The following is a 214477-nucleotide window of genomic DNA, read 5'->3' on the forward strand; positions in this document are numbered from 1 at the left end:
AAATCCTGTGATTCCAGTTCAAGTGGAATGTTTGCACCAGAGAGCTCACTGTTCTCAGCCACGCTCAACGCCGGATCCTTTCTGTGTGAGTTCTCCTGTGAATCATCAAGCCCATCACTCACGCTGTCTGCTTCCAAGTGTCAAATCAGCTGTGATTTCTTGTTTTAGTTCTGCTGTTCTGCATTTTTCATCACGCTCATGTGCTGGAAAAACAAACGTGCCACTCCATGTTGAGCAAATTTGCTCTGGCCTTTGGAGTGGTGTCTGCCTTCGGGTCATTCGCAGCAGGAAACTGCAATGTGAGTTTCTGACTGTTATGTGCAAAATGATTTGTTTTTGACCCGGATTAAACCTTACTCTGTAGTATAAACAGAAATAAATGTTACAAACAGGTCAGTTTTCATTGCCCTCGCAGCAAAAAAAAAGAGTGTCACTGTTTATTTTATGTTTCCTTCAACATTGCAGAGTGAAAGTTATCAGATCAGTTTGCAACATTTACAATTGGTCCCACTTTTTCCTCAACAAAAATAATTTATATCTATAAAAAACCTTATTTCATCTCCAGAAGACCTAACATTTTATCTTTGCATGCATACACAGATCTGATAATAACTATGTCCTCTCCCTGTCCAGGCAGGCACCCTGACCCTCCTGCACTTCCTCGGAGCTGGGGTCAGTTTCGTGTGCGTCTCCTTCTACGCCGTCCTGCTCACGGAACTGACGAGGAAGTGTGATCTGACAGGACATGAGAAGGTTCTCTACCCGCTGAGATTCATCTCTACAGTGATTCAAATCTTTGCGACGATCTTCTGTATCCTTTCAGAAAAGCTCATGCCTTCCAGGAGTGGACTTGAGTCTCTCGGCGTTTTACAGTTCTGTGATTCTGCTGCTCTGTTTACTAAGTGGGACTGACCACAAAAAACAAAGATAGTGTAATAATTTACCCTGATTAATATTTAACAGCTGTCATTGTTTACTTTTCCCTTCTATAGTCACAAATCAGCTTTAAAGGTAGAATATGAGATGTTTTTGTTGCTGTTCAACCAAACTTTTTTGAAAATACCAAATCCAAAAGTCCAACCCCCTTTTTTTAAGCTCCGCCCCCTTAGCTGAGCATCCAGAACACAGGACCTTGCAATGCTTATTCCAGAGGGTTCCGTTTTACATTTGAACCCATTGCTGGCACCTTTTCTGCCATTGTTTCTAATGTAATGCACATGGTTAAGCCTGGTTTATGCTTCTGAGTCTGTGTCGGTACGGAGACACGCAACGCCACTATCCATCGTTGGGAGGGCTCTTCAACAGGCATGCACGATCGGACGGAGTCAAGCCTACTTTTCTAATCATCGGTCGAACGAGACGGAGAGTGCAAGCTAGTGATTGGTCAGGACGGCACTTCTTTTAAATTTGTCATCAGCTCCGCCGTTGCACGCTCAAAAAATTAAGAGACGATTAAATAATACTTTGCGGAAAAACTCTAAAAATTTGAACGCTTTATTCACCCGTGATTGAAGGAGCATAAATATATGCAGCAAGAGTTTTATTCGTGGATGGAAATGACAGGAAACGTGGGTTTAGAGGTGGCGAGCGCGTGATCAGGAGGTGAAGGAGGGACATATTTCTCCCGTTAAAAAGTCTCTGAAATACAAAAAAACACAATATAAATACACCATCTTGGATGGGACACATGACAGGGTACCCCAGAACAACGCTACACCCTCTCGTGTCCTGGCCAGGAATTGCTTTTCAACACTCCCCAGGTGACGTGAAGTCAGAAGGCAAAACGTGTGTGTGTGTGTGTGTTCCTCGTGGAGCTGACGCAGAAGCATAAACTAGGCTTTAGAATATCAGGGAGCTAAGGGAAGCCTGGCTCCCCTAAAAGGGTAATAATCTCCCCTCAAAAACCGTCAAATGACACACCAAGTAGTGATGTGTCTGTCGCGAACGAACCGGCTCTAAGAGCCGGCTCTTTGAAGTGAACGACGTGAGCCGGCTCGTCATTGGGAGCCCCCCCCCCCCCCCCCCCTTGGTCAAAGCTACAGGTGACCAAACAACATGTGTAACTGCGTGTCCAGACTGTCCACACACAGAGCAGTAGGGGCGGGGAAGAGGGAGGATCAGACTCAGACACACAGCAGGGCACATGCGGGTGGAGGGAGACGAGAGGGAATGAGGTGGAAGAAAAAGGCATGCAAGAGTGAGGAGAGTGCGACGAAGACGGTGAGAAAATGAACAACAGCAGTCGGAAAGTGGAGATTTCTTAGTGTTCAGTTAATAAATCCATAGAAATGATAAATATTTGATATATAGCATTTTTTTACATTAGTAAATCATTTTACACATAGTTTTGCATTATTTTGATTATAAATGTACTCTACGCAACAGAAAATCTGAGGAGCCACTTGGGAGTCGAAAGAGCCGGCTCTTTTTGGTGAGCTGAGCCTAAAGAACCAGCTCAGACCCCCCTCCCCCATTTTACAGAGTTTGGACAGATACTCCCCCAGGAGTTCCCCAAGGAGCCTGTGTTATTCGAACCCTGGTAACGCAGCTCCGTAACTGTAGAGCTATTTAGTATGCTAGCTAATATGATGTGGCATTTTTATGGTGAAAAAGGAGGCAATACAGCGGCTCAGGTCCACCGAGAATCTGGGCAACCTCCACGAATAACAGGTCAGAACTTCTGGAACCGGCCCCAAACCTTCTCTCACTCACACAGCTTCTCACAACACAACAAACTGAGAGAGAGCTCTGCCAGCCAGCAGAGGCTTCTCATAAGGCAAGAACTGCTCCATCATATCTCCTACTGCGGTTTTAAGTTAAGAGTGGATTTATAAATTAAGGCAATTGGCCTTGGTTAATATAAATTAAAGGCCCATTTGTGTATTTTTCCAACTGTTGATGCATATATCCTTTAACTCAATGACCCTCAGATGCTTTTTTCTACATCCAGAACAATTCTTTTTACAACCAACTGTCTGCTGTGTTTGAGTGGATGCTGACGATGAACATGGAGCTGTTTGAGCTCAGTTACATCGTAGAGTTCTCCTTCTTCTCCTCCTTCATGCTTTCAAACCTGCTTAGCAGACGAGAAGAGGAGAAGCCCCTGATGATGACCTGATGCAAGGTTTCCAGGGTTCTGCAGGAACGCACGGGCAGTGACGATGGACTGACGCAAAACTGGCTGGTTCTTTGTTTTGTTTTTTCAGCATCTGCTGGGACAGATTTTGACCTGATGCTGTTGGATTACTTCCCCCTCGCAGCATTTATTTTTCTTAGATGATACGTTTAAAAAGAGCAGAACAAATCACACAGATAGTCTTTTTAATTACATAAAGAACAAAGAGCCTTTCTAGTTGTGTTCAAAGGATTTGGTTTGTACATTTTCTGTGCAATAACCTTTTATTGGATGTCAGCACATCATCTAGTATTAAATCATTTAGAATTGTTGCCTCTTAAAGTGGTTTACCATGTCTCTGTGCATAATTGCATAAGCTTAAGTGGGTGACTGGCGAGTGTTATTGCACTGATTGTTGGACAGGAGGGTGGGAACTTTAAAATAATACTTCTGGTGGTAAACCGGATCCTGTTTGGCCAGATGATTAGAACCAAAGGACACCATGGAGTCAGTTTGTTCTTTCAACGTCATCAGTTTTATTGACTGAGTCAGCACGTCTGTACGTTCAAATGACTTCATTTTTTAATCATCCGACTACAATGCAAACTGTTACTGTTTTCAGAGCTCACACATGGTTCAAGATTTTTTTCTGCTCATTCTGTGGTTACAGAAATAATGTGCATCAGGTGAGTGTTTGTAATGTAACTGTATACATAATTTCTTACGAACACAAACGTTTTTCCCAGCATGGTTAAAAGAGTTTGGATCAAGAATATTTTTACATCTGCAGAATGAGATGCTTTTGTACAAGATTGGCTAAAAGCTAACCTTCTGGCATCTAAAAGCTAAGGAGATGACCGCTGCTACAACAACGCTGGTCCCAAACTGAACTATGATGCCTTCATTAAAATAAAACGGCTATTTCAAGCTTCAGCCATTAGCTTAAAGTTATTTCACTGTTTAGGCTTCTTGCATTTTTATTGTTTAGACCAGAGGTTCCCAACCTTTTTTCCTTGTGAACACCCTTGCCTGTGTCCAAGGTAAGCCAGGACCCCCATCCATACAATAAAAGTGATTAATTACAAACTACAAGGACACACAGAGTTGTAACTTATACAGAGATTCAATTATACTAATGGATGTGTTGTTGGGATTTTATAAATGTAATTTTGCAAAGAATATCTTGGTAAGCTCCATGGACATAATTGAAACTTTGTTTTGGGGGGGCACAAACCCCAGATTGGGAACCACTGATTTAGACACTTGATTTTTATTTATATTTGAAAGAAAATGTATTTATTGCAGTTAATTGGTCATCATCGTTGTAAATTTGAATGCATTTCATGTCCTGCTCATCTGAAAATTGTTAGAAGGGGAAAAAGTTTAACAACAATTTTAACAAAATAAGAAATGTTATAATCAAGAATGGTAAACAGTGGTGTGAAAAGCTGGTATGCACTGTATGTGACGCATAGTGGCGCCATGTTGGAGAGAGCACCAAAGGGATCATGGAAAAATATTTTTAGACCTGTCTTGTCTCGGTAGCACTTTACCTTACCTTTATTACTGTTACTTAGTGCATCATTAAGCATTAATAAACAATGGATCCCTTTATTAACCTTTTTCAATATTAACTATTAAGTGTCCTTAAGGTTAGAGTAAAGGCCAGGGTGGATGTCTGCTTAGTAATGTATTACTTATTGTAAAGTGTTATCCGTGTAGACTGTCTATCTGAAAATTATAGAATTAATAACAGAAGTGTACCAGTGATCAGGCCTTGCAGTAGTTCTTTTTTAAAACACAGAGCAGTTTTGTTTACCTGTTTTGCTGCTACTTTCAGGCTGACGCTGAGGAAGTTTGAAGCCGCAAACAAAACGTAGCGGGAAAGCAGGTAAACAAAACTGCTCTGTGTTTTAAAAAAGAACTACAGCATGGAATTTGAGATACGACACAGCAAGAACGCAAAGAAAAATACGGACAACAAGGAACGAAAGTGATCAGGTCTGTATAATACTCCTTAATTTCTATAGAAATGACAAAATCTTACTTCAAAACAAGCAGCTTAAATCACAGTCCTGCACTCAGTCGATGTTTTAAATGTTGACATAATTTAATCTTGCAGTTTAATTTATATATTTGCACAGAAACTGCTTAGAGGCATTTAAACAAATAGATAAAATCATCGGCTTTACTTTTGTGGCTGCATATTTTCAAATAAATAAAAAAATGCATTCAATTTCTGAAAGTTAACACCTATGTAGTAACTATGTGTAGTTTTTACAGCTGATCTCTGGAAATATCCATCCAAATGCTGGTGAAAATAAATTAAATGATGCCCAGTTGTTGAAAAATATGGATGGCTTTGTAACCTTGACCTATAAAAACTGGGTCTAAAATAAATGGGAGCGGGCAAGTCTCTGGGCGATGCCATACTTTCTTCTATGGGAGCCCGCGAGGGACGTAATTTTCACTTTAGAGGTGGGGCGGGACACGGTGGGGGAAGAGGGGCATCTTTACGGTATGCTCTAATGGGAAACAGGCTTCAACACGAACGGTTGTTTTACGCTTGGTCCTAGAGCTCAACTAATGTCAATTTAATATAGCGTAATATTGTTTTTGGATGGTAAAAATTGCAGGGGTCAAAACTTGACTTTGGAAAAAGTGTGGGTGTGTGTGTGTGTGTGGGGGGGGGGGGGGCAAAATTACGTGGGAGGACATGTATTTACTGATTTTTAACAAATGGTTACAACTTTTACCAAATCATAAACATTTTACACATTTACCTCTTCATTCATAGCCAGTGATGAAAGGGAGCCTCATGTGCTTGTCATTTTGCTGGAGGTTGAACGATCTGCCAAAGTAGTCGTTCAATATTTGCGCTCCCTGGGCTTTTTGACCCTAATGACCTACTGTTGGTAAGGTCTTAACACAAAAATACCACTTGCTGCTTGCCGTGTGTTAGGTAATGACCCCTATCGCTAGGTAAAAAAGCTGTGGCGTTGATGTAGCTCATCACCATAAGCGTGTGAACGGATGAAAGTGAAAATGTAATTTGGAGTCCTCTCAGATGAGTGCTGTACAAGTGCAAGCCATTTATCGCTCTCAGCTATTATCTCGTTATCTGAAAAGCTTAAAAACTTCAGCCATTTTGTGTTTATGGCAGATGAGGAAAGAACTCCATGGGATGACTGTAGAAAGAGTGCAAGCATAGGGGAAAGGCACAAAGAGAGTGCAGCAGAAAAGGAAAGGACGTGCAGGAGACGCAGTTTCTCAGTTGGCCAGTGGACACTTTGGGATTTCCCGGAAGCTGGCTCAAGTGGCTTGGGACCAGCCTGGCTAGCCATGCCAACGCTTCCTGCAAAGGGCCTGCAACGCTACCATTGAAATAACCCAACCCCGAGAATTGTAATCGAGCCAGTCGGCGCTGAGCAGCGTACATCACACATGCAGCATTTTTTCTCGTAAACATCAAAGATGGCTTTCCTCTGCTCGACTTGGATATGTCTTTAAAACCACAAGTGCTAAAATCCTTTCTTCTAAAGGAAGATGTGTGTGCCATTACCAGACGCCATCTAAAAAAAACTATGGCATTGGGCAAGTCATCATTTCCGCCTTTTATCTGATTGGTTATTTTTGAGATGGTTAGACCCACCCCTCATGGTGCTCTCTGCCCCCGAATATCCAGATTTGCCATCTGTGGCAGGCCAGGCTAGCTGGGGAGGGGGAAATCTGGGCCTCTGCTTAGGCTGCTTCCCTGCAACCCGACCCCGGATAAGTAGAGGAAAATGGATGGATGGTTGTCAAATTTTCTAGTACCTGTAAAGTAATATTAATCTAGCGATGCCTAACAGATTCCCTTCAAGAATTGCAAAACTTCACCTATAAATACAATGACACAATGAAAAGGTTTTTTTAAACTGCTGGATGAGTCCGGTCATAAACACACTTCAGACGAGTCAGCGCAACACCTCACAAAATGGGACAACATGGCTGTGGTTTAATGCAAAGCACTTAACCTTTACTTGAAAGAAGGTAATATACATCCTGGAATAACAGATAATAAAGATACATTATGAGCAAAACCATTTCACAATGAATATCATCTTTCCTTCGCATCAACCAAAAGGAGTGCGACAATATCTAAAGGTTGTTAGGAAGAAAACAGTGAGAAGCACACCAGGCAGCATCTTTACTGTATGGTACACTGTAAAAATGTCATCTATATGCAGTAGTCCACATTGTTCACTTAAAGAAAAATCAAAATAAAAACACAAGTTGGATGATTTTCTATCAACTAAAAAAAAACCTGCAATGTATACATTATAAATAAATGTAAGTGAAAAAAAAAACACTTTAAAAAAAAGTACTACAAGCAAAATCCCATAATTTCAGCATGGCTGAAACAATAAGTGGCCTAAATCCAAACGTTACTTTTTGGAGTGTGACCACGACTTTTACAAACCATTAAAGATACTGTAAATTCAAACTGGAGTGTCTGAAAGCACACCTCAAGATTAACACTTCTGAATAAATCAAGTTAAAAGTGTTAAAACCGTGTTCTGTGTAAGGATACGTTGCCTACCATCTTGTTTTCTGTGACGTGAGAAACGCTCAGCATGAGAAAAACACAAGGCCTTACATAGTTGGGGGAATTTTTTTTTTGTTTAACTCAAAGTTATTAAGTACTGAAGAAAACTTGTTCTCAACTAAAGAAGGTCACCGATTTAACTCACAGAACTCTTCAACTCTAAAAGGAAATTATGCTTTTATTCATTTAAGTCACTCTTCTGTTATATCCTCGTCTCCGTTGCGTTTAGTGGAAACTCCAACTGTACACATTATAAACAATTCTCTTTGCAATAAAAGGAAAGGACACTATAGTAGTTGACAACTCAAAAGTTAATGTGGTGATGCCGATCGGTAATTGTTTAAATCTACAGCGAGTTGAAATGAGGGGGAGGTTTTTCAAACGGAGTACATGTTCTTGGTGGTGGATCCGCTCTTACTGGACGTGTCGTCATGTGACTGGTAGCCAATCAAGGCTTTCACAGGGAGGCTCAGACGCTCTTTGTAAAGCTGCCTGTGGACAGGAAGAAGAAATAAAGACTTGTGATTACAGACACCACCTAGTGGTCAGAAACTGGTGGCAACACCACCATAGATCTTACCCTATCGTCATGATGGCTTCCCTGTTTTGACAGTTGCTCGTCCAGATGGCTAACTTGTCACCTTTAGGTCTGACATTGACCACGGCTCCACACACGTCGTCACTCGCCTCATCGAACGACTCTCCGACTAAACACAGGAGCTGCAGAACATAAAACTCTGCTTCAGCTAGCCGCCTTTTATTCAAACAAACACAATCAACAGGAGTTTTGGATAATGCAGTTTTGTGAAAAATAAAAAGCAGCAGCGTTACCGTTTCCATCCAGTAGCGATCGAGGTCGTTGTGTCTCTGTTGTCTGTTGAGAGTTATCAACCATCGCCCCCCCAACTTGTTCCTCTCATCCTCCCACATCGGTTTGATCCCATCCTGACACACAGAATAAAAGTTAGATCTACAAATCTGCACGTAGACAGGAATAGATTTCATCTGAGAAAAGGATGATTTAAATGCAGCAAAAGCCAATTTAACCTAAACACTCCATTCTGTTTACAGCACATGTTTTGCGAGCCTTGTTGAGAAAATAATTGTGATTAAAAAACTAATTTTTAAAAGTTTAAAAGAGGGAGGGGTTACCTTAAATAAGCAATAATCGCAGCCAAAGTTGAGCTTGCTTGGTTGCTGTATGTGATTGTATAACCTGCAACAAAACAATATTAGATAGATTTATCATTGTGTAATGCATAAAATAAACTCCTGCTTTAATTTTCCATGGATAAGAATAAAGAAAACTATTAAAACTAGGGATGTCCTGATGAGGGTTTTTGCACGTAAAAAAAAAAATACTGCGATAATACCGAAAATCGTGGTAATTTTGGTCACAATAACCGTGAGGTTAAATTTTCACACCGTGACAGCCCAATACAGACCATTTTAGATTAGGTTACATTTCCTTTATTCCCAGATTATGTAGTTTGTAGCACTCATTATAATGTTGTAGAACATTTCTGGCCAATCCACGTGATCGGTATCGGTGATCAGCATTCTTTGATATCTGTAACGGTGATCGGCAGCAAAAAACCTGATCGGTGCATCCCTACACGACACATTTCCTTTTGTCTGATCCAATCAGAACCTACGTTTCTGACGCGAGGTGTGGTTTTCTGTGGTGTTTGTATAAGCCCTCTTTTGCAAGTCAAATTCTGATTCGCCAGTAAACTAAAATATGACAATTATAAAAACGATTCCACGCCACCTTTAGTTCAGTTCAAAGCCTTCTAGAGAAGTTTTGGACAGGCCATCCAAACTTCCTCTTTAGCCGAAAGAACCTTGCTCGACAAGCTGGATAAAATCTGTTGCACGTTACACCTGACCGCAGCGGTTCCTTCAGAATAAAAGCTGAACCTCACGTCCCCTTCAGGGTCTCGCTGACGCCAATAATAACCTGTCGTGACCTGGGAGCATTCCGAGACTAGTCTGGTCAGCGCCGCTGCTTTTCTACCGGCTTCGGTACAAAGGATGGTCCACGGACCTCGACATCCTGGATCTAAACGGAGGCTTCTCATGGGGTCGTAGACCGACAGATGGCGTTTCATGTGTGTTATAAATCTCGAACTAAAGTTAAAGTGAAATGTTTCTAGTTCCAGCTTAAAATTTCAGTTTATCTGTCTAGTCTAAATACATCACAATGGCACAGAAAAACAGCATTTAGTTGAGAGCTGAAACAACTAGTCGATTTAATCGATTATAATCGATTATTAAAATAGTTTTTTAGTCATCAATTAGTTGTTTAATAATCACACTTTACCGCATAAAGTCTATTTTTACCACAATCTGACATCGGTTACAATCTGTTAAATTTGCCGCCAGTGTGTGGCAGTAATGAGCCACTGATCTACCAGCGGAGCCGTAGAAGAAGAAACGAGCCAATAAGTGCCCTCGGTTTTCATGACGTAACACGTTACTGACGCACATTTTGCTGTGAGAGATGGCGGAACAAGAAGAAATACGGAAGAAAAATAGAAGCGACAAAACTGAAGAGAAACCCCGGACAAAAACCTCACGAGTTTGGGAGCACTTCACTCTAGATGCCATGAAAAGACGGGTGACCTGCAAAATATGCAAAAACCATCTAGCATGGCACGGAAGCACCACGTCCCTAAGTGAACATTTGAGACAAAAACATGTGGGGGCTGATGCAGCAGAGGAAGAGCCAGCCCGGTAAGTAACAGAAAATAAACAAGCTAAATATAGTGGTCCATCACTACACGCAGATCAAATTTGGGACTTAGTGTTTTAGCTGAGTTCGTTATAGTTAAACATGTTTTTTTGCCGCGTCAGTCTACGGTGTTCTACTTCTGATTGACTAAATGCAATTGTGAATCTCCGTGTTGTGTATCATGCGCTTGCCAAATTTAGCACGTCTGTTTATAAGAATGTTCTCGTTAAGAGAAAAACGGCACAAACCCATAACTATGTTCCTCATTCAAAAAAGGACAACTCCGCGGAGAAAAATATACAGACGAGCTGTGTCCAGGTGAATATAACGCGGCATAGTTGTACGCTTTCAATTTTTAAATACAGGAGAAATTCAGAAAGTCATTTTTTTTTACTATTAAAAGGCTGTTTTACTATCTAACGCTGTAAAATGCCTCACAACACATTTTTATCAAAATAAATGATCACTGTATATTGTTAATTAATTCAAATAATATAATATTGATTTAGTGTTGTAGTGTGTGTGCTGCTTTATTTTATATGTGTACTTATTTCAGTCAATTTGTGTTTCTTATGCAGAAAAAAACAAGCAACGATGGACAACTACATGGGGAACAAGACACTCACCCCCCCAGCAATGCATACCACTTACAAACTCTATTCTAGATTCTACATTATTTTTTATGGAATTTACCTTTTATATTTTGATGCCAAAAATTTATTCTGGACTGATATTTTGCACTGTTCAGCTCATTTTACACCGCTGACTGTGTTCATGTGCAATAAAATAGATTGCAGTCAACTGCACAATTCTTTTATGTTTTTCTTTTTCTTAACTGAAAGGTATTCATCACTTGTATAGGTTAAATAGCTAAACAATAACAAACCGATTAATCGAAAAAATTATCGACAGATTAATCGATTATGAAAATAATTATTAGTTGTAGCCCTAATTTAGTTACTGAGCAGATGAAAAAAATCCCCATGCTTATTCTCTCAGTGAAAGAATCAAACACAACAAGAATAAACTAATTTAACTTACGCCCAAAAGTCCTCCACTGTGTCAAACTTGGAAATAAGACGCAAGTTCTCGGTCCAGCTTTTGCTTTTGTCGTTTTTGAAATACCACAGGGCCCATCTGAAGAAACAACAAACAACATTTAGCATCCACGGGACAAAGGATAATGAAAAACTTTCATTTTTTTTCACAAAACTGTTTATATCAACTTTTAAAGTCATACCAACATGTGAAGAAATTTGCCTAAACAGGCTTTTTACTTCATGCAGTTACATGAAAAGGATAAACCTCAGCTCACCGCAGACACAAGAGCTAATTACAAAAGCAGACGTGTCGGTGCAAAAGTAAAGAAAAGGCCACCCATCATCAGCACTGGCAATGTTACAATGGGTTCATGTACTCTTTCATTCGTTTCCAGCAGGGGGGGGGGGGGGGGGGGGGGGGCTGGGGTCAAAGAGGGGGCATTAGGCAAACCCTGTGCCCTCCTACCACACACCCCTGGAACAGCAACACCACTCATCCTCTAAACACACACCAATATAAACAAACACCAAACAGGTCAACTGGACCATATTTGTGCATTTATGCTACATTTTTATAGGCACGCATCATTTCCCAACACTTATGCTCAGGCACAACTCCTGGGACCCACAGGAGCCATAAGGATGCAAACAAATATTCCAAAAAATGTGAAGTTCTGGCTGAATTCATCCAAACGCCTCGTTTTTATGTTTGTCACAATCGTGTGACAGAGCAATCTTATATTTTCTTAAAGGTGGTGATTTGAACTACTTTTTGTGTTGGCAAATGTGTTTGTTTTGTATCAAACACATTTTAAGGGGCATTATGGAAGTTTGACAGCCAAAACATGTACAGAAATAATAAATTTCTTCTTCATACATTCTCCTGCAATGGCCTGGTCCTGTAGAATGAGCCCTGGCATTTTTACTGTGATTGCCTGTTTTTCTGTAAAATCGCAGAAAAAGAGAGATGCTCGGGTTGAGCAGGCTGCTTCATGCGTGTTCACGTTCAGGCATAGCCCTCTGAACCGTTCTTTGAACGTTGTTTCAGCTGTGATCAAGGATATAAAAGTTACAGATGCAGAAGACTCCACTGGCGATTTAGCTCGCCTAGTAAAATTTCCGGCTTTCGTGCAGAAGACCCGGGTTTGATTCTCGACGTGAACATGGTTGTTTCAGAATTTCGTTTTTACGATAATGATGTATTTTTTTACAGTAAGATGACAAAATTTTTATTTGAGACTCGCCGAATGGCATTGAATTCACAGATAAAAAAGATGTGGGTTCAACTTTCATTTTGGAACAATTTTTCAAGCAAGGGAAGGGAATGATCTGAGCATGCAGGAGGACTGACCCATCATAAACCTTTGTCGGCTGTGCTGGAGAAAAGTACAAAACCAAATAGGGCTGCACAATATATCGAAAAATCATCGTCATCGCGATAACAGGACGTGCGATAGGCCCATCGCAAAGCACGTCAAAAACGGCAATAAATGTTTGGTTCAACATTTCCATCCGTGTCATACATCAACTTTTTGTAAACCAGCTCTGTTTTTTACGTGGAAGTATTATATGACCAATCAAATGTAGCCCTTCTGATATGTGGCCAATCAGATGGGTCTGTTCACGTAATACGCCCGCCCCCTACGTAGACCCTTAGGATGGAAAACAACACCCGAACTGAGTTAGCGGCGCCGTTCCCTTGTTCGTCATGCTGGCTCAGATTAACGAACGCACTTTGTGCTGAGGTTTCTGGAATCAGCGCTGCTTTCAAACGTGAACGCGAGTCCGCTCAGTGTCGTTAATCATTTTTACCGGGCTGACTCTGACACGTGCCGGTGAACCAACCCACCTAACTCCATGTCGCTAGTGTTAGCCCCAGGCTCCGGTTAGCTTCCAGCTAAAAGGCTACGGCACTCTCCTCCCAGTCCCACCCTGTTAAAGAGAGCCTGGAAAAGTTCCCCCACACATCAAAGTGATTTTTCATTTATGAGCTTTTATAACCTTGTTAATCAGGATAGTTGATTTGCTGCTGCACATAAACTGTCAGTCAGAAGCTCTGCTAGCCGGTTATCTTAGAGGAGCTAGTTCAATTTGTTAGCTTGTTATCAGAATCATAGTTGCAGTTTCATCATCTGAGCTGCTTTTTAAGTTCTAGGTAAACTTGTTCAATTTGGGGTTAAAAACAAACATTTTCACATATTTTCCATGTAGTTTTTTGCCAGTTCCTCTTCTGAAAGGTAGACAATTGTTTTTCTCTTTCCCTCAGAAAATCTTAATATTCTCCTAGTTTGGCCCATCACAGTTCACTTCCCAATTACAGCAACAGCCTTACTGTATATCATAACCACATAAGTGGAGAAAATGCTCAGTAGCAATGAGAGAATTTGCTGTTGCATTTAAGTGATGTCAACTATTGTTTAACATTTAAACTTATTTTCTGTTTTTTTTTTTAATTTATTCTAAAAACCCTGGTAAGGGATGTTTTTCTGTATTTGGAGCATCAGAAAAAGTTTTATGGTGGAGGTGATGTTTTAAAGTCACTGAGAAACTGCATGCATGCAGTTTGTTTTTTTGCTGCTAATACAGTAGCAGGTGCAGCTGCATATTTTTGCAATAAAAATCTTATGTTGTAATGGAATTCATGCATTAGTTTTTGTTTGCTTTGAACCCAGAGCAGACGTCACACGCCAGACGACATCAACACTGCATACTTTAGTATTTGTTCATTTATCGTGAGTAATATCGATATCGCAGGTTTTCCTAATATCGTGCAGCCCTAGAACCAAACTATTTAATTAATTAGCTGCGTGTTCTCCTGTCCTCTGTCCACCGGGACAGACACACAAACACACACACACACGGGACTGTCAGCTTCACAGAGTTTCATCTCAGCTGTTATTTTCGTTAAGGAGTGTGCACGTACAGCATGCGCGCCTCGTGCACGAGCCTCCTATTGACAATAACACTGACAGGCTCAAAAATCTGGGAGTGTGGGTTGACTCAACTCTGACATTCGATCTTCATTTGAAATAAACTTAAAATGGCTTTCTTTCACTTAATAGCTAAAATTAAGTTGATTTTGTCAGATGATGCAAGAGTCCTGATGCATACATTTGTTTCATCCAGAATTGACTATTAGAGGCAACACCCTTCTCTCTAGTCTGCCCCTAAAGAGCTTCCGCTGCCTACAACTCATTCAAAATGCAGCTGCACGTATCTTAGCAGGTAAAAAAAAGTATGACCACATCACACCTGTACTAAAATCTCTACACTGGTTTTTGTGTCCTACTCGAGTTAATTTTAAGGTCTAGTTGACCTATGAGGCTCTCCAGAATCAGGCTCCACCCTACATCACTGATCTCCTGGACCCATATGTTCCATCTAGGGCACTGCACTTACACAGCATGGGGCTCTTACGCATCCCAAAAATAAAGCGGATGACACTAGGTAGGTGGGCATTAATTTGCTTTTCATGCTCCGTTGCTCTGCCACAAGATGTCAGACAAGCACGCTCGGTGGACGTTTTCAAAGCTAAACTGAAAACGCACCTTTTACCTTTTTCTAAAGCTGGTACTGATTGATCACTCAGTTCCTTTTAAGACATTTTTACTTAGTTTTCTGTTTTAGCTTGTTCTTATTTTATCTTTGATTTTAATGCTTATGTGTATTTCATTTGCTTATAAGTGATGCTGTTGTCTTTATATTGGGGTACTGTTTTTTAACTTTTATGCTGTGCAGTGCTTTATTTAAAGGAGCTATATAAATAAAGTTTGTATTATGATGTGGCATTTCAAATGGTTTAATTTATATTCATAATAAACTTGCAAGAACTGGAAAGTGTGGTTTACAACTGACAGATATCCTTAAATACGGGCTGCATGGTGGCGCAGTGGTTAGCACTGTTGCCTCGCAGCACGAAGGTTGCAGGTTCGAAACTCGGCTGCGGCCTTTCTGCGTGGAGTTGCGTGTTCTCCCCATGCATGCGTGGGTTTCCTCCGGGCACTCCGGTTTCCCCCACAGATCACAACATGCCCTATAGGTTATAAATTATAAGTCGCTTTGGATAAAAGCGTCTGCTAAATCAATAAACATAAACATATGAGATAGGTTGAGAGTAGGGCTGTCGCGGTTGAGGAATTCCTCCTGCGGTGATTCAGGGTGGCTTAATATTGCGGTGTGCGATATTATTGCAGCACTTCTTTTTTTATTGCAGTACTATCTAAACATAATGTTTACACATTTAAAAAAGGTTAAAAATTGCCGTGCCTTCTTTTATAACACTTTACTGAATGCAGATCAAAGGGCAGTAACAACACAGATCGCAGTAACGTTTGTTTCTCCGACAGTCGGAGTCCGACTGAACTTAAAAACAACAAAATTCAGGAGGTTAAACTTTTAAATGCAAATTTGGCTGCAGCATCTAACAAATAAGAAACAAGTCCCCATGTTGTTTAGTTGTTTAAAATCAAGCATAAAAATTACATGTACCGGGCGCACTATCATTTCACTTTCACACACACGAATGACGGTGATTTATAGCTCGGTCACGTCCTTGTTGCCCACAAGGAAAACCAGCATGTTAACCATATACGGTTTGCGAGAGGATCTGAGAGGGGTGGCAACATTTCCAGCAACACTGAAAACCCTCTCGGATGGTGCGCTCGTTGCACGCACACGTACTTGCGTGCGACTCTGGCGAGCAAAGGGAATCTCTCCCGGTTGTTGCTCCACCATGTCAGGGGGGTTTCTTTAGGGTGGATGCATTCCTCCTGCAGGTAACGAGTGAGCTCCAGCTCGGCTCAAACTCTCTTCGGGACGGTTGCAGAAGCAGTGCTTGTCCAGGACTTCAGCAGGTCTCCGAGCATTTATTATTATTATTATTTTGCCGCTGGTGGCAGCTCTGTCTCGGCCAACGACTCTGGCTGCGCAGCAGCTGACGTACTGAAAACCAAAGTGCTCCCAAAGGAGCGAAGTGACGTTTCGTTTTGATACCAGTGCAGCCATCCTTCTCAACATGCATCATTGAGTTGAACCAAGTTCAGTAATCGCGGTGGCCCATGATGCAGCGCGGTAGGCTTCTTCATATTGCGATATTTCATTTTTGCGGTTACCGCGACAGCCCTAGTTGAGAAAGCATTTCTGTTTTTAACCTAATCTTCATATCTAGCTGACACCCCCCCCCCCAGTCTGTGGTTATCTGATCACACTTCCAAAAGATGATCATGTTTTTCATAATTTCAGGCAGCTGTTGGTTCTCGGTTCTGTTTGTGCTACGTGGAGTTCCTGTTGCAACATCCGAAACTTGAGAGCATCTATGTAAAATAAATGCAGCAACACATTTAATGAAAAAATACTTTAAGATGAGACTGAGTTCATTCAAATACGTATAAGAAAAGGCTTTAAGAGGGAAATACAGACTCCCTCTTCCCTTTTGCTGAAAAATCCAGTATCAAGACTCGTACTGAAAAGAGCAAGAAAGTTTCACAGTTTGATCAAATATTATTTCATTCACATCCTGATAATGAGGCTGGTTTGATCGAGGCAGAAATTTTCAAAGCTCACCTGTTTTGCAAAGGATGTTTGATATACTGCTCAGGATTTGCAACAACCTGATCATCAGTCGGCTGATCCTCGACTTCAGCTGCTTTCTGAGGATGAAAGAACACGAAGCCATCAATGCCACATCATGAATTAAGGGTGGCGCAATATAGCCGCATAATGATTTTCCACAATTAAGGAAATTTGCAACACTTATTTTTATGAAAATTTACAAAAAAATAACTCAATTGTTTTCAAATTCCAGTAAGCAGTTTTTACTAGTGAAAAAAGGGAAACTGCCAACAGTTCCTGCTACTGAACTTCATTTTAGACATTTAAAGTTTAAAGATTTGGCTGTAAATATTAAGCTCACTGAGGTTTGAACTTAGCAACACATTACACTAAATTGTTTCTAATTTGAAAGAGAAATAAGACAAAAAGGAAAGCTCAGAACTGTATATGTAAGCCATGGTGGGAAAGTAATAAAGGTTTACAGGAGAAAAATGCTGCAACAAACATGAAAATAATCTAGTTCAATCTAAATCTGTGGTGAGATGTTATAACACATAACTCTTATAGTTAAGTAAACATTAACAATCTGTCTGTTTAGGACTAAATTGAGAGATGATTCACTGCGGATACCAATGAAGGGAAAGCCAAAATAGAAGATTCTGGAAGAATCTTCACATCGCAGTGAATTTATCAATAGTGATTCGTTTGAGCCAAAGATGAAGCTACAAATTCAAATTTGCATACATCTCTGTTAGAAAAAAAATATTACGGATTATGGTTAGCTAACACTAGTGTCGTATGCAGAGGATGGAGAAGTAAAAGGTTAAAAAGAGGGTGAGGCAATTTGGACATCCAGTTAACAAGGAGGGAGTCCTCAAATCAACTAATTCTAATAGGTGACCGCTGTTACTACAACTGTTTAGGGTAATAGAACAAAAAAATATATTAATATTAATAAACGGGCAAAGGATCAAACTGGTGTCCATAACGTGGCAAAAGATTTATCTCACGGTCCATAATTTACCCAAGCACATTTGAATGAGGCCATGTTTCACCAATTTTACGAATAACTACTGACTAAAATAACAAATCTGGTCTAATCTTTAATCCACAAATACAGAATTCAGTCGTAAGCTAACTTTTCAACTAACGGTTGCTAACCGTTTTAGCAGACGTGCTAAGCTAAGCTACAAGCTCGAAACACACGTGTCCACGGTCAAAAATAAATTATTGAAACAAACGTAAAGACACTTAAATGTGCTGTTAACGACCACCGACGAATAATGACTCTAATATCACAAAAGAGTTGAACAAATCACTGAGTGGAGTTTGAATGAACGACGTCCAGTGAGTCACTCCCTCTCTACCAACAAAGTCAGGCAGGGCTTCATCCATCACATTGCTCCGCATGCTAACGCTAATCCTTGCCGATATCTTTCAACTCAAACATCATTATTTGTATAAAATATTAAAGCATTTTGAAATAACGACTTTACAAGGGGGCTCTAAACAAAAAACAATACGCCATGACGACTCATTACGTGCGTATTAATAGATTTTTAATCTGTCTGTTTTTTTCTCTTACCGGCTCCGAAGTCGCCATCTTGACTCTAGAAATGATCTGCCTGTTCGGCGCTGTGCGTCACTCCAATCCACTACTACGGAAGCCGCCTCAGTCCAGTTAAGGCGACTGATCTGAAGACACGCAGTCACTTTGTTAAATGTATTGAAAATCTACGTTCTCACGTTTTTCCTAAGAGCTTGGACTAAAGGAGCCATATGATATATATTTCACAACTTAAATTAATAAATCAAATTAAGAACATGTTTTATTTGTTATTTCTAAAAATAACACATAAATCCATAAAACTTTAAGATAAATCCAAATGTTTAATTTTGTAGCAATTTCTAAACAAAAATATAAATAAAAAACAATGAATGTGAATTTGATTATACTCTTTTGATTAAAAATGTAACAAGGTGAGTGAGGCATCATGGCAATAATCTGTAGAAACAAATCTGGCAAATTCTACAAGATAGCTAAATTTGTTTACTCGAATTACCCAGAGTCGAATGCCTTTAATGCAACCCTAAAAGTCTATTAAATAGCCAAACTAGAATTCCTTAGTGAGCCACGCCATCATGTAGAAATGTTGAAAATTCAAACAAAAAAGAGGAACTAATTATAAGGTCCAAAATATAAATATGACTTTATTTCACAATCCTGAAAGAGATCAGCCATCCATAGAAGGAATGCTAAATGTTGTCTCTTCTTGGGTCTAAACTGAACATACTTTCAGCCACTTACAGTAATTCAGTTTCCAAGTCAGATCATCCATTGTCTAAACACGATTAACAGTACAGTAAAAACAATGTGGTTCACATACATATTTACAGTTATTCTGAATGCTGGTGCTCACTGGTTTCTACAAAAATGTTCCATGTGGTTTGAAAATGTCCCGGAAAACAAAAATAAACATTTACAACTAAAAAATCACCCCACCAGGCTTGAAAACTGTTCTTTCTATATCAATGGATTCTAAATAGTTTACATTCATTTTTGAACAATGACGGAAGACATCGACTGTGCGTGGACAACTGAACAAACACGATGAATGCATTTGTGTCTGATCTTGATCCAAAGAAGAATAAAACAAACTTTGTGTTGAATGTAAAAGCACCACGCCATCACCGTTGTACAGTAAGGAACCAGGTTGGGTCGGTGGTGTGGTGGGTTCAATGTACGTGTTAACGCACCTTGACATCTTGTCTCATTAGCACCAAGAGAGTTTAACCCTCTCAGGCTCAAAATAAGTTTTGATAAAAGGACGAACAACTAAGTCCTTCAGGGGTACTTCTGAGTTAAAAAATGCTCATGAAGTATGTATGTGGAGTAACCAGGTAGGTTTTAATGTTGCAAATCTGCAACGCCTGCCTCCAGAGGGTTAAGAGTGTACAAAACCACATTTATTTGATTTGAAATGCTGTCGTCAGTGTTAGTGTGCATACCAGTAAAGGGTTGTGCTAAAAAAAAGTCTTAGATGTGTTAAAATGAAGAGCTTCTCTTTCATGGGTTAAAAAAATCTTGATTCACTCACCTTTTTTTAACAGAAAACAGCCTGTAGACAAAGTTCCCACATGGGTTGAGCGATCGAAATTTCGCAGTCATTAGCTTTTTTAAATGGTTTATGCCGTAGTTTGATAATTCAGCATGAGGCCAACAGTTTTTTGTTCTTAAACTTGCAATACTAAGTTGATGTAGCTGATGTTTTGCACCTTTATGAAAATAAAAACATGCAGCAAGTCTCTGTAGCACCAGTAAAATGAAGAGTAACCCAAAAATCACACTTGTTCCCATTGAAAAAGTTGAATTCCAGGTGCTCGGTATAAATGAAGTGTCCAGCTAACAAGCATTTCCTGATTCCTGCAGCGTTTTTAATTTAATTAGATATGTATGCCATTTATAAAGCAAATAAAAATACTGAGAAACAAAGACGTGACCATGTGTATAAGTCTGTCTGGACATGCATATTCAGGTTTGTAGACTGTGTATTATTTTTTTCAAGTTAGGAAACAAAGTGCTTCTTATTGTCGTCCCTATTTGTGAAGAATAAGCAGAAAAAATACATCCAGATGGAAGAAAAAAAAAAAGAACACAAACCAAAGAAGTACATTTCATTCACCGTGCTACATGTGACAGTCTGTAGTAAATATAAGCTCGTTATTAGTCTCCATGATGTGGTGTTTGTTTAAAACAAGGTTTACAGTGAGAATGGCACCAGTATAAAAGCCAAGGAGAAACGATTGGCTGAAATAAAAAGTACACTCCTTCTGCACAACTCAATGCAGGTTCATCATAGAAATCTTGCAGTAAACAGGCGTACACAGGAAATTAAATAGAAATCATTAGAATCAGAATAAATAATCACATCTTTTTTTGTTCTTAATCACGTGTATAAAGCCAGTTTAAAAACATCTTTAAATGCTTCGAAGCACCATCTCTTTACATTAAAAACCAGCACCAAAAACTCACAGTTAAAAAGCCCAAAACAGCAAAAGCTTTGGTCCTTCTGCTCGTCGTAAAGGCAGAGACTGAGAAGGACGAAGTCTGTGGGTTTTAGAAAAGTACAAAGAAGACGACGCGAGTAGGAGCGAGGCGGTTTGAAGCGGATTGAGGTAAGGCAGAAGCGCATTGTTTCAGGAGTTTTGTGTGTTTGTGAAATGTGGCGACTAAGTCCAGCGATTGTATGGGCCGGTCACTTGTGTGAGAGCGTACGGGGACACGGTGATGACCCCGTCTCTAGGGAGTGTCCAAGCTTGACGTGTTGGGATGTTTGTAACTCTCCTCATCTCCTCTCCCTCACCACCTACTTCCTCCTCCCCTTCCACCCCTCCAGAGCCGTTCTCCTCTTTGCTCAAGCTGCACCCCGTTCTTAATCTCTCCGCCTCCTCCTCCCGATCCCGTTCCCGCTTGGCCATTTTGGCGTCCCACACAGCCATCCCGTGGCCCGGCTCGTTCAGGGATTTGTGCTGGTAGAAGACCAAGGAGATGCGGGTGGGGTGTCTGCGGTTTGGTCTGAGGATGGGGGTGGTGGCGTGGAGCTCCCGCCGTGCGCACTCAATCAGGATGGAGCCGTGTGACGGTGCCACGGCAACCCCGCCAATGTCATGGTCCAGGAAGTTGTGCTCACTGTCGGACCACACCTCTTCTTGCTTCACTTCTTCAGCTTCGAGGGCGGGGGTCTGAAAGAGAGGAGATGAGTGTGGAGGGAGTGCGTGACCCCTGACCTCCGCTGTAACCTCTCCTGCAGGTCGCAGGAGTCCATTGAGCCTGCTGAAGAGGCCCTCTGAGGTAGGTCGGGGGGAGAGGGAGGAAGGGTGCGGGGGAGGAGCGCTTCCACTGGGGGAGAGTCTGTGCAGGGCAGAGCAGAGCACCTCACTTGGCTCAGTTTTAAAGGAATAGTCTCTAAGGGTGTTCAGTGGAGGTATACGTTCCAAAGGAGAACCCTGCTCCCGAGATGCTGGAGAATAACCGCTCCGGGTGCCACTTCCTGTCTCATAACTGACAGCTGAGCTGTTCTGTCCAAAATGGAGGCCATGGTGAACGCTGGGGAGGACTTCCCTTTGCAGTGTGACCCCAGCTCCTGGAGAGGAGTAGCTGCCAGTGCTCTGGCTGTAAGCGCTGGGTTGACTTCTCTCTGGTGGAGACCTCCCAACACTGGCAGGTCTGGGAGGCAGTCCGTAAGAGCTGTACAGGCCTGGCGCCTCCTCTGGGCAAAGAAATGATAATCATTTGTCAAGCAATAAAAACATTCTCCGACCGTAGATGGGAATTTACCTCCTTTGCTTTGCGTCTCCGTTTTCACCTTCCCAGGTGTGAGAGCAGCCAGCCCAAGCTTCTTCTCCATCTTCTCAGCTTGAGCCTTCAGACGAGCTTCTTGTCTTACCTTACGGGCCGATTTCACCGGCTCAGCCAGCAAACGCACCTGTGAATCACATGTATCATTCAATTTGGAATGTGGTCACAATTGAATCACTCGATCACCAAGAGAGCAGAAAACAAGGAACAGCACCTCTCGGGGGAAGGAAGACAGAACCTGCAGGGCACCACTTTGGATTTTAGCCCACTGACCCTCCGCTTGACCAAACTCATCCTTGTCAGACATCTTGTAAAGCGGCAGAACATGAAGCTGCTCATCTTCTGGTATGTTGCGCACTGCACGGTTATCCTCCTTTGTTAAAGTGCAAACCTGGAAAACACACCAGGAACTTTAAGATTCTTCCGCACAACACCCATTCACCAGCTCTTTTCCTGATGACTCAAACATGCTAAGAGAGAGCACCGCTCTCAGGCTGCTCACCACAGTGCTGCCGTTGTTCATGTTGCTGGTGTCTTTGTGAGCGTGGGCGCAGAAATCTACGCAAGCTGTGACCCCGGAGAAAGGACGACCCTCCTTGGTGCCCAGCCGGCAATCCCACCCTCCTGCTTCATTTTCAACCTGTCGGGGAAGAGGGAGGATTAGAGTAAGGGTTTTTGTGACAGTACAGACTTTAAACGATTAGTTAATTATCTCAAATGGATGGGTGTTGGTTCAGAGGAAGGTTCAGAGGCATGTCTGACTGCTTACCTGGTTTTGGAAAGCCTCAGGAGCCAGTTGTTTGTAGAGTGGAGCAAGATTAGTGGCAAGGTTCTGGAGATTGCTCTCTATCTTCTTCTCCTAAAAGCAACAAACGGAGCTGAATTAAATCTGTAGAACCTGGGAAACGGCTGGTCTTCTGGTGCAGCCACAACAATCTGGTGCTAAATGCACATAAGACAGTGGAGGTTGTTGGGGACTTTAGGAAGCACACAGCTCCACTCCCCCCCTCATGTTGCTTCCTAAGCACCACCATCACCCAGGACCTCAAGTGGGAGCCCACCATCACCTCCATCATAAAAAAGACCCAGCAGAGGATGTACTTCCTGAGGCAGCTGAGGAAATTCAACCTGCCAGCACATTTGCCAGCATCTACACCTCTGTCATCGAGTCCATCCTCACCTCTTCAATCACCATGTGGCATGCTGGGGCCACCATCAGGGACTAGAAGAAGCTGCAGCGTGTTGTACGCTCTGCTGAGAAGGTCACTGACAGCTAACTCCCCTCCATAAGGGACCTGTGTACCTCCAGGACATTGAGGCGTGCAGGTCAGATAACAGCTGACCCGTGTCACCCTGGACACAGTCTTTTTGACTCTCTCCCATCTGCCAGGAGGCTCCGATCCATTCGGACCAGAACATCTCGGCACAAGAACAGTTTCTTCCCCTCTGCTGTTAGACCCATAAACGACAATCCTAGGTCTGCCCACTCCTGAACTGATCCGCTCTGATCAGTACCTACACGGTCTTGTATATATTAGCCGTTTCTCTAATTACTACCACTTTATATTATTATTTTATCATGATTATATTCTTACATCCTACATTTGATTGTGAATTATTTTAATCTTTCTTTTTCTGCACCAGGTAACGCAGCGGTTTCCTAATGTTGTGATTTCTCACACATATGCCAGTAAAACCCAGCATGAGCCACTAGGAGGAAAAATACTTAAAATTACATTTGGTTTTGGTCAAAAACGTTTCCAAGCAGACAAAACAACGGGTGGTAAAGAGAAGGTTTTGATCTAATTTATACGTGGTGGCCTGAACTTAGCGTAGCAAGACTGATACATGATTATACACCAGTGTTGGGCAAGTTACTTCAAAACTGTAATGCATTATTTATTACTTGTTACCCTCATTTTAAAGTAATTAATTACATTACAATATTACTGATTTTAAAATGTAAGGCATTACACTACTTTTGCATTACTTGAAGTAACTTTAACCAAAACAGCTTCAATATGAATCTGGTAATCTGACGCTCAGTGAGCTCATGACATATATGTGGAAAGTGATGTGGTGTCTGAGCTAGGGTTGCTGTTAAAAACAGTCAGATATAATAACAGTTCTTTATTAAATAAAAGCAACAACAAGCTGTACTCTCAGCACGCTGCCATCTTATATTAACTGAGCAGGGAGTAAGGTGGTGGGGGCTCCAAGCCTATATTTGCCTTGGTCCCCAAATGCCTAGATACGGCCCTGGATGTGGGACTGACTTGTGGGGTGATCTGATTCTATCACTTGTATAAATATTAAATGCTTATGTATATTATTGCTTTTCACTGGAAAAAATGTGTTTTGGGGATAAATCTACCTACTTTTTTCTTTTCAAGCACTTTGTTTTGTTTTCTTGATTTTATATGAATAATTTCCGGCCCTTTCTCTCTCTAACCTTCCTGCATGCTGCATGTTTTCTCCGTCTTCCAGAAAAAACTGTTTCCTAGACTTCCTACTTTCTAACTAATCAGCCAAAGGGATCTACCGAACACAAAAAAAATTAATAAATAAAAAAGCTTCGCGCTGCACTCCAGCAGCAATGAGTTGAAATCACCGGGGCACAGATTATGAACTCAGCTGAAAAGTACATGAAGTACCAGAGAATATGGGCTGATATAAATGATCGCAAACGAATTACTTTGTTTTGGTGGAGCGGTTTTGTGAATATAACAGCGGCCGCGCGCCAGACGCAGCTGGAGTATTTGAGTCATCACCGCTGCGTCCTCTCTGCTCATAGAATGCCCGCAAAGCTGAGTCCATAAATGACGTCATATATGTAGATACTGGATCTTTCTTCGGGTTTCCCGCAATTTGAATTTTTAGGAAACCCGCATCTTGATTCTGGGTTTAAAAATGCATTGTAATTACCGCGTTACTGACAACTGTACCGAGTAAATATTACCATTTTCTTTCCCTGTAATGCCTTACATTACCACATTACAGCAAAAAGCAATGCATTACAGTAATTAATTACTTTTGTACCGCGTTACTCCCAACACTGTTATACACTCAATATTATATTAACTCTGGCTGGAGAACCACTAACAATAGCAGGAGATTTATGGAAGCTCAGATGTAAACAGTAACGTTCCCTCACCTCCTCCTGGTAGTCTCCAAGCAGCCGAAACTTGCGAGGCACTTTGCTGCGAGCGAACTTGCAGCCATTGTAGTACATGCTCCAAGAGCAGCCAAAGGAAAAGGAAGCCCCGCACGTGTCCGGGTCCAAACCTTGGCATGCACATGTGCGACTATATAGAGCAAAGACAGTCAGCACAGAAACAAAAAGAATTGGGATAAATTCATTTAAAGAAACAAGTTCTCACTCCTCGTTGAGGGCGCAGCGCCGGCTGGTGGGAGAGCCATATCTAAAGAGGGTCTCTGTGAGGTCCTGGTAGAGGTGATCTGCCAATGAGCGTGGGATTCCCTCCCACGCCAGGATGAGGATCACCAGCACGGCTGCGTCGCAGCGGTGCCCTGGTCTCTGGCGGACCAAACACAGCAGCTTCTCCTCCTCACTCGCCCGCCGGATCACCTGTCAGATGGGTTTGCATCAGTTGGTCAAAACAGACGAAGGGTGGACTAATTACAGCCAAAAAATAATTCTGCAGAAGAAAGATGGATTCTCTGGTTTCATGAATTCAACTGGATTATAATTTATGTGGTTTTAACAAGGTTGAAATCAATTAAAATTGACACAAATCTTTTGTTTAAATCCATAACAAGGGAACTCTACAAATACATGAAGGGAGGTTAGGGGAGTGTGAGCATGAACTGCATACCCATTTAGCTATGGGACACCCCTGGGAGCTCTTGCCTTCTTTCCCAGTGTAAACAACAACTTCCACCCTCACTGCGTTTCCCTTGGTCCCATACCTGTGGCACAAAGACACACACGAAGCCATTAAAACATCTGTGACCTAGCTGCAGCACATAAGTAGGAAAACCATGATCATCTCCATTTAATTGTAGGATATATTAGATTTCTCTGGATGAGAACTTTAATGGATGATTTGTGTTCAATGACTTGTGTTCAAATAAGACCGTACCAACGAATGTCCAATAGGGTAAAAAATCCCTGGGAGTGCAACCTCCAGCAAAATAACAATAACATCAGCTTCCCTTTCATCACTGGCAATGAGTGAAGAGGTAAATGTGTAAAGCAACAATGTTTATGAACGGTGAAATTTTGTAACCATTTGTTACAAATCAGTAAATGCATTTTGTCCTCACAGACTTCCGTAGAAGGAAACATGGCTTCCAATATGGCGTCGCCCAGAGACTTAGACCCGCTCCCATGTATTTTAGAACAGATTTTCATGGTTATATGTTATGAAACCGCCAATATTTTTCAACAACTGGGCATTTTAAAGTAATTTACTACAACATTTCGATGGTATTTCCAGAGATTAATGGTAAAAACGACACATTGTCCCTTTAATAAAACTAAAAACTAAAACTCAGCACTGCAGCGAACCGGGCAAAGGTCCACCTGTCAGGTTTCCTTAAACTGGCTTGTTCCAGGAGGAATCAGCCAACAAGCGGGCTGGTATTTGTATGGTTTGATGAGCAGTGTGGCATTTCCTGCCTAAAGCCCCTTTGGGTTAAATTAAAAGTTTTCATTCAACGTAAAACTTCAATCTGGAATATCTCCGCAATCTCTGAGCGCCATAATAAAGCTGTTTTGGACTGTTACCATCTTCCTCTTTGCCTGACGGACTGACCACTTCTTTTAAAGTTTATTTTTTACATTTGCTGTGATTGCTCCGCGGCTCCACACCTCACTGCTGCAACAGCGCGATGCCGCTCGAAGGTAAGAAAACCCTTTTACGTGTTTCTATGTCATCACGCACAAGCACCTCAATTTCAGTCTCAGTTGCCATGGTTACTTGTGAAATGCAACATATCAGCTTGGCTTATTTATGTGCAGAGTATTCATAAAGTGCTTTGAGTTGACCATTTGTGGCAGAAGTGGGTGTGTAGGAAGCAGGATGTGGTCCAGAAACACCGGAGCACATTTGTAGGACAGGTGTGATTCATAAAGCAGAAATGGCGTCTTTCATAGGTCGGAAAAGTAGTTAGCGTACGTTAAAACAATTTTCTGAGCTGAAGTAGAGTTGTAGTAAGTATTCTATGCAAAGTTTTTTTATGAGGCCCCTGGTCTTTAATGTGATGAGGATGTTCTTGACAGTTTTGGAAGAGGTTGTGTCCACTCTATGCTAACTGGTCTGTGTCCTCACACAGACGTTAGTCCACACTTTCCAGTAGCTACTCAATCTTAAAAGATCGTTTCTACATTTATTTAATACATTTAATTAAAAAGAATCTACAGTTGAAAACTGCAACAATATGCTGTGATGGAGGGCGAGCTGTTTGACACAAGCTGTCATCTGGGTCAGTGGAGTCTGATCTCAGCTCTAAGGGTCTCCCGTTTCAGAGGCTCCGTGTGTTTTCTGCTCACGTGGAAACTGAGACGCAGGTTAGGTCATCTGACCACTGCTTATCCCATGTATGGCTGTGATATTTTAGCATGCATTTAACTAAAACTACACACTATAAATCAAGCACATTAATGCTACTTTACCTGTTCTCCATCAGCTCCCTGACTGCAGAAACACTGGGGCCCGCGCCGAGATGAGTATAGTAAGGACCCTCCTCCTTTTCAACGATTTGGTCTGCACAATCAGGCAAACAAAAACAAGGGTTCAAGTCTGCCAAAACATTTAATAAAACAGAGAAATGCAGCCTTATTTGATTAAACAGGCCCTTTAATGAGGACACTGATAATGGGTGTGTGCATGCGTGCATGCGTGTGTGTGTGTGTGTGTATGTGTATGTGTGTGTGTGTGTGTGTGTGTATGTGTATGTGTGTGTGTGTGTGTGTGTGTGTGTGTAAGTAAGGGGAAGTGAGAAACGAGTTTAAAAAGTCAGAACAACTCACCCACACACTGACAGGGTGGAAGATCGGCCAGTTTTTTGGAAGGTGTATTGAGCAAATTCTTCACTGGGGTGTCAAGGAAGCTCATGGGGGAATCCAGAAAGTTGTTGATGCTGTTTCTGGTTGGAGTGGACTCTGTGGAGTTCCCCAGAACCCCACCAGTCTCCGTGGACAAGACAGTGACAGGTCCTGACCTCTCCAACTTGTAGTAGCCCTGTTGACTTGGAGGGGGGGACTGGGGTGCCACAGAAAAGCTGTTGGCCAGCCCATGGTGCCCACCAGCGTGGTTGAGGAAAGCAGTTCTTGCTGGGCTGGCATTGGGATCAGCACCGTGCTGCAGCCCACCACAAGGCTGCGCTACCTGAGATAATAAGGGGACCTCTTCTGGTCCTGCATCAAAACCATTACATAGGTTGTGTTGGTGAGGTGTCCCATTGCAAAGCTGGCTTTCTTGACTGTAAGTGTGGCTCGTTCGTGCGAGAGTGCTGTAATTTTGAGCCTGCTGCCCTAAGAGACTTGCATTGTGGGTGCTACTGTGTTGGATGAGTTGTCTCCTTCCTTCTTGAGTCTCGGCCAAATACTTCTTCAGGTCAATCTGCGCCTGAGGCAGGAAAAGGTTCTTCTTGTGGTGATGTCCTGTTTTCCCACGCAGCAGGTTCTTCTGGCCTCTGCCCCTGTAGGGTGTCTCTCCATTCGACGTGCGTTTAGAGAGCGGGGTCCTGCGCTTGATTCCCTCTTGTAACCCATCGCTTTTCTTCTTCTGAGGCTTTGGAGGAGTTGCTTTTATTTTTTTAATGGAGGTCTTTTTCTGACTGGGGGGCTGCTGGGATTTGTAGTTGTATTTAATAGCTGAGACAGGCATTCCCTTTGGAGGGTTGTTCTCCGACGGCTGGTTGTGTCGTGACTGGATGATGAAGGCCAGGTCCGCCAGCTGAGCTGCCACCTCCTCCTCCTCTCGGTTCCTCCTCACCTTACTGGCAAACCTGTCCCTGTCCTCCTCAATCCGCTGCTGCGGATCCTTACTGAACCTTATGTGACTGGACTCTTTAAAGCTGCATTGTGACTTGATGACGTGAATACCGTAGCCCTGCTCTGTCCACCTGCGAGGCATTTTGTCCCTTTCTAAGTCTCCTGGAACAGACGGATTTGAGTCGGAGCTCAGCCTCCGGGAGCACTGGATGACGTTTCCTTGCTGGGCCACAGGAGGGCATATCACTGACGTCTGGTGTAGTGGTGAGCTGATGACCGACACTTTGTTGTAGTGAATAGCTGCTGTAGGTTTGGCTTCGTGAAGAACAGTACTGGAAGTTGGGAAATGGGAAGCAGAAGAAAGTGGATATTCAGCTTTGATGGAACCTGCAGTGCTTTGAGGTATAGCTGCCAGCTGAGTCAAGGCCTCGATCGCAACAGCCTGATCAAAACTGAGATTCCTCCTCTCTGCCAAAGACTGCACGCTTGGTAACAAGTCATTTGAAGGAGGTTCACTTTTGACAGGCAGGGGGATCCTTTGCAAGGCAACAGGAGTGCTTTTCTGACATAAATTATTCTTGAAATCACTTTTTTCTGTTTTCACAAAGTGCAAATCTGCCGGCTCGGTTTTAATGGAGCGAAGAATAGAAGAGCGTGATCCAAAGAGTTTCTCCTCCAGTCCCTTTCTCTCTGTGACGGACAGACAGACCACAGCTGCCAGCATGGATAGTGGATCATCGGCCACACCATCTCCAGTACTCAGTGGTGCAGAGGTCTGCTCAGTGATCAACAACCATGGCTCCTCCAGTTTTATCTTCTTTAGTGGAAGCGGCACGTCGTCCGGAAGTGTCTTGAGTTCGCCCGCGGGGCCGTCTTTAGGAATCGCAGTGATTATTGTCCTCTGCAGCTCCGTTGCCATTGTAGTCCGTTTACAGTTAGATTTCAGGACCGAGTGTGACCCACTGGTCGTGTTAGCACCGTTAGGTTTTGCGTGGTTCTCTTCAGAACCATTGTGAAACATCACAGAAGAGCATACATGTTGGTGAAGCGCAATGCTGTTGAAATCCACCCCAGACCCTCTTTTCATAAGTGCCGACTGTCTGCTGTGGTCTGAGACCAGGCTGTGGCTTAGTAACCGAGCGTTGGGGTGAGATTGTAAATGAGGTATGTGGTCTTCCTCCCCTTCATCCTCCTCCGCTGCCATGTCGGTGCCATCCATCTGTGCTTTGCCTTTGCCTTTGCCATTTACCAACCCGCTTTCTGGAGCCACCTGAAACATAGACAACAAGGTGAGTCAACGAGCTTGGCAGCATCCAACGATTCGGCTCTAGAGAGTCACGCGACACAACAGAGGCGAGAATCTGCTGCTGCCACTAGCAAGGCTGCAGAAAATATGATGGAAAATAATGAATCAGGTTCCTGATCGCGTTGGGAAAACAACACTCTGAACAGAGCTAATAAAAGCTCACCAGCTGACGTGAGCGGCTGGGCTTCCCTCCTGAGAAACTGACCTACGAGTAATCAAGAGCCACTGAGTAAATACTCATAACTAAAGGCTCACAAGGGATGCATGCAGCATGCATGAGCACGCTGTACTATTTTACGCACACATCATGTATTGTAGAGCATCATTGATTCAGACTGAGGAACAATCATCCAAAGGTTGAAAGTATCAGAGAATTGATTCGTCCAGAAAGTCCAGGTAAACACACACAGCTAACCCTGCAACAGAAAGGGTTGGGGTTTATTCATCCATCCTCTGTTCACTTCATTGGGGGTGGGGGGCTTTGGGTATGTCCTTTATGACCGTTTATCCAACAAAAAAAAGTCAACCTTGCTTTGAAAGAGTTTGCAAATCTACAGATCAAGAGAAACCAGCGGCAGTCCAGTATGAACCAGATTCTTGCAAACTAGTAGAATAAAAACAAACCTCGTGTTTCTCATTAGAGTTTTATCGTGTTATTTCCCCAGAAAGAGATGTGTTGCTTCCAAAACACAGTGATACATTTAGCTTAAATAAATCAAACAGGATCAGCTTTGTGCTTAAAGAATGAGCCCGGCGAAAGGTTCGATTCAAAGAGCCCCAGACATCCTGTTTAAAATAAAAACAGTATGTTTGATGGAAGCATGTGGTGCACAAGGGGCCGAGCCACGCGACGTCCCACATGCGATGACTTTGGGGCAAAAGCATGAGCGGCCGTCCTGGAGCAGGAATGTGCAGCGATGCTAAAGATGAGGCAGACGCTCAGAGATAAAAGCCCTCAATTAAAGCCAGAGAACCAAGGCGGCACTGAGATTTCAGAGGATTAGGATGGAGAAACCTTCGTCTGCAGGTGTTTAAAGGCGGGTATCTGTTACGACACGGGGGACGGTCTTTCTTACATTTCTTTATTAGTAAAAGGGATTAGTGTACAGTTTGTTTGACTTTGGGCTAAACAAGGTTTTGCATGATTAATTCCAGGTGGGGCTGATTCCTGATTCCCCCCGTGACTCATTAGACTCTTTACCTGCCCACAGGAGTGTCAGGATGGTGTTTCAACACAACATTACTATTTAAACAACACCCAGGGAGAAGAAGCAGAGGCAAAAAGCAGGAAACAGTAGCGTGTCACAGCGCTGCTTTTGAAGACGAAACAGAACTGGCTGCTTTCCAAGACTGCAGCAGACTCACACGTGTCAGTGTCTCCGAGAGTCTACACATTCGACTTTTGCATCCTCCTCAAGCTGGCATCGAAGTCGGCTGCTGGTTTTTACAGTGCTACGTTAAACTTTAGATAAGAGAAAACCAGAGATGAGATGTAAATGTTTTACCCACTGGGTCTCCGGAGGGACCTGGGGCTGCGATTAAGAGTGTGTGCCTCGGGATGTCACAAGTTACACCCCAAACACACCCGTCTGCTTTTCTTTCTTGTTCGTTTTTGAGCAAGTCGGTCAAAATAATGCAACCTGCAATACTTTAGGAAACAACAAAATGATGACTGAAGAGTAACTGAAGGTGATTGGTTCAAACACAAAAAAATGTTTAGTAACTCCACTTTTTGTTTCCGGTCTCAAGATAGTCATGTGTCCCCAACCCGGTTTCAGGACAGACTCAACAACTCACTCATACAGTACACGTAAACAGACTTACTACAGTACCACAATAGAGATAAACTGGTTTTTCTATTCATGTTGTGTACATGCAGCGTGTTGTGAGCTGTCCTGAGAAAAGGCATGCTTCCTTCCTGCAAGTGTTCTTTCATCTGTATTTTTAACACGTGAGAATTTCCTTCATTCATTCAATCAGCGTTTCCTGTCTGCACTCAGCTCAGCGTCACAAAGTCGAACACGCCGAAACAAAACTTTAAACGATGTGAAAAAAGGGAAAAAGCTGAACGTCAAAAAGTAATAAACCCTTCAGAGGACAGAGAAACGGCTAATTTTAAGTAAGAATGTTGCAGGTGAGAGAAACAGAGATTGATCTACACAGTAATACAGAATACTACAGGAGCTAAATGTGCAACTTAATCTGCAAAGAAGAGAGGAAACAGCAGAAAAGCTGTTTGTTCAGAACAATGCAGAGGAGGACCAAAAACAAGTACATTTAAGTGTATTTAACAGAAGAAATAAACCTTGTTGGTGCTGTGTTTGCTGTCAGATCCTTTAAATGCTTCTTGAAAAACCCCACTCACACAGAAGTCCTGTGTGATTTAGTGTTGCCATCACCAGCCTCCAAAATAAAGCACCCTAATCAACTAAATCCAAGGTAACAAAATCAAGAATAACTTCTATCACCGGTCCATCTGTAAGGAGTCAAAACGCTGCAGGGTGAGCGCTCCTTGCTGGCTTTTCTTCATCTGTCCTGAGAGGAAACCCCTCCACTTTGGTCAGGATATCCTTGAACGGCCCTGGTGGCCATTTTGCTTTGCCTTCCTCCAGACTCAAGAAAACGCTGGACTACAGAAACCGTTGGCAGGGCAAGTCCCCGGGTGCCATGTCTAAGGTGTCTGCGAGCTGCACTAACAAAGTGTTGCTACAGCAGCAGAGGCGGACACACACACACACACACACACACACACACACACACACACACACACACGCACGCACGCACGCACAGACGACCGGGATGCCTTTCGCAGATGCAGACAGAGCATCATCAGCCAATAGCATGAGGACCTTAGACGCTTGTAAATTATCTTCCATGCCTAGACTCTCCTAAACAAAGGATCCCCTATGTGGGCTTTTTACTCCAGCTCTGTGCACAGGGACAGGAGGAAAGCTGTGGAGCGGACGCTCTGCACGCTGGATCTGGATCACAGCAAAACACCATCAGCGCTGGGATATTAACCCCTACAAGTCTCGTCCTGCCCTTTCATTTCACTTATATGTCACAATTCAACAATTCCTTAATATTTTTCTCTTTAAGTGGTAGAAATAAATCTCCAAAGGTGCAACAAACATGAACAACCCTCCATCTCAGAAGCAGAAGCCAGCATCACATGACAACTACAGCATGTGCTTGTGTGATTGCTCATTGAGTTTTAAAGCACATGATCTTTGATAAGGAAGTGCTGCAGAGCATCACATCTCAAGGCTCGTGTTTCTTTAGTGACACACGTGTGGCGCTCCGTTTTTCTACAGAGTGTCATCTAGAAATAAATCTTCTATAACCCCTGCCTCTCCATCACGCACCTTTAGAGGCTTTTTGGGTCACTGAGGAAAAGCTGTTTAGGTTTAAAAAGCAACCAGGAAGATGTAAAGCCTTCAAACAAAGACACGAAAAAGCACTACGAAAGGGTAAAATAGTCTCTCCTTTCAAAGGCGACTACGTGGCCAAGAAGCTGGGGTCACATCAGGACAAGGGAACACAAAGTGCGGTGAGAGCCCGTGCTTGACGTTTAACACTCCAGTAACCAGCCTCTGTCTGTTTGAGGCATAAAATGAAACAAGGTCAATAAGCTACAGAATAAAAAATGACAAAAGAAGTGACGTAAGCACACTTTTATAAGTTATAGGAACATTTTGTCAAAGTTTGCATGATTTTAACATAGAAATATAAAGTGACAGACACTCCAGAGTGTTTTCTACTGAGGGTTTATTTCAGCAAGTCAGTTAGACGCTTTAACTTTATCACAGAGAAACTCCTGCATTGTGTGGCTTGGAGCAACCGTTGGAGCCAAGCCAGCCAATGACTCTAGTTATAAGAAGTCATTCATTCGTAGCTTCTTAAACATATCCTCTGTTAGGTGTCCCGATTATTACATTTGCATTTTAAAAAACGTGAGATTTTATTTATCTTTTTAACAAAAGAGCGAAGCGATTCGATGTGTGGACTGAACACTAAAGATTTACACGAGCACGGTGATCCAGAGCAGAGGTTTATCACAACAGAATAACTCCTGGTGACTCCAGATTGCGTAACGACAACCATCTCTCAGCTGAACACCGTTTCACGATAAAATCACCCGAGAACAACAGACACGTAAAAGTCAACACGCTCCAAGCAACACAAGAACATCTCACCCAGATGAATCAATGGCAACTTTACAGGCAGGAACACACACACACTACACCCACGTTACAGTGAGGTGTTTAAAAGGAAGGCTACTTCCTGTCAAAATTGGCAGAGACAGAAGTGTATCCGAAAACGGAAAGGGATGACATTCTTACGTGGTGTCACACATCAGAGATGCTTGAGCTGAAATAAAAAACCCAAACTGGTGGAACTCATTGCGACAGAAACAACTGAGCTTTGCTCTGAACGGGGACAAGACAAGCGGTCCAACGGGTTATGAACAGGTTACGCCGACCCAAGCAATAAGTCATGTTTGTGTAGAACACACACCTTCCAACTGATGCAGTGTCAGTTATCAATCACATGCTTTTGAAGTCTTAATGCGCACTTCTGTAGTCCTGAGATCAATCCTCTTCCTGCAGCAAACTCCACTCCACAATCCTGGATCGCTCTGCCGCTACCGACAATATTCCACTGCACTATTCATTTTTTTATTGAAGTGTCCCACGAGTTTCTTCTCTTAGGCAACCGGTCCGGCTCTCGTTATAAGCACGCAGACTGGACATTAATCACCGTGAGCTATGGCCGACATGTGCAGCGAGCGAGCTGAACAGAGCTGTTCTCCGACACAATCGTAAAGCGTCTCTGACACATGTGGAGGCTGACCCACTGGAGACCGGCCCAGGGATGGCGCTGTGCCAAACAGGAATGCAGCCAAAGGCTGTCATTAACGGAGACGCACATGTAAATTTGTCTCTCATTAGCGTGGAAAAGCTTCACGTTTGGAGTTTGAGGTGTTTACTTCTTGATGCTTTTTCACCAACATTTAGATATTTAAGAAAAATCAAGTGACTTAATTGTGTGTGTGTGTGTGTGTGTGTGTGTGTGTGTGTGTGTGTGTGTGTGTGTGTGTGTGTGTGTGTGTGTGTGTGTGTGTGTGTGTGTGTGTGTGTGATGAAGTGAGAGCTAATAACTCTTGGAAATGGTAAAACCTGTCTCTGTGCTTGGACCTGCCCCCATGCTGCTGCTCTTGTTTAAGCATGCACAAGCCCCTCACACACTCAAACACCTATCAGAGCAGGTCAAAGGCCAAGAGACCCACTCGCACAAACATTCAGAGACCAACTCGGAAGTCTCAAGCTAACAGCAACATTGTGAAAGTTACTCTTCCTCATAGTGAACGCTGAGACTGGACTTGGTGTTACCTGAGAGGAAGCTTTCTGAACACGCCAAAGGCTGATCACATGTCACCCCCTCCCCCCTGTTTTCTAAAGGAGCATCTGCACACTCAGGGCTTGTGACTAAATGACCTTCTGTTTACTCCATTGCACAGTCCCTACACACAAACAGAAATGCGTGTTTGCAGCTTTCACGCTTCCACAGTGAATTGCAAATACACAGTATGTTTTTAAGACAGAATGATTCGTAGGACATATACCACACCCTAAACCCTCTGACCTAATTTAGGAGCTGACGGAGGTTGGTCAGCATGCAGGGGCATTGGGTCAGAGGTCCTCTTTGCCTTTTTAGTTCATTTAGAAAAAAAAGAAGCACTTTAAGTGTGCAGACTGTTAAAGTTGGAAATAATTACTGCCTTACCCATTGCTGCCATACATCTAATTCCAACATTTTATAGCAATTAATGTTACATAAAAGCCCTTTTTACAAGACACTCCGTGCCGGCAAATCAGCATTATAATACCGCAATGGTGTGTCTTTTAAATGCACCATGCCAGCATAGAAATACACACATTTTGCAGCATTTGTTCTGCCTTGCTTGGTAGTAATATTGCAGTAATTTCCTTATAAACGGCGATGGCACCTTGGCGCAACAGATCAGTGTCATGATCATGTGGGGAGTTACTGCCAAGCTCCAGCTGGCAACTTAATTGAAAATGAAAGTTCATTTGGACCTATTAATCAGCTACAGTTCATTTGAACATCTTATTCTTAGTTTTCCAAATCCAGATTGCAAAACTGTAAAACCACTCTTGTTTGTAGTTTTATATCATCCACCAGGCCCTTACTCTGAGTTTTTGGATCAGATCTCAGATTTTTTATCTGATTTGGTGCTAAATACTGATAGGGTCATTATAGTGGGGGATTTTAACTTTCATGTGGACATTGAAAATGATTGCCTCAATGTAGCCTTTAGTAATATCTTAGACTCAATTGGTTTTACTCAAAGAATACATAGCTCCACCCACTCCTGCCATCATACATTAGAACTTGTGCTGACTTATGGCATAGAGTGTGAGGAAATAACAATCTTTCCACATAATCCAGTCATCTCGGACCACTTTCTGATAACCTTTGAGTTTTTTATAACTGAATTCTCCAGACATGAAAGTAAATTTCACTATAGTCGGTCTTTATCTGACAACGCTGTTGCATCTTTTAAATCAACTGTTCCATCTTTACTGTCCTCAGCATCTCAGAGGCATGTAGCAGAGGGCAATATTTTCAGTTCTAGCCCCTCACAAATTGATGCATTAGTTCATAATGTTACTTCCTCTTTAGATGATGTTGCCCCTTTAAAAAAGAAGGTAATTAGGGACAGGAAGTTGGCTCCCTGGTTTAACTCTCATCTACGAGCCTTAAAACAAAACTCTAGGAAATTGGAGAGAACATGGCGCTCTACGCACCATGAGGAGTCCTACTTATCCTGGAAAAAGTCTTGCGCTTTATAAAAATAAGCTTCGACAAACTAGAACTGTTTACTTCTCAGCGTTAATTGAGGAGAATAAGAATAATCCTAAATTTATATTCAGTACAGTTGCCAAACTTACACAGAATCATAGCTCTGAACCATCTATTCCCTTAGCCCTCAGCAGTAACGACTTTATGGGATTTTTCACAAGTAAAATAAATTCTATTAGAAACAAAATCTTTAGCATCCTCCCTAATGCAATTTCTTCTTCCTCAGTAAGTGAGGCAGCATCAGAGGTAACTGTAGAACCTCACCTGTGTTTGAACCGTTTTGATCCAGTTGAGCTTTCAGAGTTATCAAAAATATTAGCTTCATCTAAACCAGGGGTGTCAAACTCATTTTAGCTCTGGGGCCACATTGAGGAAAATGTAGTTCCAAGTGGGCCGGACCGGTAAATTAAAACCTGCTTCTCCCAGTCATTGAGGGCGCACCATCTGTAGCGAGGCTTACAGCGCGGGACCATTGCACTCCGACCCTGTCCAGCGCTCCAACGAGTGCGGTGAAAATATCAGCTGCTGTTGTTGCATCCATCATGGGCACCAGCTCAACAAACTCCTCTGCGACGGTCAACATGTCATCAACTCTGCGGATGAAAATCGCCAGTTGAGCAACATCTGTAATGTCCGTGCTTTCATTAATAGCAACTGAAAAAGCAATAAAGGACTTTACTTTTTCCTTCAATTGGCTGTCCAAATCCGCTGAAATATCAGAAATCCTGTCTGGAATTGTGTTTCTAGTCAGGCTGATATTTGCAAAAGCTTGGTGCTTTTCAGGGCACACAATCTCCGCTGCCTTCATCATGCACGTTTTTACAAATTCCCCCTCATTAAATGGTTTTGAAGCCACTGCAATTTCATTAGCAGTCAGGTGGCTAGCTTTCACTGCAGCATCACTGATATCTCGGCTGTGAGTAAACACAGACTGCTGTTTCTTCAGTCCGGCCAACAGTTCATTCACCTTCTCTCTTCTCCGCTGTCCTTCAAATTTCTCATATTTTTCGGAATGAAGACTCACATAATGGCGACGAAGATTCTATTCTTTCAGCACTGCAACATGCTGTAAACACACCAAACACACAGCCTTTCCGTTCACTTCCATGAAAAAATTAAGGGGATGTCCTATTTTCTTGGAACAACCTGCACTCTGTGTCCACTTTTCTCCTTTCTGACAGAGGCATCTTGGGCTGAAGCACAAAATGTAGACGCCGGATTAGATATCGGGGCCAAAACAAAGTAGCTCATCAGAACACCTGTTGCACTTGGTTGACGTACTTGCTCTGGCTGAGGATAAACGGCTTGCTTGCTTAACACAATGCCTATTACACCATCTAGTGAACGTATTGGGAACAGCAGGTTTTTTATTGAAAAATTAGTTTATTTTCACTCTACATTGTAAAGTATGAAAATAAAGTTTATACAACCATCTCGCGGGCCAGATTTAACCCATTTGCGGGCCGAATCCGGCCCGCGGGCCGTATGTTTGACACCCCTGATCTAAACCTTCCACTTGCATTTTAGATCCAATCCCAACCAAATTATTTAAAGATGCATTTCCTTTGGTTACTGCCCCCATTCTAGATATAATCAATCTATACTTAGTAAATGGATATGTACCACAGGATTTTAAGGTTGCTCAAACCTTCACTTAAGAAGCCTTCTCTGGATCCAGATGACGAAATGAATTATAGACCAATATCTAACCTTCCATTTTTATCCAAAGTCCTGGAGAAAATAGTGGCCATCCAAGTATGTGAGCATTTAAACACTAATGCTCTGTTTGAGGAGTTTCAGTCTGGTTTTAGAGAGTATCACAGCACTGAAACTGCGTTAGTGAGAGTTACAAATGATATTCTTATGGCCTCAGATAAGAATCTTGTGTCTGTTCTAGTCTTGTTAGATCTCAGTGCTGCCTTTGACACAGTAGATCACAATGTTCTTGTAGAAAGACTTGAACATAACGCTACATAGGGATCAAAGGAACAGCGGTAGGCTGGTTTAAATCCTACCTGTCTGATAGATTTCATTTTGTAAATGTACTTGACAAATCTTCATACTCCAGGGTTACTTGTGGAGTACCACAGGGTTCAGTGCTTGGACCAATTCTTTTTTACCAAATATATGCTCCCAATTGGTAAAATCATTAGACAGCATGGGATAAACTTTCACTATTATGCTGACGATACTCAGTTATATTTATCCATTAACCCTGATTAACCTAATCGGTCAGGTAGATTACAGGCTTGTCTTGAGGATATAAAACTTTGGATGACTCTAAACTTTTTGCTTTTAAATCAAGACAAGACGGAAGTTCTCATCTTTGGACCAGAAATCCAGAAAAGGAAATTGCTTAGTCAATCACCTGACCTGAATGGCATTACATTAATCTCAGAGAACAAAGTAAGGAACCTTGGTGTTATCTTTGACCGGGACATGTCATTCAAATCCCAAGTTAAACAGGTTTGTAGGATTTCCTTTTTCCACCTTCGGAATATTGCTGAAATTAGATGCATCCTTTACAGGAGTGATGCTGAAAAACTATTTCATGCATTTATTACATCAAGACTAGATTACTGTAATTCATTACTCTCAGGAAGTCCACAGAATGTAGTTAAAAGTCTTCAGCTTGTCCAAAATGCTGCAGCTAGAGTTCTGATGAGAATTACAAAGAGAGATCATATCTCTCCTGTCTTAGCTTCCCTACATTGGCTACCTGTTAAATTCAGAATAGATTTTAAGATCCTCCTTCTCACATATAAAGCTCTTAATAATCAAGCTCCATCATACATCAGAGATCTGATTGTTCCATACGTTCCTAACCGAGCACTTCGCTCTCAGACTGCAGGTCTACTGGTGGTTCCCAGAATATCTAAAATTAGGATGGGAGGCAGATCTTTTAGTTATCAGGCTCCTCTCCTGTGGAACCAGCTCCCAGCCTTACTCCATGAGGCAGACACCTTGTCTACTTTTAAGACTAGGCTTAAAACATTTTTATTTGATAGGGCCTATGGTTAAAATCTGATGTTAGCCTAGATCTGGACAAGTGGGGGAGTAGAGGGAGGTGGAGTATACAGTCGGTAAAGACGGCTCTCCCTTGCCCTGCCTCCAGCATGCCTCCATCTAAAAAGGCTAAGTTATCCAGAGTTATCTCTGTAGTTATGCTGCTATAGGCTTAGGCTGCTGGAGGATACACTGACCACTTTTCACACTCTACTACTTTCTTCTACAATCTGCTCTTTAACTGTATTATTTTCAGCAATTTCAGCTGTTATCTTTATTTTTTCTCTAAGTGTTTTTCTCCCCAGAAGAAGCTACAATGATGTTCTGCTGAGCTGTGGTGGCCTCATGGAGGGGGCCGTCGTCTAGCACACTGCTGCTAACCACTTAAACATTCTCCCTCTCCTGATAATAACTTTTTGCTTTCCTTGACGTTGGATGTGCTACTACTAGTTTACCCGTTTAATTATAGATTCACTAGGATAAATACAATAAATTTTATCTCTCGCCAAATAGAATATTTAATAAGAAATCACAATATAACCATAGACAAATTGCTTGGTGTGTGTGTGTGTGTGTGTGTGTGTGTGTGTGTGTGTGTGTGTGTGTGCGTGCGTGCGTGTGTGTCTGCTCTGTCTTCTCGATCCCCAGTGAGTCGTGGCTGATGGCTGCTTATACTGAGCCAGGATCCTCTGGAGGTTTCTTCCTGTTAAAAGGGAGTTTTCCTCTCCACTGTCGCTAAATGCTTGCTTAGTATGAGGATTGCTGTAAAGATGCAACTTGATGCAATTTGCTGGGTTCCTTATATAGGAAACATTTTTTCTGATTGGCTTAATGAACTGACCTGGATTGGAATGTTTATTATGTGAAGTGCCTTAAGATGACTCCTGTCGTGATTTGGCGCTATATAGATAAAATTGAATTGAATTGAAGTAAAAAGGGGCCGTAAGTTTTGCTTTTGTAAACAGAATCAGCTGAGATGATAATCTGGATCGATGCAGAGCTCCTGGGGCTTTTCTGAAATTAGGGTTGGAGGTCAGATCACCAGAGACTGCACGGGGACAGTGGTGGACAGACACCTTTAGGAGCGGCTTGTTAAAAAAACCTAATGAGCGGGGCTTCCATCGCAATAAAAAGCAAGTTATGTCCAAGATAAACAGAAATCCACGGCAACGCAGAGACTGCCCCCATACTCCATTTAAACCGTCATCGCATAATCTTTTGTAAAATGGACTTGATTGGGCCACATTACCACTTATGAACATCCTAAGGCTCCCTGATGCCGCAGCAGCAAATTGACGACATTGCTTTGTGAAAACGGCCTATATTTTAAACCTGTACATCAAAGTAAATTTTGCATCACAGGATTATTTATGTAAATTTTTATTTTTATTTATCAACGTAAATGTCATAACCATCAGCAAAGTGAAGCACTTCTGGTTTCATTTGACGAGTCAAGTCCAGTTTTGCAAAAATTACCATGATGTCACAAAGAGCTGATAGACGTGTCGAGGTTCAAAAATACCGTTTGCATAGGGATGTAAGAAAATATCCTTATGGCAATATATCGTGATTTTTTTCCAGCTATATTATATCGATTTTCAAAAGTCGTGTATCTAATTTTTGGAAGAATTCACATGCAAGTATTTTCTTTTCTTTTTATGCAATTCAAACGCCGACCGCTAGTTAGCAGCAGTGTGCAATGGGTTTTGTTTACGCCACTGAAATGTAAATCCCTCTATTATGGTTTAGATACCTCATGTTAAACATGTTATGCATCTGTTTGGACTGTTTATAATGTTTCTATAATAAATTCAGTCTAAAAAAATCGCTATCGTCTGACTGAATGTATTGCAATATATCGTGATATATTGTATCGTCTCCCCTGTATCATATCGCCATAACGTCACCAATACACATCCCTACTTTTGCATGAAATGCGATGAAATTTTTCAGTTGGGTCCATTAAGCCTTTTTTAGCTTGTCAAGATGGTTGAATTTCTCAAGTGTACTGTGGCCACTCTAAATCACTTCCAATCTACTAAAGTGGTTAATGCAAATACGTTATAAACCCCTAAATCACCTTAAATGGTTATTTCAAGCAAAAACATTTAAAAGCTCCTTCACTAATAGTACATTTGCGGTTGTCTTTGGTAGGAATGAAAGCCTTGTATATCATACTCTGGGGAAAAAATGTTCAGATGCACCTTTTCATAACAGAGAAGTCAGCTGGAGGAGAAAGTAGCTCCAGACGGCAGAAATTGGATTCCTATTTCCTGATATTTGGACATCTCGTCTCTGATTGGCTAATAGCAACGCAACTCTACCACTGACTGTTTGTTCTGCAACTTTGATGTTTTATCTCCACAAATAACACAAGCCCGGATGAGTTCTGCCTTGTGGTGGAGTTGCTAATGCTAACGATCAGCTTCTACTAGTTGAGAAAATCTCTGCTGTTTGCTGGAGGCTAAACGAACAACAGCCTTCCCCATCTCCAGTCAACATGAATGAGTCTAGTGACAACTTGATGTAGATCTGTCAGGCTTTTCAAATTCTAAGTTTCATTAGAAGCTAATGCAGGAGTTAGGTGTAGGAGACGATTCTCCGTTCAGCCTGCAGGTTAAACACGTGATGACTAATCATTTTCAAAAATAATGAGTAAAAAATGTGTTTTCAGTGACAGGCCTTTTTAAAAATTCCTGCTGTTGTTGCAGACCATTTTTAGGCTTGAAAATAACCATAAAATTCCATGACATCAACTGTTTAATGGGACTATATCATGCAAAATCCACTTTTTTGGAACTTTGGAGCATGTTATATAGTTATTTCTCCATAAAAACACCATTGAAGTGGTTTTCGGCTTCACAGATGCATTTACCTGTCTCAGCTGCAGCTTCTCTTCAGGTTTGCTAAGCCACTGCAATTGGCTAGAAACATGTTTGCGTCATCATGCACCTCTCCTCCCCATCCAGGAGGTGTTAAATCCAGAACCCTCCTTTTCTGGACTGTAAAAACTAACACCTATTTTCTCCAAGTTGCAAGCGGGGTATTTGATCTCCACAATTGTGAAGAAGTGATTATTTCTTATATAGTCTGCACGTTAAATAATGCCTAGAATGCGAAGATGTGTTTTTATTTGCGAGAGAACAGCATTCCTGTTCAGTCTTCCTGAAGAAGAGTTTAATCAGCAGAAGTTTTTGAGTTGCTGGTCCCAGTGCTCCCGATAGCCATGCCACTGGCATGTTTGCTTTATTTTTCTTCCTGCTCCATGATACTTTGCTAGGAATCTAGCATTACATCATGAAATAGGTGGAGGCAGGATCTCATCTAATCCAAGCGAGTGGAATGTGAAGCATTTGTGTTTATAAAACAATAATGCATATACTACTTTGAAAATGTGGTGATTAGAGTGCCAATGAAATTCATTCTTCTGTCTTGAAGGTTATTTTGGTGATTTGCTTTAGCGTCCGCAAAGCTTTAATGGCTACAAGGATTTCAAACCCAAAAGGTCTGACTATATGAAGGCCATGCTGCAAAAGATCCAACACTGGACCAATACTTGATCCCTCAATTGTCTTTTTGGAGTCCTTTGCAAGCAGTAATATGGAATTTACTCAACGCCTCATTCAGTCTGAGTTTTGTGTCAGTTTTGGTAGTGATGACTCACTTTGAAACACACAAACCTCCTTCAGAATCCAGTTTGAAAGATCAGAAACAACTTTTGACTGAACTGCATTTGCAGCTCCAAATAAACTCAAGTAATACTAACCCAAAGTTTTACATGAGTGTGCCAAAAATGACAAAAAAACAAAATTTATTCTTGTGAATAAAACACTCCAAAAAAGAAGAGACAACCCTTTTCCTGAGGCGTTGTGATATAAACGATCTTCTCGTGAGTTCTAGAGCAGGAGGGGTTTACAGAGAAAGGTGAGCAGGTCCTTCAGTTTGTGTAAACACACACACACACACACACACACGCACGCACGCACGCACACACACACACACACGCACGCACACACACACAGCGACCCAAATATACACACAAACATGAAGCAGGACGGGGGCCTCAGACCCTCTCAATCACACAGGAAAAGGCTTACTTAAAGTTTGTGCTATTGCAACATGCTGAGTAGACATGTTGGTTGTATGACCACAAGTGTGTGCACGTACGCAATGGTATGCACACACAATTCTGCAAACTAGTTTGCAGACAAATATGTAAAGGCTGCAGCAGTGCTTACTGACCCTCTGGAGCTGAGAGAGTTTGACTTTTTCAAGGTTTAAATGAACACATGTATCCATCTTGACCAAATAAAGATGGCAATGTTACAAAGAGGTCTATCAAAAACAAAAAACGAAAGCAAGAAGTCCTTTTATGTTAAGTTTTCTATTAGGCAAGTTGGAGTGGTAGCATGAATAAAGCTCCAAAGGCAGGTCATTGTGTGCCCTTGGCAGGATTTGAGTGGCACTTCTTTTTAAAGGGGGCAAAGTCGGGATTTCTTTTCACGCAGAGAAACCAAGTGGCACGACTTCAAAGCTTATCTGGGGACTTAGAGCCTCACAACTCTCACTAAAAGGGCTCAGCAGAGAAGCATTAGTGGCATCAAAGTGTAACAAATACCCTGCAAAATTACAAATATTGTAGTTAAACTGATTCCAACTAAGTAGATTTACTAACCCAGAAATGAAACGAAACAGCTCTTTCTCCTCGTCTGAACCGTTTTAAGCTGCTACTACAGAGAACCACCTCCTGGTGTTCTCATGAAGTTTGATTGGTAAAGTCCAAACCGCTAAAAATATGCTGCAGCTGTCATTATAGGGAAGCTTGAGAAGTAAAATGTTTGCTCTGGAGAAGAGGAGTCGTCATAATGAGTAGGATGTGTTGGGATATCAGTAGCGTCTTTGACATTTCACGATTTACCCTCGCTAGCTCAGCACCTGACTGTCCCACACACTTACTGGGTGGATGTGAATCTGTTACTGCCAGCCAGAGTGCCCACCTGTGTACTATTTGTAGGAAAAGCACTTTCTTTCAGTAAAGGGTGATTTCTCTATATCAGTGACTAACACAGAGAAGATGCCAATGATACAAAAATAAAGTCGTGTTAACACCCTGAGTCACCCTCCCATTTTCTCATTTTTAATTTCTAAGGACTCAGAATTTTCTGGCTTATTTTTCTGCCAAAACAACACTTGGTAAACCTGGTAAAGAAATGACAACAAAACTTGCTCTGTTGACACTTCAAAACATTCTGTGTAGAAATGCGCAAATTTTTAAGCGTCTTAGCAATCCACCTGCTGTCTGTCGTCCAATAACCACGTCTTCCTTGAACATCCTTTTTTAATACGAACGAATGCCTTTTGAATTGTTTTCTGTGGAAAACAGCTGCTAGGGTTCTACAGCCCCCCAAGGCACTTCACAACACAATCAGTCATTCACCCATGCACACACACACACTCACGCGCTGGTGGGGATGAGCTGCAGCCACAGCTGCCCTGGAGCACGCTGATAGAGGCAAGGCCTGCTGAACACTGGCCACCTGGTTCCCCCAACTACCACCAGCAGGCAAGGCGATTACGTGTCTTGCCTGGTCGGAACCGGGATCAAACCTGCAACCTTCCCACTACTGAGTTTCTCTGTGACCTGGCCGTTTTCTCGTCTATTTCCTTTTTGCTGCTGATGTAAGTGAAAGGGGTTGATCGTTCTTCACAAAGAGCAAGTGTTGCATGGTTTCTCTGTTAACCAGACCTTTAACATAAGGAACATGCATGGATCCAACCTTTAGCAGGATGTAAAAAGTAAAAATGATCCATCAAAGCTTCCTTTTTAATGTTCCTTTCTGATGCTCACAATCCCATTTGCGACTCTTTTGGCAGTGAACACCACAGTTCCATCAATGCGCTGAAAACTAAGATGTGACGTGTTTGTTATTTTAACTAAATCACGTGCATATTGTTCTTAAAATGAGTTACTATCTGTTGCAAAAATGAGTTGCTTAAATGGAAACAAAATGTCTGAAGTTTAAAGTTTTCTCCTGATTCTCTAAACTGATACTGCTCTGACTGCTTTCTACGACACGTAAGAAGCTCCTTAAACACGGAACTGTCACTTTAACTTTGTTTTCCAGACTGAGGCGTTGTATCTGTTCTATTGAACTGCACAACAAAGGTCAGCCCTTGTTCCCTCCATGGCAGCTCCTGACCACTATAGTCCAGGAGCATCTAAGAAGTCAAGCTGTGAACCAACCATTGAATGGTCAGATTTCGGCTCGTAGTTAAACTCCTCTAATTCTTCCATATTTTTCTGCTGCCAAACGGTCGACTTTAAGGGTAATAATTCTTAGTAAATTCCTAACTCGCGTATGTTTTTAGGATTTGAAGCATAATATTCATTTGCAACTCCCTTTTTTGTTGTTTTTGTTTCCTTCACAGTGTTCATCCTTTGTGTAGATAACCTCAGCTTGCTGACCCACCTTGGCTGGAAGTTTAACCTGATCACCTGGATGTAGGTTAGTGAGTTCACAACCCTAAACCCAGCGTTATATGTTTACTGGTTATCTCCCCTAATCCTCATTACGACCATGAGAGTAATGCATCAGACAACCATAGCAGGTCAAAGGTCAGCAGACAGACACAGGGGTTGCCATAGAAACTGCCAGCCGCTCAAGACCTCTGCTGCTCTCTGTTGAAAGTGGGGGGGGAGGAGGGCTTTACGCCTACTGGGACAAATCATTCTCACTTTACATTAGGCTCGTTCCATTTGAGAACAATGGGGACGCTGCAGCGCGAAGGCCAGCTCCACCAGCAGTTAGAGAAATATTTACAACACCCACGTGAAGAACCCTCCATTACAGGCACGACACAAAAGCGTGACTTTAAATACCTGTTACAAAGCAGGGTGAAGCAGCAAGAGCCCTGTCTGCAGGACTGAGCAGCGTGTTTTTCCAGACACACGTGATATATCACAACAGGGCGACTCCTTTGGCTAATGGGCTGTAGCAAAACAAGCAGGAGCAGAAGCACTGAAGGAGATAAACCAGTTGGCAGAAGAAGCTTAGTAGAAGCATGCAGGAAACTGTTTAAAACAAGATAGTGCTAAACTCAAGCTGGATCAGAATCAGTAAAACTAGCTGCCTCATCAGGTGCATGTTTATGATAAGCAGAGACAAAAGGAGACACCATTAGTCACAGATAACGTGTGTCTATAGTATCTGAGTGGTGTTTATCACCTGCTGTTGATGGGTCTGTGTCTTCATGTGTTTGTTAGGAAAATATGTCACTGACCACTGGGATTTTTAAATGAAACTCTATGAAAGTATTGGGTGGATGTATGTCTACTACTGATTCAGTTGTTGTGGAGTCAGCTTAAGTCAAGATGGCTGTTAAAGCTAATCAACATTAGCAAACATAAAAATGGCTTTCCCACAAGTTTATTTTGTTTTATTTGACGTATAAGTAGCTGAAAGTAATCTGTAACACTGTACAATAAGGGTTGCTACCTAATGCATTATCAACCATTAATAAACAAAGGATCCCTTTAGTTAAGATCCCAGTAACTATTAAAGGTGTGGGAAACTCTTTTAGTCGATGCATTTGCAGCAGTCTCTGGTAGGAATGAACGTCTTGCAGGCCGTACTCGGGGACAAGAAAAGCCCAGAATCACTTGGATCAGCATGGACAAGTCTGCTGCAGCAGATGGCAGGATTTGGAGTCTTATTTGTTGATACTTGGGCATCTCACCTCAGACAGGCTAACAGCAACGCCACGCTAACTCCATTTGCTCTGCAACATGGATGTTTTACCTCCACAAACAACACAAACCTGGAGGAGTTTTTCTGTGTGGTAGTGTTGCTAGTGCTAATGGTTAGTTTCCACTTTCCGAGACGTTCTCTAGTGTTTCCTGGACGCTAAGCCAACAACAGCCTTCCCCGTCATAAGTCAAGATGGGTGAGTCCATGAACGTTAAGTGACAGTCAGTGCAGTTACATTCGCTCTGACCGACATCTAAGTCGATCCAGGTCGATCTTATTGTAATAAGCATGGAGTCTTTATCCTAGTTTACATGCGCAATAGAAAACCAGCCTCTCAAATAAAATTTGTTCCACTGTGGTACAGTAGGTGGCGACATGTCCCTTTTCATTTCGGAATTTTTCCGGTTATCTTATAGCAACACAAGCGGTAAACAGAGGCTGGCGGGAGTGAAACAGACGGACTTGAAACAGGATATGCACAATAGCTGAAGGAATACACAACAACGCTGCAGTACAGCTTATTTGGTACGTACTGCCTTGTTTTATGGTGTTACGGGTGTTGCTTTGTGACGATGGTCTTGTCAGAAGACCACTTCCGCGGTCTCGCCACTTTCGGAATGCTAGCTAATACCTGTATTACCTCAGCTGACATGCTTACTTGCAGAGTGTATTCAGATTGCTACCGCGTTAGCTGGGTGTTTCAGCTCGATTAGAAAGAGTTTGCTTTCAGCCAGACTAACGCATTCACATGCATCTTAAAAAAACAACGCAAGTCTTTTTAGGGCAATACTTTGGTTTTGGTGGTGGACGTGTAAACGCACTGAGTGTGACGTAGATCTGTCAGGCTTTTCTAATCCTAGAGTTTCACCATCTATTTTCTATCAGAAGCTAATGCAGGAGATAGATGTAGGAGACTATTTTCATGTTCAGTCTGCATGAAACACTCTCAGTGACCGATTATAATCAGAAATAATTTTTTTTTCAGTGTTCTACATCTTTAAGTGTCTTTAAGATTAGGACAAAGGGCCAAGGGCATGTCTGCTTAGTAATTCATCTCTTAATATTATTATTAAGCAGTTAAGGCTTTATTTAATAGTTTATTAATGCTTAACAATCCACTAAGTAACATTAATAAAGAGACCCTTATTGTAAAGTGTTACCAAGTCATCTAATAGATCTGGACTGGAAATAGCTGAGACTCATTCTCAGCACACAGATCACATGGGATCTTGCTTGTGATTATGCGTAAAATTATTATGAAGATTTGACCAAAGCAGCTATGATACCATCATTCCCCAGATAGGATGAACTCTAACGTCAGCCATAAAAGGTGGTGGGCAATAACACACGTTCCTTCAATGATTAAACATTTAAAACCCTTTTTATGAAGCCAGGTTATCTATACTTCTAATGAGCACAGTGTTTTCCCTATCATGTCACATAAAAGCATAAAAGAGTAGAATTTGGTCTTTTGACGTCAAAATATGGACGAATATATCCACGGCTGAAATCCCACAGCCACGCCTACAAGATCTGAAGTTTCACTGATTTATTTTAATTTAATTTAATTTTTTTGTGCCGTTTCCCGAAGAAGCAGCGGGGACCACTCTGTTGTTGCTTGTGATCACAGCCGGCAGGCAGCAAGGAGGAGGAGGAGGCAGGGCAGGGTGGTTACAGCTAGGGATGAGGTACGGATAAAGCATTTTTGACGAATACAATCATGAAACGAGTAAAACTCGTAAATATCTGTAATCGTGCTGAAGGAAAATCCTCTTTGGGTAACTGAATGTCTTCACGCTCTGTGATTGGCCAGTCACATAGAGCGCCCGCCCCTCCCTCCACACAAAACTCTGCAGCCGGGAGCTCAGCTCAGTCCGGCCCATCCACGCACACACACAGTAATGGATCTCTCTGTGCTTCCTTCCCTTGGTTTTCTTCAGCTCGCCTCTTTTTCGGTTGAATATTTAAAGTAACTTTTTTCGTAACGTACGTCGTGCATTTGACAAGACAGAGCTGAAAACGGCTCGTGCATGCGTCGGTCACTGCCTCTGCTCCGGTCGGGTTTTTTTAAAATTATTTTAACTCTCTCTCTCTCCTTCTCTATCTCTCACACAAACACACACCCTAATCAACATTGTTTTGTTTAACTATGTGTGGGGAAAATGCCAACAACGTTAGGAAAAAATAAGTTTAATCAAAGTATCAAAGTTTCAAAGTTGTGTCTGGTTCTAGTATTTCATATTTCCTAGTTCCTGCTGCATGAGTTCAGATGAGTCAGATTCTGATTTTACTGAAAAACTTGTTCTGTAACAGTTACTTTACTATTGTGATCAAAAATATTTAATCTCAATTCTGAGGCTGCTCTGTAAATAGTTTTCAAAGAAACAATACACATAGCACTTCTGGTCAATTCATATAAATTTCAGATTTAAAATAATGTATTGATGTAAACCACGCCCACTGATTTGCAAATAATAAATAAGAGGTGCATTCATCTGTGTACGTCCTTTGATCCGCATTAGTGATATTTTCAGCACCAGAACAATGAAGCAAAGAAACAGATTCCTGAGTTTGTTAGTAATTTTATTTATTAGGTGCATCTGACCTGTTCTATTTTTCTCTGAAATGAGATCAAATCAGTGCTTCTATGGGTTGTCTCCTCTCTGCACTAGGAAAATGTACTTTATTATAATGTTCACTGTAATGCATCTTGATGTTCTTAACAAATAAATTAAATCAAAGATATTGGTCAATAATGCCAATTATGTAAATTTGTGTTTCAGTCATTTTTATACTGGCTTAAAAATACTTCATTAAGTCTGCTAAGCAGGGGTGTAGAACGTGTTTAAGAGGGCCAGCCCAGTAATGGTCTTGGACCAAAATAAAGGGGGCAGAAAGTCAAATAAAGGGGGGCAGAAGGAGATGTTTTTCCAGACGCCAAGAAAAATTAAATGCCAAATCCCCCCTGCAAAGTGTGTCACTGAGAGTTTAAAACAAAAATTATTCTTGTGCAAATATTGGTGTATTCACCTTTAATACTAGTTATTAAAATGCAGCAGTTGCTGGACTGGTGCAGTTCAGAGTGGAGTGCATCAAATAAAATAATATTAACATAAAGGTGAGACGTGTCATAACCCCCCGCCCCACCCCCCCACCCCATCTCTTTGTGTCAAAATGAAAGGATGAAGCACAGAATGCCTGACATCCTCCACACTAACACAGCTGTGTAATAAAATGTTATCATTTCTACAACTCTGTTAAACTGGTGATAGAAATACAAGTTTCTGACACTTATTGAGGCTGTAAAGTTTGAGCCAGCTTCTGTAGCCTACAGCTCTAAACGTGTCAGGACTGTTTCGGCCAAATACTCAAACAGCAGCTTTGGTACGCCGAGGTTTGGAAGCGGTTTGGTTTGTTTTTTTCCTGTTCTTAGCCAGATCTTAACCTTGTTCTCAGCGACCAACACAAACCAAAACCAGCTCTGTACAGCCCTGCTTTGTAAACAGCTAAAACACAGAATTGCTCAAAATGTCTCTCAGATATGGGAACAAAGTGGTATTTTGAAGGTATTTCTGTTGCAAACACAACTGAGTAAAATGAAAATAAAATAAAACCATGTCCACAGTGTGGCTAAACCAGAAATAGCATCCACATTCACTGGAAGGGCGTGTGATCTTGAGCAGCAAGACTGGCCGACACGTTACTCACTCTTGATGTGTGCTAACACAAACACAGCAACAAGGCAAGGCCAGAGATAACCCTGCCCTACCGGTTTTCTATTTACAAAAAAAGTGGAAGATGAATTTGGAGATCCGTGTTGCAGTTCTGATAGCTATGTCAATGAAGACCAGCATTTCTCACAGGCGCCACCCCTGCAGACGCTCAGAATCAGACAAAAACCTGTTTTAAAGCCACAAACAGAGACTTTGCTGTGTGTAAGCACAGACCAATGTGATGTCACTTAGAGCAAAACAACAACTGGCTGTGCTGACTGAATCAGAGTGGATCAGCAGTTCTCTGTGTGTGAGGACCTTCAACAGCAGTGTGCACGCTAACGCTAACATGGTGAAAGATTAGTATGTCACTGCACTCAGAACCGCACACACACACACACACACACACAGATTGACCCACAATTCAGAATAATTCAAAAATATATGCCCACAAATCTCAACATGGCCTCCTAACCCCTGACTTTAATCAGATAAAATTCACCAAATGGCAAAAGCCCTCGTTATATAACCAGTTCTGCTACTACCACACTCTTACTGGGGCTCGCAAAGCGCATGTGCACACTCTTGTATACAAAATGCACGTGGACTTTTACACACCCTTCCGCATCGCACAACACCATACACTCTATGAACTTGTAGCATGTTCGGTTTAGCTAACTGATTCTGTTTTTTACATGCAGCAGATTTGTTTGGACTTTGAATTTAGCAGCAGAGGTATGGAGGTGTCTTAAAGAAGAAGCAGATGTCCTGCAGCAGATGGTCGTGAAGCCCTGATCTCATCGAGGCTTACGATCCAAAGAGGTGGAAACAACCGAGAGGAGGCTAAATCCAAATAAGTAACAATGCTCCATGTAGACGTCAATTCATGATTTTTGCTTGAGTTTGATTTTAAAGGATTTCCTCTTTCCACACAGGCGGACAATAGTTGCTTTCTTGCTTGCCACACTGAAGCACGGCCATGTGTCAAAACATGTGCTGAACTGCTGCCAGTCATGTGCCATTTCCTTCCCCTTCCACAGTCAGACTTCAATTCTACCACGTACAAACACTTCCACTTTCACTCAGAGGCAACCGGTGGCGTTTAACGGAAAAGCAACGGCTCACCATAATCATTACGGTACTTCTATTACAAACTGTTAGTCTGAAAGTGAAACCGTTCCACCTCAAAAGCCTGGCTCACTGAACTCTCAATCATCGGTGTCACAAGCAGGGAGATCAGAAGACGCCAAGCGCTGCTCTGCTCTCAGCAGCTTAATTCGCAAAAAGCTGTTTGTGGAAGAAAAATCTGAGCAATCACGATCTATATCTACTACAATCTAAGTTCATAAAAAACACTCTGGCATTAGCTACTAATTGTGAATCAAAAGCCTCACCTGTGCATCACAGGGACCAATTAGAGATGAAGACCTTCTCCTCTTCAGTTCCATGCACTTCCTCAGCTTACATATCTGGTGGCCCGTCCTGCGATTGAGGCAGCAGCTGCACTGGCCACAGTTAATTTTCCTGAGGCACGGCTCGCACGAGCCGCACCTGCTACGCTTCCTCCTCTCTTTCCTCTGTGGTCTCAGAGACGAGAGCGAGCTCGGGTCTCCCGAGCTCCCAGATCCAGGTAGAGCCAACAGGCCGGCCTCTCCGTACCCCGTCTCGGACTCGGTGTCAAAAGAAAACGAGGAGCGAGTGCTTTCTGAGCTGTAGGAGAGGGTGGAGCTGCTGTCAAGAGTAGGAGTCGAGATCTTTGGCACTAAGTCCTCCACTGCCACCTGGACGCTGTCCTCGCCGAGGTTTGGTTTATTAACTTTTGCGGGGGCGCCAGTGCTTGACTGAATAAGGGGTGAAAAGGAGAGTACGGATGTTTCTTTCCAGCTCTTCTCTTGATTGAGTTCTCTGTTTCTGATCTCCGTTGGTGTGAAATCTTGTCTTTCATCCTCGGGTGAAAGAACCACTAGGTTTGGCTGTTTTCTGTTGACGGAGTCTACTATGTTTCTAGGTTTGAGGGTGTCCCTACAGACGATCACCGGCATGTTTCTTTTCACTATAACAGTCTGCACCTTCGGAGCCGCGGCAGGAGCCGCTGAGGAATCTGGGTGTTGAGGTTTAGCACCATGAAGGGTAGTTTGAATATCTGTTTCGGCCTTGCTCACAGCTCCAAGCTCAGAAGAAACAAAGGTGGAGAGGGATTTGGTTGGATTTGAGGTAGCTGTTTTGGAAACCAGTAACACGTGTGCACTCAGTTCCATATTACACTGAGGTGGATCAGGGGTTTGACTGGTTGGAGTGCTGGTTTGGAACTGAGCCGTGCTGCTGGAGATGCCGCTTAGCTTTCTTTTGTTTCCTCCGTTTTCGCTCTCACAGGTACCCCCAGCAACTTCTTTCTTCTCCTCCGCGGTCTCGTTTTGCCGCTCAACAATCATCTCTGCTTCTGTATTCTCTTCTCTCTCATGATCTGCCTCGTCTTTTATCTCTGTGACAACTGATCCGCTTTCATCCGCCCCGTTCTCTTTCACATCCAACATCTTACCCTCCTCTTGTTGGACAGCACACCCGTCATCCTGCGTACCACCACTGGGAACATCATCAGGCTCATTTCTAGTGATGGATGAGGTGTCGTTTTCCTCACCACCTCTCTGCACCCCCAACGAGCCACTGCTGGTTAAATCTGAGGTGCCCGAGGCGTGATCTTCCCTCCTGTCACTGATACTCAGCTGTCCGTCAGTGTCATGGCTAACTGTGACCTCAGTGACTTGCTTCAGGTCACCTTTGCAGTTATAGCTGACGGTCTTTGAGTCTTCACTGCCACAGCTGTTCTGCACGTCGTTTTCCTGTGTGTTATCACACACATCCTCTTTAAGAGAGCTGCCCTCACATCCAAGGCCCTGCTCTTTAACATCTGGAGGAGCTTCAGCAACATTTTCATGATCAGCTATGGGAATTTTGTCTTCGCCGCTATTGTCCAGTTCTTCATTAGCTTTGTCATGAGTAGGATCTTTAACATTTGAAGGTTTGTTTTTATTCTTTTGCTGCTGGGATGAAGCTCTTCTTCCTGCGCACCCCCTGCTTTTTTTCCTTCCTCTGCGTGGTTTAGGAGGCCGACAGGAACTAGCGGATACCTGCGTGTCCCGTTGGGACCTCCTCTGACCTGAAGGTTCCTGTGACTTACCACGGTTTTCAGCCTGACTGGTTGACCTCCTAGCCCTTCCGGGTCCTGTTGCACTTCGAGGATTGCTAACTCTGCCAGGGGACCTGCTGGCATCTTTACCTCTACCACGTGGGCTTCTTCCTGACTTTGCCTGCGCTCTAGTTGTTGTTGTTGTTGATCTTGTGGACTCTGCTGGTGGCTTCAGGGGCTTTTCTGCGGCTTTCCCTCTGGATTTCTCAGAATTACGGGTCTGGGGCTTGATTGTGATCTCTCTCTGGCTTTTTTTCCTCAGAGCAGGTGTCTGTCTCCTGGTGGATTTGGCGGTAGCAGGCATGGCTGTGGGCGTGGAGGAGAGGACTTCTCGAAGCCAGCATGGGAACCAGGTGATGTCTGTCGCTTGCTCAGAAAAGAAAATAACGTTTTGAATATCCAGTCTCCTTCGGTTGCACTTTACTCTTGAACAAGTTATGATGCCAGTGTGCAATGCACCACCTACAAAACGAAAATGGGGGGAGGGGAGGGTATTGGTATATTATTAAAGTGAAAACATCCTGTTTTCTAACAGAAAGCTAAATGAGTAATATCTTTATTTTGTTTCCTATAGAACACACTTTCGCCCCTCCTTAAACGTCCACTCGTACGTGCAAGTGCCTAGGGGTTGACGTCAATAAAACAAATCCAGGGCTCCCTTACGCAAATATGAAGAATAATGAGACAAAAGGCGAACAGGAAAGCTTCTGGAGCGGCTTTAACAGTTTAAAGGGCAGCAGGAACGTCGAGGAAAAGGGCTCCGGCCGGAGGTCGGATCCTGTTTTCGTTTGTCTGACTGGCGGAAGAAGAGGGGGTTATTACCGTGTAAAAACCGCCCTCGGCGCCGCTGTTTATTGTTATTATTATTTTGCACTTGACCGCTGTCATTTAAATCCCCCCGTTTACACGACGCACCGCGCGCCGTGGAACCCCGACTTTACGTCAAAGCTTCGGGCTTCCCGTGAGCTTTTATTTTCACATTCACGGCTGAAACGCTTTACATACCACAGAGAGACAGTTGCACTGTCTGAACTGCTAATAATACTCCGCTCCAGCGAGACAGCGAGACCTTGTATTGGTTCCCCTCCTTGGTAAATATAGACAAAGTTCAATCCTCTCCATACGATGACACACGGACATGGTACCAGCACCAGCAACGGGAGTGAACGTCGAGCGGAACCGGGGCTTTTCGGCCGCGTAGTCCTGACAGAGAGCGACGGCCGTTAGAACGTAAATCCCTCTTATGTCAATCCATTCAGGGCAGCCCCGCTCGCTCTCCCTCCACCAGACGCAACCCACTGTCTCTGCTGGCAGCGAGCTTGTCGTTAGTTCAGGAGGAGAAGAGGGAAAACCCGGAGTGGATTTCAAGCTAGCAAACCGCACTAGCAAACTCGCCCCAAAATAAACCACAAATAGGGCAATTAATGACGTAAAGTACGTCATATATAGAACGTACGTGCCGAAAATTTATAGTTGAGACACATATAAAAAGCGACATGTGTTTAACCGACATGTGTTTAACTAACATTAACTATTTTAACCCGGATAGTCAACGTTAATTTCTGTAATGTGCATCTTACCTGTTGTGGCCTCAGCCTGGAGAAATTTAGATTATATTTTGCTTCCATGCAGATGCGTTACTTTGGGGGCGGGGCATACCCCCCACATATACACTATTTATAATGCATTTTGAATCCCTTCATAATTTCTACTTATGTTTACTGAAATGAGGTAGAATGCTAATGAAGTCTAGAGACCAGACTTTCAAAAGTTTTGTGTAAAATTTAGATCCTGGGCACCCCCACCACCACACACACCACCACCACCACCACCACCACAACAAACACACACATACACACACCACCACCACCATCACACTTTTTAAAAGAAAATAACTTAATTGGTTTCACTTGTGATCTGAAAGTGGAAATTCTGACTTTTGAGTGGGAAAATTCAACTGGAACATCCCCAAAGGTGCATCTCCCCCTTGAAAAGTCTACGACTTTCTTAAACTCTGCCATCAATGTCTGTTAAGGCAGCTTTTCAAATCGACAACATTAGTTGTGGTGGAAATTTGTTTATAATAAAAGACACACTTGTAAGGGTGTATCAAAAATCAATTTTACAAGTAGTCATATTTTTTACAAATTAGTGTGGTATTGATACATTACTATTGACAATAGCTTCATTTTAATTATGAGAGAACACTATTGAAAGTTCTGAATAAAAATCTGAAGTGCAAATAACTACATATTTATAAAACTAATTAGAAAAAATGTATCTATTTTGGAATCCTGACTTTTCTGAGTACGTTAACTGCAATACTGTTAACTCTGGTATGTTTTTACCAACTCCGACTACCGAATTCCATGGTAAATAGAAGGCAACATTAGTTCCAAACAGACAAGCTCACAACTGCTCTCAATGAGGCAACAATGTGTCTTAAAAAGTTCCAGTGTCAACATTTTCATAGCAGTATGAGCAGATATTATTTTATGACATATACGTTGCCATTAGTTTTTGATTTTACAGTAATCACTGCAGATTTATTTGAAAAATTCCAGCCAAAAGGAAATTAACTGTAATTTCTCCTCATGCCCCTAAATCCACCTTATTTCAGCTGTGAATAACTCCAGCAGTCTTTGTAACTAACCATGTACTGTGTAAATTATAGTGGTTTAAAAGTTTTAAAACTAGTTATTGCATGATTTGCAATAAAATGTTTGAGATTAGAGTTGTTTAATGCAGCAAAATCCCTCAACACTTTCCCAGGAACACTCTTCAAAACCATTGACTGTATTTTTAATGGCCGGGTCCGCCGCACCGGTCCGTAGGTTTCTGAAGAGCTAAATTGAAGCCCAGTGGGAAGTTCCGACCACAGCCACCTTGACGGTCTCATACGTTTTGTCACTTCCGAAAAATACAAATATGGAACTGTGAGTGTGTCAAGACTTGCGGGAGGCGTCTAACCCAAGACATGCAGAATCAACACGACAACTGGGGGCAAGTAAAAAGAAAGCCTTTTATTATGAAAACGGGAACTACACTAGTAAGTCCAGTGAGTAGGGTGCCGTAAGGCGACAGTCCAGAGTTCAGGTTCCGAGAACAGTGGGGAAGGTGGCGAGCCGAGGTGAGTAAGGACGGGGGTCCAAATGAGTGAGGTGGGTGAGGAAGCGGAGAGGGGAAGGGCAGGAGCCATGGAGGAGGATGGGACATAGTCCTGAAGATCCGGGGTTTTAGCGGCGAAGGTAGTGGGCGAGGTAGTGGGTTCCTAAACAGCGCAAAGCAGACAGGGGTTCAGAAGCGAGTCCAAAGTCATAATCCAAAAACAATCCAAGGTCAGAGATCCAAAAAATCCAATCACGAATACACAAGCGAGCAAACAGGCGAATACGAGTGGCAGGGGCTAACCAAAACTGTAGCAATCATCCGGCGTCGAGTGGTGTCTCCATCCTCCCTTTATACTAGAGCCTCTGATTGTGAATCCAGCTCAGCTGGTGTCCCCTCCGCTCTTCACCTGTGGAAAAGAACCTCAAAGATGGTTTATTGAGGAAGAGCACTCACCTCGGCTCGTGAATCATGACAAAGCGTGACTGTGAGCAGATGATTGACATGCATCAAAGTCTTAGCTGATGTAGCTAGGAGCTAACTGAGTTAACCGAAGCTAACAGAGGATGGCAGAGTTGCTCAACGACTCTGCCATCCTCTGCCTTCTAGGCTTTAACACATGAGGCCAAGGTCGAGACCTTCCCTAGAGCAAGCTGCTTCCTTTCAATCAAAAGGACATGCCCTCTAATTATTAATCATTTAAGCTTCAATTACATATAAACAACTGAGTCACAAAACAATTCATCCCCCTTGGAGTGGTCATGACACTAAACTTTAAATATTAAATCTAATCTAATGAAATCTATTTTGTTTTTAGATCCAGGCTGTAAACATGTTTATTTCTGCTGTGCAATAGGCATTTTTAACATGGGATTCAATGGGAACTTGCTGCTTTCTGGATCCAACCCCTAGTGTAAGTAAGTATGTAAGTAAATTTTATTTATATCACACTTATCACAAAGATAGAATCACAAAGTGCTTCGCATAGATCAAAACAAAATAAAACAGTCATGAAATCAAAATGATCTCAAAGCAGACTCAGATTAACATCAGAAAAAATAAAGTCATAAAATTATAAAATTTAATAAACAGATGAAAGATTAAAAGAAAATAAAAGGTTTAGTTAAAAGCAGCTTTAAATAAAAGGGTCTTTAGCTGTTTTCTAAAAGTGTCCAGACTGTAAATGCTGCGTAAGGATAAAGGAAGACCATTCCAGAGTCGAGGTGCAACAGTCTGGGAGCGATCACCTCGACTCTTGTATCTGGTCTTTGGAACTTCTAGAAGGTTCTGGTGTGTAGACCTGAGGGCTCGGGTTGGAGCATAAGGCTTTATTTAACAGTTCAGTAATATAGGGAGGAGTTTGACCATGTAGAGCATTGAAAGTTGTAATCAGGATTCTAAAATGGATTCTAAAGTTAACGGGTAACCAGTGCAGAGACATTAGAATAGGAGTGATGTGAGCTCTTGTGTTTGCTCCAGTTAGGAGCCTCGCTGCAGAGTTCTGGACCAACTCAAGGTGGTCAAGGGCTTTTTTCTTAAAACATGTGAAAAGTGTGTTACTGTAATCTAGATGGGAGGAGATAAAGGCATGGAGAACCATTTCAAGTTCATGTTTTGACACCAACCTTCGCAGTTTGGAGATATTCCGCACCAACATTTTTGAGTGACCTTCAAGAGACATTGATTGGTCAAAAATAACACCCAAATTCCTTAAGATTGTCTTGACGGCAGAAGATAAACAACCAAGTTTTAGACTAATCAGGGGAACCATGCTCTCAGGGGCAATGATCAGACATTCAGTCTTTTCAGAGTTTAACTGAAGGAAGTTATCTTCTAGCCAGATGGTGATAGCTGATAGACTCTCATCAATTATCTGTCCAAGAGGGTATATGTACAGCAGAAACAACAGTGGACCCAAAAATGAGCCTTGGGGTACCCCACAGAACAGATCAGTAGAATCTGACATGATTTGGTTTATTTTACTGTAACTTCTGTTAGAAAGGTACGATCTAAACCAGTTCCAGAGATCCTCACTGAGTCACAAAATCTGTTAATTAAGGTGCTGTGATCAACAGTGTCAACAGCTGCAGAAAAATCTAGCAATACTAACACTGTGAATTCCCCGTTATCTGCAGCCATCATGATGTCAGTGGAAACTTTAAGCAAAGCTGTTTCTGTTGAATGCTTTTTCCGAAAACCAGACTGGAATTGATCAAATCTGTTGTGTAGTTCCAGAAAAGTAATGAGTTGATCTGCCACAACCTTTTCCAATATTTTAGAGATAAAGGGTAATTTAGAAATGGGTCTGTAATTTTTAGGCTGAGATGAGTCCACACTTGGTTTTTTAAAGATAGGTTCAATTACTTTAGAAATTGAATAGTGGATGAGAGGGGAACTGCACATTTTGTCAGCTTCACTTTTGGCAAGATTTTTGGATGTGATACCTGAAAAAATGAAAATACACTTAGCTGGTTCCAAACAAATATAGGCTAAGGTTAATAGCAACCAAATGAGTCAACTGGGTTATAGCTGGCTAAAGAACAGCATGGATTTTTTGATAAAAAGTGTTCATAATGTTTAAAAATTAAGAAAACAAATGATTTCTCCAGTCGGCCTAATTCATAAGATAGTGTTGCAAGCAAGGGGTTGGGTGAAATGACAGTCATGGCCTCCACATTAATTCCATGTATTATAAACATATACAAATAAAAAAATCTGGACACAATCGGGACACTTTCTTTGGTCCAGTACTTGAGTCATTTTGCAGACTAAAAGTTTTACATTTCCCATGCAGAGCCAAAATATTTTAAACACACTTTCAGGAAAAAAGCCATTTAAGTCCTCCTGAAAAGCAACATAAGCAGTTTAAACAGATTTTAATTCCGTTTTATTCATTTCTTTGTGAGAAAATTTCTAAAATCTCAATTAACTGTGGCTGAGCAAGCAAAGTTAGTAAGTTATTTACACAAAACTGCTTTTATTAGGGAAGATTTGACCAATCACAAGCTCCTCCCTCTTCCTTGTCTCTCCCGTCTCCAACGTCCTACGTCATTATCATGCGTCCGTTTTGGTTCAGAAGCTGTCGCTCTGTTGCGGGCGACGAAGGGCACAGTTTTTGTAACCTCTCCGAAATTGAGCCGTAACTGAAATTTTCTCCAACCGAATCTGTTACCGGCGGTCTGGTGGATGGAACAGCAGTTTGTGTTTTTCGTTTCGGGTCTATTGAATGACCATGCGGGTTGGAAAAGCCAGCGGAGGTTGCTTCTGTAAGAAAATGACGCTAGTTATATGACAGGTTTCGCTGAAGACAATTTTTTTCTGTAGAGGCGCTCTTAATACAGTAACGGATGAGTATCCTGACTAACTCATAGCTGAACAAACCAAACCTACTTTTAGTAACTTATTTTTAGTGTTGTCCCACGTTGTACTGTTTTTCAAGTTTAAGTAACGCAGTGACAAACTATTTCAAGTGGTGAATAAATAGTTTTCTGTAAATATGTTCATCTTAGCTCATCAGACAGCAAATGCTGAAGTCTCAACATTTTTGTCTTATCTTGACACGCATATCTGCGAGCTCTAAGCCACATGTTTTTATTTAAATGAAGGCTAAAAGGAATGGATGTGGCAGATTCCTGAGCAGAGAAGATGACCTCGGAGGCTGCTGCCTCCTCCACCTCCCCCGCCACGGCGAGCAGCAGCCCCACTAACAGAGACTACTACTGGATTCGCTCTTTTGTAGCTGGAGGTAAAATCTGACACGTCTTATCTTCCTCGTGCTCACCATACCTTATATGCAGCTTTTGCATATCAAAATAAAATCAGTGATAGTCTGTAGCCTTTGTATGCAATAATGCATTTTGGGTTGGGCATCTTCCACCATTTAGCACGGACTCTAACTCCAGATTACAAGCGTGCCTTTATTGTTAGCTTGATATAAAATTTGTATAAACTAGTTAAACATTTCCTTCGGCTGTAAAAAGTGATTTCACTGTGAAGTGAAAGTTTAACTTTGTTTAATAGTCGTGATTCGTCTATTTAGGGGTAGCAGGATGCTGTGCCAAGACCACCATCGCTCCTCTGGACAGGGTCAAGATCCTTCTTCAAGGCCAGAGCCCCCATTACAGACATCTGGGTAAAACATCAGCTTCCAAACTAAAAAACACAGGAAATCATTATTTGTTGTCAGACATCTGTGAACCTTGTGAATTTTGCCTACAGGAGTGTTTTCCACTATCGCTGCTGTTCCAAAGAAAGAAGGCATCCTGGGCTTGTACAAGGGCAATGGGGCGATGATGGTCCGGATATTCCCTTATGGAGCCATTCAGTTCATGGCCTTTGACAAATATAAAACGGTACTGTGAGTACTTTTATTGTTGAGGAAAATTATTTCAAAGGGCAAAGTTATAAAAATGACTTTATTAGACTCTTGCTTTGTTCCTGTCTTCATCTGTGTGTGTGTGTGTGTGTGTGTGTGTGTGTGTGTGTGTGTGTGTGTGTGTGTGTTTTAAACAGCATTTGGCTCTTTTTGTGAATATGTTCATGCATCTTTTATGTAGTGTAATCATTAATCTCATGCTACTGGTTTTGATTCTGAAATTCAATTAACAGCTGCTCAATAAAAAGGTCGGGATCTCCGGACACATCCACCGCCTGATGGCAGGATCTATGGCAGGTACTGATTAGATCGGACCATCGTTACTGATGTGGATGTTTGTTTAAATGTACTTTTAAAATTGTTTTAACGTGTGTTGTGTGTTTCCAGGTATGACTGCGGTGATTTGCACCTACCCTCTGGATGTGATCCGAGCCAGGCTGGCCTTCCAGGTGACAGGAGATCACCGTTACTCTGGAATCGCCGATGTCTTCCGTTCCATCATCCACAAGGTGATTCAACATCCGATGACCTTTCTACAGAAATATTCATCAAAAAAATTAGGCCGTTTTTTTTTAATCGTTTTATTTTTGTACAGGAGGGAATGAGGGGGTTTTACCGAGGCTTGTCCCCAACACTTATTGGAATGGCACCATATGCAGGTGATTATTGATTCTTATGCACTGATGTAATCTGAGAGTCGCGTTTGAAGCCTGAGTTTTGCTCCCATCTCCAGGTCTCTCCTTCTTCACCTTCGGCACCCTGAAGAGTCTTGGCTTGAAGCATTTCCCGGAGCAGCTGGGACGCCCCTCGTCTGACAATCCTGATGTGCTCGTTCTGAAAACCCACATCAACCTGCTCTGTGGAGGGGTTGCCGGTGCCTTCGCTCAGACCGCCTCGTAAGTTTTGTGAACCAAGGATCAGAAACATTTCTATCTCGAGACTAGGGTTGTCATGGTAACCGGTGTAGCGGTAAACCCCGGTAAAAAAAGTTGACAATAATAATAACCGTCTTGTTTTTAAAAAACTGTATTATCTCGGTGGGTTTACCGTGGCTGCGGTGTAGGCGCGGTGACCCTTACCAGCCACCGTATCATCTGATGAAGTTGCGCGCTTCGTTGTTTACAACCAAAACTTTCTTGAAGCTAAAGCTGAAATAACGGCCAAAGGAGGAGACGGCAGCGGTCAGGAGGACATTTATTATCCCTCAAAGAAGACAAAGTCGGAAGTACGGGCATTTTTTGGATATTTGAAGAATGCCGAGGGACAGCTGATAGAAGACGGCTATCCTGTTTGCAGCACGTGCAGAAAAAGTGTCTGTGAAAGGCAGCAACACTTCAAATCTCATGACACATCTGCGTGACCATCACCCACAACTCTACAGTCAATGCAAGGCAAGCTAACGTTAGCGTTTTAGCTAAAATGCGTGATCCGAGGATTTGGGTTGAGGGAGAATGCAACGAGTCGCTACATAAAGCAGCCGCAGCGCCGCTACCTGCATATAAACCGTGTCGAGGACACCGCCATGTTGAAATGACGCTATGCATTACGGGGCTCCCAGGGGCAGATAAGAGTTGGTCTCTCTCCGAGAATAATTATGAATTTAACAATGATTACTGCCTGATGACATTTTCCCACATCTGCAAAGCTCACTGGAAGGACACAAACCGAGGACAATATTTTCCTGATATAGGGTTTATTACTCAAGTAAGGGTAAAAAGTATCTGATTAGAAGGCTACTTGAGTACTGAGTATCATCTGATCTAATATTTTTAAATGATGACATCAAACCGACAAAAAATAAGGAGTTATGGGCAAATATTGGTATTTTAAAGACTAAAGGGAAAAATGTAAACAAATAAACAACATAATTATAAAATAACACATTTTAGTCAAAATTTAGACACAAACTGATGACAATATTTCCTGACATACAGGGTTTATTTAGTTGTGTGAAAATGTAACACGTTTAAAAAAAATACCACGATAATACTGAAAACCGTGGTAATTTTGGTCACAATAACCGTGAGGTTACATTTTCACACCGTGACAACCCTACTCGAGACCCAGAGTTGCTGGGTTTGTGGACGACTATGCTGAGTCGTTGATGTATTTTTTTAGATATCCTTTGGATGTGGCGAGGAGACGAATGCAGCTGGGTACCGTGCTTCCTGACTCAGATAAATGTGGGTAAGTGTCGCTACTTTTCTAGTATTTAAATTTAGTTAATAACTAAAACATGTTTTGTTGTTTTATGATTAATCCTACTGAAAAAAATAACTCCAGAAACACATTGTTCATGTTGCTTGTGAACAGATCACCTATCAAGACTTTAAAGTTCGTGTACCAGCAGTATGGGATCAGGAGGGGATTGTACAGAGGCCTTTCTCTCAACTACATCCGCTGTGTCCCGTCCCAGGCCATGGCCTTCACCACCTACGAGTTCATGAAGCAGGTCCTCCACCTGAACTAGGCTGCTGCTGAGGTCTGCCTCCATGTTCTCTTACTGGAGCGACCTTAAACTCTCTCGGTACGTCTCACACTTCTCGAGTTCAGTGCCAGAGAGTCCGCTATGACGGAGGAAATCCACGACTGAACCCTGAATGGCTTTTGTTTCCTCACACCAGATATTAAACTCATCATCACTGAAAAGTTTTATTATTTTTTTATATAAATTTGTGGTGTTTTCTATTCGTTATGCTGGCGGCACCAAAACATTTCTTGAATGTGCATAAGCTAACTAATTAGCTTTCTTTGTTTGCTATTTAAAGAAATTTTAAGGTTTAAAATGATCAAAGAAGCGCAAGAAAGCATTTTTGTTTCTTTTGTGAAAAATAGATATTTTACATTTACTTCAGAATTCTATATTTGTACAGATTTATTTAGTTGTTTTTCTTTCTGCCAACATGTTGGAGCTCGTGTCCGTTTGCTGATTGATGGCAAAAGTGATAAAATATTTAGATTTAGTCGGGACCTTCCTCTTGACAACTTAACATAAACGCATCTCATCTGTATATCAGCTGATTTCTGCTTTTTTAGGTCTTAAGTAGACTCAAAGTTTGTTTTCAAATAGAAGTGTTCCCTTTTTATGTCGGTTAATTTGCACTTAATGTTCAGCCCGTGGCTCTGATTTTGAATGATGTCCAGCTCTAACATTAAAAGATGCTTATTGACACATCTGGAGGGGAATTGGCACTGTAGCTTTTATTTCATTCATAGATTTAGCACCTTGTTACCACTGGGTGGCACTGTTGCTATAAAATGTGTTAATCAGAGTTGGAAAGTCTATTATTTTGTAGAAGATGATTTGTTTGTCAGTGAAAAATCATGTTTGCAGAGCTAAAAATATCTGAACAACACATGACGTTTCATTTTAGACTTTATCTCTTTGTCAGTGATTAATGCACTTTGGGGCATTTTTATAGGGGAGTAGATGCAAATGCATTAGAATGACTATGAATATACAGGTGCTGGCCAGTAAATTAGAATATCATCAAAAGGTTGAAAATATTTCAGTAATTCCATTCAAAACGTGAAACTTGTACATTATATTCATGCAATGCACACAGACCAATGTATTTCCGATGTTTATTACGCTTAATTTTGATATTTATAGGTGACAACCAATGAAAACATCAAATCTGGTATCTCAGAAAATTAGAATATTCTAAAGGCCAATGAAAAAATGTTTGTTTCTCTAATGTTGGCCAACTGAAAAGAATGAACATGAAAAGAATGTGCATGTATAGCACTCAATACTTAGTCGGGGCTCCTTTTGCCTCAATAACTGCAGTAATGCGGCGTGGCATGGACTCGATCAGTCTGTGGCACTGCTTAGGTGTTATGAGAGCCCAGGTTGCTCTGATAGTCGTCTTCAGCTCCTCTGCATTGTTGGGTCTAGCGTATTGCATCCTCCGCTTCACAATACCCTATAGATTTTCTATGGGGTTAAGGTCAGGCGAGTTTGCTGGCCAATCAAGGACAGGGATACCATGGTCCTTGAACCAGGTGCTGGTGGTTTTGGCACTGTGTGCAGGTGCCAAGTCCTGTTGAAAGGTGAAGTCTGCATCCCCATAAAGTTGGTCAGCAGCAGGAAGCATGAAGTGCTCTAAAACTTCCTGGTAGACGGCTGCATTGACCCTGGACCTCAGGAAACAGAGTGGGCCAACACCGGCAGATGACATGGCACCCCACACCATCACTGACGGTGGAAACTTTACACTGGACCTCATGCAACGTGGATTCTGTGCTTCTCCGCTCTTCCTCCAGACTCTGGGTCCTTGATTTCCAAAGGAAATGCAGAACTTGCTTTCATCAGAAAACATAACTTTGGACCACTCAGCATCAGTCCAGTCCTTGTTGTCCTTGGCCCAGGCGAGACGCTTCTTGCGCTGTTTCTTGTTCAAGAGTGGCTTGACACACGGAATGCGACACCTGAATCCCATGTCTTTCATGAGTCTCCTCGTGGTGGTTCTTGAAGCGCTGACTCCAGCTGCAGTCCACTCTTTGTGGATCTCCCCCACATTTTTGAATGGGTTTGTCGTCACAATTCTCTGCAGGGTGCGGTTATCCCTAGAGCTTGTACATTTTTTTCTACCACATTTTTTCCGTCCCTTCGCCTGTCTGTTAATGTGCTTGGACACAGAGCTCTGCGAACAGCCAGCTTCTTTAGCAATCACCTTTTGTGTCTTGCCCTCCTTGTGCAAGGTGTCAATGATTGTCTTTTGGACAGCTGTTAAGTCAGAAGTCTTCCCCATGATTGTGGTGCCTTCAAAACAAGACTGAGGGACCTTTTAAAGGCCTTTGCAGGTGTTTTGAGTAAATCAGCTGATTAGAGTGGCAGCAGGTGTCTTCTATATTCAGCCTTTTCAGAATATTCTAATTTTTTGAGATACCAAATTTGGAGTTTTCATTAGTTGTCACTTATGAATATCAAATTTAAATGTAATGAACATTGGAAATACATTGGTCTGTGTGCATTGCATGAATATAATGTACAAGTTTCACGTTTTGAATGGAATTACTGAAATATTTTCAACCTTTTGATGATATTCTAATTTACTGGCCAGCACCTGTAAATATGGATTTTAGTAGGAAGCAGAAGTTTTATATTAGATTATGAAACATCCAAATGGAGCTAGCATTAAGCTGTAGCCTCCCATCACAGTTCACATCAAATATCCATCAGAGACGGATTGTTTCCCTTCTTCTGCTTCTCCTTTATCCTCATTTGAATAATTACAGGTCAGCCAAAGTACATGTTAGTGCCAAAACATAAACACGCTTAAAAGTTCTTTTAAAAAAGTAGCTTTATATCCCACAGGAGCTGCGGTTTTTAGGAAAATTAGAGTTTAAAAGGTTTTGGTCAAACTGAAAATATTTCTTTTAATCTTTGTAGTAAAACATGAAGAAAACGCACACAGACTGGTGCATTTATGGCTGTTAGAGGAAATGGATAAGTGGGAGTTTGAAGCCAAACTGAAATAGTTGATTAAACATGTAATTAATAAAATAAAAATAATACAGCAATCATTACAAAAATAATTAAAACAATAATATTTTGTTTATTTACTGAATATTCTGGAGGCGTTTGATTTGATTGGCAGCTACAGTTTAAGGAACAGAATAAAGATTTGAACATCTTTACGATTATCCATCTGCAGTCATTTTGGATGTTAAAAACTTTACTGATTTCTGTGGGAATTACGATATTTGACTGTTATTTATCAGTGCTGCAAGTGTACTCCTAATATCTACCCTGCTCCTGCTGCTAAAATGCAGACGTTTATGTACACATAGATCCTTTCTGTGTCGGGTTTTGTTAGATGTATCTTTTCAGTTTTATCTTCGGTGTCTGAATGAAATTTCATTCTCCAATCGGGGTATCTATGCTTTTTCGTACTTGCAAAATAAATTAGAAAAAGACATTGTTCTTCAGATGAGTTCAGTTTAGTCTAAATGTGAAGCGGCCTTGTCCTCTTTGGGTTACATTAAAGTTAAAGCTCTATGGAGAAAAACCACTGAAGGGCTCTCTGATGCATCTGCATGAATTTGACTGGAACAGGAATACACTGCCTGCTGTTGTTTGACGCCACACACAAATTTGACTGGTAAATGCAGCGTGTTGGTGTTTCTGCAGCCGCCGCTCGCTTCATTTCCACCACCTGACTCATCTCCATCTGTTATTTCTTGTCTGTTTGGACGAGATGAAAAAAATCAATTAAAAAAATAATGTGACATTGATTTAATTTAACTGAAACATCCTGGCTCTTTGGTTAGCCCTGCTTTTCCTTTGGTACCACTTACAGGGTGCGGCTCACTTCCTCTTGGCCTCTGAAAGGCTCTTTTGTTACTTTTCCCCTCTGATGCTACATATTTATGTATCGACCTGTCTGACGACACAGACGGGACTCAGTCTAAAGGTGGAGATGGTGACATCAGCTGCAGGTCACAGTTAGTGGTGTTCCTCCCCTGACCTGATTACACACCACTTTGGTGTTGGTGCAAGACAAAGAGAGAAGTGAGACGCTTCAGGTGGGGGTAAAAAGACAATTTTTGTTTTTTCCTTGCCACAAATCTTTATAGAAGACTTTTTGGGTTCCTCTCATCTCTTTGTGGCCACCATGCCAAATTACACGGTGACCATTGCCACGGGGAACCAGTGGTTCGCAGGGACTGATGACTACGTCTACATCACGCTGGTGGGCTCGGAGAAATGCAGCGAGAGAACGCTGCTCGACAAGCCTCTGTACAACGACTTTGAGAGGGGGGCGGTAAGTGGGATCGCAAGTTATGTTCAGATCTGCTGATTAGTTGGCAGTTGCAGAAGGGAGAAGTGTTATTTATCCCAACAAAACCCTCATGAGAAAACCACTGGTCCTCTCATGGTAAAATGATAACTGTATATACAGCACTTAACGTGCTATAAATCCAGTAACTGTAATATAAATCCAGTAACTGTAATATAAATCCAGTAACTGTAATATAAATCCAGTAACTGTAATATAAATCCAGTAACTGTTATGTAAATCCAGTAACACTGCATTCATTTCTTAAATTTTCAGGTTAAGGGACAAATATTGCATTTTGTGCAGTAAGGTGATGAACAATAAAATCAGGACTATATAAGAATAAATATGAAATGAAATGAATCCAGTTTTAAATGTTTTATAGGATTAAATAAGGGTCAAATTCACTTGATAGGCTTAACCTTCTGCTTTGTAAACTTTTTTAGATTCTTCAAAAATATCTAAAGGTTATTTGAGTGACGGATTAAATAATTTAAATGAGTCACAGATCAGTTCAAATGTCATAAAAGAAGAGGGTAACATCTTTATATTAAGCAGTTAATACTTTATTCAGTAGTTTATTAACGCTCAATAAAGCACTAAGTAACGTTACAAAAGGGACTTCTATTGTAAAGTGTTAATGACAGTAGCTACCAATCACACTGCAGGTGGACTCCTACGACGTGAGAGTTGGCGAGGACCTGGGCGACATCGTGTTGGTGAAGATCGAGAAGAAGAAATACTGGATGCAGGACGACTGGTACTGCAGGTACGTCACAGTCAAGACCCCAGATGGAGACTACGTGGAGTTCCCCTGCTTCCGCTGGCTGGTGGATGACAAGGAAGTGGTGCTGCGGGATGGACGAGGTAGTCGTGGATTCTTTCGTCTCTGAATGAATAAACTGTCTGAATCTCTTCAGGTCAGCCTTTATTTTTGTGTGTCTGTTGCAGCTTTTCTGCCTCAGGATGATAAAACCAGCCTGGTGAAGCAGCACAGACAGAAAGAGTTAGACACCAGGAGAAAAACCATCAGGTGAGCTGAAGGTCTCCCTATAATCTAAGAGGATGAAGCTTCTAACAGCTATGGCTGTCTGTAGGTGGAAGGAGTGGCAGCCGGGCATTCCCATGAGCATCGACTCAAACAAACACAGAGACCTGCCCAGAGACATCCAGTTTGACAGCGAGAAAGGAGTCGATTTCATCCTCAACTACAGTAAGGCGTACGTGCGGCCATCTGGTTTGAATAACAGAACTGGTTTCCAGTGAAGCCAGCTGATGCTTTCTAAAAGCCTCCAGGAAGCCACAGTCAGATGATAACACCTCAATGTCTGCCTTTGTTTTCCTGATCAAGAGTTACCTGGAAAAAAATAAACAGCACAGGTGTCAATGTGTGTGTGCAGAGAGATTTGCATTGTGCTTTCAGGTAGAAGCGAGTTCTCTAAAAAATACAATAACAAAACAAGTGCAAAACCATTGGTCACAGAGCGGCTTCAGATGTCGAGTATCAGATGTCAAATGAGCTGTACAAACATTAATGATTTACTTCAAAGGAGATGCAGTAAAATACACACCCTTGTGAGCAGTGCACACACACTTATACAAAAACAAATGTAATTCTCATTATTAGGGATGGAAGAAAATATTGACACATTGAAATATTGCAATATTTTGTGTTATGATACTGAATCAATATTTAAAAGCGGTGAATCGATTTTACATGCAAACATTTACTGTATTTCCATCTTTCAGTTCTTTTTAAAACACAGAAAAGGTTTATTTACCTGCAACGTTTCGTTTGCGGCTGCAAACATCATCAGGCTGACGCAGATGGTGGCGTCACTTCCTTCGTTTATCCGCGGTCAGCAGAGGACGTTGTCGCCCTCTGCTGACCGCTCTCCCCTCTCCGACGATGCAGTCCCATGCGCAATCCAACGAGTAAACTCCATCATCTCTGTTCATGGTCCCACATCCACGTCTCCTTATCTCTATAGCTTCCTTTATCCATCTTTTGTATTTTTGTTGTTCGGTGTTTATGATCCGTGTGTTGTCCCAGTCCATTACATGGTTTTCTCTTGTGCAGTGATCTGTTACGGCTGACTTCTTTATTGTGCTTTCTGCTTCTTGTTTCGTTGCTCTTGTGTGTTTTCGACTTGCCTCTTTCTCGCACTCCTTTCTATGTTCTATTGTTCGTGTGTTGAGTTGGCGTCCGGTTTCTCCCATGAATGTTTTATTGCAGAGTTTGCATGGGATTTTGTAAACGACTCCACATCGCGCATGGGACTGCATCATCGGAGAGCAGGCAGCAGCAGCAGAGGGCGACAACGTCCTCTGCTGCCCGCGGATAAACGAAGGAAGTGACGCCACCATCGGCGTCAGCCTGATGATGTTTGCCGCCGCAAACGAAACGTTGCAGGTAAATAAACCTTTCCTGAGAAAGAACTGAAAGATGGAATTAGAAACTCAACACAGCAAGAACACACCAAATATGTTTACTGTATTTCTTTTGTGTGGTGCAATTCATACTCCAGCAGCTAGGTGGCAGCAGATTTTACCATCTTCAAATAACTGAACAATGAGATCTCATGAAAACGCTGGATGTGTCTTGGAAGCGTCTGGCCTGAGTTTTCCAATTAAATTCAGTCTTAAAAATTGCAAATATTGTCTGACATTTAGTATTGCGATGTATCGTATTGTGATTTATATATCGCATCGCCAGATTCTTGCCAATACACACTCCTACTAATTAAAGTTTTCCCCTACTTTGCATATGTTTGAAGCGTAATGTAAGATACAAACCAGATTTCTGATTCATTTTCAGGTAGCAAAAATATATTTTTTAATGTTAATTGTGACTAATATGATTAATTCAACAGTAATGTTGGTGATTTTTCAGAATAGAGAACCTGTGTGTGAACCGGTTCATGCACATGTTCCAGTCTTCGTGGAGTGACTTTGGAGATTTTGAGAAAATCTTTGTGAGAATCAAAAACACAATCTCAGGTCAGTGCCACATTCATTAATTAGATTTTTTTATAGTGTCATCTGAACTTATTTTCTGTATTTTGTTTTTCTTCAGAGTATGTGATGCAACACTGGAAGGAAGATTTCATGTTTGGGTATCAGTTTCTGAATGGCTGCAACCCGGTGTTGATCAGGAAGTGCACCAAACTCCCTGACACGTTCCCTGTCACTCATGAGATGGTTTCCGTCAGTCTGGAGAGGGAAATGACCCTGGAGCAGGAAATGGAGGTTGAAATTTTCTGGTTCAGTTAAAGGGAACATTATGCAAAACTCACCTTTTGTGCTGCCATGTTGGTCTCTACTGCTTCTATAAACACTTCCAATGGGAATTAGATCAAGCCATCCATATGTTTGTCGGTGTTTGGTTTTGGGAATTATATGCCTAAAATAAGCTGTGTCAAAAAGCCCCCATTTGTGATGCCACAAACCAAGAAGGTAGCATAGAACTACCTCTCACCTGCAAATGAGAGCTGCTGCTGGAGCGGTTACTTCAAGCCCCTCCTGGATATCAGAGCTTCTTAGCATATAGCAGCCATGGTGGGGATGGGTGGGCGTGGCCAACTCCATCTTGTTATCCTAAAGTTACTGAGATGGCTCATTCTGGAAGGTTCTGAAACAGTCAAGAATAAAAACTGCTGAAATTGCGTAAGAGGGACTTTGTGCAGAGTTTCATAAACAGATTATATTGACATTATAACTATTATAACTCAACAAAAAGTCAACATACCCCCTTTAAATTATTTGACCTCCCATCCCATTTTAAAGGTACAATAAGTAAGAAATTTAAAGTGAAATAATCACAAAACAGTCTAATGTCTCAATCGTGTTGGAAGGAAGGTTACATTAAAACAGATTTCCTTGTCAGCCGACTAGGGTGTTGTATTTTTCCTTTCAGATAGGCTGAACAGGGACATAGTAATGTTTACAACCTGTGAACCCGAGGGGTTGGTGAGTCTGCGCCAGCGTACGCTGCTGCATTGGAACTTGTAGTTTGACACCGAGAAACGAAGGAAAATGAGGACACTTACGGTTGCAGATGGTGTAGAGGAGCGTGGGAGCTCTGGAATCGCTCAGCATGAGTGAGAAGCCGTGACGATGAAACGGGTTGAGCTGTGGTCGTCTGACTGGAACTGGATCGGCGGTAACGACCAGGGAGCCACTAGATGAGGTGAACATGGAAGCTCTAGGTGCGCGACGTGAGGGAGTGAGCTGACGCGCTGGAAAAGTAAAAGTTAAACCAACTCAAAAACACACTACCGTGCTGGACGCCGTTAACCGATCCGAACTGGGAATGCTAAGACCACGGACAGAGAGCAATGACTTAGCCCCGATTGTTCAAATCAAATCAAAATTTATTTATGAAGCACTTCTCATGCAAATGCAGCTTAAAGCGCTTTACAATATTAAAAACAACCAGACAGCAGTCGGTTTCCCACCCCTCCCACACAGATTCACATAAGAGATCCCCTTTGTTTCTCCCTCCTCCCACCCTCAATCCCGTCCCAAGCAGATGCAAACTCCTGCACGCACGCACGCACGCCCACACACACACACACACACACACACACACACACACACACACACACACACACACACACACACACACATACACACACACACATACACACACACACACACACACACACACACACACACACAATAGAGAAAGGGCAGCTGGCTGAGTGCAGATGTAGTTGATACAAAGAAGACGAAAACGCCATCAAAGGAGCCAACTGCACCGGGGGCACCAAGATTGGCAGCAATAGCCTTGGCAAGAGTAAACATGGGAAGCACCCCGGCCGCCACAGCCCACCGCTGCCCCCGGGGCAGCCGGCCCCCACAGAGGAAACACTAGTTTACTAATGAGACTAAGATAACAGTTAAGAAACAAATTAAACATAAACAGCTGATAAATAAAAATCTAAAACACAGTGATAAAAGATGACCAAGTAGAAACATATAATTACATTTATAAAATATTGTACTACAAATTATTAAGACTAGTTAAAACTAATAATTATTGCAAGTAAAAATAAATATGTAAGAAAATATGTGTTATTTAATTAAGAGTAGTAAGTAATAAAACACTGATAAAATATATGTTAAAATAAAAATAAATAAAAAGGTAAAAACTGACTAAAATAGATCAAAATCACTTAAAAGCTATACTAAAAAGTCGAGTCTTGAGCCTGGCCTTAAAAACAAGAACACTCTCTACGGCCCTGAGATCCTCTGGCAGATTGTTCCAGAGGTGAGTGCCATAAAACTGGAAGGATGCCTCGCCTTGGTAGTGTGTCCTGACTTTTGGAATGACAAGGAGATGGCTGCCAGAGGAGCGCAGGGGCCGCGAAGGCTCGTATTTATGAAGCAGTTCTAAGAGATAAGAAGGCCCAAGACCATTAAGACATTTAAAAACCATTAAAAGAACCTTAAAATCAATCTTGAAACATACAGGAAGCCAATGCAGCTTGTTTAAGAGTGATTTAATGTGCTCCTGCCTCCTGGTCTTAGTCAGGACATGAGCTGCTGAATTTTGTAGGAGTTGTAATACTGAGGTACTCTTTTTTTTTTTTTTTTTTGGAAGACCAGAAAGCAGGGCATTACAGTAATCAATTCTACTGGTGATAAAAGCATGCATCAGCGTCTCTGTATCGGCCAGAGAGAGAAAGGGGCGGACTCTGGCGATGTTTTTCAGGTGATAAAAACCAATTTTTGTAATATTAATGTGGGGAATAAAAGTTAGCTCAGAGTCAAAAATAACACCCAGGTTCTTCACTTGAGAAGACAAATTAATATTTAGTGACTGTAGCTTTGGAAAAAGTTTCTCTCTCTGGGTCTCAGGACCGATGACTAAAACTTCGGTTTTGTCCCGGTTAAGCTGGAGAAAGTTTTCTGACATCCAGGATTCAATATCCGAAATACAATTAAAAAGGGCATCCAATGGTGCCAGAGATGTACAACTGTGTATCATCTGCATAACTGTGAAATTGCACTCTGTGTCATCCGATGACGCCACCAAGTGGAAGCTTATACAGATTAAAAAGCACTGGGCCTAAAATCGAACCCTGGGGCACACCACAAGTAATCTCACAGGTCTTGGAACAGAAGGTATCTAGACTTGCCATAAAAGTCCTGTCATTGAGATACGAAGTAAACCATTTATGGACAGCACCAGAGAGGCCAATGTGTTTTAACCGGTTTAAAAGAATTTTGTGGTCCACTGTGTTAAAGACAGCGCTTAAATCCAGTAGAACCAGAACTGTCACTTTCTGTGCATCATAATTTATTCTTACGTCATTCAAAACTCTTAACAGGGCCGTCTCAGTGCTGTGGTTTACTCTAAAACCAGACTGAAATTTCTCTAGGACATTATGTGCATTAATAAAATCATTAAGCTGTATTAAAACAAGCGTTTCTAAAATTTTACTTAACAATGGTAAGTTAGATATCGGTCTGAAGTTGTTAAAATCACTAAAAGTTTCTCTTCTTCAACAGGGGCCTCACCACTGCCCCCTTTAAAGGCAGCAGGAAAGACCCCTGTTTGAAGAGAACAGTTCATCATGGTTAAAATCTCATCTCTAAAATATTCATAAAACGGCTTAAAAAACGAAGTAGGAACTGGATCTAAAAGAGAAAACCTTATCTAGAGTTTCAGCCTCAACCAGGACAAAACTGTCCAGTGTTTCCTCTGGTAAAGGTACACACTCAGATTTCGATAAAACCATGTCACTGTGAGAGGATAAAATGTTGCATCTGATTGTGTGTACCTTCCCTCTGAAGTGGCCTGCAAGCTCCTAACAGAGAGAGTTTGATGGTGTTTCCTGAGATGCATCAGTGTTTTTGTTAAAAACTTCATTGTTGTGAGGTACTTCCTGAAATGGTGAGCATGATGACGTGGAGAGGTGGAAACTGGTACAGGGAATGCTGGGAAGTGGAGTTCAGGTGGTGTCTAGTGTAGAGCGGATGGCTGGAGGACTAGAATAATGACACTGGGCAGCAAAAGCAACATTATTTTGTAAAGATCCTAAACCAGTAACAGGAGCAACCCAGAAGTTAATTCTTGTGCCTCTAGGAAGCCACGGCATCTTTTAGATTCACTCTAATATCAAACGAAGAAAGCTAGAGGCTAACATTGAGCTAACAATTCTAACAGTAAATTAGAAAAAAAAATTGTCAGCTCTAAAAATATCACGCTATTTTTTAAACTACCAATACCTCGATATTACAGCGAACTGTATTACTCATCATCAGTATATTACTACTGTATTACTAATATGTATTACACACTACAAATGTATACTACTCCTCAACTTACTGTGTATGACTCGTCTTTGCTCGTCATCTAAAACCTGGAGCTGAGCCGTTGCTAGCAACAGCCATGAAACTCAGGAGAATCACTCGTTTGTTCTTAAAATAGACTGCAGTAAACAAATGTGACCACAGGATGTCATGCTTACTCAATTCTTACATATTACACCTTTAAGGACAAAATACACATGCTGGTTTCATTCTACTAGAGATCAATAGTGTGTCTCTTATTGTGTAACTGATGCACAGTTTGAATGGTTTTAGGCAGGTAACCTCTACATCGTGGACTTTGAGATCTTGGAGGGCATCAGTGCAAACTGTACAGACCCGCAGACGGTTCAGTACCTGGCGGCTCCTATCTGTCTGCTCTACAAGGGCGTGCAAAACAAGATCCTGCCCATAGCCATACAGGTTGAGAGATGCGACAATTAATGATGAAAACATGGCTTTTCTCTGTGCTTTCTATTGAACTCTGCTTGTTTTTGTTCAGCTTGGCCAGAATCCAGATAAAAACCCAATTTTCCTCCCCACTGATGGTCAATATGACTGGCTGCTGGCTAAGATCTGGGTCCGGTCAGCTGACTTTCAGTACCACCAGAACGTCACACACCTACTCAGGACACATCTGATAACAGAGGTGTTTGCCATCGCCATGTTTAGACAGCTTCCTGCCGTTCACCCCGTGTTTAAGGTAAAGGGTGTTTCATTAAATCTGACTCAGTGTTTGACTGGTGGTTTGACTAATTTCTTTTTTCTTACAGCTACTTATTCCACACATTCGTTTCACCATCGCCATCAACACCAAGGCCAGAGAGCAGCTCATCTGTGAGCATGGGATCTTTGACAAGGTGAGTTTGTTGATCAAAAAGGATAGCACAAAAAATATTTAAAACAGAAAAATATAAAAAGCAATGGTGCAAATGAATGAGTGATGTTCCATATCAGAGTATGATTACAGTCTTATTTGTTTTTAATATAATTATTTTTTTTTGAAAAGTTGATTTTTGGCCTCTATGGTTCCTGAGAATAGAAAAGCAGCATTTATTTTTTTTTATCCAAGAAAAAGTCACTTTATTATCTTTTCAGATTCAACAGTGTCAGCTGTAATTTAATCTAGCTGCAGATAATCGAAAGTTTTCTTGGTAAATAAACTATTAACCCTGATAAAGTGTAAAATTTTTAACATTTCTGAAAAAAACTTAACATTTGTTGGTTTTACAGATTATTTTATGTAAAAGTAAAGGGATGTTCCACCCAAAGTGAAATTTAGTTAGATAAGTGGGTAAAAGCATTTTGTAACCAGCGCAGCCCTTTTCCAAATCTAGCAGTATTCTGTTAGCTTTAGCTTAGCATAAACAATGAAAGTGAATGGTAACAGCTAGCACCACTGTAAGCCAGCGCTGCTAGGCACAAGGACATGACACAGTGACACGATGTCTGGCAGATGTTGTCACTTCCGAGTTTAATGTATAACATTTAGAACATTTAAACCTAATGACAGTAAACGACAGGTTTTGGGGCTGCTGGGTTGTGTCCTGCCTTGCAGCAGTAGCTTACCCAAGTAAAAACCATCTCCTGTAATTCCTTTGTGTTACTTATTTATTTCAGCTTGCAGTCAATATGATTATTGAGGTCTTCCAGAAAAATTAGGATCATTATTCAGCAATTTTCTTGACTTTTTCATTTGAAATGCTAGCTATTACCATTCACTTACAATGTTTATGCTAAGCTAAAGCTAACAGATTACTACCAGGTTAGAAGAATGATGCGTTTTACCTCTTGTCTAAATCTGGGGAATGTGGCAACAGACTGAATTTCACTTAGGGGCACATCCCTTTAAACATAAGTCAAAGCAACAAAAAAATATTATAATTCATTTAAAAATGACCGTAAAATTTAGGGATGCACAATATCTACATCAATATTGACCAATGTAATTTTGTCACTGCTCTTTTAACGTCTTTTTTAATTTAATTTTATTTCTGTATACTAATTTGATTTCAAAATATACAGTTTTAGGTTTTCATTGTTTTTTCTTACACCTGGAAAGCACATTTAATCGCCTCTGTGTATGAATGTGCTACATAAACATAGCCACCTTGCCTATTTTTACAAATCAGTATCTCTCTGATGTCACATGGTGGTGGTCACGTGACAGTGATAGGGTTAAAGCACATGATTGTGGGGTTGTCTAAAGAAGAGAAGTGATTTAGTTGGTGTGGTTGCTTCTACACTGCGTCAGAAGAGTGCAGAACTCGGTCGTGGGGTGGAACTTATGGTTGTCTTTCACGCAACTGGACAGTGCTTGGACCAATCAAAATGTGACATTTTCATAGCGAGGAAAATCAGTCAACAGGGCAGTCTGCCATATACCATCGAAGACGTACCGTTATCTGTTCAAATAAAGGATGCGTCAAACAAGCGCCGTTCCTGAGCCAACGCCATTGTTTTGCTTTGTGGCAGCTCTCCCGTCCTAAAGGAAAAGCTCTGACTTGGTGCAAAGCCCATTGAGTGCTGTGATTGGCCTGGACAAAACTTAGCCAAGACAATGGTAGATCTGCTGAGGCTACAATGGTGCACGGCTAGATCGACCTGCTGAGGAAAATCTTTTGCTACTGCTACAGTTGGTCTCGATTTCTAGTCTAATATATAAAATCTGTAAATATCAGTTACCGACCAGAGCAGCAGTATTATCGGTGCATCCCTACTATAAACCATAATAGCCGTCACCAAACGAGCTGATATTCCATGCATTTTATTCTCATGTAGGCCAATGCAACAGGTGGAGGTGGTCATGTCCAGCTGATCCAGAAGGCCACAAAGGATCTGACCTTCAGGTCTCTCTGCTTCCCTGATGCGATCAAGAGTCGCGGCGTAGACAGCGAGGAGGACCTGCCCACCTATTTCTACAGAGATGATGGCTACAAGGTGTGGGACGCCACCAAAAGGTGAGCAGCAGCTCAAATTGAAGAGTCTGCCTCACTGATGGAGGTTTTAGAGGAAGTTGCTGGGTTAATTGCTGTGCAACAGCAATTCAAGAACAGAGAAGTGAAAGCACCAACTTCCTCTGTGACACCAGTCTTCTTTTTCTGGGCAGCTTTGTGTCTGATGTGGTGAGTATTTACTACAACAGCGATGAAAGGGTGAGGGAAGACGAGGAGATCCAGGCCTTTGTTAAAGACGCCTGCAGCTTCGGCATGCAGGATTTTGATCATTGTGGTAGGTACTACTTCCTGTCAGCATCTCAACAAACACATTTCTAGTCCTCACATCCAACAGAGAGTAGTTATTCACCTCTGAGTTTAAAGTAGGAGATTCTGGAGAGCCAGCTTTAGAAGTCTGGCTCAGAAAAGGCTGAGTGATGTTGTAAGGTCATCCTGTGTTTTACCATCATTTGAGCAAGGATCTTTTTTCAGCATCGCTTGCAAAAGAAGAGTGTTTCACAAGGATTAACCTTCACTTCCACGTCTTCAATCTGTGCACAGAGTTTCCCAAGTCCCTGAAATCACTTGACGAGCTGATCGAGTACTTGACCGTTGTTATTTTCACGGCTTCTGCCCAGCATGCAGCGGTGAACTTTGGGCAGGTAGGTTACAACAACATGAGCAACGCCTTCAGCATTTTTACTAACAAATAAAAGTGAAGAAAGAAAGTCTTCAAGCAGAAAAACAGGCCGTCTTCATATTTTCCTGACGTTTCCATGACGTATGTGTTGGTGTAGTATGACTGGTGTTCCTGGATTCCCAATGCTCCATCCACCATGAGGAAGCCCCCCCCACAGGAGAAGGGCCTGGCAAACGTGAACACAATCATCGAGACGCTGCCGGATCGTGGTCGTTCCAGCTGGCACCTGGGGGCCGTTTGGGCCCTCAGCCAGTACCAGGAGAATGAGGTAATGTAGAACGAACACACACACACACACACACACACACACACACACACACACACACACACACACTCTAAACCTATTGAAACCTCATTTAGCCTCTTGGATAATAACCGTCTCTCTGGCTGCAGCTCTACCTGGGCATGTACCCTGACGAACACTTCATCGAGAAGCCGGTGAAGGCGGCCATGGAGAAGTTCAGGAAGAAGCTGTCAGAGATAACCGGCTTCATCAAGGGCAGGAACGAGGGAAAGAAGCTGCCATACTACAACATGTCCCCTGACAAAATCCCCAACAGTGTTGCTGTTTGAGGAATGAAACTCTTCATGTTTAAAAAAAATAAACCACTTCAAAGTGATTCAGATACTTGGATCTGCTGAAAACATTTTCCTTTGTTTTCCTCATCACCATTCGCTTGTTTCACTAGCCGAGTCTGATCAGAGGCAGGATGGGTTTTGTTTCTGCTATGAAAGAGATTGAAGATGAAATTACAATTTGCTTGCATAATAAGCTAAAGCTGAGCATTTTTAATATAAAACATCTAACTGCAGGCCTCATGAGGCTTTGAAAGCACAATTAAACGTTAGTACAAATTCTGACTGAAAAATAAACGGAATTACTTGCATAAAAGCCTGGACTTTTTTTGTAATCTAACAAATAATGGAGCTTCAAACTAATCAAGAATTTTCACAAAAAGGACACAAAAAGAACGACGAACTGGAAAAAAGACTCAATTTTTATTTGGTTCTTTTTAATTCTACATTATTTGCTCAATCCGCAACAAACTGAAATCACATCGACAATTTTCATAAAAACAGAATAACTTTTTTTGTTGCTTTTCTTTTCTTTACAGTCACCATCTCAAAGTAACTTCACAGACGAACATGTGGAATGATATAAGACGGGGCAACAGTCGTAATATGTTCAAGCCCAGTCAGTAGTAAACAAATGTAGCTTTTATGCAAGTTACACAAGTCCCAAACGAGATCGGATTCAGCAGCTGGCTGGGAAAAAAAACATAATAAAGAAAAATCATATTATTAAAGATGGAAGTCACACTAAATTAATAAAGATCAGTTTCCCAGATATGCAGAGACCACAAATCTGAGCGGTGAGGATCGTATTTTATGCTTTTATTTCCAGGTGGTCTCGATTTTTATCAAAACTTTCCAGGAGCCCGCTCCTGTGAGTTGAATCTAAAACAACGTTACAAAAAAAAAGTCGTCCTACATGATCCTAATTTTATTTTCCATCTCCAGAAAACTGACTTTAGCCAAAAATTATTTCATTTATCTAAAAAGAAACTGTGTAAATTGCATAAAATTACAAACGAGAGGACGAAGCAAACCCTTATCTGATAAAATAAATACAACTCGAAAATAAAGAAGCTTGTTTTAATATCCAGGACACCCTGGACATTAAACACCGGTTCGTAACTAGAATAGAACAACAACAACAAAAAAAGGGTAATTGCACTTTTTATCTGTCTAACTGCACCGAGCCTGGAGGGAGGTGAACTTTCTGAGAAGCTTCTCGTTACTCCGTCTTAATCAAACCTGACACACACAACTCCCTCGGCTCATGACGTCTATTAAGATGATACCAGACTGCAGATCTCAAATCATCACGGGGCGTCTACATAAATACAATATGCATCTTCACAAAGAACAAAACAAAGCACTGCTTTTTTATTGCTTCTGCAGTGCGGGACTTTTTAGGTACATTGTTGGACTGTCATTGGTCACAGGCCGTGTATTATCTGTGACAGCAAAAAAAAAAAAAAAAAAAAACATAACCAAAAAAGTAAAACGTCTAATGCTGGGATGGCTGCGAGGCCTTGCATTGTTTTGTTTGGACTAAAACAAAAAGCACTTTCGTGAGTTTAAACCCAGAAATGCCACACCTGCAGAAATCAACTACACCTGGTCTCAAATTCAGCTCCACACCAGCAGGTGGAGCTCCAGTCCACTCCTAATAAAAAAAAAATCCTGTTTCCATCACAGGTGGTGGATGTATGGATGCAGAATGACGAGAAATGTGGAGATCTTTTATTTTGAAAGAGCCACATGAGGCCAGACAGGACAGAAGATGGCTGTCTGATGATAAATGTGATAAAAGACGGATGTTAACGGTGTGGGAAAGTATAAAAAAGGCAACAAGAGGGAATCTGTTACCTCTGCATTCCAAAGTGAAATCGGTTTTGAATTTAAGACAAAAATAAGATGAAATCTAGATATTCTGACCAGCAGATACCAATTTAAAAAGCCACAATTATAAATCTGCTTGTGAAAGTTTAATTAGTCCACATCTGCCTGGTGGAAGCAACAAAGAGCCTGAAAACAGGGAGCCGTCAACTTCTCCAGGCGTACAAAATTACCCATCACTAAGCACACTAAAAACTGCACGTGGAATATCACACTGTAAATACTGTGTTGTTCACAAGACAGGAAACAAAAGCATAACGCTGTATGTAGACAAAGGCTCGCATTACCTTCTCAGGACATGGGAATTAGTCTCGCAACTTCTGGTTGCTAGTAAAAAAAATATTTTTTTCATTCTTTTATTTGTGTTTTTGATCGTTTTTTTTAAAAAAAAGGTTACATTCTCAAAGCCTTCAGAAAGCTTGTGTTGGGCAGGAGTCGTCATGTGGCCAACAAGTCCAACTCCACCTGCTTCCTTCAGGTTTGCTTCTGTTGTGTGTGCCATCCAAGGGTAAATCTGCAGGAGCGTTTGTGTACTTGAGGAAAAGTTTGACTGTGCTCTCCTCAACGAACAGCGTGCAAGATTCAGGTCGTTCTATAAAGAAAAACACGAAAAGAGGAGGAAAACTAGAGGAAGGGAGTGGATGTTTTGTTGTGGAAACAGAAAAATAAAAGTGCTCGATTGCATGTCCGAAGCCGAGTCAGAGTCCGGTTCAGACCGGAGCGGAGATGGCAGTATCCGGAATGCTCCAGAGTGTCGACGCATGGCGCTACATTGATCCAGTTTAGCCCAAAACTCATGAGGTAAAGAATAAAAGGGAACTTTTCAAACAAACCCACAAGCATAGAAGGAATCAGACCTGTGAAGTCTGTCCGAGTTCTGCTCATCTGAAGGTGGACACACAGACGTGTACGCTCCAGACCTGGGAAAGAAAAGATGATCCAGAGCAGGAGGAGGAAACATGACAAGTAGAGAGGAGTCGGAGGAGAGTGGCTCAGTCTGGGATCAGAGGGAGAAGAGAGGGCATCACAGAGCATTCCCAGCACCGCTACTCCTCACTGTTGGTCTGTTTGTGTTGGAAAACCAAGAAAATGGACTTGCTGTCAGACGTGGAGCACCTCCATACTGTAGTCCTCTGTCTCTGTGTACTGGGAGGAGTTTGTGTCCGACTGGGTGGGGGCCAGCGCCTCCTTGCACTCCAGACTTGGCTCCATAAGCGGTGGCTTCTCCAGTGCCAGCTTTTTACATTCATCCGGCCGGTTCTGCACATATATGACCCGGTTGTAAGCCTTGAGTCTCTTCCATAGGTGGATGTAGACTTTGCACTGGACGTACATAAAAACCAGTCCGCCTGTAAAGCCGATGGCCACCACCACCAGCTTGGTCCAGAAAGGCCATTCCAGGATTCCTGAGGAGACAGAAAGAGAAACAGGTGCACAAGTCAAACACAAAGCAGACTCGAAACAGAATTAAGAACTAGATCGTAAATCACACCTGTACTCATGTTCTGAAGGGGAAAAATGAGAAAACACAGAAAAGGATGACTGGATGCACGGTTTTAAACAGAAAAACAAACCCATGGACGTCCAAAAGTATCACATAAAAACAAGATTAAAAAGAATTTACTTAATTATATATTTTATGAAAGCATTTCTTGCATAATTATCTAATAATGTGATTTTTGTGATACTGAGCATTAGATTAAAACCAGATCCTAGTAAAATAACAACAGAAATATTATTTCATTTCTGTATAATCGTGTATTACAAGGCAAAAATGCATTAATCCTAAAAAACCACAAACAAATGACCCCAAAAGTTACTGGAAACATGGCAAAAAATAAAAGCATAGTTGACAATTAAAGCAACACTAAAAAGAGTTTTTAACACTTAATGGCTCAAGAACTAGAGAAACCAGTTTGAAAGCAGTAGCTAATAAATTGGTTTTAGTGATTCTTGAGCCATAAACTTGAGTAAGCTCACATTGGACAGCCCTCTAGAGTAGGGTTGTCACGGTAACCGGTATAGCGGTAAACCCCGGTAAAAAGGTTGACAATAAAAATAACCGTCCAGTTTTTAAAAAACTAAATTATCTCGGTGGATTTACCGTGGCCGCGGTTTCGGCGCGATGACCCTTATCAGCCACCGTCGCTTCAGCTGAAGTTCCCGCGGCGCGCACACGCACTTTTAGTTTGCAACGCCACCAAAACTTTGAAGCTGAAATAATGGCCGAAGGAGGAGACGGCAGCGCCCAGGACATCCATCAGCCCTCAAAGAAGACTAAATCGGAAGTATGGGCATATTTTGGATTTCTGAAAAATGCTGAGGGACAGTTAATAGAAGACGGCTATCCCGTTTGCAGAACGTGCAGGAAACAAGTGTCTGCAAAAGGCAGCAACACTACGAATCTAATGGAACATCTGCGTGACCATCACCCACGTCTCTACAGCCAGTGCAAGGTAAGTTAACATTAGCATTTTAGCTTAAATGCATGACGTGAGGACTTTTGGTTGAGGGAGAATGCAACGAGTCACTATATACTGCAGCCGCAGCGCCCTCTGCCAGCATTTAAACCGTGTCACGGACACCCTGTTGCTGGATGAAGCATCTTATTTGTTGATGATGAAGAGAAATATACAATTAGTTCCTTGTCATTGATTTGTTTACTTATTCAATGCCATTTATACTTGAACATTTGGATTTGATTACATAGTGTAGTAGTTATTTTAGTAATTTGTTTAAAGTGGCTATTTATTTTCAATACATATTTTTTAAGGTTGACTTGTACAGTGCTCAAGTCAAGTGTGGACTGGAGTTTTAGATTTTCATTTTGATAATGAAGAAAACAAGTATATGAGAAAACAAGTGGTGTTTCTTTGATTTGTTTACATATTGTTTATGTTTTGAATGTTTGGATTTGTATCATTTAAACCTGCACTGACTACTGTAACATGTTCCAGAAAAAGAAGCTATTTGTTCCTTTACTTGTGAAAAGTTGCACTTTTGCTAAGGCTTTGTGTTATTTTAGGTTTAATAAACACTGTTAAACCTTTTCAAAACTATTTCAGTTTGTGTAGAACAGGACTATCAATGCTTTCTGAACGTATGCAACACCGTTTAAAAAATACCGCGATAATACCGAAAACCGTGATAATTTTGGTCACAATAACCGTGAGGTTAGATTTTCATACCGTGACAACCCTACTCTAGAGCCCCCTGCGGACCAGAAACTGCACTCAACAGTTTGGGGTTCAGGTAGGAACATAGTGGGAGGTGTCCACCTGCTTTACGGCAACAGTTAAGGGCTGTTAGCGAGGCTAGCATTTAGTTTTTTCAGTTTGCTGACCGTTAACTAATTCACTGCCAATGACGACTTGTGTGGGCATCGGAACGAGCCCCCGCACCGTGAGAACAAACATCCCAGCTCTAAAGCTGATCTTCATTCACATACGTCACACGTCACATGACCAGGAAGCAGGAAATCCATGTGTTAGGAGATCGTTTTGGGCCGCTGCTGTAAAAACAGTGAGGTGCGAACCGGAAAAACTTCTGCTGATCACATTTCGACAACGGATTATGAAAGAACGAATAAAGCTCCAAATGCGTGGATTCTTCCTGATGTAAGAGGTGAGTCTCTTCTTTGTTTTGTTAGTTTTGGCATTGACATCATCCTAGTGTACAACGTTCTGTGACTCTTAAAAAGAACAGTAAAAACGCTGGCTGCAAAGGGCTTTTCTGATCTGGGAACGGCTGGCAGTAAATGAGTTAATAAAAAGCACAACAAGAAGATTTTTGCTTTTTTTTTGTTATCATTGCAGAGCCTGGAAGTAAAAGACAGCAATGTCTTTAGTGATAAATGACCTGAACTTTTATAGTGCTTTTCAGTGCCAGAGGACTGCAGGTCAAGCAAAGAGCTAAAACCAGCACGAACATTAGTGTGACCTACACTTGTTTGGGGGAGCTAAAGGAGGCAAAGAAATCACGAACTGATGGTGACCTGGATTTGTTGCTACTGGAATTGTAAGTAATAATAAGTTTTTGTCCAACAGTATGGATCTTTTCACTTCGTGGCATGTTAGTTTGTTCATGTTTGCATTACCTCGTTGTCAGCACTAGCTAGCACTGCTGCTGCAGGGTTGCAATTCCACTTTAAACCAGTAGGAGAGAGAGGCGGGAAACGTATCAAGTCTTACTTTAAAGTGATGGTGTGGCGATAGCGGACAGGTCATACCTAAATCATAGCAGGCAAGCTGTATTTTTGTGTTTGAGTAAGGCCTAGTCCACACGTAGCCGGGTTTTAAAAAAAAAAACGAATATCTTCCCTCCAGAAACTTGCATCCACATCACCTCGTTTTAAAACAAAACTCCGTCCACACGTACCCGGATAAATACGTTGTTAAGGACATGTCAGACCTGTAGGCGGCAGTACTTCTCCCGTTCCCGTCTGTGGTCTTCTGCAAGGAGCAGTAATTCCGCTTGCAAAAACAAACAAGGAAAAAGCGCTTGGACAACTCATAAAGCGAGCGCAGCTCTGAGGGCATCCATGCTGTCGGCTAGTGTAAACACAGGTCGCACACGTGATGTCAGCATTTTTTTGTCGCGGAAAGTGACGCTGCGGACCTTAAAACTCTAGTTTTGTCTGTCCACACGCAGACACCCAAAACAGAGAAAATGCAGATCTTCACTTTGGCCGGAGTTTTAAAAAAGATCCGTTTTCGTGTGAAAAAACTCAGTTTTCGTGTGGATGACAGGCCAAAACGTAGAAAAATATCTACGTTTTGGCAGATCCCCGGCTACGTGTGGACAGGGCCTAAGACCTTTCCAACGGATGGCCATTAGGATCAAAAATCCCTGGGAGCGCAACCTCCAGCAAAACGACAAACACATCAGACTCCCTTTCATCACTGGCAATGAGCGAAGAGATAAATATTTGTAAAACAACATCTATGAATGTGGAACATTTTGTAACAAATCAGTAAATGTGTTTTGTCCTCACGGGCTCCTGTAGAAGGAAACACTGAATCTAATATGGCGTCGCACCGAGACATAGACCCGCTCCCATGAATATTAGACCCAATTATTATGGTTACGTGTTAAGAATGAACTAAATGCTATTAAAAGTGTCCTATTCAATAGAGGAAAACAATTTCCAACAAATGTCACATGATCTGCCATTTCTGTGCTGGAAAAGCATTTTACTGTTTGCTTGAATTTATTAGAAGATGTTTAAAATTTATTATGTATAAACAGTAAAGAGATGTGTGCTGCCATGGAAACCTCCAGTCACATGTAAAGCTGTGAACACAAGCGTGTTCTTTAACTCTTTTTGGGTTCATTAGGCTGCGGCATTCAGGGAGGGGGTGAGGAGGGTGTCTTCTACCCTGAAATCAAGACAGGAAAGGGAAGGAAAGAGGAGTGCAGTTGCAGAGCTGGATACGGCGGACAGAAAGGCTGACGAGGAAAACACACGTTGAAAGTCAAAAGGCCAAAGATGAAAAGTTTACCTGGGATTCTTCCGGCTGCATGAGTAAAGACAGTGTAAGTGTCACGCATTACAAAACACACAAACAGATTTCCAAATTTTCATCATGCAACTAAACATCAAAAGTAGCAGGTGACTGAAGTCTAAATCTTCTTATATCAGGTTTAGTTTCCCAGAACTTATGAAGTGAATTAGGAAGGAACAGAGATATTAGTAAGACGGGCAAATGCAAAGTGGTGAGGAAATATTAGGCGTCGCCTTGGTGATCAAAAACTGACAGCCCTCAGAGACTGTGACAGGGCTGAATCATCAGGTTGGGATAAACAGGCGCAGCTTGCTCTTCCATCTGTACGTCGTCTCAGTGGTGCTACGCGAGCCAAGTAACAACCGGTGATCGCCACGGCAACTCATCACTAAAGCAGTCGTCTCCATTTTAAACCCCAATCATAATAGCACAAGCTGCCATCACAGCCAAGAGCTGCTTCTGTCTGAATGGAACGTCAGATGTTTGTGTTTAATCCATCCAAAGGGTCAGAAATCATCAAGTCGAAACTATTTAAAAGAGAAAGGGAGCTAGCTATCTGGACAAAATAACTAAAAACCCTCCAAAGTGGTAAACACCATCAGTGTGTGAATGTGTGTGTGACTGGATGAATGATACACTGTAGTGTAAAGCACTTTGGAGTCCTTACTCTTAGAGGCACTATACAAGTGCGGGTCATTTATCATTTAAATGGCCTGTATTTGATATAGCGCCTTCTAGAGTCCTGGAACCCCCTGAGGCGCTTTACAACACAATCAGTCATTCACCCATTCACACACACATTCACACGCTGGTGGGGATGAGCCACGACGAAGCCCCACTGACCACCACCAGCAGGCAAGGCGGGTTAAGTGTCTCTCCCAAGGACACAATGACAGTGACAGACTGAGCGGGGCTCGAACCTGCACCTCCTGATTACGGGGCGAGCAATTAACTCCTGTGCCACCGTGGCCCCAAACTAAAAAGCACATATCTCATTTACAGGCTTAAATATCTCTGCTTTGTTGCTTTATGATTAAAAAGTTAGAAATTTTGTTTATTTCAATATTTGAACTTTTACATTCTCTATAAGCCAACAGGACATTAAAGAGGTCTTTCACTCATATTTTTAATACATGTGCAGTGGTCCCCAGTAGGAATGAATGCCTTGTAAGTCGTACTCTGGGTAAAAAAGCTCTGGTGTGCCTGTTTCAGCTGGAGGAGAAAGAAGCTTCAGACAACAGGATTCAGAGTCTTATTGCCTGATATCTGGACATCATGCCTTGAATTGGCTAACAGCAATGTGACTCTACTACTTTAAATAACACAAGCCTGAAGGAGTTCTGCCGTGTGGTGGATTAGGGCTGAAATATCCAGCGTTTTTGGACCAAAATTGCAATTTCAAACAACACAATCACGTGATCGTCAAAGTGGTGGTTTTGTTTGTAGCACTCCTAACTGACCCAGGATCTGCTGTGTCAACTATTTTAGACATCTGAGAGAGGGCTAAGGACTGGACCGGCCCACCAGGACAATGTCCAGTATGCCAGATGGCCGGTCCATCACTGTTCACAAGCACATTAAAAATAAAAGATTTAAAAAGATATTAATGGAAGAAAAAACACTTAATAATTTTATGGTATGCTTCATATGTGAAGTATGTGTTGAACCTTAATTTGAAGAAAATTGTGAATCGAACTGAAACTGCAATTTCTGCTGGAAAAATGGCAATTCAATCACTTTCTAATCTCGTTCTGCCCTATTGTGGAGTTGCTAACGCTAACAGTTAGCTTCTACAAGTCGAGAGGTCCTCTGATGTTTCCTGGACACAGCCTTCCCCGTCGTGAGTCAAAGCTACAGCTCGACATAGATCTGTCAGGATTTTAAAATCCTAGAGTTTCATCGTCTATTTTCTATCGGAAGATAATGCAGGAGATAGGTGTAGGAGACTATTTTCATGTTTAGCTTGCATGAAAAACTCAGAGTGACTGATTATTTAAAAAAAAGTAAACAATGTTTCTCAGTGAAAGACCTCTTTAAGCCAAGTTTGTCCTAAAAGAAGCCAAAATTGTGAACTTGTATGTTTAAATGTTTGTCAGCCGTTTTGTCCATACACACAAACATGCTTTTGTGTATGAATTTCTCTTTGAAAGGATGTTTTGCCAAACACAGGTTCCTTCATTATCCCTAACAATAAACAACCAATAAAACTTCAAAAATCTCTATTTTCTTCTGAAAAATAAAACACAAATGAATTGAACGTAAGCTGAATTCATATTCTACAGATAATCTGTGACAACAAAGCAGCAAGAGCAATCAAAACATGTATTTATATAAACATTTTCGGTTTCAGTAATAATAATAGTAATAATGATAATAATATACATTTGCACCCATAATGAACATTTCATGCTATTTGTACTTGTTTAAATGCTGCATTTGACCTGGAGCCTGCTGAATGAATGAAATTCAACACAGCCTTTAGTCTAACAATAACAATAAAATCATGGTGGCAAATTAATATCTTCTTTGTGTGTGTGAGAGAGTGTGTGTGCTGACCTAGTTTGATTTCTTCAGCCGTTCTGTCGATGAGAACGTAGAGCGACCACACTACGCAGGTGATGGCGATGACGTGGAAGGTGACCGAACACATGATCTTTCTTCTCTCACTCGCCGTCATCTGTAGTTTCTCCCACTGACATGCAGAGAAGATAAAAGAACAACTAAGGAAGGGGAATCCAAATAAAAAATGCTGACATCGCTTTAAAAAAACTGTTTTAGCATTTCAACTTTTTTAACTCATTCACTGCCATTGACGACTAAAGTCGTCATTTTAGATCCAACCGTTCACTGCCAATGACGACTAAAGTCGTCATTTGCATTTTTTTTTACTGTTTGAGCATCAGAACGAGCCCCCGCGCTGAGAGAACAAACATCTCAGCCCTGAAGCCGACCTTCATCCGTATACGTCACATGTCATGTGATCAGGAAGCAGACCATCCATGTGTTAGGAGATCGTTTTGGGCCGTTCCTGTAAAAAAAATGAGGCGTGAACCGGAAAAGCGTCTGCCGATCACAATTCAACTACGGATTATGAAAGAACGGATAACGCTCGAAACACACGGATTCTTCCTGATGTAAGAGGTGAGTCTCCTCTTTGTTTTGGTGTCGACATCATGCTAGCACGCAACGTTCTGTGACTCTTAAAAAAACAGTAAAAACTGTGAGAAACGCTGGCAGCGAAGGCCGTTAGCGATCAGGAAACGGCTGGCAGTGAATGAGTTAAAGGGGACATAAAGTCAAATGTTGCATTCTTTTGTGCTGCCATGTGCACCTCTACTGCCTCTAGTAGAGCAGTTTTGGGTCAGTGTTTGGTTTTAGGACATATGTTTGTGCGTAAAATTAGTCATTTAAAAAAATCCACATTTGTGACATCACAAATGGGGGAATTAGAATAGAACCACCCCGCACAAGCTGCTGCTAGAAAAGCAGCGGCTCCACTCCGAGCGCCTCCCAGATGTCGGAGCTTCTCATGCCTGATTCACACATATTTTGGAATGGATGCGGTCCGAATTCTGTAAAGCTTACGCAAAGACGCAAAACCATTCAGTCTTTTTAGAGCGTTCTCGCCGGCTGGTGTGCTGATCCATATGCAGAGCTCTGGAAAGTTTCCGCATGGAGTCCAATTTTTCCAGATGCTGCGGATTTTCATGAAGTTAAAGAATTTACATGAGCCGGACAGGAAGTGAGACAAAGTCGGTGAGTTACATCCAGTATATTTCAAAATAAAACCTGTTTTCGTTTTTGTTTGTGGTAGCAGTAAGTTACAGATCTGTTCGGGGTCCTGCGCCTGCTAATGGTGTCCAACTACGACAACACCACTCTGCCAAAATATATTGCGTCTCTTTTCGATTCTCTTCTTTTGAATAGCAAAAGTTTAGCAGTTTCGTTATTAAATCAAAGTTTCTTACTGTCTAAATGTTATCTTCATAACTAATTTGTTAGTAAAAAATGTAATTGTCTTTGTTTATTAAAGAATGTGAAACTACATAAAACCAACATCGGACTGCGCTAGAAAGCACAACAGCTCTTATATGTATTTACATAATTAGCAGCCTTTTCTGTTTGTATAAACATGAATTTCTTCGGTATATTTCTTAAGTTCTTATGTAAATTATTCTAGTCATTCATTCAAAATGTTGTCTACTTATTATTTGGTCAATAAAGTTCTTTTAAATTTTGCTTCATTTAATCAAAATCAGAGCTGCTCAGGGTTTATAAATTGATGTTTTTGCTTTTTTTTGTTTTACATTTCCTTTGGATATATAAACATATTTTCCTCAAAAGATTATTATTTTACTACAGAACTACAACCACAAGGACTACAATAACAAATGTGTCCAGACCAATCAAAATCTTCTGTGTCAACATGCTAACAAATGTTCTTACGAACGTGGTAATGCCCTCTCCCTTAAGTTGTACGTCCAGCCAATCATCTAGTGGGACAGACGCATGACCCTGAGCCAGCTCACGTAGAAGGAAACATGGCATCCCCCAAAGACTTAGACCGGCCCCTTTGTATTTTAGACCCGATTTTTCATGGTAATGTGTTACAAGGCCGCCAATGTTTTTCAACGACTGAACATGGTTTTATTCATATTACAACATTTCAATGGATATTTCCAGAGATTAAAGGTAAAAATACACATCGTCTCTTTAAAGTGACAGAGCCCTGAAATGGCTCATTCTGGAAGGTAATGAAAATGACACAAATAAAAATGCTGAAATCCTTTATGTGAGATTTAGTGAAAAGAACTTTATAAACATGTTTTGTATCGACCATAATCTAACAGTCGAAACAGGTCTCCTTTGAACCATTTGCTTTCTTGGCCATTTGTATCAGGAGCAGCTCAGAGCGTGACAAATGTTTGACGTGGGTTGCTCGGCTGCCGTGATACAGATCCGATGCTGCACAGCATTTCCTGACAGGGTTGATGGGATGCACGAGGAAAATGGCACGCTGCACCCAGCTGCCTGCCAGGCAGCTCGGTTAACACATCGGCACCTTGTCAGCCACTCGCTGAACAATTCATCCTCCTGGAAATCGGCCCAGAAATAAATAAATAAATAAAAACACCCCCCACAAAACTCAGCACCATATGGAAACAAGGGGTGTCGTTTTTCCACCCTTCACTCATAAATGTCCACGATGAAAAGCCCAAAAAGCAGGTTGGGTTTCATTAAAAGTCGATCATCGCAGCATGGCGTAAAACGGCTCTTTGATAAGACACCTACCACATCCACCAACCTCCTTCAATATTCAGCCACGGGATTCAGAAGCTATTAAGAGCAAAGCATTTTTTAAGGCCTTTTGTGCAGCTAATGAGGGGTGGAAGAATTTAATTATTGTCCTGCTATCTGCAGGCCACAGCGATTGATAGCAACCTTTAACGGAAGTGCTCTTCATCCGAAACATTTGGAATGAATTGCCACCTTCTCCGTTTGTCTCCAGCTTATGAAAACTGCTCCGGAGCCTGGAGTGACGGTTGGGTTATCTCGACGGCAGATTAGAGGCCATTTCTGTGGTTTTTAGCATCACAGGATGAGAGATTAGTTCTCTGGATCAAAGCAGCCACAAGACACTGGATTTTATTAACTCTTAAAACATGAACACGAGCTACCTTTGGGCTACTTGTGCAGACACTCGTGCAAATCCCACATCGGAATCTGCTCATCCTCACCTTGCGCAGCGGTTTGAGCTTGGTCTCCATGATGAACTCGTATTTACAGAGCTCACAGCAGCGGGTGTCCGAGCTCTTGATCCACTGCTGCAGACAGGTCTGGTGGACAAAGCGCAGGCTCCCTGTGCAGTGGCACGGCGTGATCAGAGGACTCTCCTCATCCCCTTCACAGTGACAAATCCTGCCGGAAAATTGAAAAATTGTGTCAAAAACAAAACCAAATGCCAGACGGCTCTAGAACTACATGCTCAGAAAACGTTGAGTTTCCTGAAACTCGCCAAAATGCTGGTAAAGCATGACAGGTAAGCATGAATGTGTTCTAAAGATGTCCACGTCACCGTAAAGGTGTTTAAAAGCAGCAAAAATCTAGCATTTACAGCAATGCCGCAGCTTATTAGATTTACCATAACAGGGTTTAGTAAAAGTCAGAAGTAAAAGTCAGTCTCTTATTGGAGATTCTGAGCACATAGAGCAGCAGCTGGACCATTAAATTAGTTGTGTTACCTCCAAGGACTGCTGGCTTCTTACAGAGAGGAACGGATCACATTTTGTAAATAACAGACAGCTCTCTGCTTTTCTGAGGCACTACACATCCGTCTGACAAAGAGGAGGAGCCTGGTTGCTGGGGGATGTCTGCAATAATCCAGATGTGTTGTTTCACATTTTATTTCCAATTCACCGTTAGCAGTGTTAGCTCTATGTTAGCCTTTCCCCATTGTTGGAGTTAAACAAAAAGATGTTGTGGCTTCTTTGGGTTATAAGGAATAACTCCTATTTACTGGCTTCGATTCTGTCCACTACGCTGGCCGATGCACAATTACAAAAGCTGGCGCAGACTTGGCAACCCCACAGGCTCAAGTATGATTGGCTCTGGAACCAGGAAGTATGGAGGCAGGCCAAATTAAGATACTGGATTGGAAAATTCGTACTTATTGTACATTTACGTATTTAGAGAAAGCAAATTGTCAGATTACGGTAAAATATCCATCTTTCATGGTGATTTCAACGTTAAAAACGCAGAAAAAATGTTCAGACTTTTTACAAAATTTGGAAATGTCACGACACAGAACGTTTCCTCAAAGACTTTTTTAAGGTAAGATGACAATGTAAAGACACACACACACACACACACACACACACACACACACACACACACACACACACACACACACACACACACACACACACACACACACACACACACACACACACACACACACACACACACACACACACACACACACACACACACATGTATATATATCTATCCTTGTGTGGACCCCCATTCATATTAGTGACTCCACGATGCCTAACCCATACCCTAACCATTGGGGTTCTACTCCTAAACCTAGCCTAACTTAAAAGTTAATGCACACCATACCTCGAAAACCAAGTTGTACGGTGCTTAGCATTGTGTGGACCAGCAAAATGTCCCCACATTATCCACACATTACAGGTTTGTCAAAATTTGTACACTTAAACATATAAAGTACGTACACACACGCACGCACGCACGCATACACACACACACACGCATACACACACACACACACACACACACACACACACACACACACACACAGGTGGAGAAGGGAGGGGGAGTTCAGGTAGGACTGTCTTTATCCCAGGTCAGCACGAGAGGGAGCACATGCACCCACACGTGCCAGGAAGTGAGCAAGATCACGTCTACGTGCAGACAGCACGGATCGGGCCATACAGCATTACGAGATTAGACGTGATCAAAGGAGGGTGAAAATAGGCCATTTCCAAGTGAGGAGGAGGAGCAGAAGGAAGCATGGGATCAAAATAAAAAAAAGAGGCACAATCATCACCAGAAGAGATTTTTTTTGTTCGTTTTTGATGGTGGTGGAGACGCTGCTTTGTTCATTTTTGTGCATGAATAAAGAGATGATGAACTGCAGATTCTCATCCCACGCTTACTGGACTCCTATTTCAATTAAGAAGAAAAAAAATCAGCCAGAGGAAATGGAATGTTTTTATCAAAGATATACGTCTCTCTCTCACCGATGCTCATTTTCTCAGATGTAGGAGGGAGAAAGCACACTGAAATCCCTACACCTCCACAGCGGTAATAACATGATCAGCAAACAATATGGAGTGGGAAAAGAATCTGGGCTTCTGCGAATTTTCACGTAGGCTTTATCTGCTGAAGCCAGGCAGAATAGTACAGAAATGTGCTTCAAAGGCAACTTTAAAGATTAATGTGGCAAGGTGGATAAACGAGGGCCCGGGCGGGATTCGATCCCCAGACTCCCGGGTGAGAGTCATACGCTCTAACCAGTCAGCCAAAGGAACATCTCCTTGGCCAAGTAACCAGGGCGCATGATCAATCGGGACACTGTGACAGGACACTCACACTGTCACATTAAAATGGGGCAAATTCCAGCTTTGTCATCCTGAGCAACGTGCATCTTTACATTAGCATAATAATCGCACACCACCTTGCAAGTCTGCAGCTACATTAACAGGATTTGTCTCAGCTGCGCCTCGTTCCAGGCGTTGTTTAGCTGGGAGAGTTCTAATTTAATTTGCATCACCTGAGCAGGCACGACACACCTCCGTTCGTAGTCCTTTAACGACGGCAGAGGCAACGCTGGAGTATGTCAACATGAAAATGTGAGAAGCAAAACAGAATCGGGAGATCACAAGCACCACATGCTGGGAGAGTGCTACAGTTCCTCCCTGCTGAGGCATTCACTTTCTTCCTGTTTGCTCTCTTTTTCAGTTTCCTCATACTTTTCTCCCCAGAGTCTGAGTTCCTTCAGTGTGTCGCTTCAAGCTCCTCCTTTCCTTTATTTCTCATTCTGCTTTCTGCCAGACTGTTTTTCAAAGCTAATTCTTCTTTTCCCTTTCTGCTCAGCAGATTTTAGTGCATTCGATGAGTGTGGGGTCGAGACGGGACCCAGCCTTAACGATAAAGCCAGAATCTGACTGCGCTTTAACCGAAGTAGCCGAATTTGTGTGAATTCAAGTGAAACTTTTTGAGATTTTTTTTTTGCAATTCAGCACTAAAAATTGCAGATGCAGCAAAAAAAAAAACCTCAAGAAAAGAAAACTGAAGTATGAAAATAGGCAGTTATAATACAGATTAGATAAGTATGTGGATTATCTTTGTACACCAAAACCGTGTTCTTGCTTCGTTTCTCTGCAAGCGGACTCCTCTGAAGCAATATTCGATTCCCATCAGAATTTTCAACGCAACACAGTGATGTGTTGTCAATAAAACAGCAGGCTAGTGAATAACGTGACGCTGCTTACTGTACGTGAAATAAAAACCTCCCACACACACTTCTGCAGGTGAAGTCAGCCATGAGGTCTGAGCTCACGCTTCAGGCCACCTGACTGAGCGCTGGTGCGGTTTGTTTGTGTGTACAGTCAGGGACCACGCTGGCTATTTGAAGCCAATAATCTGCCTCTTGATCTCTGGCCCACACCGTGCCAAAGCTAAGCTTATGTTCCAGCGTAAGCCTGCTGCTGATGTGAGGGGAGAGGAAAAATAAATAGCAAAACGTGGAAAGCAGTGAGAGGATGCGCGGACACAGAGCTGAGAGGGAAAACCGACATAATTGACATCAAGTTGTTGTTAAATAATTAAGCCTCTTCAATCCAGCGGACAGCTAAAAGACGGCGTATCGACGGCCGGATGCTGTAGCCTAGAAGGGCTCAATGTGATGCTGATCCAAACTGCTGCTTATGGCAACCAATCATTATCTGCTGCTGCCGAGCCTCATCCGTGGGTTCATGCAGCCACAACTTGATCTGTAATCAAATACTGCACACGATCCGTTCTGTGTAACCCGGCCCGGCTCTGACGCCGTCCACACTCTGCCACTGGTTCCCAGACACAAACGCACTCCATGTCCACGTCTCGCCTCTCATCTATTTTTAAAAATCCCAGTTGCTCCTGACCCCCCCCCCCCCCCCCCCCACGCTCCAGGCATCTGAGTGAAATCAATTGCAGTTTTGAACGCCTCATATAGGACAATTTACTGCTTCGTTGCTCTACTCAAAGGGAAAAACACGTAGATGTGAGATAACAGTGGGGAAATGAAATGATATTGCATCAATTTTTTGCTCTGGAAACACACAAGGGACTGAATTATGACAGCTGGAGAGGAGAGAGGAGGTGTGTGTGGCTCTACGTCAGTTCCACGCTGAGCAGGGCTTTAGAGGAATAACGCTGCTGCAGAAGCTGGTGATACTACAGGATGAGAAGCTCTCTACTCCACAGGGCTTGGGGGTCAACTGCCACAGTACAGGTCACAGGAAGGGTGGGTGTGGATTACACCATCCAGACAGTCACCCACCTGCAGCAGTCCCCCGACAGAGAAAAGGGTGAGAGTGGACCGTTCTTCTCAGACAATGGGGACGAGCAGCGGTCCAGGTCGTTGTCCTCGTCCATATAGCACAGCGGGGCTAGGAGAGCGCCTGGCCCGGCAGGGGTCGGCAGCCGGTCCTTTCCCTTCTGAGATGATCTGGACTGGTCCTCCTCAAACACGTCGTCATCTCCCAGTGGCTCCTGGGACAGGAAGTGGGACTCGGCGCTCTCCAGCAGAGTGCTGGAAGACTTGATGTGGAGGTGGGAGGTGTAGCTGCCCAGCTCAGAGCACTGCAGGCTGGCCGAAGTGGAGGAGCGGGAGAAGGGAAGGAGGAGACGGAAGAAGTTTGAGCTTGTGGCGGGAGGAGGAGGATGGAGGTGAGTGTTGGGAGGACCGGATGAAGGACAGGTGCTCGGAGGGACGCCCAGCATATATTTGTAGTCCTTAGTGAGGGAGGGGACGAGGTGGGGGTGGGCCTGTTTTGAGTGTGGAGCGTTTGGAGGAGCGGCGACCAGCTTCCCGTTGAGCATATGCGCCCTCTCCTCAGGGCCGGGATGCTGCGCAGACTCGGGCTCCACGCCCAGCTCTCCCTCGGAGCACGTGCGGTCTATGAAGTGCAGTCCACGACAGAGACTGTCCACTCGTTGTCCCACATCGTTTAGAGAAACAGAGAACCGGAGCGAGGCGTTGGGTCGGATGCCGCCCGACGCCGGGCGCAGCAGAGACAGCCAGTCTCTCTGTTTGGTGCACTTGGAGGCGGGAGGCGGCTCCACGCAGAGGGTGGTCACTGAAATCCCATCAGAGCCATGACCGGCCCTACTGCTGGAGTGCAGCAGCACCACTGCAGTCTGCTTCTGAGCATCCTGTTCCTGCCTGCTGCAGAGCACGCGTGTTTTTACAAGAGGGTCACATGAAAACAACAAGACAGGATGAGAGGATGGAAGGAGGGATGGAAAAGACATACATGTTTTTAGAATTATCTTAAGCTTTCACTAAGTCCAGATCACCACTAATCCATTTTATGTCAGTTCTTTGGTCAAGACTACTCCCTAAAGCTAAAGAGGAAGCTGATAAGAAACTCTACTGGTAACAGACGGGTAAACAGATTCACTTTACGGCCCTCAGGAGCTCACATCACCGTGGACACAGGTTATTGTTGTGGACCGAGGCTGGAGCGATGTGTACCTGCAGATGTCCTGGCTCGAGGGAGAAACCGAAGTTCTTGAGAAACTGCATGGGGCGTTGCCTGAAGTCGGGCTGCCTGCCTGAAGGACAAAACACACAAAACAAGATCATTCAGGAGGGAGAAATAGAGAGACGGTGACATAAAGCTACACGTTTACACAAAGAGAAATGTGCTCAGTGAGAACATGATAATAGAAAGATGCAGCACAGAGGGTGCGAGGCCATGAAAAGGAGGTGCTGAAGAGACACAAAGGGTTAGGAAAAAAGACGATGATGAGGAAAGAGAGCTGGAGGACGTGAGAAAGCTTTTTTTAAAAGATGCACCTGCAGGTACGAGGTTAATACGCCGCTACAAAACCTTCAGTAGCAGGATTTAGCAACAGCGGCTGTTACTTAAAGGCAAGGCTTGGCTGAGGGAACTTTCTGTAAAGTGACTGAGCACGAGCTATTAGATCATGTCAGCAGTTCTTCATTTTCTCAAGAAATTAATTAAAATGTTGGGAAGAAAACCGAAAACATCTGTTGATCCTGCTGCAGATGAGATGTGATGCTTATTAAAAGTCCTTTAAAGTGAAGGAGTTTGGATTTATTCTAGATTTTGTAGAAATTTAATCAAATTATTTAATTTTTGCCCAGCTGAGTCTTTATTTGTAGACCCTTTTTGCACAGAAGCGTCCTAACAAACACAGAATGGTAGCTAGCATAAAGACATGGGGGTGATTTCAACAAAAGACTAATTATCTATCGATTTCATTTCTACCTAAGGGAAAATCTATGGCTCATTACCAGATGAGGATCGATAGAAAACTGGATGTCCAGTGATGGCCTTCAGCCCGTTTACCTGAGTCTGTTTCACTTTCACACCGAAGCACAAACACATGATGTTTTTGTTCCACATAATCTAAAGTTTCATCCTTGTTTATTCGTTGATTGTTTTATTCAAAAGTTGGCCTCGTTGGGACAACACAGGTGGGAAACGGTCCTTTAGGCGGCTAAAAAACAACGGCCAACTCCTGTTACTCATTCATTTGGTCGTCTCGTGTGCGTTGGTCAATAAATAACCAGCTTTGTCTCTGAGCAGTCAGATGAGTGTTTTTTAGACAGAGGGGGAGATGATTAACTTCCTGTTATCTACCTGGCCTCTGACTTAAGACATCTGCTTTTTTCTTTAAAAAATAAATATATTGTGAGAAGTTTTGGATGAAGGGACTTCCCTCTACTCCCATATAATTCAGATGCAGCTCTTTAGCAGTGTTGTGCTAAAATGTGCATTCAAGCACTTTTAATCATCTTATTTACTTAGTTTGTTTTTCTTGGTCCTTCAAACACAAAGTTCCCACATCTGCTGATTTGTATTTGAATTGAGCTAAAACCATCTTCAACCAAGCAGCAAAAAAAATAAATAAAAACACACAATCACCACTAATAATAAATGTTTGATAAACCTTGATTTCAAACTGAATCAGACAAAATTTAGTTAATAGACTCTGAAAATCTCTAACTTCAGGCCCGTTTCCATTATCAGATCTAACGTGTAGTTTCACCGGACCGTCCCGGCGCATGCGTGTCTCCGTTTCACCAGGATGACCTAAAAGGACCACTTTCTGAACCATCAGAGAACCTGTTTGGAGAATGTACTCCAAAAATTCATATGGTAAACTCATGTTGATTGGTTCTAAGGAAAATTACATGAGCAGATGTCACCAAAACAACGGCTTTTGTATTAGAAGAGTTGCTGATCAATCAGACTGGAAGGAAAAGAAAATAGAAATGGCTGTTTCTAAACCCCCAATGCCAAAAACTGCAGCAGGATCCACCCCGCCACACCGTAGCTTACCGTAAATCCTCTAATATTGGCCTGTATTCCATTACCGGCCGGGACTCCAACATTAGCTAGTCTGTTAGCAGGCTTTATTTACTTTGTTGACTGGATGTAAAAATGACCAAATTCCATGTGATCGGGACAAAAACAAACGCTTTTTTTTTCGTGTCCCGAAAGTAGTGCGCCACAAAGAACTTAACTTACTGAACGAAGACGGAATAGTGGATCGTAATCTCTGGCTGAAAGATGAGTAGAAATGGAGCAGAAAATGCTTCAGTTTGCAGCGATCACTTCATCACAGGTAAAGGTTTGCTAAAGTTTTTTATGGTGTTTTATTGAACCGCTTAGAAATGCGGTTACAAAAACAGCAGGTAAATAGTTTGATACTGTTTTCACATGGACTCAACGCAAATAGCTTGTAGAGTACTAATGTTTTTAGCAGTTAGCTCAGTGTTGTAACATGGAACTGCGGAAGATGAGGATTAAACAATTGGAGGATTTTTTGTTTTTACTTCAAACCAAACGAGACACGAACTGTTAAACTTTGGAGCGGTAAGGTGTCTGCTGCCTTTTGTTGTGACTCAATAATCTAATTATCACCAAGCACTAGCAGCATGTTTGCTATGTTTGTTACCATACGGGGATTTAGACTGAAACAACTGTGCTTGTTCTAAACATTTTATATGCATACTATGTTAAATGTACATTTTCAGTAAACAAACCTAGTGTCTTATAGGTTCAAATAGACATAAAATCTTGTTTTTGTTCATTCTACTGGTAGTTTATTTAGCTCAAATTGAAATTGAGGCCCATCTCTAATTTTGGCCTCCTTCCAATAAAGGCAGGAACCAGGATGCGCTTGAATGAATAAAGGCCTATATTAGAGGATTTACGGTACAACAGTTTGTGGTTTACAGAGCACAGTGAAAAACTGATGTTTCTTCTGGTCACTGAACTCTGCTTTATGTCACACAGCTACTCTCCTCGTCCTCCGAATGGATTAATTATGACATAATTTGACAGAATAAAACAGCTCTTTTAAGGTTAATGCCAGTGGATGGCTTTTGGCACTTTGCCAAGACATCAGCATACCATGACTGTTTCAGCAGTGACATCACTCAATGCTGACGCCTTAGCAAAGTCCTGACAGGGGCGGCAATGGATGAGAGGACCGAGCTATTGTAGTTCTCTTGGTTCTTCTGGAGGTTTCTTCCAGTTAAATGAGAGTTTTCCTCTCCACTGTCGCTACATGCTTGCTTAGAATGAGCTTGCTGTAAAGCTTGATGCAACCTGCTGGATTCCTCATATAGGAAACTTAACTAATTGGCATAATGAAGTGAACTCAGTTTTTCCTCCAGATGACTCTTGTCATGATTTGATGCTATTTAAATAAACGGAATCAAACTGTTTTAAAACATATTTGTTTATACTTAAGTTGGCGATTATAACAAAAGCTGATCTAACATTATTTCAAGGCTTTAAACAATGAAAAATAATCTGATAATATATCAGTTTTAATAGAATGACAAAGAAAATCCAAGGTCTATGCGTCATGAAGCTGAATAACAAAGATTGGCGTACGTGTTTAATCTATAACTTTACTTCCAAATATCTTTAGATTGTTCCAGCTGCAGGATGTGGACTGAAGATGTGCGTTCATGACCTCCAAGCGGAATGATCCTTGATGACTCAGCTGAAAAACCTTTTTGGTCAAACATGGATGAAATACATCATGTCACAGATGTGAAGTCATGAAAATATGAAGCATATCTTTTCTAGGAGCACAAAGCGAGAGAACGTTGTTAGCTAAAGGTTGTGGGTCGATCTATGAAACAGGAGTTGTTTGCTCTTGTTTGAGAACACCACTGACACATTTGGGGCTTAACGCGGCTGATCTCATCAGTCTGGTCAGAAGAGCTGCTGGTTTGATAACCAATCTTCTCCCTGGCATTTCAGACCATCTCAGATCTTTCCATCTGCCTAAATAAGACCTTGTTTGAGCTTGAAGAAACTGTCAGGTGTACAACCGATTCCACTCAGACACGTTCCAACGTGGCAAAACAATCTGATATAAAGGTTACAACAGGCCAAGGTTGTGATAAACGTGGAACAAACGCTGAAAACATTTATTTGCACAACACACTTGATACTATCTTCTGTTTTAGGTGATCTTGGAGGTAATAATGCAGGCTGCTCGTTTTAGTTTGCAAACTGTTATTTCCAGGAACTCCCATCCAGATCTGCAAGATTCTGCAGGATAAGAATGCGTAGCAGCCTCGACCTGCAGCAGCTTCCCCTTTTTAGAGCTCCACCAGATGTTTTCCTGAATATAAGCAGCAGCCCACTGGGCTGTTGTGCCCTTATGAGGACCGTGTGGGTTGCATCGCTCAGTTCCCTGTGCTAAAGGGAGAAAGTGCTACAGATAAGCCCGCTGACCTCACCGGGTGGAAAAATCAACTTGTGCCAAAAGCAGCAGGCAATCCTCGGCCCACACACTTCACACTTACCCTACACACACTTAACAACAGCTAACATTTTCACAAATCTCAGTTTTTTGGAGTATTTGGCTTTGGACATGCATTCATATCTGCTTTCACACATCTGAGACTGGCGACGAGCTCTCTGATGGAGGCAACATCATCTTCATGAGAGAGTTTAGCTTCTGGTTAGACTCTGTAGTTTGTTTAGCTCCTGTATGATCTTTTCATTCCGTTTGTTTATGAGTGACAGGTATTCCTTTGGTAGTCGTATACGACCGTCTGGATTTCTACAAGTTGGATGTGCTCCCGAGTGAAAATCAGAAGAAAAACCAATCAACTCCGGAAGCATCTTGCCAGTAGATCGACGCAGAAATCCAAGCAGAACGTGCAAATTCTTTGTGTTTGAGCTCTCAGATGATCCGAATGGGACTGCCATGCCAAACAGTTATGAAACATCCCTCCCAGGCAGAAGCTGTGGTTATTTATATAGAGACATGTCTTTTTAAGTAGGTCAACAATTGGATTAAAGCGCATTGGGTTTTTTATTTGATCCGACACGCGCCGATGTGATTCAGTTTGAATCCGAGCCATGTGCAGCGATTTCAGCATTTGTTCTGATGCCCTGATTCCAGCCTCACATGAAGATGGGAGCAAAACAGCATACAGAGATTACCAGATAAAACTCTTCCAGATGTGTAAATTCACCAGATAACTCATCAGTTCTGTATTAAACTGTGATTTAGCATTTAAAGACAAACAAACTTGATCTGCATGTTGTCTAAAGGGAAGGTTTTGAGTCGAAGTCCGATACAGCAGAAAGCGGAAGGACCCGTAAATTTGCATGAATTACACCTCTCACCTTGCAGGTAATAATCCAACCCCTTAAAGGAGACGGGCTTTCCAAAAGACGGTGTCTCTGGAGATAAATTAAGATTTATTCTAAGTGGATTTTTTTTTCGGGCAGTTTCTATCCAGAGATTGTGCTGCTTCTTTGTCTGGGTTTCAAATAAAGTTCACCCTCGTCGTATCCAGAAACGTTTCCCTTCTCGAGCTGACTCACCCTCCACTCGTCCATCCAGAGACCAATTAATACCGATGTAAAACCTGTCCGTCAGCTGCATTTCCCGTAAGGATGGAGTAAGAAACGCCAGGTGGCAGGAAGGCCGCTAAACATTAATTAAGCTGTCAAACTTCAGGAGGCTCTTTAATAGTTTATGTCAACCACTTACCTTAACACACACCCATTAGCCATAAGGAATATGTAAGCCATTCAATGTCAGTGTGTCTGCTTGATGTAAAAAGCATCAAAGTCAACATCTGGATGCACGTTTGTAAGGATGATGGATCCTCAAAAAGCCCAAAACACTGCAGGTTAATTATTAGGGTCAAAGGGAACTGGTCAGTTGTGGCTTGCTTTTAGCGCCCACTAGTGTCCATTTGTAGAACCGAAAGCAAAACTAATCTTGCTGTGCGTTCGTCTTTTTAACACCTTAAAGGTACAGTGGAGGATCTTTTTCTTCTAGGTGGATCATCAGAACCATTGTTCCGCATAAATGTCAATAATTTAGGTGAACCATTCATGCAAGGTCGTTGCTGGGTAGTTTTTACTTCCTGCGCAAAGCGAAGGTTGGACTCCCCACAGACACCTCTGTGCCGGTTTTCTGCTCAACAGGCAAGCTAAAGTTCGGTATGCTATGTGGAGAAATTCATTTCAAATTTCTGCTAGAAGAAGTGCTGCAAGGACAACAGCTACCTGTAAACAGGGCGAGCACGAGGATAACTGGGCATTGTCTCTCATGCGCATTTTTCTCAAAACGTGGAGGGCGAAATTCAGAAACAACCTCCGCCATACCTTTAATCCAACAGCTGAAATGTCTCCCAGCCTTCCTTAGTGTCAACAGGAGTGATTCATCACCAAATTAAACAAATCAGCTGTGCTCATGATCTAAAACACGCAGGAAACGTGCTGGAAGCAGACTGCAGTGCCAGGTATGTCAGCTCACTGGCAGCTCAATTTTTTCTAAAGTCCTAACAGAGCGGCCCGCCAGTTTGAAATTGCAAGCGGAATATTTTGGCCACATGGGGCGATAGGGGCTGGGTGGCCTTTCGTTAACCCTGTAATGCAGGGGTGGGGAACCCTGGTCCAACCAGCATGTTTTAGTTTCAACCCTGCTTCAACACACCTGATTTCAATCAGCAGGTGATTAAGAGGCTTTTGCAGAGCCTGATGAGCTGCTGAACAGGTGAATCAACCACTGAGGCCTAGTCCACACGTAGCCGGGGTTTTTTGAAAACGAATGTCCGCCCCTCCAAAAACTTGCATCCACACCACCTCGTTTTAAAAACAAACTGTCCACAAGTACCCGGATAAATACGTTGTTAAGGACATGCCAGACCTGTAGGCGGCAGTACTTCCCCCGTTCTTAACCTCGTCCTTCGTCTGTGGTCTTCCGCAAGGAGCAGTAATTCCGCTTGCAAAAACAAACAAGCAGAAAGCGCTTGGACAATTGATGGATCGGGTAGTGACAGAGCGCAGCTGTGAGGGCATCCATGATGCCGGCTAGTGTAAACACAGGTCGCACACGTGATGTCAGCATTTTTTTGTCGCGGAAAGTGACGTTGCGGACCTTAAAACTCCGGTTTTGTCCGTCCACACGCAGACACCCAAAACGGAGAAAACGCAGATCTTCACTTTGGCCGGAGTTTTTAAAAAGATCCGTTTTCATGTGAAAAAACTCAGTTTTCGTGTGGATGACAGGCCAAAACGTATAAAAATATCTACGTTTTGGCAGATCCCCGGCTACGTGTGGACAGGGCCTCAGTCAGAAGTGTTGGAGCAAAGACATGAAGAATACCGGCCCTCGACGACCAGGGTTCCCCACGCCTGCTGTAAAGGGTCATTTTAGCACAGACTGGCTCAAGAAAATGATTTAAAAATGTGAAAAAGTTGCCAAGTATTGTTTAAGAGGGCAAACACTATTTAATTTCATTTGCTGCGGTCATTTTCTGTGAAAAAAAAATTCTGTTGCTCTTGCTTGAGGAAGTTATTTAGTGGTGGTGCAGAAAATGGCAAGATTTGAAGTCTTACACATTAATATTCACAACATGCAAACTTCTCGCCTTTGATTGGTTGACAGCAATGCAACTCTTCTACTGCTTCCATTTTCTAGTCTTTGTTGAGAAACATTTGAATGTTTTTATCTCCACAAATAACTCAAGCCTGGATGTGTTCAGTCATGTTGTGGAGTAGCTAAAGCTAATGGTTAGCTTCTACCATCTGGATTAAAACGGCCTCCACAGTCTCCAGATCTATATACGGTCCAGAACCTTTAGGACATGAAGGACCAGGAGATTCCCATCATGGATGCAATTGTGTGATGCTGACATGTCAGTATGAACCAGAACCTTTGAAGATCGTTTCCACCACCTTGTTGAATCTGATATAAAGATTTAAAGCAGTTTGGCGCAACCAGGTCCTACTAAAGTAGCCAATGAGTGAGTTTTAAAGGGAGTGAGCCTCATGCAAGTCAGACAGTATTTCAAATCTGCAGCACTGAGAAGACACAAGTAGTCATTATTTATTTGATAAATTGCAACTTATTGTCAGTTTGCTTAAAGACCAAGTTTACTTGTTTTTTCAAGACATCTGCAGTGGTCTCTAGTATAAATGAATGCGTCTTGAGTCAATCTCTTGGGGAAAAAGCTCTGGTGCTCCTGTTTCAGGAACCAAAGTTCAGCCAGAGCAGAGGGGGGCAGAACACGGCAGGATTTGGACCACCGACATATGTACTGGACAATTCGTGTCCATAGGCTCCAATTATAAGTTTTTGTGCCAAAATGGGAGGTTCCCACCACCGCCATTTTGACCGTGTCACAGGTTCCATCAAGCCCAGGCAATTCCAAAAAAGGGAAAAGAGGTGGAGCTGAGGGTGGGGCTGTAAAGCTGGGCTCAACTGACGACACCTGTCAAACTGAAGTGATGTAGCTACAAGCTAACCCAAAGCTAACACGGAGGTGGGAGCTAAGCTAACGGAGGTAGCTACCTAGCTACAACCGGAGTTAACTGTGCACAACACCGGAGCTTCTGAGACAGAGATACGCCGGGCTGACTGCTGGGGAGAACCGGGTGGAACACAGAGGTCTCCCGAGAGCTGACAAGCCGGCAGCCGCGCAGCAGACAGGCGCCGTGATCAGAGATGCACCGAGCTGCAGCTGAGGGGAGGGGACCATACCGATAGTCGGAACCCAGCTCCACCAACATGTTATATTTCAACCCATTTTAAAAAATGCAGTGTTATGTTAAATGCTCTGGGTTTTACCCTATTACATTTAAATTTCATGGTTAAACAGTACATGTTAAAATCTAAGCTCAGCTAGTGCAAGAGCAGCTGTGACCTAAAATCATCTACATAAATACATAAATATAATTTTAATTACAAAAAAAAATGAAGTGGAGACTCCTTGGACGCTCTATTAGTGCAGTTAATGCCACAGCAAGTCATTTTGTACCAATTGCACAAATAATGTCCAAAAAAGAACGCAGAAACGCTAAAACTAATGGTCTAAGTTGAGAGACGGAAAATCGCGGAACAGTTTTCAGGCGAGGCCGAGGCTCAGGCTGAGGCCTTTCCCCGGAGCTAGCTCTGCGGTCACGTGGGTCTGATGCTCCTTAATTATTCAGAATTTTAGGCATTTAATACACTTAAACAGAAGAATGAGAAAAAAGTTCACCCCCCTCAGAGTTGTCATGAGTGTAAACTAGATAATTTAAACCAAAAACATGTTTTGGAACCAGGCTGTAGACATGTTTACTTCTGCTGTGAAATTGGTATTTTTAACATGGGAGTCAATGAGGATTTGCTCACATCTGACACCAGCCCCCAGTGGATGAGGGTGGAACTGCAATTTATGTCAGTTCCGTGTTGGCTTAATTTTCATACCAGAATTATTATAAAAAATGAAAATAAAAAAAACTTTGTGGGGGCTTGATTTGGACTCATATTTTCTGATATTCAGACATCTCCCCTGATTGGCCAACAGCAACGAGACTACCACTGACTCAGTTTGCTCTACAAAGTTGACGTTTTATTTCCACAAAAAACAAAAACCTGAAGGAGTTCTGCCGTGTGGTGGAGTTGCTATTGCTAGCGGTTAGCTTTAACTTTCTCTGCTCTTTCCCGGATGCTGAATCAACAACAGCCTTCCCCACTAATGAGCCAAGACGGGCGAGTACATGAATTCAACATGAAGTACATTTGTCATGTTTGTGTAATCCGAGCATTTCCCCGTCTAATTTCTATTGGCGGCTAATGCACATTTAGCCTGCATGTGAAACTCAGAAAGCAATCACACTTCACAAACAAGTAAAATAACGTTTTCTCAGTAAACTTGGCCTTTAATCCTTTACAAGGATTAAATGCTAAAAAGTAAAAAAAAAAATTTTTTTTGATTATGACTAGAATTATAAGTTAGTTAGACACTAGTCCATGCGATTTGCTAGGTTCCTTTTATTGGAAACATTTTACTGATTGGCTGAATGAACGGAACTGTATTGGAACATTTACTTTATGAAGTGCCTTGAGACAACTCTTGTCATGATTTGGCGCCATATAAATAAAGTGAACTGAAGTTAGGTTGCTTGTTTGACAAACCCTGGTAAGCATCTGTAATATGTTAGTAAAACAAAGTCCAGTTCCCTTTAGCAATATTTAACATATCTGCAACTTGATCAGACCGAGTTTCCTCGTTAAACTGAAAGTAAGAAGCACAGAGTCACTTCTCACTAAGTAAACAAGTGGTGGAAAACACCAGCCTAAGTTTCATTGTCACGAACTAGTTTTATCAGCTTCTAAAGGTCACAGACAGACTGACAGCAAGGCAGAAATACTATCTAGGCCTGGAATCATTACCCACTTTGACCTTTATAAACAATGATTTTTTTATTATTTTGGATTCTTTGGACTAGCTGCTTTATTCTTATGAAAAGTAATGCACAGATTAAAACCACAATCTCAATCTGGTGCATTAAAACGTGTGTTATATTAAATTAGATATCCAATCAGCTCAGATGATTAAACCTGCAGCTGTTGAAGCACAAAATAATTTTAGGAGTTTTACAAATCAGGATTTTAATCAGGTGGTTTCTGAAGCATCGGTTTCCGTGGTGCTCCTTTAATAATGGCGCCGGTGCACGGTCTCCAGCTACAGTATTTATGTCGGCCGTTCCCCAGAAAATGATCCGTAAATTTGCCACTCGGGTGCATTAACTGCTGCGTTGCTCACGTTTAAAGAGCGAGTGGCTTGTGAATCAAACATTATTACTGCCGGTTGTCCCTCTGTGACAAAATAACCCTGACATCTATTAGTACAAGTAAAGGGTTTATCTTCTAAGAGGCTCAGGAGAGCATGGACTGAAACCGTGGCACCTCATTCTAAGCAGGCTGATACTGATGGGAGGGAGGAAGAGAAGGGATGACACACAGAAAGCAAAGCTGATTTGGACAATGAAAGAAGAAAGGATTTGTTTTTTTATCTTCACTTAGACCCCTTGGCTGTATTTTGTCAATGATGAAGCCAAGCTGCAGGTATATATGTAATTTTATTTATTTTTTTCCCTGTTTGTGCTTCACTTACCTTTGATATATTGCTGGACCTGCTTGCTGAATGACCCAGGGGCTTTTCATTCTGTAAAACACATAAAGAGCTTAGGTCAGTAACAACAAAACAAGTCAACAAACACTGTATATAGTAGAAAAATACCCGTTTATCTGTTTTAATTTTTTTTTACAATTTTAAAACTGCATCGGCCGATAGAATCAGACACATCTGCGGGCAGCCTGGTGCTGCTGCCAAAATTTATGTACCTTAAAAACACCTGCTCAGGCTTTAAAACAACGTAAACTGACATTTATTTTTATTTACCCATTTTGTATTTAATACATGGTGAATTTATTTGTGTGTAACTTTAATTAAAGCTCTCATTCACTAGTTTTTTCAATAAATCTGCCATGGTTTGTAGTTTGAATTCTTCAGATTAAATGAATGGCTTGTGAGTCGTTTTTGTGGAAAAAAGCTCTCGCTCTCCCGTTTCAGGGAAGTAGAAGGTAGCTAGAGGAGTAAGGGACCGAAAATGGAAGGATCTGGAGTCTTACACATTAACCTTCGTGATATTTGGACATCTCGCCTCTGATTGGCTAACAGCAACGCAACTCTTCCACTGCATCCATTCTCTCTGCAATGTTGATGCTTTATCGCCACAAATAACACATGCCTGAATGTGTTCTGCTATGTTGTGTAGTTGATAATGGTAAAGGTTAAGTTTTACTAGGCTAAAACGGATTCAGGTTAAAAAACGTTGTGTGCCAGCTGTTATTAGTGTCATTTGCATACAAACTGCCCCAAAATCAGCAGCAGACGTCGCATCAGTATCTGCAATAGGAAACCCATATCGGTCAATCTCTACTTATCACTCTATTTGAAGTGACATATTTATTACTAACAAACTGAGATGTACAATAAATGAATTTATTATATATATCAGCGATATCCAAAATGATCGGTCTACCATTAATATCAACAGATATTGGCATTAAAATGTATTATTGGAAAATATCTGTATTGGCTTTCAATCTTTTAATGACACAATCTTTACATACCGTAAGCATATTATACATCAAACTCTTCAGCTACTTCTCCTCTCTCTCAAAATGTCAAAATATGACAGATCTGAGGTAAAGTTTGAGAATTTTCAGTTTATGTGGCACAACTTAATGTAGAAATTTGTCCTTTGTAGTGAATGTACACTGTCCTCATAGCTACACAGCAAAAAAATAAAAAATAAAATAAAACTAAAACAAGAACTTCACCCATGGCTTACGTTGCACTAAAAAATGTTTTAAATTTAAGAATGCATTATAGTAACCTAACATCATATATCGGTATCGGTTCATATCGGTATTGCAAATGAAGAGTCCGACAATATCGGTAAAAAAGTCAATATTGAGCATTCTAAAAATAGACCCATAATTTATGTTTTATCTGTTAACACACTCACGTTAAGCAGTTGCAACGTTTTGCATGCCCACTAGCAAGTTGACACATTGCACCAAACATAGAAGAAATCTGATGTTTAGTCTAAAATATTACTACTAATTCTGCACAAACTAAGTGCTCCAGTAATGTTGGAAGTAAAGTGCTTTTATTGTCTCTGTGCCACAAGGAAACACAATTAGAGTCAGGATTGGTGTTGACTGATGAGAGCCGTGTTTCTCAGCAGATCAGGGTTTCTCTGAGCCCTCTGAGTCTTTGGCCATCTTAAGCTGGTAAACCAGTTTAGCCTGGCACGAGACGAAAAGGCAAGCCGATTGTACGGCACTCCCATCCAAACTCCAAAGCAGACGGTGTCATTATTTGCTGCATTACTCGGGGAAAGTGAAACAAGCAGACACAGACAGAGCTGTTGAGTTGTGTGTAACGTCCAGCAATGGTCAGTTTGAGGTAAAGTCTGACCTTTCAACAGCTATTCAACATCTGGTCAGAAAGAAGACACAACTCTGCATGTGTTCCCTTTAAATGAGCTGACTCCTTACCAGCTGGAACACAGACTCTGCAGCTCTGACAGATAACAAAAGTAAACAATAAACTTTCTCCCCAAGGTCCCATCTGCCCCCACAGAAGGAAGAACTCCAGCTCGAATCAACTGCTGAATTCAAGAATGACTTCCTAATTCAATATGAACTTATTCCATGACTTATAATCTAGATAATCCTTAAATAACATTTGTTTATTGCTACGTACAATCATTATATTGTACTGAAATGCTTCATTAATCTGTGTTCAATAATTATTATGTTATGTCTACAGAGACTGCCATGTGTTCATGTTTAGACGACGAGGTCCTCACATCTGCACTCACACAATAACAAGTAAGGTTAAGTTAAACTCCATCACAGAGACGTTTAAACCAGTCAGAACGTCCTGTGTCAAGAAGGCGTGCTTCAGAGTTGTCTTGGTAACATCTCTCAAACCTGTCAGCCTTTGATTGGCTGTGCAAATCATAACATCAAAACCTTAAAACTGGATCATCCTGAGTGATTTGACAGCTCTAGAGAATCGCTTCAGGCAGGCCACCAGTAGTAAACCTCTTTAACCATCAAAGATTTTGACACGTCGTCAAAACCTTTTTTGCACCGGCAAAGCTGATGAGCAAACAGTTCCTGCAGAAACAAAGCCGATATTGTTAGACTCCTTAAGAGTCCGCCAGACGCATGGTTCCATCCAGCTGTTGTGACCCGAGACATCTCTGGACTGAAGAGTCGGTACCACGGTATTCTACACCCCTCCGGTGCCAGAGGTCAGCCGACCCCTGCGACTTTCGGATCCACCAAGAGGGTCTCTCAAAAACGGGTGAAGTAGACATGACAGATTGCGTCTGATGTGCTTCTGATGATAACAACTTTATAGCTTAGAGCAAACCAAATTCTTTTCACCAGAACTCAGCTTACTTTGATAAGGAAGCTCTGACTGACATCGCATTCACACACAGGTTCCTTCATCACGTTTAGTTACATCCACTCACAGTAAATACTTAGTTAATTAGTCATGTTTTAATTGTTTGCAAAATAAATTCTTAGTTTTATAAACCTGACTCTTTCTTGAAGTAACACAAAGTGTGGTTGATCACTAAAAAAGCAAAGAAACTAGATCTTCTGAATTAAATCCTAGAATCTTCTGATAATTACAATAAAGACCGAGCAAGTTAATATCTTATATTTACATAGAATATTACATCTTCCTGGTCATAACAAATAAAAATCATCGATTTGCCTACACTACATGTGTTATGAAGCTTTAACGATCCTAGATCCCTTTACTCAGTGTCCTCGGCTTGCATAAGAGTCTGGCATAAACAGCAACGGGGTGCTGAGTTTCATTAAGCGTCGGTGCCAAGGCCACATAGGCTGCTTTTATGAGTAATCAATCACAGTTGCATAATGCTGAGTTCATGCGAGGTTGAGTGCATTAAGAAAAGCAACAGTTTAAATCTGGTTTCTGAGAAGCAACCGTGATAAAATCTAAATATGCTTTCATCGTGCTTGGTCTTACTGGGAGAAAATTTGTTCGCTTGTGGTCAACGCGGAGCATAAAATGAAACTCCTTCCTGAGAGTGACCTTTCTTTAAACAGGATAGAACAAGTTTGTTAATCTTCAGAGGAGCTTTGTAAGGATTAAAATCAATACATGCACTGTGCTTCAGCACCTTTACCAAAATGGCAGCTGCAGGCAAGTGGTTGTTCTCCTTTAAAGTGAAATTTTAAATATCTGTCCACTTTCTGAGCCACGTAAACACCAACCAGAGACAACGGGCATCTTCAAATACCTGCTTAGGTGATAACTTGCATCTGAAGAGCTACTTTAGTCGTGAATCTACCTGCAATTGGGAATCATTATCGTCATTCTTAAAATGCAGCTCTGAGTTGGAACATTTCGCTCAAAAATCAATTCTCAAGCTGGTGCAAAGCATCAAAATCCCAAATAATAGAGCTGAGAACAAACAAGAAAACACAAACAAATTGAAGAAATTGGGGATTTTTTTTCCCCCTAAGCTCCAATTCTGGATAGAAAGTAACCTGCTAGAGAGGGCTTTTGGAAATCACAACGCCATGAATGTAGTGCGTTTATATAAAGCAGTGATTAGAGGAGAGAAACTGAGCTGGATGATGAAAGATAAGTATTAATCTTCTACACTGAGACTCACCCTCACCGAGAATAGAGACAGGAACTTGTCAAAATAGACGAATAAAATCAAAAAGGTGGTTTTGAGAGCTTTAATGTTAATTCTGGTCTTCATTTTCAACTAAAAGGTGAAACTATCTAACTTTTATGCAAGAGATCCAAAACCAATTAAGCTGAATTTAACTTAGCTCCTTCGTTTTTTAATCATTGATCTACATTGTTTCATATCAAAAATATTTTACATGGATATCACAGAGTTAACTCAAATTTTTAAGATTCTTGTAATTGAAACTTATTTTGGGTTCACTTTTGTTTGGATAAAAAAATCATCTAATCTACTCCTTAACAGGGGCACCCCTAGAAAACTTTATTTTGGGGGACCAGTGAAATATTTAGGGTGGCACACCAGGTTTGTCTTTGTGAATAACTCTGGTGCACTGTATTGCTTCTTCACTTCTTTTCATTAAAAACGATATGCAGCCAAAAGATTAACTTCAAATTTGAGAAACAATAAAAGAATTTACTATTTCAATAATTTCAATTATCTTTGTTCTAAAATGAGCTGTTTTAGCCTTTTAGAACAGTTAAATTCACCTGTTGCCGTCTTGACAAAAGCATCCAGAATGGCGAACAACAGCAACGTAAATATTTTTTATTATGACATTTTATGAATTTATTAATTATCAATTTATTTATTGTTTTATACATGTATGTCTTGATTAAATGAGATGAAGGTGGCAGGTGTGAACATGAAAAATATTTGGGGGGGGGGGGGGGGGGGGTATTCCCTGTGTGGGCCTTGGCCACCCCTGGACACCACTGTTCCTTAACCTTTGTTTGGTTCTTTTATTCAGATGTAGAGGTGTCTGAAAGTCCTTTTAATGATGGAGGGATTAGAATTCAAGCTCACTTATGATTTTAAATGCAAAATGTGTTGTAAAAAGTTAACTTACAAGTCGTTAACAAAGCCCTCTATGTTGTTTATATTTTTTGATAAAGAAATAAAAATCCTGCCATCAGGTGCTTCTTTGGTATCTGCAACATTTCCCACCTGCTTCGTATCAGAAACTCACAGCTTGTCAAAACTGAAACTTATAATAGGGGAAGCTGTTAGCAGCTGCACACATGACACCAAATCAGCTTTGCATAAACAAAATAAAGAGACTATAAAACCTAAGAACTTACAGCTCTTATTATCCTTTTACTTTCTGAATCGTTTTGTTGTAACCAATTTCACAAACAGACCTTGCATCTCGACTTTCCAGGGGCATGCCAGAGGGAACTTGCCCAGACTTGTTCCGTCTGCTCTCCGGCTCAGAACATACTATTCTGGTTTTAAACACTCCCAGAGTCACGAATGGGATCGAGGGTTTGTTTAGTGGCTGTGAACAACGCTGCTCATAGCTGCAGCTCAACATCAGCTTCCATTAATCCACCATCACCACCAGAAACACAAGGATGCAAACCTCTGGTGCCTGGGACTGGTGTGATCATTACACTCAGTTTGGAAAGGAAAAGAGCATGAAGACACCACAGAGACATGACTCACTGATGGTTTGTATGGATTCAGAACCACACCCACACTCTCAATCTAATCTGAGTTTCAAAAAATGACAACAACAAAAAATCACCAACACTAGCCATGATTATGAAAAACATCTTCAAACCTGATGTAAGGTGAAAAGAGACAAAAACTTTTTTTTTAATTAATGGCTTTTTAAATCTGTCATGAAAATCCTGGTTTCTCTCCAGAACAGGTTTCATTAAAAGTCGGAATAAGAAGCTTGTTCCTCCGACACGGAGTCGCTTTATTGTTGCGAGGTCTGTATTACACACTTCATCTCCTGCAACAAATTGATGACATCCTAACAAGATGAGTGGAGAGGAGGAGGGAAAGGAAGAGACAAGATTATTGCTTTCAGACAATGACTGTTGAAGGAATTAAATCAGTAAAATTAATGAACAGTTGTTTGTCTCATCTCTCTCTTCCTACATCTTCAGGAGACCGCTCCAAGCTGCTGAACTCTTCAACCAACAACGGTTCACTGACCTACAGTTTACCTACAGATAAGTAAAGCAAAGCTCAGACGAGGCTTATTCGAAGTCTGATAAACTTCCCAAAACCACAGAATACATAAATCCAAGATTTAGGGAATTCTAATCAAAAGCTGCATGTGAAGCTGAAGCTCCTGGTGGAGCACAGCAATGTAGCCAACAGCTCCAGGGTTTACTCAAAATTATTTGAATTTGATTATAAAGCAGGTTAAGTTAAAAGTATAAAAGGAAAAATCTGTGAAATCTGGAAATTAATTTAAATACTTCAGGTTGGCAATAAAAAAAACACCACCACGATGTTTAAGGAGAGAACCCCAACCAACACCAGGCAGGTTTCACTAGCAGGAAATGGTTTATAACAGAAACTGATTCATTGCAGGTCTAAACTGATCCGAAAATTATAAAAACTTGTGAGAGGTACACTCTAAAAAAATTAAATGTTGAAAATACTGAACCCTTTTGCATTCCAGCCAGTCGGACAAAACCCCATTGCGTTCATTAAACCTGGAAATTTAAGGGGTTAATCAAGTTAGGTCAACTGGTTCCAACAGTTGCTTCAATGTAAAGAGTAAAATACACCGCCTGGCCCCAAATAAAGAGTCAGCACCTGGATTTACCTAAGAAAATAGGTACGCGCCTCCTATTGGATGATTACTGCATGGGCAACAAATTATTTAACCCCAACTGGTGCGGTGAGTTGCTTCTCATTTCTTAAACCAATGTTTCCCTTCCCTGGTCCTCAGGGACCATTGTCCTGCATGCTTTCAATGTTGCCCTTTTAAACACCAGTGTTTCCCTGCTACCACACACCTAACCTAAATGAACAATTAACAGGTATCTGCAGCACTTGATGTCCTAAGGAGGCAATGTAAATCAGGTGTGCCAAAGCAGAGACATGGAAAACATGCAGGTCAGTGCGCCACGAGGACCAGGGTTGGGAAACACTGTCTTAAACAACCATCTGGTGGCCATGGGAAATACGTCTGCCTTCTGTACAAGCCTGTGGGGGCAGCGTTATGATCTGGGGGTTGCTGCAGTTGGTCAGGTCTAAGTTCAGCAACAGGATGTGCTCAAAGAATGAGGTCAGCTGACTACCTGAATATCCTGAATGACCCGGTTATTCCATCATCCCTGATGGCATTGTCCAAGATGACAATGCCAGGAATCAAATAGTGAAAGAGTGGTTCAGGGAGCATGAGACATCATTTTCACATTGAGTCCAGACCTTATTAACCCCATTGAGAATCTTTGGGATGTGCTGGAGAAGGCTTTGTGCAGCGGTCAGACTACAATCATCAATGCAAGATCTTGGTGAAAAATAATTTGCAACACTGGGGAGATAAATCTTGTGACAATCCAGAAGCTTATTGAAACAACGCCACAGCGAATGTGTGCTGTAATCTAAACTAAAGGTGGTCTAATGAATAATTTAGCAACTGAACACCACTGCTGTGAGAGATCCTCAGCTTAATATTATCAGAGAAGGAGAAACAACCGGTTGTTACCACCTCAACAACAAACTTTGTTACTCTGTGAATCATTAAAAACTCAAAAACAATGTACAACAAAAGACATTTAGATATAGTAAACAGCGAGTGGTGTTTAGTGCCATCTCGTTTCCTCAGAAAACGTAGGTTTCCAGTTCCAATGGATGCATGGCCAAGATACCCGAGAGGAGGGTGAGCGTTCTGTGGCCATGTTTGCGCTCAAAACCTAGCTTGTTTGCAGATTTGCTATAGCTACTATAAGCTTCTAGGTTTAGTGAAACCAGTTGACATCAAGTACATCATTTGATTTCTTAGTGTATGCTACATACCAATGCAGTTTCCTGTGAGCTTTATGGTAACACCAACTTCCTATATTATATCTGTGTCCACTGATATTGTTCAGATGGTTTTTTATGGCTAGCGACTAAAAACAGAAACACACACACACACAAAAATCGATTGGTGACTGGAGTTGGCCGAGTTCAGCATGTGCATGTGTGTATATATATATATATATACACATGTTTTATATAAACACATCACATTTACGCTTTTGAGATGACTACCTTCACTGTCACATGACTAAACTATGACACATCATCACCCCCTCACCCTCTGAAACAGATACACAAACAGAAACAATATGCAAAAACTATCAGTTGTCAATATCGGCCCAGATTTATCGGACCGATACAGATATATTAAAAAAATTACTAACATCTGCAGACACAGATATTGACGCCGATCTATCATGCATCCCTAAATAAAATTGTTCTTTATGATAAATCAGAATCAGCCAAGATCGGTATCAGCAGGTCAGAGCAGTGCAATAATTGGATTGATATCTGCCTTCAGAACAGAAATCGGTGCACTTCTAGCTTAAATGGGTAAAAAGAAAGGAACATGCACAAAATCCTCTTTAATAGATTATAATGGTAAAATTTGCTTTCATAAATGACCTCTGTTTCTAACAAATCATATGAAAGGCTCATGTGTTTGAAAAAGGTGTTCTGAAAAAGAACAGTGTGCAGGCATCTTTTTAATTACAGTCTTTCCTTCACAGCATCAATTTTAAACAAACTAGGCCAGCTCAAGTTTTAATTTCCACTTTGCAAGGTGCTCCAGATAAGCCAAAATCCTGTTACTTTTTAAATCCCCCCCGAATCACATAAAACAGAAGTCGTCACAGTTCTGTTCGCTTTTACAATCACACTGCTCGCCAGAAAATCCCTCTGACACGAATAAACGTGCAGACAGAAAATATTCGAGCAAACGCAGCGTTTTTCTTCTCCTACATGATCACAAGTGACACGTCTTCCTCGCAACATCCAGCAGCCACAACAAAAAAGACTCCCCTCAAGGAAAGGAAGTCGGCACTTTCTGTGGTTTCCTGTCCCGGTCAGTGTCCAGCGGCTACTTAAGGAGGAAAAGCAGCTTGAGTCTGAGTGGGCAGCAAAGCAGGAGAGCACCAGCACCTAAAATAAATGAATAGAATAAAATACTTTAAATTAATACTCCACACACACACCGTCATGCAGAAGTTTAAAGTGGCTACACTTTTTATCCCTGCATGCATTTTCCTTTAAAACAAAAAAAAATTTAACTCCATTGGTGGCCTCAAAGTGGCAACCACTAACAGCTGTGTGTGTGAATCACAAAACTCCATCACACGGAGGTAAAGCCAGTCTGTGGGAGAGGAAGGAAGCAACCACAGTCCCGCCTTTTCCACGTATCTACAGCTTTTCTGTCTGCGAGAAGGAGAAAACCTCTAGGCAGGATGTACACTTGTGGTTTCTCCCATCACTCCCTCCTCCTCTTCAACCCCCTTCCTTCATCTCAGGCGTAATTACATCAGTGTGTCTAAACAGGATATGGGGAAAGGAGAGACACTGGCCATCAAATTCAGGACCACGCTGGAGCCAGCGGAGCTACGGGGCGTTAGCGACGACGGATTATCAGAGTTTAATGCAACAGTAGAACGCAGATCTGAGGGGCCTCTAGCGGGAACGAGTGACATAGGAGGAATTAAGATGAGTCAGATCCACTAATGGGGTCAAAAAGGTTTTGTTGCTATGCAGCAAAGCCGCATTTCCTCATTAGCAGCATCTCACTCGTTTGCGTGACGCAAGTCATTATTTAGGACACGTGCAGAAAAGTCAAGATACGGATACTTAGCTCTGCACACTCCTGTCTAATTAGCTGCATTATTATTATCATCATCATCATTATTAATAATATTCATATTAATAATATATCTCCACATGATTTAATAGTTTACTCGGGCTCACAAAGACACAGAAATGCTAACAGAAATCAACAAAACTCGTCATAAAAGAGGTGTGTGAAATTACTGAGTTTGTAACGGTCATGTGCAGCACGGTATATTTATTATGGCTTTATTTAGACACTTCTGTCTGAGCTTCATAACATTTCGATGAACATGCCAACTTTAATTTTCATTTAATTTTTTTTGTTTTGTGAAAAATTAAGTCATAATTTAAACTAAAAGGTATAAATGCCAAAATAAAAACTATAAAAAATGTGAAAACAGACAAGAAAAGGCTATTAATAAGCACGATCTGTGTATGGCCAATATGAAACTAAAAAAATTATTCTCTCTTAATTTAAAAGTTGGCCTACACTCAAATATGCTGTGGTTTCAAAATTAAATGAATGCATCGAGTCGTTTTCTTTGGAAAAGAAAAACTCTGGCGCTCTTGTTTCAGGAAGTAGAGTTAGCCGGAGAAGCGGGATGCAGTAAACAGCAGGATTTAGAGTCTTATTGATTAATATTCATGATATTCAGACATCTTGCCTCTGATTGGCTAACAGAAGTGTAACTCTTCCACTGCCTCTGTTCGCTCTGCTACGTTGATGTTTTGTCTCCACAAATAACACAAGTCTTAAGAAGTTCTGCCATGTTGTGGAGTTGCTAATGCTAAAGGTTAGCCTCAACTAGCCGAGACACAACATGCTCTCTCCTGGACGCTAAACCAACGATGGCCTTCTGTGGTCGCGATCCAAGATGGTGAGTCCATGAATGCTAATTTTCAGTGTGACGTAGATCTCTGTGGCTTCTCAACCATATTCCAAAAACAAAAATTAAAAGACCATTTCTCAGTTAACACACTCTTTAAATCAAAGCACAGTTGCCAAACAAAACAAATCTCATATTTTTCCTGGCCTATGAACTCATCAAAGCCCACTATTGGAAGTTTTGACTCCCAGATTCATAAGGGTCATATTTAATAAAGAATATTCTATTAATTAGTGTTTCTTGAGGGAAATTGGAATCGGACCAATTACCAAATTGGTATTGACAGGTCAGAGCAGTACAAAGATCAGAAATCAGTATTGGTCTTTAAAACCAAAATTAGTGCATTCGTGTCTTCAACTTCAACTAAGACGATGATTGGCTGACTGTGTGTGACATCATAAAAATAAAGCTATCACTTGCACCAGAAAACCTTACAGCCACAACACCTTCTAACCCTAATCTCAGTTTCTCTTGCCTCCTCTTCCTCGTTCCTTCCTCCATCTCCCCTGTAGAACAGCTTTAAGCTGTGCCCTGACACGTGACCACCCTAATCCCTCCCTCCCTCCAAACAGCTGCAGATTTGCCACAAAGCTCTGCGATGTGGCTCATCAGTCAATGATGTGATATGCTAAACTGCATGCTAGGAAGCACAGAAGCCATCCCAATGACCGGCTGTCCTGCCAGTGAGGTCTCTGGCATGTCTGCACCTTCCGTTTGCAGTCAGAGCAGAGTTCCTGCCGTCTTTTAGCACAAAAGTAGAGTTAAGCACCATCTTGCATGAGAAGAGAATATCACAAGTGAGGACTTTGTTCAGATTTTAGGATCTGCAATCAAACATCAAGGCATCATTTAGGTAAATAATGTCCCTTATATTGAGTTATATTTAGTATCTGAAGATAAAAACACTCATCCAGAACAAAGGGCACCACCACAGGGGAAAGTGGGTCAACCTTTAACACCAGTTAACACCAAGAGGCAGTCCTCTGGACCAATCAGGGTCACATACATCCCCCACAAATCCATAAGCCACAGGAGGGATGGATGCTCCATCCAGGGTTTTTCGGCTTCTATTCCCAGAATCCTTTCTGCTATGAAATCACACACGACAAGAGAACAAACCACAGATTCCTGCCAACTCCTCCATCACTCGGCTGCTGGCTGCAGGAACACTCCGGCATCACCACAGAGACAAAAGACCTCACCATAACAACCAGTAAAGGGAAACAACAATGGATCCCCACCTCCCTTTTGTCATCGTCATTTCTCACTCACGCACGCACGCACACACGCACGCACGCACACATGTACACGTACACACACACGCGCACACACACACACACACACACACCAATAATAAAGAATAATCAACAACAACAAAATGTAATAAACATAATCAAAAACATTTACCTGGATCTTCATTTTCCAACAGGAATTCATAGCTGGATCCAAATCCACCTCACCTTTGTGTTCCAGTCCAGACACCCTCTCACACACACTCACACACGCAAACAATGGTTGCTCAAGGTGGTTACATCCCCCCCTCTTTCAGTAAATCCTTGAGATGAGTCCAGATTGACAACGAAGTCCCGGATAAAGAGCCAAGCCTCAGCAAATACAGAAGTGGATCTGAGGCAGCAGTGTCAGATGTCACCGTAGCGACTGCAGATCGGCCAGCGCAGAACAGAAACAAAGACAGAGGAGAAGATAGGGAGAGGGAACAAATGGCTGCCCTACATTCCTCTTTTCAAACACAAACACAGAAGCAGAGCTGCTGCGGCGGCTGCTCCTTGTCCAGGCTTGCCTCCTCTCTCAGCTGCAGAAACACACACGCACACACTGAGTCAGTCTGCTGCTGTAATCCTATTGGACGAGCCGCTACTTCCTCCAGCTGATCTTGACGATGACTAGGGGAGGGGCAAACTGTTGTTGAATCATTGAAGAGGAGGTGTCCTTTAAATAGACCGTCTGCTCTGCTCTCAGAGCTTAACCTTAAAGAGCCTCCCCTACACACACACACACACACACACACACACACACGCACACACACACACACACACACACACACACACACACACACACACACACACACACACACACACACACACACACACACACACACACACACACACACACACACACACACACACACACACACACACGAGACAAAGACAGCCACTGAACCACCATCAATCAGCATCCACCAGTTTGAAGGGCCGTAACTCAAACTTCCACCAATCTCAGGCGTGCAACAAGAGGTGCAAGGTGTAGCAGACATGACAGAGGGTAATTCATCACACACACATGCATGCATGCACACACGCACACACACAGCTGTATTCAAGGACACGGGAAACACAATCACTCAAACACCAACCAAAGTCCACTAATAAACACACAGTCATTCTTTTCCTCTTCAGCCATGATGACTCATTCGGAATAATGCTGCTGGCTTGTTTCAGGAGGTGAGGTCAGTAAAGCGTGGAACACAGCAAGAGGGGAGAATAAGCCAGATGTGTTCATTTAAAATGTGCAAATGAATTAAAAACACACCGAATAACCTGATTAGTTTTAGCAGTATAGGTCACGTTCAGACATGTAAAATAAAAACTCATGAAGGCTCATTAGACCAAAAAATGGCTCCAATTCAAATGTTTTAAATGGATATAAAGCTGTAGCCTCACATGGTAGTTAATGACAGCCCTTCACAACACACACTCATGAAGTTGTGCATAAATATTTTCACTTTTTGACCAAAACAGCTAAAAATTCATCCTCTCATCAGATGATCACAGCTTCAATCTGTTGCAAAGAAGGCAAAATAATGATTCGTCCTTAACGTATTCATGCTTTTATTTATTTATTTTGTCACCTGTATAAACATTTACTGTTTTCCTGTGTGCTTACGCTAATATGCGTCTGTTTTAGGACACTTGTAAAAGTTTTCTAATTAAGTATTAACTCTCAGGTGTCGAGTTTAATTTAATATTTTCTTAAGATATTGGGGACAAAAATTTCCACCAAAAGCTGATGTCAAATAAGTCCAGGTTGTTATCCTCCTGGGCTTTCCCTAAAGAAGCTTCTTGTACATTTTATACTTTTCAACTTAGATCCGTTTTGATTTTTCAAGAAAACTGGGTTTTTAACATATATAAATATTATATTTGTACTACAAATATGATATTTATATAATATTAAAACCCAAATGACTGGGTTACAAATTTTGTAGTTTCATAGGCTGAACATGAAAATAGTCACCTACCCTTATTTTCTGCATTAGAGAACATGCGAAGAAATGCTGGAATTAGAAAAGCCAGTCAGATCTACGTCACACTGTAAAATCAACATTCATGGACTTGCCAATCTTGGCTCGCAACCAGGAGAGCCGCTGTTGGTTTAGCTTCCAGGAGAAAGCAGCACACGTCTCAGCTAGTAGAAGCTAACCGTTAGCAACTTAGCACAACTCCACAACATGGCGGAACTCCCTCAGGCTTGTGTTATTTGTGGAGATAAAACATCAACGTTGCAGAACAAACGGAGGCAGCGGAAGAGTCGCATTGCTTTTAGCCAATCAGAGGAGAGATGAAAACTAAACTCCAAATCCTGCTGCTTTCTGCCCCCCACTCCCTTCACTAAATTCAACTTCTGTAAATAGGAGCGCCAGAGCTTTTTTTTTCCTCCACAGAGAACAACTCATACGGCATTTGTTATACAACAGATCAGACAGTAGAGTTATTGTAAAAACAAGCATATACCCCTTTAAGAATACATTTTTAACCAGTTGTTTCTTAAATGTCCAATCAGAGATTGTTCTCAGGAAGCCATGGCCTTGTGGAAGTGGACATTTTTGTCCTTGGACTAAATAGACAAAAATATCCATAATAATTCATGAGGCCATCACAGATGAAGCAGGGACTCATGCCCTCTGCCTTCATGCTAAAGATGGCTCAGGCTTTCCTGATTGGATAACGAGATGAACGCCACTTTACTTTCACCGAGTCAAACGGCTTAAACAGCTTTGGTCTCCAAATACGGCCCCACAGCCGACGCACGTCAGAGCCTCTACTGTCAGCAGCCAAGAACACAGCTCAGGTGCTCCTCCTGTTTGTCACACGTTTACAAACTCACAGATAAAACTAACGGATTTTCTGTACTCAAGTCCTCCAAGAAACGTTCCTCCAAATACTAAACAAGGTCGTTTCCCAGAGGGTTTTCTGCACAAACTCTTGTGTTCAAACAGCAATCTGATCATGCATATTTTTCTTGTTTACTCTAATGTAAAATAAAAGCAAACATGAGCCAGAGCAGGCTCTGGCAGTCTGCAGTTTATAAATGAACACCATGAAATTGGACCCAGGCAGTAGTTTGGGTAAATGATGAGGCAACAGCGAGCAACAAGAGTGCTGGTGATTTCCCCTCATCTCTAAAGACGAGGAAGGTGCATCGGATTCGCAGGACGTCCTCACAATGTCAGCGCCAACGTCTGCAGGTTTGAAGACCAATCCGTCATTTTTATTTTGCTCAGGAGAAATCGCAACACGAGAAAAGAATAAAGAACGCCAGATGGTGACTCAGCCAGCTAACAGCGCTTTCATCTGAACAAAAACATAATAAGCCGATGTTGTTTCAGGACAGATGGACAGTTGTGATGTGCAGTTTTTTCTAGTTGAGATGAAAGAAAACGTGGGTTTGAGAGACGGGCTCAGAAAATAACAGCCAGGAGAAGTGGCCGTTCCCAACAGCAGAGAGGATTCGGTTTAAACTACACAACACTCAGTTACTCTTTCAAACGTAGGGAATTGGTTTTTTTCTTCTGGATCTTTTTTAAGGTTAAACTCCAAAAACCACCTCCATTTTTTATATAATTACATATGTGAAGTTAACATTTCAGTAATCATGTAACATCTGAAAATTCGATAAGAAAAGAGTGACTATCAACCATCTGAAAACTGTCTTATTATAACTTAGGTCTAAAAATAAGTGATTTCAAGCAGGTGTGTGAAAACGGTCTGGTGAAATCACCAGTCAGCCTGTTACCACGGCAACCTCAAGCCATTAATTCTGTAGGAAAACTCAGCTGTAACACACACCCTGATCTTTTCCTAAATCGTCGCCCCTGTCAGTGTGCCCCAGGGCAGCTGTGGCTACACTGTAGCTCACAACCACCAGAGTGTGAATGTGTGTGTGGATGCGTGAATGACGCACTGTAGTGTAAAGCACTTTGGAGTCCTCTGCCTCTGAAAGGCACTACACAAGTGCGGGTCATTTATCGTCTGGTTTTGGTGCTTTTTTAGATGTTAGCAGAAAACTAATATTTGAAGGTAAATTTATAATTATTGATTAGACAAGTGATCCTGTCCTATGAAGTATTTTATTTTGAAGGACAGAAAAACGATGACACTGCGTTTATGATGTTGAATGGACTCTCCTGAAACCAACAAAATCTACTTTTAAACGCAAATTGGCTTTTAAAATGCTTAATATGTGGTGGTTGAGATGAGTCTTGTTGGTCTAATAGAATCAGATTTACTAACGTTAGAATTTTTGTGTCATTATAATTTATTTCCAAAAGGACTTTAGGGAACACACAGACAGACAGACAGAGAGACAGACAGACAGAGAGAGAGAGAGAGAGAGAGAGAGAGAGAGAGAGAGAGAGAGAGAGAGAGAGACAGAGAGAGAGAGAGAGAGAGAAAGAAAGAAAGAAAGAGAGAGAAAGAAAGAAAGAAAGAAAGAAAGAAAGAGAGAGAGAGAGAGAGAGAGAGAAAGAAAGAGAGAGAGAGAGACAGAGAGAGAGAGAAAGAAAGAAAGAAAGAAAGAAAGAAAGAGAGAAAGAGAGAAAGAGAGAGAGAGAGAGAGAGAGAGAGAAAGAAAGAAAGAAAGAAAGAAAGAAAGAAAGAAAGAAAGAAAGAAAGAGAGAAAGAAAGAGAGAGAGAGTAAAGTGAAAATTCTGGACAGTCTGATTCCTGTAAAGGGAGAAATGTGTCAGGTATCCTGCTGGGCATGAAATTGAGCTGTAATAGCCCCTTCAGTTCATATTGAAACACAGTCATGCATACTGATAACTACAACTCTGCAGCTTGTCCTCCTGCTGCATCAGTCAAACCTGACTGATTAACACAAAGGGACAAGAAAAACGAGAGGAGAAATGAAAGGAAGGTCTGTCTTGTGTAGTATTCAGTGAAATGTTTAAAGCTGCACAAAGACGTGCAACGCTTTGACTTTTACGCATCTGCGACTGACAGCTTCCATGCCTCGCTTATTTACAGGACCTAATCCTAAGACCAAAACAAAGAAGCACAAACATTAGGAAGGCCATCCTAAAATAACATCCCACTGACAGCACAGTAGTCAGTGACACCACCCATCATCCGTCTGTGAGAGTCCACGCAGAAAGCGGCTGTTACTGTGAATGCATGACCGCCAGCAGGGTGGCCGCATGGAGATGAGGGGGACCGAACTTTCAAGTGACCTCTTTCTGAGCTATTTCTGTTCAAGCTGGAAGTTTTGTGGCACGCACGTGGCAGGTGATGCATGCACCGATGTGGTGGATGCTGAGAGTCGTGTAACACACACCCTGAGTGGTGCAGGAGTGCATTAGAGGTGGTGATGCTTGCTTATTTTTTAGATTTGAACAAAAAATGGAAAGAACTGCATCTTTTCACAAAAAAGTTATCTAAAATTGTAGGATGAAGGGCAAATGGTGATGCACTTTCCTTCAAATGACCTGATACACTAAAGAAGGAATATTTTATTATTGTTTTGAAATAAAACCTTCACAAACCAACACGTCCACTTTGTTCTCCTTCCACTCTCAGACAAACTAATCCTCCTGCTGCTAAAGCAGAAACACACCGTTTGTCCATGAGTGTGTAATCTGTGGCTGATATTAGTCATACATTTTAATTAGCTTCTTCTATTTTCTTGGCTCCAGATTTGAGTATAAAGTCTTTTTTTTATCACTAAAGAGTGAATGGGTGTTATAGAACAGGGCAGGACGTGTTGTACTTAAAAAAACTATGATAATAAACAAGGTCACACAGCAGAACGGAGGCTGTATAAATGAGATAAAAGAAGACTTTAGTTGTCACTAAGAACATCTTTAAATTCAATATTGAATAAAAGAATAAAAGCATGCGTGAATCTCATCACAGGGTATTAACATTTTGCAGTACTTTTATGAAAAAGGTACTTTTTATGAGGCTTTTATTATAAGTGACTTGTAGGTTTTGGCTTTTATCACCCACTAAAGAATTTGATTGGAGGACGCGCAAGGTAGTGCCCGACTGGCACTGGCTACCATATTCTGTCTTTAGCCAATCACAGTAACTCAAATGACATTTACCATATACACCTAGAAAACAACAACTAGCTCAAGCTTCACTCCCATGTCTTTAGGTGATTTCTGCCGGTTTTGCGAGAAGAATATGCGCAAAAAAGGCAGGATTTAGACAGTAAACTAAAATATATCATTACTGCAATAAAATATCATTAGTGGAATTAAAAAACATTCCCATATGCCATCTGAATAGAAAACTCACATGTCCCTGAACCCAGGTCCCTGACATGCAAGTACGGTGGCCCTGAAGTGCAAAACACAAAAACAAATCACTTAACGCAACAACAAATTGAAACACGCAACAACAAATCCCGTCACGCAAAAACAAATCACAAAACGCACAACAAATTCAAAAGCGCAACAACAAATTCAAAAGTGCAACAACAAATTCACTAAACACAAAAACAAATCACAAAACGCACAACAAATTCAAAAGCGCAACAACAAATTCAAAAGTGCAACAACAAATTCACTAAACACAAAAACAAATCACAAAACGCACAACAAATTGAAAAGAACAAATTCACTAAACGCAAAACCAAATTGAAAACCACAACAACAAAAACAAACCGGAAAAGGTAGGTACCAATGCTGCAACAACAGGCATCAGTGATTGGATGATGGATCCGTTGGCCTTTTGAACCGGAAGTTGCTCTGCCTAACGTGGTTATGTGAAAGAGCAGTCAGCGGGTATGTCCGAATCCACAGGCATGATGCTTACGAGTACTTGTCATCGCCAGTCTAGCAAGGCCGGGTCCTTGCCAGACCACTAATGGGCCATTCCCATCTGTACCGGGTCGGCCCGGGCCGGGTAGCCCCAGTCGGCCCCAGCCTGGCCCGGTTGATTCCACACATCCTTGCCTTAAGCCCATGTGGGCTGATTCTACCCACCAATCAGAGGCTTGCTCTAATGGAAGGTGTGAATTTGCTGTCAGCAGTGGGTGTGTTGGCCCTGGTCGGCCTGAAGCAGACCCCCTCGAGAAGAGGGCTGAGAATGAGCCTTGGTTGGCACGGAAAAATACCAGGCCACCCAGATATGTAAACAACCTACGCTACCCGGCCCGGGCCGACCCGGTACAGATGGGAATGGCCCATAAGACCGGAACCCAGCGGCTCTGAATTCGGACAGTCTAGCCTTCACACCTCTACGGTGGCCCGCAGGTCCCGTCACAGCCGTGGCGGCAGCTACACGCAAAGGAAAAATGCTAAAGCTAGCGAAAATGGAGCAGGAATATTAAGGAGCTACAGCAGCTTCACGTCCATCAGCAGCGTTTGTTCACAACCGTTTTCAGGTAAAGTAATTTTGTTTATTCTAGAAGCTTTCAGGACTTACATGTTAACTTTAGATGGTTTCATGTATGTTTTAAGCTACAGAATGAACTTGTTAAACATACACAACGCATTACTACAGAGTATTAACATGTAGGTAATTAATATAAACCAAATGCATTATAAATGTTGAATGCAGTAGGATGTTTTCTAATGTAAATTGGACCTTAGAACTTCTAATTTTGCACCAAATGAGGGTAAAACGTTTTAAAAAACAGGCTTTTTAATAAAATAGCATTGAACTGTTTTCAATGTACATTTGTTTATTCAACTTCAGCCTAATAATGATTAGATCCGTCTTAAAAATGTAAATTCTCTGTAGTTTTTATTTAACTATTCCCTGCTGCTTTTCTTTAAACTGAACAGAATCAGTGTACTGCAGGTTATAGGTTTGTTTTACATTTTTCTATTAAAAAAAAAACAAACAAACTCTCATTTATTCTATTACAGGTCAGCATGCACTGTGCTGCACATCTGCCTCTGTGCTGGTGAAGTTGTGGGTCTGGAGGATGAGCCTGAGGAAGATGTGTGTGGAGGTCAGTGGTGCTCAGTCCTGCAGGAGGTACCAGCAGACCACCACTACTGTTAACAGGCAAGTCATTCACAGAAATGTAACAGCCATCGTCTGAGCCAGCCCAGCAGTCCCTGTGGATGGACGATGGAGTGGACAGTGAGAAGAAGCGTCCCAAAGCTCTCTCTGCAAACTGTCCTGTATGATGTTCCTCTGACCAGAAACTTTCAGCCACAGGTCTGCTCCAGCCCTCCATCCACGTATGGATCCTCCTGCAGATCCAGCTGCACTGATAAAGACTTCCTGCTCACTCAGTTTAAATAAATGATCAGGGAAGAGTCACTCAGGTTAATCCTGCCGTACATAACTGGTCCATACTGGTTTTGATCTGTAAATAAGTGTAACGCATTATAAATAATCTTGTCTCCTTAACATCTTTTCATTTTCTGTTCATGTAACATGTTCAAAAACATCTAATAATAAAACTGGTGATAAAATCAATGATCAGAAAGAGTTATCAGTTTGATATTTGCTTTAATAAATGTGTTCAAATATCAAACAGCCAAATAACATTAACATGATGACAGTAGAAGGCCTTTCTCCCAGGAGGACCACCAGGTAAAGCCTCTCCTGACCCTGGACACCTGCAGTCCTACAGAGAAAATCAGAGACCACAGGTGACAAAAAGGCAATAAACACATTTTTACGTTTATCCACATGAGAAGATGAAAATTATATTCTTCACACAAACTTTTTACTTCGTTAAAACATGTCAGCTGTGTAAATCCCTGAATGTAAAACTACTTTTCACAGAAGAACTTCTGTGGTTGTGTGTAAACAGCTTCACTCTTCACCTCGAAGCTTAATAAAAACGCTTCTTTGCTCCGTTGTCCTTAAAAGAAATGACAAGTTTAATTCGACACACACACACACACACACACACACACACACACACACACACACACACACACACACACACACACACACACACACACGGGAATAACTGGGACCTGCGAAACAAACACATTCTGGCTGATTTCTGCCTAAAATGTAATTTAAAAAACAAATATACAAACCAAAAATGTCTATAAACAGAACCGCTTTAAGCTTTTTAGGTTTCTACGGCTAGTTTTTAACAAACTTACATTTAAAACTTCATAGCTCTCCCCATTTTCTCTTCCTGTTGAAAATCCACAGCCGGTGCGCAAAGCATGCTGGGATAGCCTTGTTCTGTGAGGATGCAACAGACCCATCCTCGAAATGTGGGCGGAGCGAGGACACGTTTGAGGACGTGAGAATGACTATTCTTGGGATTCGGACAGTACTCGTCGCTGCGCTGTGACGTCATCGACCTCAAAATGCGCTCTTACAAGCATCCTTCCCGTGGATTCGCAACATGTGGATCACTGGTAATGTTCATGTTTGTAAAAATGCGTTACGCAGAACAACTTCCGGTTCAAAAGGCTAACGGATCCATCATCCAATCAGTGATGCCTGTTGTTGCAGCATTGGTACCTACCTCTTATGGTTTGTTTTTTGTTTTTGCGCTTTTCAATTTGTTGTGCGTTTTGTGATTTGTCTTTGCATTAAGTGATTTGTTGTTGCGTGTTTCAATTTGTTGTTGCGTTAAGTGATTTGTTTTTGTGGTTTGCACTTCAGGGCCACCGTATGTAAGGCAGCTATCTCTTTGACATGTACCTGAAGTCACCTAGTGGATGTACACTTACAACTGATTCACTACATGCTATATATTAAATTACACATAACTAGTTGTCAAAATAACAATTATACATGTAGCTGTAGACATTTACAAACATATCTGAATGGATTTTTAGAGAAGTTCCTCTTACATATGTTTAACAAATTAAAGACGTCCAGCTGCGACCATTTATGGCCCCGTATTGCTGTTGTGACTATTTTTTTCCGCTAGGGTCAACCGGTGCGGCCATGTTTGTTTTGCTTAGCCAGGTGGTTGATACTATTGTGAAAACTAAGTCCCACCCTACAGCACAGTACTGACACATGATTGGTCCGGCCTATTTTAGACCGGAGGTCGGACGTTTTGAACTGGAGCGGTACAAGATGGATTCTCCTGGGTTTGGAAAACTCCAAATCTCGCAAGAATTCATCTTGCAGCACAAGGTTAACGACCTATATAGCTTAATTTAAATTGTGATCTGTTTATTCACTCACTAATTACACATTTTATACAATTTGGCATTTATGTCCGCATGAAAGTGGACGACTTGATGGTTTGTGCTAACATGAAAATTATTTGTTGGGGAGGGGGGTCTTCCCTGGGGGGCAGTGGGGTGACCAACCAGCAATCTTCTAACCCCTGCTGGCCGTACCTTGGGGACGCCACTGCTCCCCAGTGTTTGGAGGTCAGAGAGAATGGGTTCCTATAGGACCGTGCTTAGCTTCAGGTTCATGCTCCTGCAGGTTCGAGGTCTTTTATCTAGAAGTGGTGAAGTTTATCTGTCATTTTTAATTACTGCTCAGGTGAGTGCAGCTCAGACTTGTGAAAAAAAAACAAATTACTCACAAGCAAACCGCTGTCACAGCGTGCAAACTCTTCAGATACTTAGCAAGATTTTTTTCATTTTCCCCTCTCCACTGCTGTGACTTATTGGGCAGATAAAAATGCAAATACATTTTTGCACATTTTTAAGTTCAAACTGCATGTGTATCCTTACTTGCACTAGAAATACTTTCCAAAAAGACTCACAGGTGATCAAGGCTCTTTTTGTGAAGCTTTAGGATAAGCTGTGGATTAATTTTAATAGATAAACCAAAAATGTTTGACAACTTGAAGCTTTTAACAAAAACCCTGAGCTTCTTTTCACCTTACAGGGTTACACCGCTGCTGCCCTGGCTCTGTGCTGACGAGCATTTGGGATTACACCATAATCCTTCTATTTTATTTAAATAAAAATATTTGTTTAGACTGCAGGTCTGGTTTTGACTTTTGTTCATAACCACAAGTAGGATGAATGTGTGGTGAACCTTTAGAGAGAAAATAACACGATAACCTTGTGTTTACATGGAGCGCATGGCAACAGGTTTAGGTTTAGATAAAAATGTAAAACATGACTCACTTTAGGCCTCCTGTGTGTGTGTGTGTGTGTGTGTGTGTGTGTGTGTGTGTGTGTGTGTGTGTGTGTGTGTGTAAGTGTGTGTGTGTGTGTGTGTGTGTGTGTGTGTGTGTGTGTGTGTGTGTGTGTGTGTGTGTGTGTGTGTGTGTGTGTGTGTAAGTGTGTGTGTGTAAGTGTGTGTGTGTAAGTGTGTGTGTGTGTGGTGAGGTGAGACAATAAAAGCTGTTTGGATGCAGACAGCAGCACGGAGCTTGGACGGTGACACTCATTGTGCTTCTGACCCGGCTGACCTGATGTCTCCGGCATCAAACCATTAGTGCAGCAGAAGGTTAGAAAACCAAAAGGGAATCTTTTCTGCAGAACAGACTTAAAAACAGATGGGCTGCTGGTGTGCAGCATTTTCACTCATATTTCTTCCTGACAAGAGGAGAAATAATTAAAAATCCACATGCATGTTCTGAGGCAAGAGCAGAATCCTACTTGCACTCCCCCGTATGGATTGCAAACCAAAGAGTGAGCATGACGTATGCCCTCTTTTCTTTTTTAAACAATGAACAAGCTCCAAGAGTTTTACAAAAGCCAGCTCTGCTTATTATCCCCTTTTCAGCCTTGCAGGAACGAAGAAGCTCCAACTCCGTTAAATCCATCATCTGCACCGAGCTCTGCAGGAATGGCCTCAATATGAAAGGAAAACCAAAACAGTACTACATCCCCCTCCAGTGTTCGCTTCGCTCCCTTCTGGGCCACAGTCCACCAGTGATGGCACCATCAGTCCTCACCTGCTGCTTTCACAGATGGTGCCTCATTGTTGACCCTTTCCAGAGCTTTGAAAAGCGAATGGTCAACCAACTAATGAGTGTTTTTTACATGCTCGAACTCTGAACAACGGTACTTTCTCTTCCTTCACAGAAGAGCTTTTACTTATTCTGCTCTTAAAGATTTGGGATCTTAACGGAATGTCGAAGTCGTTTGCAGCTTCCCTGCAGCAGACGAACTCTCTGCAGGGAGTTGTTGGCATACAAATGCACCTGGGGCTACAAACCTACACTCTGCATCTAAAACCTCCAGATTTCTGCCTTCATTTGTGGCCAATGAGCTAGAAATAAATTCTGAGAGTGTAAGGTTGTTTAATTGGAACTATGAAAAATCAACAATGATACCGGTCACCCGGTTTGGCAAAAACTTTCAAGAAGCTCAACAGGGAGTAGAATTTGGAAAAGTCCTTCCACGCAAATATCAGAGGTGTCAATTTCCTCAACAAACGAACAACCTTCAGTAAAAACTCCACAGATAATTCTGCTTCTGCTGAATTAAGATGCTTTGAAGCTTCGTACACCACTGGAATACAGCTCCATCCACTGCTTTCTACAACAGCTACGCTACTGGAGGCATTGTAACCTTGATTTACACCACCATCTCCCCTCCCAACTCAGATGATGGATGGAGCTCGGAGCTTTGGATCTGTCCTCCTCTCACGTGCTCCAGTCCAGCCTTTCTTCTTTTTCTTGCTGTATAAATACAGTTCAGATTGGGAACATTTAAAAGGAAAAGTTTAGCGTCAAAACATGATTAAAGCTGGAAAGACCCAATCTTGAAATCTGATTGTTCAGAGAAGATGGAGTTAAATGTTGAGTTTAAATGAAGATTTGAATGAAAGTTACAAATGTTTTTATCAAACTTTACTTTCATTGATAGGTAATTTTAGATTTATCCCATATTACCTTAAAAGACGACACACACAGAGAGAGAGAGAGAGAGAGAGAGATTATTTGTAATGTCCGTGAATCGTCATGCGAGAGCTGGGCGGAAACCCATCCATGGAGCTAACCAGCCCCCCTCTGTTCCTGGGGAAAGCCTTCAGCTCACCAGCTCTGCATGCCCGCATTCTCCACCAAGATGTTGGGTAATATTTAATGTTAGGTAATATTTAATCTCCATAACCCTGGAACCTGAAATAACACTCTTGACAACATGGAAGACATTTTACCCCGAGTCCCCAAAATAATGGAGAGTTAACGCAGGGAAAAACCTCCTCCGAGGCTTTTCCCCCGTCACTCCCAAGTCTCCTCAGTTTCCCAGGGGCTTCATTCAGCAAAAGGATGGGAGAGAAGGCGGGGCCTTCTCAGGTTACAGAGGTACAGTTTTCAGTTGGAAACCCACAATCAACATCCTTGCTCAACCTTTCATGAACAGCCACAGTTGGCAAACACAGAGATTCATGAAAAATGTCCAACACAAAATGGGCATCTTTTAGGCCTCAAAAAGGTACAATTATAAAAATACCCAACATTCATTAACTAAATCTATCTTTTGAAGCATTTCCTGTGTGGCAAAGCTTTGGCGTCCAGGGTTTTAGCTCGTCTGCTGAGGGTGTTGTTTTAGCATTCCCTAACCGCAGGTCTCCTCCTGGTCTTTTTAGGAAAAGATTGAATTTTCAATGCAAGGATGAAAGCTAAAGGTTAGTAACTTTTAATAACAACAAACATGCATGCAGAGATTTCCCTGCACTGTTTACCGAGGCAGGCGGGCAGGACGTTTTAGTCATGTTTTACATGCTTACTTTGAATTATCTGAACTCTGCAAAGATTTGTGCCATCAGAAAATTATCAAGCAGGTTTAAAAAAAGAGGAGAAGTTGTGCTTTTAATTCTACATAGTGTTTTTACAGTTAATCCCTTCCCGCTCCTGCAGGAAGTGCTGAGTGAGGAACATGAAATGAGCAACAGATTACTGTAGTTTTAAAGGTGTTTAACGCTCATTTAATCAATAGAGTTGCTGACTGTGGTCTCCAGTAGGAAGGCAAGTTGTTCTCTGGGGAAACAAATCTCAGTTGCGCCTGTTTCGGCACGGAGAATTCAGCTGGAGGAGATGGTAGCTTCAGACGGCAGGTTTTGGACTCTTTGTTTCCTGATATTTGGACATCTCGCCGCTGACTGGATAACAGCAATGCAATTCTACCACTGACTCCGTTTGCCCTGCGATCTACGTGTTTTACCTCCACAAGCCTGGAGGAGTTCTGCCGTGTGGTGGAGTTGCTAATTCTAACAGTTAGCTTCTCCTAGCCGAGACGATCTCTGCTGTTTTCTGGACGCTAAACCAACAACAGCCTTCCCTGTCGCAAGTCAAGACGGGTGAGTCCACAAATGTTAAGTGACAGTGTGACGTAGATCTGTTTCACCGTCTATTTTCCATCAGAAGCTAATGCAGCACATGGGTGTAGGAGAATATTTTCACGTTCAGCCTGCAAGAAGAGCTCAGAATGACCATTTATAATCACAAATAATAATTGAAGAAAAGGGTTTTCAGTTTTTAACACCTTTAAATGATTCTTGCCATAGCAGCACAACAAAAAAGCGAAACAAATGCACCCCTTCGTCAAACATTCATCTTCTCCAAAGCACCTCAGGTCAGCACTCTGCAACACAACAAAACACACTTTTCTAACTACCAGCTGAAGCAGATATCAGACCTCTGTGAAATAAATGTGATCCTTCTCAAACTGTTTGCAGATTGCCAGGAAAAAATGGGTTTTCTTTGGGAAACAAAGACATTTCCTAGTGATCTCAAACTTTCGAGCAGTGGTGCACGCATCGCAGAGAGGTGTTGTGTCCAACAATGTCTCTGGGTTTTTGTGGACCACTCTGATAAAGAAAAAGCTGCACTCGTCTCTTCAGGTGTTTCTCACAAGATTCACATTTCAGCCTTTAAGTTTCAAACACAGATAACTAGAGAAATATCTAGGCTAGAAAAGCCATACCTGGTTATATTTTAAGGAAGAATGATAAATCCTTGATATCACTAGTTTGATGTTAGAATAAAAGAAAAGAGCAAACATAACAAAATCCATGTCTCTTATTGATTTGGAGCAAATTAGGAACTGTTACACTTTGAAATGATAAAGCATTTATTTACTCCTAATTAACCATCAGAGTGATCCTATAACTAGGCCAGTTTGTTGAATATTTAATTGTGACTTAAATAATAAACAAAAACAAACAGTCATTTATTAAAACTTTTACTAGGATAACTTTCTTTCTAGCTAGAAACAGATGTTATTCTGTCAAAACGACACAAAACTACAGCAGAGGGATCAAAGCCGCATGTGGCCCCAGAGCCACAGGTTTTAGACCGCCCGTTCTCTGCTTCACTGCCCCCTGCTGACATGATCCCCACGTCCTCAGACAACATTCATGTGAACATTTTGATGTGGAGTAATCAATTATAATCTTGTTTCACAAAAACCTAGCAGACAATTAAGAGCAGTGAGTATCTTAAGAAAAATAAAAACACAGAAGTGTGAGGCGAGAAAAATAAAAAATATGAATCATTAGAGCATAATTACAGCACAGATGCATGCTGACTACTCAGTTTACCTCTGAGTAGTAACAGTCCACTCCTCCTCAAAGTTAAAATGACACCCGCCTCATCTCTCTGAGCTCATCATCACTGCAGCTGAGTCGCTTCAGATCTTTTTTTTACAACGCCACAAGATGGCAGAGAAGTTATGAACGGCCGTGGTGAGAAACAAAGCAGGAGAACATCCGGACCACAACGACGTGTTTACATGGCATGCATCTGATTAATGTCAGCTCCTCCTCTCGCCCCATGTGGGTCATTCCATCTGCTACAGCAACAAACATGCAGCACAAAACAAAGAAGCTCCTGGAGACGAAAGTTCTCTGTGAAAGGGAAGTGCATCGTAACGTGAAGCGTGCCAAGGTCCAAGTGATCCACTTCACTTCAAGTTAGGAGGAGAGATCTGAATGGAACAAATGATGAGCACAAAGTCACAACTGACACACACACACACACACACGTGCACACACACACGCACACACACACACACACACGCACGCGCGCACACACACACGCACGCGCGCACACACACACACGCACGCGCGAACACACACACACACACACACACACACACACACACACTTTTACGTTTCCATTCCATTCTGCAGACACTGGAAACACATTTTGTTTTTCAATACTTCACCGACATTTTCCCACAACCTCTCTTTTCACTCACACCTCTCCCTGACCACCGTTCAGGTCTCTCCCCACCCTGTCTGGTTGGATCCTCATCGGCTTTAGGGAAATGGAGTGAGATCTTTCCCGTTTTTGTCACAGTTAAGTGTTTCAGATCAGCAAATAAATTTTACTTATTAGAGGAAAAGAAGCCATCCAAACCAACCTGCTCCAGTGGGAAAACAACAAATGTTCTGGGTACGTTTAACCTTAAAGCGCTCCTTCACTTGTTTTTCAGTAAACCTGCTGTGGTCTCATGTATCAATCCACAAACAACCCAAGCCTGAACCGGTTCCACCTTTGCCGTCTTTCCACAATAGAAGTTCTGGGAAACTTCTGGGAAGAGGGAAGGTGACAGGGATAATATGGTGGCTCAGGCCTCTTAGGACCTGTCCACACGTAGCCGGGGATCTGCCAAAACGTAGATATTTTTCTACGTTTTGGCCTGTCATCCACATGAAAACAGAGTTTTTTCACACAAAAACGGATCTTTTTAAAAACTCCGGCCAAAGTGAAGATCTGCGTTTTCTCTGTTTTGGGTGTCTGCGTGTGGACAGACAAAACCGGAGTTTTAAGGTCCGCAACGTCACTTTCCGCGACAAAAAAATGCTGACATCACGTGTGCGACCTGTGTTTACACTAGCCGGCATCATGGAAGCCCTCACAGCTGCGCTCTGTCACTACCCGATCCATCAATTGTCCAAGCGCTTTCTGCTTGTTTGTTTTTGCAAGCGGAATTACTGCTCCTTGTGGAAGACCACAGACGAAGGACGAGGTTAAGAACGGGGGAAGTACTGCCGCCTACAGGTCTGGCATGTCCTTAACAACGTATTTATCCGGGTACGTGTGGACAGAGTTTTTTTTAAAACGCGGTGGTGTGGATGCAAGTTTTTGGAGGGGCGGATATTCGTTTTTAAAAAACCCCGGCTACGTGTGGACTAGGCCTCAGTCACTCTAAATGGCGTCCACAGACATTATTTTATTAAAGAATGCTATATTTGTATTTTCCTCAAGGGAGAGCAGCTGTGTGACATAAAAAGTGATGTTCAATGACCAGAAGGAGACCAGAAATGGCATTGTGGGAGGATTTCCGCAACATTTTTGGTGCATGAATGCAGCTCATTTTCCTTTCTGTCCACTCTGCTTCACCAGCAACTCTCCCATATTTACAAATGACGGTTATGTGGCAAAGTCTGCCGATAGCATTTCCCACTGAGTTACAACCACTCAGCATGAGTTGACCACAAGTCCTGCTTAGCAGCTGTACCATATCTGCGTACATATCCCAGTCCGGATACTCAGGTGGTCACCGAAATAACCCGGAAAGCGGCCCTTTCAGGCCAGCCTGTTGAAATGGAGACATACGCATACTGCAAAGGTCACCCAGAGGTTCCGATAGTAGAAAAAGGTCTCAAGGTGTGGAGTTGCTAACGGTTAGCTTCTACTAGCCGAGACGTGCTCTGCTCTCCCCTGGCCACAAAATCAACACAGCCTTTCACAAGCCAAGGTGGGAACGGCAATGAAGGCTACTTTCTCCTGTGACGCAGACAATGCTGACCTTTTCTGACTTTAAAGCGAACGCAGGCGGCAGCGGTAAAAGACATTCTTGCATTCAGCATGCATATGCAACTCAGAGTGATAGACTTATTTCTAAAAGAACAAGTGTTACGTGGTTTCTCAGCGTGACATGATGCTTTTTGAGATCTTTTAGCATGTTGTCAGTCTACATGTCTGGTAGTAATCTGATCTGGGTGTGACTAGCACGTATGAACTCATGAGATATCTCATGAGGTATATCTTTGATATTTAAATGTGTTTGCTGATCTGAAACTTTTAAGTGCAGACAACCAGCTAAACAGAAATGATGTAAAGGGGCAGACACCTTAAGAGAACAGAAATCTGAGAACTGAAATCAGGTCTCCGAAAGGGGAACAGATGGTGCTGCTTTGCTGATTAAATCTTTGGGGGAGGGGCTGATTCAGTAATCCTTTAATCAGAAGGAAGAGGGGGGCTGGTTCCCAACCCTGCCGCATGTCGAGGTGTCCACTGGCACAGCACTGGTCCCCCACACCAGCCCAACATGTTCACTGGTCCATGAAGGGCAGAATAAAGTGAATATTAAACAAAAGCTGAGTTGGAGCATCACTGGAAACCAAACTGGTGTGTTGTAAAGCACTTTGTGTGTGTGTGTGTGGGGGGGGGGGGGGGGGGGGGGAACCCTAGTCTAAAGTGCCTAAAAGGCACTATATCAAATACAGGCCATTTACTTTCTCTGAAGCACAAAAGGCTCAGACGAGGCAAGACAAGAAGCATTTGAGGGGCTCCTTGATTATCGGGTTTAGGAATTATGTGGCTGAGTCTCGAAAGATTCCCACAAATACCATTCCATCAGATGGGCATCCGGGGAGGTTTGATGCTCAGACTTTGTCATGTTTTACGAGCCATTCCCAAGCAGTTTTGTGGTCCCCGCTGGTGTTCTGCTCTTTTTATTTCACATGTGGCATTACAACGTATTTTAAAGGACCTTCCCTGTAGCCTACAACCTGTTTGCTTCATCATCTCAACCTTGAATCACAGCATAGCATAACTGACTTTTAGATAATTTGGTATCACTTGTATTATTTGGATAGAATATTTGTCCACCTAGATAAAAATAAACACTTGATTAGGGTCATAATCAGTAGAGTTCGCAGAGCGATAAGACGCTGTCAGCTAGCAGGAGGGATATCAAATGTCCCCACAAAAGGCACAGCAATGACATTTTATAAAAAGCAACATCCTTCATGTTTTTCTCGTCCACGTGTCCGCCGCCTGCTCATTTCCTGAAATACCCCAGCGTTCAGAGGAAAGAGCAGGAAAAACTGGTGCAACAACAGGTGGACCAGATCGCACCAATGAGTTTGTTTTGTCTGTGTGTGCAGCGCTGCACATGTAAACACCCACATCACATTCCCAACACGCTGACCCAACAGAGGCACTCCTTCGGATTACTTACAGAAAATGTACCGAGATGAAGCCAAATCACCTCAGCTTTCTGAAAATGGGCTTCAGGCTGAAATCATAACTGATGGTACAGATTTATGAGGTGATAGTGACTTCAGAGAAAGCCCTTTCTCTCCAGCAAACATGCCCTGACTTTTTCCCATGAAGCTATGCAACTGCAAGCAAGGACCAAACTTGCTCAGCAGTTTGGTTTCAAAGAAATAAGCATGACTGTTTTGCAACTGTGTACAGGGCAGACACTAAATAGGGGCTGTAAGTTAAGCAACATGTGCAACAAGGATAATGGCAGAGAAAACTCCTGAATAGAGACCTTGTGGTACTAATTAAAGTGATTAAAGACAAAACTCCTATGGTTGCAGCTCAGCAAAGTCCTCAGGGAGATGTTTCCACAGAGACAACATCTCCTTGTAATCCTCAAACGGATTGTCCTGTCTTGGTGTCCTAAGATTTCCGAGCTGCAGATATGCCGCCGCTGTAATCTATTAACAAGCCAGAAGGAGGCCGTGACCCTGAAAATGTGTCAGTGTGTTGAAGAGGAACAGCCTGACCGCCATCGCACCCGGCAGCATGACCTAGAGGGAAGGATAGCCGAGCCACCCTCAGCCTGTGATTTCAAACAAACATCAATCAAAATGACGAGCATGCTGGTGGCCTGAATCTGCACTCCTGCTCTTACAAACAGGATTCACCTCAACTTCACAAAGACTTTTCTCTCCCTTATTTAGGACGCTTTAGGAAAGCTTAAGCTCTGCAACATTGGACACCGGTACGAAGGGCGGACCGTATCAGCACTCGGAGGGGAACACTTGAATACTCACTGAAGTGGCAAAGCGGGAAATCAAAGCGCCCCTGCAGCTTTTGACAGCTCTGCCAGAAGCAAAGCTGCTGCATGTCTGTGTTGAAGAGCAAACTATCATTCTCATCTTTTCTCCATCCTCCCAATAGTCTGTTTCTACGGCAACAGCAGCCTCCGCTCTCCTTCCTTCATGCCGTTTACAACACACCATAATTGCGTTCTTTTTCACATTTTCTTATTTTATTTTACCCTCTCACCTGGGCCCTCGCCGTGCCCGTTCGGTGGGTGAATGTCAATGGCGGTCTGCGGTCCTGTTGCACTCTGCACTGCTCAGTGAAATGCTCATTACGGATCCACGGGTACCAGAGCATTCATGCAGCTGCACCATCCACAGGCTAAGGTGGGTGGAGATAAGCACGTTGCACATCATTTCATGGATTCGTGAGCAGCTTATGATGGCTGTTACTGGATGTGTCCTACTGTACATCAGCTTTATCTTGCCTTGAGGCCAATTCTGCTGCACATAAATGAAAAAAAAAAAACAACCCAAAAAAACTGGTGCGTCATCTACAAAATAGAAGGGTAACGTTCGTCATCTTCCTGCCTTTTTATTTTAGTAAAGCAACACAACAAGCAGCAGATCTGTTTATTAAATGTGTGTTTTTGCACAACAGCTTCCTTAGCTTTGATTCTGCTCAATAATTTGAATCAGAAGAGCACTTCAAAGCTTATTTCTGCAGCTCTTTCACAATGAATCATGGGATTTTATGATGAAATACCAACACAGCACTCATGCGCTCTAAAGACAGATGTCTAGGAAAACTGATTCTAGGCTTTTATTGTTTAATTCACACAATATGGAATATAATGCCCGTTTTCACCATCAGAACCTCAGGGCAATTTTACCATACCTATGCAAGAGCGTGTCTCCAGTTTAACTAACCACTTTCCCGGTCCTTTCAGGTGCCAACCGAATACCTGTATTGGGGTACTTGTAAATTCCCTGGTAGATATGCTGGGCGGGACTTGTTAACTCATGCTGATTGGTTGCAACTCAGCAGGAAGTGACATCAGCAGATATTGCCAAACAAACCGCATTTGTACAATTAAAGGAGTTGTTGGTGAACCCGCTTTAAAATCACCGTTTCTAAACTCCCAACGCTGAAATGTGTGGGGGAAATCCTCCCACAACGCCGTCCTTCAAAGTGTTGCTTTGCAGTCTTGGGAGTATCAAAAAATAAATAAAAATAAGCTACGCTTCCTCTGATCACTGAACGCCTCTTTTTATGTCACACGGCAGCCCTCCTCTTTCCCCGAATTATTGAAATTATGATGTATCTTGACAGAATAATACTTAAATTTTTTTATTAATGTTCGTGGATGCCTTTTGGAGCTGATCAGTGATGTCACTCACTGCCAAAATGGTCGCCATTCCAGAAAGGGCTGATTCTGTATGGAGACAACAGCTCTAAGGACTGAGCGATAATATTTTCTCTGTCACCTTCCCAGAAATTTCCCAGAACTCCATGAAGAAACTAGCCTAGAATCAAGACCATCAAAAATGATTTTGCTTTGCATTTTAGTCTAGGCAGGCTCCAGGATTGTTGCTGACCAATCACAGCGCCGGGTTCATTTAGAAAAACGATGTAATATTTCACATATTTTTTTATGTTTTAGGTAGTTCTTCTGTGATATAATGGAAGACTGCCCCATTGACTGACATTGGTGGCAGTCTAATCACAGCTCTCTACTGGTTTGGTGGACTAGGGATGGACAATATATCGGCATCAATATTGGTATCGGCCGATGTTAGTAATTTTTTTACATATCGGTATCGGTTCGATAAATAAAACTGGGCCCAAAAATTTCATATCGGTGCATCACTATGGTGGACCAATCACAGCACTCAGTAGGCAGGACATTCCTGTAAAAACAACGTGCAAAGGCTTACGTCACTGCCCGGTCATCGAAGGATCCTTGGCTAGCAGTGCCTACACCACGCTCAGGACAATCCTATCGGATTAGATTTGTGCCAATAGGATCAATAAAAACACTTTGATTCATGGATGTAATTTTCACCTTAGAAGTGGGGGGGACACAGAGTGGGGAGGGGGGAGTGAATCTTTATAGTATGCTCTAATGGGAAACAGGCTTCAACACAAACGGTTGTTTTCTGCTTGGTCCTAGAGCTCAACTAGTGTCAATTTAATATAGCGTAATATTGTTTTTGGATGGTAAAAAGTGCAGGGGTCAAACCTTGACTTTGGAAAGACTGGGGGGGACATGTCCCCCCTGTCCCCCCCCCAAAATTACGTCCATGCTTTGATTGTCAAACAAAAATTAAGAAATTGACAGAACAAAAATATTGACTAAAGGTAAAAACATGTTTCAAAAGTAAAACTTACTATCTGAATCAACTTCTTAAAATGAGTAACAAAGTATGTTTCCTTTTTCTGTTTGCCTCTATGTGTTTTTGTTATCAATGTCCTTAGTTTTGTTCTCGCTGCTCACAGCTTAGCTCTCACTACCAGATTTGCACTTACACTGTCTGGCTTTCTCCTTTGCAATCCCTGAGTTTTTGGTAGCAATTCTGACACAACCCTTTCGGGTGGGACTTCTGCGAAGTCCTCTCCCATAGGACAGTGGTTTCTCTTGAGTGACAGTTCAGTGACCCGGAAGTGATGTAGCCTCCAAGACGTTTTTTTTCCCCACCTCGGTCAACAACATGAATTTTGAGCCCCAAACACGTTATTTCTGCTGTCTGTGGTGTCTACTAAGGATCTAAAGTGAGTATTGATCACATTTTATCTTTTCTTAGTTAATCTGTAAGTTAAACCACTTTTTAAATTGGTTTTAACCAGACGTTAGCTCACTAGCTAGCTGCTAAGCAAGCCATTGTGCTAGCCTCAGGACAACGGTCTATTGTTCCAGAGAGACGTATTAAAAACTCATCTTAACATATTCATTTTTATTCCATGTTACTTGGACGGGCTAAACAAGTTCATAGTTCTGCCTGCTCCTTTTTCAGTGAAACGAATGGATTATATGATGCAACTCTGACTGAATTATCTAAGTGAGTATGCGAGAATGAAACCAAGGAAACTGATAACAAAAATACTTAGAGGCAAACAGAAAAAGGAAACATACTTTGTTACTCATTTTAAGAGGTTGATTCAGATAGCAAGTTTTACTTTTGAAACATGTTTTTTCCTTTAGTCAAAACATGTTTTTTCCTTTAGTCAATATTTTTGTTCTGTCAATTTCTTAATTTTTTTTTGACCGTCAAAGTGTTTTTCTTGATCATTTTAAGAATCTGATTCAGATAGTAAGTTTTTCTTTTGAAACAAATGTTTTTTCTCTCAATGTCTTAAAATTTGTTTGATCTCCAAAGTGTTTTTTCTTGATTTTATTGGCACAAATCTAATCCCATACAATCCACACTCTTTTCATGCATCGTTCCACAGATGTGGAATGACGTACCTAGCACTACCAGAACAGGGGCTTCCTTGTCGATTTTCAAGAAAGTCCTGAAGAACCTGCTCTTCAGAGAGCATCTTCTAAACCAGCACCCTCCCAGCACCCGTCCCCCAACTCTACTGCACTCCACGTTCGCTTCCCTCTCTGATTGATTATGCTGCCTCACTGCCACCTAGGATTGATTGAATAGTGTTTGTTGTTAGCCTCAAGTGCAACCTGATGGCTTGATTATCACCTGTATGTCGCTTTGGACAAAAGAGTCTGCTAAACACATAAAAACAAAGATGGCGAGTCGGCGAATGATCATTTGAAACAGCTTTGGCGTCTACTTTGGACTATTTTGATTTGGGCTTTTCTTTAAGTCAAGAGCAGATAAGGGTACTTACGTTTATTAAGAAAAACTATGTATTTGCATCTCCTTTGACAGAATATGGCAGACTGCCTCGTTGACTGACATCTGTAGTGCAGAGTATGACACACTGTTATCCAATAGCATGTGGGGACAGTTTGAAAGATCCCGTCCCACAACAGAGCTGTTAATGGACCATGGCCAGACTACATATGAAACATATACATGTGGCAAGGTGGAGAAACGAGGGCCCGGGTGGGATTCGATCCCCAGACGCCCGGGTGAGAGTCAAACGCACTAACCAGTCAGCCAAAGGGGCATCCCCTTGGCCAAGTAGCCAGGGCGCATGATCAATTGGGACACTGTGACAGGACGCTCACACTGCCACATGGATGGCTTGCCAGTGTAATTGGAAACTGGACTAATACAAAGCTTTTGGCTGATAAACTGGTGGTTTGGATACTTTCAGTCTTCATGTATGAACAACTCATAAATTTGACAGATCTTAGCCCAAAGACCAAGTTCACTTGTTATTTCAACACATTAGAAAGTGATCTCTAGTATCAATTCAATTCAATTCACTTTATTTATCCGTTAGGAACTTCATTCGCAGTCAGAGCATCAGCACAACACATAAAAACAGCATCAAAACACACATACACGTACAATCAATTTAAAAGACTACTCAATGTACATACACGCAATTAAAGGAATTTAAAACGGTAGTACAAATAAATGCTGTGTGAATTGATCTCAGTGGGGAAAAAAGCACTGGCACTCCAGTTTCAGGATCTAGAAATGAATCAGGGGAGAGGTGAGCTTCAGAAGAATTTGGAGTCTTATTTCTTGATGTTCGGACATCTTGATGTTGTATCTTCACAAATAACTCAAGCCTGAAGGAGTTCTGTGTAGTGGAGTCGCTAACAGTTAGCTTCCACTAGGCGAGGCATTCTTTCCTGTTCCCTGGACGCAGAACCGACAACAGCCTTCCAATGAATGCTAACCTGACATTATGACATAATGTCACTGGCTTTTCTAACCTGAGCGTTTGCTGACTAATGCAGGAAATAGGGGCAGAAGACTAATTTCACATTTAGCTTGCATGATAAACTCAGAGTCAGACCTGGCGCCAGAGGACTTCACCTGGAGGGGCAGTGGGTTGTTCTGGGGGGGCCCAGTAAACCGTGTTTTTTTCAACCCCTTTGCATGTTTATAATCTGTCTGGTGGACGTTACATACATATACTTCCGGGTCAAATCCGTCGTTTTGCGTCACCAACTTGTTCTACATAACTAACTGAAAAGCTAAGATTCTTCATTGTTTTATTCCGATTATGTATGCCAATTAAAGATGCAATCAAAACTTAAAGAGCAAGTCACCCCCAAATCACATTTTTTTTGCTGATAAACTATATAAAGGAGTGTCTAATCATGCTACAGACACGTGTAGTCAATAATTTGGCAGTTTAGTGCATCTTGGTTAAAATTCAAATATTCTGCCTAAAACTGTCAGTGTTGCGCCGTCGTCAGGGAAAAATTCTGCACTGTATTTGAATTTAAATCTGCCACCACTATTGGCTAAGAGGTATGCTATGATGTCATCTGGTAGATTATGATGTCATAATGCCATTGTGAGCCTGTGTGTGTGTATTTGTTAGCGGCTCCGCCCTCTCGGTCTGCCAAGCAACAGCATTTGTTGCATTTTTCAAACATGAAGTGGGAGTGAAGTAAGTTTATTGTAGGTGGTGACTTGCTCTTTAAGACAAAGTAACCAATTTTACTGAACCAATACTTGCAACTCACCGTTCTTAGCTGCGCCTGCCCTCCACAGAGTCACCATCTCAAAACAATCCTAACGTCCAGTTAATGTTCCCCATTAACGTACTTAGTCCAAAAGTCTTCTTCCAAATCCTGCCCTGCAGCTTGATACCTTAGTAAATTCTTCTTTTTGCACGTATTTCTCATAATGTTTACATCACGAATACTAGTTAGCATCAGGTTAGCATGCTACTTCTTGGCTGGGTGCGTCTTCTTCTGGGTAAACATTGACTTGGTGCGTTACTGCTACCAGCTGGTAATACGTGTAACCTAGGTCTTCTAAACAAGATTTAGAAAATCTAGAGTGTTTTCTTTCTAAAAAGAGAACAGACAACCCTGTATTTAAGATGGTTCAAAAACAGTTTCAACTTTAATATGCGTTTTAAAACATTTGAATCAAAAGGACAGCAGACACCCCTGAATTCAAAATGGTAAAGAGTTTGATGAGGAATGAGAACTAAACTGTCTGCAGGGGAAACAGTACGCTGCATCTGTTTTCACTGAATACTCCAACCATGTTCTATTTTGGTACCATGATGAAGAAAAACTGTGTTTTTTCCCAGAGAAAAGTCGAACTGGATAATTTTCCAGGCGCACCTGATTAGGCTTATCCACCCCGAGGTCATCTGAACGGCGATTTATGTTGGTGCTGCTGCCACTCGGTGGCGCAATTGCCTGCTGAGACTGTGCTGGAGGCACGGAAAGAGGAGGAACAGAAGCGCTTGTAGCTGCAACTTCTGACTGCACTGGCCTTTTTGATGATGCGTCATCCCTGCCTGTGCTAGCATTGTTTTTCTGTTTGCTAAACCAAGCTCTGATATCCATTTTAGCAAGCTACTGTACCAAAGCGTCTTCTTCTACTGCATCTAAAACTGTCGATTAGTAACCTAGAGCGTCCTCTGTTGATCGTCTCGAGCCAATACATTTGCATGCGGTGCTGTAATCTGTCCTGGGCGGGCCAGATCGGCAAATGGGCGGGTCGGGCCTGCCCGGGCCCGGCCTTGACGCCGGGCCTGCTCCGAGTGACCATTCCTATTTCAAAAAGGAATAGTAAAAAATGGTTTCTCTGTGAACTTGGCCTTTAATTTTAATTTAGGTAAAAGTGGGCCTCTTTTCCCCGGAAATGAAATGACAGGTCATGTCTCTTTAAAATAAAATCAGTTTGCACTGAGGAAAGACGGACAAGCAGCTGTTTTGGAGAAATCTCAAAAATAAAGCTTTGCTGGAAGTCAAGACACCATCATAAAGAACCCCTCAGACCTTGGCCCTAGACATTTCCAGGCAGATGATACAGAACCAGACCATCCAGAGCAGGGGTCGGGAACCTATGGCTCACGAGCCGTATGTGGCTCTTTTGATGATTGCATATGGCTCTCAGATAAATCACAGAAACCACAGTGTTAAACAAAAAAACATTCTCATACATTTAAACATCCATCCATTTTCTACCGCACCTGTTTAAGCAACACATTCTCACTCCCAGCGCGTCAAAAACAAACGCTTGGTCAGCCACCCTCCGTGTCAAGCCCCTGACGCCAGAAGTGCAAAAGGGGGTTTTCTCCTTTCTGACTGCAGATCCTAATGCAGCGTAAAACTGACGCGATGGGATGTCCGCTGCTGCGGCACCGAACCAGCTAATTTAACCACACCTAAACCTTAATGTTTTTCTATTCCCCTCACCCTCACCTTAACCCTCTTGCTACCTAAAACGTTACTCTTACAGTAACCAAGCGTTTGTTTCCCATGCATTCTGACTGTGATTTTTATAATTTGCCCCCCAGGCTAAGGGATCCTTAGAGCATACCATCTGGCGAGGGGGAGGTTACAAATACGCTCTACTTCTAACCTCCACCTTGGTGGCTGAAACCTCCACCTCACGTTGCCTCGGTCCCAACCCAACTAATTTTATGTGGGAAACAAAGGCTTGGTCACTGTAAGGGTAACGTGTTCGCTAGCAAGATGGTTAAGGTTAGGATAGGGGTGAGGGGAAGGTTAAATAACAAGAGAATAAGGTTCGGGTGCGGTACAATGAGCTTGTTTGGTGCCCCGGCTGCGGACATCCCATCGCGTCAGTTTTACGCTGTATTGGGATCTGCCGTCAGAAAAGGGAAAAAACCCTTATCGTACTTAAGTGACGAAAATGGGCACTTTTGGCATCAATGAGCTAGAGGTGATGAGAAAATGTTGGTCTTATTTAAAATTGCACGCATTTAGTTGTATTCAGTGCTTTTACAAAAAAAAAGGTACACACATATCTATCTATATATATATATATATATATAGATATATATATACATATACATATACATATATATGGCTCTCAGGGAAATACATTTCAAAATATTTGACTTTCATGGCTCTCTCAGCCAAAAAGGTTCCTGACCCCTGATCTAGACTTAAACTGTCACGACTCAATTATAACCACAGCATCCCACTATTTTACTTTCCTTTACAGATATTTTTGCAGGAGTTTGTTTTTTTACGAGTGTAACTAATTGTGATCATGTAATCTTGTGTGCACCAGATGGAAGGCAGCACTCCAACTTCATAGCATGTTTTGCTTCACAGACAATAGTGGCTTTGAATCCTGAAGTGAAATTCTCACACATCCAGTTAACACTTGTAAGATGTGTTAATGGTGACTCCCCTATGAGTGCATTAGATTTTAGGTCCTTATCTGTAAAATTGAATGGGTTGCAGCCATTGTCCCTCTTGCGTCCCCAACACCCCCAGTGAGGTCTCCAGTCTATTCATGGAGCAAAAAGAACCAAGAAGGGTGTGACTAGGAAGTAGAAGATGTGACGTATCCCACTGAAACTTTTTCTTAACTCTCATGCGTCATTAGGGACATTTTTGTCAATTTGGGAAGTTTTTCTTTGATTGTCTGGACACCATTTTAACAGTGCTTGTGCATATTGTACAAATTGTTGTAGCAAAACCTCTCTTGACAAATTTAGAAAAATAGACCAAAGGGACACTATGAAAAACCAAAAAGGACAAAAAGCAAAAGTAACTATAAACAATGTGGAAATTACTTTTTTTTTCTTCCATAAATCTGTGAAACAACTTCAGCCCAGCTCAAACCCATAAAAACTCATTTTGAGGATTTTAGCCCTCAAAATGTCAGTTTGATAATGTTGATCATCTGTAGCGGCCATCTTTATTCTGGCCAACTCCAGAGGTTGATCAGTTTTAGATGCACATTTGCCGATTTTTTCCTGTAAGTCTCATTAAAATCTACCCAGTGGTTCACGCTATTTAGCTAAACACATAAAAACAAGGATTTCTCTCTCCTTTGTTCCACATGATTTAATTTGATTAAATCAGGTATTTTTCTGCGTCCAGAACAATCAGCTTTTTAGCCCGTTCCACCTTGTCACAATTTCTATTAAAACCAAACAAAGTGATTTATTATTTAATCAATAAAAGTTGACTTAAAAACAAACCTGACTTGCAAGAAAATTAATGAAAGAAAAGCCAATTAATACAAGAAAACAGCCAAAAATCCTAATGTGAGAGAAAACCAAGAGCAGCTGTGGGTGATTGTTTTAAAATGTAATTACTTTCAATTCTGCTGCTGGAAGACAAGATTATACATCCTTACTGAAGCACATTTTAATGTCTTAGAGGCATAGACGTTTCTGTCCTATTAAAAAAGAGAGACAAAATGATTGTGTTAAATTTAAAAAAGGAGGAAAAAAGTTACGGACGACAACACTGGAGGCATGCGTTAGCCTGATATGTAGACTTTAATCACGTAAAGGAGACAAATGATTGACTGGGAAAATAATTGTGTGTGCTCAATGGGCTATAGGTGTTTTCTTTCTCTCTCTCTCTCTCTCTCTCTCTCTCTCTCTCTCTCTCTCTCTCTCTCTCTCTCTCTCTCTCTCTCTCTCTCTCTCTCTCTCTCTCTCTCTCTCTCTCTCTCTCTCTCTCTCTCTCTCTCTCTCTCTCTCTCTCTCTCTCTCTCTCTCTCTCTCTCTCTCTCTCTCTCTCTCTCTCTCTCTCTCTCTCTCTCTCTCTCTCTCTCTCTCTCTCTCTCTCTCTCTCTCTCTCTCTCTCTCTCTCTCTCTCTCTCTCTCTCTCTCTCTCTCTCTCTCTCTCTCTCTCTCTCTCTCCTCTCTCTCTCTCTCTCTCTCTCTCTCTCTCTCTCTCTCTCTCTCTCTCTCTCTCTCTCTCTCTCTCTCTGTGTGTGTGTGTGTTTAACTGCAGCCAGTAGGTACATCTCTCCCCATGCAGACAGAATCACAGTGCAAGTCCATAGGCACCGATTTATCACACACAAATAATCTTCCACTGCAAAAGGCATGAAGGAGGAGGACAATGACAGAAGGAAGATGGGAGGAAGAGGAGGAGAACACCAACTGATTACAAGGAAAGATGAGAATTGGGGAGTAATTAAATGGCTGCTTACAGAGACTGAAGTGTGCAGTTTTTTCCTCAAGCAGATTGTGAAATAAGCTTTTTCACCAAACATGAATCTCACAATCATATCTTAGTAGGACACGAGAGTGTCCGACTGCCTGGCGCTCGTTTCCCTCAAAGCACTGGAGACTTGTTATGTGGCTGTGAGCTGGCTGCATCCAGGCCACCGCGATGGCATTTGTTTTCCACCTGGGGTGTGCAGCTCCAGATTAACAGCCCGAGCCAGACGGCACGGTGCAGCAGGGCGAAGCGTGTGAGCTACCAGAGAAAAGACGAATAGAGGTGTTTGGAGCCATGTGTGTCACGGGAGTAGAGTCAGCATATCGCCAGCAATTAGGACGCTTTTTTTTCCTGCGATTCCAGGAGCCATAGAAAACTTGAGAGCAGAGGCAGCAGCATCTCAAAGAGGCGAGAGAGTCGACATCTCAGTCTTTCATGTGGTGACTCTGCGTCTCCCACCTCAAAATAACTTCCTCTGTTTTTGTTCGTCTCCCTCCTGCACGGCGACCAGTCTCACTGCGCTTAGGTTACTATCTAAGAAATGCACTATGTGGAAATAAAATAAATTGGTTTCCCTTCTCAGTTCTGAATTTCCTGTTGCTGCATGACGTGTCAGGGGGAACAGGTGACTTGGTGGATCACTGCTTTTGTAATTTATAAATCTTAAGATTTCTGTTAGAAAAAGTGTTTTTCCTACGAGGGCCTAAGCAGCTTAAAGTATCTTTCCGGAGTTTTCTCCTTTGAGAAATTATGTATGATTTTTCAGAACTAACCAATAACGTTTGACTACCGCTTATGTGCTTCAAATTTAAAGGCGTATCTCGGCTGATGCAGAGTGGATGAACTTTTCACTGACATGAAAGTCTTTAAAATAGAAATATATGAAACCGAAACATGAAATGAGAATAAAACGTGTAAAATAATGTGTTTTGGCTCTGTTTGTCGGCTACAGAAGAACATTTATAAACAAGAAACTTGAAGACGCCATCTTAAAAAACGGAGCGAGAGATTATTAGTGTGATATGCTTGTCAGCCACTAGATGGTGCCATCGGATAAGAGAAATACTCCAGAAAGAGACTTTAAAATATGGAATGAAGGATTTGTCAAATCTTAAAGACCAAGTTCACTTGATTTTTCAACATATTAGCAGTGGTCTCTCGTGTAAATGAATGCCTAGTGAGTTGATCACTGGTCCTCAGGGGTGTGTCCAGGGAGTGGCCAGGCGTAGCACATACCACCCTTGAAATTTGATTGGCCACTCCAAGTGCCACTTGTCAGTTATGTTTAAATTGATTTTACGCGGCCCACAAAAGGCTTGGGGTTATAAACCCCATTAGGGCTGCTCGATTATGGCAAAAGTAATAATCACGATTATTGTGACTGAAATTGAGATCTCGATTATTTAAGACGATTTTTCAATTAACTGTATGTTGATTTTATTTGTTTTCATTCAGTCATAAAATTGCTCAGGGCACAATCAGGGCAAAAATAAATAAGAAACAAGATGATCACTAAAATAACTCCTGATTCCCAGTATAAAAAGACCAATATACTTATAGCTGATAGTCTATGACCCAAGGGCTATAGACCTTGGTTTAACTAATTTAAGTCTAACCAGTACAGACCCAAATACCAACATCTTGCATATACTAGTGATGTGTCGGTCGCGAACGAACCGGCTCTAAGAGCCGGCTCTTTGAAGTGAACGATGGGAGCCGGCTCGTCATTGGGAGCCGTCCCCTCCCCTCCCCCCTCCCCTTTTGCTTTGGTGAAAGCCACAGGCGATTGGTCAACATATTTAACTGCGTGTCCAGACTGTCCACACACAGAGCAGTAGGGGTGGGGAAGAGGGAGGATAAGACTCAGACACACAGCAGAGCACATGCGGGCGGAGGGAGACGAGAGGGATGAGGAGGAGGAAAAAGGCGAGAGAGAGAGAGAGAGAGAGAGAGAGAGTGAGAGAGAGAGAGAGGAGTGTGACGAAGACGGTGAGAAAATGAGCGCCAGCAGTCGGAAAGTGGAGATTTCTGAAAGTGTTCAGTTATTAAATGCATAGAAATGATAAATATTTGATATATTGCATTTTTTTACATTAGTAAATCATTTTACACATAGTTTTGCATTATTTTGGTTATAAATGTACTCTACGCAACAGAAAATCTGAGGAGCCACTTGGGAGCCGAAAGAGCCAGCTCTTTTTGGTGAGCTGAGCCAAAAGAACCGACTCTCTAAAAAGAGCCAGAATTCCCATCACTAGCAAATACTGACAGCAAGAATTATACAGTGGCATTTATAACAAATAAATGCAAATAAATTGATGTTCACAAAATGTTGCACAACATTTATTGAGTCATGTGAAGGTGCTGTAGGAGCGTGCACTAGCACCGTGTCCTCAGAGAGATTAGTTATTATTTATCAGCGTGAGGAACTTATTTCTATACATTTCTACCTTATTTATAAACTATTTATTTTACAGGTCCATCAGTTAATGTAATAATTGTCCCAACCACAGCTGCACCCCCCACCCGGTCTCACAGCAATCGGGGCAAGCTGCACGTGTGTTTAGCGCGCCGCACGCTCACATTCAGGAGCCCGCAGGTACTGTGTGTGTCACTCACTCTGGTTACTCCAACAGGGAGCTGGCTCTGAGAGCCATTTCTTTAGCGACTGACACATCACTACATCATTCCCTTTCCTAATGTCCTGAAGAACGGTCCGGAGCGTAGGCAGAGTGTTTAGCTAACCTGCAGGAAATGCCAACGACAGTTATCCAGAAAGTAGCAAAGGGTTACCAGAGACGTTTCTGAGGTGTTCGCTAGGTATTATTAAGATTTAAAAAGTCAAGAACAGGGTCTGAAAAGCTGTTAGAAATAGCATCAAAGTCGCTAAATTGGCAACACTGTGGGAGGAGCGCATCATTTGCAACTCAGGGCAGCGCAAGTGGGAGGAGCAAATAATCTGCTTGTTTTGTTTTTATAATCGTTCAAAACTCAGATCATAATTGGGATTAAAATGTGATTAATTGAGCAGCCCTAAACCCCATGCATGTACCTTCATCATTGGTTTCTAGCTCCAACCTGCAGAACATTTCTGTACTATTGTTATTTTTATTATCTGTTCATTTCCACTTCATTCCAGATGATGGTTGTAGAAGAAGAAAGAAGCAGATGAAGACAGATGAAAAAGATGAAAAATAAGAAGGAAGAAATAAGTGGAAACAAGAAAAGGTAGGATGAAGGAGAAAAAAGGATGAAAAAGACAAAGATGAAGAAAGAAAGACGACAAAAGAATAATAAAATTGGAAGAAGATGAAAGAAGAATGAACAATAATGGTCAGAACATGGAGCTCAAAAATTCACTAGAATGCAAATAATGCAACACCCCTTGTAACTGACGTTGAAATGTTTGTGTTGGTTGCCATGACAACACCAGCAGCGCATCGGAGATCGGTACGTTGTCTCTGTTTTGTTTTCTTTATTTGGTACTCATATTGTGGACCTGTGCAGTGGAGTTATACGTCTTTCTTATAAGAAATGTTTCTGTTGAGATTGTTGTGAGGTAGTCGCTTCCTGTGAGTCGCGGGAGAGACGACACGGAGCGGTAACACGGCGGACTTTTGGAACATACATCTTTTCTACTGCTGGGTTTACAAGGCGTACACGGTAAAAAACGTTATACTGTTCTTCGTTTAACACTTGTACACTTGCGAAAGGAAATAAGTGGCTGAGATGAATATCATATGTGCTATTGATATTATTTTACTTGTTTCTAGTTTTCACGGTGCTCCATGATTGTGAGAGAGAAATAAAAGAATTGTGGACATCAGTACGAAGCGTGGATTCTTTCGACCCGAGTAGAAACAGTGAAAACGTTGGCCCAATCCATCTGGAGGCTTCGGTGCGCAGAGCTCTCGTCATCCTGCAGCAAGCTACAGTGAGCTACAGGCTTCAGTGGACACGTTGCTTTGCATTTTGGAGCAACCAATCAGGAGCTGCATATTCAGTGGACACTTCAAGAAGCGGTTTCAAGAAGCGTGAGTCATCAGGCTATATTATGCAGCTGTTATGCCTCCTGTGTTGATGGATAGAACATGAGCTACAAATTTGCTATAATGGACAAGAAATTAATTGTGTTCAAACTTCAGACTGTGTAACAAAAAAAGAAAAAGAAAAAAAAAGGACAATCTGTTCAAGTCCTGGAACTTATTGTTGTTTTCTTACTTATTGTTTGCAAGCTTTAAGAAGGCTGAAACTGAAGTTTATTTACTGTCATATGTAAGAAACTAAGCTAAGGTGCCTTGTGTTAATTTTAATAATTCTCCACCTATTGCATCCATTCCATTCTTGTAATTACCTTAGATATCTTGTCCCTTCATAAGATACCCCTTTTAAAGTCTGAAAATGTCTAAAGATGACCATAGTCATCCTAATGTTATGTCAAAAGTCCAAGATGCAGGGGATATGAAAGAGGAAAGAAGTGTAGTGTCTGAGAAATCTGAGACAAAAACAAGAAAATCCTCTCGTGAAAGGCGATTAACACCAAAAATGCAGGAACTGAAAGATCAAGAGTTAACTCAAAAGGAGAAGAGGTTCAAAGCAACATATGAGAAGTGGAGAAGCAACGTAAGAGACATTCGCACAAGGTTAAAGCAAGTATGCTCTGAGAGTGACATGTATAATATGATGGATGAGGCTGAGAAGCAAGAGTCTGAATTAAAGGAACAGTATGACAGAATTCGACTCCAAACCTCACCAAGTCAAGAAATTCGAAGAAAGATTGATGCATGCTCAGCTGTGACAGCCGACTTGCTGCAGCTGATGAGAGTACGTCTCACTGAAGATGAAGATGAGTTTGACACAGTGGCAGAAAGATCAAGGTTACGCATGCTACTTGATAATGAATATGCTAGGTCCATATATGGATCCACAGCTTCCAGAGTTACTGCACCCAGCTGTCACAATTCTAAACATCTCTCAGAGTCACCCAGCATTTCGGCTATGAGGGCGGAAGCGGCTGCTCAGCTGGCTGCAAAGAGAGCTGAAGTTGATATGGAAGCTGCCATCGAAGCTCAACGTCAGCAGTTGAGAAAACTGGAAAACCAGAGGGACATTGATGTAATTCAGGCAAGGCTAAATGTCTACACTGAAGAAGAGGAAAGGGATGGGACATGCAGTCCTCCATTCAGCAAAGTGAGTGATGCACACCCCTTCGCTCACCACATCCCAGATCAAGAACGGCAGGTTGTGCAAAACGAGACATCATTGGTCAAATCGCTACAAAAGTCATTAGCTCTCACCCGCTTGCCAACTCCAGAACCTTCTGTATTCTCGGGTGATCCTCTGAAGTTTACAGAATGGAGCATGAGCTTCAAAGCCCTCATAGAGAGACGATGCTCTGACCCTGCAGACAGGCTATTCTACCTGCAAAAGTACATAGCAGGCGAGGCAAAATCTTCTCTTGAAGGCAGCTTCTACAGAAAAGATGAAGAAGCCTATCAACAGGCATGGGATAGGTTAAATGCTAGATATGGCCATTCCTTTGTAGTACAGCGGGCTTTCAGAGAGAAGTTAAATGGGTGGCCGAAGATTGGAGGAAAGGAATATCTCAAGCTATGAGAGTTCAGTGATTTCCTCCAAACATGTAGTAATGCAATGCCCCACATAAAGGGCTTACAGGCTCTTAACGACTGCGAGGAGAATCAGAAAATATTAGTCAAGCTTCCTGATTGGGTGACATGTAGATGGAACCGTTACGTTACAGAGCAGCTAGATCGGGGCAACGACTATCCAAGCTTTCATGAGTTTGCTTCCTTTGTCTCTAAGGAGTCACGCATAGCATGCAATCCAGTGTCATCCTTACATGCCTTAAGGCACTCTGCAGAGGCACCACCAAGAGAAATGAAGCGTTCAAAAGCAAACACGTTTGCCACAAATGTGAAACCTTCAATTCCATCAAGCTCCACCACCAAATCTGACCCTGGTCAAATCAAGTTGGGAGATGCAGAGAAACCAAAGAAATGGAACACACCAACACAAAATTACAATAGTGACCAGTGTATCTGCTGTAGTGAGAACCATTCCATACATAAATGCAAGAGGCTTATGGACATGCCTGTAGAGGATAAGAAAAAATGCATACTTGAAAATAAGTTGTGTTTTGCATGTCTAAGAAAGGGTCACAATTCTAAAGACTGTAGAAACAGGTCCACATGTAGCATATGCAAAAAGAGTCACCCAACGCCATTGCATGAAGATCGTTCTACAGCAGGAGAATCATCAATTCAGGGTGCAGTGGAAGAAAGCACGTCATCTTTATCATGTTGTGTGAGTGGAGGTGAAGGTGGGAGTACGTCGATGATAGTCCCAGTGTGGATCTCAACACTTAGTGCTCCGGACACTGAAACCCTAGTGTATGCACTATTGGACACTCAAAGCAGTCACACATTTGTTGATCAGGAGGTGTGCGAAAAGCTAAAAGCAGCAATGGAACCAGTGAAACTTAAACTTTCCACCATGATGGGGAGAGACTCAGTCGTGAAGAGTCAAAGAGTATGCAAGCTCAAAGTTAGAGGATTTTCCTCTAACGTTTCCATCAATTTGCCTCCAGCCTACACAAGGGACTTCATTCCTCTTGACCGTGCACATATTCCCACTTGTCAGACAGCCAACAAATGGAAACACCTTGTAAGCATGGCCCAAGAGATACCCCCGTTGATGGACTGTGGTGCTGGATTGTTGATTGGATATGACTGCTCCAGAGCGTTAATTCCAAGAAGGGTCATCACTGGGGGCGACTATGAGCCTTATGCTATTGAGACAGATCTTGGTTGGAGCTTTGTGGGAAGCGCACCACAGCGTGTGCAAGCTAAAGATGTGACTGGTTTTTGCCATCGAGTGTCTGTCAGAGAGATGCCACCCATAACGCCATTTGCTGTCATCAAGGCCCTAGAGTCCGATTTTGCAGACACAAAATCTGGTGACAGAAGCATATCTCAAGAAGATATATGCTTCCTGCAGATCTTGAAAGAGAGGATCCAACAAAATAAGGAGGGTCACCTGGAGATGCCTCTCCCTTTCAAAGCACGTCCACATCTCCCAGACAACAAAAGGCTTGCATTAGTACGGTTGAAGCATCTAAAGAGGAAGCTGGACAGAGATCCCAAATTCAAAATAGACTACGTGAGATTTATGGAAGGTGTCTTCAAGGATGGAGATGCAGAGAAAGTGGAAAACCAAGCAGAGCTGGGGAAAGTGTGGTATATCCCACATCAAGGAGTTTACCACCCCAGAAAACCAGGCAAAATCAGAGTGGTTTTCGACTGCTCTGCAAGGTATGAAGGCACCTCCTTAAACGACCATCTGCTAACAGGACCTGACCTCACAAATAGCCTAACAGCTGTGCTGTGCCGCTTCCGTAAATATCCCATCGCAGTCATGTGTGATGTGGAGAAAATGTTCCACAGGTTTCATGTGAGCGAGGATGATAGAGACTACCTGCGATTTCTCTGGTGGGAAAATGGAGACACAAACTCAGAACCCAGAGAGTACCGCATGAAGGTTCACCTGTTTGGAGCATCATCCTCCCCTGGCTGTGCCAATTATGGCATGAAACACCTTGCCAGCCAATGTGAGAAAGAGTACCCCTCCGCAGCTAGCTTCATCCAGAAACATTTCTATGTCGACGATGGTCTCATAAGTGTAAAGTCGGTGGGTGAGGCAATTGAACTGGTCAAAGATGCCCAAGCTGTGTGTGCCAAAGGAAAGCTGCACCTTCACAAATTTCTCTCCAACAGTCGAGAGGTCCTTGACTCAGTGGAGGTTGCAGCGCGTGCTACGGAGGTGAAGAATGTTGATCTTAATCACAATGATTTGCCAGTTCAAAGAGTACTAGGTATAAGGTGGAACATTGAAAATGATAGCTTCTCCTTCGAGGTGTCACTTGAGGAGAAACTGGCAACGCGCCGAGGGATCCTCTCAATTGTGGCCTCCTTGTATGACCCTTTGGGGTTTCTAGCCCCAGTCATTCTTGAAGGGAAAAGAGTGCTGCAAGAGATGTGTCAGAGAGGCACAGGGTGGGATGAGCCACTACCCAAAGACTTGAAGTTAAGGTGGGAGACTTGGATGAAGGATTTGGAGAACCTGGAAAGAATTGAAATTCAAAGATGCTTCATACCTGACAGCCTTGGTGAGATTCAGAGACCCGAGCTTCACCATTTCTCTGATGCAAGCAGTCAAGGGTATGGCCAGTGCTCTTACATCAGAGTAGTAAGCAGAGAAAGGGTATGCTGCTCCTTGGTCATGGGCAAGGCGAGGGTTGCACCAACCAAAATAGTCACCATACCGAGGCTAGAATTAACTGCAGCAGTAACCTCGGCATCTGTGAGCAGCATATTAAGGGAGGAGCTAGAGCTCAAGATTGATGACGAATATTTTTGGACAGACTCAAAGGTCGTGCTTGGTTACATCAATAATGAAGCAAGAAGGTTCCATGTGTTCGTGGCAAATCGTGTTCAGAAAATTCGAGAAAACACAGATGCACGGAAATGGTATTATGTGGACACAGGAGAAAACCTTGCTGATCATGCATCGAGAGGCCTCAAAGTAGCTGACCTCATAAGGTCTAATTGGTTCTCTGGCCCAGGCTTTCTATGGGAAAGAGAGATAGCCACCAAACAGGCTACTTCAGATTTGCTGGTGGGAGACCCAGAGGTGAGGACTACTCAGGTGTTGAAGGTTGAGGCAGCAAGACAGTTTGACATCCAGAAGCATCTGCTGCGGTTCTCAAGATGGGCTACAGCTGTCAACGTCATTGCTCATATCCAGCGGCTGGCAAAGAGGATCAAGACCGCTGAACCTTTAAACGTGGAAGAGAGAAAACAAGCTGCACAGACTCTTGTCAAGCTTGCACAACAAGATGCCTTTCAAGAGGAGTTAAACACACTCAGCCAGAAACTAGGAAGGCTGCCTTGCAACCACCCACTCTTTCAGCTTGACCCATTCCTCCAAGATGGCATAATGAGAGTAGGAGGAAGATTAAGGAAGGCATCTGTGCCTCTCGAGTTAAGACACCCTGTGATCCTTCCTAAAGATGGTGCTGTTACAAACCTCATCATCGCACACCATCATACCAAGATACAACACCAAGGCAGAGGACAAACCCTCAATGCACTCAGAGTCAATGGTTACTGGATCGCTGGTGGAAGTAAGGCTGTGGCCCAATACATCAGGCAGTGCGTACAGTGTAGGAAAGCCCGCGCGCCACCAGAGGAGCAACGAATGGCAGATCTACCTAGTGACCGTGTTGATCCCACACCACCATTCACTTATTGTGGTATGGACTGCTTTGGTCCTTTTCACACCAAACAGGGTCGCAAAGATCAAAAACGGTACGGCCTCCTCTTCACATGTTTTTGCTCAAGGGCAGTGCATATAGAGATGCTGGAGGATTTGACGACTGACGCATTCATCAATGCTTTGCGCTGCTTCATTGCCCTTCGTGGAGCTGTTAGACACATTAGGTCTGATCAGGGAACTAATTTTATGGGGGCAAGAAACGAGATGGCAAAGGCTCTGAAAGAACTTGATAAGGAAAGAGTGACTGCATACCTGGCAGAAAAACAGTGTGACTTCCAGATGAATACGCCCCACTCTAGTCATGCTGGAGGCGCATGGGAGCGCCAAATCCGGACAGTGAGAAGCGTACTGAGCACGGTCCTTGCCTGCAGTATGGGAAGGCTGGATGATGCCTCATTAAGGACATTCCTTTATGAAGCTATGTGCATCGTGAATAACCGCCCACTCACTGTTGATAACATCAACGACCCCAAAAGCTTGGAGCCACTCACACCGAACCACTTGATCACCATGAAATCCTCAATCCCACTTCCACCTCCAGGTAAATTTGTCAAGGAGGACCTGTATGCTAAGAAACGGTGGAGAAGGGTCCAATATCTGACTGAGCAATTTTGGCACAGATGGAGAAAGGAATACCTGGCCAATATTGCTCTGAGACAGCGATGGCATACACCAAGACGTAATGTGGAGGTGGGTGACATTGTGATTCTCAAAGAAGAAGATGTTCCTCGCAATGAATGGAAACTCTCTAGGGTTGTGGAAGCACATGAGGATGATGATGGACTTGTACGGAAGGTGACAATCCAGACTGGTGATAGGAAATTAGGAAAGAGAGGCGAACGCCTCGTCCAACCATCCATCATTCAAAGACCCATTCAGAAATTAGTGGTCCTGGTAAAAAATGAGAAAAATATGTCATTCATTGATTAGATTTCCCTTCTAAAATACAAGTTGTCATTATGCTGTACTTCATGCACATGTTGTGGAGATGTAAATTCTGTTCATATTGTTGAATTCATTGTTTGAGAAAAGTATATTGTTTATGTCAATGCAAGAGTGTTTTAACATAACAACATGGTGCTTGGGAATTACCATTGATTTAATGAACAATACAAGTGTATTTACATTCGCAATTGTAATAATCAAAGGTAATTGGTGGGAGTGTAACTGACATTGAAATGTTTGTGTTGGTTGCCATGACAACACCAGCAGCGCATCGGAGATCGGTACGTTGTCTCTGTTTTGTTTTCTTTATTTGGTACTCATATTGTGGACCTGTGCAGTGGAGTTATACGTCTTTCTTATAAGAAATGTTTCTGTTGAGATTGTTGTGAGGTAGTCGCTTCCTGTGAGTCGCGGGAGAGACGACACGGAGCGGTAACACGGCGGACTTTTGGAACATACATCTTTTCTACTGCTGGGTTTACAAGGCGTACACGGTAAAAAACGTTATACTGTTCTTCGTTTAACACTTGTACACTTGCGAAAGGAAATAAGTGGCTGAGATGAATATCATATGTGCTATTGATATTATTTTACTTGTTTCTAGTTTTCACGGAGCTCCATGATTGTGAGAGAGAAATAAAAGAATTGTGGACATCAGTACGAAGCGTGGATTCTTTCGACCCGAGTAGAAACACCCCTCCCAAAAAACATAGAATAAATAAAAAAAGTTTCCAACCACGTAAAAGCAAAGTGACCCCATTCTGGGGCACCCCATTTTAAGAGTTCTGGACACACCACTGCTGGTGTGCTCCTCTTTCAGGGAGTAAAGGTTAGCCAGAGGAGTGGGGAACAGAACATGGCCGACAGCAATGCAACGCTACCACTGACTCTGTTTGGTCTACAACACTGATGTTTTATCTCCACAAAAAGCCTGAAGGAGTTCTACCATGTTGTTGAGTTGCTAATGCTAATGATTAGCTTGTGCTAGCGAATATGGTCTCTGCTCTCTTCTAGATGCTAAATAAACAACAGCTTTCCTCGTCGCGAGCCAAAATGGGCGAGTTCATGAATGCTAATTTACAATGGGCCATGTCTATTTTCTATCGATGGCTACTGCAGGACATAGGGGTAGAAGGCTATTTTCATGTTCAGCCTGCATGTGGAACTCAGTTATTATTCATCTTTTAAAAAATAGGTGAAAAAAAACTGTTTCTCAGTGAACTTGGTCTTTAATAATAACGTGTGCGAGTGAGTAGAGGTGGTAGAAGCATTGGTTTGTAATCTTTATGAATGCACATCTTATTTAATCTTTAAGAAATAAAACCTAGTTTTGCAGCCTTTCTAGAGCGGGATCTAATTATGTTCTCAGTGCCTTTTCTCTTCCTCTTCTTTGGGTCAAATTTAAACAACTGTGTAAATCTTAATATAGCACAGACAGAGAGAAGTGACCAAAGATAGTAAAAACCACCCGTGAACATAACAAGGGTTCAGGAACTGACGGTCCCTCTTTACAGCCGTCATATTCCAAAAAATACCTCGCCATCATGTCATCGTTTCAACATTTAATTTCACTTTAACATTTCAAGTGGCTCAGCAAAGCTAATGCCCCCCGGGAGACTCATGCAAATCTTGCACAGACATAATAACACCAGCTGTTGGAGTGTGTGCACCTGTCTTCTGTGTGTTTGCTTTAAATGTTAAAAAGAATCAAAGACAAAGAGCACAAAATCCTGCAGGATGATCACATTTTGGTGTTCTACATTTAGTAGTTTCTTGCAGCCAAATGGAGAAAAGCATGCATGAATATGTTTGCCTGCTTGTGCATTTTACTGAATATATTTTAATGAAATTTCCCCAAAAAAAACACATAAACAACAGATTCACTTTTGGAGTCAACCTGTATCAAGCTAGCCGCCACAGCTAATCAAATTTAGCAAACAAAAATGGCTAACATTTAGATATTAAGAGCAAGTCACCCCCAAATCAACTTTTTTTTTCCTGATAAACTATATGAATGCGTGCTGCAGACACGTGCAGTCAATAGTTTTGCACATTAGTGCATTTTAGTTAAAATTTTAATTTTCTGCCTAAAACTGTCAGTGTTGTGTCGTCAGGTAAAAACTCTGCACTGCATTTGAATTTAAATCTGCCATCGCTATTGGCTAAGAGGTACCCTAGAACGTTAGCTGGTACCATATGATGTCACAAGTCGTTGTGAGCCAGTGAGTGTGTATGTGTGTGTGTATTTGTTAGCGGCTCCACCCTCTCGGTCTGCTAGGCAATATTATTTGTTGCATTTTTCAAACAGGAAGTGGGAGTTGAGTAAGAATCTGGTAGGGGGTCACTTGCTCTTTAAGCATTCATAACAAACACTTCAAAGCTAAAAGACTGCAAAACAACAAAATTTGTACTTATTGCCCAATAAATCCAAAATCTCTCCTGTAAAGATAATCTTGGTTTGAAATTATCTCATGAATGATGAGATGCAATCCTTTTAGAAATGTTAGGCCCTTATGACAGAGGGGCAGGGATGTAAGAAATTCCTGATGCACTCAAATTTTGCTGTATTTCAAGTTATGATAGAGAATCAATATTTAAAAGCGTCATATTCATTATTGAGAATTTACATGCCAACATTTACTTAATTTGGTTGGTGCAATTAAAACCTGCAGACATTGTATTGTCTCACGTCTCAAGTTGTGCTAAATAAAACTAGACTATCTCAAAAACTAAATCTCAGATCTGTCATATTTTAGCATTGTGAGAGGTAGGTGATATGTGTATGGTATGTAAAAGTTGGGTCACTAAAGCTCATTTCACACTAAGTATCAGCGGCGCGGAACGTCGCCTCTTCAAATAGAACCCATTATAGTCTATGGAGTGTGTTAAACTAGCCGTGGCAGTTTCCGGGCATCGCAGAAGCGGCATGCCGCGCTGCTAAAGATAAGATCGAGTTCCAATTTTCAAGAGCCACTTCTGGGAAACGTCACTTTCTGCAGTTAACATAGGACTAGACAGGAAATCACACACGGTTTCAGTGTAAAATCCCTGGTAATTTTCAAAATAAAAGTACTGCAGCAATGCTATTTCATATGTATGTAGCTTATGTGTGGCCTAACGGTTTATTTACTCCCAGTATCGTTCCAGAAGTGCTGCGGTGTGTTTTCATGGCTTTAATCCTGGTAGTGGAGGAACAACATCATGTATGACATCAAACAGCGATATCACATTTTATCCATCTTCTTGATTTAATGGCAGACTATATAAACAAACTGTGATCTTTGAAGTCTTGAAGGATTTTGTGTTCTTGCAAGTTCAGCGAGGAAGCCGTTCTGTGGCCAAGACTCTCATGGTGTGTAATGGACCACATTGAAGCTCGCGAGTAAAAGGTTCAGCAGCCGTTCTGTGCCGCTTGAGGCTTCCAGCGTGAAATAGGGGTAAGGAGTGAGAACCAATACTGATATTTTCCGATATTACATTTTAAGGTCAATATCGACCGATAATATTAGACATCATTAGTAGGGATGCACAGACACAGATACCGGTATCAGTATCAGTAAAAGTTAACCGATACCAGTGCAGCTGCTTGAAAGTGGCTTCACTGTAATTCTGCTCACCTAATATTTTAGTTTTGTGATCATTTCTATTAATATATTTCACTTTGTATCTTCCTCACAGTCTTTTCCTGTTGAAAGCAGAGAAGGAAATAAAACCTGTATTCCAATTCATAGCATTTTTTTGTGTGGTTGAAGTATCGGTATCAGTAATCGGTATCGGCGAGTACTCAGATCCAAGATCTCGGTATCGTGTCGGTTTGGGGAAAAAAGTGGTATCGTTGCATCCCCAATCCTTACTATACAGCTTTAAGTTGCTGCAGTAAAAACATATTATAACTTTTAAAGGACATTATGAATCCTAAAGATACACTAAGATATAAAATTTAAAAACATTTTGAATTAGAAATCAAACCAAATTTAGCTGCAGCGTTACAAGTTAACCCACTACAACTCATAACAACCCAAGACATGTTTTCTACTTCCTTCCTGATTGTGTTTATTAACCCCTCAAGGAGAAAAGTGTGCAGAGTTTGTATACTTCTTCCAAATTCTCCGAGTGTAAAATGTAAAGTAGGTTGCTGACACCCTCCATTCACACCCTCATGAAGATGCTGCCAGAATAAACTTCAGTGTGCACATGTGTTATCTTCCTTCTGCAGATTCTGCTTTATGCAACGGGCTGAGGCTCCTGTTTGGCTCTGGAATATCTCCACCAGAACAAACCTCGGTGTGTCAAAGTGTGAGTGAGTGGAGCCAAATTGAGTGCATACGTGTGGAACTGGAGCTCAACCTGGATTGCACACGCGTGTGCAGGACGGGCATGTCTGTATATGATGTGTGTGTAAAAAAAATATTAAAATGGAGTTTTATCTTTAAAGGGCACAGCTTCCTGTTACCAGCCTGTGACGGTTAGGTTTTCTCCACGAAACTCTTGTCACACAACATGTCAACACTCCCTTTCCTCAATAAAGGAGCATTTCACGCCAAGCGTTTTCCGGGTCTCAGGGCTGCCGAGGCAATTATCATAGTATTTCCATTTGCAAACCCCCGGGCACGGCAATCTGGACAAGGCTGATTTGGACACTTTTGATCCGTTAAATGTTTGGCGAGTGTTTCTTTGCCTTGGGGCTGCTAAACAGATTTTTTTTCAATCATTTTTAATCACATTTGGAGAATTTGCGTGGACTGTAATCAGTGGACCAAGTTACAAAACAAATGGTCTTCAATCTCGTCTAAAATGCCACCGTTTGTTCCCAATGGTGGCCAAATAGTAGGAAAACACACAAACAACAAAATATATTTTTTTCAATATTACAGAAGCGGTTCATTAGCTCAGCAAAGATGGACCCATTAAACGGTTTACTTTTAGCCCGTAGGCTGTGTTGGACGGCTTTTGGTCCCTGCCTCTACAAAGCCCAGCGTTGCTCCATCACTCCTCTGCAGCTCTATTGTGAAACCTGAAAAACTCAGGAGAATCAGGCAGACATCCCTGCTCTCGACTCTAAAACACACACCTACTGATGGATAAAAACGTACAGCTCTTTCTAAGCTTTCATTAAAAATAAAGTTATGATATACAACTTTTCCTATGAAACACAAAATGTTCTGATATACAACTAAACATGTGAGCAGGATGCAGGGTGAAAACAGATACAGCTGCATCCTTTGAAGTAGAGATGGACTGATATCAGGTTTTCCATAGACATGAATAAGGCCCAATCCCAATACTCGCACGGTGCCCTACAATCTTCTGTGAAGTGCACTCGGACGAAGTGCATCATAAGACTTCGAGTGCGTGGGACATAAATGTGCAAATAATTGCCAAATTGGGATGGGGAGCATTGAGTCATCGACCAAAATGCATGTTGAGATGCTGGTCGTTGTGCTACTTAAAAAAATGTGTTAACAACTTTCAAACCAACAACTAAACAATTATTTGTAACATTTACATTTATTGATGTTTTGTCGAAAACATTCAGAGCATCAATTAATCATCCCAAAATAAACTACTTTCATTTGAAGAAGAAGAAGAAAGTGTCATTTCTATAGCGCCTCTCAAGATAAAAATCACGAGGTGCTTCACAAAAACAAAAATTGTAAAAAATATAAAAAAGCATTTAGAAAATGTTTAAAAATATTTTAAAATGAGCAAAAATAGGCAGTTGTGATTAAAAAAATGTAAAGAAAGAGAGAGAGTGAACAGGAAAGAGGGAAATCAGTGGATCCTGAGGAAGGTGGAATAGGTGGGGGGAGAGCAGAATAAAGGGAGAGTGGTGAAGAAGGTCATACACAAGCCAGCTTGAACAGGTGAGTCTTCAGCTGCTTTTTAAAGGAGACCACTGAGTCCACTGATCTCAGGCTCAGGGGGAGAGAGTTCCAGAGTCTGGGGGCCACAGCAGCAAATGATCTGTCACCTTTGGTCTTTAGCCTGGTGCTGCACAACCAGTAGGCTTTGATCACTGGACCTCAGGGACCTGCTGGGGGTGTAGGGACTAAGAAGATCACCAATGTAAGATGGTGCTTGTCCATGTAAGGCCCTATAGACCAGAACCAGGATCTTGAAATGAACCCTGAAGTTGACTGGCAGCCAGTGAAGCTGGAGGAGAAGCGGGGTGATGTGGGTGTGTTTGGAGGACTTGGTCAGAAGCCGAGCACAGGCATTCTGAACCACCTGTAGACGGTTCAGGGAGGTTCTGCTCAGACACATGAAAAGTGAGTTACAGTAGTCTAAGCGTGAGGGGATGAAGGTGTGGATAACTGTCTCAAGTTCAGAGCGGGACAGAATGGGACTCAGCTAAGTAATGTTCCTGAGATGGAAGAAGGAAGAGCGAACAAGAGAACTGACATGAGAATCCAGGGTGAGAGCTGGGTCAAAGGTCACACCAAGATTTCTGACAGAAGGTTTGGTGTGAGAAACAAGCTGACCAAGAGAGTCTCTGACTTTGGGAACCAGCTTGTCTGGGGTGCAGATGAGTATTTGAAAACACATATTTTCAAAAAAGGCTTTTAAGGCTTTTCTCCCACAGCAATGGATGGTGGGTAATACCCTGATCAACTTACGCACTTGAGAATCGGGACACCCAACACACTTGCACCCCTGGCAGGGTTCGCGCAATTGAAGGACGCAAGTGTGGAAGTGCGAGTATTGGTGACAAAAAATGTATCGTTATCAAAATTTCTGACTCTTAAAGAATTTTTCCTATGTCAATAAATTTTATTATAAAAAATGAAAAGATGTGTGTAGGTTGGCTACATTCATGTTCCTTTAAGAAGCTGTGCCACCTCAGTCACATAAATATGTGACTCAAAGTGGTTCATGTGACAACCCCATCTAGTGGACAACCTTTGTTTCTGCGCATAAATGTAGTCATCGTCCATTTATCGTTATCGAGGAGAAATCCTCAATACATTGTGATACTGATATCGATTTTAGGCCATATCGCCCAGCCCTAGCGGACAACATCACATGCTGCTTGGATAAAAGCCAAAACTTAGCATAAACACACCAACAAGTGAGGAGGTTAAAGCCTCAGCAACTGACAGCTCCATGAGTATTCTCCAACATACGCAAGACACTTTAAATGACGGTGTTTTTTTTCTTCCTGTCTACCTCTGACAGAGCTCACTTTATTGTCAACTCGTGCATAATCCATTCTCTGCAAGGCCTTATCCAAAAAACCAGACCTCAATAAATTTGGCTGTTTTATACAGATAGACTGGAAACTTGTAGTCTCCAAGTTGCTTTTAGTTCACAGGAGACTAAAAGTGCTCTGACAAAGTGGCACCAATCACAGATAAGAAAAAAATCATTTTCACAGAATAAACCTGAGTAAAGCTGAAGAAACGAGGGCAGCATCAGCTGAAGATGTGTTGCTCTCTAAAGCAGCAGCTGACTAACTTGGAATTATAAGCAGAAGAAGTTTATTTTTTTCTCTGCTCCCTTTAGGTGTTAAAGGACCAGTGTGTTGTATCAGAAAGCCAGATGGGCTTGTGTTCAGTGACTAAACTCTGGGAGCGCACACACACACACACACACACACACACACACACACACACACACACACACACACACACACACACACACACACACACTCCTCCAGGACTCTCAAGCTGATCAGCATTCTACGTCTTCCTTTGCTGTTCTCCAGTCATCGCTCCGTCCTTTCTCCTCTCTGCTGATAGTTCTACAGGGAGGACAGGAATCTTTGCTTCTAATCCATTTATTTCTACGCAGGAATAAAAGCGGGAGGCTAAGCCAGCAGCAGACACACAGATGGAAAGTGATGCCGAGTGGGGGCAAGAACTGGAGAAACCTGGAGACTGAACCACCTCTAGACACAGCAGAGGTTACAGTTTCACTTTTATCCCCCCACAGACTAAGGTAACCTTTTCATGACCGCTTTCAGAGCTTAAACCTCCTAATCCTGTTAAACGTGCGCTGCAAAATAAATAAATACATACAAGCTCCACAAACTCACATATTCTTTCACTTTACTGCATGATATGAAAACAGGGATGGATTGAATCCATTTTCACTGTATTAAGGACATAATATGTTTACCTTGATGTTTTTCCTGAGCATAAAGCCAATTAGAACATCTGCACTCAATTTACCACGCCTTGCACAATTCATTTATAACTTTGTCAACAGCACAAAGGCGAGTGTTCGCATATGCGTTTGGGTTTTCACATCTTAATTTGCTTTGGGTTAAAAACAGCTGAACTGCAAATATTTTAATTAATAATGTCCGAGTGTTGCAAACATGAGGAATGTCGTCAGTAAGTGAAAAGTATGGATGACGGTAAAATGATTAAAAATGAAAGTTTGTGTTTTTTTAACAGCTGTTGTTACTGATCAGACATTTTCCAGACTAGAATTTCCTTTGAACATGTCCTGTGTTTTTGGCAGTAATTTAATGTAACAAAGTACAAGTACTTTGTTACTTTACTTAAGTACAATTTTTCTGTATCTGTACATAAAGTGGCAGTGTGTATTTTGCCTAATGATAGGAGGCAGTACTTACCTAAATCATTGCATGCAAGCAGTATTTTTCTGTTCGGGTAAGACCTTACCAACGGATGGCCATTGGGTTCAAAACTCCCTTAGAGTGCCATTTATGAAGATATCGTTCAACCTCCAGCAAAATGACCAGCACATCAGACTTCCTTTCATCACTGGCAATGAGCAAAGAGGTAAATGTGTAAAATGTTTATGAATGGTGAACGTTTTGTTAAAAATCAGTAAATGTGTTTTGTCCTCACAGGCTCATGTAGAAGGAAACATGGTGTCTAATATGGCATTGCCCAGAGACTTAGACCCGCTCCCAGGTATTATAGAAATATTATAGAACTGATTCTTATGGTTTCATGTTAGAAAGCTGCCAATAGTTTTCAACTCCTGGGCATCATTTAATTCATTTTCAACAACATTTTGATGGACGTTTCTAGAGATTAATGGCAAAAATGACATTAACTCTTTAAAGCAGCAGTAGCTCAGGAGGTAGAGCGGGTTGCCCAGCAATGGAAAGGTTGCAGGTTTGATCCCTGCTGCAGACAGGGAATTCTGCTGAAGTAGGGCTGGGCAATAAATCGAAAATGTATTATTATCGAAATTTCTGACTCTTATCGGGATAATTTTTCCAATCTCAATAAATTTGATTAAAAGATTAAAGATGTGTGTAGGTTGGCAACATTCATGTCTCTTTAAGTAGCTGTACCACCTTGAGTCACATAAAAATACATGCAACAGCCCCATCTAGTGGACAACTTTTGTTTCTGCGCATACCTATAATCATCGTCCATTTATCGTTATCGAGGTGAAATCCTCAATATATCGTGATATTGATTTTAGGCCATATCCCCCAGCCCTATGCTGAAGTGTTGTTGGACAAGACACTTAACCCATTTTGCCTGCTGGTGGCGGTCAGAGGGACTGGTGGCTTAGTAGCCTCGCCTCTGTCAGTGTACGTCGGGGCAGCTGTGGCTACATTGAAGCTCATCACCATCAGTGTGTGAATGTGTGTGTGTGAATGGATGGATGAATGATACACTGTAGTGTAAAGCGCTTTGGAGTCCTCTGACTCTGAAAGGCCCTATACAAGTGCGGGTCATCATTCAAGTACAAATACAGATTCTTGGGTACTTAAGTAGGTTTCTTGAGGTACTCCTCCCCCATGTCTGACAGCACACCTCTATGGGCAACACATATTTAAATGTTAGTTGAATATGTTTACTTTTTAACTTATAAGTACATCTGAAAATGCATGATTTAATACTTTTCCTCAAATCTAATATTTCTTGTATACTTCCACTTCGAGTCAAGTAACTTTTTTAGCCCTATACCTGTACTTTTACTTAAAGCTGCAATAGCAAATATGCTGAATACGCTAGCTTTTAAACAGAAACAAGGAACACTCGCCCAATACCAGAACCTGCCTTGCCAGAGGAAGTGAGAGAGCGCCAACGACTTTCGTTGTCCGTGACTTCAAATGGTGTTTTTTCTTTTTGGGACTCTGGTAGTTTGTTCTAAAGTTGAAGTGGTAGCAGCCGGCTGTTTCTCCTTCTCTAATGTTAATGTGCACAGAACTTCTCACACCAGTGGTGTTCTGTTGCTAAACATGTAAGTATGTTATTGAGGACATAGGGAAGTGAAGAAGTGTGGCGATTTGGCAAGACAGACAACCAGATGGTCCAATCACTGCTTTCGGTTCGAGCAGTGCAATTGGTGGAGGATTTTAGACAAAATACAAAAGAACCACTTTAATAAATTGTTTCATTTTTATTTTGTTTCATCTCCACAATATATTTAGAGCTCTACTATGTTAGAATGTTATTAAAGAGGCATAAAAATGTTTTTAGCTTGTTTGCAGATTTGTTATTATACTTGAAATAAAAATAAACAAATAAATAAATCAAGTCCTTCCTTCACCACTGGTTTTTGGAGATAAACTATCTTTATAGCAGAATATTAAATTATGATAAAGATAGATTCTCCATAGAAATTGTCATTGATTTGCTTTGTAAACTAGCAGAATATTCATGAAAAACTGTAAAAAGTGACTTCTGTCACATTTAGCGTGCTAAAGCAGGCGGCGTACGGGGGATTCTCTGGCATCAAACCACCTGTATGCAGCTCAGACTTTGACCAGGTTTATTAGAAGCAGAAAGAAAAAAACGGTATAATTGTCTTTTCTTGCCTTTCTGAACTCGTCACATTGAAGTGAAGATTCTATAGATTTTTCATTCAGTACTTTCCCGTATAATTCATCAGTATATCATTATTCTGGCCAACTAGCATGATTAATTAGCTGTAGGACAACATAGGCCTGATTTATAGCTGATGTAATTATTTAGACATATCTATGATTCGGTAATGGTTTAGAGAAACAGCTGCATAATAAAAAGGTCAGGAGGCCTTCGTTATCTAAATGTTTCATAACCATCACACCAAAATGAGTTCTGATCCTTTTCTCTCTGCAACACAGACGATAGGTCCTGAAACATTAAGATGATCTCCTGCTTTTTGCTCGCGTATTTAAACCCGAGCTTCATCCGCCTTATAATAAATATTTACACACCTGCTTGTCCTTGTCTTTCGTTTTCCCACCACCCGACACGCGTGACAAGGTGACATCACGGGGGATGACAGAGATTTGGTGCAGTGGCATGTTCATCCCAGCAGAGCCAACCAGGGGTCACTCACACACACACTTCCTGTATCGCACCCAGAGCAAAGATCATGATGGTTTCAACTCCAACACCAGGTCCGCTCCACCCTGCAGGGGCCACACACACACAATAAATTAGTCAACATTTGACATCAGAAGAAGAAACAACTGAAAACCTTAATTGATGCTTGAAAAATTGTGAAATGTGAAGTCGGATCCTGGGTTTTTGCCACATAGGAGGAAAACCCTGAGATTGGACTGAGCATCGTAAATGTTTACAGAGCTCATCCAAGGAGAGGAATGCGATAAATCATGGTGGAAGTGTGTGAGGAGTGAATCAGAAGTGTGTGTGTGTTTGTTTTCAGGCGATCATGAAAGCAGGAGCAGCATCATGGAGCTGTCCTTGTGAGTTACACAAGAGGGTTCACAAATCGGTCGTTTTGACTTCAGTTAATGCAGCCATCTGTACTTCCACCGACAGCAATTAAGCTTTAGCTCCTTCTCACCAACACCAGTGTGTGTGTGTGTGTGTGTGTGTGTGTGTGTGTGTGTGTGTGTGTGTGTGTGTTTGTGTGTGTGTGTGTGCGTGTGCGTGTGCGCGTGTGTGCGTGTGTGCGTGTGTGTGTGTGTGTGTGTGTGTGTGTGTAAAGGCCAGTCTGCCAAGCGCCACCTTAGGCTCCAGTGTATGAAAATGACAGGATTAAAATCAAGCTAAAAAGCAAGTGGACAGATGGGAGTTTGGTGAAATGGCAGAAATCAGAAAGCGGCGTTGACGGCGGCGGTGACAGCAACAGGAGGTGGTTGGTGGCGGCCGTGTGTCCGCGTGGGCTTTTGGACCGAGAAGCACCACGCAGGGTTTCAGCGAGGACCAAGACCGACACAGTTAGAGCTGTCACTTCAGTTCAGCACCACGCTGCTTCTGAAGTCTTCATCGAGAAGATGTGCTCAAACTAACGCAGGGAGGGCAGCGCTGCTGGCTTCTGGAGCAACAGCTGGCAGTCAGAGCTCAGCAATAAACTGATGTTAATTAAGAAGCACCTCAGTGATGATGTTTAACCGCTAAAAAACTAACAAAAAAGCAGTAACACGATCCAATGCTCAGCAAATATCATCACCTTCACACAAGAAATGAAACCAGAACTGCCATAAAATGCTCACTTTACTTTAGATTTCTGTGTCATACGTATTATAATGTAAACTATTATTTATTGTTCATGCTAGAGGAAGAACATAAACCTGTATTTACAAAAATCCACACTGGGTATAGTTAACTGGCTGTGATAGAATGGAAATAAGTACAAGTACTCGTTACTGTACCTAAAGCTGCAATGGCAAGTTTGGAAAACAAACTAGCGATAAATATATTGTGGAGATTAAAAACAAATTTAATAATGTGGATTTCTCACATTTGTACCTTTTCCAACATGGTTACTGGCTTAATATTTAAAAATAACATACTTTATTGGGTAAATCTAATAAAAATGATTGGAAATTATATTAAAATACGATAATTATGGTAAAAAATCTTGAACAATTTTATTATACTTATTGTCTTAGGACAAAAAATATAAATTTTTCTAAAGAGCTTATAGTATATTGAGTACAACTGCACAATAAAATCCAGAGTGAAAAAAACTTATTTGATCACTTTGCACAACATTTAATACGTTACTACTGAAGCTATCTAGAGACTTGGATGGTGGAGTTCCCCAGATGGTGCTGCAAGGATTTTTCATCTCTTTTTTTGTGTTATGATGTGAGCAGATTTTTATGAAGCAGAAACTATGAATAAAAATCAAGCAGATTTGTGTTTTTAACACAGTAACATCATTTATTTCTGTTCAATCAGCCACTAGGTGCTGGCTAAAGTCAGATTAAACACGATTAAAGACACAGAATGTGTGTTAAAGCCTGAGGGAGCGTCGGTAAACCTCCTGCTGCACTCCACTCACTAATGTTCACACTGATTAGAAAATAAATATTACTGTGTCATTTCCTGAGCTGTAATGTGAGAGGTGATGATTGGATCCGTTAACGTTATGTCTGCAGAGCTATGTACCCTTTTCCACTGTTAATTGGAATTATAGTTTGAGTTTTTAGAAGTGGAGAGTCAGTTTAACAGAAATGTGTTTTTCTCACATAAACATTTAGTTTGGCAACACAGAGTATGTTTATAGGATTAATAAAGCTAAACTCATTCTGTCAATCAAGCTGGCAGAAACTCCCTTGGATGTAAGATCAAGACGAATTTTCAGGTGTGTGTGTGTGTGTGTGTGTGTGTGTGTGTGTGTGTGTGTGTGTGTGTCCTCCATGCTGGCTGTCAGTCAAAGAGTTCACTCCAACACAATCTGTTAAAAATTCAGCATCTCCTCCAGCTGTCTCCGACCTGCGGTTCTAATTTGATACGGACCTGTTGCCACGGTGGTATTTAACAGAAGTGATAGCTCTGACGTAAAAAATAAGAGTTGTGTTTCTGACTGGTAACATCAAAGACGGCGGTTTATGATTGACCACCAGCTTTTTAAATAATCTAAGAGAAGCCTCTGCCAGAATAAAACATTTCACGTATGTTTCTATGTAAGTGTTATAAACAGCCACTACCGTACCTGACAGGTGAGCTACCAGCTCGTCAGAGCAGTCAGGACCAAAAAGGTTGCTGGGATTTCTTTCATTAAACATGCAATTCAAATCTGGCAGCAGTGTGAAGGTTTATAAAACAACATTTGAATGAATCAGTATGAAACTTTGGACACTGGAACGGTTTTTAAGTCATGGTTCCACTGATATCAGCCGTTAGCTCCATACTGTAGGTCTGTTTCCCCAAACAGGGTGACATTGGCAAAGGAGTTGAGCCCCCACCCCATAACCAGAGGGTTGTAGGTTTGAGCCCCATCTATTGCAGTTGTTGTGTCCTTGAGCAAGATACTTAACTCATCATGCCTGCTGGTAGTGGTCGGAGGGATCGGTGACGACAGTGCTCAGTAGCCTAACTTCTGTTAGCTCATCACCACCAGCATGGGAGTGTGTGTGTGTGTGTGTGTGTGTGTGTGTGTGTGTGTGTGTGTGTGTGTGTGTGTGTGTGTGTGTGTGTGTGTGTGTGTGTGTGTGTGTGTGTGTGTGTGTGTGTGTGTGTGTGTGTGTGTGAGTAAATAACTGTGTTGTAAGACACAATGGGGTGTTGTATGACCCCAGAAGTTGTTATATCAAATACAGGCCATTTACCATTATTCTTAACAGCTTAGCAGCTTTGAAGTTCAGATTTGTGGCAACAGCTGTTTACTGTGTCTGTAGCTAATAAAAAGGCTAGCTGTTAGCTTTTTCAGTTTACCATCCACCAATAAAAAGCACAAAAGTGTGTAAGTAAATGTTACAGAGTAATGTCTTTGAAGGTGAAGCAAAGAACTAAAACCAGAGTGAACGTTGGCGGCTGCCTACACTAGTTAAAGGATCACAGACTGATGATGACCTGGCTTTGTTGCTACTGGGCTTGGAAGTAATACTATTTATTGTCCAAAAGTGTGAAACTTTTTAATTGACTAATTTAGTTTCAGTTGGCTTGTGTTAGCATTGGTTCGTTGTTAGCGCTAGCTACAACAGGCTGCAGCTGGGTTGTTTTAACCAGTAGGAGGGAAAAGAAGTGTTGCATTAAACCAAGAGTCATAGGTTATCGTGTTCGTGGAGTAACAGTAAAGAGGCAGATTCTGTTGTCCTATTATTGACTTTGATGAGAATCAAGCCTACCTTTAAGCTTTGACTGCATGTGATAAATTAAAATTAGCATTCAGAGAGGAATTTCCCAAAATGCCTCCATAATTTCTCCATTTTCTCACCTTTTTTAAACTCTCCTCAATTTGGTTTTTGGGAAAATGAAGGAAAAGTGGATAAATTCCAGTAATAAAATTTGCACAAGAGCTTCACGTGATTCATCCACATATGAAACTTGTTTTAGGACATCTCTAAATGACAATTTACATATAATCTCACAATTACATTTATTGGCCAGCAGTTGCAGCCCTGTCAGATTGTGGCTTCACTACTTAAAGAAAACATAATAATAAAGGATAACAGTTATGATCCAGCAAAAGCTTGAATGGATACCCATATTTTGCAAATTTAAGCTTCTGTTAGGTTCCATGGAGGCAAAGCTATCATAATATAAGCTCACTATGTCTTCCTCTTTCTGCTCCTGTGTGCCAGGTAAATCACAGCCATGTTTGGCCTACGTTCTGCTCAGATGAACTCGACTCTTATTCTTTACCTCCGAGTCGGTGCTGTCAGATTAGATCCGAGACAAGGTTGGGAGTCCGTCCTCTGCTTCTGATGTACAACCAGGCAGAAAAGCTCTACTGTGTATCAATCAGTCCTAACATTATAGCTGTCCTACAGCTGTGGTCTATATTTCATGGTAGGTCTTCCCAGAATATCAGCGGGTTTGAAAAGACAAAAACAAATCTGACTTAAGCAGCATTTTTGTTTTATTGGAAATTTAAAAACTTTACCAATTCTGTACCTTTTTATTACATTTACAGTCTTCCACAACTGGTTCAGCTGATTTCCCTAATTTCTTATTAAGACGTTTGACACAGATTTGCCTGCAAAGAAAGGCAGTCATTGTTCATTTGCCAGATCCAGCATTATGCTTGAAACTGTAATTTCTTACTCTGATGGCTGTCCCATCTTGACAAGCATCTCTTGGAATCCTTTTACAAAAAGCTGTGGTTCTTATTTAAAAAGGAGCAAAACAAAAGACAAGCTTCAAAGGATGAGTCACGGGAGAGATGGCATGATGCAGCTCTTCTGGCCGTTACTGTTGTTGAGACTTCATGCCCAGAAATTAGATAATGCCTGTTGTCCACACAAGATCAGATAATCTTTTACAAGAAATGCATTCATTTTTGCGCTAAAAGGCCTAATGTGGAGGCTGAATTATGGGATTGTTGACTGGGAAAGTCATGACAGCTAAAGCCCTCAATTTTCTCCACATTTGGTAGATTTTCTTTTTACCAACCAGCAGGGAGTAAATAGTGATGCAAATCAAAGAGCAGCATGCACACATGCTGGTAAATAAACCCAGAGAAACTTAAATTTTGAAGCACTTTAAGCACAGCCAACAGAGTGGATGCCATAAATTTGTCAACAGCATTCTAAAATGGAGCATTAAAGTTTAGCTATCAACTACGTTATGATAACTGGTGCACGATTGCTGATGAAATTTTACATTTAAAACCTTTTAACGTTTAGGTGATGCTTTCTTATCTGCAGTGAAGCACAGGTCTTATCTCCAAGGACCGGAGAATCCTGGTACTGAGGTGTGATTTCAAAGACTTGAGATTACTATTAATGTGTGTGTGGCCAATCTGGAGACTTTTGATGGTGCGGTCACACTTTTACAGGAAACTACATCAAGCGTTGCCATCATAATGAAACTGGGACTGAAACAGCTGAAGTTTGTAGTGTGATGTCATCAAGAGAAGGAGGGCATTTTGAAACAGCTAAAGCTCCCATCCCCCTTCAGAAAGGAGCTGAAAGCCACACCTTATATCAGGCATGTACACACAAATAGTCCTTTAGCGCTAATGAACAAGAAATGGTTGCTTGTGATGCTAGCAAATGCATGCTAATGCTACAACAGGCTAAAACAATAGTCTGATGTAGCGTAGGGTTGAGCGCGATGCTAACCACTCAGCTCCGACACACAAAAGATAAATCTCTTCATTCTCCTTCCTCCTCTTTCACAGTTAGTTTGAAGTTTACAGACTGAAATTGATTCAATTACGGTCTGAATTACACACAGGCTTTGGGGCACAGCTCCATGAGGATGCCATAAGGGCGGGGATGGGGGGTTTGTCATCCATCCAATCATCTCCATCAAAATTCAGTGAGAGCTGGGGTAGAGTCAGTGGTCATCCATCTGCCCATCCATCCAGCCAATCACCTTCATTATAACGCTAAGATTGGGGAGACTGGATCATTTTTCGAGCTCCCCCTGGGTGTTTCAGTTTCCATCACCCCTTCAGGGGAGCCGGGCTCCCCCCTGCTCCCCTCATTACTCTGAATCCCGTTGAACTCAGAATTAAATGCAGGTCAAGTCAGCATTCAAGCTAGGTTGGTGTGCTAAGCCAACTGTGACATCTGCATCATCACATAGTGCATGCTGGGAACTTTGGTGCATTCTCCTTGATTGACAGCTCCCTCTTGTGGATACACAACTCTATTTAAGCTGTAGAGGTCAGGGGAGAGGCTTATGGGAAATATACATTTTGAAAATTGACCTACTTTACATTACAGAGCTGTTTCTCAAATGAGTTCTAGTACTTCATCACAAGCTCATCTTTGTGGGACCTGTTCAAAGTCCTCCAAAGACCCAAACCCATCTTTATTCAATGCACATTTCATTACTTAAAGAATAATCTTTGTAAACAGCAGCACAAGGGAGAGCTGCAAAAGCCCATTTATGTATCTATCCATCTCAATGATCAGTGGTGCTCCAACGTCTCTGTACTAAAAATAAAAGTCTAAATGTAAACAGCATTCAAGGAGAAGGCCTAGGATTTTTTCTATGACATTGTTTAAGCTGGTGAAACTGCCAGACATTGCTAGGAGCTGTTTATATTATCTTAGCTGGCAAGTACCTTGCCCAAAGGCCAAACTAGAGTTTTTATTGTTTTAAACATGAAATCAACCTTCGCAGCTGCAGTGTTGTTAATGCCTGCCACACAACAAAGCCAATTTGAGTTTCGATCCATTAAAAAAAAAAGACTCAAAAGGTATACAAATTCACATTTTTAGACAACAAAAAAAGCAGCTGAATATGCAGCAGCTGCATATGGAAATCATTTTTCTCCATTTTACAAAATCACAATTTGCAATCGCAAAACATAGAAAAACAAAAATCAAAGACTCAAAGTAAAATTTCTGAGTTATTCTGATGTTCAGAAACACAACAGAGTAAAACCGACTGGAATGAGCGATATGTGCACCAATTCTACTGGGAAAGCAGAATTTAAAAAATCTGGCGAACAAATGCTGGAAGGAAAAAAATGCAAATGCATCATAATTCCACTCTGGGAGACAGGAACTGAAATTGTTTTCACACAAAAAAAAGTCACTTACTTCAGAGATAAACTCCACCAAACAACACAATAAGTCTGCAGCTTTTGTAATCTCACCAGAATATTAAAGGAAGTGGTAGAGAGGAAGCAGAATGTTCTAAGTAGATGCAGGCAGATTTGAACATTAACCTTGTTTAGACCTCGTTTTATTTCTCTTACAAATATGGTCAGGTTAAAGTCATTTCAAATTTCAAAGTAATACAATCGAAGCATGTAGCCAGAGACAGTTTAAGGGAATGCTTTGCAGCAGAAAACAGGCGCAGATCCAAGTACAGAATCACATTTACATTGTGGGAATTTAGCCAAAACAGCCTGAGTGTGTGTGTGTGTGGGGGGGGGGGGGGGGGGGGGGGGGAGCAGGTGCAGTGTCAACATGTCAAACAGCTGAGAGCCAATCAGAGCCAATGAGTCGATGTCAAGAGAGGTTTACTTTTCGTTGGTGCAGAGTCGATTAGTCAAAGGGGGGGAAAGAAATCGCACCCAATTACTAAAAAAGCCACTGTGCCACTTATCTGGAGAGCATAAACAAGTACAGGCTTTTATTTCTGACACGCATTTACTGGACTGAACCGAGCCCTTTAATTTGGTTGTAAGCTGCAGGGATTAACTTGGTTAATGAAGTCATGGAGGAAAGAAAGCTGAGTGGAAACGCTACTACTACTGCTACTTTTAATGAGTCTCCAACAACATGAAAGACATGACATGAGTGGTTGAAACGCAGCCTTCCTGGCAGGGGCGGTCCTAGGGACGGTCCAGGGTGAGCCAATGCCACCCTGACGGCAAGCTTGGGCCCCCTGTGCCCCCCATCTTCTGAGGGTGCAGCCTAAGCTTAATACACTTGGATTATTTGCAATTATTTAGTCTAATGCGAGATATGAGCTGTTTCTGAATATGCGTGCTCGTCCTAACTTGTGTACTCACATCCTTGTGGAACTTCAGAAACAATGGTCCAAGTACTGTTCCAGTCCTAAGTACATAACATGGTATGTTAGTCAAAGGCACTCAAAGTTGCCAGATGTGCCTATTTCCAGTGGTCAACGGGCAATCAGGCGGGGTACACCCTGGACAGAGCGCCAGTGCATCGCAGGGCAACACAGAGACACGCAGGACAAACAATCATGCACACACCCACGCATGCACAGGGAGAACATGCAAACTCCATGCAGAAAGATCCCAGGCCGGGAAGAGAACTCAGGACCTTCTTGCTGCAAGGCAACAGCTCTAACCACTGCGCAGCAGGTCTCAAATCTATGACCCTAATCAAGTCATGTGACACAAAGGTTCCCTATTCAAGCAGAACTGGTTCTCTGAAAAAAATATCTGTGAAAAGTGTTTCAAGAACAAACAAGTTGATTTAAATAGCTGAAGTGCGACAGAGTGGAGGCTGTCAGTGCGCAGGTGCTGCTGAAACCTCTAACCCTAACTGACAGTTATTAGTAAATACTACCCTATTTTTTGAAGATAGAACACAATAAAAAAAAGTGAACACACATGCCCAAGCTGGGATTGATCCTGCAACCGTCTGCTAATTCTGAGCTATGATGCTACCCAATGTAACTCTGGTATAAATAAGAATTTATTCAACCAAAATACAAAATAGCATATTACTGTTTTATAAAAGCTGAACTGAACTTGCATTCACTGTTGCTCAAGATATTTTTTTAGACACAATTAAGTATTTTTGAATTAAATTGAATTTCCCTTAAAATGTAAGCGCTTCTGTAACTGTAGATACATGAAAACTTGATTTGGAAAGCCAATACAGCACCGAACTGTAAACAGGACAACATGTACAATTGTTCTATTTGTTAAATAAATAAAATAAGTAATTCAGTTAGGATGCAGTGCTGAACTAATATTTTAGTTAAAGGGGCATTATGGAAGTTTGTCAGCCAAAACATGTATAGAAATAATACATTTCTTCTTCATACATTCTCCTGCAATGTCCTGGTCCTGTAGAATGAGCCCTGGCATTTTTACTGTGATTGCCTGTTTTTCTGTAAAATCACAGAAAAAGAGAGCTGCTCGGGTCGAGCAGGCTGCTTCATGCGCATTCATGCTCAGGCATAGCCCGTAGCATTTGCTATCAGTAGCTTTAGCAGCAGAGAGAGGCAGTGCCACTTTGTCGCTGTTCCTAACGTCTAGTGACAAAGCTAGCTACATTTCTGAGGACACTTAGCTACTTTCTGTAGAACTTTCTTCTAGATATTTCCTGCAAATTAGGAACAAAATAGCCATTTTCGCTCCGAACCGTTCTATGAACGTTGTTTCAGCTGTCATCGAGGATATAAATGTTACAGATACAAAGGACGTCACTGGCGCTTAAGCTCACCTAGTAAGACGTCGGACTCTTGTGCTGAAGACCTGGGTTCGATTCTGGATGTGAACATAGTTTATTTAGAGTTTCTTTTTTACATTAATGGTATTTTTTTTACAGTAAGATGCCAAATTGTTATTTGAGACTCGCCGAACGGCATTGAATTCACAGATAAAAAAGATGTGGGTTCAACTTTCATTTTGGAACAATTTTTCTAGCAAGGGAGGGGAATGATCTGAGCATGCAGGAGGACTGACCCATCATAAACCTTTATCGGCTGTGCTGAAGAGAAAGGTACAGAACCAAATTGCACGCACACACACACACACACACACACACACACACACACACACACACACACACACACACACACACACACAAGGGACTGTCTCAGCTGTTATTTTTGTTAAGGAGTTTGCACGTACAGCATGCGCGCCTCATGCACGAGCCTACTATTGAAGCTGCCGTTACACTTTTGGCCAAAGGGGGCAATCGCGAGCATACAAATTCAAAACTCCGTAAAGTCCCTTTAAGTTCTAAACAATTGGGTACTATTTGTACAATTTGTCAAATAAAGTTGGTAATCCAGTTAGAATTAACCCAATTTTCTTTATTTCAGTCTTTAACTAATAAATGTAATCATATTTTAGATTATTTTATTGGGTGACATTTAGCATTTAAAAAACTCAAGTTTTTTCAGTGGCATTTATTTAAATTTTTAATTTAGTTCTCAGTGTCCTTTTCAGTGGATGTGATGCCAGAGCTTTTCTGGAGCAAGAAAATACCAGTCCCTATGTGCATTTAACAATGCCACTAAAACACACCCAAATACCAACCTAGCTTAATTTATAAAGCACTTTAAAACTGCCAGAGCTGACCAAAGTGCTAACAAAGATACACGAACAATTAAAACTAATAATCAAATAAAACAGTAAGATAAATTAAATGTGCTAAAAACAGATTCAATCAATAAATTAAATCATGAAAGCAGAAAGAAGGCACAGATTGTGATTATGAAGTGAGGCTAACAAAAGAAAATAGAAGAGGACGATGGGTTCAGCTTCAACAAAACATGCTTCAGAAACATTTTCAGTTTCATGATGAATTTGTGAATAATTCAATGAACCTCCCAAGAAATTTAGGACTTGCTTTCTTGGCTTTAACTATTTTTCCCCCTTCACCTCTGTTCCATAAATAAGGATGACACGACAACTACAAAAGCTGCAGATTTACACAAGCTAGAACAAAATACATAGAAATCTGGATGGAATTATGGCTTAATATATATGGAGATTAACAATCCTTAGAGGAGGAAATGGTTTGGTGGAGTTCCCACATTTCCTCGTGTGCATTCTTACCTTCTTAATGGGCTCAGTTAATGAATCATGGAAGTTTTTCAAACAAAAAAAAACCTAGAACAAGGAAGAGGAGTTCACACGCTGCTTTTTCTGTAATCCAGTGAATTTTGAGAGAGCTAAATTTAGACAACACTATCTGTAGTCTGTGTATATGAAAGCTTCTGAAAAGGTTCAGTTCAATGGGTTCTGAGCATTACGGGGAACCGTGGCTTTTCTTTTAGATCAACATTCAGTAAAAAATGTAGCCACTTCTGTCCAAGAATGAGGAAGTGAAAACATCAAAGCTGCAGAGAAACTGAAAGCATTCTCATTCCAACCTCTCTGGTTTGGCTTTTCTTTGTATTTTTCCAAGATTGCCAGTAAACACCGGGCCTCGTGCTGCTCACGTGTGTTTCTTAACTCACGGAACATGCCGTCTTTCTTGCTGGTGTTTTATTCGTTACTCTCCGACTCTGTGTGGGGGAGTTGCGGGCCAGCGGGCAAAACTCACCACGTCGTTACGTGAACCAGCAGATGTGTAATACTGTATGTGAGTCAGTGTGTGCATGTGTGTCAGGAAAGTGCACACTGAGACCGCTTTAAGAGCTTGCTGGTCTGGATGACAGTTGACTCAGAGGCCATCAGCAGCAGGAAGCAGTTAAATCACAGTGCGCTGGACAGTTAGAAAAAGCAGCCTGCAGCGCTCAGTTAAAAAGCTTTTAAAACACCAAAAATTACTTTTAATTGCTCCTTATAGAGAAGAGGGACTCAGTACTAAGCTTTAAGATCAACGTTTTTCTTAAACGACAGATTTGAAAACACCAAAAAAAGCAAAACAAATATAATTAAATTAAATAATCCCAGAACAATTCATCATTTTGCAGGTATAGGAGCATTTGTTTGTGCAAATGGGGAGCCTAAGTCACGTCCATCTACTTCCGGACTACTGGTCTCCGGAAGTAAAAAATAAAAAAAGATTCAAGCAAGTTAATGGGGCTAAAAACGCTATTTTCTAATCCCGTGTGTTATGTGCCACGGATTTCACCCATGATGTCTGTGAATTTTAAAGGTGCATTTTGATCAAGGCCCCACAATGCGGGTGAAAAATTGAAGCAATCCCGGAAGTGAAATAAATTGCAGTTCCACCCTCATCCGCTGGGGGCTGGTGTCAGAAGCGAACAAATCCTCATCGACTCCCATGTTAAAAATACCAATTTCACAGCAGAAATAAACATGTTTACAGCCTGGTACCAAAACACGTTCTTTGTTTAAATGATCTAGTTCACACTCATGACAACTCTGAGAGGGGTGAATTTTTTTCTCACTCTTCTGTTTAAGTGTATTAAAAGCCTAAAATTCAGTATAATTAATGAGCATCAGACCCACGTGACCGCAGAGCTAGCTCCGGGGAAAGGCCTCGCCTGAAAACAGTTCGGTCATTTTCAGTCTCTCAACTTAGACCATTACTTGTAGCGTTTGTGCGTTCTTTTTTGGAAATTATTTGTGCAATTGTTGGACAAAATGACTTGATGTGGCATTAATTGCACTAATAGAGCGTCCAAGGAGTCTCCACTTCATTTTTTTCGGTAAGTAAAATTATATTTATGTATTTTAGGTCACTGCCGAGCTGAGCTTAGAATTTAACATGTACTGTTTAACCATGTAATTTAAATGTAATAGGGTAAAACCCAGTGCATTTAACATAATGCTGCACTTTAGAAAATGGGTTGAAATATAACATGTTGGTGGAGCTGGGTTCCGACTATCGGCTTGTGGAGTTCTCGGGAGACCTCGGTTTTCCACCCAGTTCTCCCCTCCCCGCAGCTCGGCGCATCTCTGTCTGATCGTGGCTCCTGACTGCTGTGCGGGCTGCCGGCTTGTGGAGCTCTGGGATGGAAACCTTTCCACCCGGTTCTCCCCAGCGGCAGCTCTGCGCATCTCAGATCGCAGCTGCGCTTGTCTGCTGTGCAGCTGCCGGCTTGTGGAGCTCTCGGAGACCTCTGTGTTCCACCCGGTTTTACTCAGCGGTCAGCCCGGCGTATCTCTGACTCAGAAGCTCTGGTGTTGTGCACAGTTAACTCCGGTTGTAGCTAGGTTGCTACCTCCGTTAGCTTAGCTCCCACCTCCGCGTTAGCTTTGGGTTAGCTTCAGGTTAGGTTGTAGCTAGTTCGACCGGGTGTCGTCAGTTGATCCCAGCCTTACAGCCCCACCCTCAGCTCCACCTCTCTTCCCTTTTGTGGAATTGGTCTGAGCTTGACGGAACCTGTGACACGGTCAAAATGGCGGTGGCGGCCACCTCCCATTTTTCTTCAAAAACGTGTTATTGGAGCCTTTGGAAACCCATTGACCAATATTTATATGTCGATGATTTTGATGCGAAGAACGAGCTTATTTTCGAACAGGGGGCAAAAGTTATTTTAGGTTTTGTGTGAAAATATGACAAGGACTCAAAATGTGCATCACCAAATTGATGTAACTTAACTAGACACGTAAAAAAGCAGAGGGAAAATGGCTGTAAATTTTGCGAACTTCAAATCCTTCCTACAGGAGGAAAGAACCACCATACATCTGGCCATGTGGTAAGTAGCATCCACGCTGGGGGAGAGATTATGCTGTGACGCTGTATATGCAACGTGCTGACGTCTGATTTGTAGTCATAGTAATTACGAAATTTTGCAAACTGATAAATCTCAAAGAACGTGTCAGCCATGGTTGAAACACACATTTTATTTTTTTCATTTTAACTGATGTACAACATATGTGTGATTCACGGCGTAAGGCAAAGTGGATTAGAAAATAGCTATAGCAGTTCACTTAAACTCATTATTTCTTTGTTCTGGAATGATAGCCAATGGGAGGGGGCAAGAGTTCTGTGACTGTGTTTCAAAAGCTAGCTTGCATGGCAGATTTGCCATTGCAGCTTCACTCAGTGCAGTTACATTCGCTCTGACCGACATCCAAGTCGATCCAGATTGATCCTATTGTAATAAGCTGGGAGTCTTTATCCTAGTTTACATGCCCATTAGAAAACCAGCCTCTCAAATAAAGTTTGTTCCACTCCAGAACAGTAGGTGGCGACATGCCCCTTTTCATGTTGGCATTCTTCCAGTTAGCTTATAGCAACACTAGCAGTAAACAGAGGCTGACGGGAGTGAAACAGGATATGCACAATGGCTGAAGGAATGTACGACACCGCAGCACAGCTTGTTTGGTATGTACTGTCCTGTTTTATGGTGTTACGCATATTGCTTTGTGTCAATGGTCTTGTCAGAAGACTGCCTCCGCGATCTCGTCACTTCCAGAATGCGAGCGTCCAACCTGTATTAGCTCGCCTGACGTATTTATATGCGGAGTGTATTCAGATTGTGACTGCGTTATCTGGGTGCTTCAGCTCGATTAAAACCAGCTCACCTTCAGCCAGACTTACACATTTACATGCAAAACTGACGTAGTTTTTTAGGGCAACGCTTTGGTTTTCTGGTGAGCAGGTAAACGCACTGACTATGTTTTGGTCTGTGGGAAGAGAGCAGGAGAAACACACATATGCAAGATCAGAACATACAAACTGTGTTGAAAGGCCACAACTGGGATTCAAACCTGCAACCTTCTCACTGCAAGGCAACAAAGCTGCCTACTGTGCCACCATGGGCACTCTTCAAGAACTATTACTGTTAAATATACCCTTTCTTCCTATTATACACATTAACTATCTGTGGAAAGTATTTTTTATTTCACATAATGTTTTAAAGGTTTTTGTATTACTACAACCTGTGCTTAATTTGAGCCGGAACTTGCCGGAACAAGATCCGGGAACTATCTTATTTTGAAAGGACCGTTCTGGCATCTGTCTGCTAGGATCCGGCAACTTGCGCGACAAACTTGTGCTATACGCAGGATTCGAATTACGGGTGAGCTAGAGAGCTCCTAGCCCTCAACACACCGAGGGGGAGCCCAAAACGATCCTGGTTCTACTGATATTACATCATTAATGTGGACTCTCCAGGGATTACTTAGTATGGCGCGGTATGGGGGTCAAAATTAAGACTACTTCCCAGCAGCAGGAGGCTATATAAATTCCGAAGCAAACTAGTGATCTGATTAATGATAAGCTGGCGCCGGTAACTGAGAGGCTGGTGCTGCTTTCTGAGGAATAGCACCTTTACCGGCGTTATTACTAGATACGCTAGGGACTAGCAGCCCTCGGCTGGTCGTTGACTGGTTCACACACTCCCTCTGCTGTCTATTAGCATGAATAGGCTAGCGTTAGCCTGAATGGGGTGGTGTGAGCATTGGAGAGGCTAGCCATTAGCGTGCCTAGGCTGGCCACTAGCTGAATTTCCTACCTCCTCGACGGACCATTAGCATGGATAGGCTGGCATTAGCATCGGAGAGGCTAGCCATTAGCATGCCTAGGCATGCCACTAGCTGGATTTCCTACCTCCTCGACGGACCTTAAGCATGGATAGGCTGGCATCAGCATCGAAGAGGCTAGCCATTAGCATGTCTCGGAGAGTCACTTACTCTACTTGATGCGTTTTTTTTTACTTTTATTAAACGGATGACATACTATGAGACCTGCAATCACAGTTGTTCCTTTGACAGAACGCGTTGTTATACACATCAACCTTAAGCATATTGTAAAGCCGACAGCCTGTTAGCATTGATTAGGTGCTGCGTTAACTCCATTTTGCTCTTAATTACAGGTTGATGGCATTTTCTTTTTGTATAGTTTGGTTTTCTTGCACATATCAGAGAAAAAGCCAGAGCTAACTAGTTTGTACTTTTCATCTTTGGATTTTAAATCCTTTGTATTGAATTACAGGTTAATAATTATTTAAATTGTGATGTTATCTTTATTAAAACTATATAATATGTACAAAAAAACACATCTAATAGTATAAGTGACTCTCCGAGACATGTAAATGGCTAGCCTCTCCGAAGCTAACGCCAGCCTATCCATGCTAATGGTCCGTCAAGGGGGTAGGAAATCCAGCTACTGGCCAGCCTAGGCACGCTAATGGCTAGCCTCTCCAATGCTAACACCAGCACGTCCAGGCTAACGCTAGCCTATCCATGGTAATAGACAGCAGAGGGAGTGTGTGAACCAGTCAATGACAAGCCGAGGGCTGCTAGTCCCTAGTCTGTTATTTGTGTCTGATGCTTTTTGCTGCTGTGGAGCGCATCACCTGTTTCATTCTTCGGTGGCTTCAGGGGCGGTCAGCGCGCGGCACGCACTCCGCTATATTTGCGGTTGGTAGTAAGATAATTCATAAGGTTAAAATATATGAAGCCAGGTAGCAGTTTTTCTTTAGGATTTAGGACAGGATAGAAACAGGATAAAAACAATTTCCTGTTTGTTTGCTGCAACCACCAGGTACAGACACCATTGAAAGTAATCAGAAGTGAGGAACAGAAAATGAAATTATTCTTTCAATGTTTAGATCAGCAGGAACTGTGAGAGGCTGCTAGCGCATCAGTGAGTTTGCGGCCGCGCGCAGGGGAATGGGGGAGAGGGCTGAAGCAGGAGAACAGTAGAGATGCAAAAACTACCGTTGTTAAAAGAGACATGTTTAACTTAGAAAATGTGGGCGCAATTTTAATTACTTGTCACCCGGGAACGTTTGATTTACAAATCAAGCACTGATTACAACTCAAATGTTAGGACTCAAAATATGGCTACTTTTTGATTGACAAACTGAACTTATATTGTTTATTTTATTGTATATTAGCCTTTAGTGAATGCATGAAAAAATTCTTTTATAGAGCAGAAAATCCCCAAAACAGTGGCCAGCACAGAGCGTGATCCACAATCATCTGACTACAATTTTAGTTTTCCATTGCGTTTGTATGTATTTATTTATTTATTTAAAAACAAACAGAACAAGAAGCTTATTATTCAAACACTTCCTCCTGAACCTGGAGGGTAAGACATTTTGCTGATGAGTTCCCAAATAAGACTTTGCTTTATATAAATCCAGTTTGCTGTTTTTGCCCTTGATTCAGTTATTTTCAGTGGATTTTGTTATGTCTTTTTTTTTAAACTGAAGAACCAAGCACTAATTTCAAAAACAAAACCTTTAGAAAACAGGATCTGATGTTTGGATGATGAAATGTGAAATGCATTTGATGAATTAGTCAATAATCTTATAACCTTGCAAAACATCCTTGTTTGTCTGGCTGATGAAAATAGAGGTCAGCGTGCCCTGAAGAGGTCACCCGAGCATCCTTCAGCAATAATCTGGGTAATGAGGAGGATTTGCCTTAAAAAAAAACATGTAACCCTTGATCCCTTGGACAAGACAAGTGCATCTTGACCAATACAAGCATCAGTGGAAAACCAGGCCACCAGAAAAGCTTTAATAAAGACATATTTTTTTTATTGATTTAGTATTTTTAATGAGTCAAGAACAATAGAAAGAAATTGATTTTATTTGATAGCTGCATCTACAAGAGTGTGTGTATATATATATATATATATGTACAGTATATATATATATATGTACCGTATATATGTATGTATGTATGAATCAGCGCCTTGTGATTTTTGTTTTGAGAGGTGCTTGATGAAATAATAGTTTTAATAATAATTAGCTCATAAAGTAGGCATTCACTCGTTATTCCAGTACATTTGCCGTGAGCTTTAGACCAAAGGAATGCCTTGTGAGTCGACCTCTGTAGGGGGAAAAAGATCTGGCGCTCCTTTTTCAGGAACTAGAGGTTATTCAGAGGAGTGGGGGACAGAAAAAAGCAGGAACTGGAGTCTTAATATTTATATTTGAAAATCTCACCTCTGATTGGCTAACGGCAATATGACTCTTCCACTGCTTGCAATCGCTCTGCAATGTTGATGTGTTATCGCCACAAAAAACTCAAGTTTGAAGGAGTTCTGTTGTGTGGTGGAGATGATAATGCTAACAGTTAGCTTCTACTAGCAGAGACACGCTCTGCTTTCTCCTGGATGCTAAATCAACAACTGTTTTCTCTGTCATAAGCCAAGATGGGTGAGTCCATGAATGCAAGTTTACAGTGTGACATAGATGTGCGTGTATTTTTCGGACTCTTGGTTTCCCAGACTGTTTTCTATTGACAGCTAATGCAGGAAATAAGGGTAGGAGCCTATTTTCACATTCTGCATGCAGGTAGAACTCAGTAATGATCGTATCCCATGAAGTGCAAGTTAAAATGGTTTCTCAGTGAACCTCATCTTTGAGCACAGGGAGCTTGTTGTTCCTGTACCTGTCTGATTCTGTTTAGATACATTGTGGTGAGATTTAAGTAGCAAAAGCACCTAAATCAAGACGAAGCAGCATGGCAAATCAGCCGTTGGCTGTGCAAACAGCAGCAGCAGCAGAAATAAGCTGGAGAAGCCATTAGTAATAAAAGCTCGTTTGGCGTTTCTAATGAAACGACAATCAGGTCTCATTCTGCTGCTGGCGTTTGCTCGTTAGTTTGAAGCCTGATTACATATGCATTGTTTACTAACAGTCAGCTTAATTACACTGGATTGTCGACTTATAATGTACAAGGCAAGGGGAGAACAAACCACTGGGTGTTGCCATGGTACACACTGATCACAAGACAGGTTTTTATAGAAAATGGGGGGAAATTTACATGGGGAAAGTCAGCGATAATAAAGTTAGCACGCAGCAGAACAAGCTTTTGTTGTCATGCACATCTTCTTGTATTCCTCTAATCTAAGCTGCATGCAGAGATACGCTGGAAAACCCACAAGTCCAAGCATTGAAGCAGATGTCGCTTTCACGTGCACATCATTGAAGAACAATCACACTTCCATGACAAAGTGTTTAAAATGTCAGAATACAGCATAGACGAAGTATTCATTTACTATCAGAGAAGCTGAGTAAACTCCACGTAAAGTCCGGGCGCACCTCGTGATCCCTCTGCACATTTTACAACTATGTTGGGCCAGACAAGGTGGCATTTCAAGTTGGTTTGTTATAACTGACGTTTATTTAGAGGACGGTGCTTAGAACATCAGACAGAAATTATACGGGCAGTCAGAGTGCTTCTTTTCATGGACTGAGGAGAGGCCGATCTGATTGCAGCCTCTGCAATTGGATCAGTGTTGATACAGAAAAAGGCTCCACTGTGGCTGCAATCATATCCTACTGCTGGAGGGTGGGGAGGTAATTTGTTCTCTAAAACTAGCCAGACACCGAGAAGGGAGCAACAATCTTAGGTGTGTTCTTGCTGTGTCTTTGTAAATCCATGCTTTCGTTCTTTTTTAAACACAGAAACAGTTTTGTTTACCTGTTTGTAGCTACGGTTTCGCCGACAGCTGCCGGCTTCTTCAGGCTGACGCTGATGGTGGCGCGTCACTTCCTTCTCCGTTTATCTGCGGGCAGCAGAGGGCGACAACGTCCTCTGCTGCCCGCAGATAAACGGAGAAGGAAGTGACGCGCCACCATCAGCGTCAGCCTGAAGAAGCCGGCAGCTGTCGGCGAAACCGTAGCTACAAACAGGTAAACAAAACTGTTTCTGTGTTTAAAAAAGAACGAAAGCAGGGAGCAACAATGCAGATGGGTTCTTCCTGATACTGTTAGGATAACTGGGTGAATTTGATCAGCGTCTCAATCTGACCCAATGCCTAAATCTAAATCTACAAAACACAGTCAAATGCACCTGATGCATGGTTATAATAGAAAAATCGACAACAAAAAGCACTATAAGTATGCTTGTGAAGCGGCTTCTGTTCCCCTTTGGAAATTCACCCAGAACAGAGGAAGCTGAGAAGTGCCTAAGTGTTTGCTTACACACAGCAAGGCACAGAATCAGCTGGGTTACATCAGAGCGAGGAGCTGCATACGCCACCTCCCACTTCACACACCGATTCAGCTATGCGACTATCTGCACTGCTGCCTCCAGAGCATTTTTAACCCCCTCACTCTGCTTCTGTACTTGTGCTAATGATGTTAAAAGGCCAAAACAAGCTCAGCTTTAAAGTGTGGTTTAAAAATTGCTTCAGTCCGACAACACCTTGGACTCAGGACTTGAAGTTATTCCAAAACATTATTTGTGGCTTTTTATAAATGCTCTCATAAACATGGCATTAATTCCAAAAATGTTTAATCCACTTCAAACTACCCCAAAACATTGTAGTAACTATGCCAGGCCAGTATGTGGTACTGTAATCAATCAATCAATCAATCAATCAGCCTTTATTTATAAAGCACCTTACAGGCATGAGCATGCCACCAAGGTGCTGTACAACAGAAGAATAAAACAATAAAACTTATAGCGCCACAGACATAATTAAAACCACAAATAAGAATTACAAAATATGAAACATTAGCAATTGCACAACAGCAAGAGGCACAACACATGTGGTAAGAGCTGCCATCGCACAAGTGCTGTAGCTAAACAAGTCTGATCTCTTAAAGTTAGGGTGCGTAGTTTAAATTCTTTAAAGAGGACCTAGAATGAAGTTAATCAGTAATGTAAAACTGATCTTTGAGCCTCTATAAAGCACATAAAATTGTGTTGGAGCTTAAAATATTCCATGAGCCCTGAGAAATGGCCAACTAATACATGCATAATAAGTAGAGCTGGAGCGAAGCGTCGATGACGTCGACGGCTCGATTCTAAAAATTTGTCGATGTCAGATCCGGTAGTCGACGCACCACGCCCACTTGTTGCATCCCCAGGAGTTTGTAAATGGAGGAGGAATCTGCCTGTTTTTCCTCTAGTTCGCCCTCTTCTCCGCCTTCACTAACATCTCCGCCAAATACCGAAGACCCGGAACAATGTCCATCCGCTACTAGATTCCTTTCCCGTTTTGCGTGCCTTCATCTCCCGGCAACGGACAACAATTTCCGGGGTCAGATGCGCTGCTTCGTCTCTACCGCAGATGTAGAAAATCACCGGTAGAGTTTCTCCCTTCATAAAGGAGCTTCATTCAGACATTAGGAGAGCTGTTTTGGTGGTAGCAGTCTCTCCTCCATGCTGGTCAGTTTGCTGCTGGGTGTTTTTGGTTTAGTTATACTTGGTAACGTGAACTTAACATTGGTAAAGCTACTGTTAGCATCTTCACTAACAGCTTCTTGTGTTTGGATAAGCTGTTACATTTTGGTTTAGAGTTTGTGGTGCAGATCTCCCTTTCATTACATTTAGAGTGTTGTGGGTTTTTGGTTTAGTTTAAAATATCACCTTGAGTTTGGTTTAACCACCCAGGTTAGAGTTTGGACCTTTGGACATCCTTATTTTGGTCTAGAACCCTGTAATCTTTGCCCAGTGGGACATCCCTAGTTATTTGTACTTTTGTTTTAATTCCCCAAAGACAGAATTAGTTTTATTATTCCCAACCTGTGGATGGAAAGACTATGTCTTTTTGTTGTTGTACATAAACCTGATCATCATTTTCAAATTCTATTCAAATTCAAAGATACTTTATTAATCCCAGAGGGATTAGCACACACAAATGTAAGAATTGGTGACTGTGGTCATTCGCAACCCGAGTCGCGCTACCTTAATTAACTTTTAAATCCCATATTATTGTCCCTTCCTTTTTGCACACGAGCCAAACTCCCCAGGAAGGGTCCTAACACCACTTGCCTCACACACATAAGTGACAAAAACAAAGCAGCATGGAGACACTCCGTCTCCAACCACCTCTCAGGCAGCAGCCTGCACTCCCAAGTTCTACATGTGACCAGAACATAACCAACCGCAACACAATAAAAGCAGTGTTATACAAAATGGAAGACCTGTAGTGTTTATTCTCTTACAGTACCAATTAATCAATTTTTTTGAGGAATTTGAGATTTTCTGGTTTTTATTAATTGTGCAATAGAAAAATAATCGTTAGATTAATTGTCTAAATAGTTATTAGAATAGTCGACTATTCGATAAAATAATCGTCAGAATAATCGTTTTAAAAATTATCGTTTACCCCCAGCCCTACACTTTGGGCAGCTCCCATGCTGCATTTTAAACGTGCTATATAAATAAACTGTGCTATGCTATGCTATCCTGTTTGCAGCACGTGCAGACAAAGTGTCTGTGAAAGGCAGCAACGCTTCAAATCTCATGACACATCTGCGTGACCATCACCCACAACTCTACAGTCAACGCAAGGCAAGTTAGCGTTAGCGTTTTAGCTGAAATGCGTGATCCGAGGATTTGGGTTGAGGGAGAATGCAGCCAGTCACTATATAAAGCAGCCGCAGCACCGCTACCTGCATATAAACCGTGTCGCGGACACCGCCATATTGAAATGACGCTATGCATTACGGGGCTCCCAGGGGCAGATAGGAGTTTGTCTCTCTCCGAGAATAATTATGAATTTAACAATGATTAATGCCTGATGACATTTTCCCACATCTGCAAAGCTCACTGGAAGGACACAAACCGAGGACAATACTTTCCTGATATAGGGTTTATTACTCAAGTAAGGGTAAAAAAAAAAAGTATCTGATTAGAAGGCTACTTGAGTACTGAGTATCATCTGATCTAATATTTTGAAAATGATGATATCAAACAGACAAATCAGAAGTTATGGGCAAATATTGGTATTTTAAAGACCAAAGGGGAAAAATGTAAACAAATAAAAAACTATTACAAAATAACACATTTTAGGCTAAATTTAGACACAAACTGGGGACAATATTTTCCTGACATACAGGGTTTATTTAGTTGTCTGAAAATGTAACACGTTTAAAAAAAATACCCCGATAATACCGAAAACCGTGATAATTTTGGTCACAATAACCGTGAGGTTAAATTTTCACACCGTGACAACCCTACAGGATACCACAGAACAGAGCTATGCCCTCTGTTGTCCTGGCGGGGAATTGCTTTGCAACACTCCCCAGGAGACGGAGAAGTATGAGGGCAAAAGGTCTCCGTCCTTGCGTGCGTGTCTCTCCCTTTTGGAGCTGACGGAGAAGCACGACTCAGGATTCACACTGCGCCCTACGGTCTTCTGTGATGTGGACTTGGAGAAAGTGCTCAGAAAGGCTTTGAGTGCGTGGTACACAAGTGTGCAAATAATTGCTGAATTGGGACAGGGAGCATTGCGTCATCGACTGCAACGCCTGCCAGGATGCTGGTCATGGTGCTACTTCAAGTCTCTTTCCTGAGTATTTCTCTTATCCGATGGCACCATCTAGTAGCTGACAAATATCACACAAAAAGTCTGTTGCTCTGTTTTTTTAAGATGGTAACTTTGCGTTTCTTGATTACAAATGTGCCTCTGTAGCCGACAAACAGAGCTAAAAGACGCTGTTTTACAAGTATTATCGTCTTCGTCTTCCTCCGCTTATCCGGGTCCGGGTCGCCGGGGCAGCATCCCAACTAGGGAGCTCCAGGCCGTCCTCTCCCCGGCCTTGTCCACCAGCTCCTCCGGCAGGACCCCAAGGCGTTCCCGGACCAGATTGGAGATGTAACCTCTCCAACGTGTCCTGGGTCGACCCGGGGGCCTTCTGCCGGCAGGACATGCCCGAAACACCTCCCCGGGGAGGCGTCCAGGAGGCATCCTGACCAGATGCCCAAACCACCTCAACTGGCTCCTTTCGATCCGGAGGAGCAGCGGTTCTACTCCGAGTCCCTCCCGAATGTCCGAGCTCCTCACCCTATCTCTAAGGCTGAGCCCGGCCACCCTACGGAGGAAACTCATTTCGGCCGCTTGTATCCGCGATCTCGTTCTTTCGGTCATTACCCAAAGCTCATGACCATAGGTGAGGATTGGGACGCAGATCGACCGGTAAATCGAGAGCCTGGCTTTCTGGCTCAGCTCCCTCTTCCCCACGACAGATCGGCTCAGCGTCCGCATCACTGCAGACGCCGAACCAATACGCCTGTCGATCTCCCGATCCCTCCTACCCTCACTCGTGAACAAGACCCCGAGATACTTAAACTCCTCCACTTGAGGTAGGACCTCTCCCCCGACCCGGAGGTGGCAAGCCACCCTTTTCCGGTCGAGAACCATGGTCTCAGATTTGGAGGTGCTGATCCTCATACCAGCCGCTTCACATTCGGCCGCGAACCTACCCAGCAAGAGCTGAAGGTCAGAGCTGGATGAAGCTAGGAGGACCACATCCTCCGCAAAAAGCAGAGACGAGATTCTCCTGCCACCAAACTCGACACACTCCACACCACGGCTGCGTCTAGAAATTCTGTCCATAAAAGTGATGAACAGAACCGGTGACAAAGGGCAGCCCTGGCGGAGTCCAACCCTCACTGGGAACAGGTCCGACTTACTACCGGCTATGCGGAACAAACTCACGCTCCTCTGGTAAAGGGACTGAATGGCCCTTAACAGAAAGCCACCCACCCCATACTCCTGGAGCGTCCCCCACAGGGTGCCCCTGGGGACACGGTCATAAGCCTTCTCCAAATCCACAAAGCACATGTGGATTGGTTGGGCAAACTCCCATGCCCCCTCCATCACCCTTGCAAGGGTATAGAGCTGGTCCACAGTTCCACGGCCAGGACGAAAACCACATTGCTCCTGCTCTATCTGAGATTCAACTATCGATCGAACCCTCCTCTCCAGTACCTTGGAGTAGACCTTTCCAGGGAGGCTGAGGAGTGTGATCCCCCTATAGTTGGAACACACCCTCAGGTCACCCTTCTTAAAGATGGGGACCACCACCCCGGTCTGCCACTCCCTAGGAACTGCCCCCGATGACCACGCAATGTTGTAGAGACGTGTCAACCATGACAGCCCTACAACATCCATAGCCTTGAGATACCCAGGACGAACCTCATCCGCCCCCGGGGCTCCGCCACTGTGTAGTTGTTTGACTACCTCAGCAACTTCTGCCCCCGAGATCGGACAGTCCATCCCCAGGCCTCCCAACTCTGGTTCCTCCTCGGAATGCGCATTGGTGGGATTGAGGAGCTCCTCAAAGTATTCCTTCCACCGTCCGACTATAGCCTCAGTTGACGTCAGCAGCTCCCCATCCCCACTGTAAACAGTGTGAGCGAGTTGCTGCCTTCCTCTCCTGAGGCGCCGGACATTTTGCCAGAACCTCTTTGGAGCCGATCGATAGTCTTTCTCCATGGCCTCACCAAACTCCTCCCACGCCCGAGATTTTGCCTCGGCAACTGCCACTGCTGCACCCCGCTTGGCTATCCGGTACCTGTCTGCTGCCTCCGGAGACCCACAGACCAGCCACGCCCTGTAGGCCTCCTTCTTCAGCCTGACGGCTCCCCGAACCTCTGGTGTCCACCAGCGGGTACGGGGGTTGCCACCACGACTGGCACCGGCCACCTTACGACCACAGCTAGCAACAGCCGCCTCGACAATCGCAGAGTGGAACAAGGCCCACTCGGACTCAATGTCCCCCACTGCTCTCGGGACGTGGTCAAAGCTCTGCCGGAGGTGGGAGTTGAAGACCGTCTTGACAGGTTCTTCTGCCAGGCGTTCCCAGCAGACCCTCACTATGCGTTTGGGTCTGCCAGGTCTACGCGGCATGTTCCCTTGCCATCTGATCCAACTCACCACCAGGTGGTGATCAGTTGACAGCTCCGCCCCTCTCTTCACTCGGGTGTCCAAAACATACGGCCGCAGGTCAGATGATACGACTACAAAATCTATCATCGACCTGTGACCTAGGCTGCCCTGGTACCAAGTGTACCGGTGTGCATCCTTATGTTCGAACATGGTGTTCGTTATGGCCAAACTGCGGCTTGCACAGAAGTCCAATAACAAAACACCGCTCGAGTTCTGATTAGGTGGGCCGTTCCTCCCAATCACACCCCTCCAGGTCAAGCTGTCATTGCCCACGTGAGCATTGAAGTCCCCCAGCAGGACAATGGAGTCCCCTGATGGAGCACTATCTAGCACTCGTCCCAGGGACTCCAAAAAGGGTGGGTACTCTGAACTGATATTTGGCCCATAAGCACAAACAACAGTCAGGACCCGTTCCCCGACCCGAAGGCGCAAGGAAGCTACCCTCTTGTCCCCCGGGGTAAACCCCAACACACAGGCAGAGAGTCTCGGGGCTAACAAAAAGCCAACCCCAGCCCTCCGCCTCTCACCCGGAGCAACTCCAGCAAAGTAGAGTGTCCAACCCCTCTCCAGGTCTCGGGTTCCAGAGCCAATGCAATGTGTCGAGGTGAGTCCGACTATATCTAGCCGGTACCGCTCAACCTCTGCCACAAGCTCCGGCTCCTTCCCCACCAGCGAGGTGACGTTCCATGTCCCAAAAACTAGTTTTCTTGTCCGGGGATTGGACCGCCAAGGCTCCCGCCTTGGTCTGCCACCCGATTCGCATTGCACCGGACCCTTCATGTTCCTCCTGCGGGTGGTGGGTCCACAGTTGGACGAGCCCATGTATCCGGTTCTCCTCCTTGAACCGTCACCTTATCGTGGTGGAGGAGATTGAGTGCCCTAATGATCCTAGGAGCTATGTTGTCTGGGGCACTTAGTGCCCCTGGTAGGGTCTCCCATGACAAATTGGTCTTAGGTGAAGGGTGAGACAAAGAACGGTTCGAAGGATCTTTCATGGCGGTTAAAACGAAGAGTCGGAGTACCCGGCCCGGAGGGTTACCGGGGTCCCACCCTGGAGCCAGGCCTGGGGTTGGGGCCCGTGAGCGAGCGCCTGGTGGCCGGGCTTTCGCCCATGGGGCCCGGCCGGGCCCAGCCCGAACTGTTTTACAAGTATTATTCTCAAGTAATTCTGTTTTCATATGGTTGGCGCCCAGTTTCCTATTACACAGAGCTCTGTGGGGCAGGGGGCGTGCTCAGCAAAAAAAAAAAGACGTATTGCTTACATTATATCACAGTACATGATAAGATAATCACTTTTACGGATTTCTGAAAAACCGTACATACTTTCTGAAAGTAGAAAACTCCGGAAAGCTACTTAAAAAAAATCTTTAACAACTTTTAAACAACCAGACAAATATTACATTCATTGCTGTCCACATTAAATCTTTGGTGGAGGGGGCGGAACATTTTGCTTCCATTCGTCTCATGTGGGAGGGAGGGGGGCAATCTCGTAGGTGTGGCACTGGAATTTCAGCCGTGGCGCAGCACCAAGCATGTAAGGGAAGCACTGGACTTAAAAAAATAAAACGAAGAAAAACAATTTTTCTTAATGAAGTGGTTCTCTCGCATTTGTCTTAAAAACTCAGCCAATAACATGGCTTGGTCCAAAACCAACAATTGGACCATCCGGTTGTCCATCTCCCCAAACCGCTGCACTTCGACATTTACCCGGGTCCTCCATTTATTATGCACATTAACAACAGAACACCACTTTTGTGAGAGGTTTGTGGTTCAATAACATCAGAGAAGGAGAAACAGCCGGCTGCTGCCACTTCAACTTTAGAACAAACTATCAAAGCCCCCAAAAGAAAAACGCCATTTGAAGTCGCAGAAAGCAAAAGACGTTTGGATGTAGAAAAATCGTGACTGGTGTTTAGTGCTCTCTCGTTTCCTCAGGCAATGCGAGTTCAGGTTCCATCTAACGTTTCTCAGGGATGAGTGAGAGTTCTATGACCTTGTTTGCGTTTAAAATAGCTTATTATGTAGAATTGCTATTGCAGCTTTGTTTCAGGTTGCCATGTCCGTACTCTGCTCCTCCTTTTATTATGAGTCTATGTAATGTCAGGGCTTTTTATGACGATCATATTTACTCTGCATTCAAAAAGCAACTGGAAAAACTACTTTCTGGACTAATCAGCAACCAGAGCTGGAAACAGCTGGTACATTTGCACTCTCCTGCCAAGTTCGACTCAACTGCTACAGAGAGCGCAATGCAAACCACAAGTGTAAAGTGCTAACAGATTATACAAAAATCCAAAAGGATGGACGAAGCATGCAAGTCAACTCTTGGCACACACAGCAACAAGAAGAAAATTCCTCTGCTAGGATATCTGACGTCAACCTAATGGATTTAAATGTACCTCTAGCTGGATGCTAGCAAATCTGATTTCCTGTTTGTTTGTGACTAAATGCAGCAAACTTGTAAACTTGATCCTTGTGAAATGTGCTTACAAGAAACAGCCGTTTGCCTCTAAAAGCTTAAAACACAGCAGATGGATCAACAGTAATGTCCAGGGTTCAATGAGCAACATGATGTAAGAATTGCTTCATATCTGTGACCTGATCGATGTAACCAGTCCATGTTGTGCCCATTCTGACCCGGTTTGGTGTGGCTTGCAACTAGATCGTATCTAAAATGAGAACAGTGCATGTTGTCCTCAGCAGATCAATCAATGAGGAAAATTATGTCTATATTCGCTAAGTGGTTAGTCACCTGTTAGTCTCATTACTGTGAGTTCTGAGGTTGAGTACTGCTTCTTATACAATCATAAAAGTACTTCAAGGGTCATTACGTTTATTTTGTGTTTGTCAGCACAGTAGGGGAACACCAAACAACATTAAGAAACACTTCCCTAAAATAGCTGGAATAAACAGAGCAGACCTGATGGTTCTCTGAATTAAGGCTCTGTTGAATTGCATCAAACTGTAAAATCTGGGAATAACACGTCTTAATCCCAGAGGGAAATCAATTTCCCTCTGGGATTAATAAAGTATTTTTGAATTTGAATTTGAATTTGTCTCCTTTAGGTTGATCCTTTCAAAAAAACTTGGAGCGGAAGAAACGAGCAAATTCAGCCAAATCTCAAACCCAGCTAAGTTTCACGGCGGTCCTCCAGTGGTCCCTCCAGAGTAACAAATGGACTTCTGCGTTCGAACAAATGCATCCGGCTATGGCAACACACAGAACTCCTTTTTGGGCCGCTGCCATCAGCAAATGGAAACCTTGGGAAGAATTCGAAAGCTCTAATAATGCCATCAACCATGGACCTCTCTACCTGCAGTGGTGCCGTCCCACGGTCCTTTCAGCTGAGCCAGCGCCTGTCCTCAACTGATGTATGGCAGCAGTCAACCATTCCCTCCTCTTTCATTGCACTCATTACAATTTCATTGCATGTGAAACACACACACACACACACACACGCGCACACACACACACACACCAAGTCAAAATAGCTACTTAAGATCTATGAAAACATCGATAAAAACGCCAATCTTTTATCCCATTATCCAGTTTTTGGTTCTAAACTAAACCCATTAGCATTACTCACTGAGGTTTAATTCCCATCATCCATAGGAGGAAGTCATTACAGGTCAATACTCTTATTCCACACACAGCCTTCAGAAGGCACAGAAGCCAGGCAGAGCGGGATAGTGGAGTGTATTGTGTTATTACGTTACAGCCAAGCAGGTCACCGATGATACGGGCCTACAGAGGGACACAGTCCAACTGTTTTAGACCTGGATCAGATAACGGCTTGAGCATTAAAACAGCTGCACAAAGCCTACAGCTGCCAAACACTGCTAATAATCCTAATTACTTCATCCTAGCATCATTTTAAACTGAGGAAATTTGCTAAACTGCATAATTAGCAATGAAAGTTAAACGCAATTTATCACCTCCATCCTAGGAATTCACTGAAAACCAGGAAAGCCCAAATCCGGAATGACACATATTCTCCTGTAAAAAAGGCAGGAAGTACGTGAGGAGGCAGACCTTTGTTGGCTGGATTGGTTTCCTGTCGCTTTGCAGAACTCAGTCATTTTACATCAGAACAAGCAGTGTGAGGACAAAAGTGATAACAGAGACACAGCAGAGCAGCTGGTAACTACAACAAGACTATTTTAATAATGGAAACTACAAAACATAATAAAAATGATTTTTCACTGTGTTTACCATTACTGTAAGTGGTGTATTTATCCAGAACATTGATAAATCCACAATCAGGGGAAGTAACTCTAGGAAACTATGCAAAAAGGCAGGGTGATTGTCTGCTGTAACTTGGCATGTTAATCTGCTGTGTTTTTGGAAATGATTGTGCTTCTAGAATCATAACTTTCAATTTAATCAGAAATTTAAAAAAAAGAAAATGTAATCAGGTAATTATAGTTCTTTGAGGTGAATTAGGATTGTCCAAAAATCAATGTAAGATGGTCAGAGCGGTGCAAGAAATCTGTATCAGCCCTCAAAACCTCAAGCAATAAATTCTGCATTAGGCTGAAGGTGTCTGTGGACAGCTGGAGCATTTCAATCAGTGTTGGAAGTCTGCAACACATCAAGTTTCTCTATTTGACTTTTGCATGACATGAGCAAAGTTTGGTTTATTTATTGCTTCTTTTGCTAACAAACTCTCTTCATTTATTATGCCCAAAACAAAGATTTAGAAATACTTCAGGAAATACTCTCTTGTTAGAGGAATGCTTAACGTTATAGCGTCATGAATGTCCTGTTTTTGACCTAAAGGTCATGCTCTGCTGCGTCTGCTCGAGTGGGGACAAAAAGTCTCTGACACTGGCCTAATCTACATGAGATATTGGCCAAGGTCTTTCATGCACTCTGCTCATCTGAACTGCTTCACCTCTTTACAGCTCAAAGACGAAGACGAAGAACTCTCTTGATAAATACATAATCAACCAGCTTTGTTATTACCAATAATAATGTGAGCCAATGTTCAATCAATCTTTGAAATGGCAATGTTATTACTTGATATTATAATCCTGTGATCGGTAGTATTTTACAAGTAATTATAATCCTGGACAGCTGCACTAGACACGTGATGACACAGCGTAATGCTAAAGTCACACGACACATTTCCTTTTGTCTGATCCAATCAGAACCTTTGTTTCTGGCGCTAGGCGTGGTTTTCTGTGGTGTTAGTATAAATCCTCTTTTGCATGTCAAATTCTGATTCGCCAGTAAACCAAAATATGACAATTATAACAACTATTCCATGCCACCTTTTCTTTAGTTCAAAGCGTTCTAGAGAAGTCTCGGACAGGCCATCCGGACTTCCTCTTCAGCCAAAAGAACCTCGACAAGCTGGATAAAATCTGTTGCAAGTTGCACCTGACCGCAACGGTTCCTTCAGAATAAAAGCTGAACCTCATGACCCCCTTCAGGGTCTCGCTGATGCCAATAATAACCTGTCATGACCTGGAAGCATTCAAAGACTAGTTTGGTCGGCACCACTGCTGTTCTACCGGCTTCGGTTCCAAGGAGGGTCCAAGAGGACCTTGAATTCTGGATCTAATCGGAGGCTTCCCCTGGGGTACGTAGGCCGACAGATGGCGTTTCATGTGTGTTATAAGTCTCCAACTAGAGTTTAGAGCGAAACATTCACTCCCATTCGGAACTAAACGCTTCTCCGGATCTGCTGGTTCTGATAATAACATTCCACACACACACACCATCATCGCACGTCTCATTCCACCTTAGTCCATCAGTACACAGAGTGTTAAAATTAGTATTGTTTAAATTGTGTAGAAATAAATTTCTTAACTATTATAAACCTGACTCTCTTTCTTTCCTCGGAGTTAATACGAAGTGTCACGTAATCCCTGCAATAAAAAGTTCTGATCTTCTGGTTAAAATATTCAAAGATCCATCAGATTGATATTTCATATTTCTGTGGAATCTCACATTTTATGGTTCATAAGTAAGATGTAAACTACCCATTCTTTACAACGTTTTAAAGCTGGAGTACATAATTTAAAGTGACATAAAAATGCCTAGCTTTGACTATCTGACCCTGTCCTATGATATAAAGTATGTAATCTTTCTTAATTTATATTTCCATTAAGTCTCTCCCCTGACCTCTACAGCAAAACACATCATTTATACGGGTCTAGAGTGTTGACCAATAGAATGGCGTATCCACAGGAGGGAGCTGTCAATCTTCAAGAAGAAGTTAGCTTAGCACACCAAGGAAGAAGAAGAAACAAGAGGTTTGTGATTAGACATCAGGTGTTTCCCAAAGCCAAGGAACCTTGCCTTGGATGTCTTAGCCCCGCCCGGTTGCCTAGGAGATATTTCATCAGAAACCACCAAGGCATGTTCCAATGTTCATGTTCCACCAAGGCGTGTGTTCTTCGTTTGTTAGCCATTTAGCTAGCTGAGCAAGAATACACGGGAGGTGTGTTGTAGCCTAGCCTTGGTCAAAAACTTCCCAGAATACACCGCAGTATTTTCAAAAGGACGGGGGATCAGAAGCCAGCAGCTACTTTGGGGGCAAATTTCAAGTTTAAATGTAATGAAATTGTATTGAACTGATATCTAAAATGTTTTTTTTTTAATATCTAAAGCAGTTATCTATGGTTGGTTAGTTGCTTAGTAGTTGCAGCTTTGGAGGCTAGAAGGTAGTAACTTGCTTACATATTTAATTTAACAAATATATACACAATTTTCAAAATAAAAGCTTCGTTATATATTTATACTAAAACGTATACGTGTAAAATATAACGTTATCTCTCATGTCACGTAACATTACATGACTGCCTCGGAAGCCGCGGTCACAGGATGCAAGTCTGTTACATTTAATCATTTTTCTTCGACCAAGGAAGGACAGCGACCTTGTAACCAAGGTGCCTGGCCTCGCAAGGCAAGGTGCCTTGACATTGAGAAACACTCATCATGTATATAGACGCCCTCTTGATCGGCACTGCCTATTGGAGCTGTCGAAGTGGCCGGCTGTCATCTTGGACGAGTCTCCATTTACCCCCAGTGTATTTATTTCTCTGCTTTTTCCACAAACTCTGACATATGGTTTGGCATTATAATTAAAATATAAATAAAATAAAATAAATTTAAATATAAAATCCCAACAGGTAGGCTAGAAAAGTCAATAGTAATCCCAAGTGATCTGTTTTCAATACTACACCGGTTGTTGCAACCGTAGGCTGCACAAAAAACAGGCATAGTTGCTCACTCTGCATTGGGTCCAGTTGGGTTTGGAAAGTGATGAACCCACCCAATATGGCGGCAACACTGTTACGCTCTCCAGCACCCAATAGCGCACATAAGTAATTATGTCTATGTTTGCGATTGGAAGCCTAACCCCCATTTCAAATATTCCGTTCTCCGCCGCTTGATGCTTCCGGTGTGAAACCTGGATAAGTCTCCTCTCCTTCAGATTGACGAATGGGTCCCCGGAATAAAGAATATGTGAATGTAAATAACGGGGCTATAAAATCTGATCCACTTTGCCTTACACCATGAATTACACATATTTTGTAAACCACATCCTAGTCACTCTCTTAATCAGTCAGTTTTCCATTTACTTAGCATAAACAGTGTAAGTGAATGGTAACAATAAGCATTTGTGTAAAAAAGTCATGGAAAAATATTCAATGATAATCTCAGCTAAGGATGTAAGAAAATGTCAATATGGCAATATTTCGCAATATTTTTCCCTTCGATATCGATATTCAAAAGACGTATCAAATTTTGGGAAGAATTTACATACAAACATTTGTATAGTTTCTTTTCTTTTGGAGCGATTCAAACTCCGACCACTAGTTGGCAGCAGTGTGCAATGGGTTTTGTTTCCACCACTGAAATGTAAATCCCTTTATTATGGTTCAGATACCTCATGTTAAAGGTGTTATGCATCCGTTTGGACTGATTATTGAATATTCTTACAATAATTTCAGAAAAAAATAAACAATAACGTCTGGCTGAATGTATCGCAATATAGCGTATCGTCAGAATTTACACAATACACATCTCTAATCCAAAGTTTCCTTGGTGACCTAAATAATTATGTTGACAGCAAATGAAAATAAGTAAAAGCAAGGAATTACACGAGCCGATTTAGACTTAGGACTACATTACAACAAAGCACTTCCACAATGGGCAAGGATATGATGCAGCTGCCCCAAGAGACAGCTGCCTAAGTCTGTCCTTTACTCTGCAAGTTTTAGATCCAACTTTCTATGCTGTTCCTTTGGGGGGGGACTGTGCCGGATATAAGCCGAGTAGGTGTCTTTTTGAATTTATGACTGAAATGCTAGCTGTTACCATTCACTTACATTGTTTATGTTAAGCTAAAGCAAACGGAATACTGCCAGATTAGGAGAATGAAGCCTGATTTTTACTTCTCCGTCTGCGTTGGTGCAAAGACAGGTAACACCATTATGCGTTGGCACAAGGGCTCTCCGACAGGCTCACAGTGGCTGACGGAGACATGCCCCAAATTTTAAACATCCGTTAAAATTATGGAGACCGCAAGCTTGTGATTGGTCAGGATGCCACTTCCTGTAAATTTGTCACCAGCACCACCATTGCCCCGTTAAAAAGTAAAAAGATACTCAGCGGCAGAGCCGGAACAGACTGAAGGATGCATCGCAGAAAAAGTCCAAAAATATAAATGTTCAGCCGTGACTGAATGAGTACAAAATACGGAGCAAACGTGGACGAAAACGACGGGAAACGTGGGTTTAGAGGTGGCGACCACAGGAAGAGGTGAAGGAGAATGGAGGGCAAATTTGTCCGTGTTATAAAGTCTTTGAAATACATAAACACATTAGTAAATACACTATGTGGACCAGAAACATGATTGTTATGATGGCAGGATAGTTCAGAACAGCACTACGCCCTCTGTTGTCCTGATGGGGAATTGCTTTGCAACACTCCGCTGCCTCCACAGAAGTTCGCATGAGAAAACCTTTCCAACACTCTGTGTGTCTCTTCGTTGCAAAGTCAAAGTCAGTTTAATTGTCACTTCTGCCACATGTACAGGACATACAGAGAAATGAAATTACGTTACTCTCAAACTCTCGCTAGATAGAAAATAAACATTTAGTATAAAAGCTCACAGAGAAGTATAAATCAGGCTTGACTGGGCTGATAACAAAATGCCTTTCCTTTTCCCACTTTTTTTTAACTCTGGGAATAATGGATTCATTAACCTATAGGTGGAATACCCCTGTAAGAATGCTCAACAGGAAAAAGCTATAAGGCCGTGTTATGCACGAGCAATGAGGTTAGCGTTTTCATTTCACACATTCTGCAGAACACGAGGTGGAGCGCGGTGTTCTGCTTTACGCTCTAAAGCCGAGGCTATAAAAAGACGTGTTATACAGGAAGAGTCACCAGTATGCATCGTTTTAAAATGGGGGGAAAAAGTAGCTGCAAAACGTTTTTGAATGACCCTTGATAAGGTTACAAACCAACTCCTTAAACCATGTAAGTTGCAGAGCGAAGGGGCAAAAACCCCTTCTTTATGGAACTCTTCTATAGAAGACAAAAACAGCGCCTGTCAGACTCATCCTCTGTTAACACATTGTAATATTCAGCTGGAGCCACATTTTTCTGACAGCTGATTCTTTTAAACAATGGCAACAGTTAATTGACAAAGAAAAAATATGAAAAGGCTGCTGTCTGAGCCATCAGAATTCACACTCTTTTCTCCCTTTGAAACATTTCCTCGGAAGATTTATTTGAAGGCAGCAAATGTGAGTTTGTTTGCCAGCTTCCTGACGATTACTACAGAGTCTTCCTTTGCAAGTTTTAGCTGCTTAACAGTGACAGCCACCTTTTTCCTCCTGCTTGGAATCCTAGTTGCATCTTTATAAGCTCTTTTTCTGCTCCGCGGTTGGTTATGTCATGACAACTGAGGACTTCAGACTCTGACGGCGGCTTATGTCTGTCTGCAATACGTGGCGATTTAACGCCGCAGCACGACGCTGGCTGTTACAGGCCATCTTATCGCTCGTCAGAGAGCACAAAAAGATCCAGTGAGGCAGCAGGAGAGAGCAGATTAGAAATAGTAATCACGTGGTCATCACTGGCCTAGATGGTGTCAACGATGTAGGGAGAAAACATAAAAGTCAACACTGGCGGCATATCAAATTTTTTAAATGAATTATTCTTGCTTAAAAGCATGATTGTTCCCCTTTACTTCACGGTACAGCTTGAAAGGATTGTGTGACCAATCAAACAAGAGGACAGTGCCCCAAAACTGTGCCAGGGTACCCAGGAATATCCCCCATGTTGGAATTTCCCCATAGCATGCAGAGGATCCAGACACAGATAGACTCTCCTCTTGTGCTGGCAGATTGCTGTGATCCCACAAGCATTCAATAGGCTCAAGGCAGGCCAAACCATCCTCTAAAATACTGGAGGCGATGATCCTGACTGTGTGGGGGAGCGTTAGCATCCTGGAGGAAAGAGATCGATCCAGGTTCCTGGAGATGATTGCCACAGGCTTCACAACATCATTCCAAGATTACCGTGACAAGTTCTAATTTGAGAACATGAGAAGTGCTGTGTGAACGTCATGTTGCCCAAGCTGGACCACCTCACGCTGGTCAGGCACATCCTTAAACACTGTAAGGTACAGGAAGTCATTCTGGATGTGAGTGACCTCCATGAGAGGAAGCAGGATGCCACACACACACACACAGAAAGAGAATCATCTGTTCTCCAGTGCAGAAGGTTTTGGACAGAATCTGTCTTTTACAAATCCGGAAAAGAATAAATGAGGTAACAGAAGCGGTCCAGAGCCACAGCTGCTTCTTTCTGTGCCTCCAACAACTACTGAGCAAAAACCAGCCTCACATTGGGAATGTGAAGATGTTAGTGAGAGGATTTCATAAAGAGCAGCAGAACACACCCCACAGGAGGCTTCAGAGAAAGCCAGCTTTAGCTTTAGGATGCTTTGAACAACTACAACACACAAATTATATATATATATATATATATATATATATATATATATATATATATATATATATATATATAGCTGCAGTCAGTATAAGTGTTCCTGCTTACTGAAGCTGAGGATTAACTGGGAACTGTCTTGTTTCTGTAGAAAGAGCGCAGCTATGCGGGGCGCTCCTCATGTCTTATTCTGCTGGTTCATAACAAGACCTGGGCGTGCAAAGCGCCTCAGGAAGACCGAATCTTTCTAATAATAACAATTATTCACTCCGTTCCGATCTAATTTGAATAAATCAGACGTATTTACATAAGCAACCAATGTTTTTTCTAATAATTTACTGATCTGATCTTATTTTTTTAAATGCCACATTGTCTTGGTCTGGCGTCCCTCTCGTTCCAGCACAAACAGACGAAGCGGGCTACAACAAAAGGCGTCCACACACAAACACAAATAAGTCAGAGAAATTAATTAAGGGCATATTAGGAACATGCTCGCGAGCAGACACGCTCATTTTTAAGAGCGTTTAAAAAAAACCACCTTCAACTGGATTCTCCTACCTGGAATTTCTGCCAGCCTCTCACACTTGTAATAAATACTAAAAATGTTTATGACATCCCAGCTCGGTCCGACAGAACGAGCCGGTTGGGTCGAACACAGCGAGAGCCGAGACAGCAGGACAGACCCACGGACACCGGAACAGCGCGCGAGCCGTTCCTATAAATGACAATGAAGAGAAAACACTCACCTTTGAGTCTCATTGACCACCGAATCACGACGGCTTGTTTATTTCATTGTCCCCCCCTCTGAACAGCTGTGTGTACTGGTACGTTACAGACTTCCGCATGGAGGTGGTAAAAAACAACAGAATAGGGGAGAGAGAGAGAGAGAGAGAGAGAGAGAGAGAGAGAGAGAGAGAGAGAGAGAGAGAGAGAGAGAGAGAGAAGCCGCAAGGCAATGAAGGATTCGAATGATAGGCAGCGCACACGCGCACACCATCGGGCGCACACCGGTGAAGAGACGGCTGGGTGATGATGATGATGATGAACCCTGAAACTAATCCGTTTTAAATGAGTGGGGATGTATGGAATCCTTTTGGGGCCAAACATGAAAACATTAAATTGCGTTGACCTCAGCTGGAGAAATTGAGATTTATCTTGTCTGGTCAAATCTTCCAAATAAGGTGCAATCTCTTTTTATTTTTAAAGTTTCAACAAAGATGGCAGACATTCTCAGAAAAGAATAAAACACAAAAGGCAATAAATTGAATTAAGATCTGTAAAGATAAGGCTGGATTTAGACTCAACTGTATTCAAAAGTTTCACAATGGTTTCAGACCTACCAATGTTGTCACCCAATCTAGGCATCAAAATGTAATATTGGGAATTATCGTATCGTCTTTTACTAGTTTTGTGACACATTCACCATGTACACATTATATACGTATCATCTTATTCAACTTTACCTACCTCAAAATGTAACAGATCTGTTAGTTTGAGATATTTTGTTTGGTGCAACAAGCCTAACTTACACCAGATATAGTCGCCATTTTATACACAGACAGTGTTTAAATTTGAAGTATGCATGATAAGAGATATGTGATGTTAGCTATCAGAAATATTTTAGTTCTCCTTTTAATAAAGAAAGGATCCCACATATATTGGTATCGATTCATATTGTTGTTGGGTATTTAAAGTTAGACTATATCAGTATATCAGATATCGGGAAAAAATGCTGAATCATTGAACATCCCAACAAAAAATGACTATAGGATTCACTAAATGTTGGTTTCATCCACATGTGTTTACAGCAGTTGATGTAAAAGTTGCAGAGCACAATGATAAGATTCACCAGAAAGTCATATCTGTCCAGGAGGAGTGCATACATCAAAAATCTTCTACAAGCATGCACTACAATTTTATTTTTCTGTCATCCAAAACTCACCAAATGGACAAACCCCAATGAATTTATACATTGTTTTAGACAGTGGGCTTAAAAATACAATACGAATTAGGTTTTGATCATAAAATGCATCCTGTGCAAGGTTTTTCACAATCCTTGTGATACACAAATATAACATAACATACATACTAAGGCTGATTTAGCTTTAGACTTGGTGACCAGATCATTAATGACTTGCAGTGTATTTTCAGCCTCTCCTAGCTCAAGTGAATCACCACGTGTCCTGTAACTCCACACCAAGAGGGTCCTGTCCACTCAGTGTATTATGTCAGGAAAGGCTCCCTTACCCTCTGATGACTCAAAGCCCCAGCTCCGTCTCTGTGAAACCTGCCATTGTGTTTGGGCTTATTACTGATGCTCAGCCCACCACACTGTCCTTGGTGGTTGGACAACGGAGGCTCTGTGTCCTGTCGGGGCAAAGTGGGCTCCTCCAAAGGAAGTCTACTAAAATGTCACACATGTGTCTCTGCGTTGGAGAGATAGAACGGGAGACTGTGGCTTATGCGCTGAACATGAGAGAGGCGGGCAAGTGACCAGCAGCTGTTCCCTTGGTACTAAAACAGCCTTTTGCCACATTAGCAAACTCCACGCACAGAAATTCTGATTAATTTTTACTTGCTGAAAGAAAGCAGCCATAGATGCATGTGCTTGATTAAAATCTCCTGAGAAGTACTAAACCTGTGGAGGAGTGTTAGTGTTGTAGTCGAGACCACACTACCCGAGACCAAGACATTATCGAGATCAGAGAGAACCGAGAAAGAGAGAAGGCCAAGACATTTGAGGTTAAAACAAAGACAGAACCGTAGAAAAAGGCCCTTGATACCAAGAAGAGACCAAGAACATTAAAATATGGTCTTGAGACTAAGACCAATCTTGAAGAATACAACGCTGGAGTGTGTGTGTTCAACCAGGACTGGATGGTGTAAGAACAGTATGACTCAACAGGTCTCATTAAGAAAAAGGAGAAAAGAAAAAGTGAATAGGTGAAAGACGAGTGTGCTGACAGGAAGAAAATGGAGAATTTCCTCCCAGGAGGTTGGTGATTCAGTCAGGAGGTGGTGAGATGGTAGAACAGAAACATTCTGTGATTTTCCTTGTGTGTGTTTTGTCCCTTTTACTTGGGGCGTTATCCTTGTTGAACAGGTTTTGCGCAGGCCTTGTTTGTTTTCTTTCAACCCTGTACACACAGTTACGATAAGAACTCAGCTGTGAAGTAGAGTACAAATATCTTTTTTCCCTCCTAGACTCGTTCACTGGTCGCTCAGAGTCGCATGAATGCTGAATGTTAAATGTAGAAGAATGTTAAAGCATTAACAGTCTCACACACACACACACACCCAGTAACATCAGTAAAATATATATTTGGCTGAGTTCAGATGAGCCAAGTAAGGTAATGCAAGGAAACACCATCAGAGGAGCCGTCTGCCCCGGCAGCATCAGGTCAGGTCAGGGCGCCCAGAGGAGGGAGAGCATAGACCCCTACCTCCACTCAAGTACCACCTGTAGGGTGCCCAGGCAGCACCGGTCGACCACCCGCCCCGGGGCAGAGGACTCTCACTGAGAAAACACAGGATTAAAATGAGTAAAAATATAAAAATAAAAGAGCTAATATAAATGATAAAAGGAAGAAAATTAATAATAAATAAAAATCATACAGGGAGTAAAATAATAATAATATAATTAAATAATGAAACATTGCTAAAATATAATCATGTAAAACAAGAAATAAAACTATAATATATAATTAGTTAAAAGCTAACCTAAATAGGTAGGTCTTGAGCCTGGACTTAAAAATATGAACATTCTCTGCGGCCCTGAGATTCTCCAGCAGCTCATTCCAAGGGCCCTAATACTGGAAGGACGCCTCGCTGTGAGTATGTGTCCTGACTTTAGGAATAACCAGGAGACGCCTGCCAGAGGAGTGCAGAGGCCATGATGGTTCATATAGTAGAAGTAATTCTGAGAGATGAGAAGGCCCAATACCATTAAGACACTTAAAAACCATTAAAAGAACCTTAAAATCGATCCTGAAACATACAAGGCACCAATGCAGTAATTCTAAAACTGGTGTAATGTGCTCTCGCCTCCTGGTCTTCGTCAGGACACGTGCTGCCGAATTTTGTAGAATTTGTAGCAGATCTACAGCATCCATCCATCCATCGTCTGAACCCGCTTTGTCCACGTAGGGTCGCTTGGGGCTGGTGCCTATCTGCAGCGGTCAATGGGCGATCAGGCGGGGTCCACCCTGGACAGAGAGCCAGTCCATCGCAGGGCAACACAGAGACACACAGGACAAACAATCATGCACACACACACTCACATTAAGGACAATTTAGACAGACCAA

General features: G+C 42.1%; 6 protein-coding genes across 11 annotated transcripts in view; 3 read left to right on the plus strand and 3 right to left on the minus strand.

Moving 5' to 3' along the window:
• The window catches only part of si:dkey-228d14.5 (transmembrane protein 150A), an 8508-nt gene extending 3770 nt beyond the window's left edge, over nt 1-4738 (plus strand). Inside the window, exons 4-7 of one of the 2 annotated variants that reach the window (XM_015944377.3) lie at nt 18-85; nt 169-299; nt 638-811; nt 2931-4738. In XM_015944377.3, coding sequence (XP_015799863.3) covers nt 18-85; nt 169-299; nt 638-811; nt 2931-3118 — 561 coding nt within the window. In that variant the 3' untranslated portion in view covers nt 3119-4738. Of the gene's footprint in view, nt 1-17; nt 86-168; nt 300-633; nt 812-2930 lie in introns of both variants that reach the window. The other variant, XM_015944376.3, reaches the window with a different exon arrangement.
• A 3125-nt stretch (nt 4739-7863) lies between these two features.
• On the minus strand, nt 7864-18720 carry eif4e1c (eukaryotic translation initiation factor 4E family member 1c). Of its 2 annotated transcripts, XM_054750116.2 has the most exons (7): nt 18613-18720; nt 17040-17125; nt 11479-11574; nt 8856-8919; nt 8535-8648; nt 8284-8423; nt 7864-8195 (listed from the first exon to the last, which is right to left on the minus strand). In XM_054750116.2, exons 1-7 carry the CDS (start codon nt 18628-18630, stop codon nt 8081-8083), a joined length of 633 nt encoding a protein of 210 aa, XP_054606091.2. In that variant the 5' UTR covers nt 18631-18720; the 3' UTR covers nt 7864-8080. The 2 variants fall into 2 exon arrangements, with proteins under 2 accessions (XP_054606091.2, XP_054606090.2); XM_054750115.2 differs by having other exon boundaries at nt 8284-8648.
• A 2315-nt stretch (nt 18721-21035) lies between these two features.
• tet1 (tet methylcytosine dioxygenase 1) lies at nt 21036-56339 on the minus strand. Of its 2 annotated transcripts, XM_015944372.3 has the most exons (12): nt 56201-56339; nt 53403-55657; nt 28382-30617; nt 28025-28115; nt 26223-26316; nt 25767-25975; nt 25541-25691; nt 23156-23245; nt 22889-23026; nt 22601-22777; nt 22366-22513; nt 21036-22297 (listed from the first exon to the last, which is right to left on the minus strand). In XM_015944372.3, exons 2-12 carry the CDS (start codon nt 55497-55499, stop codon nt 21258-21260), a joined length of 6471 nt encoding a protein of 2156 aa, XP_015799858.3. In that variant the 5' UTR covers nt 55500-55657; nt 56201-56339; the 3' UTR covers nt 21036-21257. The 2 variants fall into 2 exon arrangements, with proteins under 2 accessions (XP_015799858.3, XP_070398043.1); XM_070541942.1 differs by lacking the exon at nt 56201-56339 and having other exon boundaries at nt 53403-55697.
• Nucleotides 56340-61376: 5037 nt separating this feature from the next.
• slc25a16 (solute carrier family 25 member 16) lies at nt 61377-65858 on the plus strand. 2 transcript variants are annotated; one of them, XM_015944370.3, is made up of 10 exons: nt 61377-61569; nt 61909-62048; nt 62343-62435; nt 62522-62655; nt 62912-62975; nt 63066-63187; nt 63274-63337; nt 63412-63574; nt 64797-64865; nt 64992-65858. In XM_015944370.3, exons 2-10 carry the CDS (start codon nt 61949-61951, stop codon nt 65146-65148), a joined length of 966 nt encoding a protein of 321 aa, XP_015799856.3. In that variant the 5' UTR covers nt 61377-61569; nt 61909-61948; the 3' UTR covers nt 65149-65858. The 2 variants fall into 2 exon arrangements, with proteins under 2 accessions (XP_015799856.3, XP_015799857.3); XM_015944371.3 differs by having other exon boundaries at nt 64797-64861; nt 64992-65158.
• A 3207-nt stretch (nt 65859-69065) lies between these two features.
• alox5a (arachidonate 5-lipoxygenase a) lies at nt 69066-81219 on the plus strand. Its single transcript, XM_015944367.3, has 14 exons — nt 69066-69448; nt 70132-70330; nt 70415-70496; nt 70561-70683; nt 72357-72463; nt 72540-72712; nt 77057-77203; nt 77283-77483; nt 77554-77640; nt 79562-79740; nt 79890-80011; nt 80278-80378; nt 80514-80684; nt 80810-81219. Exons 1-14 carry the CDS (start codon nt 69299-69301, stop codon nt 80987-80989), a joined length of 2022 nt encoding a protein of 673 aa, XP_015799853.1. The 5' UTR covers nt 69066-69298; the 3' UTR covers nt 80990-81219.
• A 2537-nt stretch (nt 81220-83756) lies between these two features.
• On the minus strand, nt 83757-211056 carry marchf8 (membrane-associated ring finger (C3HC4) 8). Of its 2 annotated transcripts, XM_054750114.2 has the most exons (9): nt 210919-211056; nt 173866-174063; nt 110585-110635; nt 99635-99729; nt 98453-99337; nt 94125-94305; nt 90943-91078; nt 88384-88398; nt 83757-84288 (listed from the first exon to the last, which is right to left on the minus strand). In XM_054750114.2, the coding sequence occupies exons 2-9, from the start codon at nt 173959-173961 to the stop codon at nt 83984-83986; spliced, it is 1764 nt and encodes a 587-aa protein (XP_054606089.2). In that variant the 5' UTR covers nt 173962-174063; nt 210919-211056; the 3' UTR covers nt 83757-83983. The 2 variants fall into 2 exon arrangements, with proteins under 2 accessions (XP_054606089.2, XP_054606088.1); XM_054750113.2 differs by lacking the exons at nt 88384-88398; nt 98453-99337 and having other exon boundaries at nt 99650-99729.
• Between the last annotated feature and the right edge of the window lie 3421 nt (nt 211057-214477).

The sequence above is a fragment of the Nothobranchius furzeri genome, chromosome 12, assembly GCF_043380555.1.
Source record: "Nothobranchius furzeri strain GRZ-AD chromosome 12, NfurGRZ-RIMD1, whole genome shotgun sequence".
NCBI classification, from domain to species: Eukaryota; Metazoa; Chordata; class Actinopteri; order Cyprinodontiformes; family Nothobranchiidae; genus Nothobranchius; species Nothobranchius furzeri.

Bases quoted from the DNA above. Each gene is read 5' to 3' on its own strand.
- eif4e1c (XM_054750115.2), bottom strand. The intron at 11,575-17,039 runs GTGAGCTTTGAA...TTGTTTCTTCAG, and splicing joins AAACATCCTTTGCAAAACAG to ATGGGCCCTGTGGTATTTCA. The intron at 8,196-8,283 runs GTAAGATCTATG...TCCTGTCCACAG, and splicing joins GAAGCCATCATGACGATAGG to GCAGCTTTACAAAGAGCGTC.
- tet1 (XM_015944372.3), bottom strand. From the start codon at position 55,499: ATGCCTGCTACCGCCAAATCCACCAGGAGACAGACACCTGCTCTGAGG. The intron at 25,976-26,222 runs GTATGCAGTTCA...CCCATCTGACAG, and splicing joins GGTGTCCCATAGCTAAATGG to GTGATCCGGCGGGCGAGTGA. The intron at 25,692-25,766 runs GTGAGAACTTGT...TGCTCTATATAG, and splicing joins CGCTGCGCCCTCAACGAGGA to TCGCACATGTGCATGCCAAG.
- marchf8 (XM_054750114.2), bottom strand. From the start codon at position 173,961: ATGAACATGCCACTGCACCAAATCTCTGTCATCCCCCGTGATGTCACC. The intron at 99,730-110,584 runs GTAAGTGAAGCA...TTTGTCCTTCAG, and splicing joins GGTCCAGCAATATATCAAAG to GCAGGCAGCCCGACTTCAGG. The intron at 99,338-99,634 runs GCCTCGGTCCAC...GCTCTGCAGCAG, and splicing joins TGCAGGTACACATCGCTCCA to GCAGGAACAGGATGCTCAGA.
- alox5a (XM_015944367.3), top strand. From the start codon at position 69,299: ATGCCAAATTACACGGTGACCATTGCCACGGGGAACCAGTGGTTCGCA. The intron at 70,331-70,414 runs GTAGTCGTGGAT...TGTCTGTTGCAG, and splicing joins GGTGCTGCGGGATGGACGAG to CTTTTCTGCCTCAGGATGAT. The intron at 72,464-72,539 runs GTCAGTGCCACA...GTTTTTCTTCAG, and splicing joins AATCAAAAACACAATCTCAG to AGTATGTGATGCAACACTGG.
- slc25a16 (XM_015944370.3), top strand. From the start codon at position 61,949: ATGACCTCGGAGGCTGCTGCCTCCTCCACCTCCCCCGCCACGGCGAGC. The intron at 62,436-62,521 runs GTAAAACATCAG...TTTTGCCTACAG, and splicing joins CCCCCATTACAGACATCTGG to GAGTGTTTTCCACTATCGCT. The intron at 63,338-63,411 runs GTGATTATTGAT...TCCCATCTCCAG, and splicing joins TGGAATGGCACCATATGCAG to GTCTCTCCTTCTTCACCTTC.